At 43.8% G+C, this 258,103-nt stretch overlaps 2 long non-coding RNA genes across 3 annotated transcripts; both read left to right on the top strand.

The window, feature by feature from the left end:
* Window positions 1-2,475: 2,475 nt before the first annotated feature.
* Window positions 2,476-221,054, top strand: LOC307181183. 2 transcript variants are annotated; one of them, XR_013826084.1, is made up of 5 exons: window positions 2,476-2,538; window positions 7,191-7,276; window positions 122,508-122,585; window positions 177,768-177,849; window positions 179,347-179,419. It is a non-coding gene; the product is annotated as an uncharacterized lncRNA (long non-coding RNA). The 2 variants fall into 2 exon arrangements; XR_013826083.1 differs by lacking the exons at window positions 177,768-177,849; window positions 179,347-179,419 and adding an exon at window positions 220,973-221,054.
* Window positions 221,055-233,604: 12,550 nt separating this feature from the next.
* On the top strand, window positions 233,605-252,647 carry LOC307181185. Its single transcript, XR_013826086.1, has 5 exons — window positions 233,605-233,692; window positions 236,770-236,847; window positions 239,926-240,011; window positions 246,248-246,329; window positions 252,567-252,647. It is a non-coding gene; the product is annotated as an uncharacterized lncRNA (long non-coding RNA).
* Window positions 252,648-258,103: the final 5,456 nt, after the last annotated feature.

A 258,103-nucleotide genomic window follows, 5' to 3' on the forward strand; every position in this document is an offset into this window, starting at 1 on the left:
AATTACAGTGCCCCTGAGCTCCTTTCTTCAACTCGCTTTCTTGTGACCTGGCCGCAACACCGCAGGATGGCTTCAGGCCCTAATCTGGTTCTGGCACGGCACGCTGAGCCTTTGTTTATTTCCTCCTCCTGGTGGGAAATGAGAGTTAAATTTGCCCGTCCAGACACCTCCAGCTAGCCTCTCATTGGTTCTCGCTATTCCTGTTCATCTTCCGCAGAAATTGCAAACTGGGCCAAACAGGAGGTTAAAGGCGCTGACTCTCCAAGTGGGGAGAGTGTTAGTAAAGCGTCTGGAATGTTGCACCCGAGTACCAGGGGAGGAAAACTGAGACATATTTGAACACGTCTCCAGATCACATGGTTGATCATACTCTGGGTTCCACATGCATGTTTTAGCTGAAGGAAGAATACCTAAAATCTGGGTAGTTGAAACCCGTGGAATGGGTACCATGCAATATGACTTCAAAGGGTCTTCATTTGCTCACTGAACCTCTCCAATCCTATCACTGCTGCGTTTATGCCCCTGTACACATGCTTGATTCTCTTTCGGAGACATAGCAATCTATAGGTTTTAAGATACTTACTAGTCAGGTACATTCTTAGGCGTTTAATATGCGGTGTTGAGTCCATTTCGTTGAGCAAGGAGTAGCTCTTGTCTATTCCATATTTGGCTTAAGGAACTTTATCTGTGCTCATTTCAATCTCTGGTTTTATGCAGCACCCCAACTCACCTTTACCCTTAAGCAAGCATAAGTTGGTTTTCTAAATTTGAGACCCTGTTCTGTTCTGTAATTCAGTTCCTGTGTAGCCAAGTTTACATTCCGTGTATTACTGATATCTTATGATGTTTCTTTTTCTGTGTGACTTATTTCAGTTAGAATCATCATACCGGAATCCACTCATTGTGCTGCTGAGGGCCTGATGACACAGATTTCATTGCTGAGTGATATTGCTTTGTAAGTAAATACCACAACTTCTTTATCCATTTTTCACTTTCTGCGATGTTGAACTTGTACTGTAAACGAGTTTCTTGTAAACACAGCCGTTCCAAACTTTGGGGTGGCTGTGTCTTTTTAATTTTAATTTCCCTAAGCTATAGGACCATAAGTGGAAGTGCCCTAGGTTCTGTTGCTTTGTTTTTTAGATGTTTCAGGAAACACCATACACTTCTCCCAAGTGGTTGTTGGCAATTTACATCCCGCCCATCAGCATAACAAGGCTCCCAGTTCTCCATGGCCTGTCCTGCCTTTCTGGATTTTACACTTTTTTCAGATGGCCCTTTTGACCGGGGGGAAGTGAGACTTCATTGTAGTGCAGATTTCCTTTGCAAGCTTGCTTGGTTGGCTAAAAAGGGCGTATGCGTTTTTTCCTGAATATATTCAGGAAAAAACGCATACGCCCTTTTTGGCCAAGTGCATCATTGTGGACGTTCTGCCTCTTTTCCTATGTTTTCAATGCAATTCCAGTCTACCTCCTGAAATCGGTTTCTTGCAATTCTGCCCCTCCTTCAAGTCCTCTTGGCAGCCTTACTTCAGTCTATTTTTGGACGATAGCTGTCATTTATAACTCTGCAGGTTTGTGAATTACAGTGTCCCTGAGCTCCTTTCTTCAACTCGCTTTCTTTTGAGCTGGCCGCAACACCGCATGATGTCTTCAGGCCCTAATCTGGTTCTGGCACGGCACGCTGAGCCTTTGGTTAATTCCTCTTCCTGGTGGGAAATGAGAGTTAAATTTGCCCATCCAGACACCTCCAGCTATTCTTTCATTGGTTCTCGCTATTCCTGTTCATCTTCCACAGAAATTGCAAACTGGGCCAAACAGGAGATTAAAGGGACTGACTCTCCAAGTCGGGAGAGTGTTAGTAAAGCGTCTGGAAAGTTGCACCCGAGTACCAGGGTACGAAAACTGAGACATATTTGAACACGTCTCCCGATCACATGGTTGATCATACTCTAGGTTCCACATGCATGTTTTAGCTGAAGGAAGAATACCTTAAACCTGGGTAGTTGAAACCCGTGGAATGGGTACCATGCAATATGACTTCAAAGGGTCTTCATTTGCTCATGAACCTCTCCAATCCTATCACTGCTGCGTTTATGCCCCTGTACACATGCTTGATTCTCTTTCGGAGACATAGCAATCCATAGGTTTTAAGATACTTACTAGTCAGGTGCATTCTTAGGCGTTTAATATGGGGTTTTGTGTCCATTTCGTTGAGCAAGGAGTAGCTCTTGTGTATTCCATATTTGGCTTAAGGAACTTTATCTGTGCCCATTTCAATCTCTGGTTTTATGCAGCACCCCAACTCACCTTTCCCCTTAAGCAAGCATAAGTTGGTTTTCTAAATTTGAGACCCTGTTCTGTTTTGGAATGCAGTTCCTGTGTAGCCAAGTTTACATTCCGTGTATTAGTGATATCTTATGATGTTTCTTTTTCTGTGTGACTTATTTCAGTTAGAATCATCGTACCTGAATCCACTCATTATGCTGCTACGGGCCTGATGACATAGATTTCATTGCTGCGTGATACTGCATTGTACGTAAGTACCACAAGTTCTTTATCCATTTTTCACTTTCTGTGATATTGAACTTGTACGGTAAATGAGGTTCTTGTAAACGGAGGCGTCCCAAACTTTGGGGTGGCTGTGTCTTTTTGATTTTAATTTCCCTAAGCTATAGGACCATAAGCGCAAGTGCCCTCAGCTCTGTTGCTTTCTTTTTTAGATGTTTCAGGAAACACCATACACTTCTCCTGAGTGTCTGTTGGCAATTTACATCCTGCCCATCAGCATAACAAGGTTCCCTGTTCTCCATGGCCTGTCCTGCCTTTCTGGATTTTACACATTTTTCAGATGGCCCTTTTGACCGGGGGGAAGTGAGACTTCATTGTAGTGCAGATTTCCTTTGCAAGCTTGCTTGGTTGGCCAAAAAGGGCGTATGCGTTTTTTCCTGAATATATTCAGGAAAAAACGCATACGCCCTTTTTGGCCAAGTGCATCATTGTGGACGTTCTGCCTCTTTTCCTATGCTTTCAATGCAATTCCAGTCTACCTCCTGAAATCGGTTTCCTGCAATTCTGCCCCGCTTTCAAGTCCTCTTGGCAGCCTTACTTCAGTATATTTTTGGACGATAGCTGTCATTTATAACTCTGCAGGTTTGTGAATTACAGTGCCCCTGAGCTCCTTTCTTCAACTCTCTTTCTTTTGAGCTGGCCGCAACACCGCAGGATGGCTTCAGGCCCTAATCTGGTTCTGGCACGGCACGCTGAGCCTTTGGTTAATTCCTCTTCCTGGTGGGAAATGAGAGTTAAATTTGCCCATCCAGACACCTCCAGCTATTCTTTCATTGGTTCTCGCTATTCCTGTTCATCTTCCACAGAAATTGCAAACTGGGCCAAACAGGAGGTTAAAGGGACTGACTCTCCAAGTGGGGAGAGTGTTAGTAAAGCGTCTGGAAAGTTGCACCCGAGTACCAGGGTACGAAAACTGAGACATATTTGAACACGTCTCCCGATCACATGGTTGATCATACTCTAGGTTCCACATGCATGTTTTAGCTGAAGGAAGAATACCTTAAACCTGGGTATTTGAAACCCGTGGAATGGGTAACATGCAATATGACTTCAAAGGGTGTTCATTTGCTCACCGAACCTCTCCAATCCTATCACTGCTGCGTTTATGCCCCTGTACACATGCTTGATTCTCTTTCGGAGACATAGCAATCCATAGGTTTTTAGATACTTACTAGTCAGGTACATTCTTAGGCGTTTAATATGCGGTGTTGAGTCCATTTCGTTGAGCAAGGAGTAGCTCTTGTCTATTCCATATTTGGCTTAAGGAACTTTATCTGTGCTCATTTCAATCTCTGGTTTTATGCAGCACCCCAACTCACCTTTCCCCTTAAGCAAGCATAAGTTGGTTTTCGAAATTTGAGACCCTGTTCTGTTTTGGAATGCAGTTCCTGTGTAGCCAAGTTTACATTCCGTGTATTAGTGATATCTTATGATGTTTCTTTTTCTGTGTGACTTATTTCAGTTAGAATCATCATACCTGAATCCACTCATTGTGCTGCTAAGGGCCTGATGACACAGATTTCATTGCTGAGTGATATTGCTTTGTAAGTAAATACCACAACTTTTTTATCCATTTTTCACTTTCTGCGATGTTGAACTTGTACTGTAAACGAGGTTCTTGTAAACAGAGCCGTTCCAAACTTTGGGGTGGCTGTGTCTTTTTCATTTTAATTTCCCTAAGCTATAGGACCATAAGTGGAAGTGCCCTAGGCTCTGATGCTTTGTTTTTTAGATGTTTCAGGAAACACCATACACTTCTCCTGAGCCTCTGTTGGCAATTTACATCCCGCCCATCAGCATAACAAGGCTCCCAGTTCTCCATGGCCTGTCCTGCCTTTCTGGATTTTACACTTTTTTCAGATGGCCCTTTTGACCGGGGGGAAGTGAGACTTCATTGTAGTGCAGATTTCCTTTGCAAGCTTGCTTGGTTGGCCAAAAAGGGCGTATGCGTTTTTTCCTGAATATATTCAGGAAAAAACGCATACGCCCTTTTTGGCCAAGTGCATCATTGTGGACGTTCTGCCTCTTTTCCTATGCTTTCAATGCAACTCCAGTCTACCTCCTGAAATCGGTTTCCTGCAATTCTGCCCCGCTTTCAAGTCCTCTTGGCAGCCTTACTTCAGTCTATTTTTGGACGATAGCTGTCATTTATAACTCTGCAGGTTTGTGAATTACAGTGCCCCTGAGCTCCTTTCTTCAACTCGCTTTCTTGTGACCTGACCGCAACACCGCAGGATGGCTTCAGGCCCTAATCTGGTTCTGGCACGGCACGCTGAGCCTTTGTTTATTTCCTCCTCCTGGTGGGAAATGAGAGTTAAATTTGCCCGTCCAGACACCTCCAGCTAGCCTCTCATTGGTTCTCGCTATTCCTGTTCATCTTCCGCAGAAATTGCAAACTGGGCCAAACAGGAGGTTAAAGGCGCTGACTCTCCAAGTGGGGAGAGTGTTAGTAAAGCGTCTGGAATGTTGCACCCGAGTACCAGGGGAGGAAAACTGAGACATATTTGAACACGTCTCCAGATCACATGGTTGATCATACTCTGGGTTCCACATGCATGTTTTAGCTGAAGGAAGAATACCTAAAATCTGGGTAGTTGAAACCCGTGGAATGGGTACCATGCAATATGACTTCAAAGGGTCTTCATTTGCTCACTGAACCTCTCCAATCCTATCACTGCTGCGTTTATGCCCCTGTACACATGCTTGATTCTCTTTCGGAGACATAGCAATCTATAGGTTTTAAGATACTTACTAGTCAGGTACATTCTTAGGCGTTTAATATGCGGTGTTGAGTCCATTTCGTTGAGCAAGGAGTAGCTCTTGTCTATTCCATATTTGGCTTAAGGAACTTTATCTGTGCTCATTTCAATCTCTGGTTTTATGCAGCACCCCAACTCACCTTTCCCCTTAAGCAAGCATAAGTTGGTTTTCTAAATTTGAGACCCTGTTCTGTTCTGTAATTCAGTTCCTGTGTAGCCAAGTTTACATTCCGTGTATTACTGATATCTTATGATGTTTCTTTTTCTGTGTGACTTATTTCAGTTAGAATCATCATACCGGAATCCACTCATTGTGCTGCTGAGGGCCTGATGACACAGATTTCATTGCTGAGTGATATTGCTTTGTAAGTAAATACCACAACTTCTTTATCCATTTTTCACTTTCTGCGATGTTGAACTTGTACTGTAAACGAGGTTCTTGTAAACAGAGCCATTCCAAACTTTGGGGTGGCTGTGTCTTTTTGATTTTAATTTCCCTAAGCTATAGGACCATAAGTGGAAGTGCCCTAGGTTCTGTTGCTTTGTATTTTAGATGTTTCAGGAAACACCATACACTTCTCCCGAGTGGTTGTTGGCAATTTACATCCCGCCCATCAGCATAACAAGGCTCCCAGTTCTCCATGGCCTGTCCTGCCTTTCTGGATTTTACACTTTTTTCAGATGGCCATTTTGACCGGGGGGAAGTGAGACTTCATTGTAGTGCAGATTTCCTTTGCAAGCTTGCTTGGTTGGCCAAAAAGGGCGTATGCGTTTTTTCCTGAATATATTCAGGAAAAAACGCATACGCCCTTTTTGGCCAAGTGCATCATTGTGGACGTTCGGCCTCTTTTCCTATGCTTTCAATGCAATTCCAGTCTACCTCCTGAAATCGGTTTCCTGCAATTCTGCCCCTCTTTCAAGTCCTCTTGGCAGCCTTACTTCAGTCTATTTTTGGACGATAGCTGTCATTTATAACTCTGCAGGTTTGTGAATTACAGTGCCCCTGAGCTCCTTTCTTCAACTCGTTTTCTTGTGAGCTGGCCGCAACACCGCAGGATGGCTTCAGGCCCTAATCTGGTTCCGGCACGGCACACTGAGCCTTTGGTTATTTCCTCTTCCTGGTGGGAAATGAGAGTTAAATTTGCCCGTCCAGACACCTCCAGCTAGCCTCTCATTGGTTCTCGCTATTCCTGTTCATCTTCCACAGAAATTGCAAACTGGGCCAAACAGGAGGTTAAAGGTGCTGACTCTCCAAGTGGGGAGAGTGTTAGTAAAGCGTCTGGAATGTTGCACCCGAGTACCAGGGGAAGAAAACTGAGACATATTTGAACACGTCTCCCGTTCACATGGTTGGTCATACTTGGGTTCCACATGCATGTTTTAGCTGAAGGAAGAATACCTAAAACCTGGGTAGTTGAAACCCGTGGAATGGGTACCATGCAATATGACTTCAAAGGGTCTTCATTTGCTCACCGAACCTCTCCAATCCTATCACTGCTGTGTTTATGCCCCTGTACACATGCTTGATTCTCTTTCGGAGACATAGCAATCCATAGGTTTTAAGATACTTACTAGTCAGGTACATTCTTAGGCGTTTAATATGCGGTGTTGAGTCCATTTCGTTGAGCAAGGAGAAGCTCTTGTCTATTCCATATTTGGTTTAGGAACTTTATCTGTGCTCATTTCAATCTCTGGTTTTATGCAGCACCCCAACTCACCTTTCCCCTTAAGCAAGCATAAGTTGGTTTTCGAAATTTGAGACCCTGTTCTGTTCTGTAATTCAGTTCCTGTGTAGCCAAGTTTACATTCCGTGTATTACTGATATCTTATGATGTTTCTTTTTCTGTGTGACTTATTTCAGTTAGAATCATCATACCTGAATCCACTCATTGTGCTGCTAAGGGCCTGATGACACAGATTTCATTGCTGAGTGATATTGCTTTTTAAGTAAATACCACAACTTCTTTATCCATTTTTCACTTTCTGCGATGTTGAACTTGTACTGTAAACGAGGTTCTTGTAAACAGAGCCGTTCCAAACTTTGGGGTGGCTGTGTCTTTTTGATTTTAATTTCCCTAAGCTATAGGACCATAAGTGGAAGTGCCCTAGGCTCTGTTGCTTTGTTTTTTAGATGTTTCAGGAAACACCATACACTTCTCCCGAGTGGTTGTTGGCAATTTACATCCCGCCCATCAGCATAACAAGGCTCCCAGTTCTCCATGGCCTGTCCTGCCTTTCTGGATTTTACACTTTTTTCAGATGGACCTTTTGAACAGGGGGAAGTGAGACTTCATTGTAGTGCAGATTTCCTTTGCAAGCTTGCTTGGTTGGCCAAAAAGGGCGTATGCGTTTTTTCCTGAATATATTCAGGAAAAAACGCATACGCCGTTTTTGGCCAAGTGCATCATTGTGGACGTTCTGCCTCTTTTCCTATGCTTTCAATGCAATTCCAGTCTACCTCCTGAAATCGGTTTCCTGCAATTCTGCCCCGCTTTCAAGTCCTCTTGGCAGCCTTACTTCAGTCTATTTTTGGACGATAGCTGTCATTTATAACTCTGCAGGTTTGTGAATTACAGTGCCCCTGAGCTCCTTTCTTCAACTCGCTTTCTTGTGACCTGGCCGCAACACCGCAGGATGGCTTCAGGCCCTAATCTGGTTCCGGCCCGGCATGCTGAGCCTTTGGTTAATTCCTCTTCCTGGTGGGAAATGAGAGTTGAATTTGCCCGTCCAGACACCTCCAGCTAGCCTCTCATTGGTTCTCGCTATTCCTGTTCATCTTCCGCAGAAATTGCAAACTGGGCCAAACAGGAGGTTAAAGGGACTGACTCTCCAAGTCGGGAGAGTGTTAGTAAAGCGTCTGGAATGTTGCACCCGAGTACCAGGGGAGGAAAACTGAGACATATTTGAACACGTCTCCCGTTCACATGGTTGATCATACTCTGGGTTCCACATGCATGTTTTAGCTGAAGGAAGAATACCTTAAACCTGGAGAGTTGAGACCCGTGTAATGGGTACCATGCAATATGACTTCAAAGGGTCTTCATTTGCTCACCGAACCTCTCCAATCCTATCACTGCTGCGTTTATGCCCCTGTACACACGCTTGATTCTCTTTTGGAGACATAGCAATCCATAGGTTTTAAGATACTTACTAGTCAGGTACATTCTTAGGCGTTTAATATGGGGTTTTGAGTCCATTTCGTTGAGCAAGGAGTAGCTGTTGTCTATTCCATATTTGGCTTAAGGAACTTTATCTGTGCTCATTTCAATCTCTGGTTTTATGCAGCACCCCAACTCACCTTTCCCCTTAAGCAAGCATAAGTTGGTTTTCTAAATTTGAGACCCTGTTCTGTTTTGGAATGCAGTTCCTGTGTAGCCAAGTTTACATTCCGTGTATTAGTGATATCTTATGATGTTTCTTTTTCTGTGTGACTTATTTCAGTTAGAATCATCATACCTGAATCCACTCATTGTGCTGCTAAGCGCCTGATGACACAGATTTCATTGCTGAGTGATATTGCTTTGTAAGTAAATACCACAACTTCTTTATCCATTTTTCACTTTCTGCGATGTTGAACTTGTACTGTAAACGAGGTTCTTGTAAACAGAGCCGTTCCAAACTTTGGGGTGGCTGTGTCTTTTTCATTTTAATTTCCCTAAGCTATAGGACCATAAGTGGAAGTGCCCTAGGTTCTGTTGCTTTGTTTTTTAGATGTTTCAGGAAACACCATACACTTCTCCCGAGTGGTTGTTGGCAAATTACATCCCGCCCATCAGCATAACAAGGCTCCCAGTTCTCCATGGCCTGTCCTGCCTTTCTGGATTTTACACTTTTTTCAGATGGCCCTTTTGACCGGGGGGAAGTGAGACTTCATTGTAGTGCAGATTTCCTTTGCAAGCTTGCTTGGTTGGCCAAAAAGGGCGTATGCGTTTTTTCCTGAATATATTCAGGAGAAAACGCATACGCCCTTTTTGGCCAAGTGCATCATTGTGGACGTTCTGCCTCTTTTCCTATGCTTTCAATGCAATTCCAGTCTACCTCCTGAAATCGGTTTCCTGCAATTCTGCCCCGCTTTCAAGTCCTCTTGGCAGCCTTACTTCAGTCTATTTTTGGACGATAGCTGTCATTTATAACTCTGCAGGTTTGTGAATTACAGTGCCCCTGAGCTCCTTTCTTCAACTCGCTTTCTTGTGACCTGGCCGCAACACCGCAGGATGGCTTCAGGCCCTAATCTGGTTCCGGCCCGGCATGCTGAGCCTTTGGTTAATTCCTCTTCCTGGTGGGAAATGAGAGTTGAATTTGCCCGTCCAGACACCTCCAGCTAGCCTCTCATTGGTTCTCGCTATTCCTGTTCATCTTCCGCAGAAATTGCAAACTGGGCCAAACAGGAGGTTAAAGGGACTGACTCTCCAAGTCGGGAGAGTGTTAGTAAAGCGTCTGGAATGTTGCACCCGAGTACCAGGGGAGGAAAACTGAGACATATTTGAACACGTCTCCCGTTCACATGGTTGATCATACTCTGGGTTCCACATGCATGTTTTAGCTGAAGGAAGAATACCTTAAACCTGGAGAGTTGAGACCCGTGTAATGGGTACCATGCAATATGACTTCAAAGGGTCTTCATTTGCTCACCGAACCTCTCCAATCCTATCACTGCTGCGTTTATGCCCCTGTACACACGCTTGATTCTCTTTTGGAGACATAGCAATCCATAGGTTTTAAGATACTTACTAGTCAGGTACATTCTTAGGCGTTTAATATGGGGTTTTGAGTCCATTTCGTTGAGCAAGGAGTAGCTGTTGTCTATTCCATATTTGGCTTAAGGAACTTTATCTGTGCTCATTTCAATCTCTGGTTTTATGCAGCACCCCAACTCACCTTTCCCCTTAAGCAAGCATAAGTTGGTTTTCTAAATTTGAGACCCTGTTCTGTTTTGGAATGCAGTTCCTGTGTAGCCAAGTTTACATTCCGTGTATTAGTGATATCTTATGATGTTTCTTTTTCTGTGTGACTTATTTCAGTTAGAATCATCATACCTGAATCCACTCATTGTGCTGCTAAGCGCCTGATGACACAGATTTCATTGCTGAGTGATATTGCTTTGTAAGTAAATACCACAACTTCTTTATCCATTTTTCACTTTCTGCGATGTTGAACTTGTACTGTAAACGAGGTTCTTGTAAACAGAGCCGTTCCAAACTTTGGGGTGGCTGTGTCTTTTTCATTTTAATTTCCCTAAGCTATAGGACCATAAGTGGAAGTGCCCTAGGTTCTGTTGCTTTGTTTTTTAGATGTTTCAGGAAACACCATACACTTCTCCCGAGTGGTTGTTGGCAAATTACATCCCGCCCATCAGCATAACAAGGCTCCCAGTTCTCCATGGCCTGTCCTGCCTTTCTGGATTTTACACTTTTTTCAGATGGCCCTTTTGACCGGGGGGAAGTGAGACTTCATTGTAGTGCAGATTTCCTTTGCAAGCTTGCTTGGTTGGCCAAAAAGGGCGTATGCGTTTTTTCCTGAATATATTCAGGAGAAAACGCATACGCCCTTTTTGGCCAAGTGCATCATTGTGGACGTTCTGCCTCTTTTCCTATGCTTTCAATGCAATTCCAGTCTACCTCCTGAAATCGGTTTCCTGCAATTCTGCCCCGCTTTCAAGTCCTCTTGGCAGCCTTACTTCAGTCTATTTTTGGACGATAGCTGTCATTTATAACTCTGCAGGTTTGTGAATTACAGTGCCCCTGAGCTCCTTTCTTCAACTCGCTTTCTTGTGACCTGGCCGCAACACCACAGGATGGCTTCAGGCCCTAATCTGGTTCCGGCCAGGCATGCTGAGCCTTTGGTTAATTCCTCTTCCTGGTGGGAAATGAGAGTTAAATTTGCCTGTCCAGACACCTCCAGCTAGCCTCTCATTGGTTCTCGCTATTCCTGTTCATCTTCCGCAGAAATTGCAAACTGGGCCAAACAGGAGGTTAAAGGGACTGACTCTCCAAGTCGGGAGAGTGTTAGTAAAGCGTCTGGAATGTTGCACCCGAGTACCAGGGGAAGAAAACTGAGACATATTTGAACACGTCTCCCGTTCACATGGTTGATCATACTTGGGTTCCACATGCATGTTTTAGCTGAAGGAAGAATACCTAAAACCTGGGTAGTTGAAACCCGTGGAATGGGTACCATGCAATATGACTTCAAAGGGTCTTCATTTGCTCACCGAACCTCTCCAATCCTATCACTGCTGCGTTTATGCCCCTGTACACATGCTTGATTCTCTTTCGGAGACATAGCAATCCATAGGTTTTAAGATACTTACTAGTCAGGTACATTCTTAGGCGTTTAATATGCGGTGTTGAGTCCATTTCGTTGAGCAAGGAGTAGCTCTTGTCTATTCCATATTTGGCTTAAGGAACTTTATCTGTGCTCATTTCAATCTCTGGTTTTATGCAGCACCCCAACTCACCTTTCCCCTTAAGCAAGCATAAGTTGGTTTTCTAAATTTGAGACCCTGTTCTGTTCTGTAATTCAGTTCCTGTGTAGCCAAGTTTCCATTCCGTGTATTACTGATATCTTATGATGTTTCTTTTTCTGTGTGGCTTATTTCAGTTACAATCATCATACCTGAATCCACTCATTGTGCTGCTAAGGGCCTGATGACATAGATTTCATTGCTGAGTGATATTGTTTTGTAGGTGAATACCACAACTTCTTTATCCATTTTTCACTTTCTGCGATGTTGAACTTGTACTGTAAACGAGGTTCTTGTAAACAGAGCCGTTCCAAACTTTGGGGTGGCTGTGTCTTTTTCATTTTAATTTCCCTAAGCTATAGGACCATAAGTGGAAGTGCCCTAGGTTCTGTTGCTTTGTTTTTTAGATGTTTCAGGAAACACCATACACTTCTCCCGAGTGGTTCTTGGCAAATTACATCCCGCCCATCAGCATAACAAGGTTCCCAGTTCTCAATGGCCTGTCCTGCCTTTCTGGATTTTACACTTTTTTCAGATGGCCCTTTTGACCGGGGGAAAGTGAGAATTCATTGTAGTGCAGATTTCCTTTGCAAGCTTGCTTGGTTGGCCAAAAAGGGCTTATGCGTTTTTTCCTGAATATATTCAGGAAAAAACGCATACGCCCTTTTTGGCCAAGTGCATCATTGTGGACGTTCTGCCTCTTTTCCTATGCTTTCAATGCAATTCCAGTCTACCTCCTGAAATCGGTTTCCTGCAATTCTGCCCCGCTTTCAAGTCCTCTTGGCAGCCTTACTTCAGTCTATTTTTGGACGATAGCTGTCATTTATAACTCTGCAGGTTTGTGAATTACAGTGCCCCTGAGCTCCTTTCTTCAACTCGCTTTCTTGTGACCTGGCCGCAACACCGCAGGATGGCTTCAGGGCCTAATCTGGTTCCGGCCAGGCATGCTGAGCCTTTGGTTAATTCCTCTTCCTGGTGGGAAATGAGAGGTAAATTTGCCCGTGCAGACACCTCCATCTAGTCTCTCATTGGTTCTCGCTATTCCTGTTCATCTTCCACAGAAATTGCAAACTGGGCCAAACAGGAGGTTAAAGGGACTGACTCTCCAAGTCGGGAGAGTGTTAGTAAAGCATCTGGAATGTTGCACCCGAGTACCAGGGGAGGAAAACTGAGATATATTTGAACACGTCTCCCGTTCACATGGTTGATCATACTCTGGGTTCCACATGCATGTTTTAGCTGAAGGAAGAATACCTTAAACCTGGAGAGTTGAGACCCGTGTAATGGGTACCATGCAATATGACTTCAAAGGGTCTTCATATGCTCACCGAACCTCTCCAATCCTATCACTGCTGCGTTTATGCCCCTGTACACATGCTTGATTCTCTTTCGGAGACATAGCAATCCATAGGTTTTAAGATACTTACTAGTCAGGTACATTCTTAGGCGTTTAATATGGGGTGTTGAGTCCATTTCATTGAGCAAGGAGTAGCTCTTGTCTATTCCATATTTGGCTTAAGGAACTTTATCTGTGCTCATTTCAATCTCTGGTTTTATGCAGCACCCCAACTCACCTTTCCCCTTAAGCAAGCATAAGTTGGTTCTCTAAATTTGAGACCCTGTTCTGTTCTGTAATTCAGTTCCTGTGTAGCCAAGTTTCCATTCCGTGTATTACTGATATCTTATGATGTTTCTTTTTCTGTGTGACTTATTTCAGTTAGAATCATCATACCTGAATCCACTCATTGTGCTGCTAAGGGCCTGATGACACAGATTTCATTGCTGAGTGATATTGCTTTGTAAGTAAATACCACAACTTCTTTATCCATTTTTCACTTTCTGCGATGTTGAACTTGTACTGTAAACGAGGTTCTTGTAAACAGAGCCGATCCAAACTTTGGGGTGGCTGTGTCTTTTTGATTTTAATTTCCCTAAGCTATAGGACCATAAGTGGAAGTGCCCTAGGTTCTGTTGCTTTGTTTTTTAGATGTTTCAGGAAACACCATACACTTCTCCCGAGTGGTTGTTGGCAATTTACATCCCGCCCATCAGCATAACAAGGCTCCCAGTTCTCCATGGCCTGTCCTGCCTTTCTGGATTTTACACTTTTTTCAGATGGCCCTTTTGACCGGGGGGAAGTGAGACTTCATTGTAGTGCAGATTTCCTTTGCAAGCTTGCTTGGTTGGCCAAAAAGGGCGTATGCGTTTTTTCCTGAATATATTCAGGAAAAAACGCATACGCCCTTTTTGGCCAAGTGCATCATTGTGGACGTTCTGCCTCTTTTCCTATGCTTTCAATGCAATTCCAGTCTACCTCCTGAAATCGGTTTCCTGCAATTCTGCCCTGCTTTCAAGTCCTCTTGGCAGCCTTACTTCAGTCTATTTTTGGACGATAGCTGTCATTTATAACTCTGCAGGTTTGTGAATTACAGTGCCCCTGAGCTCCTTTCTTCAACTCGCTTTCTTTTGAGCTGGCCGCAACACCGCAGGATGGCTTCAGGCCCTAATCTGATTCCGGTACGGCACGCTGAGCCTTTGGTTATTTCCTCTTCCTGGTGGGAAATGAGAGTTAAATTTGCCCGTCCAGACACCTCCAGCTAGCCTCTCATTGGTTCTCGCTATTCCTGTTCATCTTCCGCAGAAATTGCAAACTGGGCCAAACAGGAGGTTAAAGGCGCTGACTCTCCAAGTGGGGACAGTGTTAGTAAAGCGTCTGGAATGTTGCACCCGAGTACCAGGGTAGGAAAACTGATACATATTTGAACACGTCTCCCCTTCACATGGTTGATCATACTCCGGGTTCCACATGCATGTTTTAGCTGAAGGAAGAATACCTTAAACCTGGAGAGTTGAGACCCGTGTAATGGGTACCATGCAATATGACTTCAAAGGGTCTTCATTTGCTCACCGAACCTCTCCAATCCTATCACTGCTGCGTTTATGCCCCTGTACACATGCTTGATTCTCTTTCGGAGACATAGCAATCCATAGGTTTTAAGATACTTACTAGTCAGGTACATTCTTAGGCGTTTAATATGCGGTATTGAGTCCAATTCTTTGAGCAAGGAGTAGCTCTTGTCTATTCCATATTTGGCTTAAGGAACTTTATCTGTGCTCATTTCAATCTCTGGTTTTATGCAGCACCCCAACTCACCTTTCCCCTTAAGCAAGCATAAGTTGGTTTTCTAAATTTGAGACCCTGTTCTGTTCTGTAATTCAGTTCCTGTGTAGCCAAGTTTCCATTCCGTGTATTACTGATATCTTATGATGTTTCTTTTTCTGTGTGACTTATTTCAGTTAGAATCATCATACCTGAATCCACTCATTGTGCTGCTAAGGGCCTGATGACACAGATTTCATTGCTGAGTGATATTGCTTTGTAAGTAAATACCACAACTTTTTTATCCATTTTTCACTTTCTGCGATGTTGAACTTGTACTGTAAACGAGGTTCTTGTAAACAGAGCCATTCGAAACTTTGGGGTGGCTCTGTCTTTTTGATTTTAAATTCCCTAAGCTATAGGACCATAAGTGGAAGTGCCCTAGGCTCTGTTGCTTTGTTTTTTAGATGTTTCAGGAAACACCATACACTTCTCCCGAGTGGTTCTTGGCAATTAACATCCCGCCCTTCAGAATAACAAGGCTCCCAGTTCTCCATGGCCTGTCCTGCCTTTCTGGATTTTACACTTTTTTCAGATGGCCCTTTTGACCGGGGGGAAGTGAGACTTCATTGTAGTGCAGATTTCCTTTGCAAGCTTGCTTGGTTGGCCAAAAAGGGCGTATGCGTTTTTTCCTGAATATATTCAGGAAAAAACGCATACGCCCTTTTTGGCCAAGTGCATCATTGTGGACGTTCTGCCTCTTTTCCTATGCTTTCAATGCAATTCCAGTCTACCTCCTGAAATCGGTTTCCTGCAATTCTGCCCCGCTTTCAAGTCCTCTTGGCAGCCTTACTTCAGTCTATTTTTGGACGATAGCTGTCATTTATAACTCTGCAGGTTTGTGAATTACAGTGCCCCTGAGCTCCTTTCTTCAACTCGCTTTCTTGTGACCTGGCCGCAACACCGCAGGATGGCTTCAGGCCCTAATCTGGTTCCGGCCCGGCATGCTGAGCCTTTGGTTAATTCCTCTTCCTGGTGGGAAATGAGAGTTGAATTTGCCCGTCCAGACACCTCCAGCTAGCCTCTCATTGGTTCTCGCTATTCCTGTTCATCTTCCGCAGAAATTGCAAACTGGGCCAAACAGGAGGTTAAAGGGACTGACTCTCCAAGTCGGGAGAGTGTTAGTAAAGCGTCTGGAATGTTGCACCCGAGTACCAGGGGAGGAAAACTGAGACATATTTGAACACGTCTCCCGTTCACATGGTTGATCATACTCTGGGTTCCACATGCATGTTTTAGCTGAAGGAAGAATACCTTAAACCTGGAGAGTTGAGACCCGTGTAATGGGTACCATGCAATATGACTTCAAAGGGTCTTCATTTGCTCACCGAACCTCTCCAATCCTATCACTGCTGCGTTTATGCCCCTGTACACACGCTTGATTCTCTTTTGGAGACATAGCAATCCATAGGTTTTAAGATACTTACTAGTCAGGTACATTCTTAGGCGTTTAATATGGGGTTTTGAGTCCATTTCGTTGAGCAAGGAGTAGCTGTTGTCTATTCCATATTTGGCTTAAGGAACTTTATCTGTGCTCATTTCAATCTCTGGTTTTATGCAGCACCCCAACTCACCTTTCCCCTTAAGCAAGCATAAGTTGGTTTTCTAAATTTGAGACCCTGTTCTGTTTTGGAATGCAGTTCCTGTGTAGCCAAGTTTACATTCCGTGTATTAGTGATATCTTATGATGTTTCTTTTTCTGTGTGACTTATTTCAGTTAGAATCATCATACCTGAATCCACTCATTGTGCTGCTAAGCGCCTGATGACACAGATTTCATTGCTGAGTGATATTGCTTTGTAAGTAAATACCACAACTTCTTTATCCATTTTTCACTTTCTGCGATGTTGAACTTGTACTGTAAACGAGGTTCTTGTAAACAGAGCCGTTCCAAACTTTGGGGTGGCTGTGTCTTTTTCATTTTAATTTCCCTAAGCTATAGGACCATAAGTGGAAGTGCCCTAGGTTCTGTTGCTTTGTTTTTTAGATGTTTCAGGAAACACCATACACTTCTCCCGAGTGGTTGTTGGCAAATTACATCCCGCCCATCAGCATAACAAGGCTCCCAGTTCTCCATGGCCTGTCCTGCCTTTCTGGATTTTACACTTTTTTCAGATGGCCCTTTTGACCGGGGGGAAGTGAGACTTCATTGTAGTGCAGATTTCCTTTGCAAGCTTGCTTGGTTGGCCAAAAAGGGCGTATGCGTTTTTTCCTGAATATATTCAGGAGAAAACGCATACGCCCTTTTTGGCCAAGTGCATCATTGTGGACGTTCTGCCTCTTTTCCTATGCTTTCAATGCAATTCCAGTCTACCTCCTGAAATCGGTTTCCTGCAATTCTGCCCCGCTTTCAAGTCCTCTTGGCAGCCTTACTTCAGTCTATTTTTGGACGATAGCTGTCATTTATAACTCTGCAGGTTTGTGAATTACAGTGCCCCTGAGCTCCTTTCTTCAACTCGCTTTCTTGTGACCTGGCCGCAACACCGCAGGATGGCTTCAGGCCCTAATCTGGTTCCGGCCCGGCATGCTGAGCCTTTGGTTAATTCCTCTTCCTGGTGGGAAATGAGAGTTGAATTTGCCCGTCCAGACACCTCCAGCTAGCCTCTCATTGGTTCTCGCTATTCCTGTTCATCTTCCGCAGAAATTGCAAACTGGGCCAAACAGGAGGTTAAAGGGACTGACTCTCCAAGTCGGGAGAGTGTTAGTAAAGCGTCTGGAATGTTGCACCCGAGTACCAGGGGAGGAAAACTGAGACATATTTGAACACGTCTCCCGTTCACATGGTTGATCATACTCTGGGTTCCACATGCATGTTTTAGCTGAAGGAAGAATACCTTAAACCTGGAGAGTTGAGACCCGTGTAATGGGTACCATGCAATATGACTTCAAAGGGTCTTCATTTGCTCACCGAACCTCTCCAATCCTATCACTGCTGCGTTTATGCCCCTGTACACACGCTTGATTCTCTTTTGGAGACATAGCAATCCATAGGTTTTAAGATACTTACTAGTCAGGTACATTCTTAGGCGTTTAATATGGGGTTTTGAGTCCATTTCGTTGAGCAAGGAGTAGCTGTTGTCTATTCCATATTTGGCTTAAGGAACTTTATCTGTGCTCATTTCAATCTCTGGTTTTATGCAGCACCCCAACTCACCTTTCCCCTTAAGCAAGCATAAGTTGGTTTTCTAAATTTGAGACCCTGTTCTGTTTTGGAATGCAGTTCCTGTGTAGCCAAGTTTACATTCCGTGTATTAGTGATATCTTATGATGTTTCTTTTTCTGTGTGACTTATTTCAGTTAGAATCATCATACCTGAATCCACTCATTGTGCTGCTAAGCGCCTGATGACACAGATTTCATTGCTGAGTGATATTGCTTTGTAAGTAAATACCACAACTTCTTTATCCATTTTTCACTTTCTGCGATGTTGAACTTGTACTGTAAACGAGGTTCTTGTAAACAGAGCCGTTCCAAACTTTGGGGTGGCTGTGTCTTTTTCATTTTAATTTCCCTAAGCTATAGGACCATAAGTGGAAGTGCCCTAGGTTCTGTTGCTTTGTTTTTTAGATGTTTCAGGAAACACCATACACTTCTCCCGAGTGGTTGTTGGCAAATTACATCCCGCCCATCAGCATAACAAGGCTCCCAGTTCTCCATGGCCTGTCCTGCCTTTCTGGATTTTACACTTTTTTCAGATGGCCCTTTTGACCGGGGGGAAGTGAGACTTCATTGTAGTGCAGATTTCCTTTGCAAGCTTGCTTGGTTGGCCAAAAAGGGCGTATGCGTTTTTTCCTGAATATATTCAGGAGAAAACGCATACGCCCTTTTTGGCCAAGTGCATCATTGTGGACGTTCTGCCTCTTTTCCTATGCTTTCAATGCAATTCCAGTCTACCTCCTGAAATCGGTTTCCTGCAATTCTGCCCCGCTTTCAAGTCCTCTTGGCAGCCTTACTTCAGTCTATTTTTGGACGATAGCTGTCATTTATAACTCTGCAGGTTTGTGAATTACAGTGCCCCTGAGCTCCTTTCTTCAACTCGCTTTCTTGTGACCTGGCCGCAACACCACAGGATGGCTTCAGGCCCTAATCTGGTTCCGGCCAGGCATGCTGAGCCTTTGGTTAATTCCTCTTCCTGGTGGGAAATGAGAGTTAAATTTGCCTGTCCAGACACCTCCAGCTAGCCTCTCATTGGTTCTCGCTATTCCTGTTCATCTTCCGCAGAAATTGCAAACTGGGCCAAACAGGAGGTTAAAGGGACTGACTCTCCAAGTCGGGAGAGTGTTAGTAAAGCGTCTGGAATGTTGCACCCGAGTACCAGGGGAAGAAAACTGAGACATATTTGAACACGTCTCCCGTTCACATGGTTGATCATACTTGGGTTCCACATGCATGTTTTAGCTGAAGGAAGAATACCTAAAACCTGGGTAGTTGAAACCCGTGGAATGGGTACCATGCAATATGACTTCAAAGGGTCTTCATTTGCTCACCGAACCTCTCCAATCCTATCACTGCTGCGTTTATGCCCCTGTACACATGCTTGATTCTCTTTCGGAGACATAGCAATCCATAGGTTTTAAGATACTTACTAGTCAGGTACATTCTTAGGCGTTTAATATGCGGTGTTGAGTCCATTTCGTTGAGCAAGGAGTAGCTCTTGTCTATTCCATATTTGGCTTAAGGAACTTTATCTGTGCTCATTTCAATCTCTGGTTTTATGCAGCACCCCAACTCACCTTTCCCCTTAAGCAAGCATAAGTTGGTTTTCTAAATTTGAGACCCTGTTCTGTTCTGTAATTCAGTTCCTGTGTAGCCAAGTTTCCATTCCGTGTATTACTGATATCTTATGATGTTTCTTTTTCTGTGTGGCTTATTTCAGTTACAATCATCATACCTGAATCCACTCATTGTGCTGCTAAGGGCCTGATGACATAGATTTCATTGCTGAGTGATATTGTTTTGTAGGTGAATACCACAACTTCTTTATCCATTTTTCACTTTCTGCGATGTTGAACTTGTACTGTAAACGAGGTTCTTGTAAACAGAGCCGTTCCAAACTTTGGGGTGGCTGTGTCTTTTTCATTTTAATTTCCCTAAGCTATAGGACCATAAGTGGAAGTGCCCTAGGTTCTGTTGCTTTGTTTTTTAGATGTTTCAGGAAACACCATACACTTCTCCCGAGTGGTTCTTGGCAAATTACATCCCGCCCATCAGCATAACAAGGTTCCCAGTTCTCAATGGCCTGTCCTGCCTTTCTGGATTTTACACTTTTTTCAGATGGCCCTTTTGACCGGGGGAAAGTGAGAATTCATTGTAGTGCAGATTTCCTTTGCAAGCTTGCTTGGTTGGCCAAAAAGGGCTTATGCGTTTTTTCCTGAATATATTCAGGAAAAAACGCATACGCCCTTTTTGGCCAAGTGCATCATTGTGGACGTTCTGCCTCTTTTCCTATGCTTTCAATGCAATTCCAGTCTACCTCCTGAAATCGGTTTCCTGCAATTCTGCCCCGCTTTCAAGTCCTCTTGGCAGCCTTACTTCAGTCTATTTTTGGACGATAGCTGTCATTTATAACTCTGCAGGTTTGTGAATTACAGTGCCCCTGAGCTCCTTTCTTCAACTCGCTTTCTTGTGACCTGGCCGCAACACCGCAGGATGGCTTCAGGGCCTAATCTGGTTCCGGCCAGGCATGCTGAGCCTTTGGTTAATTCCTCTTCCTGGTGGGAAATGAGAGGTAAATTTGCCCGTGCAGACACCTCCATCTAGTCTCTCATTGGTTCTCGCTATTCCTGTTCATCTTCCACAGAAATTGCAAACTGGGCCAAACAGGAGGTTAAAGGGACTGACTCTCCAAGTCGGGAGAGTGTTAGTAAAGCATCTGGAATGTTGCACCCGAGTACCAGGGGAGGAAAACTGAGATATATTTGAACACGTCTCCCGTTCACATGGTTGATCATACTCTGGGTTCCACATGCATGTTTTAGCTGAAGGAAGAATACCTTAAACCTGGAGAGTTGAGACCCGTGTAATGGGTACCATGCAATATGACTTCAAAGGGTCTTCATATGCTCACCGAACCTCTCCAATCCTATCACTGCTGCGTTTATGCCCCTGTACACATGCTTGATTCTCTTTCGGAGACATAGCAATCCATAGGTTTTAAGATACTTACTAGTCAGGTACATTCTTAGGCGTTTAATATGGGGTGTTGAGTCCATTTCATTGAGCAAGGAGTAGCTCTTGTCTATTCCATATTTGGCTTAAGGAACTTTATCTGTGCTCATTTCAATCTCTGGTTTTATGCAGCACCCCAACTCACCTTTCCCCTTAAGCAAGCATAAGTTGGTTCTCTAAATTTGAGACCCTGTTCTGTTCTGTAATTCAGTTCCTGTGTAGCCAAGTTTCCATTCCGTGTATTACTGATATCTTATGATGTTTCTTTTTCTGTGTGACTTATTTCAGTTAGAATCATCATACCTGAATCCACTCATTGTGCTGCTAAGGGCCTGATGACACAGATTTCATTGCTGAGTGATATTGCTTTGTAAGTAAATACCACAACTTCTTTATCCATTTTTCACTTTCTGCGATGTTGAACTTGTACTGTAAACGAGGTTCTTGTAAACAGAGCCGATCCAAACTTTGGGGTGGCTGTGTCTTTTTGATTTTAATTTCCCTAAGCTATAGGACCATAAGTGGAAGTGCCCTAGGTTCTGTTGCTTTGTTTTTTAGATGTTTCAGGAAACACCATACACTTCTCCCGAGTGGTTGTTGGCAATTTACATCCCGCCCATCAGCATAACAAGGCTCCCAGTTCTCCATGGCCTGTCCTGCCTTTCTGGATTTTACACTTTTTTCAGATGGCCCTTTTGACCGGGGGGAAGTGAGACTTCATTGTAGTGCAGATTTCCTTTGCAAGCTTGCTTGGTTGGCCAAAAAGGGCGTATGCGTTTTTTCCTGAATATATTCAGGAAAAAACGCATACGCCCTTTTTGGCCAAGTGCATCATTGTGGACGTTCTGCCTCTTTTCCTATGCTTTCAATGCAATTCCAGTCTACCTCCTGAAATCGGTTTCCTGCAATTCTGCCCTGCTTTCAAGTCCTCTTGGCAGCCTTACTTCAGTCTATTTTTGGACGATAGCTGTCATTTATAACTCTGCAGGTTTGTGAATTACAGTGCCCCTGAGCTCCTTTCTTCAACTCGCTTTCTTTTGAGCTGGCCGCAACACCGCAGGATGGCTTCAGGCCCTAATCTGATTCCGGTACGGCACGCTGAGCCTTTGGTTATTTCCTCTTCCTGGTGGGAAATGAGAGTTAAATTTGCCCGTCCAGACACCTCCAGCTAGCCTCTCATTGGTTCTCGCTATTCCTGTTCATCTTCCGCAGAAATTGCAAACTGGGCCAAACAGGAGGTTAAAGGCGCTGACTCTCCAAGTGGGGACAGTGTTAGTAAAGCGTCTGGAATGTTGCACCCGAGTACCAGGGTAGGAAAACTGATACATATTTGAACACGTCTCCCCTTCACATGGTTGATCATACTCCGGGTTCCACATGCATGTTTTAGCTGAAGGAAGAATACCTTAAACCTGGAGAGTTGAGACCCGTGTAATGGGTACCATGCAATATGACTTCAAAGGGTCTTCATTTGCTCACCGAACCTCTCCAATCCTATCACTGCTGCGTTTATGCCCCTGTACACATGCTTGATTCTCTTTCGGAGACATAGCAATCCATAGGTTTTAAGATACTTACTAGTCAGGTACATTCTTAGGCGTTTAATATGCGGTATTGAGTCCAATTCTTTGAGCAAGGAGTAGCTCTTGTCTATTCCATATTTGGCTTAAGGAACTTTATCTGTGCTCATTTCAATCTCTGGTTTTATGCAGCACCCCAACTCACCTTTCCCCTTAAGCAAGCATAAGTTGGTTTTCTAAATTTGAGACCCTGTTCTGTTCTGTAATTCAGTTCCTGTGTAGCCAAGTTTCCATTCCGTGTATTACTGATATCTTATGATGTTTCTTTTTCTGTGTGACTTATTTCAGTTAGAATCATCATACCTGAATCCACTCATTGTGCTGCTAAGGGCCTGATGACACAGATTTCATTGCTGAGTGATATTGCTTTGTAAGTAAATACCACAACTTTTTAATCCATTTTTCACTTTCTGCGATGTTGAACTTGTACTGTAAACGAGGTTCTTGTAAACAGAGCCATTCGAAACTTTGGGGTGGCTCTGTCTTTTTGATTTTAAATTCCCTAAGCTATAGGACCATAAGTGGAAGTGCCCTAGGCTCTCTTGCTTTGTTTTTTAGATGTTTCAGGAAACACCATACACTTCTCCCGAGTGGTTCTTGGCAATTAACATCCCGCCCTTCAGAATAACAAGGCTCCCAGTTCTCCATGGCCTGTCCTGCCTTTCTGGATTTTACACTTTTTTCAGATGGCCCTTTTGACCGGGGGGAAGTGAGACTTCATTGTAGTGCAGATTTCCTTTGCAAGCTTGCTTGGTTGGCCAAAAAGGGCGTATGCGTTTTTTCCTGAATATATTCAGGAAAAAACGCATACGCCCTTTTTGGCCAAGTGCATCATTGTGGACGTTCTGCCTCTTTTCCTATGCTTTCAATGCAATTCCAGTCTACCTCCTGAAATCGGTTTCCTGCAATTCTGCCCCGCTTTCAAGTCCTCTTGGCAGCCTTACTTCAGTCTATTTTTGGACGATAGCTGTCATTTATAACTCTGCAGGTTTGTGAATTACAGTGCCCCTGAGCTCCTTTCTTCAACTCGCTTTCTTTTGAGCTGGCCGCAGCACCGCAGGTTGGCTTCAGGCCATAATCTGGTTCCGATACGGCACGCTGAGCCTTTGGTTATTTCCTCTTCCTGGTGGGAAATGAGAGTTAAATTTCCCCGTCCAGACACCTCCAGCTAGCCTCTCATTGGTTCTCGCTATTCCTGTTCATCTTCCGCAGAAATTGCAAACTGGGCCAAACAGGAGGTTAAAGGCGCTGACTCTCCAAGTGGGGAGAGTGTTAGTAAAGCGTCTGGAATGTTGCACCCGAGTACCAGGGGAGGAAAACTGAAACATATTTGAACACGTCTCCCGATCACATGGTTGATCATACTCTGGGTTCCACATGCATGTTTTAGCTGAAGGAAGAATACCTAAAACCTGGGTAGTTGAAACCCGTGTAATGGGTACCATGCAATATGACTTCAAAGGGTCTTCATTTGCTCACCGAACCTCTCCAATCCTATCACTGCTGCGTTTATGCCCCTGTACACATGCTTGATTCTCTTTCGGAGACATAGCAATCCATAGGTTTTAAGATACTTACTAGTCAGGTACATTCTTAGGCGTTTAATAAGCGGTGTTGAGTCCATTTCGTTGAGCAAGGAGTAGCTGTTGTCTATTCCATATTTGGCTTAAGGAACTTTATCTGTGCTCATTTCAATCTCTGGTTTTATGCAGCACCCCAACTCACCTTTCCCCTTAAGCAAGCATAAGTTGGTTTTCTAAATTTGAGACCCTGTTCTGTTCTGTAATTCAGTTCCTGTGTAGCCAAGTTTACATTCCGTGTATTACTGATATCTTATGATGTTTCTTTTTCTGTGTGACTTATTTCAGTTAGAATCATCATACCTGAATCCACTCATTGTGCTGCTAAGGGCCTGATGACACAGATTTCATTGCTGAGTGATATTGCTTTGTAAGTAAATACCACATCTTTTTTATCCATTTTTCACTTTCTGTGATATTGAAATTGTACGGTAAACGAGGTTCTTGTAAACGGAGGCGTCCCAAACTTTGGGGTGGCTGTGTCTTCTTGATTTTAATTTCCCTAAGCTATAGGACCATAAGTGGCAGTGCCCTAGGCTCTGTTGCTTTGTTTTTTAGATGTTTCAGGAAACACCATACACTTCTCCTGAGTGTCTGTTGGCAATTTACATCCCGCCCATCAGCATAACAAGGCTCCCAGTTCTCCATGGCCTGTCCTGCCTTTCTGGATTTTACACTTTTTTCAGATGGCCCTTTTGACCGGGGGGAAGTGAGACTTCATTGTAGTGCAGATTTCCTTTGCAAGTTTGCTTGGTTGGCCAAAAAGGGCGTATGCGTTTTTTCCTGAATATATTCAGGAAAAAACGCATACGCCCTTTTTGGCCAAGTGCATCATTGTGGACGTTCTGCCTCTTTTCTTAAGCTTTCAATGCAATTCCAATCTACCTCCTGAAATCGGTTTCCTGCAATTCTGCCCCGCTTTCAAGTCCTCTTGGCAGCCTTACTTCAGTCTATTTTTGGACGATAGCTGTCATTTATAACTCTGCAGGTTTGTGAATTACAGTGCCCCTGAGCTCCTTTCTTCAACTCGCTTTCTTGTGACCTGGCCGCAACACCACAGGATGGCTTCAGGCCCTAATCTGGTTCCGGCCCGGCATTCTGAGCCTTTGGTTAATTCCTCTTCCTGGTGGGAAATGAGAGTTAAATTTGCCCGTCCAGACACCTCCAGCTAGCCTCTCATTGGTTCTCCCTATTCCTGTTCATCTTCCGCAGAAATTGCAAACTGGGCCAAACAGGAGGTTAAAGGGACTGACTCTCCAAGTCGGGAGAGTGTTAGTAAAGCGTCTGGAATGTTGCACCCGAGTACCAGGGTAGGAAAACTGAGACATATTTGAACACGTCTCCCGTTCACATGGTTGATCATACTCTGGGTTCCACATGCATGGTTTAGCTGAAGGAAGAATACCTTAAACCTGGAGAGTTGAGACCCGTGTAATGGGTACCATGCAATATGACTTCAAAGGGTCTTCATTTGCTCACCGAACATCTCCAATCCTATCACTGCTGCGTTTATGCCCCTGTACACATGCTTGATTCTCTTTCGGAGACATAGCAATCCCTAGGTTTTAAGATACTTACTAGTCAGGTACATTCTTAGGCGTTTAATATACGGTGTTGAGTCCATTTCTTTGAGCAAGGAGTAGCTCTTGTCTATTCCATATTTGGCTTAAGGAACTTTATCTGTGCTCATTTCAATCTCTGGTTTTATGCAGCACCCCAACTCACCTTTCCCCTTAAGCAAGCATAAGTTGGTTTTCTAAATTTGAGACCCTGTTCTGTTTTGGAATGCAGTTCCTGTGTAGCCAAGTTTACATTCCATGTATTAGTGATATCTTATGATGTTTCTTTTTCTGTGTGACTTATTTCAGTTAGAATCATCGTACCTGAATCTACTCATTATGCTGCTACGGGCCTGATGACATAGCTTTCATTGCTGAGTGATACTGCATTGTACGTAAGTACCACAAGTTCTTTATGCATTTTTCACTTTCTGTGATATTGAACTTGTACAGTAAACGAGGTTCTTGTAAACAGAGGCGTCCCAAACTTTGGGGTGGCTGTGTCTTTTTGATTTTAATTTCCCTAAGCTATAGGACCATAAGTGGCAGTGCCCTAGGCTCTGTTGCTTTGTTTTTTAGATGTTTCAGGAAACACCATACACTTCTCCGGAGTGTCTGTTGGCAATTTACATCCCGCCCATCAGCATAACAAGGCTCCCAGTTCTCCATGGCCTGTCCTGCCTTTCTGGATTTTACACTTTTTTCAGATGGCCCTTTTGACCGGGGGGAAGTGAGACTTCATTGTAGTGCAGATTTCCTTTGCAAGTTTGCTTGGTTGGCCAAAAAGGGCGTATGCGTTTTTTCCTTAATATATTCAGGAAAAAACGCATACGCCCTTTTTGGCCAAGTGCATCATTGTGGACGTTCTGCCTCTTTTCCTATGCTTTCAATGCAATTCCAGTCTACCTCCTGAAATCGGTTTCCTGCAATTCTGCCCCGCTTTCAAGTCCTCTTGGCAGCCTTACTTCAGTCTATTTTTGGACGATAGCTGTCATTTATAACTCTGCAGGTTTGTGAATTACAGTGCCCCTGAGCTCCTTTCTTCAACTCGCTTTCTTTTGAGCTGGCCGCAACACCGCAGGATGGCTTCAGGCCTTAATCTGGTTCCGGCACGGCACGCTGAGCCTTTGGTTAATTCCTCTTCCTGGTGGGAAATGAGAGTTAAATTTGTCAATCCAGACACCTCCAGCTAGTCTCTCATTGGTTCTCGCTATTCCTGTGCATCTTCCACAGAAATTGCAAACTGGGCCAAACAGGAGGTTAAAGGGACTGACTCTCCAAGTCGGGAGAGTGTTAGTAAAGCGTCTGGAATGTTGCACCCGAGTACCAGGGTACGAAAACTGAGACATATTTGAACACGTCTCCCGATCACATGGTTGATCATACTCTGGGTTCCACATGCATGTTTTAGCTGAAGGAAGAATACCTAAAACCTGGGTAGTTGAAACCCGTGGAATGGGTACCATGCAATATGACTTCAAAGGGTCTTCATTTGCTCACCGAACATCTCCAATCCTATCACTGCTGCGTTTATGCCCCTGTACACATGCTTGATTCTCTTTCGGAGACATAGCAATCCATAGGTTTTAAGATACTTACTAGTCAGGTACATTCTTAGGCGTTTAATATGCGGTGTTGAGTCCATTTCGTTGAGCAAGGAGTAGCTCTTGTCTATTCCATATTTGGCTTAAGGAACTTTATCTGTGCTCATTTCAATCTCTGGTTTTATGCAGCACCCCAACTCACCTTTCCCCTTAAGCAAGCATAAGTTGGTTTTCTAAATTTGAGACCCTGTTCTGTTCTGTAATTCAGTTCCTGTGTAGCCAAGTTTACATTCCGTGTATTACTGATATCTTATGATGTTTCTTTTTCTGTGTGACTTATTTCAGTTAGAATCATCATACCTGAATCCACTCATTGTGCTGCTAAGGGCCTGATGACACAGATTTCATTGCTGAGTGATATTGTTTTGTAAGTAAATACCACAACTTCTTTACCCATTTTTCACTTTCTGCGATGTTGAACTTGTACTGTAAACGAGGTTCTTGTAAACAGAGGCGTCCCAAACTTTGGGGTGGCTGTGTCTTTTTGATTTTAATTTCCCTAAGCTATAGGACCATAAGTGGAAGTGCCCTAGGCTCTGTTGCTTTGTTTTTTAGATGTTTCAGGAAACACCATACACTTCTCCCAAGTGTCTGTTGGCAATTTACATCCCGCCCATCAGCATAACAAGGCTCCCAGTTCTCCATGGCCTGTCCTGCCTTTCTGGATTTTACACTTTTTTCAGATGGCCCTTTTGACCGGGGGGAAGTGAGACTTCATTGTAGTGCAGATTTCCTTTGCAAGTTTGCTTGGTTGGCCAAAAAGGGCGTATGTGTTTTTTCCTGAATATATTCAGGAAAAAACGCATATGCCCTTTTTGGCCAAGTGCATCATTGTGGACGTTCTGCCTCTTTTCCTATGCTTTCAATGCAATTCCAGTCTACCTCCTGAAATCGGTTTCCTGCAATTCTGCCCCGCTTTCAAGTCCTCTTGGCAGCCTTACTTCAGTCTATTTTTGGACGATAGCTGTCATTTATAACTCTGCAGGTTTGTGAATTACAGTGCCCCTGAGCTCCTTTCTTCAACTCGCTTTCTTTTGAGCTGGCCGCAACACCGCAGGATGGCTTCAGGCCCTAATCTGGATCCGGCACGGCACGCTGAGCCTTTGGTTATTTCCTCTTCCTGGTGGGAAATGAGAGTTAAATTTGCCCGTCCAGACACCTCCAGCTAGTCTCTCATTGGTTCTCGCTATTCCTGTTCATCTTCCGCAGAAATTGCAAACTGGGCCAAACAGGAGGTTAAAGGCGCTGACTCTCCAAGTGGGGAGAGTGTTAGTAAAGTGTCTGGAATGTTGCACCCGAGTACCAGGGGAGGAAAACTGAGACATATTTGAACACGTCTCCCGTTCACATGGTTGATCATACTTGGGTTCCACATGCATGTTTTAGCTGAAGGAAGAATACCTAAAACCTGGGTAGTTGAAACCCGTGGAATGGGTACCATGCAATATGACTTCAAAGGGTCTTCATTTGCTCACCGAACCTCTCCAATCCTATCACTGCTGCGTTTATGCCCCTGTACACATGCTTGATTCTCTTTCGGAGACATAGCAATCCATAGGTTTTAAGATACTTACTAGTCAGGTACATTCTTAGGCGTTTAATATGCGGTGTTGAGTCCATTTCGCTGAGCAAGGAGTAGCTCTTGTCTATTCCATATTTGGCTTAAGGAACTTTATCTGTGCTCATTTCAATCTCTGGTTTTATGCAGCACCACAACTCACCTTTCCCCTTAAGCAAGCATAAGTTGGTTTTCTAAATTTGAGATCCTGTTCTGTTCTGTAATTCAGTTCCTGTGTAGCCAAGTTTACATTCCATATATTACTGATATCTTATGATGTTTCTTTTTCTGTGTGACTTATTTCAGTTAGAATCATCATACCTGAATTCACTCATTGTGCTGCTAAGGGCCTGATGACATAGATTTCATTGCTGAGTGATATTGCTTTGTAAGTAAATACCACAACTTCTTTATCCATTTTTCACTTTCTGCGATGTTGAAATTGTACTGTAAACGAGGTTCTTGTAAACAGAGGCGTCCCAAACTTTGGGGTGGCTGTGTCTTTTTGATTTTAATTTCCCTAAGCTATAGGACCATAAGTGGAAGTGCCCTAGGCTCTGTTGCTTTGTTTTTTAGATGTTTCAGGAAACACCATACACTTCTCCCGAGTGTCTGTTGGCAATTTACATCCCGCCCATCAGCATAACAAGGCTCCCAGTTCTCCATGGCCTGTCCTGCCTTTCTGGATTTTACACATTTTTCAGATGGCCCTTTTGACCGGGGGGAAGTGAGACTTCATTGTAGTGCAGATTTCCTTTGCAAGTTTGCTTGGTTGACCAAAAAGGGCGTATGCGTTTTTTCCTGAATATATTCAGGAAAAAACGCATACGCCCTTTTTGGCCAAGTGCATCATTGTGGACGTTCTGCCTCTTTTCCTATGCTTTCAATGCAATTCCAGTCTACCTCCTGAAATCGGTTTCCTGCAATTCTGCCCCGCTTTCAAGTCCTCTTGGCAGCCTTACTTCAGTCTATTTTTGGACGATAGCTGTCATTTATAACTCTGCAGGTTTGTGAATTACAGTGCCCCTGAGCTCCTTTCTTCAACTCGCTTTCTTTTGAGCTGGCCGCAACACCGCAGGATGGCTTCAGGCCCTAATCTGGATCCGGCACGGCATGCTGAGCCTTTGGTTAATTCCTCTTCCTCGTGGGAAATGAGAGTTAAATTTCCCATCCAGACACCTCCAGCTAGTCTCTCATTGGTTCTCGCTATTCCTGTTCATCTTCCACAGAAATTGCAAACTGGGCCACACAGGAGGTTAAAGGGACTGACTCTCCAAGTCGGGAGAGTGTTAGTAAAGCGTCTGGAATGTTGCACCCGAGTACCAGGGTACGAAAACTGAGACATATTTGAACACGTCTCCCGATCAAATGGTTGATCATACTCTGGGTTCCACATGCATGTTTTAGCTGAAGGAAGAATACCTTAAACCTGGAGAGTTAAGACCCGTGTAATGGGTACCATGCAATATGACTTCAAAGGGTCTTCATTTGCTCACCGAACCTCTCCAATCCTATCACTGCTGCGTTTATGCCCCTGTACACATGCTTGATTCTCTTTCAGAGACATAGCAATCCATAGGTTTTAAGATACTTACTAGTCAGGTACATTCTTAGGCGTTTAATATGCGGTGTTGAGTCCATTTCGTTGAGCAAGGAGTAGCTCTTGTGTATTCCATATTGGGCTTAAGGAACTTTATCTGTGCTCATTTCAATCTCTGGTTTTATGCAGCACCCCAACTCACCTTTCCCCTTAAGCAAGCATAAGTTGGTTTTCTAAATTTGAGACCCTGTTCTGTTCTGTAATTCAGTTCCTGTGTAGCCAAGTTTACATTCCGTGTATTACTGATATCTTATGATGTTTCTTTTTCTGTGTGACTTATTTCAGTTAGAATCATCATACCTGAATCCACTCATTGTGCTGCTAAGGGCCTGATGACACAGATTTCATTGCTGAGTGATATTGTTTTGTAAGTAAATACCACAACTTCTTTACCCATTTTTCACTTTCTGCGATGTTGAACTTGTACTGTAAACGAGGTTCTTGTAAACAGAGCCGTTCCAAACTTTGGGGTGGCTGTGTCTTTTTGATTTTAATTTCCCTAAGCTATAGGACCATAAGTGGAAGTGCCCTAGGTTCTGTTGCTTTGTTTTTTAGATGTTTCAGGAAACACCATACACTTCTCCCGAGTGGTTGTTGGCAATTTACATCCCGCCCTTCAGCATAACAAGGCTCCCAGTTCTCCATGGCCTGTCCTGCCTTTCTGGATTTTACCCTTTTTTCAGATGGCCCTTTTGACCGGGGGGAAGTGAGACTTCATTGTAGTGCAGATTTCCTTTGCAAGCTTGCTTGGTTGGCCAAAAAGGGCGTATGCGTTTTTTCCTGAATATATTCAGGAAAAAACGCATACGCCCTTTTTGGCCAAGTGCATCATTGTGGACGTTCTGCCTCTTTTCCTATGCTTTCAATGCAATTCCAGTCTACCTCCTGAAATCGGTTTCCTGCAATTCTGCCCCGCTTTCAAGTCCTCTTGGCAGCCTTACTTCAGTCTATTTTTGGACGATAGCTGTCATTTATAACTCTGCAGGTTTGTGAATTACAGTGCCCCTGAGCTCCTTTCTTCAACTCGCTTTCTTGTGATCTGGCCGCAACACCGCAGGATGGCTTCAGGCCCTAATCTGGATCCGGCACGGCACGCTGAGCCTTTGGTTATTTCCTCTTCCTGGTGGGAAATGAGAGTTAAATTTGCCCGTCCAGACACCTCCAGCTAGTCTCTCATTGGTTCTCGCTATTCCTGTTCATCTTCCACAGAAATTGCAAACTGGGCCAAACAGGAGGTTAAAGGCGCTGACTCTCCAAGTGGGGAGAGTGTTAGTAAAGCGTCTGGAATGTTGCACCTGAGTACCAGGGTACGAAAACTGGGACATATTTGAACACGTCTCCCGATCACATGGTTGATCATACTCTAGGTTCCACATGCATGTTTTAGCTGAAGGAAGAATACCTAAAACCTGGGTAGTTGAAACCCGTGGAATGGGTACCATGCAATATGACTTCAAAGGGTCTTCATTTGCTCACCGAACCTCTCCAATCCTATCACTGTTGCGTTTTTGCCCCTGTACACATGCTTGATTCTCTTTCGGAGACATAGCAATCTATAGGTTTTAAGATACTTACTAGTCAGGTACATTCTTAGGCGTTTAATATGCGGTGTTGAGTCCATTTCGTTGAGCAAGGAGTAGCTCTTGTCTATTCCATATTTGGCTTAAGGAACTTTATCTGTGCTCATTTCAATCTCTGGTTTTATGCAGCACCCCAACTCACCTTTCCCCTTAAGCAAGCATAAGTTGGTTTTCTAAATTTGAGACCCTGTTCTGTTTTGGAATGCAGTTCCTGTGTAGCCAAGTTTACATTCCGTGTATTAGTGATATCTTATGATGTTTCTTTTTCTGTGTGACTTATTTCAGTTAGAATCATCGTACCTGAATCTACTCATTATGCTGCTACGGGCCTGATGACATAGATTTCATTGCTGAGTGATACTGCATTGTACGTAAGTACCACAAGTTCTTTATGCATTTTTCACTTTCTGTGATATTGAACTTGTACGGTAAACGAGGTTCTTGTAAACAGAGGCATCCCAAACTTTGGGGTGGCTGTGTCTTTTTGATTTTAATTTCCCTAAGCTATAGGACCATAAGTGGAAGTGCCCTAGGCTCTGTTGCTTTGTTTTTTAGATGTTTCAGGAAACACCATACACTTCTCCCAAGTGTCTGTTGGCAATTTACATCCCGCCCATCAGCATAACAAGGCTCCCAGTTCTCCATGGCCTGTCCTGCCTTTCTGGATTTTACACTTTTTTCAGATGGCCCTTTTGACCTGGGGGAAGTGAGACTTCATTGTAGTGCGGATTTCCTTTGCAAGTTTGCTTGGTTGGCCAAAAAGGGCGTATGTGTTTTTTCCTGAATATATTCAGGAAAAAACGCATACGCCCTTTTTGGCCAAGTGCATCATTGTGGACGTTCTGCCTCTTTTCCTATGCTTTCAATGCAATTCCAGTCTACCTCCTGAAATCGGTTTCCTGCAATTCTGCCCCGCTTTCAAGTCCTCTTGGCAGCCTTACTTCAGTCTATTTTTGGACGATAGCTGTCATTTATAACTCTGCAGGTTTGTGAATTACAGTGCCCCTGAGCTCCTTTCTTCAACTCGCTTTCTTTTGAGCTGGCCGCAACACCGCAGGATGGCTTCAGGCCCTAATCTGGATCCGGCACGGCACGCTGAGCCTTTGGTTATTTCCTCTTCCTGGTGGGAAATGAGAGTTAAATTTGCCCGTCCAGACACCTCCAGCTAGTCTCTCATTGGTTCTCGCTATTCCTGTTCATCTTCCACAGAAATTGCAAACTGGGCCAAACAGGAGGTTAAAGGCGCTGACTCTCCAAGTGGGGAGAGTGTTAGTAAAGCGTCTGGAATGTTGCACCTGAGTACCAGGGTACGAAAACTGGGACATATTTGAACACGTCTCCCGATCACATGGTTGATCATACTCTAGGTTCCACATGCATGTTTTAGCTGAAGGAAGAATACCTAAAACCTGGGTAGTTGAAACCCGTGGAATGGGTACCATGCAATATGACTTCAAAGGGTCTTCATTTGCTCACCGAACCTCTCCAATCCTATCACTGTTGCGTTTTTGCCCCTGTACACATGCTTGATTCTCTTTCGGAGACATAGCAATCTATAGGTTTTAAGATACTTACTAGTCAGGTACATTCTTAGGCGTTTAATATGCGGTGTTGAGTCCATTTCGTTGAGCAAGGAGTAGCTCTTGTCTATTCCATATTTGGCTTAAGGAACTTTATCTGTGCTCATTTCAATCTCTGGTTTTATGCAGCACCCCAACTCACCTTTCCCCTTAAGCAAGCATAAGTTGGTTTTCTAAATTTGAGACCCTGTTCTGTTTTGGAATGCAGTTCCTGTGTAGCCAAGTTTACATTCCGTGTATTAGTGATATCTTATGATGTTTCTTTTTCTGTGTGACTTATTTCAGTTAGAATCATCGTACCTGAATCTACTCATTATGCTGCTACGGGCCTGATGACATAGATTTCATTGCTGAGTGATACTGCATTGTACGTAAGTACCACAAGTTCTTTATGCATTTTTCACTTTCTGTGATATTGAACTTGTACGGTAAACGAGGTTCTTGTAAACAGAGGCATCCCAAACTTTGGGGTGGCTGTGTCTTTTTGATTTTAATTTCCCTAAGCTATAGGACCATAAGTGGAAGTGCCCTAGGCTCTGTTGCTTTGTTTTTTAGATGTTTCAGGAAACACCATACACTTCTCCCAAGTGTCTGTTGGCAATTTACATCCCGCCCATCAGCATAACAAGGCTCCCAGTTCTCCATGGCCTGTCCTGCCTTTCTGGATTTTACACTTTTTTCAGATGGCCCTTTTGACCTGGGGGAAGTGAGACTTCATTGTAGTGCGGATTTCCTTTGCAAGTTTGCTTGGTTGGCCAAAAAGGGCGTATGTGTTTTTTCCTGAATATATTCAGGAAAAAACGCATACGCCCTTTTTGGCCAAGTGCATCATTGTGGACGTTCTGCCTCTTTTCCTATGCTTTCAATGCAATTCCAGTCTACCTCCTGAAATCGGTTTCCTGCAATTCTGCCCCGCTTTCAAGTCCTCTTGGCAGCCTTACTTCAGTCTATTTTTGGACGATAGCTGTCATTTATAACTCTGCAGGTTTGTGAATTACAGTGCCCCTGAGCTCCTTTCTTCAACTCGCTTTCTTTTGAGCTGGCCGCAACACCGCAGGATGGCTTCAGGCCCTAATCTGGATCCGGCACGGCACGCTGAGCCTTTGGTTATTTCCTCTTCCTGGTGGGAAATGAGAGTTAAATTTGCCCGTCCAGACACCTCCAGCTAGTCTCTCATTGGTTCTCGCTATTCCTGTTCATCTTCCGCAGAAATTGCAAACTGGGCCAAACAGGAGGTTAAAGGCGCTGACTCTCCAAGTGGGGAGAGTGTTAGTAAAGTGTCTGGAATGTTGCACCCGAGTACCAGGGGAGGAAAACTGAGACATATTTGAACACGTCTCCCGTTCACATGGTTGATCATACTTGGGTTCCACATGCATGTTTTAGCTGAAGGAAGAATACCTAAAACCTGGGTAGTTGAAACCCGTGGAATGGGTACCATGCAATATGACTTCAAAGGGTCTTCATTTGCTCACCGAACCTCTCCAATCCTATCACTGCTGCGTTTATGCCCCTGTACACATGCTTGATTCTCTTTCGGAGACATAGCAATCCATAGGTTTTAAGATACTTACTAGTCAGGTACATTCTTAGGCGTTTAATATGCGGTGTTGAGTCCATTTCGCTGAGCAAGGAGTAGCTCTTGTCTATTCCATATTTGGCTTAAGGAACTTTATCTGTGCTCATTTCAATCTCTGGTTTTATGCAGCACCACAACTCACCTTTCCCCTTAAGCAAGCATAAGTTGGTTTTCTAAATTTGAGATCCTGTTCTGTTCTGTAATTCAGTTCCTGTGTAGCCAAGTTTACATTCCATATATTACTGATATCTTATGATGTTTCTTTTTCTGTGTGACTTATTTCAGTTAGAATCATCATACCTGAATTCACTCATTGTGCTGCTAAGGGCCTGATGACATAGATTTCATTGCTGAGTGATATTGCTTTGTAAGTAAATACCACAACTTCTTTATCCATTTTTCACTTTCTGCGATGTTGAAATTGTACTGTAAACGAGGTTCTTGTAAACAGAGGCGTCCCAAACTTTGGGGTGGCTGTGTCTTTTTGATTTTAATTTCCCTAAGCTATAGGACCATAAGTGGAAGTGCCCTAGGCTCTGTTGCTTTGTTTTTTAGATGTTTCAGGAAACACCATACACTTCTCCCGAGTGTCTGTTGGCAATTTACATCCCGCCCATCAGCATAACAAGGCTCCCAGTTCTCCATGGCCTGTCCTGCCTTTCTGGATTTTACACATTTTTCAGATGGCCCTTTTGACCGGGGGGAAGTGAGACTTCATTGTAGTGCAGATTTCCTTTGCAAGTTTGCTTGGTTGACCAAAAAGGGCGTATGCGTTTTTTCCTGAATATATTCAGGAAAAAACGCATACGCCCTTTTTGGCCAAGTGCATCATTGTGGACGTTCTGCCTCTTTTCCTATGCTTTCAATGCAATTCCAGTCTACCTCCTGAAATCGGTTTCCTGCAATTCTGCCCCGCTTTCAAGTCCTCTTGGCAGCCTTACTTCAGTCTATTTTTGGACGATAGCTGTCATTTATAACTCTGCAGGTTTGTGAATTACAGTGCCCCTGAGCTCCTTTCTTCAACTCGCTTTCTTTTGAGCTGGCCGCAACACCGCAGGATGGCTTCAGGCCCTAATCTGGATCCGGCACGGCATGCTGAGCCTTTGGTTATTTCCTCTTCCTGGTGGGAAATGAGAGTTAAATTTCCCATCCAGACACCTCCAGCTAGTCTCTCATTGGTTCTCGCTATTCCTGTTCATCTTCCACAGAAATTGCAAACTGGGCCACACAGGAGGTTAAAGGGACTGACTCTCCAAGTCGGGAGAGTGTTAGTAAAGCGTCTGGAATGTTGCACCCGAGTACCAGGGTACGAAAACTGAGACATATTTGAACACGTCTCCCGATCAAATGGTTGATCATACTCTGGGTTCCACATGCATGTTTTAGCTGAAGGAAGAATACCTTAAACCTGGAGAGTTAAGACCCGTGTAATGGGTACCATGCAATATGACTTCAAAGGGTCTTCATTTGCTCACCGAACCTCTCCAATCCTATCACTGCTGCGTTTATGCCCCTGTACACATGCTTGATTCTCTTTCAGAGACATAGCAATCCATAGGTTTTAAGATACTTACTAGTCACGTACATTCTTAGGCGTTTAATATGCGGTGTTGAGTCCATTTCGTTGAGCAAGGAGTAGCTCTTGTGTATTCCATATTGGGCTTAAGGAACTTTATCTGTGCTCATTTCAATCTCTGGTTTTATGCAGCACCCCAACTCACCTTTCCCCTTAAGCAAGCATAAGTTGGTTTTCTAAATTTGAGACCCTGTTCTGTTCTGTAATTCAGTTCCTGTGTAGCCAAGTTTACATTCCGTGTATTACTGATATCTTATGATGTTTCTTTTTCTGTGTGACTTATTTCAGTTAGAATCATCATACCTGAATCCACTCATTGTGCTGCTAAGGGCCTGATGACACAGATTTCATTGCTGAGTGATATTGTTTTGTAAGTAAATACCACAACTTCTTTACCCATTTTTCACTTTCTGCGATGTTGAACTTGTACTGTAAACGAGGTTCTTGTAAACAGAGCCGTTCCAAACTTTGGGGTGGCTGTGTCTTTTTGATTTTAATTTCCCTAAGCTATAGGACCATAAGTGGAAGTGCCCTAGGTTCTGTTGCTTTGTTTTTTAGATGTTTCAGGAAACACCATACACTTCTCCCGAGTGGTTGTTGGCAATTTACATCCCGCCCTTCAGCATAACAAGGCTCCCAGTTCTCCATGGCCTGTCCTGCCTTTCTGGATTTTACCCTTTTTTCAGATGGCCCTTTTGACCGGGGGGAAGTGAGACTTCATTGTAGTGCAGATTTCCTTTGCAAGCTTGCTTGGTTGGCCAAAAAGGGCGTATGCGTTTTTTCCTGAATATATTCAGGAAAAAACGCATACGCCCTTTTTGGCCAAGTGCATCATTGTGGACGTTCTGCCTCTTTTCCTATGCTTTCAATGCAATTCCAGTCTACCTCCTGAAATCGGTTTCCTGCAATTCTGCCCCGCTTTCAAGTCCTCTTGGCAGCCTTACTTCAGTCTATTTTTGGACGATAGCTGTCATTTATAACTCTGCAGGTTTGTGAATTACAGTGCCCCTGAGCTCCTTTCTTCAACTCGCTTTCTTGTGATCTGGCCGCAACACCGCAGGATGGCTTCAGGCCCTAATCTGGATCCGGCACGGCACGCTGAGCCTTTGGTTATTTCCTCTTCCTGGTGGGAAATGAGAGTTAAATTTGCCCGTCCAGACACCTCCAGCTAGTCTCTCATTGGTTCTCGCTATTCCTGTTCATCTTCCACAGAAATTGCAAACTGGGCCAAACAGGAGGTTAAAGGCGCTGACTCTCCAAGTGGGGAGAGTGTTAGTAAAGCGTCTGGAATGTTGCACCTGAGTACCAGGGTACGAAAACTGGGACATATTTGAACACGTCTCCCGATCACATGGTTGATCATACTCTAGGTTCCACATGCATGTTTTAGCTGAAGGAAGAATACCTAAAACCTGGGTAGTTGAAACCCGTGGAATGGGTACCATGCAATATGACTTCAAAGGGTCTTCATTTGCTCACCGAACCTCTCCAATCCTATCACTGTTGCGTTTTTGCCCCTGTACACATGCTTGATTCTCTTTCGGAGACATAGCAATCTATAGGTTTTAAGATACTTACTAGTCAGGTACATTCTTAGGCGTTTAATATGCGGTGTTGAGTCCATTTCGTTGAGCAAGGAGTAGCTCTTGTCTATTCCATATTTGGCTTAAGGAACTTTATCTGTGCTCATTTCAATCTCTGGTTTTATGCAGCACCCCAACTCACCTTTCCCCTTAAGCAAGCATAAGTTGGTTTTCTAAATTTGAGACCCTGTTCTGTTTTGGAATGCAGTTCCTGTGTAGCCAAGTTTACATTCCGTGTATTAGTGATATCTTATGATGTTTCTTTTTCTGTGTGACTTATTTCAGTTAGAATCATCGTACCTGAATCTACTCATTATGCTGCTACGGGCCTGATGACATAGATTTCATTGCTGAGTGATACTGCATTGTACGTAAGTACCACAAGTTCTTTATGCATTTTTCACTTTCTGTGATATTGAACTTGTACGGTAAACGAGGTTCTTGTAAACAGAGGCATCCCAAACTTTGGGGTGGCTGTGTCTTTTTGATTTTAATTTCCCTAAGCTATAGGACCATAAGTGGAAGTGCCCTAGGCTCTGTTGCTTTGTTTTTTAGATGTTTCAGGAAACACCATACACTTCTCCCAAGTGTCTGTTGGCAATTTACATCCCGCCCATCAGCATAACAAGGCTCCCAGTTCTCCATGGCCTGTCCTGCCTTTCTGGATTTTACACTTTTTTCAGATGGCCCTTTTGACCTGGGGGAAGTGAGACTTCATTGTAGTGCGGATTTCCTTTGCAAGTTTGCTTGGTTGGCCAAAAAGGGCGTATGTGTTTTTTCCTGAATATATTCAGGAAAAAACGCATACGCCCTTTTTGGCCAAGTGCATCATTGTGGACGTTCTGCCTCTTTTCCTATGCTTTCAATGCAATTCCAGTCTACCTCCTGAAATCGGTTTCCTGCAATTCTGCCCCGCTTTCAAGTCCTCTTGGCAGCCTTACTTCAGTCTATTTTTGGACGATAGCTGTCATTTATAACTCTGCAGGTTTGTGAATTACAGTGCCCCTGAGCTCCTTTCTTCAACTCGCTTTCTTTTGAGCTGGCCGCAACACCGCAGGATGGCTTCAGGCCCTAATCTGGATCCGGCACGGCACGCTGAGCCTTTGGTTATTTCCTCTTCCTGGTGGGAAATGAGAGTTAAATTTGCCCGTCCAGACACCTCCAGCTAGTCTCTCATTGGTTCTCGCTATTCCTGTTCATCTTCCACAGAAATTGCAAACTGGGCCAAACAGGAGGTTAAAGGCGCTGACTCTCCAAGTGGGGAGAGTGTTAGTAAAGCGTCTGGAATGTTGCACCTGAGTACCAGGGTACGAAAACTGGGACATATTTGAACACGTCTCCCGATCACATGGTTGATCATACTCTAGGTTCCACATGCATGTTTTAGCTGAAGGAAGAATACCTAAAACCTGGGTAGTTGAAACCCGTGGAATGGGTACCATGCAATATGACTTCAAAGGGTCTTCATTTGCTCACCGAACCTCTCCAATCCTATCACTGTTGCGTTTTTGCCCCTGTACACATGCTTGATTCTCTTTCGGAGACATAGCAATCTATAGGTTTTAAGATACTTACTAGTCAGGTACATTCTTAGGCGTTTAATATGCGGTGTTGAGTCCATTTCGTTGAGCAAGGAGTAGCTCTTGTCTATTCCATATTTGGCTTAAGGAACTTTATCTGTGCTCATTTCAATCTCTGGTTTTATGCAGCACCCCAACTCACCTTTCCCCTTAAGCAAGCATAAGTTGGTTTTCTAAATTTGAGACCCTGTTCTGTTTTGGAATGCAGTTCCTGTGTAGCCAAGTTTACATTCCGTGTATTAGTGATATCTTATGATGTTTCTTTTTCTGTGTGACTTATTTCAGTTAGAATCATCGTACCTGAATCTACTCATTATGCTGCTACGGGCCTGATGACATAGATTTCATTGCTGAGTGATACTGCATTGTACGTAAGTACCACAAGTTCTTTATGCATTTTTCACTTTCTGTGATATTGAACTTGTACGGTAAACGAGGTTCTTGTAAACAGAGGCATCCCAAACTTTGGGGTGGCTGTGTCTTTTTGATTTTAATTTCCCTAAGCTATAGGACCATAAGTGGAAGTGCCCTAGGCTCTGTTGCTTTGTTTTTTAGATGTTTCAGGAAACACCATACACTTCTCCCAAGTGTCTGTTGGCAATTTACATCCCGCCCATCAGCATAACAAGGCTCCCAGTTCTCCATGGCCTGTCCTGCCTTTCTGGATTTTACACTTTTTTCAGATGGCCCTTTTGACCTGGGGGAAGTGAGACTTCATTGTAGTGCGGATTTCCTTTGCAAGTTTGCTTGGTTGGCCAAAAAGGGCGTATGTGTTTTTTCCTGAATATATTCAGGAAAAAACGCATACGCCCTTTTTGGCCAAGTGCATCATTGTGGACGTTCTGCCTCTTTTCCTATGCTTTCAATGCAATTCCAGTCTACCTCCTGAAATCGGTTTCCTGCAATTCTGCCCCGCTTTCAAGTCCTCTTGGCAGCCTTACTTCAGTCTATTTTTGGACGATAGCTGTCATTTATAACTCTGCAGGTTTGTGAATTACAGTGCCCCTGAGCTCCTTTCTTCAACTCGCTTTCTTTTGAGCTGGCCGCAACACCGCAGGATGGCTTCAGGCCCTAATCTGGATCCGGCACGGCACGCTGAGCCTTTGGTTATTTCCTCTTCCTGGTGGGAAATGAGAGTTAAATTTGCCCGTCCAGACACCTCCAGCTAGTCTCTCATTGGTTCTCGCTATTCCTGTTAATCTTCCGCAGAAATTGCAAACTGGGCCAAACAGGAGGTTAAAGGCGCTGACTCTCCAAGTGGGGAGAGTGTTAGTAAAGTGTCTGGAATGTTGCACCCGAGTACCAGGGGAGGAAAACTGAGACATATTTGAACACGTCTCCCGTTCACATGGTTGATCATACTTGGGTTCCACATGCATGTTTTAGCTGAAGGAAGAATACCTAAAACCTGGGTAGTTGAAACCCGTGGAATGGGTACCATGCAATATGACTTCAAAGGGTCTTCATTTGCTCACCGAACCTCTCCAATCCTATCACTGCTGCGTTTATGCCCCTGTACACATGCTTGATTCTCTTTCGGAGACATAGCAATCCATAGGTTTTAAGATACTTACTAGTCAGGTACATTCTTAGGCGTTTAATATGCGGTGTTGAGTCCATTTCGCTGAGCAAGGAGTAGCTCTTGTCTATTCCATATTTGGCTTAAGGAACTTTATCTGTGCTCATTTCAATCTCTGGTTTTATGCAGCACCACAACTCACCTTTCCCCATAAGCAAGCATAAGTTGGTTTTCTAAATTTGAGATCCTGTTCTGTTCTGTAATTCAGTTCCTGTGTAGCCAAGTTTACATTCCATATATTACTGATATCTTATGATGTTTCTTTTTCTGTGTGACTTATTTCAGTTAGAATCATCATACCTGAATTCACTCATTGTGCTGCTAAGGGCCTGATGACATAGATTTCATTGCTGAGTGATATTGCTTTGTAAGTAAATACCACAACTTCTTTATCCATTTTTCACTTTCTGCGATGTTGAAATTGTACTGTAAACGAGGTTCTTGTAAACAGAGGCGTCCCAAACTTTGGGGTGGCTGTGTCTTTTTGATTTTAATTTCCCTAAGCTATAGGACCATAAGTGGAAGTGCCCTAGGCTCTGTTGCTTTGTTTTTTAGATGTTTCAGGAAACACCATACACTTCTCCCAAGTGTCTGTTGGCAATTTACATCCCGCCCATCAGCATAACAAGGCTCCCAGTTCTCCATGGCCTGTCCTGCCTTTCTGGATTTTACACATTTTTCAGATGGCCCTTTTGACCGGGGGGAAGTGAGACTTCATTGTAGTGCAGATTTCCTTTGCAAGTTTGCTTGGTTGACCAAAAAGGGCGTATGCGTTTTTTCCTGAATATATTCAGGAAAAAACGCATACGCCCTTTTTGGCCAAGTGCATCATTGTGGACGTTCTGGCTCTTTTCCTATGCTTTCAATGCAATTCCAGTCTACCTCCTGAAATCGGTTTCCTGCAATTCTGCCCCGCTTTCAAGTCCTCTTGGCAGCCTTACTTCAGTCTATTTTTGGACGATAGCTGTCATTTATAACTCTGCAGGTTTGTGAATTACAGTGCCCCTGAGCTCCTTTCTTCAACTCGCTTTCTTTTGAGCTGGCCGCAACACCGCAGGATGGCTTCAGGCCCTAATCTGGATCCGGCACGGCATGCTGAGCCTTTGGTTAATTCCTCTTCCTGGTGGGAAATGAGAGTTAAATTTCCCATCCAGACACCTCCAGCTAGTCTCTCATTGCTTCTCGCTATTCCTGTTCATCTTCCACAGAAATTGCAAACTGGGCCACACAGGAGGTTAAAGGGACTGACTCTCCAAGTCGGGAGAGTGTTAGTAAAGCGTCTGGAATGTTGCACCCGAATACCAGGGTACGAAAACTGAGACATATTTGAACACGTCTCCCGATCAAATGGTTGATCATACTCTGGGTTCCACATGCATGTTTTAGCTGAAGGAAGAATACCTTAAACCTGGAGAGTTAAGACCCGTGTAATGGGTACCATGCAATATGACTTCAAAGGGTCTTCATTTGCTCACCGAACCTCTCCAATCCTATCACTGCTGCGTTTATGCCCCTGTACACATGCTTGATTCTCTTTCAGAGACATAGCAATCCATAGGTTTTAAGATACTTACTAGTCAGGTACATTCTTAGGCGTTTAATATGCGGTGTTGAGTCCATTTCGTTGAGCAAGGAGTAGCTCTTGTGTATTCCATATTGGGCTTAAGGAACTTTATCTGTGCTCATTTCAATCTCTGGTTTTATGCAGCACCCCAACTCACCTTTCCCCTTAAGCAAGCATAAGTTGGTTTTCTAAATTTGAGACCCTGTTCTGTTCTGTAATTCAGTTCCTGTGTAGCCAAGTTTACATTCCGTGTATTACTGATATCTTATGATGTTTCTTTTTCTGTGTGACTTATTTCAGTTAGAATCATCATACCTGAATCCACTCATTGTGCTGCTAAGGCCCTGATGACACAGATTTCATTGCTGAGTGATATTGCTTTGTAAGTAAATACCACAACTTCTTTATCCATTTTTCACTTTCTGCGATGTTGAACTTGTACTGTAAACGAGGTTCTTGTAAACAGAGCCGTTCCAAACTTTGGGGTGGCTGTGTCTTTTTGATTTTAAATTCCCTAAGCTATAGGACCATAAGTGGAAGTGCCCTAGGCTCTGTTGCTTTGTTTTTTAGATGTTTCAGGAAACACCATACACTTCTCCCGAGTGGTTGTTGGCAATTTACATCCCGCCTTTCAGCATAACAAGGCTCACAGTTCTCCATGGCCTGTCCTGCCTTTCTGGATTTTACACTTTTTTCAGATGGCCCTTTTGACCGGGGGGAAGTGAGACTTCATTGTAGTGCAGATTTCCTTTGCAAGCTTGCTTGGTTGGCCAAAAAGGGCGTATGCGTTTTTTCCTGAATATATTCAGGAAAAAACGCATACGCCCTTTTTGGCCAAGTGCATCATTGTGGACGTTCTGCCTCTTTTCCTATGCTTTCAATACAATTCCAGTCTACCTCCTGAAATCGGTTTCCTGCAATTCTGCCCCGCTTTCAAGTCCTCTTGGCAGCCTTACTTCAGTCTATTTTTGGACGATAGCTGTCATTTATAACTCTGCAGGTTTGTGAATTACAGTGCCCCTGAGCTCCTTTCTTCAACTCGCTTTCTTGTGACCTGGCCGCAACACCGCAGGATGGCTTCAGGCCCTAATCTGGTTCTGGCACGGCACGCTGAGCCTTTGGTTAATTCCTCTTCCTGGTGGGAAATGAGAGTTAAATTTGCCCATCCAGACACCTCCAGCTAGCCTCTCATTGGTTCTCGCTATTCCTGTTCATCTTCCACAGAAATTGCAAACTGGGCCAAACAGGAGGTTAAAGGGACTGACTCTCCAAGTCGGGAGAGTGTTAGTAAAGCATCTGGAATGTTGCACCCGAGTACCAGGGGAGGAAAACTGAGACATATTTGAACACGTCTCCCGTTCACACGGTTGATCATACTCTGGGTTCCACATGCATGTTTTAGCTGAAGGAAGAATACCTTAAACCTGGAGAGTTGAGACCCGTGTAATGGGTACCATGCAATATGACTTCAAAGGGTCTTCATTTGCTCACCGAACCTCTCCAATCCTATCACTGCTGCGTTTATGCCCCTGTACACATGCTTGATTCTCTTTCAGAGACATAGCAATCCATAGGTTTTAAGATACTTACTAGTCAAGTACATTCTTAGGCGTTTAATATGCGGTGTTGAGTCCATTTCGTTGAGCAAGGAGTAGCTCTTGTCTATTCCATATTTGGCTTAAGGAACTTTATCTGTGCTCATTTCAATCTCTGATTTTATGCAGCACCCCAACTCACCTTTCCCCTTAAGCAAGCATAAGTTGGTTTTCTAAATTTGAGACCCTGTTCTGTTCTGTAATTCAGTTCCTGTGTAGCCAAGTTTACATTCCGTGTATTACTGATATCTTATGATGTTTCTTTTTCTGTGTGACTTATTTCAGTTAGAATCATCATACCTGAATCCACTCATTGTGCTGCTAAGGGCCTTGTGACACAGATTTCATTGCTGAGTGATGTTGCTTTGTAAGTAAATACCACAACTTCTTTATCCATTTTTCACTTTCTGCGATGTTGAACTTGTACTATAAATGAGTTTCTTGTAAACAGAGCCGTTCCAAACTTTGGGGTGGCTGTGTCTTTTTGATTTTAATTTCCCTAAGCTATAGGACCATAAGTGGAAGTGCCCTAGGTTCTGTTGCTTTGTTTTTTAGATGTTTCAGGAAACACCATACACTTCTCCCGAGTGGTTGTTGGCAATTTACATCCCGCCCATCAGCATAACAAGGCTCCCAGTTCTCCATGGCCTGTCCTGCCTTTCTGGATTTTACACTTTTTTCAGATGGCCCTTTTGACCGGGGGGAAGTGAGACTTCATTGTAGTGCAGATTTCTTTGCAAGCTTGCTTGGTTGGCCAAAAAGGGCGTATGTGTTTTTTCCTGAATATATTCAGGAAAAAACGCATACGCCCTTTTTGGCTAAGTGCATCATTGTGGACGTTCTGCCTCTTTTCCTATGCTTTCAATGCAATTCCAGTCTACCTCCTGAAATCGGTTTCCTGCAATTCTGCCCTGCTTTCAAGTCCTCTTGGCCGCCTTACTTCAGTATATTTTTGGACGATAGCTGTCATTTATAACTCTGCAGGTTTGTGAATTACAGTGCCCCTGAGCTCCTTTCTTCAACTCGCTTTCTTGTGACCTGGCCGCAACACCGCAGGATGGCTTCAGGCCCTAATCTGGTTCCGGCACGGCATGCTGAGCCTTTGGTTAATTCCTCTTCCTGGTGGGAAATGAGAGTTAAATTTGCCCGTTCAGACACCTCCAGCTAGTCTCTCATTGGTTCTCGCTATTCCTGTTCATCTTCCGCAGAAATTGCAAACTGGGCCAAACAGGAGGTTAAAGGGACTGACTCTCCAAATCGGGAGAGTGTTAGTAAAGCGTCTGGAATGTTGCACCCGAGTACCAGGGGAGGAAAACTGAGACATATTTGAACACGTCTCCCGATCAAATGGTTGATCATACTGTAGGTTCCACATGCATGTTTTAGCTAAAGGAAGAATACCTTAAACCTGGGTAGTTGAAACCCGTGGAATGGGTACCATGCAATATGACTTCAAAGGGTCTTCATTTGCTCACCGAACCTCTCCAATCCTATCACTGCTGCGTTTATGCCCCTGTACACATGCTTGATTCTCTTTCGGAGACATAGAAATCCATAGGTTTTAAGATACTTACTAGTCAGGTACATTCTTAGGCGTTTAATATGCGGTGTTTAGTCCATTTCGTTGAGCAAGGAGTAGCTCTTGTCTATTCCATATTTGGCTTAAGGAACTTTATCTGTGCTCATTTCAATCTCTGGTTTTATGCAGCACCACAACTCACCTTTACCCTTAAGCAAGCATAAGTTTGTTTTCTAAATTTGAGACCCTGTTCTGTTCTGTAATTCAGTTCCTGTGTAGCCAAGTTTACATTCCGTGTATTACTGATATCTTATGATGTTTCTTTTTCTGTGTGACTTATTTCAGTTAGAATCATCATACCTGAATCCACTCATTGTGCTGCTAAGGGCCTGATGACACAGATTTCATTGCTGAGTGATATTGCTTTGTAAGTAAATACCACAACTTCTTTATCCATTTTTCACTTTCTGCGATGTTGAGCTTGTACTGTAAACGAGGTTCTTGTAAACAGAGCCGTTCCAAACTTTGGGGTGGCTGTGTCTTTTTGATTTTAATTTCCCTAAGCTATAGGACCATAAGTGGAAGTGCCCTAGGCTCTGTTGCTTTGTTTTTTAGATGTTTCAGGAAACACCATACACTTCTCCCGAGTGTCTGTTGGCAATTTACATCCCGCCCATCAGCATAACAAGGCTCCCAGTTCTCCATGGCCTGTCCTGCCTTTCTGGATTTTACACTTTTTTCAGATGGCCCTTTTGACCGGGGGGAAGTGAGACTTCATTGTAGTGCAGATTTCCTTTGCAAGCTTGCTTGGTTGGCCAAAAAGGGCGTATGCGTTTTTTCCTGAATATATTCAGGAAAAAACGCATACGCCCTTTTTGGCCAAGTGCATCATTGTGGACGTTCTGCCTCTTTTCCTATGCTTTCAATGCAATTCCAGTCTACCTCCTGAAATCGGTTTCCTGCAATTCTGCCCCGCTTTCAAGTCCTCTTGGCAGCCTTACTTCAGTCTATTTTTGGACGATAGCTGTCATTTATAACTCTGCAGGTTTGTGAATTACAGTGCCCCTGAGCTCCTTTCTTCAACTCGCTTTCTTTTGAGCTGGCCGCAACACCGCAGGATGGCTTCAGGCCCTAAATTGGTTCCGGTACGGCACGCTGAGCCTTTGGTTATTTCCTCTTCCTGGTGGGAAATGAGAGTTAAATTTGCCCGTCCAGACACCTCCAGCTAGCCTCTCATTCGTTCTCGCTATTCCTGTTCAACTTCGGCAGAAATTGCAATCTGTGCCAAACAGGAGGTTAAAGGCGCTGACTCTCCAAGTGGGGAGAGTGTTAGTAAAGCGTCTGGAATGTTGCACCCGAGTACCAGGGGAGGAAAACTGAGACATATTTGAACACGTCTCCCGATCACATGGTTGATCATACTCTGGGTTCCACATGCATGTTTTAGCTGAAGGAAGAATACCTAAAACCTGGGTAGTTGAAACCCGTGTAATGGGTACCATGCAATATGACTTCAAAGGGTCTTCATTTGCTCACCGAACCTCTCCAATCCTATCACTGTTGCGTTTTTGCCCCTGTACACATGCTTGATTCTCTTTCGGAGACATAGCAATCTATAGGTTTTAAGATACTTACTAGTCAGGTACATTCTTAGGCGTTTAATATGCGGTGTTGAGTCCATTTCGTTGAGCAAGGAGTAGCTCTTGTCTATTCCATATTTGGCTTAAGGAACTTTATCTGTGCTCATTTCAATCTCTGGTTTTATGCAGCACCCCAACTCACCTTTCCCCTTAAGCAAGCATAAGTTGGTTTTCTAAATTTGAGACCCTGTTCTGTTCTGTAATTCAGTTCCTGTGTAGCCAAGTTTACATTCCGTGTATTAGTGATATCTTATGATGTTTCTTTTTCTGTGTGACTTATTTCAGTTAGAATCATCGTACCTGAATCTACTCATTATGCTGCTATGGGCCTGATGACATAGATTTCATTGCTGAGTGATACTGCATTGTACGTAAGTACCACAAGTTCTTTATGCATTTTTCACTTTCTGTGATATTGAACTTGTACGGTAAACGAGGTTCTTGTAAACAGAGGCGTCCCAAACTTTGGGGTGGCTGTGTCTTTTTGATTTTAATTTCCCTAAGCTATAGGACCATAAGTGGAAGTGCCCTAGGCTCTGTTGCTTTGTTTTTTAGATGTTTCAGGAAAGACCATACACTTCTCCGGAGTGTCTGTTGGCAATTTACATCCCGCCCATCAGCATAACAAGGCTCCCAGTTCTCCATGGCCTGTCCTGCCTTTCTGGATTTTACACTTTTTTCAGATGGCCCTTTTGACCGGGGGGAAGTGAGACTTCATTGTAGTGCAGATTTCCTTTGCAAGTTTGCTTGGTTGACCAAAAAGGGCGTATGCGTTTTTTCCTGAATATATTCAGGAAAAAACGCATACGCCCTTTTTGGCCAAGTGCATCATTGTGGACGTTCTGCCTCTTTTCCTATGCTTTCAATGCAATTCCAGTCTACCTCCTGAAATCGGTTTCCTGCAATTCTGCCCCGCTTTCAAGTCCTCTTGGCAGCCTTACTTCAGTCTATTTTTGGACGATAGCTGTCATTTATAACTCTGCAGGTTTGTGAATTACAGTGCCCCTGAGCTCCTTTCTTCAACTCGCTTTCTTTTGAGCTGGCCGCAACACCGCAGGATGGCTTCAGGCCCTAATCTGGATCCGGCACGGCATGCTGAGCCTTTGGTTAATTCCTCTTCCTGGTGGGAAATGAGAGTTAAATTTCCCATCCAGACACCTCCAGCTAGTCTCTCATTGGTTCTCGCTATTCCTGTTCATCTTCCACATAAATTGCAAACTGGGCCACACAGGAGGTTAAAGGGACTGACTCTCCAAGTCGGGAGAGTGTTAGTAAAGCGTCTGGAATGTTGCACCCGAGTACCAGGGTACGAAAACTGAGACATATTTGAACACGTCTCCCTATCAAATGGTTGATCATACTCTGGGTTCCACATGCATGTTTTAGCTGAAGGAAGAATACCTTAAACCTGGAGAGTTAAGACCCGTGTAATGGGTACCATGCAATATGACTTCAAAGGGTCTTCATTTGCTCACCGAACCTCTCCAATCCTATCACTGCTGCGTTTATGCCCGTGTACACATGCTTGATTCTCTTTCAGAGACATAGCAATCCATAGGTTTTAAGATACTTACTAGTCAGGTACATTCTTAGGCGTTTAATATGCGGTGTTGAGTCCATTTCGTTGAGCAAGGAGTAGCTCTTGTATATTCCATATTGGGCTTAAGGAACTTTATCTGTGCTCATTTCAATCTCTGGTTTTATGCAGCACCCCAACTCACCTTTCCCCTTAAGCAAGCATAAGTTGGTTTTCTAAATTTGAGACCCTGTTCTGTTCTGTAATTCAGTTCCTGTGTAGCCAAGTTTACATTCCGTGTATTACTGATATCTTATGATGTTTCTTTTTCTGTGTGACTTATTTCAGTTAGAATCATCATACCTGAATCCACTCATTGTGCTGCTAAGGGCCTGATGACACAGATTTCATTGCTGAGTGATGTTGCTTTGTAAGTAAATACCACAACTTCTTTATCCATTTTTCACTTTCTGCGATGTTGAACTTGTACTATAAATGAGTTTCTTGTAAACAGAGCTGTTCCAAACTTTGGGGTGGCTGTGTCTTTTTGATTTTAATTTCCCTAAGCTATAGGACCATAAGTGGAAGTGCCCTAGGTTCTGTTGCTTTGTTTTTTAGATGTTTCAGGAAAGACCATACACTTCTCCGGAGTGTCTGTTGGCAATTTACATCCCGCCCATCAGCATAACAAGGCTCCCAGTTCTCCATGGCCTGTCCTGCCTTTCTGGATTTTACACTTTTTTCAGATGGCCCTTTTGACCGGGGGGAAGTGAGACTTCATTGTAGTGCAGATTTCCTTTGCAAGCTTGCTTGGTTGGCCAAAAAGGGCGTATGTGTTTTTTCCTGAATATATTCAGGAAAAAACGCATACGCCCTTTTTGGCTAAGTGCATCATTGTGGACGTTCTGCCTCTTTTCCTATGCTTTCAATGCAATTCCAGTCTACCTCCTGAAATCGGTTTCCTGCAATTCTGCCCTGCTTTCAAGTCTTCTTGGCCGCGTTACTTCAGTATATTTTTGGACGATAGCTGTCATTTATAACTCTGCAGGTTTGTGAATTACAGTGCCCCTGAGCTCCTTTCTTCAACTCGCTTTCTTGTGACCTGGCCGCAACACCGCAGGATGGCTTCAGGCCCTAATCTGGTTCCGGCACGGCATGCTGAGCCTTTGGTTAATTCCTCTTCCTGGTGGGAAATGAGAGTTAAATTTGCCCGTTCAGACACCTCCAGCTAGTCTCTCATTGGTTCTCGCTATTCCTGTTCATCTTCCGCAGAAATTGCAAACTGGGCCAAACAGGAGGTTAAAGGGACTGACTCTCCAAATCGGGAGAGTGTTAGTAAAGCGTCTGGAATGTTGCACCCGAGTACCAGGGGAGGAAAACTGAGACATATTTGAACACGTCTCCCGATCAAATGGTTGATCATACTGTAGGTTCCACATGCATGTTTTAGCTGAAGGAAGAATACCTTAAACCTGGGTAGTTGAAACCCGTGGAATGGGTACCATGCAATATGACTTCAAAGGGTCTTCATTTGCTCACCGAACCTCTCCAATCCTATCACTGCTGCGTTTATGCCCCTGTACACATGCTTGATTCTCTTTCGGAGACATAGAAATCCATAGGTTTTAAGATACTTACTAGTCAGGTACATTCTTAGGCGTTTAATATGCGGTGTTTAGTCCATTTCGTTGAGCAAGGAGTAGCTCTTGTCTATTCCATATTTGGCTTAAGGAACTTTATCTGTGCTCATTTCAATCTCTGGTTTTATGCAGCACCACAACTCACCTTTACCCTTAAGCAAGCATAAGTTTGTTTTCTAAATTTGAGACCCTGTTCTGTTCTGTAATTCAGTTCCTGTGTAGCCAAGTTTACATTCCGTGTATTACTGATATCTTATGATGTTTCTTTTTCTGTGTGACTTATTTCAGTTAGAATCATCATACCTGAATCCACTCATTGTGCTGCTAAGGGCCTGATGACACAGATTTCATTGCTGAGTGATATTGCTTTGTAAGTAAATACCACAACTTCTTTATCCATTTTTCACTTTCTGCGATGTTGAGCTTGTACTGTAAACGAGGTTCTTGTAAACAGAGCCGTTCCAAACTTTGGGGTGGCTGTGTCTTTTTGATTTTAATTTCCCTAAGCTATAGGACCATAAGTGGAAGTGCCCTAGGCTCTGTTGCTTTGTTTTTTAGATGTTTCAGGAAACACCATACACTTCTCCCGAGTGTCTGTTGGCAATTTACATCCCGCCCATCAGCATAACAAGGCTCCCAGTTCTCCATGGCCTGTCCTGCCTTTCTGGATTTTACACTTTTTTCAGATGGCCCTTTTGACCGGGGGGAAGTGAGACTTCATTGTAGTGCAGATTTCCTTTGCAAGCTTGCTTGGTTGGCCAAAAAGGGCGTATGCGTTTTTTCCTGAATATATTCAGGAAAAAACACATACGCCCTTTTTGGCCAAGTGCATCATTGTGGACGTTCTGCCTCTTTTCCTATGCTTTCAATGCAATTCCAGTCTACCTCCTGAAATCGGTTTCCTGCAATTCTGCCCCGCTTTCAAGTCCTCTTGGCAGCCTTACTTCAGTCTATTTTTGGACGATAGCTGTCATTTATAACTCTGCAGGTTTGTGAATTACAGTGCCCCTGAGCTCCTTTCTTCAACTCGCTTTCTTTTGAGCTGGCCGCAACACCGCAGGATGGCTTCAGGCCCTAAATTGGTTCCGGTACGGCACGCTGAGCCTTTGGTTATTTCCTCTTCCTGGTGGGAAATGAGAGTTAAATTTGCCCGTCCAGACACCTCCAGCTAGCCTCTCATTCGTTCTCGCTATTCCTGTTCAACTTCGGCAGAAATTGCAAACTGTGCCAAACAGGAGGTTAAAGGCGCTGACTCTCCAAGTGGGGAGAGTGTTAGTAAAGCGTCTGGAATGTTGCACCCGAGTACCAGGGGAGGAAAACTGAGACATATTTGAACACGTCTCCCGATCACATGGTTGATCATACTCTGGGTTCCACATGCATGTTTTAGCTGAAGGAAGAATACCTAAAACCTGGGTAGTTGAAACCCGTGGAATGGGTACCATGCAATATGACTTCAAAGGGTCTTCATTTGCTCAACGAACCTCTCCAATCCTATCACTGTTGCGTTTTTGCCCCTGTACACATGCTTGATTCTCTTTCGGAGACATAGCAATCTATAGGTTTTAAGATACTTACTAGTCAGGTACATTCTTAGGCGTTTAATATGCGGTGTTGAGTCCATTTCGTTGAGCAAGGAGTAGCTCTTGTCTATTCCATATTTGGCTTAAGGAACTTTATCTGTGCTCATTTCAATCTCTGGTTTTATGCAGCACCCCAACTCACCTTTCCCCTTAAGCAAGCATAAGTTGGTTTTCTAAATTTGAGACCCTGTTCTGTTCTGTAATTCAGTTCCTGTGTAGCCAAGTTTACATTCCGTGTATTAGTGATATCTTATGATGTTTCTTTTTCTGTGTGACTTATTTCAGTTAGAATCATCGTACCTGAATCTACTCATTATGCTGCTACGGGCCTGATGACATAGATTTCATTGCTGAGTGATACTGCATTGTACGTAAGTACCACAAGTTCTTTATGCATTTTTCACTTTCTGTGATATTGAACTTGTACGGTAAACGAGGTTCTTGTAAACAGAGGCGTCCCAAACTTTGGGGTGGCTGTGTCTTTTTGATTTTAATTTCCCTAAGCTATAGGACCATAAGTGGAAGTGCCCTAGGCTCTGTTGGTTTGTTTTTTAGATGTTTCAGGAAAGACCATACACTTCTCCGGAGTGTCTGTTGGCAATTTACATCCCGCCCATCAGCATAACAAGGCTCCCAGTTCTCCATGGCCTGTCCTGCCTTTCTGGATTTTACACTTTTTTCAGATGGCCCTTTTGACCGGGGGGAAGTGAGACTTCATTGTAGTGCAGATTTCCTTTGCAAGTTTGCTTGGTTGGCCAAAAAGGGCGTATGCGTTTTTTCCTGAATATATTCAGGAAAAAACGCATACGCCCTTTTTGGCCAAGTGCATCATTGTGGACGTTCTGCCTCTTTTCCTATGCTTTCAATGCAATTCCAGTCTACCTCCTGAAATCGGTTTCCTGCAATTCTGCCCCGCTTTCAAGTCCTCTTGGCAGCCTTACTTCAGTCTATTTTTGGACGATAGCTGTCATTTATAACTCTGCAGGTTTGTGAATTACAGTGCCCCTGAGCTCCTTTCTTCAACTCGCTTTCTTTTGAGCTGGCCGCAACACCGCAGGATGGCTTCAGGCCCTAATCTGGATCCTGCACGGCATGCTGAGCCTTTGGTTAATTCCTCTTCCTGGTGGGAAATGAGAGTTAAATTTCCCATCCAGACACCTCCAGCTAGTCTCTCATTGGTTCTCGCTATTCCTGTTCATCTTCCACAGAAATTGCAAACTGGGCCACACAGGAGGTTAAAGGGACTGACTCTCCAAGTCGGGAGAGTGTTAGTAAAGCGTCTGGAATGTTGCACCCGAGTACCAGGGTACGAAAACTGAGACATATTTGAACACGTCTCCCGATCAAATGGTTGATCATACTCTGGGTTCCACATGCATGTTTTAGCTGAAGGAAGAATACCTTAAACCTGGAGAGTTAAGACCCGTGTAATGGGTACCATGCAATATGACTTCAAAGGGTCTTCATTTGCTCACCGAACCTCTCCAATCCTATCACTGCTGCGTTTATGCCCGTGTACACATGCTTGATTCTCTTTCAGAGACATAGCAATCCATAGGTTTTAAGATACTTACTAGTCAGGTACATTCTTAGGCGTTTAATATGCGGTGTTGAGTCCATTTCGTTGAGCAAGGAGTAGCTCTTGTATATTCCATATTGGGCTTAAGGAACTTTATCTGTGCTCATTTCAATCTCTGGTTTTATGCAGCACCCCAACTCACCTTTCCCCTTAAGCAAGCATAAGTTGGTTTTCGAAATTTGAGACCCTGTTCTGTTCTGTAATTCAGTTCCTGTGTAGCCAAGTTTACATTCCGTGTATTACTGATATCTTATGATGTTTCTTTTTCTGTGTGACTTATTTCAGTTAGAATCATCATACCTGAATCCACTCATTGTGCTGCTAAGGGCCTGATGACACAGATTTCATTGCTGAGTGATATTGCTTTGTAAGTAAATACCACAACTTCTTTATCCATTTTTCACTTTCTGCGATGTTGAACTTGTACTGTAAACGAGGTTCTTGTAAACAGAGCCGTTCCAAACTTTGGGGTGGCTGTGTCTTTTTGATTTTAAATTCCCTAAGCTATAGGACCATAAGTGGAAGTGCCCTAGGCTCTGTTGCTTTGTTTTTTAGATGTTTCAGGAAACACCATACACTTCTCCCGAGTGGTTGTTGGCAATTTACATCCCGCCTTTCAGCATAACAAGGCTCCCAGTTCTCCATGGCCTGTCCTGCCTTTCTGGATTTTACACTTTTTTCAGATGGCCCTTTTGACCGGGGGGAAGTGAGACTTCATTGTAGTGCAGATTTCCTTTGCAAGCTTGCTTGGTTGGCCAAAAAGGGCGTATGCGTTTTTTCCTGAATATATTCAGGAAAAAACGCATACGCCCTTTTTGGCCAAGTGCATCATTGTGGACGTTCTGCCTCTTTTCCTATGCTTTCAATGCAATTCCAGTCTACCTCCTGAAATCGGTTTCCTGCAATTCTGCCCCGCTTTCAAGTCCTCTTGGCAGCCTTACTTCAGTCTATTTTTGGACGATAGCTGTCATTTATAACTCTGCAGGTTTGTGAATTACAGTGCCCCTGAGCTCCTTTCTTCAACTCGCTTTCTTGTGACCTGGCCGCAACACCGCTGGATGGCTTCAGGCCCTAATCTGGTTCCGGTACAGCACACTGAGCCTTTGATTAATTCCTCTTCCTGGTGGGAAATGAGAGTTAAATTTTCCCGTTCAGACACCTCCAGCTAGCCTCTCATTGGTTCTCGCTATTCCTGTTCATCTTCCGCAGAAATTGCAAACTGGGCCAAACAGGAGTTTAAAGGCACTGACTCTCCAAGTCGGGAGAGTGTTAGTAAAGCGTTTGGAATGTTGCACCCGAGTACCAGGGGAGGAAAACTGAGACATATTTGAACACGTCTCCCGTTCACATGGTTGATCATACTCTGGGTTCAACATGCATGTTTTAGCTGAAGGAAGAATACCTTAAACCTGGAGAGTTGAGAGCCGTGTAATGGGTACCATGCAATATGACTTCAAAGGGTCTTCATTTGCTCACCGAACCTCTCCAATCCTATCACTGCTGCGTTTATGCCCCTGTACACAAGCTTGATTCTCTTTTGGAGACATAGCAATCCATAGGTTTTAAGATACTTACTAGTCAGGTACATTCTTAGGCGTTTAATATGGGGTGTTGAGTCCATTTCGTTGAGCAAGGAGTAGCTCTTGTCTATTCCATATTTGGCTTAAGGAACTTTATCTGTGCTCATTTCAATCTCTGGTTTTATGCAGCACCCCAACTCACCTTTCCCCTTAAGCAAGCATAAGTTGATTTTCTAAATTTGAGACCCTGTTCTGTTTTGGAATGCAGTTCCTGTGTAGCCAAGTTTACATTCCGTGTATTAGTGATATCTTATGATGTTTCTTTTTCTGTGTGACTTATTTCAGTTAGAATCATCATACCTGAATCCACTCATTATGCTGCTACGGGCCTGATGACATCGATTTCATTGCTGAGTGATACTGCATTGTACGTAAGTACCACAATTTCTTTATCCATTTTTCACTTTCTGCGATGTTGAACTTGTACTGTAAACGAGGTTCTTGTAAACAGAGGCGTCCCAAACTTTGGGGTGGCTGTGTCTTTTTGATTTTAATTTCCCTAAGCTATAGGACCATAAGTGGCATTGCCCTAGGCTCTGTTGCTTTGTTTTTTAGATGTTTCAGGAAACACCATACACTTCTCCCGAGTGTCTGTTGGCAATTTACATCCCGCCCATCAGCATAACAAGGCTCCCAGTTCTCCATGGCCTGTCCTGCCTTTCTGGATTTTACACTTTTTTCAGATGGCCCTTTTGACCGGGGGGAAGTGAGACTTCATTGTAGTGCAGATTTCCTTTGCAAGCTTGCTTGGTTGGCCAAAAAGGGCGTATGCGTCTTTTCCTGAATATATTCAGGAAAACACGCATACGCCCTTTTTGGCCAAGTGCATCATTGTGGACGTTCTGCCTCTTTTCCTATGCTTTCAATGCAATTCCAGTCTACCTCCTGAAATCGGTTTCCTGCAATTCTGCCCCGCTTTCAAGTCCTCTTGGCAGCCTTACTTCAGTCTATTTTTGGACGATAGCTGTCATTTATAACTCTGCAGGTTTGTGAATTACAGTGCCCCTGAGCTCCTTTCTTCAACTCGCTTTCTTTTGAGCTGGCCGCAACACCGCAGGATGGCTTCAGGCCCTAATCTGGTTCTGGCACGGCACGCTGAGCCTTTGGTTAATTCCTCTTCCTGGTGGGAAATGAGAGTTAAATTTGCCTGTCCAGACACCTCCAGCTAGTCTCTCATTGGTTCTCACTATTCCTGTTCATCTTCCGCAGAAATTGCAAACTGGGCCAAACAGGAGGTTAAAGGGACTGACTCTCCAAGTCGGGAGAGTGTTAGTAAAGCGTCTGGAATGTTGCACCCGAGTACCAGGGTACGAAAACTGAGACATATTTGAACACGTCTCCCGATCACATGGTTGATCATACTCTGGGTTCCACATGCATGTTTTAGCTGAAGGAAGAATACCTAAAACCTGGGTAGTTGAAACCCGTGGAATGGGTACCATGCAATATGACTTCAAAGGGTCTTCATTTGCTCACCGAACCTCTCCAATCCTATCACTGCTGCGTTTATGCCCCTGTACACATGCTTGATTCTCTTTTGGTGACATAGCAATCCATAGGTTTTAAGATACTTACTAGTCAGGTACATTCTTAGGCGTTTAATATGCGGTGTTGAGTCCATTTCGTTGAGCAAGGAGTAGCTCTTGTCTATTCCATATTTGGCTTAAGGAACTTTATCTGTGCTCATTTCAATCTCTGGTTTTATGCAGCACCCCAACTCACCTTTCCCCTTAAGCAAGCATAAGTTGGTTTTCTAAATTTGAGACCCTGTTCTGTTCTGTAATTCAGTTCCTGTGTAGCCAAGTTTACATTCCGTGTATTACTGATATCTTATGATGTTTCTTTTTCTGTGTGACTTATTTCAGTTAGAATCATCATACCTGAATCCACTCATTGTGCTGCTAAGGGCCTTATGACACAGATTTCATTGCTGAGTGATATTGCTTTGTAAGTAAATACCACAACTTCTTTATCCATTTTTCACTTTCTGCGATGTTGAACTTGTACTGTAAACGAGGTTCTTGTAAACAGAGCCGTTCCAAACTTTGGGGTGGCTGTGTCTTTTTGATTTTAATTTCCCTAAGCTATAGGACCATAAGTGGAAGTGCCCTAGGTTCTGTTGCTTTGTTTTTTAGATGTTTCAGGAAACACCATACACTTCTCCCGAGTGTCTGTTGGCAATGTACATCCCGCCCATCAGCATAACAATTCTCCCAGTTCTCCATGGCCTGTCCTGCCTTTCTGGATTTTACACTTTTTTCAGATGGCCCTTTTGACCGGGGGGAAGTGAGACTTCATTGTACTGCAGACTTCTTTGCAAGCTTGCTTGGTTGGCCAAAAAGGGCGTATGCGTTTTTTCCTGAATATATTCAGGAAAAAACGCATACGCCCTTTTTGGCCAAGTGCATCATTGTGGACGTTCTGCCTCTTTTCCTATGCTTTCAATGCAATTCCAGTCTACCTCCTGAAATCGGTTTCCTGCAATTCTGCCCCGCTTTCAAGTCCTCTTGGCAGCCTTACTTCAGTCTATTTTTGGACGATAGCTGTCATTTATAACTCTGCAGGTTTGTGAATTACAGTGCCCCTGAGCTCCTTTCTTCAACTCGCTTTCTTGTGACCTGGCCGCAACACCGCAGGATGGCTTCAGGCCCTAATCTGGTTCTGGCACGGCACGCTGAGCCTTTGGTTAATTCCTCTTCCTGGTGGGAAATGAGAGTTAAATTTGCCCGTCCAGACACCTCCAGCTAGTCTCTCATTGGTTCTCGCTATTCCTGTTCATCTTCCGCAGAAATTGCAAACTGGGCCAAACAGGAGGTTAAAGGGACTGACTCTCCAAGTCGGGAGAGTGTTAGTAAAGCGTCTGGAATGTTGCACCCGAGTACCAGGGTACGAAAACTGAGACATATTTGAACACGTCTCCCGATCACATGGTTGATCATACTCTAGGTTCCACATGCATGTTTTAGCTGAAGGAAGAATACCTTAAACCTGGGTAGTTGAAACCCGTGGAATGGGTAGCATGCAATATGACTTCAAAGGGTCTTCATTTGCTCACCGAACCTCTCCAATCCTATCACTGCTGCGTTTATGCCCCTGTACACATGCTTGATTCTCTTTCGGAGACATAGAAATCCATAGGTTTTAAGATACTTACTAGTCAGGTACATTCTTAGGCGTTTAATATGCGGTGTTGAGTCCATTTCGTTGAGCAAGGAGTAGCTCTTGTCTATTCCATATTTGACTTAAGGAACTTTATCTGTGCTCATTTCAATCTCTGGTTTTATGCAGCACCCCACCTCACCTTTACCTTTAAGCAAGAATAAGTTGGTTTTCTAAATTTGAGACCCTGTTCTGTTCTGTAATTCAGTTCCTGTGTAGCCAAGTTTCCATTCCGTGTATTAGTGATATCTTATGATGTTTCTTTTTCTGTGTGACTTATTTCAGTTAGAATCATCAGACCTGAATCCACTCATTGTGCTGCTAAGGGCCTGATGACATAGATTTCATTGCTGAGTGATATTGCTTTGTAAGTAAATACCACAACTTCTTTATCCATTTTTCACTTTCTGCGATGTTGAACTTGTACTGTAAACGAGGTTCTTGTAAACAGAGGCGTTTGAAACTTTGGGGTGGCTGTGTCTTTTAGATTTTAAATTCCCTAAGCTATAGGACCATAAGTGGAAGTGCCCTAGGCTCTGTTGCTTTGTTTTTTAGATGTTTCAGTTAACACCATACACTTCTACGGAGTGGTTCTTGGCAATTTACATCCCGCCCTTCAGAATAACAAGGCTCCCAGTTCTCCATGGCCTGTCCTGCCTTTCTGGATTTTACACTTTTTTCAGATGGCCCTTTTGACCGGGGGGAAGTGAGACTTCATTGTAGTGCAGATTTCCTTTGCAAGCTTGCTTGGTTGGCCAAAAAGGGCGTATGCGTTTTTTCCTGAATATATTCAGGAAAAAACGCATACGCCCTTTTTGGCCAAGTGCATCATTGTGGACGTTCTGCCTCTTTTCCTATGCTTTCAATGCAATTCCAGTCTACCTCCTGAAATCGGTTTCCTGCAATTCTGCCCCGCTTTCAAGTCCTCTTGGCAGCCTTACTTCAGTCTATTTTTGGACGATAGCTGTCATTTATAACTCTGCAGGTTTGTGAATTACAGTGCCCCTGAGCTCCTTTCTTCAACTCGCTTTCTTTTGAGCTAGCCGCAACACCGCAGGATGGCTTCAGGCCCTAATCTGGTTCCGGCACGGCACGCTGAGCCTTTGGTTAATTCCTCTTCCTGGTGGGAAATGAGAGTTAAATTTGCCCGTCCAGACACCTCCAGCTAGTCTCTCATTGGTTCTCACTATTCCTGTTCATCTTCCGCAGAAATTGCAAACTGGGCCAAACAGGAGGTTAAAGGGACTGACTCTCCAAGTGGGGAGAGTGTTAGTAAAGCGTCTGGAATGTTGCACCCGAGTACCAGGGTACGAAAACTGAGACATATTTGAACACATCTCCCGATCACATGGTTGATCATACTCTGGGTTCCACATGCATGTTTTAGCTGAAGGAAGAATACCTAAAACCTGGGTAGTTGAAACCCGTGGAATGGGTACCATGCAATATGACTTCAAAGGGTCTTCATTTGCTCACCGAACCTCTCCAATGCTATCACTGCTGCGTTTATGCCCCTGTACACATGCTTGATTCTCTTTCGGAGACATAGCAATCCATAGGTTTTAAGATACTTACTAGTCAGGTACATTCTTAGGCGTTTAATATGCGGTGTTGAGTCCATTTCGTTGAGCAAGGAGTAGCTCTTGTCTATTCCATATTTGGCTTAAGGAACTTTATCTGTGCTCATTTCAATCTCTGGTTTTATGCAGCACCCCAACTCACCTTTCCCCTTAAGCAAGCATAAGTTGGTTTTCTAAATTTGAGACCCTGTTCTGTTCTGTAATTCAGTTCCTGTGTAGCCAAGTTTACATTCCGTGTATTACTGATATCTTATGATGTTTCTTTTTCTGTGTGACTTATTTCAGTTAGAATCATCATACCTGAATCCACTCATTGTGCTGCTAAGGGCCTTATGACACAGATTTCATTGCTGAGTGATATTGCTTTGTAAGTAAATACCACAACTTCTTTATCCATTTTTCACTTTCTGCGATGTTGAACTTGTACTGTAAACGAGGTTCTTGTAAACAGAGGCGTCCCAAACTTTGGGGTGGCTGTGTCTTTTTTATTTTAATTTCCCTAAGCTATAGGACCATAAGTGGCAGTGTCCTAGGCTCTGTTGCATTGTTTTTTAGATGTTTCAGGAAACACCATACACTTCTCCCGAGTGTCTGTTGGCAATTTACATCCCGCCCATCAGCATATCAAGGCTCCCAGTTCTCCATGGCCTGTCCTGCCTTTCTGGATTTTACACTTTTTTCAGATGGCCCTTTTGACCGGGGGGAAGTGAGACTTCATTGTAGTGCAGATTTCCTTTGCAAGCTTCCTTGGTTGGCCAAAAAGGGCGTATGCGTTTTTTCCTGAATATATTCAGGAAAAAACGCATACGCCCTTTTTGGCCAAGTGCATCATTGTGGACGTTCTGCCTCTTTTCCTATGCTTTCAATGCAATTCCATTCTACCTCCTGAAATCGGTTTCCTGCAATTCTGCCCCGCTTTCAAGTCCTCTTGGCAGCCTTACTTCAGTCTATTTTTGGACGATAGCTGTCATTTATAACTCTGCAGGTTTGTGAATTACAGTGCCCCTGAGCTCCTTTCTTCAACTCGCTTTCTTGTGAGCTGGCCGCAACACCGCAGGATGGCTTCAGGCCCTAATCTGGTTCTGGCACGGCACGCTGAGCCTTTGGTTAATTCCTCTTCCTGGTGGGAAATGAGAGTTAAATTTGCCCGTCCAGACTCCTCCAGCTACTCTCTCATTGGTTCTCGCTATTCCTGTTCATCTTCCGCAGAAATTGCAAACTGGGCCAAACAGGAGGTTAAAGGGACTGACTCTCCAAGTCGGGAGAGTGTTAGTAAAGCGTCTGGAATGTTGCACCCGAGTACCAGGGTACGAAAACTGAGACATATTTGAACACGTCTCCCGATCACATGGTTGATCATACTCTAGGTTCCACATGCATGTTTTAGCTGAAGGAAGAATACCTTAAACCTGGGTAGTTGAAACCCGTGGAATGGGTACCATGTAATATGACTTCAAAGGGTCTTCTTTTGCTCACCGAACCTCTCCAATCCTTTCACTGCTGTGTTTATGCCCCTGTACACACGCTTGATTCTCTTTTGGAGACATAGCAATCCATAGGTTTTAAGATACTTACTAGTCACGTACATTCTTAGACGTTTAATATGGGGTGTTGAGTCCATTTCGCTGAGCAAGGAGTAGCTCTTTTCTATTCCATATTTGGCTTAAGGAAATTTATCTGTGCTCATTTCAATCTTTGGTTTTATGCAGCACCCCAACTCACCTTTCCCCTTAAGCAAGCATAAGTTGGTTTTCTAAATTTGAGACCCTGTTCTGTTTTGGAATTCAGTTCCTGTGTAGCCAAGTTTATATTCCGTGTATTAGTGATATTTTATGATGTTTCTTTTTCTGTGTGACTTATTTCAGTTAGAATCATCGTACCTGAATCCACTCATTATGCTGCTACGGGCCTGATGACATAGATTTCATTGCTGATTGATACTGCATTGTACGTAAGTACCACAAGTTCTTTATCCATTTTTCACTTTCTGTGATATTGAACTTGCACGGTAAACGAGGTTCTTGTAAACAGAGGCGTCCCAAACTTTGGGGTGGCTGTGTCTTTTTGATTTTAATTTCCCTAAGCTATAGGACCATAAGTGGAAGTGCCCTAGGCTCTGTTGCTTTGTTTTTTAGATGTTTCAGGAAACACCATACACTTCTCCCGAGTGTCTGTTGGCAATTTACATCCCGCCCATCAGCATAACAAGGCTCCCAGTTCTCCAGGGCCTGTCCTGCCTTTCAGGATTTTACACTTTTTTCAGATGGCCCTTTTGACCGGGGGGAAGTGAGACTTCATTGTACTGCAGACTTCTTTGCAAGCTTGCTTGGTTGGCCAAAAAGGGCGTATGCGTTTTTTCCTGAATATATTCAGGAAAAAACGCATACGCCCTTTTTGGCCAAGTGCATCATTGTGGACGTTCTGCCTCTTTTCCTATGCTTTCAATGCAATTCCAGTCTACCTCCTGAAATCGGTTTCCTGCAATTCTGCCCCGCTTTCAAGTCCTCTTGGCAGCCTTACTTCAGTCTATTTTTGGACGATAGCTGTCATTTATAACTCTGCAGGTTTGTGAATTACAGTGCCCCTGAGCTCCTTTCTTCAACTCGCTTTTTTGTGAGCTGGCCGCAACACCGCAGGATGGCTTCAGGCCCTAATCTGGTTCTGGCACGGCACGCTGAGCCTTTGGTTAATTCCTCTTCCTGGTGGGAAATGAGAGTTAAATTTGCCCGTCCAGACACCTCCAGCTAGTCTCTCTTTGGTTCTCACTATTCCTGTTCATCTTCCGCAGAAATTGCAAACTGGGCCAAACAGGAGGTTTAAGGCGCTGACTCTCCAAGTGGGGAGAGTGTTAGTAAAGCATCTGGAATGTTGCACCCAAGTACCAGGGGAAGAAAACTGAGACATATTTGAACACGTCTCCCGTTCACACGGTTGATCATACTCTGGGTTCCACATGCATGTTTTAGCTGAAGGAAGAATACCTGAAACCTGCAGAGTTGAGACCCGTGGAATGGGTACCATGCAATATGACTTCAAAGGGTCTTCATTTGCTCACCGAACCTCTCCAATCCTATCACTGCTGCGTTTATGCCCCTGTACACACGCTTGATTCTCTTTTGGAGACATAGCAATCCATAGGTTTTAAGATACTTACTAGTCAGGTACATTCTTAGGCGTTTAATATGGGGTGTCGAGTCCATTTCGTTGAGCAAGGAGTAGCTCTTGTCTATTCCATATTTGGCTTAAGGAAATTTATCTGTGCTCATTTCAATCTCTGGTTTTATGCAGCACCCCAACTCACCTTTCCCCTTAAGCAAGCATAAGTTGGCTTTCTAAATTTGAGACCCTGTTCTGTTCTGTAATTCAGTTCCTGTGTAGCCAAGTTTCCATTCCGTGTATTACTGATATCTTATGATGTTTCTTTTTCTGTGTGACTTATTTCAGTTAGCATCATCGTACCTGAATCCACTCATTATGCTGCTACATGCCTGATGACATAGATTTCATTGCTGAGTGATACTGCATTGTACGTAAGTACCACAAGTTCTTTATCCATTTTTCACTTTCTGTGATATTGAACTTGTACGGTAAACGAGGTTCTTGTAAACAGAGGCGTCCCAAACTTTGGGGTGGCTGTGTCTTTTTGATTTTAATTTCCCTAAGCTATAGGACCATAAGTGGAAGTGCCCTAGGCTCTGTTGCTTTGTTTTTTAGATGTTTCAGGAAACACCATACACTTCTCCCGAGTGTCTGTTGGCAATTTACATCCCGCCCATCAGCATAACAAATCTCCCAGTTGTCCATGGCCTGTCCTGCCTTTCTGGATTTTACACTTTTTTCAGATGGCCCTTTTGACTGGGGGGAAGTGAGACTTCATTGTAGTGCAGATTTCCTTTGCAAGTTTGCTTGTTTGGCCAAAAAGGGCGTATGCGTTTTTTCCTGAATATATTCAGGAAAAAACGCATACGCCCTTTTTGGCCAAGTGCATCATTGTGGACGTTCTGCCTCTTTTCCTATGCTTTCAATGCAATTCCAGTCTACCTCCTGAAATCGGTTTCCTGCAATTCTGCCCCGCTTTCAAGTCCTCTTGGCAGCCTTACTTCAGTATATTTTTGGACGATAGCTGTCATTTATAACTCTGCAGGTTTGTGAATTACAGTGCCCCTGAGCTCCTTTCTTCAACTCACTTTCTGGTGACCTGGCCGCCACACTGCAGGATTGCTTGAGGCCCTAATCTGGTACCGGCACGGCACGCTGAGCCTTTGGTTAATTCCTCTTCCTGGTGGGAAATGAGAGTTAAATTTGCCCGTCCAGACACCTCCATCTAATCTCCCATTGGTTCTCCCTATTCCTGTTCATCTTCCGCAGAAATTGCAAACTGGGCCAAACAGGAGGTTAAAGGTGCTGACTCTCCAAGTGGGGAGAGTGTTAATAAAGCATCTGGAATGTTGCACCCGAGTACCAGGGGAGGAAAACTGAGACATATTTGAACACGTCTCCCGTTCACACAGTTGATCATACTCTGGGTTCCACATGCATGTTTTAGCTGAAGGAAGAATACCTGAAACCTGCAGAGTTGAGACCCGTGGAATGGGTACCATGCAATATGACTTCAAAGGGTCTTCATTTGCTCACCGAACCTCTCCAATCCTATCACTCCTGCGTTTATGCCCCTGTACACACGCTTGATTCCCTTTTGGAGACATAGCAATCCATAGGTTTTAAGATACTTACTAGTCAGGTACATTCTTAGGCGTTTAATATGGGGTGTTGAGTCCATTTCGTTGAGCAAGGAGTAGCTCTTGTCTATTCCATATTTGGCTTAAGGAACTTTATCTGTGCTCATTTCAATCTCTGGTTTTATGCAGCACCCCAACTCACCTTTACCCTTAAGCAAGCATAAGTTGGTTTTCTAAATTTGAGACCCTGTTCTGTTCTGTAATTCAGTTCCTGTGTAGCCAAGTTTACATTCCGTGTATTACTGATATCTTATGATGTTTCTTTTTCTGTGTGACTTATTTCAGTTAGAATCATCATACCTGAATCCACTCATTGTGCTGCTAAGGGCCTGATGACATAGATTTCATTGCTGAGTGATATTTCTTTGTAAGTAAATACCACAACTTCTTTATCCATTTTTCACATTCTGCGATGTTGAACTTGTACTGTAAACGAGGTTCTTGTAAACAGAGGCGTCCCAAACTTTGGGGTGGCTGTGTCTTTTTGATTTTAATTTCCGTAAGCTATAGGACCATAAGTGGAAGTGCCCTAGGCTCTGTTGCTTTGTTTTTTAGATGTTTCAGGAAACACCATACACTTCTCCCGAGTGTCTGTTGGCAATTTACATCCCGCCCATCAGCATAACAAGGCTCCCAGTTCTCCATGGCCTGTCCTGCCTTTCTGGATTTTACACTTTTTTCAGATGGCCCTTTTGACTGGGGGGAAGTGAGACTTCATTGTAGTGCAGATTTCCTTTGCAAGTTTGCTTGGTTGGCCAAAAAGGGCGTATGCGTTTTTTCCTGAATATATTCAGGAAAAAACGCATACGCCCTTTTTGGCCAAGTGCATCATTGTGGACGTTCTGCCTCTTTTCCTATGCTTTCAATGCAATTCCAGTCTACCTCCTGAAATCGGTTTCCTGCAATTCTGCCCCGCTTTCAAGTCCTCTTGGCAGCCTAACTTCAGTCTATTTTTGGACGATAGCTGTCATTTATAACTCTGCAGGTTTGTGAATTACAGTGCCCCTGAGCTCCTTTCTTCAACTCGCTTTCTTGTGAGCTGGCCGCAACACCGCAGGATGGCTTCAGGCCCTAATCTGGTTCCGGCACGGCACGCTGAGCCTTTGGTTAATTCCTCTTCCTGGTGGGATGTGAGTGTTAAATTTGCCCGTCAGGACACCTCCAGCTAGTCTCTCATTGGTTCTCGCTATTCCTGTTCATCTTCCGCAGAAATTGCAAACTGGGCCAAACAGGAGATTTAAGGGATTGACTCTGAAGTCGGGAGAGTGTTAGTAAAGCGTCTGGAATGTTGCACCCGAGTACCAGGGTACAAAAACTGAGACATATTTGAACACATCTCCCGATCACATGGTTGATCATACTCTGGGTTCCACATGCATGTTTTAGCTGAAGGAAGAATACCTTAAACCTGGGTAGTTGAAACCCGTGGAATGGGTACCATGCAATATGACTTCAAAGGGTCTTCGTTTGCTCACCGAACCTCTCCAATCCTATCACTGGTGCGTTTATGCCCCTGTACACACGCTTGATTCTCTTTTGGAGACATAGCAATCCATAGGTTTTAAGATACTTACTAGTCAGTTACATTCTTAGGCGTTTAATATGGGGTGTCCAGTCCATTTCGTTGAGCAAGGAGTAGCTCTTGTCTATTCCATATTTGGCTTAAGGAACTTTATCTGTGCTCATTTCAATCTCTGGTTTTATGCAGCACCCCAACTCACCTTTCCCCTTAAGCAAGCATAAGTTGGCTTTCTAAATTTGAGACCCTGTTCTGTTTTGGAATTCAGTTCCTGTGTAGCCAAGTTTCCATTCCGTGTATTACTGATATCTTATGATGTTTCTTTTTCTGTGTGACTTATTTCAGTTAGCATCATCGTACCTGAATCCACTCATTATGCTGCCACGGGCCTGATGACATAGATTTCATTGCTGAGTGATACTGCATTGTACGTAAGTACCACAAGTTCTTTATCCATTTTTCACTTTCTGTGATATTGAACTTGTACGGTAAACGAGGTTCTTGTAAACAGAGGCGTCCCAAACTTTGGGGTGGCTGTGTCTTTTTGATTTTAATTTCCCTAAGCTATAGGACCATAAGTGGAAGTGCCCTAGGCTCTGTTGCTTTGTTTTTTAGATGTTTCAGGAAACACCATACACTTCTCCCGAGTGTCTGTTGGCAATTTACATCCCGCCCATCAGCATAACAAGTCTCCCAGTTGTCCATGGCCTGTCCTGCCTTTCTGGATTTTACACTTTTTTCAGATGGCCCTTTTGACTGGGGGGAAGTGAGACTTCATTGTAGTGCAGATTTCCTTTGCAAGTTTGCTTGTTTGGCCAAAAAGGGCGTATGCGTTTTTTCCTGAATATATTCAGGAAAAAACGCATACGCCCTTTTTGGCCAAGTGCATCATTGTGGACGTTCTGCCTCTTTTCCTATGCTTTCAATGCAATTCCAGTCTACCTCCTGAAATCGGTTTCCTGCAATTCTGCCCCGCTTTCAAGTCCTCTTGGCAGCCTTACTTCAGTATATTTTTGGACGATAGCTGTCATTTATAACTCTGCAGGTTTGTGAATTACAGTGCCCCTGAGCTCCTTTCTTCAACTCACTTTCTGGTGACCTGGCCGCCACACTGCAGGATTGCTTGAGGCCCTAATCTGGTACCGGCACGGCACGCTGAGCCTTTGGTTAATTCCTCTTCCTGGTGGGAAATGAGAGTTAAATTTGCCCGTCCAGACACCTCCATCTAATCTCCCATTGGTTCTCCCTATTCCTGTTCATCTTCCGCAGAAATTGCAAACTGGGCCAAACAGGAGGTTAAAGGTGCTGACTCTCCAAGTGGGGAGAGTGTTAATAAAGCATCTGGAATGTTGCACCCGAGTACCAGGGGAGGAAAACTGAGACATATTTGAACACGTCTCCCGTTCACACAGTTGATCATACTCTGGGTTCCACATGCATGTTTTAGCTGAAGGAAGAATACCTGAAACCTGCAGAGTTGAGACCCGTGGAATGGGTACCATGCAATATGACTTCAAAGGGTCTTCATTTGCTCACCGAACCTCTCCAATCCTATCACTCCTGCGTTTATGCCCCTGTACACACGCTTGATTCCCTTTTGGAGACATAGCAATCCATAGGTTTTAAGATACTTACTAGTCAGGTACATTCTTAGGCGTTTAATATGGGGTGTTGAGTCCATTTCGTTGAGCAAGGAGTAGCTCTTGTCTATTCCATATTTGGCTTAAGGAACTTTATCTGTGCTCATTTCAATCTCTGGTTTTATGCAGCACCCCAACTCACCTTTCCCCTTAAGCAAGCATAAGTTGGTTTTCTAAATTTGAGACCCTGTTCTGTTCTGTAATTCAGTTCCTGTGTAGCCAAGTTTACATTCCGTGTATTACTGATATCTTATGATGTTTCTTTTTCTGTGTGACTTATTTCAGTTAGAATCATCATACCTGAATCCACTCATTGTGCTGCTAAGGGCCTGATGACATAGATTTCATTGCTGAGTGATATTTCTTTGTAAGTAAATACCACAACTTCTTTATCCATTTTTCACATTCTGCGATGTTGAACTTGTACTGTAAACGAGGTTCTTGTAAACAGAGGCGTCCCAAACTTTGGGGTGGCTGTGTCTTTTTGATTTTAATTTCCGTAAGCTATAGGACCATAAGTGGAAGTGCCCTAGGCTCTGTTGCTTTGTTTTTTAGATGTTTCAGGAAACACCATACACTTCTCCTGAGTGTCTGTTGGCAATTTACATCCCGCCCATCAGCATAACAAGGCTCCCAGTTCTCCATGGCCTGTCCTGCCTTTCTGGATTTTACACTTTTTTCAGATGGCCCTTTTGACTGGGGGGAAGTGAGACTTCATTGTAGTGCAGATTTCCTTTGCAAGTTTGCTTGGTTGGCCAAAAAGGGCGTATGCGTTTTTTCCTGAATATATTCAGGAAAAAACGCATACGCCCTTTTTGGCCAAGTGCATCATTGTGGACGTTCTGCCTCTTTTCCTATGCTTTCAATGCAATTCCAGTCTACCTCCTGAAATCGGTTTCCTGCAATTCTGCCCCGCTTTCAAGTCCTCTTGGCAGCCTAACTTCAGTCTATTTTTGGACGATAGCTGTCATTTATAACTCTGCAGGTTTGTGAATTACAGTGCCCCTGAGCTCCTTTCTTCAACTCGCTTTCTTGTGAGCTGGCCGCAACACCGCAGGATGGCTTCAGGCCCTAATCTGGTTCCGGCACGGCACGCTGAGCCTTTGGTTAATTCCTCTTCCTGGTGGGATGTGAGTGTTAAATTTGCCCGTCAGGACACCTCCAGCTAGTCTCTCATTGGTTCTCGCTATTCCTGTTCATCTTCCGCAGAAATTGCAAACTGGGCCAAACAGGAGATTTAAGGGATTGACTCTGAAGTCGGGAGAGTGTTAGTAAAGCGTCTGGAATGTTGCACCCGAGTACCAGGGTACAAAAACTGAGACATATTTGAACACATCTCCCGATCACATGGTTGATCATACTCTGGGTTCCACATGCATGTTTTAGCTGAAGGAAGAATACCTTAAACCTGGGTAGTTGAAACCCGTGGAATGGGTACCATGCAATATGACTTCAAAGGGTCTTCGTTTGCTCACCGAACCTCTCCAATCCTATCACTGGTGCGTTTATGCCCCTGTACACACGCTTGATTCTCTTTTGGAGACATAGCAATCCATAGGTTTTAAGATACTTACTAGTCAGTTACATTATTAGGCGTTTAATATGGGGTGTCCAGTCCATTTCGTTGAGCAAGGAGTAGCTCTTGTCTATTCCATATTTGGCTTAAGGAACTTTATCTGTGCTCATTTCAATCTCTGGTTTTATGCAGCACCCCAACTCACCTTTCCCCTTAAGCAAGCATAAGTTGGCTTTCTAAATTTGAGACCCTGTTCTGTTTTGGAATTCAGTTCCTGTGTAGCCAAGTTTCCATTCCGTGTATTACTGATATCTTATGATGTTTCTTTTTCTGTGTGACTTATTTCAGTTAGCATCATCGTACCTGAATCCACTCATTATGCTGCCACGGGCCTGATGACATAGATTTCATTGCTGAGTGATACTGCATTGTACGTAAGTACCACAAGTTCTTTATCCATTTTTCACTTTCTGTGATATTGAACTTGTACGGTAAACGAGGTTCTTGTAAACAGAGGCGTCCCAAACTTTGGGGTGGCTGTGTCTTTTTGATTTTAATTTCCCTAAGCTATAGGACCATAAATGGAAGTGCCCTAGGCTCTGATGCTTTGTTTTTTAGATGTTTCAGGAAACACCATACACTTCTCCAGAGTGTCTGTTGGCAATTTACATCCCGCCCATCAGCATAACAAGTCTCCCAGTTCTCCAGGGCCTGTCCTGCCTTTCAGGATTTTACACTTTTTTCAGATGGCCCTTTTGACCGGGGGGAAGTGAGACTTCATTGTACTGCAGACTTCTTTGCAAGCTTGCTTGGTTGGCCAAAAAGGGCGTATGCGTTTTTTCCTGAATATATTCAGGAAAAAACGCATACGCCCTTTTTGGCCAAGTGCATCATTGTGGACGTTCTGCCTCTTTTCCTATGCTTTCAATGCAATTCCAGTCTACCTCCTGAAATCGGTTTCCTGCAATTCTGCCCCGCTTTCAAGTCCTCTTGGCAGCCTTACTTCAGTATATTTTTGGACGATAGCTGTCATTTATAACTCTGCAGGTTTGTGAATTACAGTGCCCCTGAGCTCCTTTCTTCAACTCACTTTCTGGTGACCTGGCCGCCACACTGCAGGATTGCTTGAGGCCCTAATCTGGTACCGGCACGGCACGCTGAGCCTTTGGTTAATTCCTCTTCCTGGTGGGAAATGAGAGTTAAATTTGCCCGTCCAGACACCTCCATCTAATCTCCCATTGGTTCTCCCTATTCCTGTTCATCTTCCGCAGAAATTGCAAACTGGGCCAAACAGGAGGTTAAAGGTGCTGACTCTCCAAGTGGGGAGAGTGTTAATAAAGCATCTGGAATGTTGCACCCGAGTACCAGGGGAGGAAAACTGAGACATATTTGAACACGTCTCCCGTTCACACAGTTGATCATACTCTGGGTTCCACATGCATGTTTTAGCTGAAGGAAGAATACCTGAAACCTGCAGAGTTGAGACCCGTGGAATGGGTACCATGCAATATGACTTCAAAGGGTCTTCATTTGCTCACCGAACCTCTCCAATCCTATCACTCCTGCGTTTATGCCCCTGTACACACGCTTGATTCCCTTTTGGAGACATAGCAATCCATAGGTTTTAAGATACTTACTAGTCAGGTACATTCTTAGGCGTTTAATATGGGGTGTTGAGTCCATTTCGTTGAGCAAGGAGTAGCTCTTGTCTATTCCATATTTGGCTTAAGGAACTTTATCTGTGCTCATTTCAATCTCTGGTTTTATGCAGCACCCCAACTCACCTTTCCCCTTAAGCAAGCATAAGTTGGTTTTCTAAATTTGAGACCCTGTTCTGTTCTGTAATTCAGTTCCTGTGTAGCCAAGTTTACATTCCGTGTATTACTGATATCTTATGATGTTTCTTTTTCTGTGTGACTTATTTCAGTTAGAATCATCATACCTGAATCCACTCATTGTGCTGCTAAGGGCCTGATGACATAGATTTCATTGCTGAGTGATATTTCTTTGTAAGTAAATACCACAACTTCTTTATCCATTTTTCACATTCTGCGATGTTGAACTTGTACTGTAAACGAGGTTCTTGTATACAGAGGCGTCCCAAACTTTGGGGTGGCTGTGTCTTTTTGATTTTAATTTCCGTAAGCTATACGACCATAAGTGGAAGAGCCCTAGGCTCTGTTGCTTTGTTTTTTAGATGTTTCAGGAAACACCATACACTTCTCCTGAGTGTCTGTTGGCAATTTACATCCCGCCCATCAGCATAACAAGGCTCCCAGTTCTCCATGGCCTGTCCTGCCTTTCTGGATTTTACACTTTTTTCAGATGGCCCTTTTGACCGGGGGGAAGTGAGACTTCATTGTAGTGCAGATTTCCTTTGCAAGTTTGCTTGGTTGGCCAAAAAGGGCGTATGCGTTTTTTCCTGAATATATTCAGGAAAAAACGCATACGCCCTTTTTGGCCAAGTGCATCATTGTGGACGTTCTGGCTCTTTTCCTATGCTTTCAATGCAATTCCAGTCTACCTCCTGAAATCGGTTTCCTGCAATTCTGCCCCGCTTTCAAGTCTTCTTGGCAGCCTTACTTCAGTCTATTTTTGGACGATAGCTGTCATTTATAACTCTGCAGGTTTGTGAATTACAGTGCCCCTGAGCTCCTTTCTTCAACTCGCTTTCTTGTGAGCTGGCCGCAACACCGCAGGATGGCTTCAGGCCCTAATCTGGTTCCGGCACGGCACGCTGAGCCTTTGGTTAATTCCTCTTCCTGGTGGGATGTGAGTGTTAAATTTGCCCGTCAGGACACCTCCAGCTAGTCTCTCATTGGTTCTCGCTATTCCTGTTCATCTTCCGCAGAAATTGCAAACTGGGCCAAACAGGAGATTTAAGGGATTGACTCTGAAGTCGGGAGAGTGTTAGTAAAGCGTCTGGAATGTTGCACCCGAGTACCAGGGTACAAAAACTGAGACATATTTGAACACATCTCCCGATCACATGGTTGATCATACTCTAGGTTCCACATGCATGTTTTAGCTGAAGGAAGAATACCTTAAACCTGGGTAGTTGAAACCCGTGGAATGGGTACCATGCAATATGACTTCAAAGGGTCTTCGTTTGCTCACCGAACCTCTCCAATCATATCACTGCTGCGTTTATGCCCCTGTACACACGCTTGATTCTCTTTTGGAGACATAGAAATCCATAGGTTTTAAGATACTTACTAGTCAGTTACATTCTTAGGCGTTTAATATGGGGTGTTGAGTCCATTTCGTTGAGCAAGGAGTAGCTCTTGTCTATTCCATATTTGGCTTAAGGAACTTTATCTGTGCTCATTTCAATCTCTGGTTTTATGCAGCACCCCAACTCACCTTTCCCCTTAAGCAAGCATAAGTTGGTTTTCTGAATTTGAGACCCTGTGCTGTTTTGGAATTCAGTTCCTGTGTAGCCAAGTTTACATTCCGTGTATTAGTGATATCTTATGATGTTTCTTTTTCTGTGTGACTTATTTCAGTTAGAATCATCGTACCTGAATCCACTCATTATGCTGCTACGGGCCTGATGACATAGATTTCATTGCTGAGTGATACTGCATTGTACGTAAGTACCACAAGTTCTTTATCCATTTTTCACTTTCTGTGATATTGAACTTGTACGGTAAACGAGGTTCTTGTAAACAGAGGCGTCCCAAATTTTGGGGTGGCTGTGTCTTTTTGATTTTAATTTCCCTAAGCTATAGGACCATAAGTGGAAGTGCCCTAGGCTCTGTTGCTTTGTTTTTTAGATGTTTCAGGAAACACCATACACTTCTCCCGAGTGTCTGTTGGCAATTTACATCCCGCCCATCAGCATAACAAGGCTCCCAGTTCTCCAGGGCCTGTCCTGCCTTTCAGGATTTTACACTTTTTTCAGATGGCCCTTTTGACCGGGGGGAAGTGAGACTTCATTGTACTGCAGACTTCTTTGCAAGCTTGCTTGGTTGGCCAAAAAGGGCGTATGCGTTTTTTCCTGAATATATTCAGGAAAAAACGCATACGCCCTTTTTGGCCAAGTGCATCATTGTGGACGTTCTGCCTCTTTTCCTATGCTTTCAATGCAATTCCAGTCTACCTCCTGAAATCGGTTTCCTGCAATTCTGCCCCGCTTTCAAGTCCTCTTGGCAGCCTTACTTCAGTCTATTTTTGGACGATAGCTGTCATTTATAACTCTGCAGGTTTGTGAATTACAGTGCCCCTGAGCTCCTTTCTTCAACTCGCTTTCTTGTGAGCTGGCCGCAACACCGCAGGATGGCTTCAGGCCCTAATCTGGTTCTGGCACGGCACGCTGAGCCTTTGGTTAATTCCTCTTCCTGGTGGGAAATGAGAGTTAAATTTGCCCGTCCAGACACCTCCAGCTAGTCTCTCTTTGGTTCTCACTATTCCTGTTCATCTTCCGCAGAAATTGCAAACTGGGCCAAACAGGAGGTTTAAGGCGCTGACTCTCCAAGTGGGGAGAGTGTTAGTAAAGCATCTGGAATGTTGCACCCAAGTACCAGGGGAAGAAAACTGAGACATATTTGAACACGTCTCCCGTTCACACGGTTGATCATACTCTGGGTTCCACATGCATGTTTTAGCTGAAGGAAGAATACCTGAAACCTGCAGAGTTGAGACCCGTGGAATGGGTACCATGCAATATGACTTCAAAGGGTCTTCATTTGCTCACCGAACCTCTCCAATCCTATCACTGCTGCGTTTATGCCCCTGTACACACGCTTGATTCTCTTTTGGAGACATAGCAATCCATAGGTTTTAAGATACTTACTAGTCAGGTACATTCTTAGGCGTTTAATATGGGGTGTCGAGTCCATTTCGTTGAGCAAGGAGTAGCTCTTGTCTATTCCATATTTGGCTTAAGGAACTTTATCTGTGCTCATTTCAATCTCTGGTTTTATGCAGCACCCCAACTCACCTTTCCCCTTAAGCAAGCATAAGTTGGCTTTCTAAATTTGAGACCCTGTTCTGTTCTGTAATTCAGTTCCTGTGTAGCCAAGTTTCCATTCCGTGTATTACTGATATCTTATGATGTTTCTTTTTCTGTGTGACTTATTTCAGTTAGCAACATCGTACCTGAATCCACTCATTATGCTGCCACGGGCCTGATGACATAGATTTCATTGCTGAGTGATACTGCATTGTACGTAAGTACCACAAGTTCTTTATCCATTTTTCACTTTCTGTGATATTGAACTTGTACGGTAAACGAGGTTCTTGTAAACAGAGGCGTCCCAAACTTTGGGGTGGCTGTGTCTTTTTGATTTTAATTTCCCTAAGCTATAGGACCATAAGTGGAAGTGCCCTAGGCTCTGTTGCTTTGTTTTTTAGATGTTTCAGGAAACACCATACACTTCTCCGGAGTGTCTGTTGGCAATTTACATCCCGCCCATCAGCATAACAAGGCTCCCAGTTCTCCATGGCCTGTCCTGCCTTTCTGGATTTTACACTTTTTTCAGATGGCCCTTTTGACTGGGGGGAAGTGAGACTTCATTGTAGTGCAGATTTCCTTTGCAAGTTTGCTTGTTTGGCCAAAAAGGGCGTATGCGTTTTTTCCTGAATATATTCAGGAAAAAACGCATACGCCCTTTTTGGCCAAGTGCATCATTGTGGACGTTCTGCCTCTTTTCCTATGCTTTCAATGCAATTCCAGTCTACCTCCTGAAATCGGTTTCCTGCAATTCTGCCCCGCTTTCAAGTCCTCTTGGCAGCCTTACTTCAGTATATTTTTGGACGATAGCTGTCATTTATAACTCTGCAGGTTTGTGAATTACAGTGCCCCTGAGCTCCTTTCTTCAACTCACTTTCTTGTGACCTGGCCGCCACACTGCAGGATTGCTTGAGGCCCTAATCTGGTACCGGCACGGCACGCTGAGCCTTTGGTTAATTCCTCTTCCTGGTGGGAAATGAGAGTTAAATTTGCCCGTCCAGACACCTCCATCTAATCTCCCATTGGTTCTCCCTATTCCTGTTCATCTTCCGCAGAAATTGCAAACTGGGCCAAACAGGAGGTTAAAGGTGCTGACTCTCCAAGTGGGGAGAGTGTTAATAAAGCATCTGGAATGTTGCACCCGAGTACCAGGGGAGGAAAACTGAGACATATTTGAACACGTCTCCCGTTCACATGGTTGATCATACTCTGGGTTCCACATGCATGTTTTAGCTGAAGGAAGAATACCTTAAACCTGGAGAGTTGAGACCCGTGTAATGGGTACCATGCAATATGACTTCAAAGGGTCTTCATTTGCTCACCGAACCTCTCCAATCCTATCACTGCTGCGTTTATGCCCCTGTACACATGCTTGATTCTCTTTCAGAGACATAGCAATCCATAGGTTTTAAGATACTTACTAGTCAGGTACATTCTTAGGCGTTTAATATGCGGTGTTGAGTCCATTTCGTTGAGCAAGAAGTAGCTCTTGTTTATTCTATATTTGGCTTAAGGAACTTTATCTGTGCTCATTTCAATCTCTGATTTTATGCAGCACCCCAACTCACCTTTCCCCTTAAGCAAGCATAAGTTGGTTTTCTAAATTTGAGACCCTGTTCTGTTCTGTAATTCAGTTCCTGTGTAGCCAAGTTTACATTCCGTGTATTACTGATATCTTATGATGTTTCTTTTTCTGTGTGACTTATTTCAGTTAGAATCATCATACCTGAATCCACTCATTGTGCTTCTAAGGGCCTTGTGACACAGATTTCATTGCTGAGTGATGTTGCTTTGTAAGTAAATACCACAACTTCTTTATCCATTTTTCACTTTCTGCGATGTTGAACTTGTACTATAAATGAGTTTCTTGTAAACAGAGCCGTTTCAAACTTTGGGGTGGCTGTGTCTTTTTGATTTTAATTTCCCTAAGCTATAGGACCATAAGTGGAAGTGCCCTAGGTTCTGTTGCTTTGTTTTTTAGATGTTTCAGGAAACACCATACACTTCTCCCGAGTGGTTGTTGGCAATTTACATCCCGCCCATCAGCATAACAAGGCTCCCAGTTCTCCATGGCCTGTCCTGCCTTTCTGGATTTTACACTTTTTTCAGATGGCCCTTTTGACCGGGGGGAAGTGAGACTTCATTGTAGTGCAGATTTCCTTTGCAAGCTTGCTTGGTTGGCCAAAAAGGGCGTATGCGTTTTTTCCTGAATATATTCAGGAAAAAACGCATACGCCCTTTTTGGCTAAGTGCATCATTGTGGACATTCTGCCTCTTTTCCTATGCTTTCAATGCAATTCCAGTCTACCTCCTGAAATCGGTTTCTTGCAATTCTGCCCTGCTTTCAAGTCCTCTTGGCCACCTTACTTCAGTATATTTTTTGACGATAGCTGTCATTTATAACTCTGCAGGTTTGTGAATTACAGTGCCCCTGAGCTCCTTTCTTCAACTCCCTTTCTTGTGAGCTGGCCGCAACACCGCAGGATGGCTTCAGGCCCTAATCTGGTTCCGGCACGGCATGCTGAGCCTTTGGTTAATTCCTCTTCCTGGTGGGAAATGAGAGTTAAATTTGCCCGTTCAGACACCTCCAGCTAGTCTCTCATTGGTTCTCGCTATTCCTGTTCATCTTCCGCAGAAATTGCAAACTGGGCCAAACAGGAGGTTAAAGGGACTGACTCTCCAAGTCGGGAGAGTGTTAGTAAAGCATCTGGAATGTTGCACCCGAGTACCAGGGGAGGAAAACTGAGACATATTTGAACACATCTCCCGTTCACACAGTTGATCATACTCTGGGTTCCACATGCATGTTTTAGCTGAAGGAAGAATACCTGAAACCTGCAGAGTTGAGACCCGTGGAATGGGTACCATGCAATATGACTTCAAAGGGTCTTCATTTGCTCACCGAACCTCTCCAATCCTATCACTCCTGCGTTTATGCCCCTGTACACACGCTTGATTCCCTTTTGGAGACATAGCAATCCATAGGTTTTAAGATACTTACTAGTCAGGTACATTCTTAGGCGTTTAATATGGGGTGTTGAGTCCATTTCGTTGAGCAAGGAGTAGCTCTTGTCTATTCCATATTTGGCTTAAGGAACTTTATCTGTGCTCATTTCGATCTCTGGTTTTATGCAGCACCCCAACTCACCTTTCCCCTTAAGCAAGCATAAGTTGGTTTTCTAAATTTGAGACCCTGTTCTGTTCTGTAATTCAGTTCCTGTGTAGCCAAGTTTACATTCCGTGTATTACTGATATCTTATGATGTTTCTTTTTCTGTGTGACTTATTTCAGTTAGAATCATCATACCTGAATCCACTCATTGTGCTGCTAAGGGCCTGATGACATAAATTTCATTGCTGAGTGATATTTCTTTGTAAGTAAATACCACAACTTCTTTATCCATTTTTCACATTCTGCGATGTTGAACTTGTACTGTAAACGAGGTTCTTGTAAACAGAGGCGTCTCAAACTTTGGGGTGGCTGTGTCTTTTTGATTTTAATTTCCGTAAGCTATACGACCATAAGTGGAAGAGCCCTAGGCTCTGTTGCTTTGTTTTTTAGATGTTTCAGGAAACACCATACACTTCTCCGGAGTGTCTGTTGGCAATTTACATCCCGCCCATCAGCATAACAAGGCTCCCAGTTCTCCATGGCCTGTCCTGCCTTTCTGGATTTTACACTTTTTTCAGATGGCCCTTTTGACCGGGGGGAAGTGAGACTTCATTGTAGTGCAGATTTCCTTTGCAAGCTTGCTTGGTTGGCCAAAAAGGGCGTATGCGTTTTTTCCTGAATATATTCAGGAAAAAACGCATACGCCCTTTTTGGCCAAGTGCATCATTGTGGACGTTCTGCCTCTTTTCCTATGCTTTCAATGCAATTCCAGTCTACCTCCTGAAATCGGTTTCCTGCAATTCTGCCCCGCTTTCAAGTCCTCTTGGCAGCCTTACTTCAGTCTATTTTTGGACGATAGCTGTCATTTATAACTCTGCAGGTTTGTGAATTACAGTGCCCCTGAGCTCCTTTCCTCAACTCGCTTTCTTTTGAGCTGGCCGCAAAACCGCAGGATGGCTTCAGGCCCTAATCTGGTTCCGGCACTGCACGCTGAGCCTTTGGTTAATTCCTCTTCCTGGTGGGAAATGAGAGTTAAATTTGCCCATCCAGACACCTCCAGCTAGCCTCTCATTGGTTCTCGCTATTCCTGTTCATCTTCCACAGAAATTGCAAACTGGGCCAAACAGGAGGTTAAAGGGACTGACTCTCCAAGTCGGGAGAGTGTTAGTAAAGCATCTGGAATGTTGCACCCGAGTACCAGGGGAGGAAAACTGAGACATATTTGAACACATCTCCCGTTCACACGGTTGATCATACTCTGGGTTCCACATGCATGTTTTAGCTGAAGGAAGAATACCTTAAACCTGGAGAGTTGAGACCCGTGTAATGGGTACCATGCAATATGACTTCAAAGGGTCTTCATTTGCTCACCGAACCTCTCCAATCCTATCACTGCTGCGTTTATGCCCCTGTACACATGCTTGATTCTCTTTCAGAGACATAGCAATCCATAGGTTTTAAGATACTTACTAGTCAGGTACATTCTTAGGCGTTTAATATGCGGTGTTGAGTCCATTTCGTTGAGCAAGGAGTAGCTCTTGTCTATTCCATATTTGGCTTAAGGAACTTTATCTGTGCTCATTTCAATCTCTGATTTTATGCAGCACCCCAACTCACCTTTCCCCTTAAGCAAGCATAAGTTGGTTTTCTAAATTTGAGACCCTGTTCTGTTCTGTAATTCAGTTCCTGTGTAGCCAAGTTTACATTCCGTGTATTACTGATATCTTATGATGTTTCTTTTTCTGTGTGACTTATTTCAGTTAGAATCATCATACCTGAATCCACTCATTGTGCTGCTAAGGGCCTTGTGACACAGATTTCATTGCTGAGTGATGTTGCTTTGTAGGTAAATACCACAACTTCTTTATCCATTTTTCACTTTCTGCGATGTTGAACTTGTACTATAAATGAGTTTCTTGTAAACAGAGCCGTTCCAAACTTTGGGGTGGCTGTGTCTTTTTGATTTTAATTTCCCTAAGCTATAGGACCATAAGTGGAAGTGCCCTAGGTTCTGTTGCTTTGTTTTTTAGATGTTTCAGGAAACACCATACACTTCTCCCGAGTGGTTGTTGGCAATTTACATCCCGCCCATCAGCATAACAAGGCTCCCAGTTCTCCATGGCCTGTCCTGCCTTTCTGGATTTTACACTTTTTTCAGATGGCCCTTTTGACCGGGGGGAAGTGAGACTTCATTGTAGTGCAGATTTCCTTTGCAAGCTTGCTTGGTTGGCCAAAAAGGGCGTATGCGTTTTTTCCTGAATATATTCAGGAAAAAACGCATACGCCCTTTTTGGCTAAGTGCATCATTGTGGACATTCTGCCTCTTTTCCTATGCTTTCAATGCAATTCCAGTCTACCTCCTGAAATCGGTTTCCTGCAATTCTGCCCTGCTTTCAAGTCCTCTTGGCCGCCTTACTTCAGTATATTTTTGGACGATAGCTGTCATTTATAACTCTGCAGGTTTGTGAATTACAGTGCCCCTGAGCTCCTTTCTTCAACTCGCTTTCTTGTGACCTGGCCGCAACACCGCAGGATGGCTTCAGGCCCTAATCTGGTTCCGGCACGGCATGCTGAGCCTTTGGTTAATTCCTCTTCCTGGTGGGAAATGAGAGTTAAATTTGCCCGTTCAGACACCTCCAGCTAGTCTCTCATTGGTTCTCGCTATTCCTGTTCATCTTCCGCAGAAATTGGAAACTGGGCCAAACAGGAGGTTAAAGGGACTGACTCTCCAAGTCGGGAGAGTGTTAGTAAAGCATCTGGAATGTTGCACCCGAGTACCAGGGGAGGAAAACTGAGACATATTTGAACACATCTCCCGTTCACACGGTTGATCATACTCTGGGTTCCACATGCATGTTTTAGCTGAAGGAAGAATACCTTAAACCTGGGTAGTTGAGACCCGTGTAATGGGTACCATGCAACATGACTTCAAAGGGTCTTCATTTGCTCACCGAACCTCTCCAATCCTATCACTGCTGCGTTTATGCCCCTGTACACATGCTTGATTCTCTTTCAGAGACATAGCAATCCATAGGTTTTAAGATACTTACTAGTCAGGTACATTCTTAGGCGTTTAATATGCGGTGTTGAGTCCATTTCGTTGAGCAAGAAGTAGCTCTTGTTTATTCCATATTTGGCTTAAGGAACTTTATCTGTGCTCATTTCAATCTCTGATTTTATGCAGCACCCCAACTCACCTTTCCCCTTAAGCAAGCATAAGTTGGTTTTCTAAATTTGAGACCCTGTTCTGTTCTGTAATTCAGTTCCTGTGTAGCCAAGTTTACATTCCGTGTATTACTGATATCTTATGATGTTTCTTTTTCTGTGTGACTTATTTCAGTTAGAATCATCATACCTGAATCCACTCATTGTGCTTCTAAGGGCCTTGTGACACAGATTTCATTGCTGAGTGATGTTGCTTTGTAAGTAAATACCACAACTTCTTTATCCATTTTTCACTTTCTGCGATGTTGAACTTGTACTATAAATGAGTTTCTTGTAAACAGAGCCGTTTCAAACTTTGGGGTGGCTGTGTCTTTTTGATTTTAATTTCCCTAAGCTATAGGACCATAAGTGGAAGTGCCCTAGGTTCTGTTGCTTTGTTTTTTAGATGTTTCAGGAAACACCATACACTTCTCCCGAGTGGTTGTTGGCAATTTACATCCCGCCCATCAGCATAACAAGGCTCCCAGTTCTCCATGGCCTGTCCTGCCTTTCTGGATTTTACACTTTTTTCAGATGGCCCTTTTGACCGGGGGGAAGTGAGACTTCATTGTAGTGCAGATTTCCTTTGCAAGCTTGCTTGGTTGGCCAAAAAGGGCGTATGCGTTTTTTCCTGAATATATTCAGGAAAAAACGCATACGCCCTTTTTGGCTAAGTGCATCATTGTGGACATTCTGCCTCTTTTCCTATGCTTTCAATGCAATTCCAGTCTACCTCCTGAAATCGGTTTCTTGCAATTCTGCCCTGCTTTCAAGTCCTCTTGGCCACCTTACTTCAGTATATTTTTTGACGATAGCTGTCATTTATAACTCTGCAGGTTTGTGAATTACAGTGCCCCTGAGCTCCTTTCTTCAACTCCCTTTCTTGTGAGCTGGCCGCAACACCGCAGGATGGCTTCAGGCCCTAATCTGGTTCCGGCACGGCATGCTGAGCCTTTGGTTAATTCCTCTTCCTGGTGGGAAATGAGAGTTAAATTTGCCCGTTCAGACACCTCCAGCTAGTCTCTCATTGGTTCTCGCTATTCCTGTTCATCTTCCGCAGAAATTGCAAACTGGGCCAAACAGGAGGTTAAAGGGACTGACTCTCCAAGTCGGGAGAGTGTTAGTAAAGCATCTGGAATGTTGCACCCGAGTACCAGGGGAGGAAAACTGAGACATATTTGAACACATCTCCCGTTCACACAGTTGATCATACTCTGGGTTCCACATGCATGTTTTAGCTGAAGGAAGAATACCTGAAACCTGCAGAGTTGAGACCCGTGGAATGGGTACCATGCAATATGACTTCAAAGGGTCTTCATTTGCTCACCGAACCTCTCCAATCCTATCACTCCTGCGTTTATGCCCCTGTACACACGCTTGATTCCCTTTTGGAGACATAGCAATCCATAGGTTTTAAGATACTTACTAGTCAGGTACATTCTTAGGCGTTTAATATGGGGTGTTGAGTCCATTTCGTTGAGCAAGGAGTAGCTCTTGTCTATTCCATATTTGGCTTAAGGAACTTTATCTGTGCTCATTTCGATCTCTGGTTTTATGCAGCACCCCAACTCACCTTTCCCCTTAAGCAAGCATAAGTTGGTTTTCTAAATTTGAGACCCTGTTCTGTTCTGTAATTCAGTTCCTGTGTAGCCAAGTTTACATTCCGTGTATTACTGATATCTTATGATGTTTCTTTTTCTGTGTGACTTATTTCAGTTAGAATCATCATACCTGAATCCACTCATTGTGCTGCTAAGGGCCTGATGACATAAATTTCATTGCTGAGTGATATTTCTTTGTAAGTAAATACCACAACTTCTTTATCCATTTTTCACATTCTGCGATGTTGAACTTGTACTGTAAACGAGGTTCTTGTAAACAGAGGCGTCTCAAACTTTGGGGTGGCTGTGTCTTTTTGATTTTAATTTCCGTAAGCTATACGACCATAAGTGGAAGAGCCCTAGGCTCTGTTGCTTTGTTTTTTAGATGTTTCAGGAAACACCATACACTTCTCCGGAGTGTCTGTTGGCAATTTACATCCCGCCCATCAGCATAACAAGGCTCCCAGTTCTCCATGGCCTGTCCTGCCTTTCTGGATTTTACACTTTTTTCAGATGGCCCTTTTGACCGGGGGGAAGTGAGACTTCATTGTAGTGCAGATTTCCTTTGCAAGCTTGCTTGGTTGGCCAAAAAGGGCGTATGCGTTTTTTCCTGAATATATTCAGGAAAAAACGCATACGCCCTTTATGGCCAAGTGCATCATTGTGGACGTTCTGCCTCTTTTCCTATGCTTTCAATGCAATTCCAGTCTACCTCCTGAAATCGGTTTCCTGCAATTCTGCCCCGCTTTCAAGTCCTCTTGGCAGCCTTACTTCAGTCTATTTTTGGACGATAGCTGTCATTTATAACTCTGCAGGTTTGTGAATTACAGTGCCCCTGAGCTCCTTTCCTCAACTCGCTTTCTTTTGAGCTGGCCGCAAAACCGCAGGATGGCTTCAGGCCCTAATCTGGTTCTGGCACTGCACGCTGAGCCTTTGGTTAATTCCTCTTCCTGGTGGGAAATGAGAGTTAAATTTGCCCATCCAGACACCTCCAGCTAGCCTCTCATTGGTTCTCGCTATTCCTGTTCATCTTCCACAGAAATTGCAAACTGGGCCAAACAGGAGGTTAAAGGGACTGACTCTCCAAGTCGGGAGAGTGTTAGTAAAGCATCTGGAATGTTGCACCCGAGTACCAGGGGAGGAAAACTGAGACATATTTGAACACATCTCCCGTTCACACGGTTGATCATACTCTGGGTTCCACATGCATGTTTTAGCTGAAGGAAGAATACCTTAAACCTGGAGAGTTGAGACCCGTGTAATGGGTACCATGCAATATGACTTCAAAGGGTCTTCATTTGCTCACCGAACCTCTCCAATCCTATCACTGCTGCGTTTATGCCCCTGTACACATGCTTGATTCTCTTTCAGAGACATAGCAATCCATAGGTTTTAAGATACTTACTAGTCAGGTACATTCTTAGGCGTTTAATATGCGGTGTTGAGTCCATTTCGTTGAGCAAGGAGTAGCTCTTGTCTATTCCATATTTGGCTTAAGGAACTTTATCTGTGCTCATTTCAATCTCTGATTTTATGCAGCACCCCAACTCACCTTTCCCCTTAAGCAAGCATAAGTTGGTTTTCTAAATTTGAGACCCTGTTCTGTTCTGTAATTCAGTTCCTGTGTAGCCAAGTTTACATTCCGTGTATTACTGATATCTTATGATGTTTCTTTTTCTGTGTGACTTATTTCAGTTAGAATCATCATACCTGAATCCACTCATTGTGCTGCTAAGGGCCTTGTGACACAGATTTCATTGCTGAGTGATGTTGCTTTGTAGGTAAATACCACAACTTCTTTATCCATTTTTCACTTTCTGCGATGTTGAACTTGTACTATAAATGAGTTTCTTGTAAACAGAGCCGTTCCAAACTTTGGGGTGGCTGTGTCTTTTTGATTTTAATTTCCCTAAGCTATAGGACCATAAGTGGAAGTGCCCTAGGTTCTGTTGCTTTGTTTTTTAGATGTTTCAGGAAACACCATACACTTCTCCCGAGTGGTTGTTGGCAATTTACATCCCGCCCATCAGCATAACAAGGCTCCCAGTTCTCCATGGCCTGTCCTGCCTTTCTGGATTTTACACTTTTTTCAGATGGCCCTTTTGACCGGGGGGAAGTGAGACTTCATTGTAGTGCAGATTTCCTTTGCAAGCTTGCTTGGTTGGCCAAAAAGGGCGTATGCGTTTTTTCCTGAATATATTCAGGAAAAAACGCATACGCCCTTTTTGGCTAAGTGCATCATTGTGGACATTCTGCCTCTTTTCCTATGCTTTCAATGCAATTCCAGTCTACCTCCTGAAATCGGTTTCCTGCAATTCTGCCCTGCTTTCAAGTCCTCTTGGCCGCCTTACTTCAGTATATTTTTGGACGATAGCTGTCATTTATAACTCTGCAGGTTTGTGAATTACAGTGCCCCTGAGCTCCTTTCTTCAACTCGCTTTCTTGTGACCTGGCCGCAACACCGCAGGATGGCTTCAGGCCCTAATCTGGTTCCGGCACGGCATGCTGAGCCTTTGGTTAATTCCTCTTCCTGGTGGGAAATGAGAGTTAAATTTGCCCGTTCAGACACCTCCAGCTAGTCTCTCATTGGTTCTCGCTATTCCTGTTCATCTTCCGCAGAAATTGCAAACTGGGCCAAACAGGAGGTTAAAGGGACTGACTCTCCAAGTCGGGAGAGTGTTAGTAAAGCATCTGGAATGTTGCACCCGAGTACCAGGGGAGGAAAACTGAGACATATTTGAACACATCTCCCGTTCACACGGTTGATCATACTCTGGGTTCCACATGCATGTTTTAGCTGAAGGAAGAATACCTTAAACCTGGGTAGTTGAGACCCGTGTAATGGGTACCATGAAACATGACTTCAAAGGGTCTTCATTTGCTCACCGAACCTCTCCAATCCTATCACTGCTGCGTTTATGCCCCTGTACACATGCTTGATTCTCTTTCAGAGACATAGCAATCCATAGGTTTTAAGATACTTACTAGTCAGGTACATTCTTAGGCGTTTAATATGCGGTGTTGAGTCCATTTCGTTGAGCAAGAAGTAGCTCTTGTTTATTCCATATTTGGCTTAAGGAACTTTATCTGTGCTCATTTCAATCTCTGATTATGCAGCACCCCAACTCACCTTTCCCCTTAAGCAAGCATAAGTTGGTTTTCTAAATTTGAGACCCTGTTCTGTTCTGTAATTCAGTTCCTGTGTAGCCAAGTTTACATTCCGTGTATTACTGATATCTTATGATGTTTCTTTTTCTGTGTGACTTATTTCAGTTAGAATCATCATACCTGAATCCACTCATTGTGCTTCTAAGGGCCTTGTGACACAGATTTCATTGCTGAGTGATGTTGCTTTGTAAGTAAATACCACAACTTCTTTATCCATTTTTCACTTTCTGCGATGTTGAACTTGTACTATAAATGAGTTTCTTGTAAACAGAGCCGTTTCAAACTTTGGGGTGGCTGTGTCTTTTTGATTTTAATTTCCCTAAGCTATAGGACCATAAGTGGAAGTGCCCTAGGTTCTGTTGCTTTGTTTTTTAGATGTTTCAGGAAACACCATACACTTCTCCCGAGTGGTTGTTGGCAATTTACATCCCGCCCATCAGCATAACAAGGCTCCCAGTTCTCCATGGCCTGTCCTGCCTTTCTGGATTTTACACTTTTTTCAGATGGCCCTTTTGACCGGGGGGAAGTGAGACTTCATTGTAGTGCAGATTTCCTTTGCAAGCTTGCTTGGTTGGCCAAAAAGGGCGTATGCGTTTTTTCCTGAATATATTCAGGAAAAAACGCATACGCCCTTTTTGGCTAAGTGCATCATTGTGGACATTCTGCCTCTTTTCCTATGCTTTCAATGCAATTCCAGTCTACCTCCTGAAATCGGTTTCTTGCAATTCTGCCCTGCTTTCAAGTCCTCTTGGCCACCTTACTTCAGTATATTTTTTGACGATAGCTGTCATTTATAACTCTGCAGGTTTGTGAATTACAGTGCCCCTGAGCTCCTTTCTTCAACTCCCTTTCTTGTGAGCTGGCCGCAACACCGCAGGATGGCTTCAGGCCCTAATCTGGTTCCGGCACGGCATGCTGAGCCTTTGGTTAATTCCTCTTCCTGGTGGGAAATGAGAGTTAAATTTGCCCGTTCAGACACCTCCAGCTAGTCTCTCATTGGTTCTCGCTATTCCTGTTCATCTTCCGCAGAAATTGCAAACTGGGCCAAACAGGAGGTTAAAGGGACTGACTCTCCAAGTCGGGAGAGTGTTAGTAAAGCATCTGGAATGTTGCACCCGAGTACCAGGGGAGGAAAACTGAGACATATTTGAACACATCTCCCGTTCACACGGTTGATCATACTCTGGGTTCCACATGCATGTTTTAGCTGAAGGAAGAATACCTTAAACCTGGAGAGTTGAGACCCGTGTAATGGGTACCATGCAATATGACTTCAAAGGGTCTTCATTTGCTCACCGAACCTCTCCAATCCTATCACTGCTGCGTTTATGCCCCTGTACACATGCTTGATTCTCTTTCAGAGACATAGCAATCCATAGGTTTTAAGATACTTACTAGTCAGGTACATTCTTAGGCGTTTAATATGCGGTGTTGAGTCCATTTCGTTGAGCAAGGAGTAGCTCTTGTCTATTCCATATTTGGCTTAAGGAACTTTATCTGTGCTCATTTCAATCTCTGATTTTATGCAGCACCCCAACTCACCTTTCCCCTTAAGCAAGCATAAGTTGGTTTTCTAAATTTGAGACCCTGTTCTGTTCTGTAATTCAGTTCCTGTGTAGCCAAGTTTACATTCCGTGTATTACTGATATCTTATGATGTTTCTTTTTCTGTGTGACTTATTTCAGTTAGAATCATCATACCTGAATCCACTCATTGTGCTGCTAAGGGCCTTGTGACACAGATTTCATTGCTGAGTGATGTTGCTTTGTAAGTAAATACCACAACTTCTTTATCCATTTTTCACTTTCTGCGATGTTGAACTTGTACTATAAATGAGTTTCTTGTAAACAGAGCCGTTCCAAACTTTGGGGTGGCTGTGTCTTTTTGATTTTAATTTCCCTAAGCTATAGGACCATAAGTGGAAGTGCCCTAGGTTCTGTTGCTTTGTTTTTTAGATGTTTCAGGAAACACCATACACTTCTCCCGAGTGGTTGTTGGCAATTTACATCCCGCCCATCAGCATAACAAGGCTCCCAGTTCTCCATGGCCTGTCCTGCCTTTCTGGATTTTACACTTTTTTCAGATGGCCCTTTTGACCGGGGGGAAGTGAGACTTCATTGTAGTGCAGATTTCCTTTGCAAGCTTGCTTGGTTGGCCAAAAAGGGCGTATGCGTTTTTTCCTGAATATATTCAGGAAAAAACGCATACGCCCTTTTTGGCTAAGTGCATCATTGTGGACATTCTGCCTCTTTTCCTATGCTTTCAATGCAATTCCAGTCTACCTCCTGAAATCGGTTTCCTGCAATTCTGCCCCGCTTTCAAGTCCTCTTGGCCGCCTTACTTCAGTATATTTTTGGACGATAGCTGTCATTTATAACTCTGCAGGTTTGTGAATTACAGTGCCCCTGAGCTCCTTTCTTCAACTCGCTTTCTTGTGACCTGGCCGCAACACCGCAGGATGGCTTTAGGCCCTAATCTGGTTCCGGCACGGCATGCTGAGCCTTTGGTTAATTCCTCTTCCTGGTGGGAAATGAGAGTTAAATTTGCCCGTTCAGACACCTCCAGCTAGTCTCTCATTGGTTCTCGCTATTCCTGTTCATCTTCCGCAGAAATTGCAAACTGGGCCAAACAGGAGGTTAAAGGGACTGACTCTCCAAATCGGGAGAGTGTTAGTAAAGCGTCTCGAATGTTGCACCCGAGTACCAGGGTACGAAAACTGAGACATATTTGAACACGTCTCCCGATCAAATGGTTGATCATACTGTAGGTTCCACATGCATGTTTTAGCTGAAGGAAGAATACCTTAAACCTGGGTAGTTGAAACCCGTGGAATGGGTACCATGCAATATGACTTCAAAGGGTCTTCATTTGCTCACCGAACCTCTCCAATCCTATCACTGCTGCGTTTATGCCCCTGTACACATGCTTGATTCTCTTTCGGAGACATAGCAATCCATAGGTTTTACGATACTTACTAGTCAGGTACATTCTTAGGCGTTTAATATGCGGTGTTGAGTCCATTTCGTTGAGCAAGGAGTAGCTCTTGTCTATTCCATATTTGGCTTAAGGAACTTTATCTGTGCTCATTTCAATCTCTGGTTTTATGCAGCACCACAACTCACCTTTACCCTTAAGCAAGCATAAGTTTGTTTTCTAAATTTGAGACCCTGTTCTGTTCTGTAATTCAGTTCCTGTGTAGCCAAGTTTACATTCCGTGTATTACTGATATCTTATGATGTTTCTTTTTCTGTGTGACTTATTTCAGTTAGAATCATCATACCTGAATCCACTCATTGTGCTGCTAAGGGCCTGATGACACAGATTTCATTGCTGAGTGATATTGCTTTGTAAGTAAATACCACAACTTCTTTATCCATTTTTCACTTTCTGCGATGTTGAGCTTGTACTGTAAACGAGGTTCTTGTAAACAGAGCCGATCCAAACTTTGGGGTGGCTGTGTCTTTTCGATTTTAATTTCCCTAAGCTATAGGACCATAAGTGGAAGTGCCCTAGGCTCTGTTGCTTTGTTTTTTAGATGTTTCAGGAAACACCATACACTTCTCCCGAGTGGTTGTTGGCAATTTAAATCCCGCCCATCAGCATAACAAGGCTCCCAGTTCTCCAGGGCCTGTCCTGACTTTCTGGATTTTACACTTTTTTCAGATGGCCCTTTTGACCGGGGGGAAGTGAGACTTCATTGTAGTGCAGATTTCCTTTGCAAGCTTGCTTGGTTGGCCAAAAAGGGCGTATGCGTTTTTTCCTGAATATATTCAGGAAAAAACGCATACGCCCTTTTTGGCCAAGTGCATCATTGTGGACGTTCTGCCTCTTTTCCTATGCTTTCAATGCAATTCCAGTCTACCTCCTGAAATCGGTTTCCTGCAATTCTGCCCCCTTTCAAGTCCTCTTGGCAGCCTTACTTCAGTCTATTTTTGAACGATAGCTGTCATTTATAACTCTGCAGGTTTGTGAATTACAGTGCCCCTGAGCTCCTTTCTTCAACTCGCTTTCTTTTGAGCTTGCCGCAACACCGCAGGATGGCTTCAGGCCCTAAATTGGTTCCGGTACGGCACGCTGAGCCTTTGATTAATTCCTCTTCCTGGTGGGAAATGAGAGTTAAATTTGCCCGTTCAGACACCTCCAGCTAGCCTCTCATTGGTTCTCGCTATTCCTGTTCATCTTCCGCAGAAATTGCAAACTGGGCCAAACAGGAGGTTAAAGGCACTGACTCTCCAAGTCGGGAGAGTGTTAGTAAAGCGTTTGGAATGTTGCACCCGAGTACCAGGGGAGGAAAACTGAGACATATTTGACCACGTCTCCCGTTCACATGGTTGATCATACTCTGGGTTCAACATGCATGTTTTAGCTGAAGGAAGAATACCTTAAACCTGGAGAGTTGAGACCCGTGTAATGGGTACCATGCAATATGACTTCAAAGGGTCTTCATTTGCTCACCGAACCTCTCCAATCCTATCACTGCTGCGTTTATGCCCCTGTACACAAGCTTGATTCTCTTTTGGAGACATAGCAATCCATAGGTTTTAAGATACTTACTAGTCAGGTACATTCTTAGGCGTTTGATATGGGGTGTTGAGTCCATTTCGTTGAGCAAGGAGTAGCTCTTGTCTATTCCATATTTGGCTTAAGGAACTTTATCTGTGCTCATTTCAATCTCTGGTTTTATGCAGCACCCCAACTCACCTTTCCCCTTAAGCAAGCATAAGTTGGTTTTCTAAATTTGAGACCCTGTTCTGTTTTGGAATGCAGTTCCTGTGTAGCCAAGTTTACATTCCGTGTATTAGTGATATCTTATGATGTTTCTTTTTCTGTGTGACTTATTTCAGTTAGAATCATCGTACCTGAATCCACTCATTATGCTGCTACGGGCCTGATGACATAGATTTCATTGCTGAGTGATACTGCATTGTACGTAAGTACCACAATTTCTTTATCCATTTTTCACTTTCTGCGATGTTGAACTTGTACTGTAAACGAGGTTCTTGTAAACAGAGGCGTCCCAAACTTTGGGGTGGCTGTGTCTTTTTGATTTTAATTTCCCTAAGCTATAGGACCATAAGTGGCATTGCCCTAGGCTCTGTTGCTTTGTTTTTTAGATGTTTCAGGAAACACCATACACTTCTCCCGAGTGTCTGTTGGCAATTTACATCCCGCCCATCAGCATAACAAGGCTCCCAGTTCTCCATGGCCTGTCCTGCCTTTCTGGATTTTACACTTTTTTCAGATGGCCCTTTTGACCGGGGGGAAGTGAGACTTCATTGTAGTGCAGATTTCCTTTGCAAGCTTGCTTGGTTGGCCAAAAAGGGCGTATGCGTTTTTTCCTGAATATATTCAGGAAAACACGCATACGCCCTTTTTGGCCAAGTGCATCATTGTGGACGTTCTGCCTCTTTTCCTATGCTTTCAATGCAATTCCAGTCTACCTCCTGAAATCGGTTTCCTGCAATTCTGCCCCGCTTTCAAGTCCTCTTGGCAGCCTTACTTCAGTCTATTTTTGGACGATAGCTGTCATTTATAACTCTGCAGGTTTGTGAATTACAGTGCCCCTGAGCTCCTTTCTTCAACTCGCTTTCTTGTGAGCTGGCCGCAACACCGCAGGATGGCTTCAGGCCCTAATCTGGTTCCGGCACAGCATGCTGAGCCTTTGGTTAATTCCTCTTCCTGGTGGGAAATGAGAGTTAAATTTGCCCGTCCAGACACCTCCAGCTAGTCTCTCATTGGTTCTCACTATTCCTGTTCATCTTCCGCAGAAATTGCAAACTGGGCCAAACAGGAGGTTAAAGGGACTGACTCTCCAAGTCGGGAGAGTGTTAGTAAAGCGTCTGGAATGTTGCACCCGAGTACCAGGGTACGAAAACTGAGACATATTTGAACACGTCTCCCGATCACATGGTTGATCATACTCTGTGTTCCACATGCATGTTTTAGCTGAAGGAAGAATACCTAAAACCTGGGTAGTTGAAACCCGTGGAATGGGTACCATGCAATATGACTTCAAAGGGTCTTCATTTGCTCACCGAACCTCTCCAATCCTATCACTGCTGCATTTATGCCCCTGTACACATGCTTGATTCTCTTTCGGAGACATAGCAATCCATAGGTTTTAAGATACTTACTAGTCAGGTACATTCTTAGGCGTTTAATATACGGTTTTGAGTCCATTTCGTTGAGCAAGGAGTAGCTCTTGTGTATTCCATATTTGGCTTAAGGAATTTTATCTGTGCTCATTTCAATCTCTGGTTTTATGCAGCACCCCAACTCACCTTTCCCCTTAAGCAAGCATAAGTTGGTTTTCTAAATTTGAGACCCTGTTCTGTTCTGTAATTCAGTTCCTGTGTAGCCAAGTTTACATTCCGTGTATTACTGATAGCTTATGATGTTTCTTTTTCTGTGTGACTTATTTCAGTTAGAATCATCATACCTGAATCCACTCATTGTGCTGCTAAGGGCCTGATGACACAGATTTCATTGCTGAGTGATATTGCTTTGTAAGTAAATACCACAACTTCTTTATCCATTTTTCACTTTCTGCGATGTTGAACTTGTACTGTAAACGAGGTTCTTGTCAACAGAGCCGTTCCAAACTTTGGGGTGGCTGTGTCTTTTTGATTTTAATTTCCCTAAGCTATAGGACCATAAGTGGAAGTGCCCTAGGTTCTGTTGCTTTGTTTTTTAGATGTTTCAGGAAACACCATACACTTCTCCCGAGTGGTTGTTGGCAATTTACATCCCGCCCATCAGCATAACAAGGCTCCCAGTTCTCCATGGCCTGTCCTGCCTTTCTGGATTTTACACTTTTTTCAGATGGCCCTTTTGACCGAGGGGAAGTGAGACTTCATTGTAGTGCAGATTTCCTTTGCAAGCTTGCTTGGTTGGCCAAAAAGGGCGTATGCGTTTTTTCCTGAATATATTCAGGAAAAAACGCATACGCCCTTTTTGGCCAAGTGCATCATTGTGGACGTTCTGCCTCTTTTCCTATGCTTTCAATGCAATTCCAGTCTACCTCCTGAAATCGGTTTCCTGCAATTCTGCCCCGCTTTCAAGTCCTCTTGGCAGCCTTACTTCAGTCTATTTTTGGACGATAGCTGTCATTTATAACTCTGCAGGTTTGTGAATTACAGTGCCCCTGAGCTCCTTTCTTCAACTCGCTTTCTTGTGAGCTGGCTGCAACACCGCAGGATGGCTTCAGGCCCTAATCTGGTTCTGGCACGGCACGCTGAGCCTTTGGTTAATTCCTCTTCCTGGTGGGAAATGAGAGTTAAATTTGCCCGTCCAGACACCTCCAGCTAGTCTCTCATTGGTTCTCGCTATTCCTGTTCATCTTCCGCAGAAATTGCAAACTGGGCCAAACAGGAGGTTAAAGGGACTGACTCTCCAAGTCGGGAGAGTGTTAGTAAAGCGTCTGGAATGTTGCACCCGAGTACCAGGGTACGAAAACTGAGAAATATTTGAACACGTCTCCCGATCACATGGTTGATCATACTCTAGGTTCCACATGCATGTTTTAGCTGAAGGAAGAATACCTTAAACCTGGGTAGTTGAAACCCGTGGAATGGGTACCATGCAATATGACTTCAAAGGGTCTTCATTTGCTCACCAAACCTCTCCAATCCTATCACTGCTGCGTTTATGCCCCTGTACACATGCTTGATTCTCTTTCGGAGACATAGAAATCCATAGGTTTTAAGATACTTACTAGTCAGGTACATTCTTAGGCGTTTAATATGCGGTGTTGAGTCCATTTCGTTGAGCAAGGACTAGCTCTTGTCTATTCCATATTGGGCTTAAGGAACTTTATCTGTGCTCATTTCAATCTCTGGTTTTATGCAGCACCCCAACTCACCTTTCCCCTTAAGCAAGCATAAGTTGGTTTTCTAAATTTGAGACCCTGTTCTGTTCTGTAATTCAGTTCCTGTGTAGCCAAGTTTACATTCCGTGTATTACTGATATCTTATGATGTTTCTTTTTCTGTGTGACTTATTTCAGTTAGAATCATCATACCTGAATCCACTCATTGTGCTGCTAAGGGCCTGATGACACAGATTTCATTGCTGAGTGATATTGCTTTGTAAGTAAATACCACAACTTCTTTATCCATTTTTCACTTTCTGCGATGTTGAACTTGTATGGTAAACGAGGTTCTTGTAAACAGAGGCGTCCCAAATTTTGGGGTGGCTCTGTCTTTTTGATTTTAATTTCCCTAAGCTATAGGACCATAAGTGGAAGTGCCCTAGACTCTGTTGCTTTGTTTTTTCGATGTTTCAGGAAACACCATACACTTCTCCTGAGTGTCTGTTGGCAATTTACATCCCGCCCATCAGCATAACAAGGCTCCCAGTTCTCCATGGCCTGTCCTGCCTTTCTGGATTTTACACTTTTTTCAGATGGCCCTTTTGACCGGGGGGAAGTGAGACTTCATTGTAGTGCAGATTTCCTTTGCAAGTTTGCTTGGTTGGCCAAAAAGGGCGTATGCGTTTTTTCCTGAATATATTCAGGAAAAAACGCATACGCCCTTCTTGGCCAAGTGCATCATTGTGGACGTTCTGCCTCTTTTCCTATGCTTTCAATGCAATTCCAGTCTACCTCCTGAAATCGGTTTCCTGCAATTCTGCCCCGCTTTCAAGTCCTCTTGGCAGCCTTACTTCAGTCTATTTTTGGACGATAGCTGTCATTTATAACTCTGCAGGTTTGTGAATTACAGTGCCCCTGAGCTCCTTTCTTCAACTCGCTTTCTTGTGAGCTGGCCGCAACACCGCAGGATGGCTTCAGGCCCTAATCTGGTTCCGGCACGGCACGCTGAGCCTTTGGTTAATTCCCCTTCCTGGTGGGATGTGAGTGTCAAATTTGCCCGTCAGGACACCTCCAGCTAGTCTCTCATTGGTTCTCGCTATTCCTGTTCATCTTCCGCAGAAATTGCAAACTGGGCCAAACAGGAGATTTAAGGGATTGACTCTGAAGTCGGGAGAGTGTTAGTAAAGCGTCTGGAATGTTGCACCCGAGTACCAGGGTACAAAAACTGAGACATATTTGAACACATCCCCCGATCACATGGTTGATCATACTCTAGGTTCCACATGCATGTTTTAGCTGAAGGAAGAATACCTTAAACCTGGGTAGTTGAAACCCGTGGAATGGGTACCATGCAATATGACTTCAAAGGGTCTTCGTTTGCTCACCGAACCTCTCCAATCCTATCACTCCTGCGTTTATGCCCCTGTACACACGCTTGATTCCCTTTTGGAGACATAGCAATCCATAGGTTTTAAGATACTTACTAGTCAGGTACATTCTTAGGCGTTTAATATGGGGTGTTGAGTCCATTTCGTTGAGCAAGGAGTAGCTCTTGTCTATTCCATATTTGGCTTAAGGAACTTTATCTGTGCTCATTTCGATCTCTGGTTTTATGCAGCACCCCAACTCACCTTTCCCCTTAAGCAAGCATAAGTTGGTTTTCGAAATTTGAGACCCTGTTCTGTTCTGTAATTCAGTTCCTGTGTAGCCAAGTTTACATTCCGTGTATTACTGATATCTTATGATGTTTCTTTTTCTGTGTGACTTATTTCAGTTAGAATCATCATACCTGAATCCACTCATTGTGCTGCTAAGGGCCTGATGACATAGATTTCATTGCTGAGTGATATTTCTTTGTAAGTAAATACCACAACTTCTTTATCCATTTTTCACTTTCTGCGATGTTGAGCTTGTACTGTAAACGAGGTTCTTGTAAACAGAGCCGTTCCAAACTTTGGGGTGGCTGTGTCTTTTTGATTTTAATTTCCCTAAGCTATAGGACCATAAGTGGCATTGCCCTAGGCTCTGTTGCTTTGTTTTTTAGATGTTTCAGGAAACACCATACACTTCTCCTGAGTGTCTGTTGGCAATTTACATCCCGCCCATCAGCATAACAAGGCTCCCAGTTCTCCATGGCCTGTCCTGCCTTTCTGGATTTTACACTTTTTTCAGATGGCCCTTTTGACCGGGGGGAAGTGAGACTTCATTGTAGTGCAGATTTCCTTTGCAAGCTTGCTTGGTTGGCCAAAAAGGGCGTATGCGTTTTTTCCTGAATATATTCAGGAAAACACGCATACGCCCTTTTTGGCCAAGTGCATCATTGTGGACGTTCTGCCTCTTTTCCTATGCTTTCAATGCAATTCCAGTCTACCTCCTGAAATCGGTTTCCTGCAATTCTGCCCCGCTTTCAAGTCCTCTTGGCAGCCTTACTTCAGTCTATTTTTGGACGATAGCTGTCATTTATAACTCTGCAGGTTTGTGAATTACAGTGCCCCTGAGCTCCTTTCTTCAACTCGCTTTCTTGTGACCTGGCCGCAACACCGCAGGATGGCTTCAGGCCCTAATCTGGTTCCGGCCCGGCATGCTGAGCCTTTGGTTAATTCCTCTTCCTGGTGGGATGTGAGTGTCAAATTTGCCCGTCAGGACACCTCCAGCTAGTCTCTCATTGGTTCTCGCTATTCCTGTTCATCTTCCGCAGAAATTGCAAACTGGGCCAAACAGGAGATTTAAGGGATTGACTCTGAAGTCGGGAGAGTGTTAGTAAAGCGTCTGGAATGTTGCACCCGAGTACCAGGGTACAAAAACTGAGACATATTTGAACACATCTCCCGATCACATGGTTGATCATACTCTAGGTTCCACATGCATGTTTTAGCTGAAGGAAGAATACCTTAAACCTGGGTAGTTGAAACCCGTGGAATGGGTACCATGCAATATGACTTCAAAGGGTCTTCGTTTGCTCACCGAACCTCTCCAATCATATCACTGCTGCGTTTATGCCCCTGTACACACGCTTGATTCTCTTTTGGAGACATAGAAATCCATAGGTTTTAAGATACTTACTAGTCAGTTACATTCTTAGGCGTTTAATATGGGGTGTTGAGTCCATTTCGTTGAGCAAGGAGTAGCTCTTGTCTATTCCATATTTGGCTTAAGGAACTTTATCTGTGCTCATTTCAATCTCTGGTTTTATGCAGCACCCCAACTCACCTTTCCCCTTAAGCAAGCATAAGTTGGTTTTCTGAATTTGAGACCCTGTGCTGTTTTGGAATTCAGTTCCTGTGTAGCCAAGTTTACATTCCGTGTATTAGTGATATCTTATGATGTTTCTTTTTCTGTGTGACTTATTTCAGTTAGAATCATCGTACCTGAATCCACTCATTATGCTGCTACGGGCCTGATGACATAGATTTCATTGCTGAGTGATACTGCATTGTACGTAAGTACCACAAGTTCTTTATCCATTTTTCACTTTCTGTGATATTGAACTTGTACGGTAAACGAGGTTCTTGTAAACAGAGGCGTCCCAAATTTTGGGGTGGCTGTGTCTTTTTGATTTTAATTTCCCTAAGCTATAGGACCATAAGTGGAAGTGCCCTAGGCTCTGTTGCTTTGTTTTTTAGATGTTTCAGGAAACACCATACACTTCTCCGGAGTGTCTGTTGGCAATTTACATCCCGCCCATCAGCATAACAAGGCTCCCAGTTCTCCAGGGCCTGTCCTGCCTTTCAGGATTTTACACTTTTTTCAGATGGCCCTTTTGACCGGGGGGAAGTGAGACTTCATTGTACTGCAGACTTCTTTGCAAGCTTGCTTGGTTGGCCAAAAAGGGCGTATGCGTTTTTTCCTGAATATATTCAGGAAAAAACGCATACGCCCTTTTTGGCCAAGTGCATCATTGTGGACGTTCTGCCTCTTTTCCTATGCTTTCAATGCAATTCCAGTCTACCTCCTGAAATCGGTTTCCTGCAATTCTGCCCCGCTTTCAAGTCCTCTTGGCAGCCTTACTTCAGTCTATTTTTGGACGATAGCTGTCATTTATAACTCTGCAGGTTTGTGAATTACAGTGCCCCTGAGCTCCTTTCTTCAACTCGCTTTCTTGTGACCTGGCCGCAACACCGCAGGATGGCTTCAGGCCCTAATCTGGTTCTGGCACGGCACGCTGAGCCTTTGGTTACTTCCTCTTCCTGGTGGGAAATGAGAGTTAAATTTGCCCGTCCAGACACCTCCAGCTAGTCTCTCTTTGGTTCTCACTATTCCTGTTCATCTTCCGCAGAAATTGCAAACTGGGCCAAACAGGAGGTTTAAGGCGCTGACTCTCCAAGTGGGGAGAGTGTTAGTAAAGCATCTGGAATGTTGCACCCAAGTACCAGGGGAAGAAAACTGAGACATATTTGAACACGTCTCCCGTTCACACGGTTGATCATACTCTGGGTTCCACATGCATGTTTTAGCTGAAGGAAGAATACCTGAAACCTGCAGAGTTGAGACCCGTGGAATGGGTACCATGCAATATGACTTCAAAGGGTCTTCATTTGCTCACCGAACCTCTCCAATCCTATCACTGCTGCGTTTATGCCCCTGTACACACGCTTGATTCTCTTTTGGAGACATAGCAATCCATAGGTTTTAAGATACTTACTAGTCAGGTACATTCTTAGGCGTTTAATATGGGGTGTCGAGTCCATTTCGTTGAGCAAGGAGTAGCTCTTGTCTATTCCATATTTGGCTTAAGGAACTTTATCTGTGCTCATTTCAATCTCTGGTTTTATGCAGCACCCCAACTCACCTTTCCCCTTAAGCAAGCATAAGTTGGCCTTCTAAATTTGAGACCCTGTTCTGTTCTGTAATTCAGTTCCTGTGTAGCCAAGTTTCCATTCTGTGTATTACTGATATCTTATGATGTTTCTTTTTCTGTGTGACTTATTTCAGTTAGCATCATCGTACCTGAATCCACTCATTATGCTGCCACGGGCCTGATGACATAGATTTCATTGCTGAGTGATACTGCATTGTACGTAAGTACCACAAGTTCTTTATCCATTTTTCACTTTCTGTGATATTGAACTTGTATGGTAAACGAGGTTCTTGTAAACAGAGGCGTCCCAAACTTTGGGGTGGCTGTGTCTTTTTGATTTTAATTTCCCTAAGCTATAGGACCATAAGTGGAAGTGCCCTAGGCTCTGTTGCTTTGTTTTTTAGATGTTTCAGGAAACACCATACACTTCTCCGGAGTGTCTGTTGGCAATTTACATCCCGCCCATCAGCATAACAAGTCTCCCAGTTGTCCATGGCCTGTCCTGCCTTTCTGGATTTTACACTTTTTTCAGATGGCCCTTTTGACTGGGGGGAAGTGAGACTTCATTGTAGTGCAGATTTCCTTTGCAAGTTTGCTTGTTTGGCCAAAAAGGGCGTATGCGTTTTTTCCTGAATATATTCAGGATAAAACGCATACGCCCTTTTTGGCCAAGTGCATCATTGTGGACGTTCTGCCTCTTTTCCTATGCTTTCAATGCAATTCCAGTCTACCTCCTGAAATCGGTTTCCTGCAATTCTGCCCCGCTTTCAAGTCCTCTTGGCAGCCTTACTTCAGTGTATTTTTGGACGATAGCTGTCATTTATAACTCTGCAGGTTTGTGAATTACAGTGCCCCTGAGCTCCTTTCTTCAACTCACTTTCTTGTGACCTGGCCGCCACACTGCAGGATTGCTTGAGGCCCTAATCTGGTACCGGCACGGCACGCTGAGCCTTTGGTTAATTCCTCTTCCTGGTGGGAAATGAGAGTTAAATTTGCCCGTCCAGACACCTCCATCTAATCTCCCATTGGTTCTCCCTATTCCTGTTCATCTTCCGCAGAAATTGCAAACTGGGCCAAACAGGAGGTTAAAGGTGCTGACTCTCCAAGTGGGGAGAGTGTTAATAAAGCATCTGGAATGTTGCACCCGAGTACCAGGGGAGGAAAACTGAGACATATTTGAACACGTCTCCCGTTCACACAGTTGATCATACTCTGGGTTCCACATGCATGTTTTAGCTGAAGGAAGAATACCTGAAACCTGCAGAGTTGAGACCCGTGGAATGGGTACCATGCAATATGACTTCAAAGGGTCTTCATTTGCTCACCGAACCTCTCCAATCCTATCACTCCTGCGTTTATGCCCCTGTACACACGCTTGATTCCCTTTTGGAGACATAGCAATCCATAGGTTTTAAGATACTTACTAGTCAGGTACATTCTTAGGCGTTTAATATGGGGTGTTGAGTCCATTTCGTTGAGCAAGGAGTAGCTCTTGTCTATTCCATATTTGGCTTAAGGAACTTTATCTGTGCTCATTTCGATCTCTGGTTTTATGCAGCACCCCAACTCACCTTTCCCCTTAAGCAAGCATAAGTTGGTTTTCGAAATTTGAGACCCTGTTCTGTTCTGTAATTCAGTTCCTGTGTAGCCAAGTTTACATTCCGTGTATTACTGATATCTTATGATGTTTCTTTTTCTGTGTGACTTATTTCAGTTAGAATCATCATACCTGAATCCACTCATTGTGCTGCTAAGGGCCTGATGACATAGATTTCATTGCTGAGTGATATTTCTTTGTAAGTAAATACCACAACTTCTTTATCCATTTTTCACTTTCTGCGATGTTGAGCTTGTACTGTAAACGAGGTTCTTGTAAACAGAGCCGTTCCAAACTTTGGGGTGGCTGTGTCTTTTTGATTTTAATTTCCCTAAGCTATAGGACCATAAGTGGCATTGCCCTAGGCTCTGTTGCTTTGTTTTTTAGATGTTTCAGGAAACACCATACACTTCTCCTGAGTGTCTGTTGGCAATTTACATCCCGCCCATCAGCATAACAAGGCTCCCAGTTCTCCATGGCCTGTCCTGCCTTTCTGGATTTTACACTTTTTTCAGATGGCCCTTTTGACCGGGGGGAAGTGAGACTTCATTGTAGTGCAGATTTCCTTTGCAAGCTTGCTTGGTTGGCCAAAAAGGGCGTATGCGTTTTTTCCTGAATATATTCAGGAAAACATGCATACGCCCTTTTTGGCCAAGTGCATCATTGTGGACGTTCTGCCTCTTTTCCTATGCTTTCAATGCAATTCCAGTCTACCTCCTGAAATCGGTTTCCTGCAATTCTGCCCCGCTTTCAAGTCCTCTTGGCAGCCTTACTTCAGTCTATTTTTGGACGATAGCTGTCATTTATAACTCTGCAGGTTTGTGAATTACAGTGCCCCTGAGCTCCTTTCTTCAACTCGCTTTCTTGTGAGCTGGCCGCAACACCGCAGGATGGCTTCAGGCCCTAATCTGGTTCTGGCTCGGCATGCTGAGCCTTTGGTTAATTCCTCTTCCTGGTGGGAAATGAGAGTTAAATTTGCCCGTTCAGACACCTCCAGCTAGTCTCTGATTGGTTCTCGCTATTCCTGTTCATCTTCCGCAGAAATTGCAAACTGGGCCAAACAGGAGGTTAAAAGGACGGACTCTCCAAGTGGGGAGAGTGTTAGTAAAGCGTCTGGAATGTTGCACCCGAGTACCAGGGTACGAAAACTGAGACATATTTGAACACGTCTCCCGATCACATGGTTGATCATACTCTAGGTTCCACATGCATGTTTTAGCTGAAGGAAGAATACCTTAAACCTGGGTAGTTGAAACCCGTGGAATGGGTACCATGCAATATGACTTCAAAGGGTCTTCATTTGCTCACTGAACATCTCCAAACCTATCACTGCTGCGTTTATGCCCCTGTACACATGCTTGATTCTCTTTCGGAGACATTGCAATGCATAGGTTTTAAGATACTTACTAGTCAGGTACATTCTTAGGCGTTTAATATGCGGTGTTGAGTCCATTTCGTTGAGCAAGGAGTAGCTCTTGTCTATTCCATATTTGGCTTAAGGAACTTTATCTGTGCTCATTTCAATCTCTGGTTTTATGCAGCACCACAACTCACCTTTACCCTTAAGCAAGCATAAGTTGGTTTTCTAAATTTGAGACCCTGTTCTGTTCTGTAATTCAGTTCCTGTGTAGCCAAGTTTACATTCCGTGTATTACTGATATCTTATGATGTTTCTTTTTCTGTGTGACTTATTTCAGTTAGAAACATCGTACCTGAATCCACTCATTAAGCTGCTATGGGCCTGATGACAAAGATTTCATTGCTGAGTGATACTGCATTGTACGTAAGTACCACAACTTCTTTATCCATTTTTCACTTTCTGCGATATTGAACTTTTACAGTAAACGAGGTTCTTGTAAACAGAGGAGTCCCAAACTTTTGGGTGGCTGTGTCTTTTTGATTTTAATTTCCCTAAGCTATAGGACCATAAGTGGAAGTGCCCTAGGCTCTGTTGCTTTGTTTTTTAGATGTTTCAGGAAACACCATACACTTCTCCCGAGTGTCTGTTGGCAATTTACATCCCGCCCATCAGCATAACAAAGCTCCCAGTTCTCCATGGCCTGTCCTGCCTTTCTGGATTTTACACATTTTTCAGATGGCCCTTTTGACCGGGGGGAAGTGAGACTTCTTTGTAGTGCAGATTTCCTTTGCAAGCTTGCTTGGTTGGCCAAAAAGGGCGTATGCGTTTTTTCCTGAATATATTCAGGAAAAAACGCATACGCCCTTTTTGGCCAAGTGCATCATTGTGGACGTTCTGCCTCTTTTCCTATGCTTTCAATGCAATTCCAGTCTACCTCCTGAAATCGGTTTCCTGCAATTCTGCCCTGCTTTCAAGTCCTCTTGGCAGCCTTACTTCAGTCTATTTTTGGACGATAGCTGTCATTTATAACTCTGCAGGTTTGTGAATTACAGTGCCCCTGAGCTCCTTTCTTCAACTCGCTTTCTTTTGAGCTGGCCGCAACACCGCAGGATGGCTTCAGGCCCTAATCTGGTTCTGGCACGGCACGCTGAGCCTTTGGTTAATTCCTCTTCCTGGTGGGAAATGAGAGTTAAATTTGCCCGTCCAGACACCTCCAGCTAGTCTCTCATTGGTTCTCGCTATTCCTGTTCATCTTCCGCAGAAATTGCAAACTGGGCCAAACAGGAGGTTAAAGGGACTGACTCTCCAAGTCGGGAGAGTGTTAGTAAAGCGTCTGGAATGTTGCACCCGAGTACCAGGGTACGAAAACTGAGACATATTTGAACCCGTCTCCCGATCACATGGTTGATCATACTCTAGGTTCCACATGCATGTTTTAGCTAAAGGAAGAATACCTTAAACCTGGGTAGTTGAAACCCGTGGAATGGGTAGCATGCAATATGACTTCAAAGGGTCTTCATTTGCTCACCGAACCTCTCCAATCCTATCACTGCTGCGTTTATGCCCCTGTACACATGCTTGATTCTCTTTCGGAGACATAGAAATCCATAGGTTTTAAGATACTTACTAGTCAGGTACATTCTTAGGCGTTTAATATGCGGTGTTGAGTCCATTTCGTTGAGCAAGGAGTAGCTCTTGTCTATTCCATATTTGACTTAAGGAACATTATCTGTGCTCATTTCAATCTCTGGTTTTATGCAGCACCCCACCTCACCTTTACCTTTAAGCAAGAATAAGTTGGTTTTCTAAATTTGAGACCCTGTTCTGTTCTGTAATTCAGTTCCTGTGTAGCCAAGTTTCCATTCCGTGTATTAGTGATATCTTATGATGTTTCTTTTTCTGTGTGACTTATTTCAGTTAGAATCATCAGACCTGAATCCACTCATTGTGCTGCTAAGGGCCTGATGACATAGATTTCATTGCTGAGTGATATTGCTTTGTAAGTAAATACCACAACTTCTTTATCCATTTTTCACTTTCTGCGATGTTGAACTTGTACTGTAAACGAGGTTCTTGTAAACAGAGCCGTTCCAAACTTTGGGATGGCTGTGTCTTTTAGATTTTAAATTCCCTAAGCTATAGGACCATAAGTGGAAGTGCCCTAGGCTCTGTTGCTTTGTTTTTTAGATGTTTCAGTTAACACCATACACTTCTCCCGAGTGGTTCTTGGCAATTTACATCCCGCCCATCAGCATAACAAGGCTCCCAGTTCTCCATGGCCTGTCCTGCCTTTCTGGATTTTACACTTTTTTCAGATGGCCCTTTTGACCGGGGGGAAGTGAGACTTCATTGTAGTGCAGATTTCCTTTGCAAGCTTGCTTGGTTGGCCAAAAAGGGCGTATGCGTTTTTTCCTGAATATATTCAGGAAAAAACGCATACGCCCTTTTTGGCCAAGTGCATCATTGTGGACGTTCTGCCTCTTTTCCTATGCTTTCAATGCAATTCCAGTCTACCTCCTGAAATCGGTTTCCTGCAATTCTGCCCCGCTTTCAAGTCCTCTTGGCAGCCTTACTTCAGTCTATTTTAGGACGATAGCTGTCATTTATAACTCTGCAGGTTTGTGAATTACAGTGCCCCTGAGCTCCTTTCTTCAACTCGCTTTCTTGTGAGCTGGCCGCAACACCGCAGGATGGCTTCAGGCCCTAATCTGGTTCCGGCACGGCACGCTGAGCCTTTGGTTAATTCCTCTTCCTGGTGGGAAATGAGAGTTAAATTTGCCCGTCCAGACACCTCCAGCTAGTCTCTCATTGGTTCTCACTATTCCTGTTCATCTTCCGCAGAAATTGCAAACTGGGCCAAACAGGAGGTTAAAGGGACTGACTCTCCAAGTGGGGAGAGTGTTAGTAAAGCGTCTGGAATGTTGCACCCGAGTACCAGGGTACGAAAACTGAGACATATTTGAACACGTCTCCCGATCACATGGTTGATCATAGTCTGGGTTCCACATGCATGTTTTAGCTGAAGGAAGAATACCTAAAACCTGGGTAGTTGAAACCCGTGGAATGGGTACCATGCAATATGACTTCAAAGGGTCTTCATTTGCTCACCGAACCTCTCCAATGCTATCACTGCTGCCTTTATGCCCCTGTACACATGCTTGATTCTCTTTCGGAGACATAGCAATCCATAGGTTTTAAGATACTTACTAGTCAGGTACATTCTTAGGCGTTTAATATGCGGTGTTGAGTCCATTTCGTTGAGCAAGGAGTAGCTCTTGTCTATTCCATATTTGGCTTAAGGAACTTTATCTGTGCTCATTTCAATCTCTGGTTTTATGCAGCACCCCAACTCACCTTTCCCCTTAAGCAAGCATAAGTTGGTTTTCTAAATTTGAGACCCTGTTCTGTTCTGTAATTCAGTTCCTGTGTAGCCAAGTTTACATTCCGTGTATTACTGATAGCTTATGATGTTTCTTTTTCTGTGTGACTTATTTCAGTTAGAATCATCATACCTGAATCCACTCATTGTGCTGCTAAGGGCCTGATGACACAGATTTCATTGCTGAGTGATATTGCTTTGTAAGTAAATACCACAACTTCTTTATCCATTTTTCACTTTCTGCGATGTTGAACTTGTACTGTAAACGAGGTTCTTGTAAACAGAGCCGTTCCAAACTTTGGGGTGGCTGTGTCTTTTTGATTTTAATTTCCCTAAGCTATAGGACCATAAGTGGAAGTGCCCTAGGTTCTGTTGCTTTGTTTTTTAGATGTTTCAGGAAACACCATACACTTCTCCCGAGTGTCTGTTGGCAATTTACATCCCGCCCATCAGCATAACAATTCTCCCAGTTCTCCATGGCCTGTCCTGCCTTTCTGGATTTTACACTTTTTTCAGATGGCCCTTTTGACCGGGGGGAAGTGAGACTTCATTGTAGTGCAGATTTCCTTTGCAAGCTTGCTTGGTTGGCCAAAAAGGGCGTATGCGTTTTTTCCTGAATATATTCAGGAAAAAACACATACGCCCTTTTTGGCCAAGTGCATCATTTTGGACGTTCTGCCTCTTTTCCTATGCTTTCAATGCAATTCCAGTCTACCTCCTGAAATCGGTTTCCTGCAATTCTGCCCCGCTTTCAAGTCCTCTTGGCAGCCTTACTTCAGTCTATTTTTGGACGATAGCTGTCATTTATAACTCTGCAGGTTTGTGAATTACAGTGCCCCTGAGCTCCTTTCTTCAACTCGCTTTCTTGTGAGCTGGCCGCAACACCGCAGGATGGCTTCAGGCCCTAATCTGGTTCCGGCACGGCACGCTGAGCCTTTGGTTAATTCCTCTTCCTGGTGGGAAATGAGAGTTAAATTTGCCTGTCCAGACACCTCCAGCTAGTCTCTCATTGGTTCTCGCTATTCCTGTTTATCTTCCGCAGAAATTGCAAACTGGGCCAAACAGGAGGTTAAAGGGACTGACTCTCCAAGTCGGGAGAGTGTTAGTAAAGCGTCTGGAATGTTGCACCCGAGTACCAGGGTACGAAAACTGAGACATATTTGAACACGTCTCCTGATCACATGGTTGATCATACTCTAGGTTCCACATGCATGTTTTAGCTGAAGGAAGAATACCTTAAACCTGGGTAGTTGAAACCCGTGGAATGGGTACCATGCAATATGACTTCAAAGGGTCTTCATTTGCTCACCGAACCTCTCCAATCCTATCACTGCTGCGTTTATGCCCCTGTACACATGCTTGATTCTCTTTCGGAGACATAGCAATCCATAGGTTTTAAGATACTTACAAGTCAGGTACATTCTTAGGCGTTTAATATGCGGTGTTGAGTCCATTTTGTTGAGCAAGGAGTAGCTCTTGTCTATTCCATATTTGGCTTAAGGAACTTTATCTGTGCTCATTTCAATCTCTGGTTTTATGCAGCACCCCAACTCACCTTTACCCTTAAGCAAGCATAAGTTGGTTTTCTAAATTTGAGACCCTGTTCTGTTCTGTAATTCAGTTCCTGTGTAGCCAAGTTTACATTCCATCTATTACTGATATCTTATGATGTTTCTTTTTCTGTGTGACTTATTTCAGTTAGAATCATCATACCTGAATCCACTCATTGTGCTGCTAAGGGCCTGATGACACAGATTTCATTGCTGAGTGATATTGCTTTGTAAGTAAATACCACAACTTCTTTATCCATTTTTCACTTTCTGCGATGTTGAACTTGTACTGTAAACGAGGTTCTTGTAAACAGAGCCGTTCCAAACTTTGGGGTGGCTGTGTCTTTTAGATTTTAAATTCCCTAAGCTATAGGACCATAAGTGGAAGTGCCCTAGGCTCTGTTGCTTTGTTTTTTAGATGTTTCAGTTAACACCATACACTTCTCCCGAGTGGTTCTTGGCAATTTACATCCCGCCCATCAGCATAACAAGGCTCCCAGTTCTCCATGGCCTGTCCTGCCTTTCTGGATTTTACACTTTTTTCAGATGGCCCTTTTGACCGGGGGGAAGTGAGACTTCATTGTAGTGCAGATTTCCTTTGCAAGCTTGCTTGGTTGGCCAAAAAGGGCGTATGCGTTTTTTCCTGAATATATTCAGGAAAAAACGCATACGCCCTTTTTGGCCAAGTGCATCATTGTGGACGTTCTGCCTCTTTTCCTATGCTTTCAATGCAATTCCAGTCTACCTCCTGAAATCGGTTTCCTGCAATTCTGCCCCGCTTTCAAGTCCTCTTGGCAGCCTTACTTCAGTCTATTTTTGGACGATAGCTGTCATTTATAACTCTGCAGGTTTGTGAATTACAGTGCCCCTGAGCTCCTTTCTTCAACTCGCTTTCTTGTGAGCTGGCCGCAACACCGCAGGATGGCTTCAGGCCCTAATCTGGTTCCGGCACGGCACGCTGAGCCTTTGGTTAATTCCTCTTCCTGGTGGGAAATGAGAGTTAAATTTGCCCGTCCAGACACCTCCAGCTAGTCTCTCATTGGTTCTCACTATTCCTGTTCATCTTCCGCAGAAATTGCAAACTGGGCCAAACAGGAGGTTAAAGGGACTGACTCTCCAAGTGGGGAGAGTGTTAGTAAAGCGTCTGGAATGTTGCACCCGAGTACCAGGGTACGAAAACTGAGACATATTTGAACACGTCTCCCGATCACATGGTTGATCATAGTCTGGGTTCCACATGCATGTTTTAGCTGAAGGAAGAATACCTAAAACCTGGGTAGTTGAAACCCGTGGAATGGGTACCATGCAATATGACTTCAAAGGGTCTTCATTTGCTCACCGAACCTCTCCAATGCTATCACTGCTGCCTTTATGCCCCTGTACACATGCTTGATTCTCTTTCGGAGACATAGCAATCCATAGGTTTTAAGATACTTACTAGTCAGGTACATTCTTAGGCGTTTAATATGCGGTGTTGAGTCCATTTCGTTGAGCAAGGAGTAGCTCTTGTGTATTCCATATTTGGCTTAAGGAACTTTATCTGTGCTCATTTCAATCTCTGGTTTTATGCAGCACCCCAACTCACCTTTCACCTTAAGCAAGCATAAGTTGGTTTTCTAAATTTGAGACCCTGTTCTGTTCTGTAATTCAGTTCCTGTGTAGCCAAGTTTACATTCCGTGTATTACTGATAGCTTATGATGTTTCTTTTTCTGTGTGACTTATTTCAGTTAGAATCATCATACCTGAATCCACTCATTGTGCTGCTAAGGGCCTGATGACACAGATTTCATTGCTGAGTGATATTGCTTTGTAAGTAAATACCACAACTTCTTTATCCATTTTTCACTTTCTGCGATGTTGAACTTGTACTGTAAACGAGGTTCTTGTAAACAGAGCCGTTCCAAACTTTGGGGTGGCTGTGTCTTTTTGATTTTAATTTCCCTAAGCTATAGGACCATAAGTGGAAGTGCCCTAGGTTCTGTTGCTTTGTTTTTTAGATGTTTCAGGAAACACCATACACTTCTCCCGAGTGTCTGTTGGCAATTTACATCCCGCCCATCAGCATAACAATTCTCCCAGTTCTCCATGGCCTGTCCTGCCTTTCTGGATTTTACACTTTTTTCAGATGGCCCTTTTGACCGGGGGGAAGTGAGACTTCATTGTAGTGCAGATTTCCTTTGCAAGCTTGCTTGGTTGGCCAAAAAGGGCGTATGCGTTTTTTCCTGAATATATTCAGGAAAAAACACATACGCCCTTTTTGGCCAAGTGCATCATTTTGGACGTTCTGCCTCTTTTCCTATGCTTTCAATGCAATTCCAGTCTACCTCCTGAAATCGGTTTCCTGCAATTCTGCCCCGCTTTCAAGTCCTCTTGGCAGCCTTACTTCAGTCTATTTTTGGACGATAGCTGTCATTTATAACTCTGCAGGTTTGTGAATTACAGTGCCCCTGAGCTCCTTTCTTCAACTCGCTTTCTTGTGAGCTGGCCGCAACACCGCAGGATGGCTTCAGGCCCTAATCTGGTTCCGGCACGGCACGCTGAGCCTTTGGTTAATTCCTCTTCCTGGTGGGAAATGAGAGTTAAATTTGCCTGTCCAGACACCTCCAGCTAGTCTCTCATTGGTTCTCGCTATTCCTGTTTATCTTCCGCAGAAATTGCAAACTGGGCCAAACAGGAGGTTAAAGGGACTGACTCTCCAAGTCGGGAGAGTGTTAGTAAAGCGTCTGGAATGTTGCACCCGAGTACCAGGGTACGAAAACTGAGACATATTTGAACACGTCTCCTGATCACATGGTTGATCATACTCTAGGTTCCACATGCATGTTTTAGCTGAAGGAAGAATACCTTAAACCTGGGTAGTTGAAACCCGTGGAATGGGTACCATGCAATATGACTTCAAAGGGTCTTCATTTGCTCACCGAACCTCTCCAATCCTATCACTGCTGCGTTTATGCCCCTGTACACATGCTTGATTCTCTTTCGGAGACATAGCAATCCATAGGTTTTAAGATACTTACAAGTCAGGTACATTCTTAGGCGTTTAATATGCGGTGTTGAGTCCATTTCGTTGAGCAAGGAGTAGCTCTTGTCTATTCCATATTTGGCTTAAGGAACTTTATCTGTGCTCATTTCAATCTCTGGTTTTATGCAGCACCCCAACTCACCTTTACCCTTAAGCAAGCATAAGTTGGTTTTCTAAATTTGAGACCCTGTTCTGTTCTGTAATTCAGTTCCTGTGTAGCCAAGTTTACATTCCATCTATTACTGATATCTTATGATGTTTCTTTTTCTGTGTGACTTATTTCAGTTAGAATCATCATACCTGAATCCACTCATTGTGCTGCTAAGGGCCTGATGACACAGATTTCATTGCTGAGTGATATTGCTTTGTAAGTAAATACCACAACTTCTTTATCCATTTTTCACTTTCTACAATGTTGAACTTGTACTGTAAACGAGGTTCTTGTAAACAGAGGCGTCCCAAACTTTGGGGTGGCTGTGTCTTTTTGATTTTAATTTCCCTAAGCTATAGGACCATAAGTGGCAGTGTCCTAGGCTCTGTTGCATTGTTTTTTAGATGTTTCAGGAAACACCATACACTTCTCCCGAGTGTCTGTTGGCAATTTACATCCCGCCCATCAGCATATCAAGGCTCCCAGTTCTCCATGGCCTGTCCTGCCTTTCTGGATTTTACACTTTTTTCAGATGGCCCTTTTGACCGGGGGGAAGTGAGACTTCATTGTAGTGCAGATTTCCTTTGCAAGCTTGCTTGGTTGGCCAAAAAGGGCGTATGCGTTTTTTCCTGAATATATTCAGGAAAAAACGCATACGCCCTTTTTGGCCAAGTGCATCATTGTGGACGTTCTGCCTCTTTTCCTATGCTTTCAATGCAATTCCAGTCTACCTCCTGAAATCGGTTTCCTGCAATTCTGCCCCGCTTTCAAGTCCTCTTGGCAACCTTACTTCAGTCTATTTTTGGACGATAGCTGTCATTTATAACTCTGCAGGTTTGTGAATTACAGTGCCCCTGAGCTCCTTTCTTCAACTCGCTTTCTTGTGAGCTGGCCGCAACACCGCAGGATGGCTTCACGCCCTAATCTGGTTCTGGCACGGCACGCTGAGCCTTTGGTTAATTCCTATTCCTGGTGGGAAATGAGAGTTAAATTTGCCCATCCAGACACCTTCAGCTAGTCTCTCATTGGTTCTCACTATTCCTGTTCATCTTCCACAGTAATTGCAAACTGGGCCAAACAGGAGGTTAAAGGGACTGACTCTCCAATTGGGGAGAGTGTTAGTAAAGCGTCTGGAATGTTGCACCCGAGTACCAGGGTACGAAAACTGAGACATATTTGAACACGTCTCCCGATCACATGGTTGATCATACTCTAGGTTCCACATGCAAGTTTTAGCTGAAGGAAGAATACCTTAAACCTGGGTAGTTAAAACCCATGGAATGGGTACCATGTAATATGACTTCAAAGGGTCTTCTTTTGCTCACCGAACCTCTCCAGTCCTTTCACTGCTGTGTTTATGCCCCTGTACACATGCTTCATTCTCTTTCGGAGACATAGCAATCCATAGGTTTTAAGATACTTACTAGTCAGGTACATTCTTAGGCGTTTAATATGCGGTGTCGAGTCCATTTCGTTGAGCAAGCAGTAGCTCTTGTCTATTCCATATTTGGCTTAAGGAACTTTATCTGTGCTCATTTCGATCTCTGGTTTTATGCAGCACCCCAACTCACCTTTCCCCTTAAGCAAGCATAAGTTGGTTTTCTAAATTTGAGACCCTGTTCTGTTCTGTAATTCAGTTCCTGTGTAGCCAAGTTTACATTCCGTGTATTAGTGATATCTTATGATGTTTCTTTTTCTGTGTGACTTATTTCAGTTAGAAACATCGTACCTGAATCCACTCATTAAGCTGCTACGGGCCTGATGACAAAGATTTCATTGCTGAGTGATACTGCATTGTACGTAAGTACCACAACTTCTTTATCCATTTTTCACTTTCTGCGATATTGAACTTTTAGAGTAAACGCGGTTCTTGTAAACAGAGGAGTCCCAAACTTTTGGGTGGCTGTGTCTTTTTGATTTAAATTTCCCTAAGCTATAGGACCATAAGTGGAAGTGCCCTAGGCTCTGTTGCTTTGTTTTTTAGATGTTTCAGGAAACACCATACACTTCTCAGGAGTGTCTGTTGACAATTTACATCCCGCCCATCAGCATAACAAAGCTCCCAGTTCTCCATGGCCTGTCCTGCCTTTCTGGATTTTACACCTTTTTCAGATGGCCCTTTTGACCGGGGGGGAAGTGAGACTTCTTTTTAGTGCAGATTTCCTTTGCAAGCTTGCTTGGTTGGCCAAAAAGGGCGTATGCGTTTTTTCCTGAATATATTCAGGAAAAAACGCATACGCACTTTTTGGCCAAGTGCATCATTGTGGACGTTCTGCCTCTTTTCCTATGCTTTCAATGCAATTCCAGTCTACCTCCTGAAATCGGTTTCCTGCAATTCTGCCCTGCTTTCAAGTCCTCTTGGCAGCCTTACTTCAGTCTATTTTTGGACGATAGCTGTCATTTATAACTCTGCAGGTTTGTGAATTACAGTGCCCCTGAGCTCCTTTCTTCAACTCGCTTTCTTTTGAGCTGGCCGCAACACCGCAGGATGGCTTCAGGCCCTAATCTGGTTCTGGCACAGCACGCTGAGCCTTTGGTTAATTCATCTTCCTGGTGGGAAATGAGAGTTAAATTTGCCCGTCCAGACACCTCCAGCTAGTCTCTCATTGGTTCTCGCTATTCCTGTTCATCTTCCGCAGAAATTGCAAACTGGGCCAAACAGGAGGTTAAAGGGACTGACTCTCCAAGTCGGGAGAGTGTTAGTAAAGCGTCTGGAATGTTGCACCCGAGTACCAGGGTATGAAAACTGAGACATATTTGAACACGTCTCCCGATCACATGGTTGATCATACTCTAGGTTCCACATGCATGTTTTAGCTGAAGGAAGAATACCTTAAACCTGGGAAGTTGAAACCCGTGGAATGGGTACCATGTAATATGACTTCAAAGGGTCTTCTTTTGCTCACCGAACCTCTCCAATCCTTTCACTGCTGTGTTTATGCCCCTGTACACACGCTTGATTCTCTTTCGGAGACATAGCAATCCATAGGTTTTAAGATACTTACTAGTCACGTACATTCTTAGGCGTTTAATATGGGGTGTTGAGTCCATTTCGTTGAGCAAGGAGTAGCTCTTGTCTATTCCATATTTGGCTTAAGGAAATTTATCTGTGCTCATTTCTATCTTTGGTTTTATGCAGCACCCCAACTCACCTTTACCCTTAAGCAAGCATAAGTTGGTTTTCTAAATTTGAGACCCTGTTCTGTTTTGGAATTCAGTTCCTGTGTAGCCAAGTTTACATTCCGTGTATTAGTGATATCTTATGATGTTTCTTTTTCTGTGTGACTTATTTCAGTTAGAATCATCGTACCTGAATCCACTCATTATGCTGCTACGGGCCTGATGACATAGATTTCATTGCTGAGTGATATGGCTTTGTAAGTAAATACCACAACTTCTTTATCCATTTTTTACTTTCTGCGATGTTGAAATTGTACTGTAAACGAGGTTCTTGTAAACAGAGGCGTCCCAAACTTTGGGGTGGCTGTGTCTTTTTGATTTTAATTTCCCTAAGCTATAGGACCATAAGTGGAAGTGCCCTAGGCTCTGTTGCTTTGTTTTTTAGATGTTTCAGGAAACACCATACACTTCTCCCGAGTGTCTGTTGGCAATTTACATCCCGCCCATCAGCATAACAAGGCTCCCAGTTCTCCATGGCCTGTCCTGCCTTTCTGGATTTTACACATTTTTCAGATGGCCCTTTTGACCGGGGGGAAGTGAGACTTCATTGTAGTGCAGATTTCCTTTGCAAGCTTGCTTGGTTGGCCAAAAAGGGCGTATGCGTTTTTTCCTGAATATATTCAGGAAAAAACGCATACGCCCTTTTTGGCCAAGTGCATCATTGTGGACGTTCTGCCTCTTTTCCTATGCTTTCAATACAATTCCAGTCTACCTCCTGAAATCGGTTTCCTGCAATTCTGCCCCGCTTTCAAGTCCTCTTGGCAGCCTTACTTCAGTCTATTTTTGGACGATAGCTGTCATTTATAACTCTGCAGGTTTGTGAATTACAGTGCCCCTGAGCTCCTTTCTTCAACTCGCTTTCTTGTGATCTGGCCGCAACACCACAGGATGGCTTCAGGCCCTAATCTGGTTCTGGCACGGCATGCTGAGCCTTTGGTTAATTCCTCTTCCTGGTGGGAAATGAGAGTTAAATTTGCCCATCCAGACACCTCCAGCTAGCCTCTCATTGGTTCTCGCTATTCCTGTTCATCTTCCACAGAAATTGCAAACTGGGCCAAACAGGAGGTTAAAGGGACTGACTCTCCAAGTCGGCAGAGTGTTAGTAAAGCATCTGGAATGTTGCACCCGAGTACCAGGGTAGGAAAACTGAGACATATTTGAACACGTCTCCCGTTCACACGGTTGATCATACTCTGGGTTCCACATGCATGTTTTAGCTGAAGGAAGAATACCTTAAACCTGGAGAGTTGAGACCCGTGTAATGGGTACCATGCAATATGACTTCAAAGGGTCTTCATTTACTCACCGAACCTCTCCAATCCTATCACTGCTGCGTTTATGCCCCTGTACACATGCTTGATTCTCTTTCAGAGACATAGCAATCCATAGGTTTTAAGATACTTACTAGTCAGGTACATTCTTAGGCGTTTAATATGCGGTGTTGAGTCCATTTCGTTGAGCAAGGAGTAGCTCTTGTCTATTCCATATTTGGCTTAAGGAACTTTATCTGTGCTCATTTCAATCTCTGGTTTTATGCAGCACCCCAACTCACCTTTCCCCTTAAGCAAGCATAAGTTGGTTTTCTAAATTTGAGACCCTGTTCTGTTCTGTAATTCAGTTCCTGTGTAGCCAAGTTTACATTCCGTGTATTACTGATAACTTATGATGTTTCTTTTTCTGTGTGACTTATTTCAGTTAGAATCATCATACCTGAATCCACTCATTGTGCTGCTAAGGGCCTTGTGACACAGATTTCATTGCTGAGTGATGTTGCTTTGTAAGTAAATACCACAACTTCTTTATCCATTTTTCACTTTCTGCGATGTTGAACTTGTACTATAAATGAGTTTCTTGTAAACAGAGCCGTTCCAAACTTTGGGGTGGCTGTGTCTTTTTGATTTTAATTTCCCTAAGCTATAGGACCATAAGTGGAAGTGCCCTAGGTTCTGTTGCTTTGTTTTTTAGATGTTTCAGGAAACACCATACACTTCTCCCGAGTGGTTGTTGGCAATTTACATCCCGCCCATCAGCATAACAAGGCTCCCAGTTCTCCATGGCCTGTCCTGCCTTTCTGGATTTTACACTTTTTTCAGATGGCCCTTTTGACCGGGGGGAAGTGAGACTTCATTGTAGTGCAGATTTCCTTTGCAAGCTTGCTTGGTTGGCCAAAAAGGGCGTATGCGTTTTTTCCTGAATATATTCAGGAAAAAACGCATACGCACTTTTTGGCTAAGTGCATCATTGTGGACGTTCTGCCTCTTTTCCTATGCTTTCAATGCAATTCCAGTCTACCTCCTGAAATCGGTTTCCTGCAATTCTGCCCTGCTTTCAAGTCCTCTTGGCAGCCTTACTTCAGTATATTTTTGGACAATAGCTGTCATTTATAACTCTGCAGGTTTGTGAATTACAGTGCCCCTGAGCTCCTTTCTTCAACTCGCTTTCTTTTGAGCTGGCCGCAACACCGCAGGATGGCTTCAGGCCCTAAATTGGTTCCGGTACGGCACGCTGAGCCTTTGGTTATTTCCTCTTCCTGGTGGGAAATGAGAGTTAAATTTGCCCGTCCAGACACCTCCAGCTAGCCTCTCATTGGTTCTCGCTAATCCTGTTCAACTTCGGCAGAAATTGCAAACTGTGCCAAACAGGAGGTTAAAGGCGCTGACTCTCCAAGTGGGGAGAGTGTTAGTAAAGCGTCTGGAATGTTGCACCCGAGTACCAGGGGAGGAAAACTGAGACATATTTGAACACGCCTCCCGATCGCATGGTTGATCATACTCTGGGTTCCACATGCATGTTTTAGCTGAAGGAAGAATACCTAAAACCTGGGTAGTTGAAACCCGTGGAATGGGTACCATGCAATATGACTTCAAAGGGTCTTCATTTGCTCACCGAACCTCTCCAATCCTATCACTGCTGCGTTTATGCCCCTGTACACATGCTTGATTCTCTTTCGGAGACATAGCAATCCATAGGTTTTAAGATACTTACTAGTCAGGTACATTCTTAGGCGTTTAATATGCGGTGTTGAGTCCATTTCGTTGAGCAAGGAGTAGCTCTTGTCTATTCCATATTTGGCTTAAGGAACTTTATCTGTGCTCATTTCAATCTCTGGTTTTATGAAGCACCACAACTCACCTTTACCCTTAAGCAAGCATAAGTTTGTTTTCTAAATTTGAGACCCTGTTCTGTTCTGTAATTCAGTTCCTGTGTAGCCAAGTTTACATTCCGTGTATTACTGATATCTTATGATGTTTCTTTTTCTGTGTGACTTATTTCAGTTAGAATCATCATAGCTGAATCCACTCATTGTTCTGCTAAGGGCCTGATGACACAGATTTCATTGCTGAGTGATATTGCTTTGTAAATAAATACCACAACTTCTTTATCCATTTTTCACTTTCTGCGATGTTGAGCTTGTACTGTAAACGAGGTTCTTGTAAAAAGAGCCGTTCCAAACTTTGGGGTGGCTGTGTCTTTTTGATTTTAATTTCCCTAAGCTATAGGACCATAAGTGGAAGTGCCCTAGGCTCTGTTGCTTTGTTTTTTAGATGTTTCAGGAAACACCATACACTTCTCCCGAGTGGTTGTTGGCAATTTACATCCCGCCCATCAGCATAACAAGGCTCCCAGTTCTCCATGGCCTGTCCTGACTTTCTGGATTTTACACTTTTTTCAGATGGCCCTTTTGACCGGGGGGAAGTGAGACTTCATTGTAGTGCAGATTTCCTTTGCAAGCTTGCTTGGTTGGCCAAAAAGGGCGTATGCGTTTTTTCCTGAATATATTCAGGAAAAAACGCATACGCCCTTTTTGGCCAAGTGCATCATTGTGGACGTTCTGCCTCTTTTCCTATGCTTTCAATGCAATTCCAGTCTACCTCCTGAAATCGGTTTCCTGCAATTCTGCCCCGCTTTCAAGTCCTCTTGGCAGCCTTACTTCAGTCTATTTTTGGACGATAGCTGTCATTTATAACTCTGCAGGTTTGTGAATTACAGTGCCCCTGAGCTCCTTTCTTCAACTCGCTTTCTTTTGAGCTGGCCGCAACACCGCAGGATGGCTCCAGGCCCTAAATTGGTTCCGGTACGGCACGCTGAGCCTTTGGTTATTTCCTCTTCCTGGTGGGAAATGAGAGTTAAATTTGCCCGTCCAGACACCTCCAGCTAGCCTCTCATTGGTTCTCGCTATTCCTGTTCAACTTCGGCAGAAATTGCAAACTGTGCCAAACAGGAGGTTAAAGGCGCTGACTCTCCAAGTGGAGAGAGTGTTAGTAAAGCGTCTGGAATGTTGCACCCGAGTACCAGGGGAGGAAAACTGAGACATATTTGAACACGTCTCCCGATCACATGGTTGATCATACTCTGGGTTCCACATGCATGTTTTAGCTGAAGGAAGAATACCTAAAACCTTGGTAGTTGAAACCCGTGGAATGGGTACCATGCAATATGACTTCAAAGGGTCTTCATTTGCTCACCGAACCTCTCCAATCCTATCACTGTTGCGTTTTTGCCCCTGTACACATGCTTGATTCTCTTTCGGAGACATAGCAATCTATAGGTTTTAAGATACTTACTAGTCAGGTACATTCTTAGGCGTTTAATATGCGGTGTTGAGTCCATTTCGTTGAGCAAGGAGTAGCTCTTGTCTATTCCATATTTGGCTTAAGGAACTTTATCTGTGCTCATTTCAATCTCTGGTTTTATGCAGCACCCCAACTCACCTTTCCCCTTAAGCAAGCATAAGTTGGTTTTCTAAATTTGAGATCCTGTTCTGTTCTGTAATTCAGTTCCTGTGTAGCCAAGTTTACATTCCATATATTACTGATATCTTATGATGTTTCTTTTTCTGTGTGACTTATTTCAGTTAGAATCATCATACCTGAATCCACTCATTGTGCTGCTAAGGGCCTGATGACATAGATTTCATTGCTGAGTGATATTGCTTTGTAAGTAAATACCACAACTTCTTTATCCATTTTTCACTTTCTGCGATGTTGAAATTGTACTGTAAACGAGGATCTTGTAAACAGAGGCGTCCCAAACTTTGGGGTGGCTGTATCTTTTTGATTTTAATTTCCCTAAGCTATAGGACCATAAGTGGCAGTGCCCTAGGCTCTGTTGCTTTGTTTTTTAGATGTTTCAGGAAACACCATACACTTCTCCCGAGTGTCTGTTGGCAATTTACATCCCGCCCATCAGCATAACAAGGCTCCCAGTTCTCCATGGCCTGTCCTGCCTTTCTGGGTTTTACACATTTTTCAGATGGCCCTTTTGACCGGGGGGAAGTGAGACTTCATTGTAGTGCAGATTTCCTTTGCAAGCTTGCTTGGTTGGCCAAAAAGGGCGTATGCGTTTTTTCCTGAATATATTCAGGAAAAAACGCATACGCCCTTTTTGGCCAAGTGCATCATTGTGGACGTTCTGCCTCTTTTCCTATGCTTTCAATGCAATTCCAGTCTACCTCCTGAAATCGGTTTCCTGCAATTCTGCCCCGCTTTCAAGTCCTCTTGGCAGCCTTACTTCAGTCTATTTTTGGACGATAGCTGTCATTTATAACTCTGCAGGTTTGTGAATTACAGTGCCCCTGAGCTCCTTTCTTCAACTCGCTTTCTTGTGACCTGGCCGCAACACCGCAGGATGGCTTCAGGCCCTAATCTGGTTCTGGCACGGCACGCTGAGCCTTTGGTTAATTCCTCTTCCTGGTGGGAAATGAGAGTTAAATTTGCCCATCCAGACACCTCCAGCTTGCCTCTCATTGGTTCTCGTTATTCCTGTTCATCTTCCACAGAAATTGCAAACTGGGCCAAACAGGAGGTTAAAGGGACTGACTCTCCAAGTCGGGAGAGTGTTAGTAATGCGTCTGGAATGTTGCACCCGAGTACCAGGGTAAGAAAACTGAGACATATTTGAACACGTCTCCCGATCACATGGTTGATCATACTCTAGGTTCCACATGCATGTTTTAGCTAAAGGAAGAATACCTTAAAACTGGGTAGTTGAAACCCGTGTAATGGGTACCATGCAATATGACTTCAAAGGGTCTTCATTTGCTCACCGAACCTCTCCAATCCTATCACTGCTGCGTTTATGGCCCTGTACACATGCTTGATTCTCTTTCGGAGACATAGCAATCCATAGGTTTTAAGATACTTTCTAGTCAGGTACATTCTTAGGTGTTTAATATGCGGTGTTGAGTCCATTTCATTGAGCAAGGAGTAGCTCTTGTCTATTCCATATTTGGCGTAAGGAACTTTATCTGTGCTGATTTCAATCTCTGGTTTTATGCAGCACCCCAACTCACCTTTCCCCTTAAGCAAGCATAAGTTGGTTTTCTAAATTTGAGACCCTGTTCTGTTCTGTAATTCAGTTCCTGTGTAGCCAAGTTTACATTCCGTGTATTACTGATATCTTATGATGTTTCTTTTTCTGTGTGACTTATTTCAGTTAGAATCATCATACCTGAATCCACTCATTGTGCTGCTAAGGGCCTGATGACATAGATTTCATTGCTGAGTGATATTGCTTTGTAACTAAATACCACAACTTCTTTATCCATTGTTCACTTTCTGCGATGTTGAACTTGTACTGTAAACGAGGTTCTTGTAAACAGAGCCGTTCCAAACTTTGGGGTGGCTGTGTCTTTTTGATTTTAATTTCCCTAAGCTATAGGACCATAAGTGGAAGTGCCCTAGGTTCTGTTGCTTTGTTTTTTAGATGTTTCAGGAAACACCATACACTTCTCCTGAGTGTCTGTTGGCAATTTACATCCCGCCCATCAGCATAACAAGGCTCCCAGTTCTCCATGGCCTGTCCTGCCTTTCTGGATTTTACACTTTTTTCAGATGGCCCTTTTGACCGGGGGGAAGTGAGACTTCATTGTAGTGCAGATTTCCTTCGCAAGCTTGCTTGGTTGGCCAAAAAGGGCGTATGCGTTTTTTCCTGAATATATTCAGGAAAAAACGCATACGCCCTTTTTGGCCAAGTGCATCATTGTGGACGTTCTGCCTCTTTTCCTATGCTTTCAATGCAATTCCAGTCTACCTCCTGAAATCGGTTTCCTGCATTTCTGCCCCGCTTTCAAGTCCTCTTGGCAGCCTTACTTCAGTCTATTTTTGGACGATAGCTGTCATTTATAACTCTGCAGGTTTGTGAATTACAGTGCCCCTGAGCTCCTTTCTTCAACTCGCTTTCTTGTGACCTGGCCGCAACACCGCAGGATGGCTTCAGGCCCTAATCTGGTTCCGGCACGGCACGCTGAGCCTTTGGTTAATTCCTCTTCCTGGTAGGAAATGAGAGTTAAATTTGCCCGTGCAGACACCTCCAGCTAGTCTCCATTGGTTCTCGCTATTCCTGTTCATCTTCCGCAGAAATTGCAAACTGGGCCAAAGAGGAGGTTAAAGTCGCTGACTCTCCAAGTGGGGAGAGTGTTAGTAAAGCGTCTGGAATGTTGCACCCGAGTACCAGGGGAGGAAAACTGAGACATATTTGAACACGTCTCCCGTTCACATGGTTGATCATACTTGGGTTCCACATGCATGTTTTAGCTGAATGAAGAATACCTTAAACCTGGAGCGTTAAGACCCGTGTAATGGGTACCATGCAATATGACTTCAAAGGGTCTTCATTTGCTCACCGAACCTCTCCAATCCTATCACTGCTACGTTTATGCCCCTGTACACATGCTTGATTCTCTTTTGGAGACATAGCAATCCATAAGTTTTACGATACTTACTAGTCAGGTACATTCTTAGGCGTTTAATATGCGGTGTTGAGTCCATTTCGTTGAGCAAGGAGTAGCTCTTGTCTATTCCATATTTGACTTAAGGAACTTTATCTGTGCTCATTTCAATCTCTGGTTTTATGCAGCACCACAACTCACCTTTACCCTTAAGCAAGCATAAGTTGGTTTTCTAAATTTGAGACCCTGTTCTGTTCTGTAATTCAGTTCCTGTGTAGCCAAGTTTACATTCCGTGTATTACTGATATCTTATGATGTTTCTTTTTCTGTGTGACTTATTTCAGTTAGAATCATCATACCTGAATCCACTCATTGTGCTGCTAAGGGCCTGATGACACAGATTTCATTGCTGAGTGATATTGCTTTGTAAGTAAATACCACAACTTCTTTATCCATTTTTCACTTTCTGCGATGTTGAACTTGTACTGTAAACGAGGTTGTTGTAAACAAAGCCGTTCCAAACTTTGGGGTGGCTGTGTCTTTTTGATTTTAATTTCCCTAAGCTATAGGACCATAAGTGGAAGTGCCCTAGGTTCTGTTGCTTTGTTTTTTAGATGTTTCAGGAAACACCATACACTTCTCCCGAGTGGTTGTTGGCAATTTACATCCCGCCCATCAGCATAACAAGGCTTCCAGTTCTCCATGGCCTGTCCTGCCTTTCTGGATTTTACACTTTTTTCAGATGGCCCTTTTTACCCGGGGGAAGTGAGACTTCATTGTAGTGCAGATTTCCTTTGCAAGCTTGCTTGGTTGGCCAAAAAGGGCGTATGCGTTTTTTCCTGAATATATTCAGGAAAAAACGCATACGCCCTTTTTGGCCAAGGGCATCATTGTGGACGTTCTGCCTCTTTTCCTATGCTTTCAATGCAATTCCAGTCTACCTCCTGAAATCGGTTTCCTGCAATTCTGCCCCACTTTCAAGTCCTCTTGGCAGCCTTACTTCAGTCTATTTTTGGACGATAGCTGTCATTTATAACTCTGCAGGTTTGTGAATTACAGTGCCCCTGAGCTCCTTTCTTCAACTCGCTTTCTTGTGAGCTGGCCGCAACACCGCAGGATGGCTTCAGGCCCTAATCTGGTTCCGGCACGGCACGCTGAGCCTTTGGTTAATTCCTCTTCCTGGTAGGAAATGAGAGTTAAATTTGCCCGTCCAGACACCTCCAGCTAGTCTCCATTGGTTCTCGCTATTCCTGTTCATCTTCTGCAGAAATTGCAAACTGGGCCAAACAGGAGGTTAAAGGCGCTGACTCTCCAAAAGGGGAGAGTGTTAGTAAAGCGTCTGGAATGTTGCACCCGAGTACCAGGGTACGAAAACTGAGACATATTTGAACACGTCTCCCGTTCACATGGTTGATCATACTTGGGTTCCACATGCATGTTTTAGCTGAAGGAAGAATACCTTAAACCTGAAGAGTTGAGACCCGTGTAATGGGTACCATGCAATATGACTTCAAAGGGTCTTCATTTGCTCACCGAACCTCTCCAATCCTATCACTGCTACGTTTATGCCCCTGTACACATGCTTGGTTCTCTTTCGGAGACATAGCAATCCATAGGTTTTACGATACTTACTAGTAAGGTACATTCTTAGGCGTTTAATATGCGGTGTTGAGTCCATTTCGTTGAGCAAGGAGTAGCTCTTGTCTATTCCATATTTGACTTAAGGAACTTTATCTGTGCTCATTTCAATCTCTGATTTTATGCAGCACCACAACTCACCTTTACCCTTAAGCAAGCATAAGTTGGTTTTCTAAATTTGAGACCCTGTTCTGTACTGTAATTCAGTTCCTGTGTAGCCAAGTTTACATTCCGTGTATTACTGATATCTTATGATGTTTCTTTTTCTGTGTGACTTATTTCATTTAGAATCATCATACCTGAATCCACTCATTGTGCTTCTAAGGGCCTGATGACACAGATTTCATTGCTGAGTGATATTGCTTTGTAAGTAAATACCACAACTTCTTTATCCATTTTTCACTTTCTGCGATGTTGAACTTGTACTGTAAACGAGGTTCTTGTAAACAGAGCCGTTCCAAACTTTGGGGTGGCTGTGTCTTTTTGATTTTAATTTCCCTAAGCTATAGGACCATAAGTGGAAGTGCCCTAGGTTCTGTTGCTTTGTTTTTTAGATGTTTCAGGAAACACCATACACTTCTCCCGAGTGGTTGTTGGCAATTTACATCCCGCCCATCAGCATAACAAGGCTCCCAGTTCTCCATGGCCTGTCCTGCCTTTCTGGATTTTACACTTTTTTCAGATGGCCCTTTTGACCGGGGGGAAGTGAGACTTCATTGTAGTGCAGATTTCCTTTGCAAGCTTGCTTGGTTGGCCAAAAAGGGCGTATGCGTTTTTTCCTGAATATATTCAGGAAAAAACGCATACGCCCTTTTTGGCCAAGTGCATCATTGTGGACGTTCTGCCTCTTTTCCTATGCTTTCAATGCAATTCCAGTCTACCTCCTGAAATTGGTTTCCTGCAATTCTGCCCCACTTTCAAGTCCTCTTGGCAGCCTTACTTCAGTCTGTTTTCGGACGATAGCTGTCATTTATAACTCTGCAGATTTGTGAATTACAGTGCCCCTGAGCTCCTTTCTTCAACTCGCTTTCTTGTGAGCTGGCCGCAACACCGCAGGATGGCTTCAGGCCCTAATCTGGTTCCGGCACGGCACGCTGAGCCTTTGGTTAATTCCTCTTCCTGGTAGGAAATGAGAGTTAAATTTGCCCGTCCAGACACCTCCAGCTAGTCTCCATTGGTTCTCGCTATTCCTGTTCATCTTCCGCAGAAATTGCAAACTGGGCCAAACAGGAGGTTAAAGGCGCTGACTCTCCAAATGGGGAGAGTATTAGTAAAGCGTCTGGAATGTTACACCCGAGTACCAGGGGAGGAAAACTGAGACATATTTGAACACGTCTCCCGTTCACATGGTTGATCATACTTGGGTTCCACATGCATGTTTTAGCTGAAGGAAGAATACCTTAAACCTGGAGAGTTGAGACCCGTGTAATGGGTACCATGCAATATGACTTCAAAGGGTCTTCATTTGCTCACCGAACCTCTCCAATCCTATCACTGCTACGTTTATGCCCCTGTACACATGCTTGATTCTCTTTTGGAGACATAGCAATCCATAGGTTTTACGATACTTACTAGTCAGGTACATTCTTAGGCGTTTAATATGCGGTGTTGAGTCCATTTCGTTGAGCAAGGAGTAGCTCTTGTCTATTCCATATTTGGCTTAAGGAATTTTATCTGTGCTCATTTCAATCTCTGGTTTTATGCAGCACCCCAACTCACCTTTCCCCTTAAGCAAGCATAAGTTGGTTTTCTAAATTTGAGACCCTGTTCTGTTCTGTAATTCAGTTCCTGTGTAGCCAAGTTTATATTCCGTGTATTACTGATATCTTATGATGTTTCTTTTTCTGTGTGACTTATTTCAGTTAGAATCATCATACCTGAATCCACTCATTGTTCTGCTAAGGGCCTGATGACACAGATTTCATTGCTGTGTGATATTGCTTTGTAAGTAAATACCACAACTTCTTTATCCATTTTTCACTTTCTGCGATGTTGAACTTGTACTGTAAATGAGGTTCTTGTAAACAGAGGCGTCCCAAACTTTGGGGTGGCTGTGTCTTTTTGATTTTAATTTCCCTAAGCTATAGGACCATAAGTGGCAGTGTCCTAGGCTCTGTTGCTTTGTTTTTTAGATGTTTCAGGAAACACCATACTCTTCTCCCGAGTGTCTGTTGGCAATTTACATCCCGCCCATCAGCATAACAAGGCTCCCAGTTCTCCATGGCCTGTCCTGCCTTTCTGGATTTTACACTTTTTTCAGATGGCCCTTTTGACCGGGGGGAAGTGAGACTTCATTGTAGTGCAGATTTCCTTTGCAAGCTTGCTTGGTTGGCCAAAAAGGGCGTACGCGTTTTTTCCTGAATATATTCAGGAAAAAACGTATACGCCCTTTTTGGCCAAGTGCATCATTGTGGACGTTCTGCCTCTTTTCCTATGCTTTCAATGCAATTCCAGTCTACCTCCTGAAATCGGTTTCCTGCAATTCTGCCCCGCTTTCAAGTCCTCTTGGCAACCTTACTTCAGTCTATTTTTGGACGATAGCTGTCATTTATAACTCTGCAGGTTTGTGAATTACAGTGCCCCTGAGCTCCTTTCTTCAACTCGCTTTCTTGTGACCTGGCCGCAACACCGCAGGATGGCTTCAGGCCCTAATCTGGTTCTGGCACGGCACGCTGAGCCTTTGGTTATTTCCTCCTCCTGGTGGGAAATGAGAGTTAAATTTGCCCATCCAGACACCTCCAGCTAGCCTCTCATTGGTTCTCGCTATTCCTGTTCATCTTCCGCAGAAATTGCAAACTGTGCCAAACCGGAGGTTAAAGGCGCTGACTCTCCAAGTGGGGAGAGTGTTAGTAAAGTGTCTGGAATGTTGCACCCGAGTACCAGGGGAGGAAAACTGAGACATATTTGAACACGCCTCCCGATCACATGGTTGATCATACTCTGGGTTCCACATGCATGTTTTAGCTGAAGGAAGAATACCTAAAACCTGGGTAGTTGAAACCCGTGGAATGGGTACCATGCAATATGACTTCAAAGGGTCTTCATTTGCTCACCGAATCTCTCCAATCCTATCACTGCTGCGTTTATGCCCCTGTACACATGCTTGATTCTCTTTCGGAGACATAGCAATCCATAGGTTTTAAGATACTTACAAGTCAGGTACATTCTTAGGCGTTTAATATGCGGTGTTGAGTCCATTTCGTTGAGCAAGGAGTAGCTCTTGTCTATTCCATATTTGGCTTAAGGAACTTTATCTGTGCTCATTTCAATCTCTGGTTTTATGCAGCACCCCAACTCACCTTTACCCTTAAGCAAGCGTAAGTTGGTTTTCTAAATTTGAGACTCTGTTCTGTTCTGTAATTCAGTTCCTGTGTAGCCAAGTTTACATTCCGTGTATTACTGATAACTTATGATGTTTCTTTTTCTGTGTGACTTATTTCAGTTAGAATCATCATACCTGAATCCACTCATTGTGATGCTAAGGGCCTGATGACATAGATTTCATTGCTGAGTGATATTGCTTTGTAAGTAAATACCACAACTTCTTTATCCATTTTTCACTTTCTGCGATGTTGAACTTGTACTGTAAACGAGGTTCTTGTAAACAGAGGCGTCCCAAACTTTGGGGTGGCTGTGTCTTTTTGATTTTAATTTCCCTAAGCTATAGGACCATAAGTGGCAGTGCCCTAGGCTCTGTTGCTTTGTTTTTTAGATGTTTCAGGAAACACCATACACTTCTCCCGAGTGTCTGTTGGCAATTTACATCCCGCCCATCAGCATAACAAGGCTCCCAGTTCTCCATGGCCTGTCCTGCCTTTCTGGATTTTACACTTTTTTCAGATGGCCCTTTTGACAAGGGGGAAGTGAGACTTCATTGTAGTGCAGATTTCCTTTGCAAGCTTGCTTGGTTGGCCAAAAAGGGCGTATGCGTTTTTTCCTGAATATATTCAGGAAAAAACGCATACGCCCTTTTTGGCCAAGTGCATCATTGTGGACGTTCTGCCTCTTTTCCTATGCTTTCAATGCAATTCCAGTCAACCTCCTGAAATCGGTTTCCTGCAATTCTGCCCCGCTTTCAAGTCCTCTTGGCAGCCTTACTTCAGTCTACTTTTGGACAATAGCTGTCATTTATAACTCTGCAGGTTTGTGAATTACAGTGCCCCTGAGCTCCTTTCTTCAACTCGCTTTCTTGTGAGCTGGCCGCAACACCGCAGGATGGCTTCAGGCCCTAATCTGGTTCCGGTACGGCACGCTGAGCCTTTGGTTATTTCCTCTTCCTGGTGGGAAATGAGAGTTAAATTTGCCCGTCCAGACACCTCCAGCTAGCCTCTCATTGGTTCTCGCTATTCCTGTTCATCTTCCGCAGAAATTGCAAACTGGGCCAAAGAGGAGGTTAAAGGCGCTGACTCTCCAAGTGGGGAGAGTGTTAGTAAAGCGTCTGGAATGTTGCACCCGAGTACCAGGGGAGGAAAACTGAGACATATTTGAACACGTCTCCCGTTCACATGGTTGATCATACTTGGGTTCCACATGCATGTTTTAGCTGAAGGAAGAATACCTTAAACCTGGAGAGTTGAGACCCGTGTAATGGGTACCATGCAATATGACTTCAAAGGGTCTTCATTTGCTCACCGAACCTCTCCAATCCGATCACTGCTGCGTTTATGCCCCTGTACACATGCTTGATTCTCTTTTGGAGACATAGCAATCCATAGGTTTTACGATACTTACTAGTCAGGTACATTCTTAGGCGTTTAATATGCGGTGTTGAGTCCATTTCGTTGAGCAAGGAGTAGCTCTTGTCTATTCCATATTTGACTTAAGGAACTTTATCTGTGCTCATTTCAATCTCTGGTTTTATGCAGCACCCCAACTCACCTTTACCCTTAAGCAAGCATAAGTTGGTTTTCTAAATTTGAGACCCTGTTCTGTTCTGTAATTCAGTTCCTGTGTAGCCAAGTTTACATTCCGTGTATTACAGATATCTTATGATGTTTCTTTTTCTGTGTGACTTATTTCAGTTAGAATCATCATACCTGAATCCACTCATTGTGCTGCTAAGGGCCTGATGACATAGATTTCATTGCTGAGTGATATTGTTTTGTAAGTAAATACCACAACTTCTTTATCCATTTTTCACTTTCTGCGATGTTGAACTTGTACTGTAAACGAGGTTGTTGTAAACAGAGGCATCCCAAACTTTGGGGTGGCTGTGTCTTTTTGATTTTAATTTCCCTAAGCTATAGGACCATAAGTGGCAGTGCCCTAGGCTCTGTTGCTTTGTTTTTTAGATGTTTCAGGAAACACCATACACTTCTCCCGAGTGTCTGTTGGCAATTTACATCCCGCCCATCAGCATAACAAGGCTCCCAGTTCTCCATGGCCTGTCCTGCCTTTCTGGATTTTACACTTTTTTCAGATGGCCCTTTTGACCGGGGGGAAGTGAGACTTCATTGTAGTGCAGATTTCCTTTGCAAGCTTGCTTGGTTGGCCAAAAAGGGCGTATGCGTTTTTTCCTGAATATATTCAGGAAAAAACGCATACGCCCTTTTTGGCCAAGTGCATCATTGTGGACGTTCTGCCTCTTTTCCTATGCTTTCAATGTAATTCCAGTCTACCTCCTGAAATCAGTTTCCTGCAATTCTGCCCCGCTTTCAAGTCCTCTTGGCAGCCTTACTTCAGTATATTTTTGGACGATAGCTGTCATTTATAACTCTGCAGGTTTGTGAATTACAGTGCCCCTGAGCTCCTTTCTTCAACTCGCTTTCTTTTGAGCTGGCCGCAACACCGCAGGATGGCTTCAGGCCCTAATCTGGTTCCGGTACGGCACGCTGAGCCTTTGGTTATTTCCTCTTCCTGGTGGGAAATGAGAGTTAAATTTGCCCGTCCAGACACCTCCAGCTAGCCTCTCATTGGTTCTCGCTATTCCTGTTCATCTTCCGCAGAAATTGCAAACTGGGCCAAACAGGAGGTTAAAGGGACTGACTCTCCAAGTGGGGAGAGTGTTAGTAAAGCGTCTGGAATGTTGCACCTGAGTACCAGGGGAGGAAAACTGAGGCATATTTGAACACGTCTCCCGATCACATGGTTGATCATACTCTAGGTTCCACATGCATGTTTTAGCTGAAGGAAGAATACCTTAAACCTGGGTAGTTGAAACCCGTGGAATGGGTACCATGCAATATGACTTCAAAGGGTCTTCATTTGCTCACCGAACCTCTCCAATCCTATCACTGCTGCGTTTATGCCCCTGTACACATGCTTGATTCTCTTTCGGAGACATAGCAATCCATAGGTTTTAAGATACTTACTAGTCAGGTACATTCTTAGGCGTTTAATATGGGGTGTTGAGTCCATTTCGTTGAGCAAGGAGTAGCTCTTGTCTATTCCATATTTGGCTTAAGGAACTTTATCTGTGCTCATTTCAATCTCTGGTTTTATGCAGCACCCCAACTCACCTTTACCCTTAAGCAAGTATAAGTTGGTTTTCTAAATTTGAGACCCTGTTCTGTTCTGTAATTCAGTTCCTGTGTAGCCAAGTTTACATTCCGTGTATTACTGATATCTTATGATGTTTCTTTTTCTGTGTGACTTATTTCAGTTAGAATCATCATACCTGAATCCACTCATTGTGCTGCTAAGGGCCTGATGACACAGATTTCATTGCTGTGTGATATTGCTTTGTAAGTAAATACCACAACTTCTTTATCCATTTTTCACTTTCTGCGATGTTGAACTTGTACTGTAAACGAGGTTCTTGTAAACAGAGCCGTTCCAAACTTTGGGGTGGCTGTGTCTTTTTGATTTTAATTTCCCTAAGCTATAGGACCATAAGTGGAAGTGCCATAGGTTCTGTTGCTTTGTTTTTTAGATGTTTCAGGAAACACCATACACTTCTCCCGAGTGGTTGTTGGCAATTTACATCCCGCCCATCAGCATAACAAGGCTCCCAGTTCTCCATGGCCTGTCCTGCCTTTCTGGATTTTACACTTTTTTCAGATGGCCCTTTTGACCGGGGGGAAGTGAGACTTCATTGTAGTGCAGATTTCCTTTGCAAGCTTGCTTGGTTGGCCAAAAAGGGCGTATGCGTTTTTTCCTGAATATATTCAGGAAAAAACGCATACGCCCTTTTTGGCCAAGTGCATCATTGTGGACGTTCTGCCTCTTTTCCTATGCTTTCAATGCAACTCCAGTCTACCTCCTGAAATCGGTTTCCTGCAATTCTGCCCCGCTTTCAAGTCCTCTTGGCAGCCTTACTTCAGTCTATTTTTGGACGATAGCTGTCATTTATAACTCTGCAGGTTTGTGAATTACAGTGCCCCTGAGCTCCTTTCTTCAACTCGCTTTCTTGTGACCTGGCCGCAACACCGCAGGATGGCTTCAGGCCCTAATCTGGTTCCGGCCCGGCATGCTGAGCCTTTGGTTAATTCCTCTTCCTGGTGGGAAATGAGAGTTAAATTTGCCCGTCCAGACACCTCCAGCTAGCCTCTCATTGGTTCTCGCTATTCCTGTTCATTTTCCGCAGAAATTGCAAACTGGGCCAAACAGAAGGTTAAAGGGACTGACTCTCCAAGTGGGGAGAGTGTTAGTAAAGCGTCTGGAATGTTGCACCCGAGTACCAGGGTACAAAAACTGAGACATATTTGAACACGCCTCCCGATCGCATGGTTGATCATACTCTAGGTTCCACATGCATGTTTTAGCTGAAGGAAGAATACCTAAAACCTGGGTAGTTGAAACCCGTGGAATGGGTACCATGCAATATGACTTCAAAGGGTCTTCATTTGCTCACCGAACCTCTCCAATCCTATCACTGCTGCGTTTATGCCCCTGTACACATGCTTGATTCTCTTTCGGAGACATAGCAATCCATAGGTTTTAAGATACTTACTAGTCAGGTACATTCTTAGGCGTTTAATATGCGGTGTTGAGTCCATTTCGTTGAGCAAGGAGTAGCTCTTGTCTATTCCATATTTGGCTTAAGGAACTTTATCTGTGCTCATTTCGATCTCTGCTTATGCAGCACCCCAATTCACCTTTATCCTTAAGCAAGCATAAGTTGGTTTTCTAAATTTGAGACCCTGTTCTGTTCTGTAATTCAGTTCCTGTGTAGCCAAGTTTACATTCCGTGTATTACAGATATCTTATGATGTTTCCTTTTCTGTGTGACTTATTTCAGTTAGAATCATCATACCTGAATCCACTCATTGTGCTGCTAAGGGCCTGATGACACAGATTTCATTGCTGAGTGATATTGCTTTGTAAGTAAATACCACAACTTCTTTATCCATTTTTCACTTTCTGCGATGTTGAACTTGTACTGTAAACGAGGTTCTTGTAAACAGAGCCGTTCCAAACTTTGGGGTGGCTGTGTCTTTTTGATTTTAATTTCCCTAAGCTATAGGACCATAAGTGGAAGTGCCCTAGGTTCTGTTGCTTTGTTTTTTAGATGTTTCAGGAAACACCATACACTTCTCCCGAGTGGTTGTTGGCAATTTACATCCCGCCCATCAGCATAACAAGGCTCCCAGTTCTCCATGGCCTGTCCTGCCTTTCTGGATTTTACACTTTTTTCAGATGGCCCTTTTGACCGGGGGTAGTGAGACTTAATTGTAGTGCAGATTTCCTTTGCAAGTTTGCTTGGTTGGCCAAAAAGGGCGTATGCGTTTTTTCCTGAATATATTCAGGAAAAAACGCATACGCCCTTTTTGGCCAAGTGCATCATTGTGGACGTTCTGCCTCTTTTCCTATGCTTTCAATGCAATTCCAGTCTACCTCCTGAAATCGGTTTCCTGCAATTCTGCCCCGCTTTCAAGTCCTCTTGGCAGCCTTACTTCAGTCTATTTTTGGACAATGGCTGTCATTTATAACTCTGCAGGTTTGTGAATTACAGTGCCCCTGAGCTCCTTTCTTCAACTCGCTTTCTTTTGAGCTGGCCGCAACACCGCAGGATGGCTTCAGGCCCTAATCTGGATCCGGCACGGCACGCTGAGCCTTTGGTTATTTCCTCCTCCTGGTGGGAAATGAGAGTTAAATTTGCCCATCCAGACACCTCCAGCTAGCCTCTCATTGGTTCTCGCTATTCCTGTTCATCTTCCGCAGAAATTGCAAACTGTGCCAAACCGGAGGTTAAAGGCGCTGACTCTCCAAGTGGGGAGAGTGTTAGTAAAGCGTCTGGAATGTTGCACCCGAGTACCAGGGGAGGAAAACTGAGACATATTTGAACACGCCTCCCGATCACATGGTTGATCATACTCTGGGTTCCACATGCATGTTTTAGCTGAAGGAAGAATACCTAAAACCTGGGTAGTTGAAACCCGTGGAATGGGTACCATGCAATATGACTTCAAAGGGTCTTCATTTGCTCACCGAACCTCTCCAATCCTATCACTGCTGCGTTTATGCCCCTGTACACATGCTTGATTCTCTTTCGGAGACATAGCAATCCATAGGTTTTAAGATACTTACAAGTCAGGTACATTCTTAGGCGTTTAATATGCGGTGTTGAGTCCATTTCGTTGAGCAAGGAGTAGCTCTTGTCTATTCCATATTTGGCTTAAGGAACTTTATCTGTGCTCATTTCAATCTCTGGTTTTATGCAGCACCCCAACTCACCTTTACCCTTAAGCAAGCATAAGTTGGTTTTCTAAATGTGAGACCCTGTTCTGTTCTGTAATTCAGTTCCTGTGTAGCCAAGTTTCCATTCCGTGTATTACTGATATCTTATGATGTTTCTTTTTCTGTGTGACTTATTTCAGTTAGAATCATCATACCTGAATCCACTCATTGTGCTGCTAAGGGCCTGATGACATAGATTTCATTGCTGAGTGATATTGCTTTGTAAGTGAATACCACAACTTCTTTATCCATTTTTCACTTTCTGCGATGTTGAACTTGTACTGTAAACGAGGTTCTTGTAAACAGAGCCGTTCCAAACTTTGGGGTGGCTGTGTCTTTTTGATTTTAATTTCCCTAAGCTATAGGACCATAAGTGGAAGTGCCCTAGGCTCTGTTGCTTTGTTTTTTAGATGTTTCAGGAAACACCATACACTTCTCCAGAGTGTCTGTTGGCAATTTACATCCCGCCCATCAGCATAACAAGGCTCCCAGTTCTCCATGGCCTGTCCTGCCTTTCTGGATTTTACACTTTTTTCAGATTGCCCTTTTGACCGGGGGGAAGTGAGACTTCATTGTAGTGCAGATTTCCTTTGCAAGCTTGCTTGGTTGGCCAAAAAGGGCGTATGCGTTTTTTCCTGAATATATTCAGGAAAAAACGCATACGCCCTTTTTGGCCAAGTGCATCATTGTGGACGTTCTGCCTCTTTTCCTATGCTTTCAATGCAATTTCAGTCTACCTCCTGAAAACGGTTTCCTGCAATTCTGCCCCGCTTTCAAGTCCTCTTGGCAGCCTTACTTCAGTCTATTTTTGGACGATAGCTGTCATTTATAACTCTGCAGGTTTGTGAATTACAGTGCCCCTGAGCTCCTTTCTTCAACTCGCTTTCTTTTGAGCTGGCCGCAACACCGCAGGATGGCTTCAGGCCCTAATCTGGTTCTGGCACGGCACGCTGAGCCTTTGGTTATTTCCTCCTCCTGGTGGGAAATGACAGTTAAATTTGCCCGTCCAGACACCTCCAGCTAGCCTCTCATTGGTTCTCGCTATTCCTGTTCATCTTCCGCAGAAATTGCAAACTGTGCCAAACAGGAGGTTAAAGGCGCTGACTCTCCAAGTGGGGAGAGTGTAAGTAAAGCGTCTGGAATGTTGCACCCGAGTACCAGGGGAGGAAAACTGAGACATATTTGAACACGTCTCCCGATCACATGGTTGATTGTACTCTGGGTTCCACATGCATGTTTTAGCTGAAGGAAGAATACCTAAAACCTGGGTAGTTGAAACCCGTGGAATGGGTACCATGCAATATGACTTCAAAGGGTCTTCATTTGCTCACCGAACCTCTCCAATCCTATCACTGCTGCGTTTATGCCCCTGTACACATGCTTGATTCTCTTTCGGAGACATAGCAATCTATAGGTTTTAAGATACTTACTAGTCAGGTACATTCTTAGGCGTTTAATATGCGGTGTTGAGTCCATTTCGTTGAGCAAGGAGTAGCTCTTGTCTATTCCATATTTGACTTAAGGAACTTTATCTGTGCTCATTTCAATCTCTGGTTTTATGCAGCACCCCAACTCACCTTTACCCTTAAGCAAGCATAAGTTGGTTTTCTAAATTTGAGACTCTGTTCTGTTCTGTAATTCAGTTCCTGTGTAGCCAAGTTTACATTCCGTGTATTACTGATAACTTATGATGTTTCTTTTTCTGTGTGACTTATTTCAGTTAGAATCATCATACCTGAATCCACTCATTGTGATGCTAAGGGCCTGATGACATAGATTTCATTGCTGAGTGATATTGCTTTGTAAGTAAATACCACAACTTCTTTATCCATTTTTCACTTTCTGCGATGTTGAACTTGTACTGTAAACGAGGTTCTTGTAAACAGAGGCGTCCCAAACTTTGGGGTGGCTGTGTCTTTTTGATTTTAATTTCCCTAAGCTATAGGACCATAAGTGGCAGTGCCCTAGGCTCTGTTGCTTTGTTTTTTAGATGTTTCAGGAAACACCATACACTTCTCCCGAGTGTCTGTTGTCAATTTACATCCCGCCCATCAGCATAACAAGGCTCCCAGTTCTCCATGGCCTGTCCTGCCTTTCTGGATTTTACACTTTTTTCAGATGGCCCTTTTGACAAGGGGGAAGTGAGACTTCATTGTAGTGCAGATTTCCTTTGCAAGCTTGCTTGGTTGGCCAAAAAGGGCGTATGCGTTTTTTCCTGAATATATTCAGGAAAAAACGCATACGCCCTTTTTGGCCAAGTGCATCATTGTGGACGTTCTGCCTCTTTTCCTATGCTTTCAATGCAATTCCAGTCAACCTCCTGAAATCGGTTTCCTGCAATTCTGCCCCGCTTTCAAGTCCTCTTGGCAGCCTTACTTCAGTCTATTTTTGGACAATAGCTGTCATTTATAACTCTGCAGGTTTGTGAATTACAGTGTCCCTGAGCTCCTTTCTTCAACTCGCTTTCTTGTGAGCTGGCCGCAACACCGCAGGATGGCTTCAGGCCCTAATCTGGTTCCGATACGGCACGCTGAGCCTTTGGTTATTTCCTCTTCCTGGTGGGAAATGAGAGTTAAATTTGCCCGTCCAGACACCTCCAGCTAGCCTCTCATTGGTTCTCGCTATTCCTGTTCATCTTCCGCAGAAATTGCAAACTGGGCCAAAGAGGAGGTTAAAGGCGCTGACTCTCCAAGTGGGGAGAGTGTTAGTAAAGCGTCTGGAATGTTGCACCCGAGTACCAGGGGAGGAAAACTGAGACATATTTGAACACGTCTCCCGTTCACATGGTTGATCATACTTGGGTTCCACATGCATGTTTTAGCTGAAGGAAGAATACCTTAAACCTGGAGAGTTGAGACCCGTGTAATGGGTACCATGCAATATGACTTCAAAGGGTCTTCATTTGCTCACCGAACCTCTCCAATCCTATCACTGCTGCGTTTATGCCCCTGTACACATGCTTGATTCTCTTTTGGAGACATAGCAATCCATAGGTTTTACGATACTTACTAGTCAGGTACATTCTTAGGCGTTTAATATGCGGTGTTGAGTCCATTTCGTTGAGCAAGGAGTAGCTCTTGTCTATTCCATATTTGACTTAAGGAACTTTATCTGTGCTCATTTCAATCTCTGGTTTTATGCAGCACCCCAACTCACCTTTACCCTTAAGCAAGCATAAGTTGGTTTTCTAAATTTGAGACCCTGTTCTGTTCTGTAATTCAGTTCCTGTGTAGCCAAGTTTACATTCCGTGTATTACAGATATCTTATGATGTTTCTTTTTCTGTGTGACTTATTTCAGTTAGAATCATCATACCTGAATCCACTCATTGTGCTGCTAAGGGCCTGATGACATAGATTTCATTGCTGAGTGATATTGTTTTGTAAGTAAATACCACAACTTCTTTATCCATTTTTCACTTTCTGCGATGTTGAACTTGTACTGTAAACGAGGTTGTTGTAAACAGAGGCGTCCCAAACTTTGGGGTGGCTGTGTCTTTTTGATTTTAATTTCCCTAAGCTATAGGACCATAAGTGGCAGTGCCCTAGGCTCTGTTGCTTTGTTTTTTAGATGTTTCAGGAAACACCATACACTTCTCCCGAGTGTCTGTTGGCAATTTACATCCCGCCCATCAGCATAACAAGGCTCCCAGTTCTCCATGGCCTGTCCTGCCTTTCTGGATTTTACACTTTTTTCAGATGGCCCTTTTGACCGGGGGGAAGTGAGACTTCATTGTAGTGCAGATTTCCTTTGCAAGCTTGCTTGGTTGGCCAAAAAGGGCGTATGCGTTTTTTCCTGAATATATTCAGGAAAAAACGCATACGCCCTTTTTGGCCAAGTGCATCATTGTGGACGTTCTGCCTCTTTTCCTATGCTTTCAATGTAATTCCAGTCTACCTCCTGAAATCAGTTTCCTGCAATTCTGCCCCGCTTTCAAGTCCTCTTGGCAGCCTTACTTCAGTATATTTTTGGACGATAGCTGTCATTTATAACTCTGCAGGTTTGTGAATTACAGTGCCCCTGAGCTCCTTTCTTCAACTCGCTTTCTTTTGAGCTGGCCGCAACACCGCAGGATGGCTTCAGGCCCTAATCTGGTTCCGGTACGGGACGCTGAGCCTTTGGTTATTTCCTCTTCCTGGTGGGAAATGAGAGTTAAATTTGCCCGTCCAGACACCTCCAGCTAGCCTCTCATTGGTTCTCGCTATTCCTGTTCATCTTCCGCAGAAATTGCAAACTGGGCCAAACAGGAGGTTAAAGGGACTGACTCTCCAAGTGGGGAGAGTGTTAGTAAAGCGTCTGGAATGTTGCACCTGAGTACCAGGGGAGGAAAACTGAGACATATTTGAACACGTCTCCCGATCACATGGTTGATCATACTCTAGGTTCCACATGCATGTTTTAGCTGAAGGAAGAATACCTTAAACCTGGGTAGTTGAAACCCGCGGAATGGGTACCATGCAATATGACTTCAAAGGGTCTTCATTTGCTCACCGAACCTCTCCAATCCTATCACTGCTGCGTTTATGCCCCTGTACACATGCTTGATTCTCTTTCGGAGACATAGCAATCCATAGGTTTTAAGATACTTACTAGTCAGGTACATTCTTAGGCGTTTAATATGGGGTGTTGAGTCCATTTCGTTGAGCAAGGAGTAGCTCTTGTCTATTCCATATTTGGCTTAAGGAACTTTATCTGTGCTCATTTCAATCTCTGGTTTTATGCAGCACCCCAACTCACCTTTACCCTTAAGCAAGTATAAGTTGGTTTTCTAAATTTGAGACCCTGTTCTGTTCTGTAATTCAGTTCCTGTGTAGCCAAGTTTACATTCCGTGTATTACTGATATCTTATGATGTTTCTTTTTCTGTGTGACTTATTTCAGTTAGAATCATCATACCTGAATCCACTCATTGTGCTGCTAAGGGCCTGATGACACAGATTTCATTGCTGTGTGATATTGCTTTGTAAGTAAATACCACAACTTCTTTATCCATTTTTCACTTTCTGCGATGTTGAACTTGTACTGTAAACGAGGTTCTTGTAAACAGAGCCGTTCCAAACTTTGGGGTGGCTGTGTCTTTTTGATTTTAATTTCCCTAAGCTATAGGACCATAAGTGGAAGTGCCATAGGTTCTGTTGCTTTGTTTTTTAGATGTTTCAGGAAACACCATACACTTCTCCCGAGTGGTTGTTGGCAATTTACATCCCGCCCATCAGCATAACAAGGCTCCCAGTTCTCCATGGCCTGTCCTGCCGTTCTGGATTTTACACTTTTTTCAGATGGCCCTTTTGACCGGGGGGAAGTGAGACTTCATTGTAGTGCAGATTTCCTTTGCAAGCTTGCTTGGTTGGCCAAAAAGGGCGTATGCGTTTTTTCCTGAATATATTCAGGAAAAAACGCATACGCCCTTTTTGGCCAAGTGCATCATTGTGGACGTTCTGCCTCTTTTCCTATGCTTTCAATGCAACTCCAGTCTACCTCCTGAAATCGGTTTCCTGCAATTCTGCCCCGCTTTCAAGTCCTCTTGGCAGCCTTACTTCAGTCTATTTTTGGACGATAGCTGTCATTTATAACTCTGCAGGTTTGTGAATTACAGTGCCCCTGAGCTCCTTTCTTCAACTCGCTTTCTTGTGACCTGGCCGCAACACCGCAGGATGGCTTCAGGCCCTAATCTGGTTCCGGCCCGGCATGTTGAGCCTTTGGTTAATTCCTCTTCCTGGTGGGAAATGAGAGTTAAATTTGCCCGTCCAGACACCTCCAGCTAGCCTCTCATTGGTTCTCGCTATTCCTGTTCATTTTCCGCAGAAATTGCAAACTGGGCCAAACAGAAGGTTAAAGGGACTGACTCTCCAAGTGGGGAGAGTGTTAGTAAAGCGTCTGGAATGTTGCACCCGAGTACCAGGGTACAAAAACTGAGACATATTTGAACACGCCTCCCGATCGCATGGTTGATCATACTCTAGGTTCCACATGCATGTTTTAGCTGAAGGAAGAATACCTAAAACCTGGGTAGTTGAAACCCGTGTAATGGGTACCATGCAATATGACTTCAAAGGGTCTTCATTTGCTCACCGAACCTCTCCAATCCTATCACTGCTGCGTTTATGCCCCTGTACACATGCTTGATTCTCTTTCGGAGACATAGCAATCCATAGGTTTTAAGATACTTACTAGTCAGGTACATTCTTAGGCGTTTAATATGCGGTGTTGAGTCCATTTCGTTGAGCAAGGAGTAGCTCTTGTCTATTCCATATTTGGCTTAAGGAACTTTATCTGTGCTCATTTCGATCTCTGCTTATGCAGCACCCCAATTCACCTTTATCCTTAAGCAAGCATAAGTTGGTTTTCTAAATTTGAGACCCTGTTCTGTTCTGTAATTCAGTTCCTGTGTAGCCAAGTTTACATTCCGTGTATTACAGATATCTTATGATGTTTCCTTTTCTGTGTGACTTATTTCAGTTAGAATCATCATACCTGAATCCACTCATTGTGCTGCTAAGGGCCTGATGACACAGATTTCATTGCTGAGTGATATTGCTTTGTAAGTAAATACCACAACTTCTTTATCCATTTTTCACTTTCTGCGATGTTGAACTTGTACTGTAAACGAGGTTCTTGTAAACAGAGCCGTTCCAAACTTTGGGGTGGCTGTGTCTTTTTGATTTTAATTTCCCTAAGCTATAGGACCATAAGTGGAAGTGCCCTAGGTTCTGTTGCTTTGTGTTTTAGATGTTTCAGGAAACACCATACACTTCTCCCGAGTGGTTGTTGGCAATTTACATCCCGCCCATCAGCATAACAAGGCTCCCAGTTCTCCATGGCCTGTCCTGCCTTTCTGGATTTTACACTTTTTTCAGATGGCCCTTTTGACCGGGGGTAGTGAGACTTAATTGTAGTGCAGATTTCCTTTGCAAGTTTGCTTGGTTGGCCAAAAAGGGCGTATGCGTTTTTTCCTGAATATATTCAGGAAAAAACGCATACGCCCTTTTTGGCCAAGTGCATCATTGTGGACGTTCTGCCTCTTTTCCTATGCTTTCAATGCAATTCCAGTCTACCTCCTGAAATCGGTTTCCTGCAATTCTGCCCCGCTTTCAAGTCCTCTTGGCAGCCTTACTTCAGTCTATTTTTGGACGATAGCTGTCATTTATAACTCTGCAGGTTTGTGAATTACAGTGCCCCTGAGCTCCTTTCTTCAACTCGCTTTCTTTTGAGCTGGCCGCAACACCGCAGGATGGCTTCAGGCCCTAATCTGGTTCTGGCACGGCACGCTGAGCCTTTGGTTATTTCCTCCTCCTGGTGGGAAATGACAGTTAAATTTGCCCGTCCAGACACCTCCAGCTAGCCTCTCATTGGTTCTCGCTATTCCTGTTCATCTTCCGCAGAAATTGCAAACTGTGCCAAACAGGAGGTTAAAGGCGCTGACTCTCCAAGTGGGGAGAGTGTAAGTAAAGCGTCTGGAATGTTGCACCCGAGTACCAGGGGAGGAAAACTGAGACATATTTGAACACGTCTCCCGATCACATGGTTGATTGTACTCTGGGTTCCACATGCATGTTTTAGCTGAAGGAAGAATACCTAAAACCTGGGTAGTTGAAACCCGTGGAATGGGTACCATGCAATATGACTTCAAAGGGTCTTCATTTGCTCACCGAACCTCTCCAATCCTATCACTGCTGCGTTTATGCCCCTGTACACATGCTTGATTCTCTTTCGGAGACATAGCAATCTATAGGTTTTAAGATACTTACTAGTCAGGTACATTCTTAGGCGTTTAATATGCGGTGTTGAGTCCATTTCGTTGAGCAAGGAGTAGCTCTTGTCTATTCCATATTTGACTTAAGGAACTTTATCTGTGCTCATTTCAATCTCTGGTTTTATGCAGCACCCCAACTCACCTTTACCCTTAAGCAAGCATAAGTTGGTTTTCTAAATTTGAGACTCTGTTCTGTTCTGTAATTCAGTTCCTGTGTAGCCAAGTTTACATTCCGTGTATTACTGATAACTTATGATGTTTCTTTTTCTGTGTGACTTATTTCAGTTAGAATCATCATACCTGAATCCACTCATTGTGATGCTAAGGGCCTGATGACATAGATTTCATTGCTGAGTGATATTGCTTTGTAAGTAAATACCACAACTTCTTTATCCATTTTTCACTTTCTGCGATGTTGAACTTGTACTGTAAACGAGGTTCTTGTAAACAGAGGCGTCCCAAACTTTGGGGTGGCTGTGTCTTTTTGATTTTAATTTCCCTAAGCTATAGGACCATAAGTGGCAGTGCCCTAGGCTCTGTTGCTTTGTTTTTTAGATGTTTCAGGAAACACCATACACTTCTCCCGAGTGTCTGTTGGCAATTTACATCCCGCCCATCAGCATAACAAGGCTCCCAGTTCTCCATGGCCTGTCCTGCCTTTCTGGATTTTACACTTTTTTCAGATGGCCCTTTTGACAAGGGGGAAGTGAGACTTCATTGTAGTGCAGATTTCCTTTGCAAGCTTGCTTGGTTGGCCAAAAAGGGCGTATGCGTTTTTTCCTGAATATATTCAGGAAAAAACGCATATGCCCTTTTTGGCCAAGTGCATCATTGTGGACGTTCTGCCTCTTTTCCTATGCTTTCAATGCAATTCCAGTCAACCTCCTGAAATCGGTTTCCTGCAATTCTGCCCCGCTTTCAAGTCCTCTTGGCAGCCTTACTTCAGTCTATTTTTGGACAATAGCTGTCATTTATAACTCTGCAGGTTTGTGAATTACAGTGCCCCTGAGCTCCTTTCTTCAACTCGCTTTCTTGTGAGCTGGCCGCAACACCGCAGGATGGCTTCAGGCCCTAATATGGTTCCGGTACGGCACGCTGAGCCTTTGGTTATTTCCTCTTCCTGGTGGGAAATGAGAGTTAAATTTGCCCGTCCAGACACCTCCAGCTAGCCTCTCATTGGTTCTCGCTATTCCTGTTCATCTTCCGCAGAAATTGCAAACTGGGCCAAAGAGGAGGTTAAAGGCGCTGACTCTCCAAGTGGGGAGAGTGTTAGTAAAGCGTCTGGAATGTTGCACCCGAGTACCAGGGGAGGAAAACTGAGACATATTTGAACACGTCTCCCGTTCACATGGTTGATCATACTTGGGTTCCACATGCATGTTTTAGCTGAAGGAAGAATACCTTAAACCTGGAGAGTTGAGACCCGTGTAATGGGTACCATGCAATATGACTTCAAAGGGTCTTCATTTGCTCACCGAACCTCTCCAATCCTATCACTGCTGCGTTTATGCCCCTGTACACATGCTTGATTCTCTTTTGGAGACATAGCAATCCATAGGTTTTACGATACTTACTAGTCAGGTACATTCTTAGGCGTTTAATATGCGGTGTTGAGTCCATTTCGTTGAGCAAGGAGTAGCTCTTGTCTATTCCATATTTGACTTAAGGAACTTTATCTGTGCTCATTTCAATCTCTGGTTTTATGCAGCACCCCAACTCACCTTTACCCTTAAGCAAGCATAAGTTGGTTTTCTAAATTTGAGACCCTGTTCTGTTCTGTAATTCAGTTCCTGTGTAGCCAAGTTTACATTCCGTGTATTACAGATATCTTATGATGTTTCTTTTTCTGTGTGACTTATTTCAGTTAGAATCATCATACCTGAATCCACTCATTGTGCTGCTAAGGGCCTGATGACATAGATTTCATTGCTGAGTGATATTGTTTTGTAAGTAAATACCACAACTTCTTTATCCATTTTTCACTTTCTGCGATGTTGAACTTGTACTGTAAACGAGGTTGTTGTAAACAGAGGCGTCCCAAACTTTGGGGTGGCTGTGTCTTTTTGATTTTAATTTCCCTAAGCTATAGGACCATAAGTGGCAGTGCCCTAGGCTCTGTTGCTTTGTTTTTTAGATGTTTCAGGAAACACCATACACTTCTCCCGAGTGTCTGTTGGCAATTTACATCCCGCCCATCAGCATAACAAGGCTCCCAGTTCTCCATGGCCTGTCCTGCCTTTCTGGATTTTACACTTTTTTCAGATGGCCCTTTTGACCGGGGGGAAGTGAGACTTCATTGTAGTGCAGATTTCCTTTGCAAGCTTGCTTGGTTGGCCAAAAAGGGCGTATGCGTTTTTTCCTGAATATATTCAGGAAAAAACGCATACGCCCTTTTTGGCCAAGTGCATCATTGTGGACGTTCTGCCTCTTTTCCTATGCTTTCAATGTAATTCCAGTCTACCTCCTGAAATCAGTTTCCTGCAATTCTGCCCCGCTTTCAAGTCCTCTTGGCAGCCTTACTTCAGTATATTTTTGGACGATAGCTGTCATTTATAACTCTGCAGGTTTGTGAATTACAGTGCCCCTGAGCTCCTTTCTTCAACTCGCTTTCTTTTGAGCTGGCCGCAACACCGCAGGATGGCTTCAGGCCCTAATCTGGTTCCGGTACGGCACGCTGAGCCTTTGGTTATTTCCTCTTCCTGGTGGGAAATGAGAGTTAAATTTGCCCGTCCAGACACCTCCAGCTAGCCTCTCATTGGTTCTCGCTATTCCTGTTCATCTTCCGCAGAAATTGCAAACTGGGCCAAACAGGAGGTTAAAGGGACTGACTCTCCAAGTGGGGAGAGTGTTAGTAAAGCGTCTGGAATATTGCACCCGAGTACCAGGGGAGGAAAACTGAGACATATTTGAACACGTCTCCCGTTCACATGGTTGATCATACTTGGGTTCCATATGCATGTTTTAGCTGAAGGAAGAATACCGAAAACCTGGGTAGTTGAAACCCGTGGAATGGGTACCATGCAATATGACTTCAAAGGGTCTTCATTTGGTCACCGAACCTCTCCAATCCTATCACTGCTGCGTTTATGCCCCTGTACACATGCTTGATTCTCTTTCGGAGACATAGCAATCCATAGGTTTTAAGATACTTACTAGTCAGGTACATTCTTAGGCGTTTAATATGCGGTGTTGAGTCCATTTCATTGAGCAAGCAGTAGCTCTTGTCTATTCCATATTTGGCTTAAGGAACTTTATCTGTGCTCATTTCAATCTCTGGTTTTATGCAGCACCCCAACTCACCTTTCCCCTTAAGCAAGCATAAGTTCGTTTTCTAAATTTGAGACCCTGTTCTGTTCTGTAATTCAGTTCCTGTGTAGCCAAGTTTACATTCCGTGTATTACTGATAACTTATGATGTTTCTTTTTCTGTGTGACTTATTTCAGTTAGAATCATCATACCTGAATCCACTCATTGTGCTGCTAAGGGCCTGATGACATAGATTTCATTGCTGAGTGATATTGCTTTGTAAGTAAATACCACAACTTCTTTATCCATTTTTCACTTTCTGCGATGTTGAACTTGTACTGTAAACGAGGTTCTTGTAAACAGAGGCGTCCCAAACTTTGAGGTGGCTGTGTCTTTTTGATTTTAATTTCCCTAAGCTATAGGACCATAAGTGGCAGTGCCCTAGGCTCTGTTGCTTTGTGTTTTAGATGTTTCAGGAAACACCATACACTTCTCCCGAGTGGTTGTTGGCAATTTACATCCCGCCCATCAGCATAACAAGACTCCCAGTTCTCCATGGCCTGTCCTGCCTTTCTGGATTTTACACTTTTTTCAGATGGCCCTTTTGACCGGGGGGAAGTGAGACTTCATTGTAGTGCAGATTTCCTTTGCAAGCTTGCTTGGTTGGCCAAAAAGTGCGTATGCGTTTTTTCCTGAATATATTCAGGAAAAAACGCATACGCCCTTTTTGGCCAAGTGCATCATTGTGGACGTTCTGCCTCTTTTCCTATGCTTTCAATGCAATTTCAGTCTACCTCCTGAAATCGGTTTCCTGCAATTCTGCCCCGCTTTCAAGTCCTCTTGGCAGCCTTACTTCAGTCTATTTTTGGACGATAGCTGTCATTTATAACTCTGCAGGTTTGTGAATTACAGTGCCCCTGAGCTCCTTTCTTCAACTCGCTTTCTTGTGACCTGGCCGCAACACCGCAGGATGGCTTCAGGCCCTAATCTGGTTCTGGCACGGCACGCTGAGCCTTTGGTTATTTCCTCCTCCTGGTGGGAAATGAGAGTTAAATTTGCCCGTCCAGACACCTCCAGCTAGCCTCTCATTGGTTCTCGCTATTCCTGTTCATCTTCCTCAGAAATTGCAAACTGTGCCAAACAGGAGGTTAAAGGCGCTGACTCTCCAAGTGGGGAGAGTGTAAGTAAAGCGTCTGGAATGTTGCACCCGAGTACCAGGGGAGGAAAACTGAGACATATTTGAACACGTCTCCCGATCACATGGTTGATTGTACTCTGGGTTCCACATGCATGTTTTAGCTGAAGGAAGAATACCTAAAACCTGGGCAGTTGAAACCCGTGGAATGGGTACCATGCAATATGACTTCAAAGGGTCTTCATTTGCTCACCGAACCTCTCCAATCCTATCACTGCTGCGTTTATGCCCCTGTACACATGCTTGATTCTCTTTCGGAGACATAGCAATCTATAGGTTTTAAGATACTTACTAGTCAGGTACATTCTTAGGCGTTTAATATGCGGTGTTGAGTCCATTTCGTTGAGCAAGGAGTAGCTCTTGTCTATTCCATATTTGACTTAAGGAACTTTATCTGTGCTCATTTCAATCTCTGGTTTTATGCAGCACCCCAACTCACCTTTCCCCTTAAGCAAGCATAAGTTGGTTTTCTAAATTTGAGACCCTGTTCTGTTCTGTAATTCAGTTCCTGTGTAGCCAAGTTTACATTCCGTGTATTATTGATAACTTATGATGTTTCTTTTTCTGTGTGACTTATTTCAGTTAGAATCATCATACCTGAATCCACTCATTGTGATGCTAAGGGCCTGATGACATAGATTTCATTGCTGAGTGATATTGCTTTGTAAGTAAATACCACAACTTCTTTATCCATTTTTCACTTTCTGCGATGTTGAACTTGTACTGTAAACGAGGTTCTTGTAAACAGAGGCGTCCCAAACTTTGGGGTGGCTGTGTCTTTTTGATTTTAATTTCCCTAAGCTATAGGACCATAAGTGGCAGTGCCCTAGGCTCTGTTGCTTTGTTTTTTAGATGTTTCAGGAAACACCATACACTTCTCCCGAGTGTCTGTTGGCAATTTACATCCCGCCCATCAGCATAACAAGGCTCCCAGTTCTCCATGGCCTGTCCTGCCTTTCTGGATTTTACACTTTTTTCAGATGGCCCTTTTGACAAGGGGGAAGTGAGACTTCATTGTAGTGCAGATTTCCTTTGCAAGCTTGCTTGGTTGGCCAAAAAGGGCGTATGCGTTTTTTCCTGAATATATTCAGGAAAAAACGCATACGCCCTTTTTGGCCAAGTGCATCATTGTGGACGTTCTGCCTCTTTTCCTATGCTTTCAATGCAATTCCAGTCAACCTCCTGAAATCGGTTTCCTGCAATTCTGCCCCGCTTTCAAGTCCTCTTGGCAGCCTTACTTCAGTCTATTTTTGGACGATAGCTGTCATTTATAACTCTGCAGGTTTGTGAATTACAGTGCCCCTGAGCTCCTTTCTTCAACTCGCTTTCTTGTGACCTGGCCGCAACACCGCAGGATGGCTTCAGGCCCTAATCTGGTTCCGGTACGGCACGCTGAGCCTTTGGTTATTTCCTCTTCCTGGTGGGAAATGAGAGTTAAATTTGCCCGTCCAGACACCTCCAGCTAGCCTCTCATTGGTTCTCGCTATTCCTGTTCATCTTCCGCAGAAATTGCAAACTGGGCCAAACAGGAGGTTAAAGGCGCTGACTCTCCAAGTGGGGAGAGTGTTAGTAAAGCGTCTGGAATGTTGCACCCGAGTACCAGGGGAGGAAAACTGAGACATATTTGAACACGTCTCCCGTTCACATGGTTGATCATACTTGGGTTCCACATGCATGTTTTAGCTGAAGGAAGAATACCTTAAACCTGGAGAGTTGAGACCCGTGTAATGGGTACCATGCAATATGAATTCAAAGGGTCTTCATTTGCTCACCGAACCTCTCCAATCCTATCACTGCTGCGTTTATGCCCCTGTACACATGCTTGATTCTCTTTTGGAGACATAGCAATCCATAGGTTTTACGATACTTACTAGTCAGGTACATTCTTAGGCGTTTAATATGCGGTGTTGAATCCATTTCGTTGAGCAAGGAGTAGCTCTTGTCTATTCCATATTTGGCTTAAGGAACTTTATCTGTGCTCATTTCAATCTCTGGTTTTATGCAGCACCCCAACTCACCTTTACCCTTAAGCAAGCATAAGTTGGTTTTCTAAATTTGAGACCCTGTTCTGTTCTGTAATTCAGTTCCTGTGTAGCCAAGTTTACATTCCGTGTATTACTGATATCTTATGATGTTTCTTTTTCTGTGTGACTTATTTCAGTTAGAATCATCATACCTGAATCCACTCATTGTGCTGCTAAGGGCCTGATGACACAGATTTCATTGCTGAGTGATATTGCTTTGTAAGTAAATACCACAACTTCTTTATCCATTTTTCACTTTCTGCGATGTTGAACTTGTACTGTAAATGAGGTTCTTGTAAACAGAGCCATTCCAAACTTTGGGGTGGCTGTGTCTTTTTGATTTTAATTTCCCTAAGCTATAGGACCATAAGTGGAAGTGCCCTAGGTTCTGTTGCTTTGTTTTTTTGATGTTTCAGGAAACACCATACACTTCTCCGGAGTGGTTGTTGGCAATTTACATCCCGCCCATCAGCATAACAAGGCTCCCAGTTCTCCATGGCCTGTCCTGCCTTTCTGGATTTTACACTTTTTTCAGATGGCCCTTTTGACCGGGGGGAAGTGAGACTTCATTGTAGGGCAGATTTTCTTTGCAAGCTTGCTTGGTTGGCCAAAAAGGGCGTATGCGTTTTTTCCTGAATATATTCAGGAAAAAACGCATACGCCCTTTTTGGCCAAGTGCATCATTGTGGACGTTCTGCCTCTTTTCCTATGCTTTCAATGCAATTCCAGTCTACCTCCTGAAATCGGTTTCCTGCAATTCTGCCCCGCTTTCAAGTCCTCTTGGCAGCCGTACTTCAGTCTATTTTTGGACGATATCTCTCATTTATAACTCTGCAGGTTTGTGAATTACAGTGCCCATGCGCTCCTTTCTTCAACTCGGTTTTTTTTGAGCTGGCCGCAACACCGCAGGATGGCTTCAGGCCCTAATCTGGTTCCGGTACGGCACGCTGAGCCTTTGGTTATTTCCTCTTCCTGGTGGGAAATGAGAGTTAAATTTGCCCGTCCAGACACCTCCAGCTAGCCTCTCATTGGTCCTCGCTATTGCTGTTCATCTTCCGCAGAAATTGCAAACTGTGCCAAACAGGAGGTTAAAGGCGCTGACTCTCCAAGTGGGGAGAGTGTTAGTAATGCGTCTGGAATGTTGCACCCGAGTACCAGGGGAGGAAAACTGAGACATATTTGAACACGTCTCCCGTTCACATGGTTGATCATACTTGGGTTCCACATGCATGTTTTAGCTGAAGGAAGAATACCTTAAACCTGGAGAGTTGAGACCCGTGTAATGGGTACCATGCAATATGACTTCAAAGGGTCTTCATTTGCTCACCGAACCTCTCCAATCCTATCACTGCTGCATTTATGCCCCTGTACACATGCTTGATTCTCTTTTGGAGACATAGCAATCCATAGGTTTTACGATACTTACTAGTCAGGTACATTCTTAGGCGTTTAATATGCGGTGTTGAGTCCATTTCGTTGAGCAAGGAGTAGCTCTTGTCTATTCCATATTTGGCTTAAGGAACTTTATCTGTGCTCATTTCAATCTCTGGTTTTATGCAGCACCCCAACTCACCTTTACCCTTAAGCAAGCATAAGTTGGTTTTCTAAATTTGAGACCCTGTTCTGTTCTGTAATTCAGTTCCTGTGTAGCCAAGTTTCCATTCCGTGTATTACTGATATCTTATGATGTTTCTTTTTCTGTGTGACTTATTTCAGTTAGAATCATCATACCTGAATCCACTCATTGTGCTGCTAAGGGCCTGATGACACAGATTTCATTGCTGAGTGATATTGCTTTGTAAGTAAATACCACAACTTCTTTATCCATTTTTCACTTTCTGCGATGTTGAACTTGTACTGTAAATGAGGTTCTTGTAAACAGAGCCGTTCCAAACTTTGGGGTGGCTGTGTCTTTTTGATTTTAATTTCCCTAAGCTATAGGACCATAAGTGGAAGTGCCCTAGGTTCTGTTGCTTTGTTTTTTAGATGTTTCAGGAAACACCATACACTTCTCCCGAGTGGTTGTTGGCAATTTACATCCCGCCCATCAGCATAACAAGGCTCCCAGTTCTCCATGGACTGTCCTGCCTTTCTGGATTTTACACTTTTTTCAGATGGCCCTTTTGACCGGGGGGAAGTGAGACTTCATTGTAGTGCAGATTTCCTTTGCAAGCTTGCTTGGTTGGCCAAAAAGGGCGTATGCGTTTTTTCCTGAATATATTCAGGAAAAAACGCATACGCCCTTTTTGGCCAAGTGCATCATTGTGGACGTTCTGCCTCTTTTCCTATGCTTTCAATGCAATTCCAGTCTACCTCCTGAAATCGGTTTCCTGCAATTCTGCCCCGCTTTCAAGTCCTCTTGGCAGCCTTACTTCAGTCTATTTTTGGACGATAGCTGTCATTTATAACTCTGCAGGTTTGTGAATTACAGTGCCCCTGAGCTCCTTTCTTCAACTCGCTTTCTTTTGAGCTGGCCGCAACACCGCAGGATGGCTTCAGGCCCTAATCTGGCTCCGGTACGGCACGTTGAGCCTTTGGTTATTTCCTCTTCCTGGTGGGAAATGAGAGTTAAATTTGCCCGTCCAGACACCTCCAGCTAGCCTCTCATTGGTTCTCGCTATTCCTGTTCATCTTCCTCAGAAATTGCAAACTGGGCCAAACAGGAGGTTAAAGGCGCTGACTCTCCAAGTGGGGAGAGTGTTAGTAAAGCGTCTGGAATGTTGCACCCGAGTACCAGGGGAGGAAAACTGAGACATATTTGAACACGTCTCCCGTTCACATGGTTGATCATACTTGGGTTCCACATGCATGTTTTAGCTGAAGGAAGAATACCTTAAACCTGGAGAGTTGAGACCCGTGTAATGGGTACCATGCAATATGACTTCAAAGGGTCTTCATTTGCTCACCGAACCTCTCCAATCCTATCACTGCTGCGTTTATGCCCCTGTACACATGCTTGATTCTCTTTTGGAGACATAGCAATCCATAGGTTTTACGATACTTACTAGTCAGGTACACTCTTAGGCGTTTAATATGCGGTGTTGAGTCCATTTCGTTGAGCAAGGAGTAGCTCTTGTCTATTCCATATTTGGCTTAAGGAACTTTATCTGTGCTCATTTCAATCTCTGGTTTTATGCAGCACCCCAACTCACCTTTACCCTTAAGCAAGCATAAGTTGGTTTTCTAAATTTGAGACCCTGTTCTGTTCTGTAATTCAGTTCCTGTGTAGCCAAGTTTCCATTCCGTGTATTACTGATATCTTATGATGTTTCTTTTTCTGTGTGACTTATTTCAGTTAGAATCATCATACCTGAATCCACTCATTGTGCTGCTAAGGGCCTGATGACACAGATTTCATTGCTGAGTGATATTGCTTTGTAAGTAAATACCACAACTTCTTTATCCATTTTTCACTTTCTGCGATGTTGAACTTGTACTGTAAATGAGGTTCTTGTAAACAGAGCCGTTCCAAACTTTGGGGTGGCTGTGTCTTTTTGATTTTAATTTCCCTAAGCTATAGGACCATAAGTGGAAGTGCCCTAGGTTCTGTTGCTTTGTTTTTTAGATGTTTCAGGAAACACCATACACTTCTCCCGAGTGGTTGTTGGCAATTTACATCCCGCCCATCAGCATAACAAGGCTCCCAGTTCTCCATGGACTGTCCTGCCTTTCTGGATTTTACACTTTTTTCAGATGGCCCTTTTGACCGGGGGGAAGTGAGACTTCATTGTAGTGCAGATTTCCTTTGCAAGCTTGCTTGGTTGGCCAAAAAGGGCGTATGCGTTTTTTCCTGAATATATTCAGGAAAAAACGCATACGCCCTTTTTGGCCAAGTGCATCATTGTGGACGTTCTGCCTCTTTTCCTATGCTTTCAATGCAATTCCAGTCTACCTCCTGAAATCGGTTTCCTGCAATTCTGCCCCGCTTTCAAGTCCTCTTGGCAGCCTTACTTCAGTCTATTTTTGGACGATAGCTGTCATTTATAACTCTGCAGGTTTGTGAATTACAGTGCCCCTGAGCTCCTTTCTTCAACTCGCTTTCTTTTGAGCTGGCCGCAACACCGCAGGATGGCTTCAGGCCCTAATCTGGCTCCGGTACGGCACGTTGAGCCTTTGGTTATTTCCTCTTCCTGGTGGGAAATGAGAGTTAAATTTGCCCGTCCAGACACCTCCAGCTAGCCTCTCATTGGTTCTCGCTATTCCTGTTCATCTTCCTCAGAAATTGCAAACTGGGCCAAACAGGAGGTTAAAGGCGCTGACTCTCCAAGTGGGGAGAGTGTTAGTAAAGCGTCTGGAATGTTGCACCCGAGTACCAGGGGAGGAAAACTGAGACATATTTGAACACGTCTCCCGTTCACATGGTTGATCATACTTGGGTTCCACATGCATGTTTTAGCTGAAGGAAGAATACCTTAAACCTGGAGAGTTGAGACCCGTGTAATGGGTACCATGCAATATGACTTCAAAGGGTCTTCATTTGCTCACCGAACCTCTCCAATCCTATCACTGCTGCGTTTATGCCCCTGTACACATGCTTGATTCTCTTTTGGAGACATAGCAATCCATAGGTTTTACGATACTTACTAGTCAGGTACACTCTTAGGCGTTTAATATGCGGTGTTGAGTCCATTTCGTTGAGCAAGGAGTAGCTCTTGTCTATTCCATATTTGACTTAAGGAACTTTATCTGTGCTCATTTCAATCTCTGGTTTTATGCAGCACCCCACCTCACCTTTACCCTTAAGCAAGCATAAGTTGGTTTTCTAAATTTGAGACCCTGTTCTGTTCTGTAATTCAGTTCCTGTGTAGCCAAGTTTACATTCCATGTATTACTGATATCTTATGATGTTTCTTTTTCTGTGTGACTTATTTCAGTTAGAATCATCATACCTGAATCCACTCATTGTGCTGCTAAGGGCCTGATGACACAGATTTCATTGCTGAGTGATATTGCTTTGTAAGTAAATACCACAACTTCTTTATCCATTTTTCACTTTCTGCGATGTTGAACTTGTACTGTAAATGAGGTTCTTGTAAACAGAGCCGTTCCAAACTTTGGGGTGGCTGTGTCTTTTTGATTTTAATTTCCCTAAGCTATAGGACCATAAGTGGCAGTGCCCTGGGCTCTGTTGCTTTGTGTTTTAGATGTTTCAGGAAACACCATACACTTCTCCCGAGTGTCTGTTGGCAATTTACATCCCGCCCATCAGCATAACAAGGCTCCCAGTTCTCCATGGCCTGTCCTGCCTTTCTGGATTTTACACTTTTTTCAGATGGCCCTTTTGACCGGGGGGAAGTGAGACTTCATTGTAGGGCAGATTTCCTTTGCAAGCTTGCTTGGTTGGCCAAAAAGGGCGTATGCGGTTTTTCCTGAATATATTCAGGAAAAAACGCATACGCACTTTTTGGCCAAGTGCATCATTGTGGACGTTCTGCCTCTTTTCCTATGCTTTCACTGTAATTCCAGTCTACCTCCTGAAATCAGTTTCCTGCAATTCTGCCCCGCTTTCAAGTCCTCTTGGCAGCCTTACTTCAGTATATTTTTGGACGATAGCTGTCATTTATAACTCTGCAGGTTTGTGAATTACAGTGCCCCTGAGCTCCTTTCTTCAACTCGCTTTCTTGTGAGCTGGCCGCAACACCGCAGGATGGCTTCAGGCCCTAATCTGGTTCCGGTACGGCACGCTGAGCCTTTGGTTATTTCCTCTTCCTGGTGGGAAATGAGAGTTAAATTTGCCCGTCCAGACACCTCCAGCTAGCCTCTCATTGGTTCTCGCTATTCCTGTTCATCTTCCGCAGAAATTGCAAACTGGGCCAAACAGGAGGTTAAAGGCGCTGACTCTCCAAGTGGGGAGAGTGTTAGTAAAGCGTCTGGAATGTTGCACCCGAGTACCAGGGGAGGAAAACTGAGACATATTTGAACACGTCTCCCGTTCACATGGTTGATCATACTTGGGTTCCACATGCATGTTTTAGCTGAAGGAAGAATACCTTAAACCTGGAGAGTTGAGACCCGTGTAATGGGTACCATGCAATATGACTTCAAAGGGTCTTCATTTGCTCACCGAACCTCTCCAATCCTATCACTGCTGCGTTTATGCCCCTGTACACATGCTTGATTCTCTTTTGGAGACATAGCAATCCATAGGTTTTACGATACTTACTAGTCAGGTACATTCTTAGGCGTTTAATATGCGGTGTTGAATCCATTTCGTTGAGCAAGGAGTAGCTCTTGTCTATTCCATATTTGGCTTAAGGAACTTTATCTGTGCTCATTTCAATCTCTGGTTTTATGCAGCACCCCAACTCACCTTTCCCCTTAAGCAAGCATAAGTTGGTTTTCTAAATTTGAGACCCTGTTCTGTTCTGTAATTCAGTTCCTGTGTAGCCAAGTTTACATTCCGTGTATTACTGATATCTTATGATGTTTCTTTTTCTGTGTGACTTATTTCAGTTAGAATCATCATACCTGAATCCACTCATTGTGCTGCTAAGGGCCTGATGACACAGATTTCATTGCTGAGTGATATTGCTTTGTAAGTAAATACCACAACTTCTTTATCCATTTTTCACTTTCTGCGATGTTGAACTTGTACTGTAAATGAGGTTCTTGTAAACAGAGCCGTTCCAAACTTTGGGGTGGCTGTGTCTTTTTGATTTTAATTTCCCTAAGCTATAGGACCATAAGTGGAAGTGCCCTAGGTTCTGTTGCTTTGTTTTATTGATGTTTCAGGAAACACCATACACTTCTCCGGAGTGGTTGTTGGCAATTTACATCCCGCCCATCAGCATAACAAGGCTCCCAGTTCTCCATGGCCTGTCCTGCCTTTCTGGATTTTACACTTTTTTCAGATGGCCCTTTTGACCGGGGGGAAGTGAGACTTCATTGTAGGGCAGATTTCCTTTGCAAGCTTGCTTGGTTGGCCAAAAAGGGCGTATGCGTTTTTTCCTGAATATATTCAGGAAAAAACGCATACGCCCTTTTTGGCCAAGTGCATCATTGTGGACGTTCTGCCTCTTTTCCTATGCTTTCAATGCAATTCCAGTCTACCTCCTGAAATCGGTTTCCTGCAATTCTGCCCCGCTTTCAAGTCCTCTTGGCAGCCGTACTTCAGTCTATTTTTGGACGATAGCTCTCATTTATAACTCTGCAGGTTTGTGAATTACAGTGCCCATGCGCTCCTTTCTTCAACTCGGTTTTTTTTGAGCTGGCCGCAACACCGCAGGATGGCTTCAGGCCCTAATCTGGTTCCGGTACGGCACGCTGAGCCTTTGGTTATTTCCTCTTCCTGGTGGGAAATGAGAGTTAAATTTGCCCGTCCAGACACCTCCAGCTAGCCTCTCATTGGTCCTCGCTATTGCTGTTCATCTTCCGCAGAAATTGCAAACTGTGCCAAACAGGAGGTTAAAGGCGCTGACTCTCCAAGTGGGGAGAGTGTTAGTAATGCGTCTGGAATGTTGCACCCGAGTACCAGGGGAGGAAAACTGAGACATATTTGAACACGTCTCCCGTTCACATGGTTGATCATACTTGGGTTCCACATGCATGTTTTAGCTGAAGGAAGAATACCTTAAACCTGGAGAGTTGAGACCCGTGTAATGGGTACCATGCAATATGACTTCAAAGGGTCTTCATTTGCTCACCGAACCTCTCCAATCCTATCACTGCTGCATTTATGCCCCTGTACACATGCTTGATTCTCTTTTGGAGACATAGCAATCCATAGGTTTTACGATACTTACTAGTCAGGTACATTCTTAGGCGTTTAATATGCGGTGTTGAGTCCATTTCGTTGAGCAAGGAGTAGCTCTTGTCTATTCCATATTTGGCTTAAGGAACTTTATCTGTGCTCATTTCAATCTCTGGTTTTATGCAGCACCCCAACTCACCTTTACCCTTAAGCAAGCATAAGTTGGTTTTCTAAATTTGAGACCCTGTTCTGTTCTGTAATTCAGTTCCTGTGTAGCCAAGTTTCCATTCCGTGTATTACTGATATCTTATGATGTTTCTTTTTCTGTGTGACTTATTTCAGTTAGAATCATCATACCTGAATCCACTCATTGTGCTGCTAAGGGCCTGATGACACAGATTTCATTGCTGAGTGATATTGCTTTGTAAGTAAATACCACAACTTCTTTATCCATTTTTCACTTTCTGCGATGTTGAACTTGTACTGTAAATGAGGTTCTTGTAAACAGAGCCGTTCCAAACTTTGGGGTGGCTGTGTCTTTTTGATTTTAATTTCCCTAAGCTATAGGACCATAAGTGGAAGTGCCCTAGGTTCTGTTGCTTTGTTTTTTAGATGTTTCAGGAAACACCATACACTTCTCCCGAGTGGTTGTTGGCAATTTACATCCCGCCCATCAGCATAACAAGGCTCCCAGTTCTCCATGGACTGTCCTGCCTTTCTGGATTTTACAGTTTTTTCAGATGGCCCTTTTGACCGGGGGGAAGTGAGACTTCATTGTAGTGCAGATTTCCTTTGCAAGCTTGCTTGGTTGGCCAAAAAGGGCGTATGCGTTTTTTCCTGAATATATTCAGGAAAAAACGCATACGCCCTTTTTGGCCAAGTGCATCATTGTGGACGTTCTGCCTCTTTTCCTATGCTTTCAATGCAATTCCAGTCTACCTCCTGAAATCGGTTTCCTGCAATTCTGCCCCGCTTTCAAGTCCTCTTGGCAGCCTTACTTCAGTCTATTTTTGGACGATAGCTGTCATTTATAACTCTGCAGGTTTGTGAATTACAGTGCCCCTGAGCTCCTTTCTTCAACTCGCTTTCTTGTGAGCTGGCCGCAACACCGCAGGATGGCTTCAGGCCCTAATCTGGCTCCGGTACGGCACGTTGAGCCTTTGGTTATTTCCTCTTCCTGGTGGGAAATGAGAGTTAAATTTGCCCGTCCAGACACCTCCAGCTAGCCTCTCATTGGTTCTCGCTATTCCTGTTCATCTTCCTCAGAAATTGCAAACTGGGCCAAACAGGAGGTTAAAGGCGCTGACTCTCCAAGTGGGGAGAGTGTTAGTAAAGCGTCTGGAATGTTGCACCCGAGTACCAGGGGAGGAAAACTGAGACATATTTGAACACGTCTCCCGTTCACATGGTTGATCATACTTGGGTTCCACATGCATGTTTTAGCTGAAGGAAGAATACCTTAAACCTGGAGAGTTGAGACCCGTGTAATGGGTACCATGCAATATGACTTCAAAGGGTCTTCATTTGCTCACCGAACCTCTCCAATCCTATCACTGCTGCGTTTATGCCCCTGTACACATGCTTGATTCTCTTTTGGAGACATAGCAATCCATAGGTTTTACGATACTTACTAGTCAGGTACACTCTTAGGCGTTTAATATGCGGTGTTGAGTCCATTTCGTTGAGCAAGGAGTAGCTCTTGTCTATTCCATATTTGACTTAAGGAACTTTATCTGTGCTCATTTCAATCTCTGGTTTTATGCAGCACCCCACCTCACCTTTACCCTTAAGCAAGCATAAGTTGGTTTTCTAAATTTGAGACCCTGTTCTGTTCTGTAATTCAGTTCCTGTGTAGCCAAGTTTACATTCCATGTATTACTGATATCTTATGATGTTTCTTTTTCTGTGTGACTTATTTCAGTTAGAATCATCATACCTGAATCCACTCATTGTGCTGCTAAGGGCCTGATGACACAGATTTCATTGCTGAGTGATATTGCTTTGTAAGTAAATACCACAACTTCTTTATCCATTTTTCACTTTCTGCGATGTTGAACTTGTACTGTAAATGAGGTTCTTGTAAACAGAGCCGTTCCAAACTTTGGGGTGGCTGTGTCTTTTTGATTTTAATTTCCCTAAGCTATAGGACCATAAGTGGCAGTGCCCTAGGCTCTGTTGCTTTGTGTTTTAGATGTTTCAGGAAACACCATACACTTCTCCCGAGTGTCTGTTGGCAATTTACATCCCGCCCATCAGCATAACAAGGCTCCCAGTTCTCCATGGCCTGTCCTGCCTTTCTGGATTTTACACTTTTTTCAGATGGCCCTTTTGACCGGGGGGAAGTGAGACTTCATTGTAGGGCAGATTTCCTTTGCAAGCTTGCTTGGTTGGCCAAAAAGGGCGTATGCGGTTTTTCCTGAATATATTCAGGAAAAAACGCATACGCACTTTTTGGCCAAGTGCATCATTGTGGACGTTCTGCCTCTTTTCCTATGCTTTCAATGTAATTCCAGTCTACCTCCTGAAATCAGTTTCCTGCAATTCTGCCCCGCTTTCAAGTCCTCTTGGCAGCCTTACTTCAGTATATTTTTGGACGATAGCTGTCATTTATAACTCTGCAGGTTTGTGAATTACAGTGCCCCTGAGCTCCTTTCTTCAACTCGCTTTCTTGTGAGCTGGCCGCAACACCGCAGGATGGCTTCAGGCCCTAATCTGGTTCCGGTACGGCACGCTGAGCCTTTGGTTATTTCCTCTTCCTGGTGGGAAATGAGAGTTAAATTTGCCCGTCCAGACACCTCCAGCTAGCCTCTCATTGGTTCTCGCTATTCCTGTTCATCTTCCGCAGAAATTGCAAACTGGGCCAAACAGGAGGTTAAAGGCGCTGACTCTCCAAGTGGGGAGAGTGTTAGTAAAGCGTCTGGAATGTTGCACCCGAGTACCAGGGGAGGAAAACTGAGACATATTTGAACACGTCTCCCGTTCACATGGTTGATCATACTTGGGTTCCACATGCATGTTTTAGCTGAAGGAAGAATACCTTAAACCTGGAGAGTTGAGACCCGTGTAATGGGTACCATGCAATATGACTTCAAAGGGTCTTCATTTGCTCACCGAACCTCTCCAATCCTATCACTGCTGCGTTTATGCCCCTGTACACATGCTTGATTCTCTTTTGGAGACATAGCAATCCATAGGTTTTACGATACTTACTAGTCAGGTACATTCTTAGGCGTTTAATATGCGGTGTTGAATCCATTTCGTTGAGCAAGGAGTAGCTCTTGTCTATTCCATATTTGGCTTAAGGAACTTTATCTGTGCTCATTTCAATCTCTGGTTTTATGCAGCACCCCAACTCACCTTTACCCTTAAGCAAGCATAAGTTGGTTTTCTAAATTTGAGACCCTGTTCTGTTCTGTAATTCAGTTCCTGTGTAGCCAAGTTTCCATTCCGTGTATTACTGATATCTTATGATGTTTCTTTTTCTGTGTGACTTATTTCAGTTAGAATCATCATACCTGAATCCACTCATTGTGCTGCTAAGGGCCTGATGACACAGATTTCATTGCTGAGTGATATTGCTTTGTAAGTAAATACCACAACTTCTTTATCCATTTTTCACTTTCTGCGATGTTGAACTTGTACTGTAAATGAGGTTCTTGTAAACAGAGCCGTTCCAAACTTTGGGGTGGCTGTGTCTTTTTGATTTTAATTTCCCTAAGCTATAGGACCATAAGTGGAAGTGCCCTAGGTTCTGTTGCTTTGTTTTATTGATGTTTCAGGAAACACCATACACTTCTCCGGAGTGGTTGTTGGCAATTTACATCCCGCCCATCAGCATAACAAGGCTCCCAGTTCTCCATGGCCTGTCCTGCCTTTCTGGATTTTACACTTTTTTCAGATGGCCCTTTTGACCGGGGGGAAGTGAGACTTCATTGTAGGGCAGATTTCCTTTGCAAGCTTGCTTGGTTGGCCAAAAAGGGCGTATGCGTTTTTTCCTGAATATATTCAGGAAAAAACGCATACGCCCTTTTTGGCCAAGTGCATCATTGTGGACGTTCTGCCTCTTTTCCTATGCTTTCAATGCAATTCCAGTCTACCTCCTGAAATCGGTTTCCTGCAATTCTGCCCCGCTTTCAAGTCCTCTTGGCAGCCGTACTTCAGTCTATTTTTGGACGATAGCTCTCATTTATAACTCTGCAGGTTTGTGAATTACAGTGCCCATGCGCTCCTTTCTTCAACTCGGTTTTTTTTGAGCTGGCCGCAACACCGCAGGATGGCTTCAGGCCCTAATCTGGTTCCGGTACGGCACGCTGAGCCTTTGGTTATTTCCTCTTCCTGGTGGGAAATGAGAGTTAAATTTGCCCGTCCAGACACCTCCAGCTAGCCTCTCATTGGTCCTCGCTATTGCTGTTCATCTTCCGCAGAAATTGCAAACTGTGCCAAACAGGAGGTTAAAGGCGCTGACTCTCCAAGTGGGGAGAGTGTTAGTAATGCGTCTGGAATGTTGCACCCGAGTACCAGGGGAGGAAAACTGAGACATATTTGAACACGTCTCCCGTTCACATGGTTGATCATACTTGGGTTCCACATGCATGTTTTAGCTGAAGGAAGAATACCTTAAACCTGGAGAGTTGAGACCCGTGTAATGGGTACCATGCAATATGACTTCAAAGGGTCTTCATTTGCTCACCGAACCTCTCCAATCCTATCACTGCTGCATTTATGCCCCTGTACACATGCTTGATTCTCTTTTGGAGACATAGCAATCCATAGGTTTTACGATACTTACTAGTCAGGTACATTCTTAGGCGTTTAATATGCAGTGTTGAGTCCATTTCGTTGAGCAAGGAGTAGCTCTTGTCTATTCCATATTTGGCTTAAGGAACTTTATCTGTGCTCATTTCAATCTCTGGTTTTATGCAGCACCCCAACTCACCTTTACCCTTAAGCAAGCATAAGTTGGTTTTCTAAATTTGAGACCCTGTTCTGTTCTGTAATTCAGTTCCTGTGTAGCCAAGTTTCCATTCCGTGTATTACTGATATCTTATGATGTTTCTTTTTCTGTGTGACTTATTTCAGTTAGAATCATCATACCTGAATCCACTCATTGTGCTGCTAAGGGCCTGATGACACAGATTTCATTGCTGAGTGATATTGCTTTGTAAGTAAATACCACAACTTCTTTATCCATTTTTCACTTTCTGCGATGTTGAACTTGTACTGTAAATGAGGTTCTTGTAAACAGAGCCGTTCCAAACTTTGGGGTGGCTGTGTCTTTTTGATTTTAATTTCCCTAAGCTATAGGACCATAAGTGGAAGTGCCCTAGGTTCTGTTGCTTTGTTTTTTAGATGTTTCAGGAAACACCATACACTTCTCCCGAGTGGTTGTTGGCAATTTACATCCCGCCCATCAGCATAACAAGGCTCCCAGTTCTCCATGGACTGTCCTGCCTTTCTGGATTTTACACTTTTTTCAGATGGCCCTTTTGACCGGGGGGAAGTGAGACTTCATTGTAGTGCAGATTTCCTTTGCAAGCTTGCTTGGTTGGCCAAAAAGGGCGTATGCGTTTTTTCCTGAATATATTCAGGAAAAAACGCATACGCCCTTTTTGGCCAAGTGCATCATTGTGGACGTTCTGCCTCTTTTCCTATGCTTTCAATGCAATTCCAGTCTACCTCCTGAAATCGGTTTCCTGCAATTCTGCCCCGCTTTCAAGTCCTCTTGGCAGCCTTACTTCAGTCTATTTTTGGACGATAGCTGTCATTTATAACTCTGCAGGTTTGTGAATTACAGTGCCCCTGAGCTCCTTTCTTCAACTCGCTTTCTTTTGAGCTGGCCGCAACACCGCAGGATGGCTTCAGGCCCTAATCTGGCTCCGGTACGGCACGTTGAGCCTTTGGTTATTTCCTCTTCCTGGTGGGAAATGAGAGTTAAATTTGCCCGTCCAGACACCTCCAGCTAGCCTCTCATTGGTTCTCGCTATTCCTGTTCATCTTCCTCAGAAATTGCAAACTGGGCCAAACAGGAGGTTAAAGGCGCTGACTCTCCAAGTGGGGAGAGTGTTAGTAAAGCGTCTGTAATGTTGCACCCGAGTACCAGGGGAGGAAAACTGAGACATATTTGAACACGTCTCCCGTTCACATGGTTGATCATACTTGGGTTCCACATGCATGTTTTAGCTGAAGGAAGAATACCTTAAACCTGGAGAGTTGAGACCCGTGTAATGGGTACCATGCAATATGACTTCAAAGGGTCTTCATTTGCTCACCGAACCTCTCCAATCCTATCACTGCTGCGTTTATGCCCCTGTACACATGCTTGATTCTCTTTTGGAGACATAGCAATCCATAGGTTTTACGATACTTACTAGTCAGGTACATTCTTAGGCGTTTAATATGCGGTGTTGAGTCCATTTCGTTGAGCAAGGAGTAGCTCTTGTCTATTCCATATTTGACTTAAGGAACTTTATCTGTGCTCATTTCAATCTCTGGTTTTATGCAGCACCCCACCTCACCTTTACCCTTAAGCAAGCATAAGTTGGTTTTCTAAATTTGAGACCCTGTTCTGTTCTGTAATTCAGTTCCTGTGTAGCCAAGTTTACATTCCATGTATTACTGATATCTTATGATGTTTCTTTTTCTGTGTGACTTATTTCAGTTAGAATCATCATACCTGAATCCACTCATTGTGCTGCTAAGGGCCTGATGACACAGATTTCATTGCTGAGTGATATTGCTTTGTAAGTAAATACCACAACTTCTTTATCCATTTTTCACTTTCTGCGATGTTGAACTTGTACTGTAAATGAGGTTCTTGTAAACAGAGCCGTTCCAAACTTTGGGGTGGCTGTGTCTTTTTGATTTTAATTTCCCTAAGCTATAGGACCATAAGTGGCAGTGCCCTAGGCTCTGTTGCTTTGTGTTTTAGATGTTTCAGGAAACACCATACACTTCTCCCGAGTGTCTGTTGGCAATTTACATCCCGCCCATCAGCATAACAAGGCTCCCAGTTCTCCATGGCCTGTCCTGCCTTTCTGGATTTTACACTTTTTTCAGATGGCCCTTTTGACCGGGGGGAAGTGAGACTTCATTGTAGTGCAGATTTCCTTTGCAAGCTTGCTTGGTTGGCCAAAAAGGGCGTACGCGTTTTTTCCTGAATATATTCAGGAAAAAACGCATACGCCCTTTTTGGCCAAGTGCATCATTGTGGACGTTCTGCCTCTTTTCCTATGCTTTCAATGCAATTCCAGTCTACCTCCTGAAATCGGTTTCCTGCAATTCTGCCCCGCTTTCAAGTCCTCTTGGCAACCTTACTTCAGTCTATTTTTGGACGATAGCTGTCATTTATAACTCTGCAGGTTTGTGAATTACAGTGCCCCTGAGCTCCTTTCTTCAACTCGCTTTCTTGTGACCTGGCCGCAACACCGCAGGATGGCTTCAGGCCCTAATCTGGTTCTGGCACGGCACGCTGAGCCTTTGTTTATTTCCTCCTCCTGGTGGGAAATGAGAGTTAAATTTGCCCGTCCAGACACCTCCAGCTAGCCTCTCATTGGTTCTCGCTATTCCTGTTCATCTTCCACAGAAATTGCAAACTGGGCCAAACAGGAGGTTAAAGGCGCTGACTCTCCAAGTGGGGAGAGTGTTAGTAAAGCGTCTGGAATGTTGCACCCGAGTACCAGGGGAGGAAAACTGAGACATATTTGAACACGTCTCCCGTTCACATGGTTGATCATACTTGGGTTCCACATGCATGTTTTAGCTGAAGGAAGAATACCTAAAACCTGGGTAGTTGAAACCCGTGGAATGGGTACCATGCAATATGACTTCAAAGGGTCTTCATTTGCTCACCGAATCTCCAATCCTATCACTGCTGCGTTTATGCCCCTGTACACATGCTTGATTCTCTTTCGGAGACATAGCAATCTATAGGTTTTAAGATACTTACTAGTCAGGTACATTCTTAGGCGTTTAATATGCGGTGTTGAGTCCATTTCGTTGAGCAAGGAGTAGCTCTTGTCTATTCCATATTTGGCTTAAGGAACTTTATCTGTGCTCATTTCAATCTCTGGTTTTATGCAGCACCCCAACTCACCTTTCCCCTTAAGCAAGCATAAGTTGGTTTTCTAAATTTGAGACCCTGTTCTGTTCTGTAATTCAGTTCCTGTGTAGCCAAGTTTACATTCCGTGTATTACTGATATCTTATGATGTTTCTTTTTCTGTGTGACTTATTTCAGTTAGAATCATCATACCTGAATCCACTCATTGTGCTGCTAAGGGCCTGATGACACAGATTTCATTGCTGAGTGATATTGCTTTGTAAGTAAATACCACAACTTCTTTATCCATTTTTCACTTTCTGCGATGTTGAACTTGTACTGTAAACGAGGTTCTTGTAAACAGAGCCATTCCAAACTTTGGGGTGGCTGTGTCTTTTTGATTTTAATTTCCCTAAGCTATAGGACCATAAGTGGAAGTGCCCTAGGTTCTGTTGCTTTGTTTTTTCGATGTTTCAGGAAACACCATACACTTCTCCCAAGTGGTTGTTGGCAATTTACATCCCGCCCATCAGCATAACAAGGCTCTCAGTTCTCCATGGCCTGTCCTGCCTTTCTGGATTTTACACTTTTTTCAGATGGCCCTTTTGACCGGGGGGAAGTGAGACTTCATTCTAGTGCAGATTTCCTTTGCAAGCTTGCTTGGTTGGCCAAAAAGGGCGTATGCGTTTTTTCCTGAATATATTCAGGAAAAAACGCATACGCCCTTTTTGGCCAAGTGCATCATTGTGGACGTTCTGCCTCTTTTCCTATGCTTTCAATGCAATTCCAGTCTACCTCCTGAAATCGGTTTCCTGCAATTCTGCCCCGCTTTCAAGTCCTCTTGGCAGCCGTACTTCAGTCTATTTTTGGACAATAGCTCTCATTTATAACTCTGCAGGTTTGTGAATTACAGTGCCCCTGCGCTCCTTTCTTTAACTCGGTTTTTTTTGAGCTGGCCGCAACACCGCAGGATGGCTTCAGGCCCTAATCTGGTTCCGGTACGGCACGCTGAGCCTTTGGTTATTTCCTCTTCCTGTTGGGAAATGAGAGTTAAATTTGCCCGTCCAGACACCTCCAGCTAGCCTCTCATTGGTTCTCGCTATTCCTGTTCATCTTTCGCAGAAATTGCAAACTGTGCCAAACAGGAGGTTAAAGGCGCTGACTCTCCAAGTGGGGAGAGTGTTAGTAAAGCATCTGGAATGTTGCACCCGAGTACCAGGGGAGGAAAACTGAGACATATTTGAACACGTCTCCCGTTCACATGGTTGATCATACTTGGGTTCCACATGCATGTTTTAGCTGAAGGAAGAATACCTTAAACCTGGAGAGTTGAGACCCGTGTAATGGGTACCATGCAATATGACTTCAAAGGGTCTTCATTTGCTCACCGAACCTCTCCAATCCTATCACTGCTGCATTTATGCCCCTGTACACATGCTTGATTCTCTTTTGGAGACATAGCAATCCATAGGTTTTACGATACTTACTAGTCAGGTACATTCTTAGGCGTTTAATATGCGGTGTTGAGTCCATTTCGTTGAGCAAGGAGTAGCTCTTGTCTATTCCATATTTGGCTTAAGGAACTTTATCTGTGCTCATTTCAATCTCTGGTTTTATGCAGCACCCCAACTCACCTTTACCCTTAAGCAAGCATAAGTTGGTTTTCTAAATTTGAGACCCTGTTCTGTTCTGTAATTCAGTTCCTGTGTAGCCAAGTTTCCATTCCGTGTATTACTGATATCTTATGATGTTTCTTTTTCTGTGTGACTTATTTCAGTTAGAATCATCATACCTGAATCCACTCATTGTGCTGCTAAGGGCCTGATGACACAGATTTCATTGCTGAGTGATATTGCTTTGTAAGTAAATACCACAACTTCTTTATCCATTTTTCACTTTCTGCGATGTTGAACTTGTACTGTAAATGAGGTTCTTGAAAACAGAGCCGTTCCAAACTTTGGGGTGGCTGTGTCTTTTTTATTTTAATTTCCCTAAGCTATAGGACCATAAGTGGAAGTGCCCTAGGTTCTGTTGCTTTGTTTTTTAGATGTTTCAGGAAACACCATACACTTCTCCCGAGTGGTTGTTGGCAATTTACATCCCGCCCATCAGCATAACAAGGCTCCCTGTTCTCCATGGACTGTCCTGCCTTTCTGGATTTTACACTTTTTTCAGATGGCCCTTTTGACCGGGGGGAAGTGAGACTTCATTGTAGTGCAGATTTCCTTTGCAAGCTTGCTTGGTTGGCCAAAAAGGGCGTATGCGTTTTTTCCTGAATATATTCAGGAAAAAACGCATACGCCCTTTTTGGCCAAGTGCATCATTGTGGACGTTCTGCCTCTTTTCCTATGCTTTCAATGCAATTCCAGTCTACCTCCTGAAATCGGTTTCCTGCAATTCTGCCCCGCTTTCAAGTCCTCTTGGCAGCCTTACTTCAGTCTATTTTTGGACGATAGCTGTCATTTATAACTCTGCAGGTTTGTGAATTACAGTGCCCCTGAGCTCCTTTCTTCAACTCGCTTTCTTTTGAGCTGGCCGCAACACCGCAGGATGGCTTCAGGCCCTAATCTGGCTCCGGTACGGCACGTTGAGCCTTTGGTTATTTCCTCTTCCTGGTGGGAAATGAGAGTTAAATTTGCCCGTCCAGACACCTCCAGCTAGCCTCTCATTGGTTCTCGCTATTCCTGTTCATCTTCCTCAGAAATTGCAAACTGGGCCAAACAGGAGGTTAAAGGCGCTGACTCTCCAAGTGGGGAGAGTGTTAGTAAAGCGTCTGGAATGTTGCACCCGAGTACCAGGGGAGGAAAACTGAGACATATTTGAACACGTCTCCCGTTCACATGGTTGATCATACTTGGGTTCCACATGCATGTTTTAGCTGAAGGAAGAATACCTTAAACCTGGAGAGTTGAGACCCGTGTAATGGGTACCATGCAATATGACTTCAAAGGGTCTTCATTTGCTCACCGAACCTCTCCAATCCTATCACTGCTGCGTTTATGCCCCTGTACACATGCTTGATTCTCTTTTGGAGACATAGCAATCCATAGGTTTTACGATACTTACTAGTCAGGTACATTCTTAGGCGTTTAATATGCGGTGTTGAGTCCATTTCGTTGAGCAAGGAGTAGCTCTTGTCTATTCCATATTTGACTTAAGGAACTTTATCTGTGCTCATTTCAATCTCTGGTTTTATGCAGCACCCCACCTCACCTTTACCCTTAAGCAAGCATAAGTTGGTTTTCTAAATTTGAGACCCTGTTCTGTTCTGTAATTCAGTTCCTGTGTAGCCAAGTTTACATTCCATGTATTACTGATATCTTATGATGTTTCTTTTTCTGTGTGACTTATTTCAGTTAGAATCATCATACCTGAATCCACTCATTGTGCTGCTAAGGGCCTGATGACACAGATTTCATTGCTGAGTGATATTGCTTTGTAAGTAAATACCACAACTTCTTTATCCATTTTTCACTTTCTGCGATGTTGAACTTGTACTGTAAATGAGGTTCTTGTAAACAGAGCCGTTCCAAACTTTGGGGTGGCTGTGTCTTTTTGATTTTAATTTCCCTAAGCTATAGGACCATAAGTGGCAGTGCCCTAGGCTCTGTTGCTTTGTGTTTTAGATGTTTCAGGAAACACCATACACTTCTCCCAAGTGTCTGTTGGCAATTTACATCCCGCCCATCAGCATAACAAGGCTCCCAGTTCTCCATGGCCTGTCCTGCCTTTCTGGATTTTACACTTTTTTCAGATGGCCCTTTTGACCGGGGGGAAGTGAGACTTCATTGTAGTGCAGATTTCCTTTGCAAGCTTGCTTGGTTGGCCAAAAAGGGCGTATGCGTTTTTTCCTGAATATATTCAGGAAAAAACGCATACGCCCTTTTTGGCCAAGTGCATCATTGTGGACGTTCTGCCTCTTTTCCTATGCTTTCAATGCAATTCCAGTCTACCTCCTGAAATCGGTTTCCTGCAATTCTGCCCCGCTTTCAAGTCCTCTTGGCAGCCTTACTTCAGTCTATTTTTGGACGATAGCTGTCATTTATAACTCTGCAGGTTTGTGAATTACAGTGCCCCTGAGCTCCTTTCTTCAACTCGCTTTCTTGTGACCTGGCCGCAACACCGCAGGATGGCTTCAGGCCCTAATCTGGTTCTGGCACGGTACGCTGAGCCTTTGTTTATTTCCTCCTCCTGGTGGGAAATGAGAGTTAAATTTGCCCGTCCAGACACCTCCAGCTAGCCTCTCATTGGTTCTCGCTATTCCTGTTCATCTTCCACAGAAATTGCAAACTGGGCCAAACAGGAGGTTAAAGGCGCTGACTCTCCAAGTGGGGAGAGTGTTAGTAAAGCGTCTGGAATGTTGCACCCAAGTACCAGGGGAGGAAAACTGAGACATATTTGATCACGTCTCCCGTTCACATGGTTGATCATACTCTGGGTTCCACATGCATGTTTTAGCTGAAGGAAGAATACCTAAAACCTGGGTAGTTGAAACCCGTGGAATGGGTACCATGCAATATGACTTCAAAGGGTCTTCATTTGCTCACCGAATCTCCAATCCTATCACTGCTGCGTTTATGCCCCTGTACACATGCTTGATTCTCTTTCGGAGACATAGCAATCTATAGGTTTTAAGATACTTACTAGTCAGGTACATTCTTAGGCGTTTAATATGCGGTGTTGAGTCCATTTCGTTGAGCAAGGAGTAGCTCTTGTCTATTCCATATTTGGCTTAAGGAACTTTATCTGTGCTCATTTCAATCTCTGGTTTTATGCAGCACCCCAACTCACCTTTACCCTTAAGCAAGCATAAGTTGGTTTTCTAAATTTGAGACCCTGTTCTGTTCTGTAATTCAGTTCCTGTGTAGCCAAGTTTACATTCCGTGTATTACTGATATCTTATGATGTTTCTTTTTCTGTGTGACTTATTTCAGTTAGAATCATCATACCTGAATCCACTCATTGTGCTGCTAAGGGCCTGATGACACAGATTTCATTGCTGAGTGATATTGCTTTGTAAGTAAATACCACAACTTCTTTATCCATTTTTCACTTTCTGCGATGTTGAACTTGTACTGTAAACGAGGTTCTTGTAAACAGAGCCATTCCAAACTTTGGGGTGGCTGTGTCTTTTTGATTTTAATTTCCCTAAGCTATAGGACCATAAGTGGAAGTGCCCTAGGTTCTGTTGCTTTGTTTTTTCGATGTTTCAGGAAACACCATACACTTCTCCCGAGTGGTTGTTGGCAATTTACATCCCGCCCATCAGCATAACAAGGCTCCCAGTTCTCCATGGCCTGTCCTGCCTTTCTGGATTTTACACTTTTTTCAGATGGCCCTTTTGACCGGGGGGAAGTGAGACTTCATTGTAGTGCAGATTTCCTTTTCAAGCTTGCTTGGTTGGCCAAAAAGGGCGTATGCGTTTTTTCCTGAATATATTCAGGAAAAAACGCATACGCCCTTTTTGGCCAAGTGCATCATTGTGGACGTTCTGCCTCTTTTCCTATGCTTTCAATGCAATTCCAGTCTACCTCCTGAAATCGGTTTCCTGCAATTCTGCCCCGCTTTCAAGTCCTCTTGGCAGCCTTACTTCAGTCTATTTTTGGACGATAGCTGTCATTTATAACTCTGCAGGTTTGTGAATTACAGTGCCCCTGAGCTCCTTTCTTCAACTCGCTTTCTTGTGAGCTGGCCGCAACACCGCAGGATGGCTTCAGGCCCTAATCTGGCTCCGGTACGGCATGCTGACCCTTTGGTTATTTCCTCTTCCTGGTGGGAAATGAGAGTTAAATTTGCCCGTCCAGACACCTCCAGCTAGTCTCTCATTGGTTCTCGCTATTCCTGTTCATCTTCCACAGAAATTGCAAACTGGGCCAAACAGGAGGTTAAAGGCGCTGACTCTCCAAGTGGGGAGAGTGTTAGTAAAGCGTCTGGAATGTTGCACCCGAGTACCAGGGGAGGAAAACTGAGACATATTTGAACACGTCTCCCGTTCACATGGTTGATCATACTTGGGTTCCACATGCATGTTTTAGCTGAAGGAAGAATACCTTAAACCTGGAGAGTTGAGACCCGTGTAATGGGTACCATGCAATATGACTTCAAAGGGTCTTCATTTGCTCACCGAACCTCTCCAATCCTATCACTGCTGCGTTTATGCCCCTGTACACATGCTTGATTCTCTTTTGGAGACATAGCAATCCATAGGTTTTACGATACTTACTAGTCAGGTACATTCTTAGGCGTTTAATATGCGGTGTTGAGTCCATTTCGTTGAGCAAGGAGTAGCTCTTGTCTATTCCATATTTGACTTAAGGAACTTTATCTGTGCTCATTTCAATCTCTGGTTTTATGCAGCACCCCACCTCGCCTTTACCCTTAAGCAAGCATAAGTTGGTTTTCTAAATTTGAGACCCTGTTCTGTTCTGTAATTCAGTTCCTGTGTAGCCAAGTTTACATTCCGTGTATTACTGATATCTTATGATGTTTCTTTTTCTGTGTGACTTATTTCAGTTAGAATCATCATACCTGAATCCACTCATTGTTCTGCTAAGGGCCTGATGACATAGATTTCATTGCTGAGTGATATTGCTTTGTAAGTAAATACCACAACTTCTTTATCCATTTTTCACTTTCTGCGATGTTGAACTTGTACTGTAAACGAGGTTCTTGTAAACAGAGGCGTCCCAAACTTTGGGGTGGCTGTGTCTTTTTGATTTTAATTTCCCTAAGCTATAGGACCATAAGTGGCAGTGCCCTAGGCTCTGTTGCTTTGTGTTTTAGATGTTTCAGGAAACACCATACACTTCTCCCGAGTGTCTGTTGGCAATTTACATCCCGCCCATCAGCATAACAAGGCTCCCAGTTCTCCATGGCCTGTCCTGCCTTTCTGGATTTTACACTTTTTTCAGATGGCCCTTTTGACCGGGGGGAAGTGAGACTTCATTGTAGTGCAGATTTCCTTTGCAAGCTTGCTTGGTTGGCCAAAAAGGGCGTATGCGTTTTTTCCTGAATATATTCAGGAAAAAACGCATACGCCCTTTTTGGCCAAGTGCATCATTGTGGACGTTCTGCCTCTTTTCCTATGCTTTCAATGCAATTCCAGTCTACCTCCTGAAATCGGTTTCCTGCAATTCTGCCCCGCTTTCAAGTCCTCTTGGCAGCCTTACTTCAGTCTATTTTTGGACGATAGCTGTCATTTATAACTCTGCAGTTTTGTGAATTACAGTGCCCCTGAGCTCCTTTCTTCAACTCGCTTTCTTGTGACCTGGCCGCAACACCGCAGGATGGCTTCAGGCCCTAATCTGGTTCCGGCACGGCACGCTGAGCCTTTGTTTATTTCCTCCTCCTGGTGGGAAATGAGAGTTAAATTTGCCCGTCCAGACACCTCCAGCTAGCCTCTCATTGGTTCTCGCTATTCCTGTTCATCTTCCACAGAAATTGCAAACTGGGCCAAACAGGAGGTTAAAGGCGCTGACTCTCCAAGTGGGGAGAGTGTTAGTAAAGCGTCTGGAATGTTGCACCCAAGTACCAGGGGAGGAAAACTGAGACATATTTGAACACGTCTCCCGATCAAATGGTTGATCATACTCTAGGTTCCACATGCATGTTTTAGCTGAAGGAAGAATACCTTAAACCTGGTTAGTTGAAACCCGTGGAATGGGTACCATGCAATATGACTTCAAAGGGTCTTCATTTGCTCACCGAACCTCTCCAATCCTATCACTGCTGCGTTTATGCCCCTGTACACATGCTTGATTCTCTTTCGGAGACATAGCAATCCATAGGTTTTAAGATACTTACTAGTCACGTACATTCTTAGGCGTTAATATGGGGTGTTGAGTCCATTTCGTTGAGCAAGGAGTAGCTCTTGTCTATTCCATATTTGGCTTAAGGAACTTTATCTGTGCTCATTTCAATCTCTGGTTTTATGCAGCACCCCAACTCACCTTTACCCTTAAGCAAGCATAAGTTGGTTTTCTAAATTTGAGACCCTGTTCTGTTCTGTAATTCAGTTCCTGTGTAGCCAAGTTTACATTCCGTGTATTACAGATATCTTATGATGTTTCTTTTTCTGTGTGACTTATTTCAGTTAGAATCATCATACCTGAATCCACTCATTGTGCTGCTAAGGGCCTGATGACACAGATTTCATTGCTGAGTGATATTGCTTTGTAAGTAAATACCACAACTTCTTTATCCATTTTTCACTTTCTGCGATGTTGAACTTGTACTGTAAACGAGTATCTTGTAAACAGAGCCGTTCCAAACTTTGGGGTGGCTGTGTCTTTTTGATTTTAATTTCCCTAAGCTATAGGACCATAAGTGGAAGTGCCCTAGGTTCTGTTGCCTTGTTTTTTAGATGTTTCAGGAAACACCATACACTTCTCCCGAGTGGTTGTTGGCAATTTACATCCCGCCCATCAGCATAACAAGGCTCCCAGTTCTCCATGGCCTGTCCTGCCTTTCTGGATTTTACACTTTTTTCAGATGGCCTTTTTGACCGGGGGGAAGTGAGACTTCATTGTAGTGCAGATTTCCTTTGCAAGCTTGCTTGGTTGGCCAAAAAGGGCGTATGCGTTTTTTCCTGAATATATTCAGGAAAAAACGCATACGCCCTTTTTGGCCAAGTGCATCATTGTGGACGTTCTGCCTCTTTTCCTATGCTTTCAATGCAATTCCAGTCTACCTCCTGAAATCGGTTTCCTGCAATTCTGCCCCGCTTTCAAGTCCTCTTGGCAGCCTTACTTCAGTCTATTTTTGGACGATAGCTGTCATTTATAACTCTGCAGGTTTGTGAATTACAGTGCCCCTGAGCTCCTTTCTTCAACTCGCTTTCTTTTGAGCTGGCCGCAACACCGCAGGATGGCTTCAGGCCCTAATCTGGTTCCGGTACGGCACGCTGAGCCTTTGGTTATTTCCTCTTCCTGTTGGGAAATGAGAGTTAAATTTGCCCGTCCAGACACCTCCAGCTAGCCTCTCATTGGTTCTCGCTATTCCTGTTCATCTTCCGCAGAAATTGCAAACTGGGCCAAACAGGAGGTTAAAGGCGCTGACTCTCCAAGTGGGGAGACTGTTAGTAAAGCGTCTGGAATGTTGCACCCGAGTACCAGGGGAGGAAAACTGAGACATATTTGAACACGTCTCCCGTTCACATGGTTGATCATACTTGGGTTCCACATGCATGTTTTAGCTGAAGGAAGAATACCTTAAACCTGGAGAGTTGAGACCCGTGTAATGGGTACCATGCAATATGACTTCAAAGGGTCTTCATTTGCTCACCGAACCTCTCCAATCCTATCACTGCTGCGTTTATGCCCCTGTACACATGCTTGATTCTCTTTCGGAGACATAGCAATCCATAGGTTTTAAGGTACTTACTAGTCAGGTACATTCTTAGGCGTTTAATATGCGGTGTTGAGTCCATTTCGTTGAGCAAGGAGTAGCTCTTGTCTATTCCATATTTGGCTTAAGGAACTTTATCTGTGCTCATTTCAATCTCTGGTTTTATGCAGCACCCCAACTCACCTTTACCCTTAAGCAAGCATAAGTTGGTTTTCTAAATTTGAGACCCTGTTCTGTTCTGTAATTCAGTTCCTGTGTAGCCAAGTTTCCATTCCGTGTATTACTGATATCTTATGATGTTTCTTTTTCTGTGTGACTTATTTCAGTTAGAATCATCATACCTGAATCCACTCATTGTGCTGCTAAGGGCCTGATGACATAGATTTCATTGCTGAGTGATATTGCTTTGTAAGTGATTACCACAACTTCTTTATCCATTTTTCACTTTCTGCGATGTTGAACTTGTACTGTAAACGAGGTTCTTGTAAACAGAGCCGTTCCAAACTTTGGGGTGGCTGTGTCTTTTTGATTTTAATTTCCCTAAGCTATAGGACCATAAGTGGAAGTGCCCTAGGCTCTGTTGCTTTGTTTTTTAGATGTTTCAGGAAACACCATACACTTCTCCCAAGTGTCTGTTGGCAATTTACATCCCGCCCATCAGCATAACAAGGCTCCCAGTTCTCCATGGCCTGTCCTGCCTTTCTGGATTTTACACTTTTTTCAGATGGCCCTTTTGACCGGGGGGAAGTGAGACTTCATTGTAGTGCAGATTTCCTTTGCAAGCTTGCTTGGTTGGCCAAAAAGTGCGTATGCGTTTTTTCCTGAATATATTCAGGAAAAAACGCATACGCCCTTTTTGGCCAAGTGCATCATTGTGGACGTTCTGCCTCTTTTCCTATGCTTTCAATACAATTCCAGTCTACCTCCTGAAATCGGTTTCCTGCAATTCTGCCCCGCTTTCAAGTCCTCTTGGCAGCCTTACTTCAGTCTATTTTTGGACGATAGCTGTCATTTATAACTCTGCAGGTTTGTGAATTACAGTGCCCCTGAGCTCCTTTCTTCAACTCGCTTTCTTGTGAGCTGGCCGCAACACCGCAGGATGGCTTCAGGCCCTAATCTGGTTCCGGCCCGGCATGCTGAGCCTTTGGTTAATTCCTCTTCCTGGTGGGAAATGAGAGTTAAATTTGCCCGTCCAGACACCTCCAGCTAGCCTCTCATTGGTTCTCGCTATTCCTGTTCATCTTCCGCAGAAATTGCAAACTGGGCCAAACAGGAGGTTAAAGGGACTGACTCTCCAAGTCGGGAGAGTGTTAGTAAAGCATCTGGAATGTTGCACCCGAGTACCAGGGTAGGAAAACTGAGACATATTTGAACACGTCTCCCGTTCACATGGTTGATCATACTCTGGGTTCCACATGCATGTTTTAGCTGAAGGAAGAATACCTTAAACCTGGAGAGTTGAGACCCGTGGAATGGGTACCGTGCAATATGACTTCAAAGGGTCTTCATTTGCTCACCGAACCTCTCCAATCCTATCACTGCTGCGTTTATGCCCCTGTACACACGCTTGATTCTCTTTTGGAGACATAGCAATCCATAGGTTTTAAGATACTTACTAGTCAGGTACATTCTTAGGCATTTAATATGGGGTTTTGAGTCCATTTCGTTGAGCAAGGAGTAGCTCTTGTCTATTCCATATTTGGCTTAAGGAACTTTATCTGTGCTCATTTCAATCTCTGATTTTATGCAGCACCCCAACTCACCTTTCCCCTTAAGCAAGCATAAGTAGGTTTTCTAAATTTGAGACCCTGTTCTGTTTTGGAATGCAGTTCCTGTGTAGCCAAGTTTACATTCCGTGTATTACTGATATCTTATGATGTTTCTTTTTCTGTGTGACTTATTTCAGTTAGAATCATCGTACCTGAATCCACTCATTATGCTGCTACGGGCCTGATGACATAGATTTCATTGCTGAGTGATACTGCATTGTACGTAAGTACCACAAGTTCTTTATCCATTTTTCACTTTCTGTGATATTGAACTTGTACGGTAAACGAGGTTCTTGTAAACAGAGCCGTTCCAAACTTTGGGGTGGCTGTGTCTTTTTGATTTTAATTTCCCTAAGCTATAGGACCATAAGTGGAAGTGCCCTAGGCTCTGTTGCTTTGTTTTTTAGGTGTTTCAGGAAACACCATACACTTCTCCCGAGTGTCTGTTGGCAATTTACATCCCGCCCATCAGCATAACAAGGCTCCCAGTTCTCCATGGCCTGTCCTGCCTTTCTGGATTTTACACTTTTTTCAGATGGCCCTTTTGACCGGGGGGAAGTGAGACTTCGTTGTAGTGCAGATTTCCTTTGCAAGCTTGCTTGGTTGGCCAAAAAGGGCGTATGCGTTTTTTCCTGAATATATTCAGGAAAAAACGCATACGCCCTTTTTGGCCAAGTGCATCATTGTGGACGTTCTGCCTCTTTTCCTATGCTTTCAATGCAATTCCACTCTACCTCCTGAAATCGGTTTCCTGCAATTCTGCCCCGCTTTCAAGTCCTCTTGGCAGCCTTACTTCAGTCTATTTTTGGACGATAGCTGTCATTTATAACTCTGCAGGTTTGTGAATTACAGTGCCCCTGAGCTCCTTTCTTCAACTCGCTTTCTTGTGACCTGGCCGCAACACCGCAGGATGGCTTCAGGCCCTAATCTGGTTCCGGCACGGCACGCTGAGCCTTTGGTTAATTCCTCTTCCTGGTGGGAAATGAGAGTTAAATTTGCCCGTTCAGACACCTCCAGCTAGTCTGTCATTGGTTCTCGCTATTCCTGTTCATCTTCCGCAGAAATTGCAAACTGGGCCAAACAGGAGTTTAAAGGCGCTGACTCTCCAACTGGGGAGAGTGTTAGTAAAGGATCTGGAATGTTGCACCCGAGTACCAGGGGAGGAAAACTGAGACATATTTGAACACGTCTCCCGATCACATGGTTGATCATACTCTGGGTTCCACATGCATGTTTTAGCTGAAGGAAGAATACCTTAAACCTGGAGAGTTGAGACCCGTGGAATGGGTACCGTGCAATATGATTTCAAAGGGTCTTCATTTGCTCACCGAACCTCTCCAATCCTATCACTGCTGCGTTTATGCCCCTGTACACATGCTTGATTCTCTTTTGGAGACATAGCAATCCATAGGTTTTAAGATACTTACTAGTCAGGTACATTCTTAGGCATTTAATATGGGGTTTTGAGTTCATTTCGTTGAGCAAGGAGTAGCTCTTGTCTATTCCATATTTGGCTTAAGGAACTTTATCTGTGCTCATTTCAATCTCTGGTTTTATGCAGCACCCCAACTCATCTTTCCCCTTAAGCAAGCATAAGTTGGTTTTCTAAATTTGAGACCCTGTTCTGTTTTGGAATGCAGTTCCTGTGTAGCCAAGTTTACATTCCGTGTATTACTGATATCTTATGATGTTTCTTTTTCTGTGTGACTTATTTCAGTTAGAATCATCGTACCTGAATCCACTCATTATGCTGCTACGGGCCTGATGACATAGATTTCATTGCTGAGTGATACTGCATTGTACGTAAGTACCACAAGTTCTTTATCCATTTTTCACTTTCTGTGATATTGAACTTGTACGGTAAACGAGGTTCTTGTAAACAGAGGCGTCCCAAACTTTGGGGTGGCTGTGTCTTTTTGATTTTAATTTCCCTAAGCTATAGGACCATAAGTGGAAGTGCCCTAGGCTCTGTTGCTTTGTTTTTTAGGTGTTTCAGGAAACACCATACACTTCTCCCGAGTGTCTGTTGGCAATTTACATCCCGCCCATCAGCATAACAAGGCTCCCAGTTCTCCATGGCCTGTCCTGCCTTTCTGGATTTTACACTTTTTTCAGATGGCCCTTTTGACCGGGGGGAAGTGAGACTTCATTGTAGTGCAGATTTCCTTTGCAAGCTTGCTTGGTTGGCCAAAAAGGGCGTATGCGTTTTTTCCTGAATATATTCAGGAAAAAACGCATACGCCCTTTTTGGCCAAGTGCATCATTGTGGACGTTCTGCCTCTTTTCCTATGCTTTCAATACAATTCCAGTCTACCTCCTGAAATCGGTTTCCTGCAATTCTGCCCCGCTTTCAAGTCCTCTTGGCAGCCTTACTTCAGTCTATTTTTGGACGATAGCTGTCATTTATAACTCTGCAGGTTTGTGAATTACAGTGCCCCTGAGCTCCTTTCTTCAACTCGCTTTCTTGTGACCTGGCCGCAACACCGCAGGATGGCTTCAGGCCCTAATCTGGTTCTGGCACGGCACACTGAGCCTTTGGTTAATTCCTCTTCCTGGTGGGAAATGAGAGTTCAATTTGCCCGTTCAGACACCTCCAGCTAGTCTCTCATTGGTTCTCGCTATTCCTGTTCATCTTCCGCAGAAATTGCAAACTGGGCCAAACAGGAGGTTAAAGGGACTGACTCTCCAAGTCGGGAGAGTGTTAGTAAAGCGTCTGGAATGTTGCACCCGAGTACCAGGGTACGAAAACTGAGAAATATTTGAACACGTCTCCCGATCACATGGTTGATCATACTCTGGGTTCCACATGCATGTTTTAGCTGAAGGAAGAATACCTTAAACCTGGAGAGTTGAGACCCGTGGAATGGGTACCGTGCAATATGACTTCAAAGGGTCTTCATTTGCTCACCGAACCTCTCCAATCCTATCACTGCTGCGTTTATGCCCCTGTACACATGCTTGATTCTCTTTTGGAGACATAGCAATCCATAGGTTTTAAGATACTTACTAGTCAGGTACATTCTTAGGCGTTTAATATGGGGTGTTGAGTCCATTTCGTTGAGCAAGGAGTAGCTCTTGTCTATTCCATATTTGGCTTAAGGAACTTTATCTGTGCTCATTTCAATCTCCGGTTTTATGCAGCACCCCAACTCAACTTTCCCCTTAAGCAAGCATAAGTTGGTTTTCTAAATTTGAGACCCTGTTCTGTTTTGGAATGCAGTTCCTGTGTAGTCAAGTTTACATTCCGTGTATTAGTGATATCTTATGATGTTACTTTTTCTGTGTGACTTATTTCAGTTAGAATCATCATACCTGAATCCACTCATTGTGCTGCTAAGGGCCTGATGACACAGATTTCATTGCTGAGTGATATTGCTTTCTAAGTAAATACCACAACTTTTTTATCCATTTTTCACTTTCTGCGATGTTGAACTTGTACTGTAAAGGAGGTTCTTGTAAACAGAGCCGTTCCAAACTTTGGGGTGGCTGTGTCTTTTTGATTTTAAATACCCTAAGCTATAGGACCATAAGTGGAAGTGCCTAGGCTCTGTTGCTTTGTTTTTTAGATGTTTCAGGATGCACCATACACTTCTCCGGAGTGGTTGTTGGCAATTTACATCCCGCCCATCAGCATAACAAGGCTCCCAGTTCTCCATGGCCTGTCCTGCCTTTCTGGATTTTACACTTTTTTCAGATGGCCCTTTTGACCGGGGGAAGTGAGACTTCATTGTAGTGCAGATTTCCTTTGCAAGCTTGCTTGGTTGGCCAAAAAGGGCGTATGCGTTTTTTCCTGAATATATTCAGGAAAAAACGCATACGCCCTTTTTGGCCAAGTGCATCATTGTGGACGTTCTGCCTCTTTTCCTATGCTTTCAATGCAATTCCAGTCTACCTCCTGAAATCGGTTTCCTGCAATTCTGCCCCGCTTTCAAGTCCTCTTGGCAGCCTTACTTCAGTCTATTTTTGGACGATAGCTGTCATTTATAACTCTGCAGGTTTGTGAATTACAGTGCCCCTGAGCTCCTTTCTTCAACTCGCTTTCTTGTGAGCTGGGCGCAACACCGCAGGATGGCTTCAGGCCCTAATCTGGTTCTGGCACGGCACGCTGAGCCTTTGGTTAATTCCTCTTCCTGGTGGGAAATGAGAGTTAAATTTGCCAGTCCAGACACCTCCAGCTAGTCTCTCATTGGTTCTCGCTATTCCTGTTCATCTTCCGCAGAAATTGCAAACTGGGCCAAACAGGAGGTTAAAGGGACTGACTCTCCAAGTCGGGAGAGTGTTAGTAAAGCGTCTGGAATGTTGCACCCGAGTACCAGGGTACGAAAACTGAGACATATTTGAACACGTCTCCCGTTCACACGGATGATCATACTCTGGGTTCCACATGCATGTTTTAGCTGAAGGAAGAATACCTTAAACCTGGGTAGTTGAAACCCGTGGAATGGGTACCATGCAATATGACTTCAAAGGGTCTTCATTTGCTCACCGAACCTCTCCAATCCTATCACTGCTGCATTTATGCCCCTGTACACATGCTTGATTCTCTTTCGGAGACATAGCAATCCATAGGTTTTAAGATACTTACTAGTCAGGTACATTCTTAGGCGTTTAATATGCGGTGTTGAGTCCATTTCGTTGAGCAAGGAGTAGCTCGTCTATTCCATATTTGGCTTAAGGAACTTTATCTGTGCTCATTTCAATCTCTGGTTTTATGCAGCACCCCAACTCACCTTTAACCTTAAGCAAGCATAAGTTGGTTTTCTAAATTTGAGACCCTGTTCTGTTCTGTAATTCAGTTCCTGTGTAGCCAAGTTTCCATTCCGTGTATTACTGATATCTTATGATGTTTCTTTTTCTGTGTGACTTATTTCAGTTAGAATAATCATACCTGAATCCACTCATTGTGCTGCTAAGGGCCTGATGACATAGATTTCATTGCTGAGTGATACTGCTTTGTAAGTAAATACCACAGCTTCTTTATCCATTTTTCATTTTCTGCGATGTTGAATTTGTACTGTAAACGAGGTTCTTGTAAACAGAGGCGTCCCAAACTTTGGGGTGGCTGTGTCTTTTTGATTTTAATTTCCCTAAGCTATAGGACCATAAGTGGAAGTGCCCTAGGCTCTGTTGCTTTGTTTTTTCGATGTTTCAGGAAACACCATACATTTCTCCCGAGTGTCTGTTGGCAATTTACATCCCGCCCATCAGCATAACAAGGCTCCCAGTTCTCCATGGCCTGTCCTGCCTTTCTGGATTTTACACTTTTTTCAGATGGCCCTTTTGACCGGGGGGAAGTGAGACTTCATTGTAGTGCAGATTTCCTTTGCAAGCTTGCTTGGTTGGCCAAAAAGGGCGTATGCGTTTTTTCCTGAATATATTCAGGAAAAAACGCATACGCCCTTTTTGGCCAAGTGCATCATTGTGGACGTTCTGCCTCTTTTCCTATGCTTTCAATGCAATTCCAGTCTACCTCCTGAAATCGGTTTCCTGCAATTCTGCCCCGCTTTCAAGTCCTCTTGGCAGCCTTACTTCAGTCTATTTTTGGACGATAGCTGTCATTTATAACTCTGCAGGTTTGTGAATTACAGTGCCCCTGAGCTCCTTTCTTCAACTCGTTTTCTTGTGAGCTGGCCGCAAAACCGCTGGATGGCTTCAGGCCCTAATCTGGTTCCGGCACGGCATGCTGAGCCTTTGGTTATTTCCTCTTTCTGGTGGGAAATGAGAGTTAAATTTGCCTGTCCAGACACCTCCAGCTAGTCTCTCATTGGTTCTCGCTATTCCTGTTCATCTTCCGCAGAAATTGCAAACGGGGCCAAGCAGGAGGTTAAAGGTGCTGACTCTCCAAGTGGGGAGAGTGTTAGTAAAGCGTCTGGAATGTTGCACCCGAGTACCAGGGGAGGAAAACTGAGACATATTTGAACACGTCTCCCGTTCACACGGTTGATCATACTCTGGGTTCCACATGCATGTTTTAGCTGAAGGAAGAATACCTTAAACCTGGAGAGTTGAGACCCGTGTAATGGGTACCATGCAATATGACTTCAAAGGGTCTTCATTTGCTCACCGAACCTCTCCAATCCTATCACCGCTGCGTTTATGCCCCTGTACACACGCTTGGTTCTCTTTTGGAGACATAGCAATCTATAGGTTTTAAGATACTTACTAGTCAGGTATATTCTTAGGCGTTTAATATGGGGTGTTGAGTCCATTTCGTTGAGCAAGGAGTAGCTCTTGTCTATTCCATATTTGGCTTAAGGAACTTTATCTGTGCTCATTTCAATCTCTGGTTTTATGCAGCACCCCAACTCACCTTCCCCCTTAAGCAAGCATAAGTTGGTTTTCTAAACATGAGACACTGTTCTGTTTTGTAATTCAGTTCATGTGTAGCCAAGTCGACATTCTGTGTATTAATGATACCTTATGATGTTTCTTTTCTGTGTGACTTATTTCAGTTCGAATCATCATACCTGAATGCACTCATTATGCTGCTTCGGGCCTGATTACATAGATTTCATTGCTGAGTGATATTGCATTGTACGTAAGTACCACAAGTTCTTTATCCATTTTTCACTTTCTGCGATATTGAACTTGTACCGTAAACGAGGTTCTTGTAAACAGAGCCGTCCCAAACTTTGGGGTGGCTGTGTCTTTTTGATTTTAATTTCCCTAAGCTATAGGACCATAAGTGGAAGTGCCCTAGGCTCTGTTGCTTTGTTTTTTTGATGTTTCAGGAAACACCATACACTTCTCCAGAGTGGCTGTTGGCAATTTACATCCCACCCATCAGCATAACAAGGCTCCCAGTTCTCCATGGCCTGTCGTGCCTTTATGGATTTTACACTTTTTTCAGATGGCCCTTTTGACCAGGTGGAAGTGAGACTTCATTGTAGTGCAGATTTCCTTTGCAAGCTTGCTTGGTTGGCCAAAAAGGGCGTATGCGTTTTTTCCTGAATATATTCAGGAAAAAACGCATACGTCCTTTTTGGCCAAGTGCATCATTGTCGAGTTTCTGACTCTCTTCATATGCTTTCAATGCAATTCCAGTCTACCTCCTGAAATCAGTTTCCTGCAATTCTTCCTTGCTTTCAATGCCTCTTCATAGCCTTACCTCAATATATTTTTTAAAAATAGTTGGCCTTTATAACTCTGCAGGTTTTTGAATTGCAGTGGCCCTTAGCTCCATTTTTTAGCTCTTATTTTTGTGGTCTTGCCCCGTAACCACAGGATTCCTTGAAGCCCTATTTTTCTTCTGGGGCACCTTGCTGTGCCTTTGGTTAATTCTTCTTACTGATGTGATATTAGAGTGACATGTGCCCATTGAAACCGCTACAGCTAGTTTCTCACTGGTTCCCCCTATTCCCATTCATCCTCTGCACTAACTGCAGACTGTGTGATACCAGAACTTAAAGGCATTGACTCCATGTGGGGATGTTGTTAGTAAAGCGGCTGGAATGTCGATCCGGAGCCCCAGGAGAGGAAAAATGAGGTGCGTTTTAGAAACCTTTCCCGATCATATGGTATACCAGTCGCTGGGTTTCCCAAGCATGGTTTAGCTGTAGGAAGATTCCCTTCAACCTGGAGTGTTGGGACCCTTGGAATGAGTAGCATGAAGTATTGCATTAAACTTTCGGCAGTTGCTCACCAAAGCTCACCAATCCTGTCAGCCCCAAGTGTCCAGCCTTATGTCTTATCCAGCTGTGGGTTTATATGTGGTCAATCCAGGTTGCATCACAGCCCCTGAGCGAATTTTGTAAGAATTTTTCTCTCTTTCATTGTTTCAGCGTTTTGTTTTTAAAATTTATTTCTATAATGGGGTTTAGCTCCTTTTCACTGCTGTGTTTGTGCCGCTCTGCACACACTTGATTCCCTTATGGAGATATATCAATACATGGGTTTTAAGATTCTTATTCCTCAGATATATTTCTCTGCGGTGTATAGGGTGTGTTGAGGCCTGTTCATTGAGCAAGGTGTAGATCTTGTCTAATACCTATTTGGTTTATTGAACGGTATCTGTGCTAATTTCAAACTCTGGTTTTATGCATCACCCCACCTCTCCTTTCCCCTTAAGCTGACATAAGTGTGTTTTCTAAATGTGAGACACTGTTCTGTTCTGTAATTCATTTCTTGTGCAGCCATATTTACCCTCCCTCTATAAGTGATATCTTATGATATGTTTCTTTTTCTGTTTGACTTATTTCAAGTAGTATTATCGGACCTAAATCCACTCTTTATCCTTCTACTAGCCTTATTACATTGATTTCATGGTGAAGAGATATTCCATTGTACATAAGTACCACATCTTCTTTATCCATTGTTCTCTTTCCTGGGATATTTAAGGTGTACTGAAGTTGAGGTTCTTGTAAACAGAGTAGCCCTAAACTGTGGTGTGCTTGTGTCTTGTTGATTTTTAGACTTCCCTAGATATACTCCCATGATTGGAAGTGTCCTATGCTCTGTAGCTCTGTTTTTTAGATGATTTAGGAACCACCATACACTTCTCCAGAGTGGCTCTCGGCAGTTCACACACTGCCCATCAGCGTATAAAGGCTCCCTGTTCTCCATGGCCTGTCCTGCATTTCTGGTTTTTACAATTTTTTAGGATGGCCCTTTTGACCGGTGGGAAGTGAGACTTCTTTGTTGTGCACATTTGCATTGCTTGCTTGCTTCGTTGCCCATAAAGTGCGTATGCGTTTTTTCCTGGATATAATCAGGAAAAAACGCATACGCCCTTTTGGGCCAACTGCATCATTGTCGAAATTCTGCCGCTTTTCATGTGCGTTAAAGACGAGTCCAATCTATCTCTTGAAATCTGTTTCTTGCAATTCTGTCTTGCATTCAGATCCTCTTCTTTGCCTTACCTCAACATATTTTTGGACGTTAGTTTTCATTTATAACTCTGCAGGTTTGTGAATTGCAGTGACCCTGAGCTCCATTTTTTAAGTTGCTCTTTTGTGAGCTGGCCTCAAACCCACAGGATTGCTTCAGGCCCTATTTTGGCTCCGGCGAGGCAGGCTGAGCCTTTCTTTAATTCTTATTCTTAATGGGAAATTAGAGTGATATGTGCCCGTCCAAACCCCTACAACTCTTCTCTCATTGGTTCCCCCTCTTCCCGTTCATCCTCCTCACAATTTGCAAAATGTGTGAAACAGAAGTTTAAATGTGCTGATTCTCCAAGTGGGGAGATTCTAAGTAGCGTGGCTGGAATGGTGAACAGGAGCACCAGGAGAGGATAAATGAGGAGCATTTTAGACACATCTCCCGATCACATGGTGTACAGTCCTCTGGGTTTTCCATGCATGTTTTAGCTGTAGGAAGATCCCTTGAACCTGCAGATTTGGGACCCATTGAATGGGTACCAGGTAGTATTACTTTAAAGGGTGTGCATTTCCTCACCCAACCTCACATTTCTCTTAGTGCAAACAGTTTCCAGCCTTATGTCTCATCCTGCTGTGGGTCTAGATGTGTTCAATCCATGTTGCATCACCGTCCCTGAGGAAAAGTTGTAAGAGGTTTTCTCTGTCTCTCTGTCGTTTATTTTTTTCAATTTATTACTATATTGGTTACAGCTGATTTTCAAAGCTCTGTTTCTTGCTGCTGTACATCCACTTGATTCACGTACAGAGAGACATCAATAAATTCTTTTTCAGATTCTTACCAGTCGTATATATTCTTTTCCGGTGACTTGAGTGTGCTGAGTGCAGTTCTTTTAGCTACCGTGTAGGCCTTGTTGATTATCAGTTTGGTATTTGGAATGGTATCTTTGCTAATTTCAACCTCCTGGATGATGCCTCACCCCTCCCCACCTTTCCCGTTTAGCAGCCTTATGCGTGTTTTCTACATATTTGACTATGTTTTTGTTTTGTAATTTATTTCATGTGTAGCCATTTTGGATTCCACCTTTAAGTGATATCTTATGATATGTGTCTTTTTCTTTTTGAATTCTGTCACTTAGAATGATCATACGTAACTCCTCTGGAGTTGTTACAACTGGCCATATTTCATTGATTTCCAGGCTGAATAATATTCCACTCTACCTAAGTACCACATCTCTATCCATTTTTTCCCTCCAGAGACATTTAAGTTATATCCTAGTCGAGGATCTTTTAAACAGAGAGGGGGTAAACATTGGGGTGCCTGTGTCCTCTCGATTTTTGTTTTTCCCAAGATATACGCCCATGAGTGCAAGTGCCCTATGCTCTGTAGCTCATTTTTTAGATGCTTTAGTAAACACAATACACTTCTCCAGAATGGCCGTTGGCAATATACATTTCCACTATAAGTCTCACAGGGCTCCCTCTTCTCGTTGCCCTGTCCTGCATTTCTGTTGTTTACGCTTTATGAGGATGGCTCTTCTGACTGATGCGAAGTGATATCTTTTGTAGTATTGACTTCCAGTGCCCACCTGTTTGGTTGGCTAAAAAAGTGTATGCCCTTTTCTTGAATATATACAGAAAAGAACGCATACACCCATTTTGGCCAACTGCAATGTTGGCAATGTTGGCAATGTTCAGCTCCTTTTCTTGTGCTTAATGGCGAGTCCTTTCTACCTCCTCAAATCCCTTTCCTGCCATTCTCCCTTGCTTACAAGTCCTTTTCTCTGACTTTCCTCAAGACATTTTTCAGTGATGGATATTTTCAACTCTGCAGTTTTGTGAATTTTACTGCCCCTGAGTTCCATTGTTCAACTTGTGTTTATGGGAACTGGCCACAAAGCAGCGGGATTTCCTCAAGCCCTATACTGTTTCCATGGGCAACCCTAGCCTTTGGTCAATTCGTCTTCCTGATTGGAAATTAGAGTGACATGTGCCTGTCTGAACACCTAGGACTTGTCTCTCATTGTTCCTCATCCTTCCGCTTCATCCTCTGGACAAATTCCAAACTGTACGCAACAGGATGTTGACAGTGCTGACATCTCCAAGTGGGGAGACTGTTAGTAAAGACGCTGGAGGGGTGAACCCGAGCACCAGGAGATGAGGAGATGAGATGCCTTTTCCAAACTCTTCCCGATCAGACGGTATACCATCCTCTGGGTGTGACAGACATGTTTTAGCAGTAGGAAGAGTCCCATTCATGTAAGGAGAACACCAGGGCTTTTTCAAAATCAGTGTCTCCCCGAAACCCAAACTGGGGAATTTTTTAAGCTACAGCTACACATATGTTCATTAAGGGCCTTGGGAAGTAGGCAGAGTCCAAACTTTAGATGATTGAAGTCTTCAGGGTCAGAAGCACTCACCACCAGCTTCCCTTAGGCTACACTTTAACTGTCATTGATAGATGATGTCAATAAAAATATCTATTCTTTTTCAGATTATTTCCCCTTATAGGTTATTGCAAAATGTTGAGTGTAGTTCCCTGTGCTATACAGTAGTTCCTTGTTGATGATCTATTTTATACATAGCAGTGTGTATGTGTTAATTCCAAACTGTTAATTTATCCCTCCTCCCACCTTTCCCCTTTGGTAATAATAAATTATAAGATTTTATACTTCTCAGAAATGGGGGAGCTGAAAGAGAGGTATCATTTTCAATGGAAAAGCATTTAAAACAAGATTGAAGGTTTAACCAAGATTATTAGCTGTACATCCTTGGAAAGAAATCACTTCGTTTCTCTAATATTGACCTGACAAATAAGACAAACCTTTTCACTGAACTTGCTTATAAAAAGTGATGGAAATATCAAATGGAAGTGTTAAAAACATCTTATTTTACCCGAGCCTTATACACTGTTCTATGTTAACTACAGTTTGGCTCACACATCTGTTCATTGAGGTTACAATAGTCTCAATTTCTGTTACTGATCCTCCAGAGTGGACCCCAACAAGTGTCCCCCTGCCCAGTGTCATTGGGGCCAACAGATCGAGACTGAGTTTTGTTCACAAGCAAAGGAAACTTTATATTTTGATCAGAGAATGGAGAGGTGAGAGCATGCACTACCCCGTGGGCTGTGGGCTGGGCTGCTGTGTAGAGATCCTGTCAGAGTCAGTGGGAGGGAGGGAGGCGGCGGAGCTCTCGAGGGCCGGGTTGGCTGTAGCTCAGGCTCTATATCGTGGAGTCTGCACTGGGCCCCAGGAGCTGAGGTGTCGACCCAGTCATTCTGCACTAGGAAATCTGGTCTGAAGTGCCGGGTGTGGAACCTCTGCATGCGGGACCCTAGGAGCACGTGAAATTAGACAAAGCACAAAGGATAAAAAAGGTTAGACTTGACTTTATTGCCCAGATTCTATTTTTATCTCCCAGGGATTTTTAATGGGCTTTGCTGGGGACAAACCCCTCCTCTGCCTTTTGTCCCGTTCCTCATTCTTGGAGTGCTGAGGGTGCAGACCCTTCTTCTGTAACTGCTGAGTGCTGAGTTGGGAGCCCTCATACCCTGGGGCGAGGGTCAGAGCTTCTCCCCAGCAGCCTCCCGGTGACGTTGATTGTCCCCAGGACACCTGCCTCCCTGCTCGTCCACCTGAGCACCAGCATTGGAAGTGTTATAGATTCTAATGACCTTTAAGGGTCCAGGAAAGAGATGTGCAGAGACGCTGTGGGGGCCGGTTTCACCCCGCCCCACATTTGTTCGGCCACCTTAGGCTGACCGTCTCTGCCAGCCTAGATGCTCTGACCAGTAGTCTGCGCTTTCTTCAATTAGGCCCCTGAATTAACGTACAAACAGCACCAGGTGTCAGAGCCCTGCCCGCTCAACTCCCAGACAGTCCAGGGTCAGTGGTGATCAAGGACCATGATGGCTACTGAGTCAACAGCCTTTTGAAGTAAACAGGAGTCCAGCCGGTCTTATTGGCCACCATCATCACGGTGTCTGTAGGCTTTTCTATGGTGACAGTGTGGTATACTGTTCCCCCGCCAAGATTATTAGCTCCCCTCTGGGTGCAGTAAGTCCTGCAAGCAGTAGTCTACTCTTTTGGGACACACTCTTGTTGTTTTATGAGAGAAACTCCAGGTCAAGTGATGTTCACACGAGTCGTCATGGTGCCCTGTTGCCCCCGGTTATCTCTCTGGATGTTGGAGTTGGAGGGCCTCCTCACTCGAGGTCGGTGTGCCCACGGAGCGAACCCTGCAACTTCAGGGCATGGTTGGTGGTTAGGATCACCACGTGGGGTCCTTTTCCCTTAGGAGGGAGGTGGCCTTTTGGGCTGCTGATTTCCAGGTTTTTAGATACCGCCAGTATCTTGGCCAGATGTGGCAGTGGGCCAAGCTCCTTAGTGACCGTAGTTTATCCTACCTGGATGGCATTCTTGCATTGTTCCATTTCAAGTGGTCCCAGTTTTTGCACTAATTCTCCAATGGCGATTCACCTTTCACCGGGAATGTAAAGGTCAAAGAGTTTAGCTAAATTAGGGAGTTCCAGGGCAAGGGTCTGAATTGACTGCTCTTTCCATTCTTGAAAGGCCACTTCTGGATTCTATTCAAAAGGATCATCATCTTTTCCTTTCAGTGTTTCATATAGAGGCCCAGCTAGTAGACTGTAGTTAGGGATCCAGAAGCAGCAAACCCTGGCCTCCCCAGGAACCCCTAAGCTGTCTTCTAGTTTTAGAAAGGGGTAAGGCTGAAAATGGTTTCTTCCCTTTCCTGGGATGGGCTTCTCTGACCTTCTGTGAGAATGAAGCCCAGGCAGGTCACCGCAGTCTGTGATATTTGAGCTTTTTCTTGGACAACTTCTATCCTTTATTGGCTTGGTAGTTCAGAGGCCTCCTTAGTAGGGCTGGTGATCAGAATGTCGTCTGCATATTGAAGGAGGGTTTCCTTTTCCAGAGGTAGAACTTTTAGGTCTTTAGCTAAGCTTTCCCCAAAGATGGTGTGGGAATTTTTGCACCCTTGGGGCCAGACGGCCCGGAAGTATTGTTTTAGTTGTATGTTGAGTCCTGCCACTCACAAGCCAAAATTTCTTGTGACTCTGGGACTAATGGAATACAAAAGAAGGCATCATTGAAGACTAATACAGAATACCATGTCCTGGTGGTTGGTAGAATGACCAGCAGGGTGTAGGAATTAGGAGCAACTGGAGGTATATCCTCGGTGGCTTCACTGACTGTCCTGACATCCTTTACCAGGTCCCCAGCAGCCCATGGGGCTCTCGTGGTCAGACCAATCCCAGAATATGGAGCTCACCTGGGCAGGTACCCCACCCCCACCCCAGCCCACGGGGCTCTCGTGGTCAGGCCCCTCCCAGGATACAGAGCTACCCTTGCAGGTACCGTGGCAGGGCTGGGCACACAGGAACCGTGCACATAGCCCTCATTGCAGAGCACCCCCAGCTCACCTGTCGCTCAGAGCTGACACAGAGCACCTCAGAGCAGGACTTGAACTAACAAACAGCAGCTGCGACAGGTCTGTGACCCTGGGCATCACTCCGTGAGGCCTCCCTCCACCTGGTCTTCCAGAGACTTCCACTGCACCCGGGGCACCAGGCCTCTGTCTCCAACCACCACCCACCCCTCCTCTGCCTGACTCCTGGGTTCCTCTCATTAGGAGAGGGTTTTCTTGAAGTTGTCTCCCACTCATGGGCCAGATAAAATGATTAGAAAACAAGCCAAAGCTGCAGCCCCTTGTCTATCCTGACTCTCAGGAGCCCACACCTGTTCCTTGGACCTGGCCGGTTCAGCAAGTTCCATTTTCTGCAACTGTGAGCCCCTGAGGGGTGATGATTGGCTGAGCTGGGCAGCCTTACCGTGCCGGCCAGCCCTCCCCAGGTGTGCCTGGGTTGAGATCAATATAAATACCACTCCAGGCAGCAAGAGCCCCTGCAGCCGTGCCTGACGCCATTTTCTCTGCCCTGTCAGCAGTCTCGGGGCTGGGCTGGTGGGAGGGAGTGAGAGGCCACGGCTTTGTGGGTGGCCCAGTGTGAGTGGGGCTCTGCTGGACTTTCTGCAGCAGTTGCCAGGCTGCCACCTGCTAAAGAAGAGGATGTGTCACCCATACCTGCTGCTGGAATTTCTCCCTGGGCAGAGGTGAGGAAGGAAAAAAGCAGTGGGGGCAGGGACAGGACGGGTATCTCAGGCAGGGAAATGGAAATCTTCCAGAAGAGCACCCAGGGCCAGGACCATCCTGGCTGGCCTGCAGGCACCAAGTCGGCCGGCATGCTGTCACTCGTGTGGCTCTATGGCCCTTCCTCTAGGCTTTCAAGTCCTTGTATATATTCAGGTGTTTTACCTGGGACGGGTGGGAATAGTTCAGCAGCAACTGGCCTGGGGCTCAGCTCACGTTTACTCACAGATGCCTCGGCACGGTGCCCCAGCTTTGCAATGAGGACGCTTGTTGCGTGGGGGCTGCTGGCTGAATGGGAGACGATTCCCCACCACTGACCAACTTCAGAATTGTTTACAACTGGAGCAAGTGCCCTGATACGGTTTTCCTCTGTGGAACTGGTGGGTTCTGTGTTTTTTTTCTCTTTTTCGTTTTTGGTTCAAGGTAGATTTTATTCCTCTTTTTTGTATTTACAGATATAAGCATGGAAATAATTTATTCATATAAATACATGTATGTGCAGGGAATAATTGTTTTTTCTGTTTTATTTTTTAAATTTTACTTCTTTTTAATTTTGAATTTTATTTTATATTTTTATACAGCAGGTTCTTATTGGTTATCTATTTTATACATATAAATGTATACATGCCAATCCCAGTCTCTCAACTCCTCCCACCACCACCCCCCCAACAGCTTTCCCCCCTTGTTGTCCATACGTTTGTTGTCTACATCTGTTGCTCTATTTATGCCTTGCAAAATGGTTAATCTGTACAGTTTTTCTAGGTTCCACATATATGCATGAATATACAAGATTTGTTTTTCTCTTTCTGACTTACTTCACTCTGTATGACAGTCTCTAGATCCATCGACGTCTCTACAAATGACCCAATTTCATTCCTTTTCATGGCTGAGTAATATTCCATTTTATATATGTACCACAGCTTTATGCATTCGTCTGTCTGTGGGCATTTAGGTTGCTTCCATTACCTCGATATTGTAAATAGTGATGCATTGAACATTGCGGTGAATGACTCTTTTTGATTTATGGTTTTGTCTGGGTATATGTCCAGTACTGGGATTGCTGTATCATATGGTAATTCTATTGTTAGTTTCTTAAGAAATTCCATATTGTTCTCCATAATGACTGTATCAATTTATATTCCCAACAATAGTGGAAGAGGGTTCCTTTTCTCCACACCCTTTCCAGCATTTTTGTTTGTAGATTTTCAATGATGCCTATTCTACCAGGTGTGAGGTGATACCTCATTGTTGAATCCATTTCGTTGAGCAAGGGGTAGCTCTTGTCTATTACATATTTGGCTTATGGAACGGTATCTGTGCTAATTTCAAACTCTGCTTTTATGCAGCACCCCAACTCACCTTCCCCCTTAAGCAGGCATAAGTTGGTTTTCTAAACTTGAGACCCTGTTCTGTTTTGTAATTCAGTTCATGTGTAGCCAAGTTCACATTCCGTGTATTAGTGATACCTTATGATGTTTCTTTTTCTGTGTGACTTATTTCACTTAGAATCATCGTGCCTCAATCCACTCATTATGCTGGTACGGGCCTGGTGACATAGATTTCATTGCTGAGTGGTATTCTGTTGTACAGAAGTACCGCAACTTCTTTATCCATTATTTGCTCTCTGGGATATTTAACTTGTGCCGTAGAAGAGATTCCTGTAAAAAGAGCCGTCCCAAATTTTGGGGTTGCTGTGTCTTTTTGATATTAATTTCCCTAAGCTATAGGACCATAAGTGGAAGTGCCCTAGGCTCTGTTGCTTTGTTTTTTAGATGTTTCAGGAAACACCATACACTTCACCCGAGTGTCTGTTGGCAATTTACATCCCGCCCATCAGCATAACAAGGCTCCCAGTTCTCAATGGCCTGTTGCCTTTCTGGATTTTACACTTTTTTCAGATGGCCCTTTTGACCGGGGGGAAGTGAGACTTCATTGTAGTGCAGATTTCCTTTGCAAGCTTGCTTGGTTGGCCACAAAGGGCGTATGCGTTTTTTCCTGAATATATTCAGGAAAAAACGCATACGCCCTTTTTGGCCAAGTGCATCATTGTGGACGTTCTGCCTCTTTTCCTATGCTTTCAATGCAATTCCAGTCTACCTCCTGAAATCGGTTTCCTGCAATTCTGCCCCGCTTTCAAGTCCTCTTGGCAGCCTTACTTCAGTCTATTTTCGGACGATAGCTGTCATTTATAACTCTGCAGGTTTGTGAATTACAGTGCCCCTGAGCTCCTTTCTTCAACTCGCTTTCTTTTGAGCTGGCGGCAACACCGCAGGATGGCTTCAGGCCCTAATCTGGTTCCGGTACGGCACACTGAGCCTTTGGTTATTTCCTCTTCCTGGTGGGAAATGAGAGTTAAATTTGCCCGTCCAGACATCTCCAGCTAGCCTCTCATTGGTTCTCGCTATTCCTGTTCATCTTCCACAGAAATTGCAAACTGTGCCAAACAGGAGGTTAAAGGCACTGACTCTCCAATTGGGGAGAGTGTTAGTAAAGAGTCTGGAATGTTGCACGTGAGTACCAGGGGAGGAAAACTGAGACATATTTGAACACGTCTCCCGTTCACATGGTTGATCATACTTGGGTTCCACATGCATGTTTTAGCTGAAGGAAGAATACCTTAAACCTGGAGAGTTAAGACCCGTGGAATGGGTACCGTGCAATATGACTTCAAAGGGTCTTCATTTGCTCGCCGAATCTCTCCAATCCTATCACTGCTGCGTTAATGACCCTTGTACACACGCTTCATTCTCTTTTGGAGACATAGCAATCCATAGGTTTTAAGATACTTACTAGTCTGGTATATTCTTAGGCGTTTAATATGGGGTGTGGAGTCCATTTCGTTGAGCAAGGAGTAGCTCTTGTCTATTCCATATTTGGCTTAAGGAACTTTATCTGTGCTCATTTCAGTCTCTGGTTTTATGCAGCACCCCAACTCACCTTTCCACTTAAGCAAGCATAAGTTGGTTTTCTAAATTTGAGACCCTGTTCTGTTTTGTAATTCAGTTCCTCTGTAGCCAAGTTTAAATTCCATGTATTAGTGATATTTTTTGATGTTTCTTTTTCTGTGTGACTTATTTCAGTTAGAATCACCATACCCGAATACACTCATTATGCTGCTACGGGCCTGGTGACATAGATTTCATTGCTGAGTGATATTGCTTTGTACATGAGTACCACAACTTCTTTATCCATTTTTCACTTTCTGTGATATTGAACTTGTACGGTAAACGAGGTTCTTGTAAACAGAGGCGTCCCAAACTTTGGGGTGGCTGTGTCTTTTTGATTTTAATTTCCCTAAGCTATAGGACCATAAGTGGAAGTGCACTAGGCTCTGTTGCTTTGTTTTTTAGATGTTTCAGGAAACACCATACACTTCTCCGGAGTGGCTGTTGGCAATTTACATCCCGCCCATCAGCATAACAAGGCTCCCAGTTCTCCATGTCCTGTCCTGCCTTTCTGGATTTTACACTTTTTTCAGATGGCCCTTTTGACCGGGGGGAAGTGAGACTTCATTGTAGTGCAGATTTCCTTTGCAAGCTTGCTTGGTTGGCCAAAAAGGGCGTATGCGTTTTTTCCTGAATATATTCAGGAAAAAACGCATACGCCCTTTTGGGCCAAGTGCATCACTGTGGATGTTCTGCCTCTTTTCCTATGCTTGAAATGCAATTCCAGTCTACCTCCTGAAATCGGTTTCCTGCAATTCTGCCCCGCTTTCAAGTCCTCTTGGCAGCCTTACTTCAGTCTATTTTTGGACGATAGCTGTCATTTATAACTCTTCGGTTTGTGAATTACAGTGCCCCTGAGCTCCTTTCTTCAACTCGCTTTCTTGTGAGCTGGCCGCAACACCGCAGGATGTCTTCAGGCCCTAATGTGGTTCCGGTATGGCACGCTGAGCCTTTGGTTAATTCCTCTTCCTGGAGGGAAATGAGAGTTAAATTTGCCCATCCAGACACCTCCAGCTAGTCTTTCAATGGTTCTCGCTATTCCTGTTCATCTTCCACAGAAATTGCAAACTGGGCCAAACAGGAGGTTAAAGGTGCTGACTCTCCAAGTGGGGAGAGTGTTAGTAAAGCGTCTGGAATGTTGCACCCGAGTACCAGCCTACGAAAACTGAGACATATTTGAACACGTCTCCCGATCACATGGTTGATCATACTCTAGGTTCCACATGCATGTTTTAGCTGAAGGAAGAATACCTTAAACCTGGGTAGTTGAAACCCGTGGAATGGGTACCATGCAGTATGACTTCAAAGGGTCTTCATTTGCTCACGAACCTCTCCAATCCTATCACTGCTGCGTTTATGCCGCTGTACACATGCTTGATTCTCTTTCGGAGACATAGCAATCCATAGGTTTTAAGATACTTACTAGTCAGGTACATTCTTAGGCGTTTAATATGGGGTGTTGAGTCCATTTCGTTGAGCAAGGAGTAGCTCTTCTCTATTCCATATTTGGCTTAAGGAACTTTATCTGTGCTCATTTCAATCTCTGGTTTTATGCAGCACCCCAACTCACCTTTACCCTTAAGCAAGCATAAGTTGGTTTTCTAAATTTGAGACCCTGTTCTGTTCTGTAATTCAGTTCCTGTGTAGCCAAGTTTCCATTCCGTGTATTACTGATATCTTATGATGTTTCTTTTTCTGTGTGACTTATTTCAGTTAGAATCATCATACCTGAATCCACTCATTGTGCTGCTAAGGGCCTGATGACACAGATTTCATTGCTGAGTGATATTGCTTTGTAAGTAAATACCACAACTTCTTTATCCATTTTTCACTTTCTGCGATGTTGAACTTGTACTGTAAAGAGGTTCTTGTAAACAGAGCCGTTCCAAACTTTGGGGTGGCTGTGTCTTTTTGATTTTAATTTCCCTAAGCTATAGGACCATAAGTGGAAGTGCCCTAGGTTCTGTTGCTTTGTTTTTTAGATGTTATAGGAAACACCATACACTTCTCCCAAGTGTCTGTTGGCAATTTACATCCCGCCCATCAGCATAACAAGGCTCCCAGTTCTCCATGGCCTGTCCTGCCTTTCTGGATTTTACACTTTTTTCAGATGGCCCTTTTGACCGGGGGGAAGTGAGACTTCATTGTAGTGCAGATTTCCTTTGCAAGCTTGCTTGGTTGGCCAAAAAGGGCGTATGCGTTTTTTCCTGAATATATTCAGGAAAAAACGCATACGCCCTTTTTGGCCAAGTGCATCATTGTGGACGTTCTGCCTCTTTTCCTATGCTTTCAATGCAATTCCAGTCTACCTCCTGAAATCGGTTTCCTGCAATTCTGCTCCGCTTTCAAGTCCTCTTGGCTGCCTTACTTCAGTATATTTTTGGACGATAGCTGTCATTTATAACTCTGCAGGTTTGTGAATTACAGTGCCCCTGAGCTCCTTTCTTCAACTTGCTTTATTTTGAGCTGGCCGCAACACCGCAGGATGGCTTCAGGCCCTAATCTGGTTCCGGTACGGCACTCTGAGCCTTTGGTTATTTCCTCTTCCTGGTGGGAAATGAGAGTTAAATTTGCCCGTCCAGACACCTCCAGCTAGCCTCTCATTGGTTCTCGCTATTCCTGTTCATCTTCCGCAGAAATTGCAAACTGTGCCAAACAGGAGGTTAAAGGCGCTGACTCTCCAAGTGGGGAGAGTGTTAGTAAAGCGTCTGGAATGTTGCACCCGAGTACCAGGGGAGGAAAACTAAGACATATTTGAACACGTCTCCCGATCACATGGTTGATCATACTCTAAGTTACACATGCATGTTTTAGCTGAGGAAGAATACCTAAAACCTGGGTAGTTGAAACCCGTGTAATGGGTACCATGCAATATGACTTCAAAGGGTCTTCATTTGCTCACCGAACCTCTCCAATCCTATCACTGCTGCGTTTATGCCCCTGTACACATGCTTGATTCTCCTTCAGAGACATAGCAATCCATAGGTTTTAAGATACTTACTAGTCAGGTACATTCTTAGGCATTTAATATGCGGTGTTGAGTCCGTTTCGTTGAGCAAGGAGTAGCTCTTGTCTATTCCATATTTGGCTTAAGGAACTTTATCTGTGCTCATTTCAATCTCTGGTTTTATGCAGCACCCCAACTCACCTTTCCCCTTAAGCAAGCATAAGTTGGTTTTCTAAATTTGAGACCCTGTTCTGTTCTGTAATTCAGTTCCTGTGTAGCCAAGTTTCCATTCCGTGTATTACTGATATCTTATGATGTTTCTTTTTCTGTGTGACTTATTTCAGTTAGAATCATCATACCTGAATCCACTCATTGTGCTGCTAAGGGCCTGATGACATAGATTTCATTGCTGAGTGATATTGCTTTGTAAGTGAATACCACAACTTCTTTATCCATTTTTCACTTTCTGCGATGTTGAACTTGTACTGTAAACGAGGTTCTTGTAAACAGAGCCGTTCCAAACTTTGGGGTGGCTGTGTCTTTTTGATTTTAATTTCCCTAAGCTATAGGTCCATAAGTGGAAGTGTCCTAGGCTCTGTTGCTTTGTTTTTTAGATGTTTCAGGAAACACCATACACTTCTCCCAAGTGTCTGTTGGCAATTTACATCCCGCCCATCAGCATAACAAGGCTCCCAGTTTTCAATGGCCTGTTGCCTTTCTGGATTTTACACTTTTTTCATATGGCCCTTTTGACCGGGGGGAAGTGAGACTTCATTGTAGTGCAGATTTCCTTTGCAAGCTTGCTTGGTTGGCCAAAAAGGGCGTAAGCGTTTTTTCCTGAATATATTCAGGAAAAAACGCATACGCCCTTTTTGGCCAAGTGCATCATTGTGGACGTTCTCCCTCTTTTCCTATGCTTTCAATGCAATTCCAGTCTACCTCCTGAAATTGGTTTCCTGCAATTCTGCCCCGCTTTCAAGTCCTCTTGGCAGCCTTACTTCAGTCTATTTTTGGACGATAGCTGTCATTTATAACTCTGCTGGTTTGTCAATTGCAGTGCCCCTGAGCTCCTTTCTTCAACTCGCTTTCTTGTGACCTGGCAGCAACACCGCAGGATGGCTTCAGGCCCTAATCTGGTTCCGGCCCGGCATGCTGAACCTTTGGTTAATTCCTCTTCCTGGTGGGAAATGAGAGTTAAATTTGCCCGTCCAGACACCTCCAGCTAGCCTCTCATTGGTTCTCGCTATTCCTGTTCATCTTCCGCAGAAATTGCAAACTGGGCCAAACAGGAGGTTAAAGGCGCTGACTTTCCAAGTGGGCAGAGTGTTAGTAAAGCGTCTGGAATGTTGCACCCGAGTACCAGGGGAGGAAAACTGAGACATATTTGAACACGTCTCCCATTCACATGGTTGATCATACTTGGGTTCCACATGCATGTTTTAGCTGAAGGAAGAATACCTAAAACCTGGGTAGTTGAAACCCGTGGAATGGGTACCATGCAATATGACTTCAAAGGGTCTTCATTTGCTCACCGAACCTCTCCAATCCTATCACTGCTGCGTTTATGCCCCTGTACACATGCTTGATTCTCTTTCGGAGACATAGCAATCCATAGGTTTTAAGATACTTACTAGTCAGGTACATTCTTAGGCGTTTAATATGGGGTGTTGAGTCCATTTCGTTGAGCAAGGAGTAGCTCTTGTCTATTCCATATTTGGCTTAAGGAACTTTATCTGTGCTCATTTCAATCTCTGGTTTTATGCAGCACCCCAACTCACCTTTCCCCTTAAGCAAGCATAAGTTGGTTTTCTAAATTTGAGACCCTGTTCTGTTCTGTAATTCAGTTCCTGTGTAGCCAAGTTTACATTTCGTGTATTAATGATATCTTATGATGTTTCTTTTTCTGTGTGACTTATTTCAGTTAGAATCATCATACCTGAATCCACTCATTGTGCTGTTAAGGACCTGATGACACAGATTTCACTGCTGAGTGATATTGCTTTGTAAGTAAATACCACAACTTTTTTATCCATTTTTCACTTTCTGCGATGTTGAACTTGTACTGTAAACGAGGTTCTTGTAAACAGAGCCGTTCGAAACTTTGGGGTGGCTGTGTCTTTTTGATTTTAAATTCCCTAAGCTATAGGACCATAAGTGGAAGGACCATAAGTGGAAGTGCCCTAGGCTCTGTTGCTTTGTTTTTTAGATGTTTCAGGAAACACCATACACTTCTCCCGAGTGTTTGTTGGCAATTTACATCCCGCCCTTCAGCATAACAAGGCTCCCAGTTCTCCATGGCCTGTCCTGCCTTTCTGGATTTTACACTTTTTTCAGATGGCCCTTTTGACCGGGGGGAAGTGAGACTTCATTGTAGTGCAGATTTCCTTTGCAAGCTTGCTTGGTTGGCCAAAATGTTCGTATGCGTTTTTTCCTGAATATATTCAGGAAAAAACGCATACGCCCTTTTTGGCCAAGTGCATCATTGTGGACGTTAGGCCTCTTTTCCTATGCTTTCAATGCAATTCCAGTCTACCTCCTGAAATCGGTTTCCTGCAATTCTGCCCCGCTTTCAAGTCCTCTTGGCAGCCTTACTTCAGTCTATTTTTGGACGATAGCTGTCATTTATAACTCTGCAGGTTTGTGAATTACAGTGCCCCTGAGCTCCTTTCTTCAACTCGCTTTCTTTTGAGCTGGCCGCAACACTGCAGGATGGCTTCAGGCCCTAATCTGGTTCCGGCACGGCACAATGAGCCTTTGGTTATTTCCTCTTCCTGGTGGGAAATGAGAGTTAAATTTACCCGTCCAGACACCTCCAGCTAGCCTCTCATTGGTTCTTGCTATTCCTGTTCATCTTCCGCAGAAATTGCAAACTGGGCCAAACAGGAGGTTAAAGGCGCTGACTTTCCAAGTGGGCAGAGTGTTAGTAAAGCGTCTGGAATATTGCACCGGAGTACCAGGGGAGGAAAACTGAGACATATTTGAACACGTCTCCCATTCACATGTTTGATCATACTTGGGTTCCACATGCATGTTTTAGCTGAAGGAAGAATACCTAAAACCTGGGTAGTTGAAACACGTGGAATGGGTACCATGCAATATGACTTCAAAGGGTCTTCATTTGCTCACCGCACCTCTCCAATCCTATCACTGCTGCGTTTATGCCCCTGTACACATGCTTGATTCTCTTTCGGAGACATAGCAATCCATAGGTTTTAAGATACTTACTAGTCAGGTACATTCTTAGGCGTTTAATATGGGGTGTTGAGTCCATTTCGTTGAGCAAGGAGTAGCTCTTGTCTATTCCATATTTGGCTTAAGGAACTTTATCTGTGCTCATTTCAATCTCTGGTTTTATGCAGCACCCCAACTCACCTTTCCCCTTAAGCAAGCATAAATTGGTTTTCTAAATTTGAGACCCTGTTCTGTTCTGTAATTCAGTTCCTGTGTAGCCAAGTTTACATTCCGTGTATTACTGATATCTTATGATGTTTCTGTTTCTGTGTGACTTATTTCAGTTAGAATCATCATACCTGAATCCACTCATTGTGCTGCTAAGGGCCTGATGACACAGATTTCATTGCTGAGTGATATTGCTTTGTAAGTAAATACCACAACTTCTTTATCCATTTTTCAATTTCTGCGATGTTGAACTTGTACTGTAAACGAGGTTCTTGTAAACAGAGGCATCCCAAACATTGGGGTGGCTGTGTCTTTTTGATTTTAATTTCCCTAAGCTATAAGACCATAAGTGGCAGTGCCCTAGGCTCTGTTGCTTTGTTTTTTAGATGTTTCAGGAAACACCATACACTTCTCCAGAGTGGTTGTTGGCAATTTACATCCCGCCCATCAGCATAACAAGGCTCCCAGTTCTCCATGACGTGTCCTGCCTTTCTGGATTTTACACTTTTTTCAGATGGCCCTTTTGACCGGGGGGAAGTGAGACTTCATTGTAGTGCAGATTTCCTTTGCAAGCTTGCTTGGTTGGCCAAAAAGTGCGTATGCGTTTTTTCCTGAATATATTCAGGAAAAAATGCATACGCCCTTTTTGGCCAAGTGCATCATTGTGGACGTTCTGCCTCTTTTCCTATGCTTTCAATGCAATTCCAGTCTACCTCCTGAAATCGGTTTCCTGCAATTCTGCCCCGCTTTCAAGTCCTCTTGGCAGCCTTACTTCAGTCTGTTTTTGGACGATAGCTGTCATTTATAACTCTGCAGGTTTGTGAATTACAGTGCCCCTGAGCTCCTTTCTTCAACTCGCTTTCTTGTGACCTGGCCGCAACACCGCAGGATGGCTTCAGGCCCTAATCTGGTTCCGGTACGGCACGCTGAGCCTTTGGTTATTTCCTCTTCCTGGTGGGAAATGAGAGTTAAATTTGCCCGTCCAGACACCTCCAGCTAGCCTCTCATTGGTTCTCGCTATTCCTGTTCATCTTCCGCAGAAATTGCAAACTGGACCAAACAGGAGGTTAAAGGGACTGACTCCCCAAGTCGGGAGAGTGTTAGTAAAGCGTCTGGAATGTTGCACCCGAGTACCAGGGTACGAAAACTGAGACATATTTGAACACGTCTCCCGATCACATGGTTGATCATACTCTAGGTTCCACATGCATGTTTTAGCTGAAGGAAGAATACCTTAAACCTGGGTATTTGAAACCCGTGGAATGGGTACCATGCAATATGACTTCAAAGGGTCTTCATTTGCTCACCGAACCTCTCCAATCCTATCACTGCTGCGTTTATGTCCCTGTACACACGCTTGATTCTCTTTTGGAGACATAGCAATCCATAGGTTTTAAGATACTTACTAGTCAGGTACATTCTTAGGCGTTTAATATGTGGTTTTGAGTCCATTTCGTTGAGCAAGGAGTAGCTCTTGTCTATTCCATATTTGGCTTAAGGAACTTTATCTGTGCTCATTTCAATCTCTGGTTTTATGCAGCACCCCAACTCACCTTTACCCTTAAGCAAGCATAAGTTGGTTTTCTAAATTTGAGACCCTGTTCTGTTCTGTAATTCAGTTCCTGTGTAGCCAAGTTTACATTCCGTGTATTACTGATATCTTATGATGTTTCTTTTTCTGTGTGACTTATTTCAGTTAGAATCATCATACCTGAATCCACTCATTGTGCTGCTAAGGGCCTGATGACACAGATTTCATTGCTGAGTGATATTGCTTTGTAAGTAAATACCACAACCTCTTTATCCATTTTTCAATTTCTGCGATGTTGAACTTGTACTGTAAACGAGGTTCTTGTAAACAGAGGCATCCCAAACATTGGGGTGGCTGTGTCTTTTTGATTTTAATTTCCCTAAGCTATAAGACCATAAGTGGCAGTGCCCTAGGCTCTGTTGCTTTGTTTTTTAGATGTTTCAGGAAACACCATACACTTCTCCAGAGTGGTTGTTGGCAATTTACATCCCGCCCATCAGCATAACAAGGCTCCCAGTTCTCCATGACGTGTCCTGCCTTTCTGGATTTTACACTTTTTTCAGATGGCCCTTTTGACCGGGGGGAAGTGAGACTTCATTGTAGTGCAGATTTCCTTTGCAAGCTTGCTTGGTTGGCCAAAAAGGGCGTATGCGTTTTTTCCTGAATATATTCAGGAAAAAATGCATACGCCCTTTTTGGCCAAGTGCATCATTGTGGACGTTCTGCCTCTTTTCCTATGCTTTCAATGCAATTCCAGTCTACCTCCTGAAATCGGTTTCCTGCAATTCTGCCCCGCTTTCAAGTCCTCTTGGCAGCCTTACTTCAGTCTATTTTTGGACGATAGCTGTCATTTATAACTCTGCAGGTTTGTGAATTACAGTGCCCCTGAGCTCCTTTCTTCAACTCGCTTTCTTGTGACCTGGCCGCAACACCGCAGGATGGCTTCAGGCCCTAATCTGGTTCCGGCACGGCATGCTGAGCCTTTGGTTATTTCCTCTTCCTGGTGGGAAATGAGAGTTAAATTTGCCCATCCAGACACCTCCAGCTAGTCTCTCATTGGTTCTCGCTATTCCTGTTCATCTTCCGCAGAAATTGCAAACTGGGCCAAACAGGAGGGTAAAGGCGCTGACTCTCCAAGTGGGGAGAGTGTTAGTAAAGCGTCTGGAATGTTGCACTCGAGTACCAGGGGAGGAAAACTGAGACATATTTGAACACGTCTCCCGTTCACATGGTTGATCATACTTGGGTTCCACATGCATCTTTTAGCTGAAGGAAGAATACCTTAAACCTGGGTATTTGAAACCCGTGGAATGGGTACCATGCAATATGACTTCAAAGGGTCTTCATTTGCTCACCGAACCTCTCCAATCCTATCACTGCTGCGTTTATGCCCCTGTACACATGCTTGATTCTCTTTCGGAGACATAGCAATCCATAGGTTTTAAGATACTTACTAGTCAGGTACATTCTTAGCCGTTTAATATGGGGTGTTGAGTCCATTTCGTTGAGCAAGGAGTAGCTCTTGTCTATTCCATATTTGGCTTAAGGAACTTTATCTGTGCTCATTTCAATCTCTGGTTTTATGCAGCACCCCAACTCACCTTTCCCCTTAAGCAAGCATAAATTGGTTTTCTAAATTTGAGACCCTGTTCTGTTCTGTAATTCAGTTCCTGTGTAGCCAAGTTTACATTCCGTGTATTACTGATATCTTATGATGTTTCTTTTTCTGTGTGACTTATTTCAGTTAGAATCATCATACCTGAATCCACTCATTGTGCTGCTAAGGGCCTGATGACACAGATTTCATTGCTGAGTGATATTGCTTTGTAAGTAAATACCACAACTTTTTTATCCATTTTTCACTTTCTGCGATGTTGAACTTGTACTGTAAACGAGGTTCTTGTAAACAGAGCCGTTCCAAACTTTGGGGTGGCTGTGTCTTTTTGATTTTAAATTCCCTAAGCTATAGGACCATAAGTGGAAGTGCCCTAGGCTCTGTTGCTTTGTTTTTTAGATGTTTCAGGAAACACCATACACTTCTCCTGAGTGTTTGTTGGCAATTTACATCCCGCCCATCAGCATAACAAGGCTCCCAGTTCTCCATGTCCTGTCCTGCCTTTCTGGATTTTACCCTTTTTTCAGATGACCCTTTTGACCGGGGGGAAGTGAGACTTCATTGTAGTGCAGATTTCCTTTGCAAGCTTGCTTGGTTGGCCAAAAAGGGCGTATGCGTTTTTTCCTGAATATATTCAGGAAAAAACGCATACGCCCTTTTTGGCCAAGTGCATCATTGTGGACGTTCTGCCTCTTTTCCTATGCTTTCGATGCAATTCCAGTCTACCTCCTGAAATCGGTTTCCTGCAATTCTGCCCCGCTTTCAAGTCCTCTTGGCAGCCTTACTTCAGTCTGTTTTTGGACGATAGCTGTCATTTATAACTCTGCAGGTTTGTGAATTACAGTGCCCCTGAGCTCCTTTCTTCAACTCGCTTTCTTGTGACCTGGCCGCAACACCGCAGGATGGCTTCTGGCCCTAATCTGGTTCTGGTACGGCACGCTGAGCCTTTGGTTATTTCCTCTTCCTGGTGGGAAATGAGAGTTAAATTTGCCCGTCCAGACACCTCCAGCTAGCCTCTCATTGGTTCTCGCTATTCCTGTTCATCTTCCGCAGAAATTGCAAACTGGACCAAACAGGAGGTTAAAGGGACTGACTCTCCAAGTCGGGAGAGTGTTAGTAAAGCGTCTGGAATGTTGCACCCGAGTACCAGGGTACGAAAACTGAGACATATTTGAACACGTCTCCCGATCACATGGTTGATCATACTCTAGGTTCCACATGCATGTTTTAGCTGAAGGAAGAATACCTTACACCTGGGTAGTTGAAACCCGTGGAATGGGTACCATGCAATATGACTTCAAAGGGTCTTCATTTGCTCACGAACCTCTCCAATCCTATCACTGCTGCGTTTATGCCCCTGTACACACACTTGATTCTCTTTTGGAGACATAGCAATCCATAGGTTTTAAGATAGTTACTAGTCAGGTACATTCTTAGGCGTTTAATATGGGGTTTTGAGTCCATTTCGTTGAGCAAGGAGTAGCTCTTGTCTATTCCATATTTGGCTTAAGGAACTTTATCTGTGCTCATTTAAATCTCTGGTTTTATGCAGCACCCCAACTCACCTTTCCCCTTAAGCAAGCATAAGTTGGTTTTCTAAATTTGAGACCCTGTTCTGTTTTGGAATGCAGTTCTTTTGTAGCCAAGTTTACATTCCGTGTATTAGTGATATCTTATGATGTTTCTTTTTCTGTGTGACTTATTTCAGTTAGAATTATCGTACCTTAATCCAGTCATTATGCTGCTACGGGCCTGATGACATAGATTTCATTGCTGAGTGATACTGCATTGTACGTAAGTACCACAAGTTCTTTATCCATTTTTCACTTTCTGCGATGTTGAACTTGTACTGTAAACGAGGTTCTTGTAAACAGAGCCGTTCCAAACTTTGGGGTGGCTGTGTCTTTTTGATTTTAATTTCCCTAAGCTATAGGACCATAAGTGGAAGTGCCCTAGGCTCTGTTGCTTTGTTTTTTAGATGTTTCAGGAAACACCATACACTTCTCCCGAGTGGTTGTTGGCAATATACATCCCGCCATCAGCATAACAAGGCTCCCAGTTCTCCATGGCCTGTCCTGCCTTTCTGGATTTTACACTTTTTTCAGATGGCCCTTTTGACCGGGGGGAAGTGAGACTTCATTGTAGTGCAGATTTCCTTTGCAAGCTTGCTTGGTTGGCCGAAAAGGGCGTATGCGTTTTTTCCTGAATATATTCAGGAAAAAACGCATACGCCCTTTTTGGCCAAGTGCATCATTGTGGACGTTCTGCCTCTTTTCCTATGCTTTCAATGCAATTCCAGTCTACCTCCTGAAATCGGTTTCCTGCAATTCTGCCCCGCTTTCAAGTCCTCTTGGCAGCCTTACTTCAGTCTATTTTTGGACGATAGCTGTCATTTATAACTCTGCAGGTTTGTGAATTACAGTGCCCCTGAGCTCCTTTCTTCAACTCGCTTTCTTGTGACCTGGCCGCAACACCGCAGGATGTCTTCAGGCCCTAATCTGGTTCTGGCATGGCACGCTGAGCCTTTGGTTAATTCCTATTCCTGGTGGGAAATGAGAGTTATATTTGCCCATCCAGACACCTCCAGCTAGTCTTTCATTGGTTCTCGCTATTCCTGTTCCTCTTCCACATAAATTGCAAACTGGGCCAAACAGGAAGTTAAAGGGACTGACTCTCCAAGTGGGGAGAGTGTTAGTAAAGCGTCTGGAATGTTGCACCCGAGTACCAGGGTACGAAAACTGAGACATATTTGAACACGTCTCCCGATCACATGGTTGATCATACTCTAGGTTCCACATGCATGTTTTAGATGAAGGAAGAATACCTTAAACCTGGGTAGTTGAAACCCGTGGAATGGGTACCATGCAATATGACTTCAAAGGGTCTTCATTTGCTCACGAACCGCTCCAATCCTATCACTGCTGCGTTTATGCCCCTGTACACATGCTTGATTCTCTTTCGGAGACATAGCAATCCATAGGTTTTAAGATACTTACTAGTCAGGTGCATTCTTAGGCGTTTAATATGGGGTTTTGTGTCCATTTCTTTGAGCAAGGAGTAGCTCTTGTCTATTCCATATGTGGCTTAAGGAACTTTATCTGTGCTCATTTCAATCTCTGGTTTTATGCAGCACCCCAACTCACCTTTCACCTTAAGCAAGCATAAGTTGGTTTTCTAAATTTGAGACCCTGTTCTGTTTTGGAATGCAGTTCCTGTGTAGCCAAGTTTACATTCCGTGTATTAGTGATATCTTATGATGTTTCTTTTTCTGTGTGACTTATTTCAGTTAGAATCATCGTACCTGAATCCACTCATTATGCTGCTACGGGCCTGATGACATAGATTTCATTGCTGAGTGATACTGCATTGTACGTAAGTACCACAACTTCTTTATCCATTTTTCACTTTCTGCGATGTTGAACTTGTACTGTAAACGAGGTTCTTGTAAACAGAGCCGTTCCAAACTTTGGGGTGGCTGTGTCTTTTTGATTTTAATTTCCCTAAGCTATAGGACCATAAGTGGAAGTGCCCTAGGCTCTGTTGCATTGTTTTTTAGATGTTTCAGGAAACACCATACACTTCTCCCAAGTGTCTGTTGGCAATTTACATCCCGCCCATCAGCATAACAAGGCTCCCAGTTCTCCATGGCCTGTCCTGCCTTTCTGGATTTTACACTTTTTTCAGATGGCCCTTTTGACCGGGGGGAAGTGAGACTTCATTGTAGTGCAGATTTCCTTCGCAAGCTTGCTTGGTTGGCCAAAAAGGGCGTATGCGTTTTTTCCTGAATATATTCAGGAAAAAACGCATACGCCCTTTTTGGCCAAGTGCATCATTGTGGACGTTCTGCCTCTTTTCCTATGCTTTCAATGCAATTCCAGTCTACCTCCTGAAATCGGATTCCTGCAATTCTGCCCCGCTTTCAAGTCCTCTTGGCAGCCTTACTTCAGTCTATTTTTGGACGATAGCTGTCATTTATAACTCTGCAGGTTTGTGAATTACAGTGCCCCTGAGCTCCTTTCTTCAACTCGCTTTCTTTTGAGCTGGCCGCAACACCGCAGGATGGCTTCAGGCCCTAATCTGGTTCCGGTACGGCACGCTGAGCCTTTGGTTATTTCCTCTTCCTGGTGGGAAATGAGAGTTAAATTTGCCCGTCGAGACATCTCCAGCTAGCCTCTCATTGGTTCTCGCTATTCCTGTTCATCTTCCGCAGAAATTGGAAACTGTGCCAAACAGGAGGTTAAAGGCGCTGACTCTCCAAGTGGGGAGAGTGTTAGTAAAGCGTCTGGAATGTTGCACCCGAGTACCAGGGGAGGAAAACTGAGACATATTTGAACACGTCTCCCGTTCACATGGTTGATCATACTCTGGGTTCCACATGCATGTTTTAGCTGAAGGAAGAATACCTTAAACCTGGAGAGTTGAGACCCGTGTAATGGGTACCATGCAATATGACTTCAAAGGGTCTTCATTTGCTCACCGAACCTCTCCAATCCTATCACTGCTGCGTTTATGCCCCTGTACACACGCTTGATTCTCTTTTGGAGACATAGCAATCCATAGGTTTTAAGATACTTACTAGTCAGGTACATTCTTAGGCGTTTAATATGGGGTTTTGAGTCCATTTCGTTGAGCAAGGAGTAGCTCTTGTCTATTCCATATTTGGCTTAAGGAACTTTATCTGTGCTCATTTCAATCTCTGGTTTTATGCAGCACCCCAACTCACCTTTCCCCTTAAGCAAGCATAAGTTGGTTTTCTAAATTTGAGACCCTGTTCTGTTTTGGAATGCAGTTCTTGTGTAGCCAAGTTTACATTCCGTGTATTAGTGATATCTTATGATGTTTCTTTTTCTGTGTGACTTATTTCAGTTAGAATTATCGTACCTTAATCCACTCATTATGCTGCTACGGGCCTGATGACATAGATTTCATTGCTGAGTGATACTGCATTGTACGTAAGTACCACAAGTTCTTTATCCATTTTTCACTTTCTGCGATGTTGAACTTGTACTGTAAACGAGGTTCTTGTAAACAGAGCCGTTCCAAACTTTGGGGTGGCTGTGTCTTTTTGATTTTCATTTCCCTAAGCTATAGGCCCATAAGTGGAAGTGCCCTAGGGTCTGTTGCTTTGTTTTTTAGATGTTTCAGGAAACACCATACACTTCTCCCGAGTGGTTGTTGGCAATTTACATCCCGCCATCAGCATAACAAGGCTCCCAGTTCTCCATGACCTGTCCTGCCTTTCTGGATTTTACACTTTTTTCAGATGGCCCTTTTGACCGGGGGGAAGTGAGACTTCATTGTAGTGCAGATTTCCTTTGCAAGCTTGCTTGGTTGGCCGAAAAGGGCGTATGCGTTTTTTCCTGAATATATTCAGGAAAAAACGCATACGCGCTTTTTGGCCAAGTGCATCATTGTGGACGTTCTGCCTCTTTTCCTATGCTTTCAATGCAATTCCAGTCTACCTCCTGAAATCGGTTTCCTGCAATTCTGCCCCGCTTTCAAGTCCTCTTGGCAGCCTTACTTCAGTATATTTTTGGACGATAGCTGTCATTTATAACTCTGCAGGTTTGTGAATTACAGTGCCCCTGAGCTCCTTTCTTCAACTCGCTTTCTTGTGACCTGGCCGCAACACCGCAGGATGTCTTCAGGCCCTAATCTGGTTCTGGCACGGCACGCTGAGCCTTTGGTTAATTCCTATTCCTGGTGGGAAATGAGAGTTATATTTGCCCATCCAGACACCTCCAGCTAGTCTTTCATTGGTTATCGCTATTCCTGTTCCTCTTCCACATAAATTGCAAACTGGGCCAAACAGGAAGTTAAAGGGACTGACTCTCCAAGTGGGGAGAGTGTTAGTAAAGCGTCTGGAATGTTGCACCCGAGTACCAGGGTACGAAAACTGAGACATATTTGAACACGTCTCCCGATCACATGGTTGATCATACTCTAGGTTCCACATGCATGTTTTAGATGAAGGAAGAATACCTTAAACCTGGGTAGTTGAAACCCGTGGAATGGGTACCATGCAATATGACTTCAAAGGGTCTTCATTTGCTCACGAACCGCTCCAATCCTATCACTGCTGCGTTTATGCCCCTGTACACATGCTTGATTCTCTTTCGGAGACATAGCAATCCATAGGTTTTAAGATACTTACTAGTCAGGTGCATTCTTAGGCGTTTAATATGGGGTTTTGTGTCCATTTCGTTGAGCAAGGAGTAGCTCTTGTCTATTCCATATGTGGCTTAAGGAACTTTATCTGTGCTCATTTCAATCTCTGGTTTTATGCAGCACCCCAACTCACCTTTCCCCTTAAGCAAGCATAAGTTGGTTTTCTAAATTTGAGACCCTGTTCTGTTTTGGAATGCAGTTCCTGTGTAGCCAAGTTTACATTCCGTGTATTAGTGATATCTTATGATGTTTCTTTTTCTGTGTGACTTATTTCAGTTAGAATCATCGTACCTGAATCCACTCATTATGCTGCTACGGGCCTGATGACATAGATTTCATTGCTGAGTGATACTGCATTGTACGTAAGTACCACAAGTTCTTTATCCATTTTTCACTTTCTGCGATGTTGAACTTGTACTGTAAACGAGGTTCTTGTAAACAGAGCCGTTCCAAACTTTGGGGTGGCTGTGTCTTTTTGATTTTCATTTCCCTAAGCTATAGGCCCATAAGTGGAAGTGCCCTAGGGTCTGTTGCTTTGTTTTTTAGATGTTTCAGGAAACACCATACACTTCTCCCGAGTGGTTGTTGGCAATTTACATCCCGCCATCAGCATAACAAGGCTCCCAGTTCTCCATGGCCTGTCCTGCCTTTCTGGATTTTACACTTTTTTCAGATGGCCCTTTTGACCGGGGGGAAGTGAGACTTCATTGTAGTGCAGATTTCCTTTGCAAGCTTGCTTGGTTGGCCGAAAAGGGCGTATGCGTTTTTTCCTGAATATATTCAGGAAAAAACGCATACGCGCTTTTTGGCCAAGTGCATCATTGTGGACGTTCTGCCTCTTTTCCTATGCTTTCAATGCAATTCCAGTCTACCTCCTGAAATCGGTTTCCTGCAATTCTGCCCCGCTTTCAAGTCCTCTTGGCAGCCTTACTTCAGTCTATTTTTGGACGATAGCTGTCATTTATAACTCTGCAGGTTTGTGAATTACAGTGCCCCTGAGCTCCTTTCTTCAACTCGCTTTCTTTTGAGCTGGCCGCAACACCGCAGGATGGCTTCAGGCCCTAATCTGGTTCCGGTACGGCACGCTGAGCCTTTGGTTATTTCCTCTTCCTGGTGGGAAATGAGAGTTAAATTTGCCCGTCCAGACATCTCCAGCTAGCCTCTCATTGGTTCTCGCTATTCCTGTTCATCTTCCGCAGAAATTGGAAACTGTGCCAAACAGGAGGTTAAAGGCGCTGACTCTCCAAGTGGGGAGAGTGTTAGTAAAGCGTCTGGAATGTTGCACCCGAGTACCAGGGGAGGAAAACTGAGACATATTTGAACACGTCTCCCGTTCACATGGTTGATCATACTCTAGGTTCCACATGCATGTTTTAGATGAAGGAAGAATACCTTAAACCTGGGTAGTTGAAACCCGTGGAATGGGTACCATGCAATATGACTTCAAAGGGTCTTCATTTGCTCACGAACCTCTCCAATCCTATCACTGCTGCGTTTATGCCCCTGTACACATGCTTGATTCTCTTTCGGAGACATAGCAATCCATAGGTTTTAAGATACTTACTAGTCAGGTGCATTCTTAGGCGTTTAATATGGGGTTTTGTGTCCATTTCGTTGAGCAAGGAGTAGCTCTTGTCTATTCCATATGTGGCTTAAGGAACTTTATCTGTGCTCATTTCAATCTCTGGTTTTATGCAGCACCCCAACTCACCTTTCACCTTAAGCAAGCATAAGTTGGTTTTCTAAATTTGAGACCCTGTTCTGTTTTGGAATGCAGTTCCTGTGTAGCCAAGTTTACATTCCGTGTATTAGTGATATCTTATGATGTTTCTTTTTCTGTGTGACTTATTTCAGTTAGAATCATCGTACCTGAATCCACTCATTATGCTGCTACGGGCCTGATGACATAGATTTCATTGCTGAGTGATACTGCATTGTACGTAAGTACCACAACTTCTTTATCCATTTTTCACTTTCTGCGATGTTGAACTTGTACTGTAAACGAGGTTCTTGTAAACAGAGCCGTTCCAAACTTTGGGGTGGCTGTGTCTTTTTGATTTTAATTTCCCTAAGCTATAGGACCATAAGTGGAAGTGCCCTAGGCTCTGTTGCTTTGTTTTTTAGATGTTTCAGGAAACACCATACACTTCTCCCAAGTGTCTGTTGGCAATTTACATCCCGCCCATCAGCATAACAAGGCTCCCAGTTCTCCATGGCCTGTCCTGCCTTTCTGGATTTTACACTTTTTTCAGATGGCCCTTTTGACCGGGGGGAAGTGAGACTTCATTGTAGTGCAGATTTCCTTCGCAAGCTTGCTTGGTTGGCCAAAAAGGGCGTATACGTTTTTACCTGAATATATTCAGGAAAAAACGCATACGCCCTTTTTGGCCAAGTGCATCATTGTGGACGTTCTGCCTCTTTTCCTATGCTTTCAATACAATTCCAGTCTACCTCCTGAAATCGGTTTCCTGCAATTCTGCCCCGCTTTCAAGTCCTCTTGGCAGCCTTACTTCAGTCTATTTTTGGACGATAGCTGTCATTTATAACGCTGCAGGTTTGTGAATTACAGTGCCCCTGAGCTCCTTTCTTCAACTCGCTTTCTTGTGAGCTGGCCGCAACACCGCAGGATGTCTTCAGGCCCTAATCTGGTTCTGGCACGGCACGCTGAGCCTTTGGTTAATTCCTCTTCCTGGTGGGAAATGAGAGTTATATTTGCCCATCCAGACACCTCCAGCTAGTCTTTCATTGGTTCTCGCTATTCCTGTTCATCTTCCACATAAATTGCAAACTGGGCCAAACAGGAAGTTAAAGGGACTGACTCTCCAAGTGGGGAGAGTGTTAGTAAAGCGTCTGGAATGTTGCACCCGAGTACCAGGGTACGAAAACTGAGACATATTTGAACACGTCTCCCGATCACATGGTTGATCATACTCTAGGTTCCACATGCATGTTTTAGATGAAGGAAGAATACCTTAAACCTGTGTAGTTGAAACCCGTGGAATGGGTACCAGGCAATATGACTTCAAAGGGTCTTCATTTGCTCACGAACCTCTCCAATCCTATCACTGCTGCGTTTATGCCCCTGTACACATGCTTGATTCTCTTTCGGAGACATAGCAATCCATAGGTTTTAAGATACTTACTAGTCAGTTGCATTCTTAGGCGTTTAATATGGGGTTTTGTGTCCATTTCGTTGAGCAAGGAGTAGCTCTTGTCTATTCCATATTTGGCTTAAGGAACTTTATCTGTGCTCATTTCAATCTCTGGTTTTATGCAGCACCCCAACTCACCTTTCACCTTAAGCAAGCATAAGTTGGTTTTCTAAATTTTAGACCCTGTTCTGTTTTGGAATGCAGTTCCTGTGTAGCCAAGTTTACATTCCGTGTATTAGTGATATCTTATGATGTTTCTTTTTCTGTGTGACTTATTTCAGTTAGAATCATCGTACCTGAATCCACTCATTATGCTGCTACGGGCCTGATGACATAGATTTCATTGCTGAGTGATACTGCATTGTACGTAAGTACCACAACTTCTTTATCCATTTTTCACTTTCTGCGATGTTGAACTTGTACTGTAAACGAGGTTCTTGTAAACAGAGCCGTTCCAAACTTTGGGGTGGCTGTGTCTTTTTGATTTTAATTTCCCTAAGCTATAGGAACATAAGTGGAAGTGCCCTAGGTTCTGTTGCTTTGTTTTTTAGATGTTTCAGGAAACACCATACACTTCTCCCAAGTGGTTGTTGGCAATTTACATCCCGCCCATCAGCATAACAAGGCTCCCAGTTCTCCATGGCCTGTCCTGCCTTTCTGGATTTTACACTTTTATCAGATGGCCCTTTTGACCGGGGGGAAGTGAGACTTCATTGTAGTGCAGATTTCCTTTGCAAGCTTGCTTGGTTGGCCAAAAAGGGCGTATGCGTTTTTTCCTGAATATATTCAGGAAAAAACGCATACGCCCTTTTTGGCCAAGTGCATCATTGTGGACGTTCTGCCTCTTTTCCTATGCTTTCAATGCAATTCCAGTCTACCTCCTGAAATCAGTTTCCTGCAATTCTGCCCCGCTTTCAAGTCCTCTTGGCAGCCTTACTTCAGTCTATTTTTGGACGATAGCTGTCATTTATAACTCTGCAGGTTTGTGAATTACAGTGCCCCTGAGCTCCTTTCTTCAACTCGCTTTCTTTTGAGCTGGCCGCAGCACCGCAGGATGGCTTCAGGCCCTAATCTGGTTCCGGTACGGCACGCTGAGCCTTTGGTTAATTCCTCTTCCTGGTGGGAAATGAGAGTTAAATTTGCCCGTCCAGACATCTCCAGCTAGCCTCTCCTTGGTTCTCGCTATTCCTGTTCATCTTCCGCAGAAATTGGAAACTGTGCCAAACAGGAGGTTAAAGGGGCTGACTCTCCAAGTGGGGAGAGTGTTAGTAAGGCGTCTGGAATGTTGCACCCGAGTACCAGGGGAGGAAAACTGAGACATATTTGAACACGTCTCCCGTTCACATGGTTGATCATACTCTGGGTTCCACATGCATGTTTTAGCTGAAGGAAGAATACCTTAAACCTGGAGAGTTGAGACCCGTGTAATGGGTACCATGCAATATGACTTCAAAGGGTCTTCAGTTGCTCACCGAACCTCTCCAATCCTATCACTGCTGCGTTTATGCCCCTGTACACACGCTTGATTCTCTTTTGGAGACATAGCAATCCATAGGTTTTAAGATACTTACTAGTCAGGTACATTCTTAGGCGTTTAATATGGGGTTTTGAGTCCATTTCGTTGAGCAAGGAGTAGCTCTTGTCTATTCCATATTTGGCTTAAGGAACTTTATCTGTGCTCATTTCAATCTCTGGTTTTATGCAACACCCCAACTCACCTTTCCCCTTAAGCAAGCATAAGTTGGTTTTCTAAATTTGAGACCCTGTTCTGTTTTGGAATGCAGTTCTTGTGTAGCCAAGTTTACATTCCGTGTATTAGTGATATCTTATGATGTTTCTTTTTCTGTGTGACTTATTTCAGTTAGAATTATTGTACCTTAATCCACTCATTATGCTGCTACGGGCCTGATGACATAGATTTCATTGCTGAGTGATACTGCATTGTACGTAAGTACCACAAGTTCTTTATCCATTTTTCACTTTCTGCAATGTTGAACTTGTACTGTAAACGAGGTTCTTGTAAACAGAGCCGTTCCAAACTTTGGGGTGGCTGTGTCTTTTTGATTTTAATTTCCCTAAGCTATAGGACCATAAGTGGAAGTGCCCTAGGCTCTGTTGCTTTGTTTTTTAGATGTTTCAGGAAACACCATACACTTCTCCCGAGTGGTTTTTGGCAATTTACATCCCGCCCATCAGCATAACAAGGCTCCCAGTTCTCCATGGCCTGTCCTGCCTTTCTGGATTTTACACTTTTATCAGATGGCCCTTTTGACCGGGGGGAAGTGAGACTTCATTGTAGTGCAGATTTCCTTTGCAAGCTTGCTTGGTTGGCCGAAAAGGGCGTATGCGTTTTTTCCTGAATATATTCAGGAAAAAACGCATACGCCCTTTTTGGCCAAGTGCATCATTGTGGACGTTCTGCCTCTTTTCCTATGCTTTCAATGCAATTCCAGTCTACCTCCTGAAACCGGTTTCCTGCAATTCTGCCCCGCTTTCAAGTCCTCTTGGCAGCCTTACTTCAGTCTATTTTTGGACGATAGCTGTCATTTATAACTCTGCAGGTTTGTGAATTACAGTGCCCCTGAGCTCCTTTCTTCAACTCGCTTTCTTGTGAGCTGGCCGCAACACCGCAGGATGTCTTCAGGCCCTAATCTGGTTCTGGCACGGCACGCTGAGCCTTTGGTTAATTCCTCTTCCTGGTGGGAAATGAGAGTTATATTTGCCCATCCAGACACCTCCAGCTAGTCTTTCATTGGTTCTCGCTATTCCTGTTCATCTTCCACATAAATTGCAAACTGGGCCAAACAGGAAGTTAAAGGGACTGACTCTCCAAGTGGGGAGAGTGTTAGTAAAGCGTCTGGAATGTTGCACCCGAGTACCAGGGTACGAAAACTGAGACATATTTGAACACGTCTCCCGATCACATGGTTGATCATACTCTAGGTTCCACATGCATGTTTTAGATGAAGGAAGAATACCTTAAACCTGGGTAGTTGAAACCCGTGGAATTGGTACCATGCAATATGACTTCAAAGGGTCTTCATTTGCTCACGAACCTCTCCAATCCTATCACTGCTGCGTTTATGCCCCTGTACACATGCTTGATTCTCTTTCGGAGACATAGCAATCCATAGGTTTTAAGATACTTACTAGTCAGGTGCATTCTTAGGTGTTTAATATGGGGTTTTGTGTCCATTTCGTTGAGCAAGGAGTAGCTCTTGTCTATTCCATATTTGGCTTAAGGAACTTTATCTGTGCTCATTTCAATCTCTGGTTTTATGCAGCACCCCAACTCACCTTTCACCTTAAGCAAGCATAAGTTGGTTTTCTAAATTTGAGACCCTGTTCTGTTTTGGAATGCAGTTCTTGTGTAGCCAAGTTTACATTCCGTGTATTAGTGATATCTTATGATGTTTCTTATTCTGTGTGACTTATTTCAGTTAGAATCATCATACCTTAATCCACTCATTATGCTGCTACGGGCCTGATGACATAGATTTCATTGCTGAGTGATACTGCATTGTACGTAAGTACCACAAGTTCTTTATGCATTTTTCACTTTCTGCGATGTTGAACTTGTACTGTAAACGAGGTTCCTGTAAACAGAGCCGTTCCAAATTTTGGGGTGGCTGTGTCTTTTTGATTTTAATTTCCCTAAACTATAGGACCATAAGTTGAAGTGCCCTAGGTTCTGTTGCTTTGTTTTTTAGATGTTTCAGGAAACACCATACACTTCTCCCGAGTGGTTGTTGGCAATTTACATCCCGCCCATCAGCATAACAAGGCTCCCAGTTCTCCATGGCCTGTCCTGCCTTTCTGGATTTTACACTTTTTTCAGATGGCCCTTTTGACCGGGGGGAAGTGAGACTTCATTGTAGTGCAGATTTCCTTTGCAAGCTTGCTTGGTTGGCCAAAAAGGGCGTATGCGTTTTTTCCTGAATATATTCAGGAAAAAACGCATACGCCCTTTTTGGCCAAGTGCATCATTGTGGACGTTCGGCCTCTTTTCCTATGATTTCAATGCAATTCCAGTCTACCTCCTGAAATCGGTTTCCTGCAATTCTGCCCCGCTTTCAAGTCCTCTTGGCAGCCTTACTTCAGTCTATTTTTGGACGATAGCTGTCATTTATAACTCTGCAGGTTTGTGAATTACAGTGCCCCTGAGCTCCTTTCTTCAACTCGTTTTCTTGTGAGCTGGCCGCAACACCGCAGGAGGGCTTCAGGCCCTAATCTGGTTCCGGCACGGCACACTGAGCCTTTGGTTATTTCCTCTTCCTGGTGGGAAATGAGAGTTAAATTTGCCCGTCCAGACACCTCCAGCTAGCCTCTCATTGGTTCTCGCTATTCCTGTTCATCTTCCGCAGAAATTGCAAACTGGGCCAAACAGGAGGTTAAAGGCGCTGACTCTCCAAGTGGGGAGAGTGTCAGTAAAGCGTCTGGAATGTTGCACCCGAGTACCAGGGGAGGAAAACTGAGACATATTTGAACACGTCTCCCGTTCACATGGTTGATCATACTTGGGTTCCACATGCATGTTTTAGCTGAATGAAGAATACCTAAAACCTGGGTAGTTGAAACCCGTGGAATGGGTACCATGCAATATGACTTCAAAGGGTCTTCATTTGCTCACCGAACCTCTCCAATCCTATCACTGCTGCGTTTATGCCCCTGTACACATGCTTGATTCTCTTTCGGAGACATAGCAATCCATAGGTTTTAAGATACTTACTAGTCAGGTACATTCTTAGGCGTTTAATATGCGGTGTTGAGTCCATTTCGTTGAGCAAGGAGTAGCTCTTGTCTATTCCATATTTGGCTTAAGGAACTTTATCTGTGCTCATTTCAATCTCTGGTTTTATGCAGCACCCCAACTCACCTTTCCCCTTAAGCAAGCATAAGTTGGTTTTCTAAATTTGAGACCCTGTTCTGTTCTGTAATTCAGTTCCTGTGTAGCCAAGTTTATATTCCGTGTATTACTGATATGTTATGATGTTTCTTTTTCTGTGTGACTTATTTCAGTTAGAATCATCATACCTGAATCCACTCATTGTGCTGCTAAGGGCCTGATGACACAGATTTCATTGCTGCGTGATATTGCTTTGTAAGTAAATACCACAACTTCTTTATCCATTTTTCACTTTCTGCGATGTTGAACTTGTACTGTAAACGAGGTTCTTGTAAACAGAGCCGTTCCAAACTTTGTTGTGGCTGTGTCTTTTTCATTTTAATTTCCCTAAGCTATAGGACCATAAGTGGAAGTGCCCTAGGTTCTGTTGCTTTGTTTTTTAGATGTTTCAGGAAACACCATACACTTCTCCCGAGTGGTTGTTGGCAATTTACATCCCGCCCATCAGCATAACAAGGCTCCCAGTTCTCCATGGCTTGTCCTGCCTTTCTGGATTTTACACTTTTTTCAGATGGCCCTTTTGACCGGGGGGAAGTGAGACTTCATTGTAGTGCAGATTTCCTTTGCAAGCTTGCTTGGTTGGCCAAAAAGGGCGTATGCGTTTTTTCCTGAATATATTCAGGAAAAAACGCATACGCCCTTTTTGGCCAAGTGCATCATTGTGGACGTTCTGCCTCTTTTCGTATGCTTTCAATGCAATTCCAGTCTACCTCCTGAAATCGGTTTCCTGCAATTCTGCCCCGCTTTCAAGTCCTCTTGGCAGCCTTACTTCAGTCTATTTTTGGACGATAGCTGTCATTTATAACTCTGCAGGTTTGTGAATTACAGTGCCCCTGAGCTCCTTTCTTCAACTCGCTTTCTTGTGAGCTGGCCGCAACACCGCAGGATGGCTTCAGGCCCTAATCTGGTTCCGGCACGGCACGCTGAGCCTTTGGTTAATTCCTCTTCCTGGTGGGAAATGAGAGTTAAATTTGCCCGTCCAGACACCTCCAGCTAGTCTCTCATTGGTTCTCCCTATTCCTGTTCATCTTCCGCAGAAATTGCAAACTGGGCCAAACAGGAGGTTAAAGGGACTGACTCTCCAAGTCGGGAGAGTGTTAGTAAAGCGTCTGGAATGTTGCACCCGAGTACCAGGGTACGAAAACTGAGACATATTTGAACACGTCTCCCGATCACATGGTTGATCATACTCTAGGTTCCACATGCATGTTTTAGCTGAAGGAAGAATACCTTAAACCTGGGTAGTTGAAACCCGTGGAAAGGGTACCATGCAATATGACTTCAAAGGGTCTTCATTTGCTCACCGAACCCCTCCAATCCTATCACTGCTGCGTTTATGCCCCTGTACACATGCTTGATTCTCTTTTGGAGACATAGCAATCCATAGGTTTTAAGATACTTACTAGTCAGGTACATTCTTAGGCGTTTAATATGCGGTGTTGAGTCCATTTCGTTGAGCAAGGAGTAGCTCTTGTCTATTCCATATTTGGCTTAAGGAACTTTATCTGTGCTCATTTCAATCTCTGGTTTTATGCAGCACCCCAACTCACCTTTCCCCTTAAGCAAGCATAAGTTGGTTTTCTAAATTTTAGACCCTGTTCTGTTCTGTAATTCAGTTCCTGTGTAGCCAAGTTTACATTCCGTGTATTACTGATATCTTATGATGTTTCTTTTTCTGTGTGACTTATTTCAGTTAGAATCATCATACCTGAATCCACTCATTGTGCTGCTAAGGGCCTGATGACACAGATTTCATTGCTGAGTGATATTGCTTTGTAAGTAAATACCACAACTTCTTTATCCATTTTTCACTTTCTGCGATGTTGAACTTGTACTGTAAACGAGGTTCTTGTAAACAGAGCCGTTCCAAACTTTGGGGTGGCTGTGTCTTTTTGATTTTAATTTCCCTAAGCTATAGGACCATAAGTGGAAGTGCCCTAGGTTCTGCTGCTTTGTTTTTTAGATGTTTCAGGAAACACCATACACTTCTCCCGAGTGGTTGTTGGCAATTTACATCCCGCCCATCAGCATAACAAGGCTCCCAGTTCTCCATGGCCTGTCCTGCCTTTCTGGATTTTACACTTTTTTCAGATGGCCCTTTTGACCGGGGGGAAGTGAGACTTCATTGTAGTGCAGATTTCCTTTGCAAGCTTGCTTGGTTGGCCAAAAAGGGCGTATGCGTTTTTTCCTGAATATATTCAGGAAAAAACGCATACGCCCTTTTTGGCCAAGTGCATCATTGTGGACGTTCGGCCTCTTTTCCTATGATTTCAATGCAATTCCAGTCTACCTCCTGAAATCAGTTTCCTGCAATTCTGCCCCGCTTTCAAGTCCTCTTGGCAGCCTTACTTCAGTCTATTTTTGGACGATAGCTGTCATTTATAACTCTGCAGGTTTGTGAATTACAGTGCCCCTGAGCTCCTTTCTTCAACTCGTTTTCTTGTGAGCTGGCCGCAACACCGCAGGAGGGCTTCAGGCCCTAATCTGGTTCCGGCACGGCACACTGAGCCTTTGGTTATTTCCTCTTCCTGGTGGGAAATGAGAGTTAAATTTGCCCGTCCAGACACCTCCAGCTAGCCTCTCATTGGTTCTCGCTATTCCTGTTCATCTTCCGCAGAAATTGCAAACTGGGCCAAACAGGAGGTTAAAGGCGCTGACTCTCCAAGTGGGGAGAGTGTCAGTAAAGCGTCTGGAATGTTGCACCCGAGTACCAGGGGAGGAAAACTGAGACATATTTGAACACGTCTCCCGTTCACATGGTTGATCATACTTGGGTTCCACATGCATGTTTTAGCTGAAGGAAGAATACCTAAAACCTGGGTAGTTGAAACCCGTGGAATGGGTACCATGCAATATGACTTCAAAGGGTCTTCATTTGCTCACCGAACCTCTCCAATCCTATCACTGCTGCGTTTATGCCCCTGTACACATGCTTGATTCTCTTTCGGAGACATAGCAATCCATAGGTTTTAAGATACTTACTAGTCAGGTACATTCTTAGGCGTTTAATATGCGGTGTTGAGTCCATTTCGTTGAGCAAGGAGTAGCTCTTGTCTATTCCGTATTTGGCTTAAGGAACTTTATCTGTGCTCATTTCAATCTCTGGTTTTATGCAGCACCCCATCTTTCCTTTACCCTTAAGCAAGCATAAGTTGGTTTTCTAAATTTGAGACCCTGTTCTGTTCTGTAATTCAGTTCCTGTGTAGCCAAGTTTACATTCCGTGTATTACTGATATCTTATGATGTTTCTTTTTCTGTGTGACTTATTTTAGTTAGAATCATCATACCTGAATCCACTCATTGTGCTGCTAAGGGCCTGATGACACAGATTTCATTGCTGCGTGATATTGCTTTGTAAGTAAATACCACAACTTCTTTATCCATTTTTCACTTTCTGCGATGTTGAACTTGTACTGTAAACGAGGTTCTTGTAAACAGAGCCGTTCCAAACTTTGGGGTGGCTGTGTCTTTTTCATTTTAATTTCCCTAAGCTATAGGACCATAAGTGGAAGTGCCCTAGGTTCTGTTGCTTTGTTTTTTAGATGTTTCAGGAAACACCATACACTTCTCCCGAGTGGTTGTTGGCAATTTACATCCCGCCCATCAGCATAACAAGGCTCCCAGTTCTCCATGGCCTGTCCTGCCTTTCTGGATTTTACACTTTTTTCAGATGGCCCTTTTGACCAGAGGGAAGTGAGACTCCATTTTAGTGCAGATTTCCTTTGCAAGCTTGCTTGGTTGGCCAAAAGAGCGTATGCGTTTTTTCCTGAATATATTCAGGAAAAAACGCATACGCCCTTTTTGGCCAAGTGCATCATTGTGGACGTTCTGCCTCTTTTCCTATGCTTTCAATGCAATTCCAGTCTACCTCCTGAAATCGGTTTCCTGTAATTCTGCCCCGCTTTCAAGTCCTCTTGGCAGCCTTACTTCAGTCTATTTTTGGACGATAGCTGTCATTTATAACTCTGCAGGTTTGTGAATTACAGTGCCCCTGAGCTCCTTTCTTCAACTCGCTTTCTTGTGAGCTGGCCGCAACACCGCAGGATGGCTTCAGGCCCTAATCTGGTTCCGGCACGGCACGCTGAGCCTTTGGTTAATTCCTCTTCCTGGTGGGAAATGAGAGTTAAATTTGCCCGTCCAGACACCTCCAGCTAGTCTCTCATTGGTTCTCGCTATTCCTGTTCATCTTCCGCAGAAATTGCAAACTGGGCCAAACAGGAGGTTAAAGGGACTGACTCTCCAAGTCGGGAGAGTGTTAGTAAAGCGTCTGGAATGTTGCACCCGAGTACCAGGGGAGGAAAACTGAGACATATTTGAACACGTCTCCCGATCACATGGTTGATCATACTCTAGGTTCCACATGCATGTTTTAGCTGAAGGAAGAATACCTTAAACCTGGGTAGTTGAGACCCGTGTAATGGGTACCATGCAATATGACTTCAAAGGGTCTTCATTTGCTCACCGAACCTCTCCAATCCTATCACTGCTGCGTTTATGCCCCTGTACACACGCTTGATTCTCTTTTGGAGACATAGCAATCCATAGGTTTTAAGATACTTACTTGTCAGGTACATTCTTAGGCGTTTAATATGGGGTTTTGAGTCCATTTCGTTGAGCAAGGAGTAGCTCTTGTCTATTCCATATTTGGCTTAAGGAACTTTATCTGTGCTCATTTCAATCTCTGGTTTTATGCAGCACCCCAACTCACCTTTCCCCTTAAGCAAGCATAAGTTGGTTTTCTAAATTTGAGACCCTGTTCTGTTTTGGAATGCAGTTCCTGTGTAGCCAAGTTTACATTCCGTGTATTAGTGATATCTTATGATGTTTCTTTTTCTGTGTGACTTATTTCAGTTAGAATCATCATACCTGAATCCACTCATTGTGCTGCTAAGGGCCTGATGACAGAGATTTCATTGCTGAGTGATATTGCTTTGTAAGTAAATACCACAACTTCTTTATCCATTTTTCACTTTCTGCGATGTTGAACTTGTACTGTAAACGAGGTTCTTGTAAACAGAGCCGTTCCAAACTTTGGGGTGGCTGTGTCTTTTTCATTTTAATTTCCCTAAGCTATAGGACCATAAGTGGAAGTGCCCTAGGTTCTGTTGCTTTGTTTTTTAGTTGTTTCAGGAAACACCATACACTTCTCCCAAGTGGTTCTTGGCAATTTACATCCTGCCCATCAGCATAACAAGGCTCCCAGTTCTCCATGGCCTGTCCTGCCTTTCTGGATTTTACACTTTTTTCAGATGGCCCTTTTGACCGGGGGGAAGTGAGACTTCATTGTAGTGCAGATTTCCTTTGCAAGCTTGCTTGGTTGGCCAAAAAGGGCGTATGCGTTTTTTCCTGAATATATTCAGGAAAAAACGCATACGCCCTTTTTGGCCAAGTGCATCATTGTGGACGTTCTGCCTCTTTTCCTATGCTTTCAATGCAATTCCAGTCTACCTCCTGAAATCGGTTTCCTGCAATTCTGCCCCGCTTTCAAGTCCTCTTGGCAGCCTTACTTCAGTCTATTTTTGGACGATAGCTGTCATTTATAACTCTGCAGGTTTGTGAATTACAGTGCCCCTGAGCTCCTTTCTTCAACTCGCTTTCTTGTGACCTGGCCGCAACACCGCAGGATGGCTTCAGGCCCTAATCTGGTTCCGGCCCGGCATGCTGAGCCTTTGGTTAATTCCTCTTCCTGGTGGGAAATGAGAGTTGAATTTGCCCGTCCAGACACCTCCAGCTAGCCTCTCATTGGTTCTCGCTATTCCTGTTCATCTTCCGCAGAAATTGCAAACTGGGCCAAACAGGAGGTTAAAGGGACTGACTCTCCAAGTCGGGAGAGTGTTAGTAAAGCGTCTGGAATGTTGCACCCGAGTACCAGGGGAGGAAAACTGAGACATATTTGAACACGTCTCCCGTTCACATGGTTGATCATACTCTGGGTTCCACATGCATGTTTTAGCTGAAGGAAGAATACCTTAAACCTGGAGAGTTGAGACCCGTGTAATGGGTACCATGCAATATGACTTCAAAGGGTCTTCATTTGCTCACCGAACCTCTCCAATCCTATCACTGCTGCGTTTATGCCCCTGTACACACGCTTGGTTCTCTTTTGGAGACATAGCAATCCATAGGTTTTAAGATACTTACTAGTCAGGTACATTCTTAGGCGTTTAATATGGGGTTTTGAGTCCATTTCGTTGAGCAAGGAGTAGCTCTTGTCTATTCCATATTTGGCTTAAGGAACTTTATCTGTGCTCATTTCAATCTCTGGTTTTATGCAGCACCCCAACTCACCTTTCCCCTTAAGCAAGCATAAGTTGGTTTTCTAAATTTGAGACCCTGTTCTGTTTTGGAATGCAGTTCCTGTGTAGCCAAGTTTACATTCCGTGTATTAGTGATATCTTATGATGTTTCTTTTTCTGTGTGACTTATTTCAGTTAGAATCATCATACCTGAATCCACTCATTGTGCTGCTAAGGGCATGATGACACAGATTTCATTGCTGAGTGATATTGCTTTGTAAGTAAATACCACAACTTCTTTATCCATTTTTCACTTTCTGCGATGTTGAACTTGTACTGTAAACGAGGTTCTTGTAAACAGAGCCGTTCCAAACTTTGGGGTGGCTGTGTCTTTTTCATTTTAATTTCCCTAAGCTATAGGACCATAAGTGGAAGTGCCCTAGGTTCTGTTGCTTTGTTTTTTAGATGTTTCAAGAAACACCATACACTTCTCCCGAGTGGTGGTTGGCAAATTACATCCCGCCCATCAGCATAACAAGGCTCCCAGTTCTCCATGGCCTGTCCTGCCTTTCTGGATTTTACACTTTTTTCAGATGGCCCTTTTGACCGGGGGGAAGTGAGACTTCATTGTAGTGCAGATTTCCTTTGCAAGCTTGCTTGGTTTGCCAAAAAGGGCGTATGCGTTTTTTCCTGAATATATTCAGGAAAAAACGCATACGCCCTTTTTGGCCAAGTGCATCATTGTGGACGTTCTGCCTCTTTTCCTATGCTTTCAATGCAATTCCAGTCTACCTCCTGAAATCGGTTTCCTGCAATTCTGCCCCGCTTTCAAGTCCTCTTGGCAGCCTTACTTCAGTCTATTTTTGGACGATAGCTGTCATTTATAACTCTGCAGGTTTGTGAATTACAGTGCCCCTGAGCTCCTTTCTTCAACTCGCTTTCTTGTGAGCTGGCCGCAACACCGCAGGATGGCTTCAGGCCCTAATCTGGTTCCGGCACGGCACGCTGAGCCTTTGGTTAATTCCTCTTCCTGGTGGGAAATGAGAGTTGAATTTGCCCATCCAGACACCTCCAGCTAGCCTCTCATTGGTTCTCACTATTCCTGTTCATCTTCCGCAGAAATTGCAAACTGGGCCAAACAGGAGGTTAAAGGGACTGACTCTCCAAGTAGGGAGAGTGTTAGCAAAGCGTCTGGAATATTGCACCCGAGTACCAGGGTACAAAAACTGAGACATATTTGAACACGTCTCCCGATCACATGGTTGATCATACTCTAGGTTCCACATGCATGTTTTAGCTGAAGGAAGAATACCTTATACCTGGGTATTTGAAACCCGTGGAATGGGTACCATGCAATATGACTTCAAAGGGTCTTCATTTGCTCACCGAACCTCTCCAATCCTATCACTGCTGCGTTTATGCCCCTGTACACATGCTTGATTCTCTTTCGGAGACATAGCAATCCATAGGTTTTAAGATACTTACTAGTCAGGTACATTCTTAGGCGTTTAATATGCGGTGTTGAGTCCATTTCGTTGAGCAAGGAGTAGCTCTTGTCTATTCCATATTTGACTTAAGGAACTTTATCTGTGCTCATTTCAATCTCTGGTTTTATGCAGCACCCCAACTCACCTTTACCCTTAAGCAAGCATAAGTTGGTTTTCTAAATTTGAGACCCTGTTCTGTTCTGTAATTCAGTTCCTGTGTAGCCAAGTTTACATTCCGTGTATTACTGATATCTTATGATGTTTCTTTTTCTGTGCGACTTATTTCAGTTAGAATCATCATACCTGAATCCACTCATTGTGCTGCTAAGGGCCTTGTGACACAGATTTCATTGCTGAGTGATATTGCTTTGTAAGTAAATACCACAACTTCTTTATCCATTTTTCACTTTCTGCGATGTTGAACTTGTACTGTAAACGAGGTTCTTGTAAACAGAGCCGTTCCAAACTTTGGGGTGGCTGTGTCTTTTTGATTTTAATTTCCCTAAGCTATAGGACCATAAGTGGAAGTGCCCTAGGTTCTGTTGCTTTGTTTTTTAGATGTTTCAGGAAACACCATACACTTCTCCCGAGTGGTTGTTGGCAATTTACATCCCGCCCATCAGCATAACAAGGCTCCCAGTTCTCCATGGCCTGTCCTGCCTTTCTGGATTTTACACTTTTTTCAGATGGCCCTTTTGACCGGGGGGAAGTGAGACTTCATTGTAGTGCAGATTTCCTTTGCAAGCTTGCTTGGTTGGCCAAAAAGGGCGTATGCGTTTTTTCCTGAATATATTCAGGAAAAAACGCATACGCCCTTTTTGGCCAAGTGCATCATTGTGGACGTTCTGCCTCTTTTCCTATGCTTTCAATGCAATTCCAGTCTACCTCCTGAAATCGGTTTCCTGCAATTCTGCCCCGCTTTCAAGTCCTCTTGGCAGCCTTACTTCAGTCTATTTTTGGATGATAGCTGTCATTTATAACTCTGCAGGTTTGTGAATTACAGTGCCCCTGAGCTCCTTTCTTCAACTCGCTTTCTTGTGACCTGGCCGCAACACCGCAGGATGGCTTCAGGCCCTAATCTGGTTCCGGCCCGGCATGCTGAGCCTTTGGTTAATTCCTCTTCCTTGTGGGAAATGAGAGTTGAATTTGCCCGTCCAGACACCTCCAGCTAGCCTCTCATTGGTTCTCGCTATTCCTGTTCATCTTCCGCAGAAATTGCAAACTGGGCCAAACAGGATGTTAAAGGGACTGACTCTCCAAGTCGGGAGAGTGTTAGTAAAGCGTCTGGAATGTTGCACCCGAGTACCAGGGGAGGAAAACTGAGACATATTTGAACACGTCTCCCGTTCACATGGTTGATCATACTCTGGGTTCCACATGCATGTTTTAGCTGAAGGAAGAATACCTTAAACCTGGAGAGTTGAGACCCGTGTAATGGGTACCATGCAATATGACTTCAAAGGGTCTTCATTTGCTCACCGAACCTCTCCAATCCTATCACTGCTGCGTTTATGCCCCTGTACACACGCTTGATTCTCTTTTGGAGACATAGCAATCCATAGGTTTTAAGATACTTACTTGTCAGGTACATTCTTAGGCGTTTAATATGGGGTTTTGAGTCCATTTCGTTGAGCAAGGAGTAGCTCTTGTCTATTCCATATTTGGCTTAAGGAACTTTATCTGTGCTCATTTCAATCTCTGGTTTTATGCAGCACCCCAACTCACCTTTCCCCTTAAGCAAGCATAAGTTGGTTTTCTAAATTTGAGACCCTGTTCTGTTTTGGAATGCAGTTCCTGTGTAGCCAAGTTTACATTCCGTGTATTAGTGATATCTTATGATGTTTCTTTTTCTGTGTGACTTATTTCAGTTAGAATCATCATACCTGAATCCACTCATTGTGCTGCTAAGGGCATGATGACACAGATTTCATTGCTGAGTGATATTGCTTTGTAAGTAAATACCACAACTTCTTTATCCATTTTTCACTTTCTGCGATGTTGAACTTGTACTGTAAACGAGGTTCTTGTAAACAGAGCCGTTCCAAACTTTGGGGTGGCTGTGTCTTTTTCATTTTAATTTCCTTAAGCTATAGGACCATAAGTGGAAGTGCCCTAGGTTCTGTTGCTTTGTTTTTTAGTTGTTTCAGGAAACACCATACACTTCTCCCAAGTGGTTCTTGGCAATTTACATCCCGCCCATCAGCATAACAAGGCTCCCAGTTCTCCATGGCCTGTCCTGCCTTTCTGGATTTTACCCTTTGTTCAGATGGCCCTTTTGACGGGGGGAAGTGAGACTTCATTTTAGTGCAGATTTCCTTTGCAAGCTTGCTTGGTTGGCCAAAAAGGGCGTATGCGTTTTTTCCTGAATATATTCAGGAAAAAACGCATACGCCCTTTTTGGCCAAGTGCATCATTGTGGACGTTCTGCCTCTTTTCCTATGCTTTCAATGCAATTCCAGTCTACCTCCTGAAATCGGTTTCCTGCAATTCTGCCCCGCTTTCAAGTCCTCTTGGCAGCCTTACTTCAGTCTATTTTTGGACGATAGCTGTCATTTATAACTCTGCAGGTTTGTGAATTACAGTGCCCCTGAGCTCCTTTCTTCAACTCGCTTTCTTGTGAGCTGGCCGCAACACCGCAGGATGTCTTCAGGCCCTAATCTGGTTCTGGCACGGCACGCTGAGCCTTTGGTTAATTCCTCTTCCTGGTGGGAAATGAGAGTTATATTTGCCCATCCAGACACCTCCAGCTAGTCTTTCATTGGTTCTCGCTATTCCTGTTCATCTTCCACAGAAATTGCAAACTGGGCCAAACAGGAAGTTAAAGGGACTGACTCTCCAAGTGGGGAGAGTGTTAGTAAAGCGTCTGGAATGTTGCACCCGAATACCAGGGTACGAAAACTGAGACATATTTGAACACGTCTCCCGATCACATGGTTGATCATACTCTAGGTTCCACATGCATGTTTTAGATGAAGGAAGAATACCTTAAACCTGGGTAGTTGAAACCCGTGGAATGGGTACCATGCAATATGACTTCAAAGGGTCTTCATTTGCTCACGAACCTCTCCAATCCTATCACTGCTGCGTTTATGCCCCTGTACACATGCTTGATTCTCTTTCGGAGACATAGCAATCCATAGGTTTTAAGATACTTACTAGTCAGGTGCATTCTTAGGCGTTTAATATGCGGTGTTGAGTCCATTTCGTTGAGCAAGGAGTAGCTCTTGTCTATTCCATATTTGGCTTAAGGAACTTTATCTGTGCTCATTTCAATCTCTGGTTTTATGCAGCACCCCAACTCACCTTTCCCCTTAAGCAAGCATAAGTTGGTTTTCTAAATTTGAGACCCTGTTCTGTTCTGTAATTCAGTTCCTGTGTAGCCAAGTTTCCATTCCGTGTATTACTGATATCTTATGATGTTTCTTTTTCTGTGTGACTTATTTCAGTTAGAATCATCATACCTGAATCCACTCATTGTGCTGCTAAGGGCCTGATGACATAGATTTCATTGCTGAGTGATATTGCTTTGTAAGTGAATACCACAACTTCTTTATCCATTTTTCACTTTCTGCGATGTTGAACTTGTACTGTAAACGAGGTTCTTGTAAACAGAGCCGATCCAAACTTTGGGGTGGCTGTGTCTTTTTGATTTTAATTTCCCTAAGCTATAGGACCATAAGTGGAAGTGCCCTAGGCTCTGTTGCTTTGTTTTTTAGATGTTTCAGGAAACACCATACACTTCTCCCGAGTGGTTGTTGGCAATTTACATCCCGCCCATCAGCATAACAAGGCTCCCAGTTCTCCATGGCCTGTCCTGCCTTTCTGGATTTTACACTTTTATCAGATGGCCCTTTTGACCGGGGGGAAGTGAGACTTCATTGTAGTGCAGATTTCTTTGCAAGCTTGCTTGGTTGGCCAAAAAGGGCGTATGCGTTTTTTCCTGAATATATTCAGGAAAAAACGCATACGCCCTTTTTGGCCAAGTGCATCATTGTGGACGTTCTGCCTCTTTTCCTATGCTTTCAATGCAATTCCAGTCTACCTCCTGAAATCGGTTTCCTGCAATTCTGCCCCGCTTTCAAGTCCTGTTGGCAGCCTTACTTAAGTATATTTTTGGACGATAGCTGTCATTTATAACTCTGCAGGTTTGTGAATTACAGTGCCCCTGAGCTCCTTTCTTCAACTCGCTTTCTTTTGAGCTGGCCGCAACACCGCAGGATGGCTTCAGGCCCTAATCTGGTTCCGGTACGGCACGCTGAGCCTTTGGTTATTTCCTCTTCCTGGTGGGAAATGAGAGTTAAATTTGCCCGTCCAGACATCTCCAGCTAGCCTCTCATTGGTTCTCGCTATTCCTGTTCATCTTCCGCAGAAATTGGAAACTGTGCCAAACAGGAGGTTAAAGGCGCTGACTCTCCAAGTGGGGAGAGTGTTAGTAAAGCGTCTGGAATGTTGCACCCGAGTACCAGGGTACGAAAACTGAGACATATTTGAACACGTCTCCCGATCACATGGTTGATCATACTCTAGGTTCCACATGCATGTTTTAGTTGAAGGAAGAATACCTAAAACCTGGGTAGTTGAAACCCGTGTAAAGGGTACCATGCAATATGATTTCAAAGGGTCTTCATTTGCTCACCGAACCTCTCCAATCCTATCACTGCTGCGTTTATGCACCTGCACACATGCTTGATTCTCTTTCGGAGACATGGCAATCCATAGGTTTTAAGATACTTACTAGTCAGGTACATTCTTAGGCGTTTAATATGCGGTGTTGAGTCCATTTCGTTGAGCAAGGAGTAGCTCTTGTCTATTCCATATTTGGCTTAAGGAACTTTATCTGTGCTCATTTCAATCTCTGGTTTTATGCAGCACCCCAACTCACCTTTACCCTTAAGCAAGCATAAGTTGGTTTTCTAAATTTGAGACCCTGTTCTGTTCTGTAATTCAGTTCCTGTGTAGCCAAGTTTCCATTCCGTGTATTACTGATATCTTATGATGTTTCTTTTTCTGTGTGACTTATTTCAGTTAGAATCATCATACCTGAATCCACTCATTGTGCTGCTAAGGGCCTGATGACACAGATTTCATTGCTGAGTGATATTGCTTTTTAATAAATACCACAACTTCTTTATCCATTTTTCACTTTCTGCGATGTTGAACTTGTACTGTAAACGAGGTTCTTGTAAACAGAGCTGTTCCAAACTTTGGGGTGGCTGTGTCTTTTTGATTTTAAATTCCCTAAGCTATAGGACCATAAGTGGAAGTGCCCTAGGCTCTGTTGCTTTGTTTTTTAGATGTTTCAGGAAACACCATACACTTCTCCTGAGTGGTTGTTGGCAATTTACATCCCGCCCATCAGCATAACAAGGCTCCCAGTTCTCCATGGCCTGTCCTGCCTTTCTGGATTTTACACTTTTTTCAGATGGCCCTTTTGACCGGGGGGAAGTGAGACTTCATTGTAGTGCAGATTTCCTTTGCAAGCTTGCTTGGATGGCCAAAAAGGGCGTATGCGTTTTTTCCTGAATATATTCAGGAAAAAACGCATACGCCCTTTTTGGCCAAGTGCATCATTGTGGACGTTCTGCCTCTTTTCCTATGCTTTCAATGCAATTCCAGTCTACCTCCTGAAATCGGTTTCCTGCAATTCTGCCCCGTTTTCAAGTCCTCTTGGCAGCCTTACTTCAGTCTATTTTTGGACGATAGCTGTCATTTATAACTCTGCAGGTTTGTGAATTACAGTGCCCCTGAGCTCCTTTCTTCAACTCGCTTTCTTGTGACCTGGCCGCAACACCGCAAGATGGCTTCAGGCCCTAATCTGGTTCCGGCACAGCACGCTGAGCCTTTGGTTAATTCCTCTTCCTGGTGGGAAATGAGAGTTAAATTTGCCCGTCCAGACACCTCCAGCTAGTCTCTCATTGGTTCTCACTATTCCTGTTCATCTTCCGCAGAAATTGCAAACTGGGCCAAACAGGAGGTTAAAGGGACTGACTCTCCAAGTCGGGAGAGTGTTAGTAAAGCGTCTGGAATATTGCACCCGAGTACCAGGGTATGAAAACTGAGACATATTTGAACATGTCTCCCGTTCACATGGTTGATCATACTCTAGGTTCCACATGAATGTTTTAGCTGAAGGAAGAATACCTTAAACCTGGGTAGTTGAAACCCGTGGAATGGGTACCATGCAATATGACTTCAAAGGGTCTTCATTTGCTCACCGAACCTCTCCAATCCTATCACTGCTGCGTTTATGCCCCTGTACACATGCTTGATTCTCTTTCGGAGACATAGCAATCCATAGGTTTTAATATACTTACTAGTCAGGTACATTCTTAGGCGTTTAATATGCGGTGTTGAGTCCATTTCGTTGAGCAAGGAGTAGCTCTTGTCTATTCCATATTTGGCTTAAGGAACTTTATCTGTGCTCATTTCAATCTCTGGTTTTATGCAGCACCCCAACTCACCTTTCCCCTTAAGCAAGCATAAGTTGGTTTTCTAAATTTGAGACACTGTTCTGTTTTGGAATGCAGTTCCTGTGTAGCCAAGTTTACATTCCGTGTATTAGTGATATCTTATGATGTTTCTTTTTCTGTGTGACTTATTTCAGTTAGAATCATCGTACCTGAATCCACTCATTGTGCTGCTAAGGGCCTGATGACATAGATTTCATTGCTGAGTGATATTGCTTTGTAAGTGAATACCACAACTTCTTTATCCATTTTTCACTTTCTGCGATGTTGAACTTGTACTGTAAACGAGGTTCTTGTAAACAGAGCCGTTCCAAACTTTGGGGTGGCTGTGTCTTTTTGATTTTAATTTCCCTAAGCTATAGGACCATAAGTGGAAGTGCCCTAGGCTCTGTTGCTTTGTTTTTTAGATGTTTCAGGAAACACCATACACTTCTCCTGAGTGTCTGTTGGCAATTTACATCCCGCCCATCAGCATAACAAGGCTCCCAGTTCTCCATGGCCTGTCCTGCCTTTCTGGATTTTACACTTTTTTCAGATGGCCTTTTGACCGGGGGGAAGTGAGACTTCATTGTAGTGCAGATTTCCTTTGGAAGCTTGCTTGGTTGGCCAAAAAGGGCGTATGCGTTTTTTCCTGAATATATTCAGGAAAAAACGCATACGCCCTTTTTGGCCAAGTGCATCATTGTGGACGTTCTGCCTCTTTTCCTATGCTTTCAATGCAATTCCAGTCTACCTCCTGAAATCGGTTTCCTGCAATTCTGCCCCGCTTTCAAGTCCTCTTGGCAGCCTTACTTCAGTCTATTTTTGGACGATAGCTGTCATTTATAACTCTGCAGGTTTGTGAATTACAGTGCCCCTGAGCTCCTTTCTTCAACTCGCTTTCTTTTGAGCTGGCCGCAACACCGCAGGATGGCTTCAGGCCCTAATCTGGTTCCGGTACGGCACGCTGAGCCTTTGGTTATTTCCTCTTCCTGGTGGGAAATGAGAGTTAAATTTGCCCGTCCAGACATCTCCAGGTAGCCTCTCATTGGTTCTCGCTATTCCTGTTCATCTTCCGCAGAAATTGGAAACTGTGCCAAACAGGAGGTTAAAGGCGCTGACTCTCCAAGTGGGGAGAGTGTTAGTAAAGCGTCTGGAATGTTGCACCCGAGTACCAGGGTACGAAAACTGAGACATATTTGAACACGTCTCCCGATCACATGGTTGATCATACTCTAGGTTCCACATGCATGTTTTAGTTGAAGGAAGAATACCTAAAACCTGGGTAGTTGAAACCCGTGTAAAGGGTACCATGCAATATGATTTCAAAGGGTCTTCATTTGCTCTCCCAACCTCTCCAATCCTATCACTGCTGCGTTTATGCACCTGCACACATGCTTGATTCTCTTTCGGAGACATGGCAATCCATAGGTTTTAAGATACTTACTAGTCAGGTACATTCTTAGGCGTTTAATATGCGGTGTTGAGTCCATTTCGTTGAGCAAGGAGTAGCTCTTGTCTATTCCATATTTGGCTTAAGGAACTTTATCTGTGCTCATTTCAATCTCTGGTTTTATGCAGCACCCCAATTCACCTTTCCCCTTAAGCAAGCATAAGTTGGTTTTCTAAATTTGAGACCCTGTTCTGTTCTGTAATTCAGTTCCTGTGTAGCCAAGTTTCCATTCCGTGTATTACTGATATCTTATGATGTTTCTTTTTCTGTGTGACTTATTTCAGTTAGAATCATCATACCTGAATCCACTCATTGTGCTGCTAAGGGCCTGATGACATAGATTTCATTGCTGAGTGATATTGCTTTGTAAGTGAATACCACAACTTCTTTATCCATTTTTCACTTTCTGCGATGTTGAACTTGTACTGTAAACGAGGTTCTTGTAAACAGAGCCGTTCCAAACTTTGGGGTGGCTGTGTCTTTTTGATTTTAATTTCCCTAAGCTATAGGACCATAAGTGGAAGTGCCCTAGGCTCTGTTGCTTTGTTTTTTAGATGTTTCAGGAAACACCATACACTTCTCCCGAGTGGTTGTTGGCAATTTACATCCCGCCCATCAGCATAACAAGGCTCCCAGTTCTCCATGGCCTGTCCTGCCTTTCTGGATTTTACACTTTTTTCAGATGGCCCTTTTGACCGGGGGGAAGTGAGACTTCATTGTAGTGCAGATTTCCTTTGCAAGCTTGCTTGGTTGGCCAAAAAGGGCGTATGCGTTTTTTCCTGAATATATTCAGGAAAAAATGCATACGCCCTTTTTGGCCAAGTGCATCATTGTGGACGTTCTGCCTCTTTTCCTATGCTTTCAATGCAATTCCAGTCTACCTCCTGAAATCGGTTTCCTGCAATTCTGCCCCGCTTTCAAGTCCTCTTGGCAGCCTTACTTCAGTCTATTTTTGGACGATAGCTGTCATTTATAACTCTGCAGGTTTGCGAATTACAGTGCCCCTGAGCTCCTTTCTTCAACTCGCTTTCTTGTGACCTGGCCGCAACACCGCAGGATGGCTTCAGGCCCTAATCTGGCTCCGGTACGGCACGTTGAGCCTTTGGTTATTTCCTCTTCCTGGTGGGAAATGAGAGTTAAATTTGCCCGTCCAGACACCTCCAGCTAGTCTCTAATTGGTTCTCGCTATTCCTGTTCATCTTCCGCAGAAATTGCAAACTGGGCCAAACAAGAGGTTAAAGGCGCTGACTCTCCAAGTGGGGAGAGTGTTAGTAAAGCGTCTGGAATGTTGCACCCGAGTACCAGGGGAGGAAAACTGAGACATATTTGAACACGTCTCCCGTTCACATGGTTGATAATACTTGGGTTCCACATGCATGTTTTAGCTGAATGAAGAATACCTAAAACCTGGGTAGTTGAAACCCGTGGAATGGGTACCATGCAATATGACTTCAAAGGGTCTTCATTTGCTCACCGAACCTCTCCAATCCTATCACTGCTGCGTTTATGCCCCTGTACACATGCTTGATTCTCTTTCGGAGACATAGCAATCCATAGGTTTTAAGATACTTACTAGTCAGGTACATTCTTAGGCGTTTAATATGCGGTGTTGAGTCCATTTCGTTGAGCAAGGAGTAGCTCTTGTCTATTCCATATTTGGCTTAAGGAACTTTATCTGTGCTCATTTCAATCTCTGGTTTTATGCAGCACCCCAATTCACCTTTCCCCTTAAGCAAGCATAAGTTGGTTTTCTAAATTTGAGACCCTGTTCTGTTCTGTAATTCAGTTCCTGTGTAGCCAAGTTTCCATTCCGTGTATTACTGATATCTTATGATGTTTCTTTTTCTGTGTGACTTATTTCAGTTAGAATCATCATACCTGAATCCACTCATTGTGCTGCTAAGGGCCTGATGACATAGATTTCATTGCTGAGTGATATTGCTTTGTAAGTGAATAGCACAACTTCTTTATCCATTTTTCACTTTCTGCGATGTTGAACTTGTACTGTAAACGAGGTTCTTGTAAACAGAGCCGTTCCAAACTTTGGGGTGGCTGTGTCTTTTTGATTTTAATTTCCCTAAGCTATAGGACCATAAGTGGAAGTGCCCTAGGCTCTGTTGCTTTGTTTTTTAGATGTTTCAGGAAACACCATACACTTCTCCCGAGTGGTTGTTGGCAATTTACATCCCGCCCATCAGCATAACAAGGCTCCCAGTTCTCCATGGCCTGTCCTGCCTTTCTGGATTTTACACTTTTTTCAGATGGCCCTTTTGACCGGGGGGAAGTGAGACTTCATTGTAGTGCAGATTTCCTTTGCAAGCTTGCTTGGTTGGCCAAAAAGGGCGTATGCGTTTTTTCCTGAATATATTCAGGAAAAAACGCATACGCCCTTTTTGGCCAAGTGCATCATTGTGGACGTTCTGCCTCTTTTCCTATGCTTTCAATGCAATTCCAGTCTACCTCCTGAAATCGGTTTCCTGCAATTCTGCCCCGCTTTCAAGTCCTCTTGGCAGCCTTACTTCAGTCTATTTTTGGACGATAGCTGTCATTTATAACTCTGCAGGTTTGTGAATTACAGTGCCCCTGAGCTCCTTTCTTCAACTCGCTTTCTTTTGAGCTGGCCGCAACACCGCAGGATGGCTTCAGGCCCTAATCTGGTTCCGGTACAGCACGCAGAGCCTTTGGTTATTTCCTCTTCCTGGTGGGAAATGAGAGTTAAATTTGCCCGTCCAGACACCTCCAGCTAGCCTCTCATTTGTTCTCGCTATTCCTGTTCATCTTCCGCAGAAATTGCAAACTGGGCCAAACAGGAGTTTAAAGGCGCTGACTCTCCAAGTGGGGAGAGTGTTAGTAAAGCGTCTGGAATGTTGCACCCGAGCACCAGGGGAGGAAAACTGAGACATATTTGAACACGTCTCCCGATCACATGGTTGATCATACTCTGGGTTCCACAGGCATGATTTAGCTGAAGGAAGAATACCTAAAATCTGGGTAGTTGAAACCCGTGGAATGGGTACCATGCAATATGACTTCAAAGAGTCTTCATTTGCTCACCGAACCTCTCCAATCCTATCACTGCTGCGTTTATGCCCCTGTACACATGCTTGATTCTCTTTCGGAGACATAGCAATCCATAGGTTTTAAGGTACTTACTAGTCAGGTACATTCTTAGGCGTTTAATATGCGGTGTTGAGTCCATTTCGTTGAGCAAGGAGTAGCTCTTGTCTATTCCATATTTGGCTTAAGGAACTTTATCTGTGCTCATTTCAATCTCTGGTTTTATGCAGCACCCCAACTCACCTTTACCCTTAAGCAAGCATAAGTTGGTTTTCGAAATTTGAGACCCTGTTCTGTTCTGTAATTCAGTTCCTGTGTAGCCAAGTTTACATTCCGTGTATTACTGATATCTTATGATGTTTCTTTTTCTGTGTGACTTATTTCAGTTAGAATCATCATACCTGAATCCACTCATTGTGCTGCTAAGGGCCTGATGACACAGATTTCATTGCTGAGTGATATTGCTTTTTAAGTAAATACCACAACTTCTTTATCCATTTTTCACTTTCTGCGATGTTGAACTTGTACTGTAAACGAGGTTCTTGTAAACAGTGCTGTTCCAAACTTTGGGGTGGCTGTGTCTTTTTGATTTTAAATTCCCTAAGCTATAGGACCATAAGTGGAAGTGCCCTAGGCTCTGTTGCTTTGTTTTTTAGATGTTTCAGGAAACACCATACACTTCTCCCCAGTGGTTGTTGGCAATTTACATCCCGCCCATCAGCATAACAAGGCTCCCAGTTCTCCATGGCCTGTCCTGCCTTTCTGGATTTTACACTTTTTTCAGATGGCCCTTTTGACCGGGGGGAAGTGAGACTTCATTGTAGTGCAGATTTCCTTTGCAAGCTTGCTTGGTTGGCCAAAAAGGGCGTATGCGTTTTTTCCTGAATATATTCAGGAAAAAATGCATACGCCCTTTTTGGCCAAGTGCATCATTGTGGACGTTCTGCCTCTTTTCCTATGCTTTCAATGCAATTCCAGTCTACCTCCTGAAATCGGTTTCCTGCAATTCTGCCCCGTTTTCAAGTCCTCTTGGCAGCCTTACTTCAGTCTATTTTTGGACGATAGCTGTCATTTATAACTCTGCAGGTTTGTGAATTACAGTGTCCCTGAGCTCCTTTCTTCAACTCGCTTTCTTGTGACCTGGCCGCAACACCGCAGGATGGCTTCAGGCCGTAATCTGGTTCCGGCCCGGCATGCTGAGCCTTTGGTTAATTCCTCTTCCTGGTGGGAAATGAGTGTTAAATTTGCCCGTCCAGACACCTGCAGCTAGCCTCTCATTGGTTCTCGCTATTCCTGTTCATCTTCCGCAGAAATTGCAAACTGGGCCAAACAGGAGGTTAAAGGCGCTGACTCTCCAAGTGGGGAGAGTGTTAGTAAAGCTTCTGGAATGTTGCACCCGAGTACCAGGGGAGGAAAACTGAGACATATTTGAACACGTCTCCCGATCACATGGTTGATCATACTCTGGGTTCCACATGCATGTTTTAGCTGAGGAAGAATACCTAAAACCTGGGTAGTTGAAACCCGTGGAATGGGTACCATGCAATATGACTTCAAAGGGTCTTCATTTGCTCACCGAACCTCTCCAATCCTATCACTGCTGCGTTTATGCCCCTGTACACATGCTTGATTCTCTTTCGGAGACATAGCAATCTATAGGTTTTAAGATACTTACTAGTCAGGTACATTCTTAGGCGTTTAATATGCGGTGTTGAGTCCATTTCGTTGAGCAAGGAGTAGCTCTTGTCTATTCCATATTTGGCTTAAGGAACTTTATCTGTGCTCATTTCAATCTCTGGTTTTATGCAGCACCCCAACTCACCTTTCCCCTTAAGCAAGCATAAGTTGGTTTTCTGAATTTGAGACCCTGTTCTGTTCTGTAATTCAGTTCCTGTGTAGCCAAGTTTACATTCCGTGTATTACTGATATCTTATGATGTTTCTTTTTCTGTGTGACTTATTTCAGTTAGAATCATCATACCTGAATCCACTCATTGTGCTGCTACGGGCCTGAGGACATAGATTTCATTGCTGAGTGATAGTGCATTGTAAGTGAATACCACAACTTCTTTATCCATTTTTCACTTTCTGCGATGTTGAACTTGTACTGTAAACGAGGTTCTTGTAAACAGAGCCGTTCCAAACTTTGGGGTGGCTGTGTCTTTTTGATTTTAATTTCCCTAAGCTATAGGACCATAAGTGGAAGTGCCCTAGGCTCTGTTGCTTTGTTTTTTAGATGTTTCAGGAAACACCATACACTTCTCCGGAGTGTCTGTTGGCAATTTACATCCCGCCCATCAGCATAACAAGGCTCCCAGTTCTCCATGGCCTGTCCTGCCTTTCTGGATTTTACACTTTTTTCAGATGGCCCTTTTGACCGGGGGGAAGTGAGACTTCATTGTAGTGCAGATTTCCTTTGCAAGCTTGCTTGGTTGGCCAAAAAGGGCGTATGCGTTTTTTCCTGAATATATTCAGGAAAAAACGCATACGCCCTTTTTGGCCAAGTGCATCATTGTGGACGTTCTGCCTCTTTTCCTATGCTTTCAATGCAATTCCAGTCTACCTCCTGAAATCGGTTTCCTGCAATTCTGCCCCGCTTTCAAGTCCTCTTGGCAGCCTTACTTCAGTCTATTTTTGGACGATAGCTGTCATTTATAACTCTGCAGGTTTGTGAATTACAGTGCCCCTGAGCTCCTTTCTTCAACTCGCTTTCTTGTGACCTGGCCGCAACACCGCAGGATGGCTTCAGGCCCTAATCTGGTTCCGGCCCGGCATGCTGAGCCTTTGGTTAATTCCTCTTCCTGGTGGGAAATGAGAGTTGAATTTGCCCGTCCAGACACCTCCAGCTAGCCTCTCATTGGTTCTCGCTATTCCTGTTCATCTTCCGCAGAAATTGCAAACTGGGCCAAACAGGAGGTTAAAGGGACTGACTCTCCAAGTCGGGAGAGTGTTAGTAAAGCGTCTGGAATGTTGCACCCGAGTACCAGGGGAGGAAAACTGAGACATATTTGAACACGTCTCCCGTTCACATGGTTGATCATACTCTGGGTTCCACATGCATGTTTTAGCTGAAGGAAGAATACCTTAAACCTGGAGAGTTGAGACCCGTGTAATGGGTACCATGCAATATGACTTCAAAGGGTCTTCATTTGCTCACCGAACCTCTCCAATCCTATCACTGCTGCGTTTATGCCCCTGTACACACGCTTGGTTCTCTTTTGGAGACATAGCAATCCATAGGTTTTAAGATACTTACTAGTCAGGTACATTCTTAGGCGTTTAATATGGGGTTTTGAGTCCATTTCGTTGAGCAAGGAGTAGCTCTTGTCTATTCCATATTTGGCTTAAGGAACTTTATCTGTGCTCATTTCAATCTCTGGTTTTATGCAGCACCCCAACTCACCTTTCCCCTTAAGCAAGCATAAGTTGGTTTTCTAAATTTGAGACCCTGTTCTGTTTTGGAATGCAGTTCCTGTGTAGCCAAGTTTACATTCCGTGTATTAGTGATATCTTATGATGTTTCTTTTTCTGTGTGACTTATTTCAGTTAGAATCATCATACCTGAATCCACTCATTGTGCTGCTAAGGGCATGATGACACAGATTTCATTGCTGAGTGATATTGCTTTGTAAGTAAATACCACAACTTCTTTATCCATTTTTCACTTTCTGCGATGTTGAACTTGTACTGTAAACGAGGTTCTTGTAAACAGAGCCGTTCCAAACTTTGGGGTGGCTGTGTCTTTTTCATTTTAATTTCCCTAAGCTATAGGACCATAAGTGGAAGTGCCCTAGGTTCTGTTGCTTTGTTTTTTAGATGTTTCAAGAAACACCATACACTTCTCCCGAGTGGTGGTTGGCAAATTACATCCCGCCCATCAGCATAACAAGGCTCCCAGTTCTCCATGGCCTGTCCTGCCTTTCTGGATTTTACACTTTTTTCAGATGGCCCTTTTGACCGGGGGGAAGTGAGACTTCATTGTAGTGCAGATTTCCTTTGCAAGCTTGCTTGGTTTGCCAAAAAGGGCGTATGCGTTTTTTCCTGAATATATTCAGGAAAAAACGCATACGCCCTTTTTGGCCAAGTGCATCATTGTGGACGTTCTGCCTCTTTTCCTATGCTTTCAATGCAATTCCAGTCTACCTCCTGAAATCGGTTTCCTGCAATTCTGCCCCGCTTTCAAGTCCTCTTGGCAGCCTTACTTCAGTCTATTTTTGGACGATAGCTGTCATTTATAACTCTGCAGGTTTGTGAATTACAGTGCCCCTGAGCTCCTTTCTTCAACTCGCTTTCTTGTGAGCTGGCCGCAACACCGCAGGATGGCTTCAGGCCCTAATCTGGTTCCGGCACGGCACGCTGAGCCTTTGGTTAATTCCTCTTCCTGGTGGGAAATGAGAGTTGAATTTGCCCATCCAGACACCTCCAGCTAGCCTCTCATTGGTTCTCACTATTCCTGTTCATCTTCCGCAGAAATTGCAAACTGGGCCAAACAGGAGGTTAAAGGGACTGACTCTCCAAGTAGGGAGAGTGTTAGCAAAGCGTCTGGAATATTGCACCCGAGTACCAGGGTACAAAAACTGAGACATATTTGAACACGTCTCCCGATCACATGGTTGATCATACTCTAGGTTCCACATGCATGTTTTAGCTGAAGGAAGAATACCTTATACCTGGGTATTTGAAACCCGTGGAATGGGTACCATGCAATATGACTTCAAAGGGTCTTCATTTGCTCACCGAACCTCTCCAATCCTATCACTGCTGCGTTTATGCCCCTGTACACATGCTTGATTCTCTTTCGGAGACATAGCAATCCATAGGTTTTAAGATACTTACTAGTCAGGTACATTCTTAGGCGTTTAATATGCGGTGTTGAGTCCATTTCGTTGAGCAAGGAGTAGCTCTTGTCTATTCCATATTTGACTTAAGGAACTTTATCTGTGCTCATTTCAATCTCTGGTTTTATGCAGCACCCCAACTCACCTTTACCCTTAAGCAAGCATAAGTTGGTTTTCTAAATTTGAGACCCTGTTCTGTTCTGTAATTCAGTTCCTGTGTAGCCAAGTTTACATTCCGTGTATTACTGATATCTTATGATGTTTCTTTTTCTGTGCGACTTATTTCAGTTAGAATCATCATACCTGAATCCACTCATTGTGCTGCTAAGGGCCTTGTGACACAGATTTCATTGCTGAGTGATATTGCTTTGTAAGTAAATACCACAACTTCTTTATCCATTTTTCACTTTCTGCGATGTTGAACTTGTACTGTAAACGAGGTTCTTGTAAACAGAGCCGTTCCAAACTTTGGGGTGGCTGTGTCTTTTTGATTTTAATTTCCCTAAGCTATAGGACCATAAGTGGAAGTGCCCTAGGTTCTGTTGCTTTGTTTTTTAGATGTTTCAGGAAACACCATACACTTCTCCCGAGTGGTTGTTGGCAATTTACATCCCGCCCATCAGCATAACAAGGCTCCCAGTTCTCCATGGCCTGTCCTGCCTTTCTGGATTTTACACTTTTTTCAGATGGCCCTTTTGACCGGGGGGAAGTGAGACTTCATTGTAGTGCAGATTTCCTTTGCAAGCTTGCTTGGTTGGCCAAAAAGGGCGTATGCGTTTTTTCCTGAATATATTCAGGAAAAAACGCATACGCCCTTTTTGGCCAAGTGCATCATTGTGGACGTTCTGCCTCTTTTCCTATGCTTTCAATGCAATTCCAGTCTACCTCCTGAAATCGGTTTCCTGCAATTCTGCCCCGCTTTCAAGTCCTCTTGGCAGCCTTACTTCAGTCTATTTTTGGACGATAGCTGTCATTTATAACTCTGCAGGTTTGTGAATTACAGTGCCCCTGAGCTCCTTTCTTCAACTCGCTTTCTTGTGACCTGGCCGCAACACCGCAGGATGGCTTCAGGCCCTAATCTGGTTCCGGCCCGGCATGCTGAGCCTTTGGTTAATTCCTCTTCCTTGTGGGAAATGAGAGTTGAATTTGCCCGTCCAGACACCTCCAGCTAGCCTCTCATTGGTTCTCGCTATTCCTGTTCATCTTCCGCAGAAATTGCAAACTGGGCCAAACAGGATGTTAAAGGGACTGACTCTCCAAGTCGGGAGAGTGTTAGTAAAGCGTCTGGAATGTTGCACCCGAGTACCAGGGGAGGAAAACTGAGACATATTTGAACACGTCTCCCGTTCACATGGTTGATCATACTCTGGGTTCCACATGCATGTTTTAGCTGAAGGAAGAATACCTTAAACCTGGAGAGTTGAGACCCGTGTAATGGGTACCATGCAATATGACTTCAAAGGGTCTTCATTTGCTCACCGAACCTCTCCAATCCTATCACTGCTGCGTTTATGCACCTGCACACATGCTTGATTCTCTTTCGGAGACATGGCAATCCATAGGTTTTAAGATACTTACTAGTCAGGTACATTCTTAGGCGTTTAATATGCGGTGTTGAGTCCATTTCGTTGAGCAAGGAGTAGCTCTTGTCTATTCCATATTTGGCTTAAGGAACTTTATCTGTGCTCATTTCAATCTCTGGTTTTATGCAGCACCCCAACTCACCTTTACCCTTAAGCAAGCATAAGTTGGTTTTCTAAATTTGAGACCCTGTTCTGTTCTGTAATTCAGTTCCTGTGTAGCCAAGTTTCCATTCCGTGTATTACTGATATCTTATGATGTTTCTTTTTCTGTGTGACTTATTTCAGTTAGAATCATCATACCTGAATCCACTCATTGTGCTGCTAAGGGCCTGATGACACAGATTTCATTGCTGAGTGATATTGCTTTTTAAGTAAATACCACAACTTCTTTATCCATTTTTCACTTTCTGCGATGTTGAACTTGTACTGTAAACGAGGTTCTTGTAAACAGAGCTGTTCCAAACTTTGGGGTGGCTGTGTCTTTTTGATTTTAATTTCCCTAAGCTATAGGACCATAAGTGGAAGTGCCCTAGGCTCTGTTGCTTTGTTTTTTAGATGTTTCAGGAAACACCATACACTTCTCCTGAGTGGTTGTTGGCAATTTACATCCCGCCCATCAGCATAACAAGGCTCCCAGTTCTCCATGGCCTGTCCTGCCTTTCTGGATTTTACACTTTTTTCAGATGGCCCTTTTGACCGGGGGGAAGTGAGACTTCATTGTAGTGCAGATTTCCTTTGCAAGCTTGCTTGGATGGCCAAAAAGGGCGTATGCGTTTTTTCCTGAATATATTCAGGAAAAAACGCATACGCCCTTTTTGGCCAAGTGCATCATTGTGGACGTTCTGCCTCTTTTCCTATGCTTTCAATGCAATTCCAGTCTACCTCCTGAAATCGGTTTCCTGCAATTCTGCCCCGTTTTCAAGTCCTCTTGGCAGCCTTACTTCAGTCTATTTTTGGACGATAGCTGTCATTTATAACTCTGCAGGTTTGTGAATTACAGTGCCCCTGAGCTCCTTTCTTCAACTCGCTTTCTTGTGACCTGGCCGCAACACCGCAAGATGGCTTCAGGCCCTAATCTGGTTCCGGCACAGCACGCTGAGCCTTTGGTTAATTCCTCTTCCTGGTGGGAAATGAGAGTTAAATTTGCCCGTCCAGACACCTCCAGCTAGTCTCTCATTGGTTCTCACTATTCCTGTTCATCTTCCGCAGAAATTGCAAACTGGGCCAAACAGGAGGTTAAAGGGACTGACTCTCCAAGTCGGGAGAGTGTTAGTAAAGCGTCTGGAATATTGCACCCGAGTACCAGGGTATGAAAACTGAGACATATTTGAACATGTCTCCCGTTCACATGGTTGATCATACTCTAGGTTCCACATGAATGTTTTAGCTGAAGGAAGAATACCTTAAACCTGGGTAGTTGAAACCCGTGGAATGGGTACCATGCAATATGACTTCAAAGGGTCTTCATTTGCTCACCGAACCTCTCCAATCCTATCACTGCTGCGTTTATGCCCCTGTACACATGCTTGATTCTCTTTCGGAGACATAGCAATCCATAGGTTTTAATATACTTACTAGTCAGGTACATTCTTAGGCGTTTAATATGCGGTGTTGAGTCCATTTCGTTGAGCAAGGAGTAGCTCTTGTCTATTCCATATTTGGCTTAAGGAACTTTATCTGTGCTCATTTCAATCTCTGGTTTTATGCAGCACCCCAACTCACCTTTCCCCTTAAGCAAGCATAAGTTGGTTTTCTAAATTTGAGACACTGTTCTGTTTTGGAATGCAGTTCCTGTGTAGCCAAGTTTACATTCCGTGTATTAGTGATATCTTATGATGTTTCTTTTTCTGTGTGACTTATTTCAGTTAGAATCATCGTACCTGAATCCACTCATTGTGCTGCTAAGGGCCTGATGACATAGATTTCATTGCTGAGTGATATTGCTTTGTAAGTGAATACCACAACTTCTTTATCCATTTTTCACTTTCTGCGATGTTGAACTTGTACTGTAAACGAGGTTCTTGTAAACAGAGCCGTTCCAAACTTTGGGGTGGCTGTGTCTTTTTGATTTTAATTTCCCTAAGCTATAGGACCATAAGTGGAAGTGCCCTAGGCTCTGTTGCTTTGTTTTTTAGATGTTTCAGGAAACACCATACACTTCTCCTGAGTGTCTGTTGGCAATTTACATCCCGCCCATCAGCATAACAAGGCTCCCAGTTCTCCATGGCCTGTCCTGCCTTTCTGGATTTTACACTTTTTTCAGATGGCCTTTTGACCGGGGGGAAGTGAGACTTCATTGTAGTGCAGATTTCCTTTGGAAGCTTGCTTGGTTGGCCAAAAAGGGCGTATGCGTTTTTTCCTGAATATATTCAGGAAAAAACGCATACGCCCTTTTTGGCCAAGTGCATCATTGTGGACGTTCTGCCTCTTTTCCTATGCTTTCAATGCAATTCCAGTCTACCTCCTGAAATCGGTTTCCTGCAATTCTGCCCCGCTTTCAAGTCCTCTTGGCAGCCTTACTTCAGTCTATTTTTGGACGATAGCTGTCATTTATAACTCTGCAGGTTTGTGAATTACAGTGCCCCTGAGCTCCTTTCTTCAACTCGCTTTCTTTTGAGCTGGCCGCAACACCGCAGGATGGCTTCAGGCCCTAATCTGGTTCCGGTACGGCACGCTGAGCCTTTGGTTATTTCCTCTTCCTGGTGGGAAATGAGAGTTAAATTTGCCCGTCCAGACATCTCCAGGTAGCCTCTCATTGGTTCTCGCTATTCCTGTTCATCTTCCGCAGAAATTGGAAACTGTGCCAAACAGGAGGTTAAAGGCGCTGACTCTCCAAGTGGGGAGAGTGTTAGTAAAGCGTCTGGAATGTTGCACCCGAGTACCAGGGTACGAAAACTGAGACATATTTGAACACGTCTCCCGATCACATGGTTGATCATACTCTAGGTTCCACATGCATGTTTTAGTTGAAGGAAGAATACCTAAAACCTGGGTAGTTGAAACCCGTGTAAAGGGTACCATGCAATATGATTTCAAAGGGTCTTCATTTGCTCTCCGAACCTCTCCAATCCTATCACTGCTGCGTTTATGCACCTGCACACATGCTTGATTCTCTTTCGGAGACATGGCAATCCATAGGTTTTAAGATACTTACTAGTCAGGTACATTCTTAGGCGTTTAATATGCGGTGTTGAGTCCATTTCGTTGAGCAAGGAGTAGCTCTTGTCTATTCCATATTTGGCTTAAGGAACTTTATCTGTGCTCATTTCAATCTCTGGTTTTATGCAGCACCCCAATTCACCTTTCCCCTTAAGCAAGCATAAGTTGGTTTTCTAAATTTGAGACCCTGTTCTGTTCTGTAATTCAGTTCCTGTGTAGCCAAGTTTCCATTCCGTGTATTACTGATATCTTATGATGTTTCTTTTTCTGTGTGACTTATTTCAGTTAGAATCATCATACCTGAATCCACTCATTGTGCTGCTAAGGGCCTGATGACATAGATTTCATTGCTGAGTGATATTGCTTTGTAAGTGAATACCACAACTTCTTTATCCATTTTTCACTTTCTGCGATGTTGAACTTGTACTGTAAACGAGGTTCTTGTAAACAGAGCCGTTCCAAACTTTGGGGTGGCTGTGTCTTTTTGATTTTAATTTCCCTAAGCTATAGGACCATAAGTGGAAGTGCCCTAGGCTCTGTTGCTTTGTTTTTTAGATGTTTCAGGAAACACCATACACTTCTCCCGAGTGGTTGTTGGCAATTTACATCCCGCCCATCAGCATAACAAGGCTCCCAGTTCTCCATGGCCTGTCCTGCCTTTCTGGATTTTACACTTTTTTCAGATGGCCCTTTTGACCGGGGGGAAGTGAGACTTCATTGTAGTGCAGATTTCCTTTGCAAGCTTGCTTGGTTGGCCAAAAAGGGCGTATGCGTTTTTTCCTGAATATATTCAGGAAAAAATGCATACGCCCTTTTTGGCCAAGTGCATCATTGTGGACGTTCTGCCTCTTTTCCTATGCTTTCAATGCAATTCCAGTCTACCTCCTGAAATCGGTTTCCTGCAATTCTGCCCCGCTTTCAAGTCCTCTTGGCAGCCTTACTTCAGTCTATTTTTGGACGATAGCTGTCATTTATAACTCTGCAGGTTTGCGAATTACAGTGCCCCTGAGCTCCTTTCTTCAACTCGCTTTCTTGTGACCTGGCCGCAACACCGCAGGATGGCTTCAGGCCCTAATCTGGCTCCGGTACGGCACGTTGAGCCTTTGGTTATTTCCTCTTCCTGGTGGGAAATGAGAGTTAAATTTGCCCGTCCAGACACCTCCAGCTAGTCTCTAATTGGTTCTCGCTATTCCTGTTCATCTTCCGCAGAAATTGCAAACTGGGCCAAACAAGAGGTTAAAGGCGCTGACTCTCCAAGTGGGGAGAGTGTTAGTAAAGCGTCTGGAATGTTGCACCCGAGTACCAGGGGAGGAAAACTGAGACATATTTGAACACGTCTCCCGTTCACATGGTTGATAATACTTGGGTTCCACATGCATGTTTTAGCTGAATGAAGAATACCTAAAACCTGGGTAGTTGAAACCCGTGGAATGGGTACCATGCAATATGACTTCAAAGGGTCTTCATTTGCTCACCGAACCTCTCCAATCCTATCACTGCTGCGTTTATGCCCCTGTACACATGCTTGATTCTCTTTCGGAGACATAGCAATCCATAGGTTTTAAGATACTTACTAGTCAGGTACATTCTTAGGCGTTTAATATGCGGTGTTGAGTCCATTTCGTTGAGCAAGGAGTAGCTCTTGTCTATTCCATATTTGGCTTAAGGAACTTTATCTGTGCTCATTTCAATCTCTGGTTTTATGCAGCACCCCAATTCACCTTTCCCCTTAAGCAAGCATAAGTTGGTTTTCTAAATTTGAGACCCTGTTCTGTTCTGTAATTCAGTTCCTGTGTAGCCAAGTTTCCATTCCGTGTATTACTGATATCTTATGATGTTTCTTTTTCTGTGTGACTTATTTCAGTTAGAATCATCATACCTGAATCCACTCATTGTGCTGCTAAGGGCCTGATGACATAGATTTCATTGCTGAGTGATATTGCTTTGTAAGTGAATACCACAACTTCTTTATCCATTTTTCACTTTCTGCGATGTTGAACTTGTACTGTAAACGAGGTTCTTGTAAACAGAGCCGTTCCAAACTTTGGGGTGGCTGTGTCTTTTTGATTTTAATTTCCCTAAGCTATAGGACCATAAGTGGAAGTGCCCTAGGCTCTGTTGCTTTGTTTTTTAGATGTTTCAGGAAACACCATACACTTCTCCCCAGTGGTTGTTGGCAATTTACATCCCGCCCATCAGCATAACAAGGCTCCCAGTTCTCCATGGCCTGTCCTGCCTTTCTGGATTTTACACTTTTTTCAGATGGCCCTTTTGACCGGGGGGAAGTGAGACTTCATTGTAGTGCAGATTTCCTTTGCAAGCTTGCTTGGTTGGCCAAAAAGGGCGTATGCGTTTTTTCCTGAATATATTCAGGAAAAAACGCATACGCCCTTTTTGGCCAAGTGCATCATTGTGGACGTTCTGCCTCTTTTCCTATGCTTTCAATGCAATTCCAGTCTACCTCCTGAAATCGGTTTCCTGCAATTCTGCCCCGCTTTCAAGTCCTCTTGGCAGCCTTACTTCAGTCTATTTTTGGACGATAGCTGTCATTTATAACTCTGCAGGTTTGTGAATTACAGTGCCCCTGAGCTCCTTTCTTCAACTCGCTTTCTTTTGAGCTGGCCGCAACACCGCAGGATGGCTTCAGGCCCTAATCTGGTTCCGGTACAGCACGCAGAGCCTTTGGTTATTTCCTCTTCCTGGTGGGAAATGAGAGTTAAATTTGCCCGTCCAGACACCTCCAGCTAGCCTCTCATTTGTTCTCGCTATTCCTGTTCATCTTCCGCAGAAATTGCAAACTGGGCCAAACAGGAGTTTAAAGGCGCTGACTCTCCAAGTGGGGAGAGTGTTAGTAAAGCGTCTGGAATGTTGCACCCGAGCACCAGGGGAGGAAAACTGAGACATATTTGAACACGTCTCCCGATGACATGGTTGATCATACTCTGGGTTCCACAGGCATGATTTAGCTGAAGGAAGAATACCTAAAATCTGGGTAGTTGAAACCCGTGGAATGGGTACCATGCAATATGACTTCAAAGAGTCTTCATTTGCTCACCGAACCTCTCCAATCCTATCACTGCTGCGTTTATGCCCCTGTACACATGCTTGATTCTCTTTCGGAGACATAGCAATCCATAGGTTTTAAGGTACTTACTAGTCAGGTACATTCTTAGGCGTTTAATATGCGGTGTTGAGTCCATTTCGTTGAGCAAGGAGTAGCTCTTGTCTATTCCATATTTGGCTTAAGGAACTTTATCTGTGCTCATTTCAATCTCTGGTTTTATGCAGCACCCCAACTCACCTTTACCCTTAAGCAAGCATAAGTTGGTTTTCGAAATTTGAGACCCTGTTCTGTTCTGTAATTCAGTTCCTGTGTAGCCAAGTTTACATTCCGTGTATTACTGATATCTTATGATGTTTCTTTTTCTGTGTGACTTATTTCAGTTAGAATCATCATACCTGAATCCACTCATTGTGCTGCTAAGGGCCTGATGACACAGATTTCATTGCTGAGTGATATTGCTTTTTAAGTAAATACCACAACTTCTTTATCCATTTTTCACTTTCTGCGATGTTGAACTTGTACTGTAAACGAGGTTCTTGTAAACAGTGCTGTTCCAAACTTTGGGGTGGCTGTGTCTTTTTGATTTTAAATTCCCTAAGCTATAGGACCATAAGTGGAAGTGCCCTAGGCTCTGTTGCTTTGTTTTTTAGATGTTTCAGGAAACACCATACACTTCTCCCCAGTGGTTGTTGGCAATTTACATCCCGCCCATCAGCATAACAAGGCTCCCAGTTCTCCATGGCCTGTCCTGCCTTTCTGGATTTTACACTTTTTTCAGATGGCCCTTTTGACCGGGGGGAAGTGAGACTTCATTGTAGTGCAGATTTCCTTTGCAAGCTTGCTTGGTTGGCCAAAAAGGGCGTATGCGTTTTTTCCTGAATATATTCAGGAAAAAATGCATACGCCCTTTTTGGCCAAGTGCATCATTGTGGACGTTCTGCCTCTTTTCCTATGCTTTCAATGCAATTCCAGTCTACCTCCTGAAATCGGTTTCCTGCAATTCTGCCCCGTTTTCAAGTCCTCTTGGCAGCCTTACTTCAGTCTATTTTTGGACGATAGCTGTCATTTATAACTCTGCAGGTTTGTGAATTACAGTGTCCCTGAGCTCCTTTCTTCAACTCGCTTTCTTGTGACCTGGCCGCAACACCGCAGGATGGCTTCAGGCCGTAATCTGGTTCCGGCCCGGCATGCTGAGCCTTTGGTTAATTCCTCTTCCTGGTGGGAAATGAGTGTTAAATTTGCCCGTCCAGACACCTGCAGCTAGCCTCTCATTGGTTCTCGCTATTCCTGTTCATCTTCCGCAGAAATTGCAAACTGGGCCAAACAGGAGGTTAAAGGCGCTGACTCTCCAAGTGGGGAGAGTGTTAGTAAAGCTTCTGGAATGTTGCACCCGAGTACCAGGGGAGGAAAACTGAGACATATTTGAACACGTCTCCCGATCACATGGTTGATCATACTCTGGGTTCCACATGCATGTTTTAGCTGAGGAAGAATACCTAAAACCTGGGTAGTTGAAACCCGTGGAATGGGTACCATGCAATATGACTTCAAAGGGTCTTCATTTGCTCACCGAACCTCTCCAATCCTATCACTGCTGCGTTTATGCCCCTGTACACATGCTTGATTCTCTTTCGGAGACATAGCAATCTATAGGTTTTAAGATACTTACTAGTCAGGTACATTCTTAGGCGTTTAATATGCGGTGTTGAGTCCATTTCGTTGAGCAAGGAGTAGCTCTTGTCTATTCCATATTTGGCTTAAGGAACTTTATCTGTGCTCATTTCAATCTCTGGTTTTATGCAGCACCCCAACTCACCTTTCCCCTTAAGCAAGCATAAGTTGGTTTTCTGAATTTGAGACCCTGTTCTGTTCTGTAATTCAGTTCCTGTGTAGCCAAGTTTACATTCCGTGTATTACTGATATCTTATGATGTTTCTTTTTCTGTGTGACTTATTTCAGTTAGAATCATCATACCTGAATCCACTCATTGTGCTGCTACGGGCCTGAGGACATAGATTTCATTGCTGAGTGATAGTGCATTGTAAGTGAATACCACAACTTCTTTATCCATTTTTCACTTTCTGCGATGTTGAACTTGTACTGTAAACGAGGTTCTTGTAAACAGAGCCGTTCCAAACTTTGGGGTGGCTGTGTCTTTTTGATTTTAATTTCCCTAAGCTATAGGACCATAAGTGGAAGTGCCCTAGGCTCTGTTGCTTTGTTTTTTAGATGTTTCAGGAAACACCATACACTTCTCCGGAGTGTCTGTTGGCAATTTACATCCCGCCCATCAGCATAACAAGGCTCCCAGTTCTCCATGGCCTGTCCTGCCTTTCTGGATTTTACACTTTTTTCAGATGGCCCTTTTGACCGGGGGGAAGTGAGACTTCATTGTAGTGCAGATTTCCTTTGCAAGCTTGCTTGGTTGGCCAAAAAGGGCGTATGCGTTTTTTCCTGAATATATTCAGGAAAAAACGCATAAGCCCTTTTTGGCCAAGTGCATCATTGTGGACGTTCTGCCTCTTTTCCTATGCTTTCAATGCAATTCCAGTCTACCTCCTGAAATCGGTTTCCTGCAATTCTGCCCCACTTTCAAGTCCTCTTGGCAGCCTTACTTCAGTCTATTTTTGGATGATAGCTGTCATTTATAACTCTGCAGGTTTGTGAATTACAGTGCCCCTGAGCTCCTTTCTTCAACTCGCTTTCTTGTGACCTGGCCGCAACACCGCAGGATGGCTTCAGGCCCTAATCTGGTTCTGGCCCGGCATTCTGAGCCTTTGGTTAATTCCTCTTCCTGGTGGGAAATGAGAGTTAAATTTGCCCGTCCAGACACCTCCAGCTAGCCTCTCATTGGTTCTCACTATTCCTGTTCATCTTCCGCAGAAATTGCAAACTGGGCCAAACAGGAGGTTAAAGGGACTGACTCTCCAAGTCGGGAGAGTGTTAGTAAAGCGTCTGGAATGTTGCACCCGAGTACCAGGGTACGAAAACTGAGACATATTTGAACACGTCTCCCGTTCACATGGTTGATCATACTCTGGGTTCCACATGCATGTTTTAGCTGAAGGAAGAATACCTTAAACCTGGAGAGTTGAGACCCGTGTAATGGGTACCATGCAATATGACTTCAAAGGGTCTTCATTTGTTCACCGAACCTCTCCAATCCTATCACTGCTGCGTTTATGCCCCTGTACACACGCTTGATTCTCTTTTGGAGACATAGCAATCCATAGGTTTTAAGATACTTACTAGTCAGGTACATTCTTAGGCGTTTAATATGGGGTTTTGAGTCCCTTTCGTTGAGCAAGGAGTAGCTCTTGTCTATTCCATATTTGGCTTAAGGAACTTTATCTGTGCTCATTTCAATCTCTGGTTTTATGCAGCACCCCAACTCACCTTTCCCCTTAAGCAAGCATAAGTTGGTTTTCTAAATTTGAGAACCTGTTCTGTTCTGTAATTCAGTTCCTGTGTAGCCAAGTTTACATTCCGTGTATTACTGATATCTTATGATGTTTCTTTTTCTGTGTGACTTATTTCAGTTAGAATCATCATACCTGAATCCACTCATTGTGCTGCTACGGGCCTGATGACATAGATTTCATTGCTGAGTGATACTGCATTGTAAGTGAATACCACAACTTCTTTATCCATTTTTCACTTTCTGCGATGTTGAACTTGTACTGTAAACGAGGTTCTTGTAAACAGAGCCGTTCCAAACTTTGGGGTGGCTGTGTCTTTTTGATTTTAATTTCCCTAAGCTATAGGACCATAAGTGGAAGTGCCCTAGGCTCTGTTGCTTTGTTTTTTAGATGTTTCAGGAAACACCATACACTTCTCCTGAGTGTCTGTTGGCAATTTACATCCTGCCCATCAGCATAACAAGGCTCCCAGTTCTCCATGGCCTGTCCTGCCTTTCTGGATTTTACACTTTTTTCAGATGGCCCTTTTGACCGGGGGGAAGTGAGACTTCATTGTAGCGCAGATTTCCTTTGCAAGTTTGCTTGGTTGGCCAAAAAGGGCGTATGCGTTTTTTCCTGAATATATTCAGGAAAAAACGCATAAGCCCTTTTTGGCCAAGTGCATCATTGTGGACGTTCTGCCTCTTTTCCTATGCTTTCAATGCAATTCCAGTCTACCTCCTGAAATCGGTTTCCTGTAATTCTGCCCCGCTTTCAAGTCCTCTTGGCAGCCTTACTTCAGTCTATTTTTGGACGATAGCTGTCATTTATAACTCTGCAGGTTTGTGAATTACAGTGCCCCTGAGCTCCTTTCTTCAACTCGCTTTCTTGTGACCTGGCCGCAACACCGCAGGATGTCTTCAGGCCCTAATCTGGTTCTGGCACGGCACGCTGAGCCTTTGGTTAATTCCTCTTCCTGGTGGGAAATGAGAGTTAAATTTGCCCATCCAGACACCTCCAGCTAGTGTCTCATTGGTTCTCGCTATTCCTGTTCATCTTCCACAGAAATTGCAAACTGGGCCAAACAGGAGGTTAAAGGGACTGACTCTCCAAGTCGGGAGAGTGTTAGTAAAGCGTCTGGAATGTTGCACCCGAGTACCAGGGTACGAAAACTGAGACATATTTGAACACGTCTCCCGATCACATGGTTGATCATACTCTGGGTTCCACATGCATGTTTTAGCTGAAGGAAGAATACCTAAAACCTGGGTAGTTGAAACCCATGGAATGGGTACAATGCAATATGACTTCAAAGGGTCTTCATTTGCTCACCGAACCTCTCCAATCCTATCACTGCTGCGTTTATGCCCCTGTACACATGCTTCATTCTCTTTCGGAGACATAGCAATCTATAGGTTTTAAGATACTTATTAGTCAGGTACATTCTTAGGCGTTTAATATGCGGTGTTGAGTCCATTTCGTTGAGCAAGGAGTAGCTCTTGTCTATTCCATATTTGGCTTAAGGAACTTTATCTGTGCTCATTTCAATCTCTGGTTTTATGCAGCACCCCAACTCACCTTTCCCCTTAAGCAAGCATAAGTTGGTTTTCTGAATTTGAGACCCTGTTCTGTTCTGTAATTCAGTTCCTGTGTAGCCAAGTTTACATTCCGTGTATTACTGATATCTTATGATGTTTCTTTTTCTGTGTGACTTATTTCAGTTAGAATCATCATACCTGAATCCACTCATTGTGCTGCTACGGGCCTGAGGACATAGATTTCATTGCTGAGTGATAGTGCATTGTAAGTGAATACCACAACTTCTTTATCCATTTTTCACTTTCTGCGATGTTGAACTTGTACTGTAAACGAGGTTCTTGTAAACAGAGCCGTTCCAAACTTTGGGGTGGCTGTGTCTTTTTGATTTTAATTTCCCTAAGCTATAGGACCATAAGTGGAAGTGCCCTAGGCTCTGTTGCTTTGTTTTTTAGATGTTTCAGGAAACACCATACACTTCTCCCGAGTGTCTGTTGGCAATTTACATCCCGCCCATCAGCATAACAAGGCTCCCAGTTCTCCATGGCCTGTCCTGCCTTTCTGGATTTTACACTTTTTTCAGATGGCCCTTTTGACCGGGGGGAAGTGAGACTTCATTGTAGTGCAGATTTCCTTTGCAAGCTTGCTTGGTTGGCCAAAAAGGGCGTATGCGTTTTTTCCTGAATATATTCAGGAAAAAACGCATAAGCCCTTTTTGGCCAAGTGCATCATTGTGGACGTTCTGCCTCTTTTCCTATGCTTTCAATGCAATTCCAGTCTACCTCCTGAAATCGGTTTCCTGCAATTCTGCCCCACTTTCAAGTCCTCTTGGCAGCCTTACTTCAGTCTATTTTTGGATGATAGCTGTCATTTATAACTCTGCAGGTTTGTGAATTACAGTGCCCCTGAGCTCCTTTCTTCAACTCGCTTTCTTGTGACCTGGCCGCAACACCGCAGGATGGCTTCAGGCCCTAATCTGGTTCTGGCCCGGCATTCTGAGCCTTTGGTTAATTCCTCTTCCTGGTGGGAAATGAGAGTTAAATTTGCCCATCCAGACACCTCCAGCTAGCCTCTCATTGGTTCTCACTATTCCTGTTCATCTTCCGCAGAAATTGCAAACTGGGCCAAACAGGAGGTTAAAGGGACTGACTCTCCAAGTCGGGAGAGTGTTAGTAAAGCGTCTGGAATGTTGCACCCGAGTACCAGGGTACGAAAACTGAGACATATTTGAACACGTCTCCCGTTCACATGGTTGATCATACTCTGGGTTCCACATGCATGTTTTAGCTGAAGGAAGAATACCTTAAACCTGGAGAGTTGAGACCCGTGTAATGGGTACCATGCAATATGACTTCAAAGGGTCTTCATTTGTTCACCGAACCTCTCCAATCCTATCACTGCTGCGTTTATGCCCCTGTACACACGCTTGATTCTCTTTTGGAGACATAGCAATCCATAGGTTTTAAGATACTTACTAGTCAGGTACATTCTTAGGCGTTTAATATGGGGTTTTGAGTCCCTTTCGTTGAGCAAGGAGTAGCTCTTGTCTATTCCATATTTGGCTTAAGGAACTTTATCTGTGCTCATTTCAATCTCTGGTTTTATGCAGCACCCCAACTCACCTTTCCCCTTAAGCAAGCATAAGTTGGTTTTCTAAATTTGAGAACCTGTTCTGTTCTGTAATTCAGTTCCTGTGTAGCCAAGTTTACATTCCGTGTATTACTGATATCTTATGATGTTTCTTTTTCTGTGTGACTTATTTCAGTTAGAATCATCATACCTGAATCCACTCATTGTGCTGCTACGGGCCTGAGGACATAGATTTCATTGCTGAGTGATACTGCAGTGTAAGTGAATACCACAACTTCTTTATCCATTTTTCACTTTCTGCGATGTTGAACTTGTACTGTAAACGAGGTTCTTGTAAACAGAGCCGTTCCAAACTTTGGGGTGGCTGTGTCTTTTTGATTTTAATTTCCCTAAGCTATAGGACCATAAGTGGAAGTGCCCTAGGCTCTGTTGCTTTGTTTTTTAGATGTTTCAGGAAACACCATACACTTCTCCTGAGTGTCTGTTGGCAATTTACATCCCGCCCATCAGCATAACAAGGCTCCCAGTTCTCCATGGCCTGTCCTGCCTTTCTGGATTTTACACTTTTTTCAGATGGCCCTTTTGACCGGGGGGAAGTGAGACTTCATTGTAGTGCAGATTTCCTTTGCAAGTTTGCTTGGTTGGCCAAAAAGGGCGTATGCGTTTTTTCCTGAATATATTCAGGAAAAAACGCATAAGCCCTTTTTGGCCAAGTGCATCATTGTGGACGTTCTGCCTCTTTTCCTATGCTTTCAATGCAATTCCAGTCTACCTCCTGAAATCGGTTTCCTGTAATTCTGCCCCGCTTTCAAGTCCTCTTGGCAGCCTTACTTCAGTCTATTTTTGGACGATAGCTGTCATTTATAACTCTGCAGGTTTGTGAATTACAGTGCCCCTGAGCTCCTTTCTTCAACTCGCTTTCTTGTGACCTGGCCGCAACACCGCAGGATGTCTTCAGGCCCTAATCTGGTTCTGGCACGGCACGCTGAGCCTTTGGTTAATTTCTCTTCCTGGTGGGAAATGAGAGTTAAATTTGCCCATCCAGACACCTCCAGCTAGTCTCTCATTGGTTCTCCCTATTCCTGTTCATCTTCCACAGAAATTGCAAACTGGGCCAAACAGGAGGTTAAAGGGACTGACTCTCCAAGTCGGGAGAGTGTTAGTAAAGCGTCTGGAATGTTGCACCCGAGTACCAGGGTACGAAAACTGAGACATATTTGAACACGTCTCCCGATCACATGGTTGATCATACTCTGGGTTCCACATGCATGTTTTAGCTGAAGGAAGAATACCTAAAACCTGGGTAGTTGAAACCCATGGAATGGGTACAATGCAATATGACTTCAAAGGGTCTTCATTTGCTCACCGAACATCTCCAATCCTATCACTGCTGCGTTTATGCCCCTGTACACATGCTTCATTCTCTTTCGGAGACATAGCAATCCATAGGTTTTAAGATACTTACTAGTCAGGTACATTCTTAGGCGTTTAATATGCGGTGTTGAGTCCATTTCGTTGAGCAAGGAGTAGCTCTTGTCTATTCCATATTTGGCTTAAGGAACTTTATCTGTGCTCATTTCAATCTCTGGTTTTATGCAGCACCCCAACTCACCTTTCCCCTTAAGCAAGCATAAGTTGGTTTTCTAAATTTGAGAACCTGTTCTGTTCTGTAATTCAGTTCCTGTGTAGCCAAGTTTACATTCCGTGTATTAGTGATATCTTATGATGTTTCTTTTTCTGTGTGACTTATTTCAGTTAGAATCATCGTACCTGAATCTACTCATTATGCTGCTAAGGGCCTGATGACATAGATTTCATTGCTGAGTGATACTGCATTGTACGTAAGTACCACAAGTTCTTTATCCATTTTTCACTTTCTGTGAAATTGAACTTGTACGGTAAACGAGGTTCTTGTAAACTGAGGCGTCCCAAACATTGGGGTGGCTGTGTATTTTTGATTTTAATTTCCCTAAGCTATAGGACTATAAGTGGAAGTGCCCTAGGCTCTGTTGCTTTGTTTTTTAGATGTTTCAGGAAACACCATACACTTCTCCCGAGTGTCTGTTGGCAATTTACATCCCGCCCATCAGCATAACAAGGCTCCCAGTTCTCCATGGCCTGTCCTGCCTTTCTGGATTTTACACTTTTTTCAGATGGCCCTTTTGACCGGGGAGAAGTGAGACTTCATTGTAGTGCAGATTTCCTTTGCAAGCTTGCTTGGTTGGCCAAAAAGGGCGTATGCGTTTTTTCCTGAATATATTCAGGAAAAAACGCATACGCCCTTTTTGGCCAAGTGCATCATTGTGGACGTTCTGCCTCTTTTCCTATGCTTTCAATGCAATTCCAGTCTACCTCCTGAAATCGGTTTCCTGCAATTCTGCCCCGCTTTCAAGTCCTCTTGGCAGCCTTACTTCAGTATATTTTTGGACGATAGCTGTCATTTATAACTCTGCAGGTTTGTGAATTACAGTGCCCCTGAGCTCCTTTCTTCAACTCGCTTTCTTTTGAGCTGGCCGCAACACCGCAGGATGGCTTCAGGCCCTAATCTGCTTCCGGCACGGCACGCTGAGCCTTTGGTTATTTCCTCTTCCCGGTGGGAAATGAGAGTTATATTTGCCCGTCCAGACACCTCCAGCTAGTCTCTCATTGGTTCTCCCTATTCCTGTTCATCTTCCGCAGAAATTGCAAACTGGGCCAAACAGGAGGTTAAAGGTGCTGACACTCCAAGTGGGGAGAGTGTTAGTAAAGCATGTGGAATGTTGCACTCGAGTGCCAGGGGAGGAAAACTGAGACATATTTGAACACATCTCCCGTTCACACGGTTGATCATACTCTGGGTTCCACATGCATGTTTTAGCTGAAGGAAGAATACCTTAAACCTGGAGAGTTGAGACCCGTGGAATGGGTACCATGCAATATGACTTCAAAGGGTCTTCATTTGCTCACCGAACCTCTCCAATCCTATCACTGCTGCGTTTATGCCCCTGCACACACGCTTGATTCTCTTTTGGAGACATAGCAATCCATAGGTTTTAAGATACTTACTAGTCAGGTACATTCTTAGGCGTTTAATATGGGGTGTTGAGTCCATTTCGTTGAGCAAGGAGTAGCTCTTGTCTATTCCATATTTGGCTTAAGGAACTTTATCTGTGCTCATTTCAATCTCTGGTTTTATGCAGCACCCCAACTCACCTTTCCCCTTAAGCAAGCATAAGTTGGTTTTCTAAATTTGAGACCCTGTTCTGTTCTGTAATTCAGTTCCTGAGTAGCCAAGTTTACATTCCGTGTATTACTGATATCTTATGATGTTTCTTTTTCTGTGTGACTTATTTCAGTTAGAATCATCATACCTGAATCCACTCATTGTGCTGCTAAGGGCCTGATGACATAGATTTCATTGCTGAGTGATACTGCATTGTACATAAGTACCTGAAGTTCTTTATCCATTTTTCACTTTCTGCGATGTTGAACTTGTACTGTAAACGAGGTTCTTGTAAACAGAGGCGTTCCATACTTTGGGATGGCTGTGTCTTTTTGATTTTAATTTCCCTAAGCTATAGGACCATAAGTGGAAGTGCCCTAGGCTCTGTTGCTTTGTTTTTTACATGTTTCAGGAAATACCATACACTTCTCCTGAGTGTCTGTTGGCAATTTACATCCCGCCCATCAGCATAACAAGGCTCCCAGTTCTCCATGGCCTGTCCTGCCTTTCTGGATTTTACACTTTTTTCAGATGGCCCTTTTGACCAGGGGGAAGTGAGAGTTCATTGTAGTGCAGATTTCCTTTGCAAGCTTGCTTTGTTGGCCAAAAAGTGCGTATGCGTTTTTTCCTGAATATATTCAGAAAAAAACGCATACGCCCTTTTTGGCCAAGTGCATCATTGTGGACATTCTGCCTCTTTTCCTATGCTTTCAATGCAATTCCAGTCTACCTCCTGAAATCGGTTTCCTGCAATTCTGCCCCGCTTTCAAGTCCTCTTGGCAGCCTTACTTCAGTCTATTTTTGGACGATAGCTGTCATTTATAACTCTGCAGGTTTGTGAATTACAGTGCCCCTGAGCTCCTTTCTTCAACTCGCTTTCTTTTGAGCTGGCCGCAACACCGCAGGATGGCTTCAGGCCCTAATCTGGTTCCGGCACGGCACGCTGAGCCTTTGGTTATGTCCTCTTCCTGGTGGGAAATGAGAGTTATATTTGCCCGTCCAGACACCTCCAGCTAGTCTCTCATTGGTTCTCCCTATTCCTGTTCATCTTCCGCAGAAATTGCAAACTGGGCCAAACAGGAGGTTAAAGGCGCTGACTCTCCAAGTGGGGAGAGTGTTAGTAAAGCATGTGGAATGTTGCACCCGAGTGCCAGGGGAGGAAAACTGAGACATATTTGAACACGTCTCCCGTTCACACGGTTGATCATACTCTGGGTTCCACATGCATGTTTTAGCTGAAGGAAGAATACCTTAAACCTGGGTAGTTGAAACCCGTGGAATGGGTACCATGCAATATGACTTCACAGGGTCTTCATTTGCTCACCGAACCTCTCCAATCCTATCACTGCTGCGTTTATGCCCCTGCACGCACGCTTGATTCTCTTTTGGAGACATAGCAATCCATAGGTTTTAAGATACTTACTAGTCAGGTACATTCTTAGGCGTTTAATATGGGGTGTTGAGTCCATTTCGTTGAGCAAGGAGTAGCTCTTGTCTATTCCATATTTGGCTTAAGGAACTTTATCTGTGCTCATTTCAATCTCTGGTTTTATGCAGCACCCCAACTCACCTTTCCCCTTAAGCAAGCATAAGTTGGTTTTCTAAATTTGAGACCCTGTTCTGTTTTGGAATTCAGTTCCTGAGTAGCCAAGTTTACATTCCGTGTATTAGTGATATCTTATGATGTTTCTTTTTCTGTGTGACTTATTTCAGTTAGAATCATCATACCTGAATCCACTCACTCTGCTTTTAAGGGCCTGATGACATAGATTTCATTGCTGAGTGATATTGCTTTGTAAGTAAATACCACAACTTCTTTATCCATTTTTCGCTTTATGCGATGTTGAACTTGTACTGTAAACGAGGTTCTTGTAAACCAAGGCGTCCCAAACTTTGGGGTGGCTGTGTCTTTTTGATTTTAATTTCCCTAAGCTATAGGACCATAAGTGGAAGTGCCCTAGGGTCTGTTGCTTTGTTTTTTAGAAGTTTCAGGAAACACCATACACTTCTACCAAGTGTCTGTTGGCAATTTACATCCCGCCCATCAGCATAACAAGGCTCCCAGTTCTCCATGGCCTGTCCTGCCTTTCTGGATTTTACACTTTTTTCAGATGGCCCTTTTGACTGGGGGGAAGTGAGACTTCATTGTAGTGCAGATTTCCTTTGCAAGCTTGCTTGGTTGGCCAAAAAGGGCATATGCATTTTTTCCTGAAAAAAACGCATATGCCCTTTTTGGCCAAGTGCATCATTGTGGACGTTCTGCCTCTTTTCCTGTGCTTGAAATGCAATTCCAGTCTACCTCCTGAAATTGGTTTCCTGCAATTCTGCCCCGCTTTCAAGTCCTCTTGGCAGCCTTACTTCAGTATATTTTTGGACCATAGCTGTCATTTATAACTCTGCAGGTTTGTGAATTACAGTGCCCCTGAGCTCCTTTCTTCAACTTGCTTTCTTGTGACCTTGCCGCAACACCGCAGGATGGCTTCAGGCCCTAATCTGGTTCCGGCACGGCATGCT

This window comes from Stenella coeruleoalba, assembly GCF_951394435.1.
Source record: "Stenella coeruleoalba genome assembly, contig: scaffold_140, whole genome shotgun sequence".
NCBI lineage: Eukaryota > Metazoa > Chordata > Mammalia > Artiodactyla > Delphinidae > Stenella > Stenella coeruleoalba.